The 288,358-nt window shown below is 38.3% G+C and overlaps 2 protein-coding genes and 1 pseudogene across 4 annotated transcripts; 2 read left to right on the top strand and 1 right to left on the bottom strand.

Moving 5' to 3' along the window:
* Nucleotides 1-83,445: 83,445 nt before the first annotated feature.
* TLK1 (tousled like kinase 1) lies at nt 83,446-262,289 on the top strand. 3 transcript variants are annotated; one of them, XM_005887582.2, is made up of 21 exons: nt 83,446-84,040; nt 151,228-151,346; nt 176,680-176,751; nt 199,030-199,105; nt 202,388-202,434; nt 204,371-204,466; nt 206,387-206,476; nt 207,498-207,590; nt 211,717-211,827; nt 212,118-212,254; nt 215,733-215,921; nt 234,811-234,877; nt 246,660-246,757; nt 248,909-248,990; nt 252,398-252,489; nt 252,573-252,662; nt 252,819-252,988; nt 253,268-253,403; nt 257,840-257,951; nt 259,592-259,699; nt 261,918-262,289. In XM_005887582.2, exons 1-21 carry the CDS (start codon nt 83,902-83,904, stop codon nt 262,092-262,094), a joined length of 2,301 nt encoding a protein of 766 aa, XP_005887644.1. In that variant the 5' UTR covers nt 83,446-83,901; the 3' UTR covers nt 262,095-262,289. The 3 variants fall into 3 exon arrangements, with proteins under 3 accessions (XP_005887644.1, XP_070214423.1, XP_070214428.1); XM_070358322.1 differs by lacking the exons at nt 83,446-84,040; nt 202,388-202,434 and adding an exon at nt 177,789-177,857 and having other exon boundaries at nt 151,279-151,346; XM_070358327.1 differs by lacking the exons at nt 83,446-84,040; nt 151,228-151,346; nt 202,388-202,434 and having other exon boundaries at nt 176,677-176,751.
* On the bottom strand, nt 106,200-106,681 carry LOC102270235 (U6 snRNA-associated Sm-like protein LSm6). Its single transcript, XM_014478455.2, has one exon. The coding sequence runs from the start codon at nt 106,585-106,587 to the stop codon at nt 106,345-106,347; it is 243 nt and encodes an 80-aa protein (XP_014333941.1). The 5' UTR covers nt 106,588-106,681; the 3' UTR covers nt 106,200-106,344.
* An 8,941-nt stretch (nt 262,290-271,230) lies between the features above and the next one.
* On the top strand, nt 271,231-280,714 carry LOC102279406 (double-stranded RNA-binding protein Staufen homolog 1-like; annotated as a pseudogene).
* Nucleotides 280,715-288,358: the final 7,644 nt, after the last annotated feature.

Below are 288,358 nucleotides of genomic sequence, written 5' to 3'. Positions count from 1 at the left end.
AAAACACAGTTCATTATTGTGATACAAGTGCTACAAGGTGGCATCATCTGATTAATTGGGAGACAATGGATCCTGTCTTACTTCTGTAACAGAGTACTGTAAACTGGGTAGTTTATAAAGAACAGAGATTTATTTCTCACAGTTCAGGTGGCTGGAAGTCTAATATTAGGGTGCCAGCACCGTCAAGTTCTAGTAAGAATGCTTTCCTGGGTTGCAGAGTGGCAGCTTCCCATTGTAGTCTCACATGGTGGAAAGAGAAAGCTCTGGTCCTTTCATCTTCTTATAAGGTTACTATAATCTCATTCATGAGAACAACACCCTCATCAGCTGATGAATTCCCAAAGGCCTCGTCTCCAAATGCCATTGCATTGGGGCATTAGAATTTCAACATTTGAACTCTGAGGGGACAAAATTTGCATATATCCATGTGTCTTTTTTTCTGACAACAAATGTATGGTTTCTTTCCAACAACAAATTGTTGTCGTTCCAATACCATTCTCTAATTCTCCCACGTGAGCCCAGTGTCCTGCAATTCCACTCAATTCTGACACTAACTATCCAGAGTTAGTGCAGACCCAAGTAAAGGGCTCAGTTCCAAAAGACCACCCCCACTTCAGATGCCAGTTACAAGTCCTTGGCCCCAGACTACCTGCACTTGGCTACAAACTCAACGGTTCCCATTACCCTCTCTGTGCTGTGCTTAGTTGCTCAGTCGTGTCCGACTCTTTGTGACCACACGGACTGCAGCCCACCAGGCTCCTCTGTCCATGGGGATTCTCCAGGCAAGAACACTGGAGTGGGTTGCCATGCCTCCTCCAAGGGACGTTCCCAAGCCGGGAATCAAACCCAGGTCTCCCGCATTGCAGACCGATTCTTTGCTATCTGAGCCACCAGGGAAGCCCATTACCCTGTCTCAGGTATGATAATTTGCTAGAGCAATTCATAGAACTTAGGAAAAGGCTTTACTTTTGTTCACTGCTTTATTGTAAAGGATACAAGTCAGGAACAGCCAAATGTAAGTGATCCAAAGGGGAAGGTATTGGAGGAGAGGGTGCAGAGTTTTCATACCTTCCTCCCTAACACATCAAAGGCACCAACCCAGAACTTCTGAATTTCAGTGTTTAAGAGTTTTTATTGAAGTTTCATTAAATAGGCTAGATTAATTAAATCATTGGCCACTGGTGATTGAACTCAATCTCCAGCCCTCACCCTCTCCCTGGAGGGGAGTGTTTGCTGAAAGTTCCAACAACCCTCTAATACCCCACCCTGAATCATCTCGTTAGTATAAACTCTGATATTTGTGAAAAGGGCACCTTATGAATAACAACACTCCTATCATTCAGGAAATTTCCCAGCATTTTAGGAGCTCTGTGCCAGAAACTGGGGACAAAGTTCAAACATACGTTTTTATTATACCACAATCCAGCACCATTAATTTGATTCATAAAGGTAGGAAGTTGGACAATGAAACAAATTTCCTGAGCCAGGTACCCAAACTCTCCCCAAGATATTCCTTAAAGTTGCTTTCCCAAGAAGCTTTCTCAAAATCTCTTTTAGAAATTATTTGGCTCCAGGTGTAACAATCCTTATTTTTGGTTTGCTACAGTAAAAATAGGGAACAAATTATGAGATACATTAAAAAAGACTTTTTATAGTGTGTTTATATGTTGTTATCATGAAAATTGAAGTTGGATATCATGAATTACTGTTGATATTTGGATTATATATATTTTTGAGAACTATACACTTAAGCATTAAATATATAATTTACTGATTGTGAAGTGTGAGCTTGCTATTCCGTATTTGTAAGATGGAAGAAATGGAGTCTCTAATTGATTTTTAAGCTTTCTTTTAGTTTCACACCTATTTCTTTTTAATGAATTCCTAATGAAACAGGAGGGAAGGGAGCAGGGCACAACCTTTATAAGAATGACACAGCAATTGAGGTTAAGACATAACTGGTTAGAACCCTTTAGGCCCAAGATGGCAGAAGATTTCACTTCCAGTGGACCTTGAGCCTCATTGTACGTTCATTATAATGCATTAGCGTGCTAAATGACACACCCACAGGCACCATGAGAGTTCCAAAGCTGACCATAAAAGATAAAAAAGTGGACGGTGGGTCAATTCCTGGGAGTCTCTGTCCCTGCCTTGAAATAGTTGGAATATTCTTCCCACTTGTTAGCCTGTGAAATTACCAAGCCCATAAAAATTCCAGGCCAGAATACTGGAGTGAGTAGCCTTTCCCTTCTCCAGGGGTTCTTCCCAATCCAGGGAATGAACCCAGGTCTCCCACATTGCAGGCAGATTCTTTACCAGCTGAGCCACAAGGGAAGCCCAACAATACTGGAGTGGGTAGCCTATCCCTTCTCCAGCAGATCTTCCTGACCCAGGATTCAAACCGGGGTCCCCTGCATTGCAGGTGGATTCTTTACCAACTGAGCTATCAGGGAAGCCCCCCTAAAAACTAACCACCTCATACTCTGGGGTCTCTCATCTTCTGAGATAGCCCCCACTGTCTCTGTAAAGTGTGTTTCTCCCAAGGCTGTACTCACCTTTTGAAACAGATTGCATTCTGTCTATGGAATATGTATCTCTCTAAATACATCCGCTTTGACCTATTACTTTGTATCTCACTGAATTCTTCCTGTGACAAGACATAAAGGGCCTGAGCTTCATTAAGTTCTGAGACCAGGTGTGTGATTTCAATGAAAAGACAGTGGGTCCAAGTCTCAATCTGAGTTGTGCAGTTTCACTGTGCGTGTGCAGGAGTGCATTTTAAGTTGCTTCAGTCGTGTCTGATTCTATGTGACCCTGTGGGCCATAGCCTGCCAGGCTCCTCTGTCCATGAAATTCTCCAGGCAAGAATACTGGAGTAGGTTGCCATGCCCTCCTCCAGGGGATCTTCCTGACCCAGAGATCAAACCCACATCTGTTACATCTCCTACATTTGCAAGCAGGTCCTTTACCACTAGCGCCACCTGAGAAGCCCGGTAGCATTCATTAAATCATGGGCTTCAGTCCTTAGATGCTTCATCTCCTTCCTACGACTTTCAAGGGGAAAATCAGAGTCAACTTACAATTCTATAAATAGCACCATTTTTGAGAATATGAATCAAGTGAGGTATGTGGACTAAGTATGCCTATGTCACTCAGTTATGTCCGACTCTTTGTGACCCCATGGACGGTAGCCTGCCAGATTCCTCTGTCCCTGGGATTCTCCAAACAAGAATACTGGAGTGGGTTGCCATTTTCTACTCCAGGGGATCTTCCCAACCCTGGGATCAAAGACTCATCTCTTGCATCTCTTGCATTGGCAGGCGATTCCTCTACCACTGTGCTACCTGGAAAGCCCATACCTTCATCATAGATAATTTTAAATGGTTCTATTCTGTTAAGAAGTATAATATTTCAAGTGTGTCTGATTAAGCTAAAAAGTATTTTTGAAGATGCAGTTTAGCCAGAACAGGTTGTAAAACTATTGGATTTAGCAAAGAAGTCACTTAAACCAATTAAGTCACTTAAACCAAAATGATGGAGGAGGAAGTTAATTGAGTGAATTAGTTACTTGGTTACTAGGGTAAATGTTTCCTGGTTGAAAAGAAACAAAGTGGTTAGACACAGACTTTGCACAGTCCAGGAGAGTGAAGGTGTTGAAACATGTAACCTCAAAGTATGCCACTTTGACGTGCAGATTGTTTTTAGCTGAAGGCCCAGAAATCTCAGGAAAAAAAAAAAAAAAAAGCTATTCAACAGTCTCCTCCCTGAAAACTACCTAAAGAAAGTGAAAGTGTTAGTCACTCAGTTGTGTCCAACTCTTTGCGACCCCGTGGACTGTAGCCCTCCAGGCTGCTCTGTCCATGGGATTCTCCGAGCAAGAATACTGGAGTAGGTTGCCATTTCCTTCTCCAGGGGATCTTCCTGACCCAGGGATCCAACCTGAGTCTCCTAGAAGTAAATATAAATTTTCCCATTTGTTGGGGGCGGGGGGGGGGATCTACATTTATAAAGGAAATTTTCACTAGAAAGGGTAACTGGACCAGGAAGAGAATCACTACCAGAAATAACTTTTTTTCACCTGAGAAGCTTAACTGTGTAACAAGGCATTCATTATTTACCATGTATTTCCTCCTTTCACCTTTCCAGAAATTACCTCCTCACCACCACCACCTAGAAACTCCAAACCCCTGTCTCTCTTCACCTCAGGATAGTAGGTGTCTTAGTTGTCTGGCTGCTGTTTTATGATTGACATATGTTGATTTACATTGTTCTGTTAGTTCTGGGTGTACAGCAAAGTGATTCAGTTATATATAGTCTTCAGATATATATATATATAAGATTCATTTCTATATATATTCAGATATATAATATATTCTAGTTTGGGGTATATAGCAAAGTGATTCAGTTATATATATATGTATATATATTCTTCAGAAATATATATAAGATTCAGTTTTATATATATATAAAAAGAATCTGATGAATATATATATTCTCCAGATTCTTTTGAAGGAAGTTGCCTTTTGAGCCTCATACTTTTGTGAGGCTCCTGTGCCCTATAATTAAAAAAAAAAATGTTTTCCACCTGTTAATCTGTCTTATGTCAATCAAATTCTTAGAACAACCACAGAACCTACAAGGGTGGAAAGGAAAAGTTTTCCTCCCCTGTAAGAACATGACATATTTTTCTGAGCAGAAAGAAGAAAGAGCAAGGAAAGAAGATAGTGGAGAAAAATTGACGTAATAAAGATATGGAATTCATACTACTCACAATTCTGAATTAGCAAATACAAAAGAAGAAAGAAACACTGTGATGTCCACTATGATTTTTAAAGAACAATTTATTCATAGCCTGCCATGGGCCTGAAAGTTTTAAAGCTGAGGGAGGAAAAAGGGTTTTTTCCTCTTTTCCTGAAAAGCAAATGAGAAAAGTCAAGATTTTGTTGTTTATGACATAGTAACAAACTTTTGTATCTGAACTTATTTGACTACCTTTAAAGTTCGCTTAATTTTGTATAGCATCTTTTCAGCAGTATTTCAGTTTCAGTTCAGTTCAGTTGCTCAGTCGTGTCCGACTCTTTGCAACCCCATGAATCTCAGCACTCCAGGCCTCCCTGTCTATCACCAACTCCCGGAGTTCACCCAAACTCATGTGCATTGAGTCGGTGATGCCATCCAGCCATCTCATCCTCTGTCGTCCCCTTCTCCTGCCTTCAATCTTTCCCAACATCAGGGGCTTTTCAAATGAGTCAGCTCCTAGCATCAGGTAGCCAAAGTATTGGAGTTTCAGCTTCAGCGTCAGTCCTTCCAATGAACACTCAGGACTGATCTCCTTCAGAATGGACTGGTTGGATCTCCTTGCAGTCCAAGGGACTCTCAAGAGTCTTCTCCAACACCACAGTTCAAAAGCATCAATTCTTCGGCACTCAGCTTTCTTCACAGTCCAATTCTCACATCCATACATGACCACTGGAAAAACCATAGCCTTGACTAGACGGAACATGCTATCTAGGTTGGTCATAACTTTCCTTCCAAGTGTCAAAGACATTCTTTGACATCAAAGACAGATGAGACTGAATTTTAATTAAGACTGGCAACCTAAATTCTCTGAGCCTCAGTTTCTTCCTTTGTAAAAGTGAAGTAATAACTGATACTGGTGGTCAACAAGTGATCCTGCTGGTGATCCAGTGGCTAAGACTGTGCTCCCAGTGCAGGGGGCCAGATTCGATCCCTGGTCAGGAAACTCATAGATCCTGTGAGCCGCAACTAAGAGTTTGCATGCCACAACTAAAACAAACAAAACATCCCACATGCCGCAACTAAGACCCAGCGCAGCCAAATAAATAAAAAAAATTTTTTTTAAATAACTGGCTTACTGAGAGGATGAAGTAGTGAAAGCCTTGACAATGTCTGATGAGTCAGGATATCCAAATGAGAATTGGTTTATGCCCGAGACTTTTAACAAGTCACCATGATCCAGGAGCTCTCTTTAGGATTGATTGTCAAAGCACAGCTGTTCCTTTGCTCATCAAGTGTCACGGAATCATAGAAAGTCTAGAGGTCACCTCATCCATTCTCCCCAGCAAGACAGGAATCTGCTCTGCAGTATGCATTACTTGCACCTGAACTATTTCAGAAAAGTCTCTACTTAGTACAGTGGCCCTTCTTGTTTTAGTCACTCTATCAGGAAATGTTACCTACAGTCAGCCAAAATCTGCCCTGCGCTTCTGCTCTTGGGGCTTTGTTCTGTCCCCTGAAATTCACATAGCCACTTCCTTATTTCAAGTCAGCAAATGACCCTGCTCCCTGTTGCAGTAGGCCTTCCCTTTCCCAGACTCTACCCTCCACCACTAGTCACACTGTTGCATTTTGGGGTCTATGAATAGAAGGAAAAGCTTCATGGGGGAGTACTTTTGAGCATAGGATTTGAACAGAGGATTTTTAGCAAATTTTTGTTTAGGAACAGGACAGAGGGCATAATTTAAACTGACACAAGGGTTGTTCACCTTATCAATCGTCTGCTACATAATAAAATCAGAACAGAGCCGCTCTTTTCTCAGACAAAGTGTCAACTGAAGAGATCAGAGACTCCCCTTGACACTGACCTAGACTTCACTACAGAAATCAAAGAATGTTGGCTTCTTTAGCCAAATAGAGCCTAATCAGGAGCATGGGAAAATAGAGCAGAAACAGGTCTCTTGGTTACTAAGGGATGAGAAAACAGTGAAGGACCGTGGTGTGTGTGTCTGTGTGTGTGTCTCTCCTCACTTTTCTCTCCTCTCTTCTCTCTTTGTTTTACCCACTTAGAAGAGGTCTTTTGGTAGACAAAAACATCAAGAATTAGAGTTCAAGAGAGTTTGGGTTTGCAAATACTTTAACCTTGTCTTCTTTTATAGCCCTCTGGTGGTTTTATTTTCCAGGGTCTGATTTTAATAATAATAGCTACAATTTATCAACCCCATTCCAGTACTCTTGCCTGGAGAATCCCATGGACAGAGGAACCTGGTAGGCTGCAGTCCACGGGGTCGCTAAGAGTCAGACACTGAGCGACTTCACTTTCACTTTCACGCATTGGAGAAGGAAATGGCGACCCACTCCAGTGTTCTTGCCTGGAGAATCCCAGGGACGGGGGAGCCTGGTGGGCTGCCGTCTATGGGGTCGCGCAGAGTCAGACACAACTGAAGCTACTTAGCAGCACCAACCACTTACCAGGAGGCACAGAATTGTTCTAAACAACTGAGCGTATTAACTCACTCAATCCTCAAAGCAACCATTGGGGGAGAGACTATCATTATAATCAGTTTATAGATGAAATAAATCTGAATGGGAATGGTTAAGTATCCTTAAGGATCCAAGATTGCATGCATAGGAAAGGGCCAACGCAGCTTCAAACTTCGGCCGTCCGGCTCCAGAACCTGTGTCGTGTCTCTTACACAGCAGCCTCTTCTCTGTAAGGGGGAATGTTTTTTTCTAAGCCCTAGACTAACAAAATGACCAAATGATTGTGAGAAACTGTACTGTACTTCATGGAAGAGGATAGGCTATCCAACAAAATCTTTGCTGTGACCATCTTCTGTTGGAGTTGTTTTGTTTATGAAACAACCTAAAGTGAGCTGAATGGCCTTGAGTTTCATTTTTTGACTACTGAAAGGAATTGAATAAGGAACAGTTATCCTGAACCACTGTTAAAGATGCATATTTCTTCAGGTTCAAGTAAGGCAATCTTTATGCTTGGACCCCAGACTCAGTACATTATGAGGTTCTCAAGGAATTCCAGTAAGATACCTTTGAAAGTGAAGAGAAAGTGTTAGTCACTCAGTTCTGTCCAACTCTTTGCGACCCAATGGACTGTAGCCCACCAGGCTCCTCCATGCATGGAATTTCTGCCATTCAGTAAGTCATACACCCTGCCCACTCCAACACGTTGACTATCAGTATAGAGGGACTGGCAGACTCTTCCATGATTAACTCAGCCCTTGGGTAGTGGCTGCTCCATTACCTCTGCCATTCCTGTATTATTTAGAATTCTCCTCATCTTTTGCTACCCGTTCCCTTGTTACACTGACTCTCTATTATGGTCAATAATTCTTTATATTAAACTTCCTCTGTTGAAATTACTTTCTGTTGTCCCTATTGTACAATTTGAATGTTGATCCCCCTCAACTATATAGTTTAGATAACTAAAGGACTCTGTTTAGTCAGGACTCTTCTTGTTGCAGTAGAGAGTAATCTAATTCAAATTAACTTAAATAAGAAAGAATGTATTGGTTCAAAACACCAAACCGCAAAAAAGACAGAAAGGAAAGGTTTGGGAAACAGACACTACCATGCCTTTGTCTTTTCTTTCTTTCTTTTTAATTGAAGTATAGTTAATTTGTAATGTTGTGTTAGTTTTAAGTGTATAGCCAAGTGATTCAGTTATATAGACATACACACACACACACATACATATATTCTTTTTCAGATTCTTTTCCATTATAGGTTATTACAAGATATTGAGTACAGTTCCCTGTGCTATAGAGTCAGTCCTTTTGTTTGTCCATTTACACAGAGTAGTAAAGAAAGCTGAGCACCAAAGAATTGATGCTTTTGAACTGTGGTGTTGGAGAAGACTCTTGAGAGTCCCTTGGACTGCAAGGAGATCCAACCAGTCCATTCTGAAGGAGATCAGCCCTGGGATTTCTTTGGAAGGAATGATGCTGAAGCTGAAACTCCAGTACTTTGGCCACCTCATGTGAAGAGTTGACTCATTGGAAAAGACTCTGACGCTGGGAGGGATTGGGGCAGGAGGAAAAGGGGACGACAGAGGATGAGATGGCTGGATGGCATCACCAACTCTATGGACATGAGTTTGAGTGAACTCCGGGAGTTGGTGATAGACAGGGAGGCCTGGCGTGCTGCAATTCATACGGTCGCAAAGAGTCGGACACAACTGAGCGACTGAACTGAACTGAACTGAACTGAGTGTGTATATGTTAATCCCAAACTCCTAATTTACCTCTCCCAATCCCCAGCTATTCCCTTTGGTAACCATTAATTTGTTTTCTATAAGTTTGCTTCTTTTCTGTACAGAAGTCCATTTGTATCACTTTTTAGATTCCTCATATGTGATATCATATGATACTTGTCTTTCTCTGCCTGACATACTTTACTTGATATGGTAATCTCTAGGTCCATCAGTGTTGCTGCAAATGGTATTTTATTCTTTTTATGGCTGAGTAGTATTCTATTGTATATATGTACTACATCTTCTTTATCCATTCATCTGTCAGTGGACATTAAAGCTGCTTCCATGTCTTGGCTATTGCCCATGAACACTGGGGGGCATGTATCTATTCAAGTTAGTTTCCTCAAGATATATGCCCAGGAGTAGGATTGCAGGATCATATGGTAACTCTATTTTTAGTTTTCTAAGGAACCTCCATACTGTTCTCCATAGAGGCTGCTCCAATTTACATTCTCACAAACAATGTAGGAATGTTCCTTTTTCTGTCCTCCTTTCTACCCCATACCTTGCTTCTGATTTTTTTTCCCTGCATGTGTTCTCATTATTTCAGGACACCTATAACTATCATCCAGAACCATGGCTACATTTGTCTCCAGCCTTTATAATTCTGTATGTGACTCCCACCCTAACCCACAAAAAAATTTTTTTTCTATCATCTCCTGTTAGAAAAATCTTGAGAAAGACACTTGACCTAGCCCGAGCCACATGCCCATCACAGACCAATCACGATAGCCATCCTGTGTCATATGCCCAGCTCTATGGCCAGCTCTATGGCCAGAGAAGTAGGTAGAGTGATTTTTTTTTTTTTTTTTTAAGAAAAAAGATGGTGTTTTGAGCTGACGAAACTATAGTTTTTGTTTGTTTGTTTTTAGTATTATAGATTCAAGCTTCATGAACTAAAAAAGAGAAAGTATTTCTGGTTAAAAACAAAATATTATTCACAGCTCTTTGGTGGATAAATAATGACAATCACCTTCTTCAACCAACTGACCGAGAGGTAAAAACTGTTAGCACATTTTCCCAGCCCAACAAGACATACATGTAGCAAATGTTCTTGGTTACCTGTTGAAAGCTGGTCGCTCCCATGTTGCTTACCAGTAGAACCCTGATTAGCTTCATCCTTATCATGGCCAAATAAGCCCTCTCTAGCCTGCAAAAATGAGCCTCTGTTAGCAAAACCCATTGTATAATTTCATTTTTCTTGCCATTGATTATTTAGGAATGGGTATATGAGGCACTTCTAGCAAATGATTTGTGAATGAGTGGTAGCTTCTGGGAGTTTCTTCTCTACCTGTGAGGAAAAATTTCCCTTTTTGATGCCTCTACTTTGCTCTATGAAGGAAAGATTCCTGCAGGTGAGGCAGCCATCTTAGAACCATAATGAGAAGAGCAAGGTAACAGAAATCAGCACATTGGGGATGGAGCAAGAACACATGGAAAGAGCTAGTCTTTGATGACATATTTGAGCTCTTAAATTGACCAGGCCGAAATCACTCTACTTTCAAAATTCCTGTTTGGAAAAATTAATTCCTTACTGTTTAGCCACGTTCACTTAGGTTTTTCTATTATATACAACTTAAAGCTTTAGAATTAAAACCTGAGACATCACTTAACATCAGCTTTACACCAGGAAATAGCATGTTTGCTTGGGAAATCAGATCCTTTTATCTTATGAAGAAATAAGGCAAATATTAGGGGTAAAAAAAATCAATTGGAGTGGACTTCCCTGGTGGTCCAGTGGTTAAGAACTACTTGCAAATGCAGGGGACAAAGGTTCAATCCCTGGTCCAGGAAGATTCCACGTGCCATGGGGCAATTAAGCTCATGGGTCTTAACTACTGAAGCCCATGCACCTAGAGCCCTTGTTCTGCAACAAGAGAAGCCACCCCAATGAGAAGCCCATGCACTGCAATTAAGAGTGGCCTACACTCACCACAACTAAAGAAAGCCCATGGACAGCAACAAAGACCCAGCACAGCCAAAAATAATTTAAAAGCCACATTAATTAATTTACTAATTTTAAAAAATCAGCTAGAGTACCTCTAACTTCAGAATCACCCAATATAATTGGGTCAACTCACACACACAATCTGATGTGTCCACACAGATTTAGATCCAATCCATATAAGGCAAATGTGCCTCTCTTTACAAGTAGATACAACCTTCAAACGACAAAGAAAAAAAATCCACCTTTTCAAGGCAATGTCATTTGCCAGAGAGACAGACATAGATGTTTGAAATCCATTATAGCCTTCACAGCCCATGTGGGCATCTCTCATTTGGAATGCCATCTGCTGAGCTCTTCCAAAACTGTTCTCGACAGGTAATCCTATCTGTGAGAAATGCATTCAACTGACATGCAGCTATTTGATTTCTCTCAACAGGAGTGAAGTGATATATATCTATATATAATATATACCCCACATTGATATCTTCCTTTTATAATTTTTTCTATGCTACACAGCTTAGCCCTTAAATGTATCCTGATTCTTTAATTTTTACCTTTTTAAAATGTCTTCTTGTTATGCAGATTACAATTTCCTAGGAGGCAACATAATAGGGGAAATGTGGGCTTTGTTCTCAGAATCATAGCTTAAAATCAAAATTTTTTCACTTACTACCTTTCTAACTTTGATCAAGTTACTTAGCTTCTGAGCCCCAGTTCCTCCCCTATAAAATGTAAATAATAACATATTCTTTCACAGTGGCATCACTTAATTTTATATAACATTTTACTCTGTACGTCATCACATTTTTAAGGTCACTGACCTTAAGTCAGACAGGGATTTTGGATGGAAGAGAATATTATCCCCTGATTCTCAGTGCTGGGCTCTCAGTGGAAAGCAGTCGACTCCATATTTTTTCTCCTGATCTCATAGAAGAGTAAAGGGGGTTTCAGAGCCTTCTGATTCATCAGTAGTGATGACAGAGCTGACATAGAAACTCTTCCCACTATAATCACATAAAAATTCTGGATAAAATATTACTAAATCATTTTAATGTGAAAAAATGAATAAAGAAAAAAGAGAAATAAAATGATGAATTCTGGAAATAAAGCAAAAACTCAAAGCCAGAGTAATAAGAGCCAGAAGTCGCCAACAGCTCAGTGACAGTGACAGTCACTCAGTAATGTCTGACTCTTTGCGACCCCATGGACTGTATCCCACCAGGCTTGTCTGTCCATGGGATTCTCCAGGCAAGAATACTGGAAGGGGTTGCCATTCCCTTCTCCAGGGGATCTTCCCAACCCAAGGGTCAAATCTGGATCTCCTGCATTGCAGGCAGATTCTTTACCATATGAGCCACCAGGGAAGCCCACAGCTCAGGGTCAGGACAAGCCAGGATATTGGCCTAGGGAATGGGTGCTGAGTGGCAGCAGCCATAGTCTGAGGACTCTGTAAGATTTCCATGTAGGGTAATCTATCTAGAAACTTCATAATGAAATGGTAAAACATTAAAGACAAAGGGAAAAATCAACAATAAAGAGAGAGATTGCCTACGTTGAATCAACAATTGGATAGACAATAAAATAGAGGTCAGAGGCAAATGGAGTTAATGTCTTAAAAGTGCTAAGAGAGGGACTTCCCTGGCAGTCCAGTGGTTAAGACTTAATGCTTCCAATGCAGGGAGTGTGGATTCAGTCTCTGGTTGGGGAACTAAGATTCCACATGTTACAGGGTGCAAAGAGAAAGTAACTGTCATCTTTGTATATGCCTGATAGCCAAGTTTCAAAATATGAAATGCAAAAGTGAACAGGGTCAGTTTACAAATCCAGAATCATAGTAGATTTTAATACATGTATCTAGAATTGATAGATCGAAGAGTCAAAAAAAAATCAATAAGCTTCTAGAAGGCTTGAACTACATAATTATCAGCTTCATATAAATACAGTACTTAACCATAAAAATCATAATATACCCATTCTTTTTATGCACACATAAACTTCTTCAAAAACAAATCATACATTAGGCCATAAAGAGAAATACTATAAAACTAATGTATTTTCTCTAAATAAAATTTTAAATGAATTATTTAAAAGATGGTAAATAAACAGAACCCTCCTGTATTATAGATACTAAAACACATACTTTTAAATAATTTACTTTTCAAAGAAACATTTAAGATAGAAATAAAAAATATGTAGAACCAAATGACAATGAAAATACCTTTTATTAAAATTTGGATACATCTAGGAGAGACTAAACTTAAATGTACTTATATCAGATAATAGAAATGTTAAAAAGCCATGAGATCAATGTTCAAGAATCTAGAAAAAGAGCAAAAGGGTAAATTCAAAGGTCACAAGATGGCAGCAAGAAGGAAAAATAAAAACAAGACTCAGTTCAATTCAGTTCAGTCGCTCAGTCGTGTCCGACTCTTTGCGACCCCATGAATCGCAGCACGCCAGGCCTCCCTGTCCATCACCAACTCCCAGAGTTTACCCAAACTCATGTCCATCGAGTCAGTGATGCCATCCAGCCATCTCATCCTCTGTCGTCCCCTTCTCCTCCTGCCTCCAATCCCTCCCAGCATCAGGGTCTAGAAACTCATGAAATAAAAAATGAAGAAACAGCTGAGATAATCTTACATTTTGAAAGACTAATAAAATACAGAGGTATTTGGTAATAAACCAAAAATACAAATAATGATATTAGTAATGAAAGAAACTCATAATTATAAATGAAGAAAGAACATTTAAAGCCACAAGAAATTTTTATGTCGTCACATGAAATTACCAATATTCAAACTTTTGCCCTTATAAAACCCCAATTCCATGTTATTATGAACAGCAATAAACTAAAACATTTGAAAACATAAAGTGAATAATTTTCCAGACAAATATAAAAGACCAAAATTTAAAACAGAAATTTTAAAGATATAATATACTTTCAGTCATTACAGAAATTAAATTATAGTTTAAAAAAAAGCCCATCCCCCCAAACAGAGAAGATCCAGATAGTTTATGCCCTAGTATTTGCAAACTTTCAAGAAACAACAGTTGATGTCTACATATTCCCTTCAAGAAAATAGAAAAATGGAGGGGAAAAAAAAATGGAATCTATCCATTCCACTTTAAGGTATCAACCCTAGAGAAATTCTCACATGTGTGTGTATACAAGGATAGGAGATACATCCTGGAATGATCATGACCACTAAGTTTATAATATCCAAATCATAATAATATCCAAATGTCTTTCAACAGAGGAATGGAGAAATAAACTGTGGACATTCATGCCATAGTCAGAATAAGTAAATCATAGCTATGTGTATCTGCACAGGTAAATCTTAAAATATTGATATTCAGTAAAAAAAAAAAAAGTTGCAAAAAATGTACACAGTGTTGCCATTTATAGAAATCTTTTAGTCTTATAAAAGTAGTGTCTATATATAAACAACTGCAAATTCTTTGCAGATATAAAGGTAGTTAAAGTATTGAAACATACATAGCAGCAACACTTAGGATTATTGTTAAAATGAGGATGAAATGAAACAGAAGAAGGTTGAGGAAGGAATTTCAACTATATCTGTGCCATTTTATTTGTAAGGGTTAAGGTAAATAGTTGTAGTGGGTTGAAGAGTGCCCCACCCCGAAAGATGTGTTCCACCAAAAGCCTGAGAATATGTCCCTATTTGGAAAAAGGATCTTTGCAGATGAAATTAATATAAGGATCTTGAGATCCTGATTTCGGGTAGGCCCTAAATCCAAGGACAGGTGTAGTCACCCTTCAGTGTCCACAGATGTTTGGTTCCAGGACCTCGTGGGTATCTACCTAAATTCAGGGATGCTCAAGTCCCTCACATAAAATGGTGTAGTATTTGCATATAACCTATATACATCCTTTGCCAGTATAATTTTAATCATCTCTAGATTACTTATAATATCTGCTGCTGCTGCTGCTAAGTCGCTTCAGTCATGTCCGACTCTGTGCGACCCCATAGACAGCAGCCCACCAGGCTCCCCCGTCCCTGGGATTCTCCAGGCAAGAACACTGGAGTGGGTTGCCATTTCCTTCTCCAATGCATGAAAGTGAAATGTGAAAGTGAAGTCACTTAGTCGTGTCCGACTCTTAGCGACCCCATGGACTGCAGCCCACCAGGCTCCTCCATCCATGGGATTTTCCAGGCAAGAGTACTGGAGTGGGGTGTCATATCTAACACTATGTAAATAGTTGTAAATACAATGTAAATGTTATGTATATAGTTGCAGGCTGTTTGGCAAATTAAAGTTTTGATTTCTGAAACTTTCTAGAAATTTTTTTTTTCTGAATATTTTTCTATCTGCAGTTAGTTGACTCTGCGGATGCAGGACCCATGGATACCAAGGACTGACTGTATCCTTAGAAGAAGAGAGAAGGCAGAAGACACCGAATCCTGGCAGCTGCCACAATGGGATGGCAAAGATTCTCCCTCTGAGCCTCTCCGGAAGGAATCAACTTTGCTGACATATTGATTTTGGACTTCTGGAATAACTGTAAGAGAATATATTTTTGTTGTTCTAAGCCATGAAGTTTGTGATAACTTGTTATAGCAGCCCTAGGAAACTAATACAATGGAGCAAAAAGTGAAAATATGTTAAATCTGGGAGGCTTATGAGTACTATTATCTGTATTTTCTATGTATTTCAAATAACCTATATATGCTTTAAAATCATGAGTTATTTGAAATACATAAAAATACAGATAAATACCATAAATATATAATATATCATCAAGCTTACGAAAAAATTCTTCTTCTTGTCTCCCAACTGCTTTTGGCTCTCAAAATACACGCAGACTGTACAGTGGGGGATACTGACCGACTTCTGCCCCATTTCTCCTTTACATAACTGGCCATTTCACCAAATAGTGTTTATAGTTCTGGCTTTTCGTGTTCTCCATAGAACATTCAGTAATTCTTGCATCAAGTCCAGCATTAACATTTTCAAGAATGGTTACACAAAGTTTTCTTTATTCTGTTATTGTTTATTCAAGACAATGGAGTGTTATTTAACGTGTTTGTGGCAGTTAATTGGTGAAAGGAGGGTGAGCTTCTGGAAATGTATGTTAATTTTTCATAGTAATCATTATGGAAATAATTACCTTTTATTAGCCCTTTATACTATGAAGTTGCCTTCCCCTGGAATATAAACTTGACCTGCAGTATGAACTCCTGAACAGAGGTGGCCCCTTACTAACATGGGTGGAACTTAAGGAAGGGCCAGAAGAATAACAAGGTCTTAGGCATCAGAACTGGTACTTTAGGCAAAGTCAGAAAGTCAGTCTCTTTCTCTGTCAGTCAGCCTGCTTTACTAATTAACTTGTCGAGCCTCTGACTCAAGATGGCATAGGGTGCCTGGTGAGGTACCATTTTAGAAAATCTTTTAGCGATGTCTGTGTTCTTGGGTGGGGACAATAACTAATCCAGGAGTTTCATTATTAATGAGGGAATCCTTTGAATGCACCCTCCTTAATCATGCAAATGTAAAGGTCATTAGCACCTTTCTCTTAATGGAAAGACTTCTTGAGACAGAAGAGCAGAGACCTTCTGTTTTTCGAATTAAAGTTCAATAGCCTATCAAGGTCAACCAACATGGGCCTGTCCTCAGGAAGAACCGGACACTACAGCTTCCAAAAAATGTGGCACCAAGAAGGAAGGGCAAGTATAAACTGGTGACCTGGATTAAACACAAACTTCCGACAGCTGGATTCTCTGTGAGACCCAGCTCTCCCGCATTGTGTTGAATAAGTAAATGCAAGTCAACCAAGGTTTGATCTTGGATGCCAAGAATGAGAATCCAGGCTAACTGAGATGGGCAGGCATCCACCAGCCAGCACGAGATCAGCGCTGAAACATAATGCAGTGTAACAGGGACAAGACTGATACTGCTAGAGAACCAATCACATTTCCAGTTCTTTCTTTTTGAGGTTTGACTAAGTGGATCATTTTGTACCAAGAAAGACCCTGAGAGTCTCGGACAATTCAAGGGGAAATCCTCACAGGGGAGATCCTAGAAAAGTTATACGTGAGAACATGAGAAAATTACTGAAAAATTTAAAGGTGTAGGACGATATTGTTCCTTACATTAAAAAAGTACATCTTACCAGTAGCATATATGCCTTTTCAGGTCAAGAATCTAGCACTGAGTGAATATCCTTCTGGGTCCTGCACTTAAATATCCAAATGAACAGATCTAATTACCTTGCCCAGGTAAGGTGTCCGATTCACACAATGCAACTAGGACTTTAGGAGGCAGAAGGCCAGTTGTCAGTGGTGAGTGGGCAAGTATCGATAGAAAGGCTAATATTGACATAATATTAGCGTAAATAAAGAGATGAGCAATGTTGCATAAAAGAGCACAGACTGAGCCAGAAAGACATGAGTTTAAATGCTGGAGAGGTCATTTCTGAGCTGAATCACTTCAGGAAAATAAATCTTTCTGTGCCTCAACATCCCTATCTATAAAGCGGGCAAAATAACACCAACCTAATAAAATAGTGAATGTTAAATAAGGTAAAGCTATAAAATACCTTGTACAGTTCTTGGTACATAGCCTGTTCTCAGGAAAAGATCGATGTTATTTTCAACTCGATGAACAAGAGTTAGGTCTTCTTTTCAAAGTGTCTCTTCCGTTCCAGGGTATTGTTTTCTGAGGTTGTAAATGCTTTGAGATTCTTTGGGAAAATGTACTATATTGGGAAGAAATTTTATTTGTATTGTGTTTCTGGCTCAATGACTTGTCATTGAGATAAGTAAGACCAGAGAGGACTATATTTTTCTGGTTGTTTGTCCTGTAACTGTGAGTGCGTTAGTCAGAATTCTTATGGTTGCAAATGAAAGAAAGTCAACTGATTTAAATGTAAAAAGGATATTTACTGACTCATCTAAATGAAAAAAGCTCCAGGTTGTAGTTTTGAGATTATTTGGATCTTGGGCAATGGCACCCCACTCCAGTACTCTTGCCTGGAAAATCCCAGGGACAGAGGAACCTGGTAGGCTGCAGTCCATGGGGTCACTAAGAGTCAGACACGACTGAGTGACTTCACTTTCACTTTTCACTTTCATGCATTGGAGAAGGAAATGGCAACCCATTCCAGTGTTCTTGCCTGGAGAATCCCAGGGATAGGGGAGCCTGGTGGGCTGCCGTCTATGGGGTCGCACAGAGTCGGACACGACTGAAGCGACTTAGCAGCAGCAGCACACAAAAGAGAGAGTCAGGAATCTCTTAGTTGTGCTTTCCTCTACAGCTGCATTGTCTGACAGGCTCTGCTGAAGTGGTAGCAAAGATTCCAAAAACAACTCCAGGCTTGCATTCTATCCACTGGAAAGAAAGTATCTTTGTAAAGACTTCAGCACAAAACCTGAGGGGAGCCTCTCATTGGCCCAAGTTGGTCACGTACACGTTTCTGAACCAGTTATGACGACAGGATATATTGACATTCTAATTGGTCAACTTTGGGTCCTGTATTCATCACTAGAGCCTGAGGATAAGGGTGGGGGTCAGCTCTTCGTGTTGAAGGGCATAGGGAGCCTCAATGTATTACTGGGACATTTTTACTTAAAGAAAGAGGATGCGGATGGTACTCCACATGGGGTACCATGCGGATGGGGAGGGAAACAAACAGTTCCCTGCAGAAGGAACGGAGGCTGTGGGAGGAAAGTTAAAACAAAGTGACTACACTCTGGTTTTTTGTTTCAACAAAATAAATATATATCTGTCTCATGGTGGCTACTGAAATATATTTTCTAATCCTATTTGAAAGAAATTATGTAAGTCAGACCAATACTGTATTCTTAGATGACAAACATGAGGCCAGGGACATGAAAACTGACTTACCAAAAGCTGTGAATACATTTCATAAGAGTAGTTTCACTCTTATCTGGTTGATTTTTGTGTGTGCATGACCACTACCCTAACCAGCTCATCCTGTAACAAAGGAAATTGCCTTCTGTCACTTTGCTTGTATGAAATATTTCTGGAGGTGGCTTGCCAACTTCAGCCAGAATTATAGAACTAATGAGTTTTTAGCTACCATATGCACAGAATGTAATAATAGCAGGTTCTAGGCAAATGTTGTCTACTTGCTTCTGGGAGTGCTTTCCCTCCATGATATGAGCAGATGCCCGAGGCTCTATTAAGAATTCTGTTTTCTTCATAAATCTGTACAGTGACATGAAGTCCTCATATTCTAGTGAAGAGATTTTTAAACGGAAAACATAGCCCTTGTTACCCTGTTTCTCCTAGAGATTTAACCTCTGTTATATAGAAACTGGCCCTTCTTATTTCAGAATTGAGTACCAGATGCTTTTTACAAAATTTGGCCAGTTTGAAATTTCTGATGGGACTTCTACTCTGCTGATGCCTTACTGATTTATGTGAAAGCAAACAAGATTTTAACTTCCTAATATTTCTTCTTTTTTTTTTTTCCTAATACTTCTTGATACTTATATTAAAATGGCTATTTGGATCTAGCGCAGTGCTTTGTGCATAATTACTGTAACAGTCAGATTAGGCTAGATTAGGCTGATTGTAACAAATGATCCCAAATTTCAAAGGCTTACAGTAACAAAAGCTTATTTCTCATTCTTACTACATGTTCCACCATTTTCCATGTATTACCATGCAGTCTGCTTCCTGGGGGCTCTGGTATATAGGACTCCATCAAAGGAAATCCCTAAATACTCACAGAAGACTGTAAGGGGTGGGTAGATATCATATAAATTTATAAATTAGGATGCATTACTTTTAGAACTAAAATGAGAAAATTCAGCTCTATCCATTGATAGTACCTAGAAGCAACTAGCCCAGTAGCAATGAGTATACTTAGTGATGAGCCTTGGGTTCTAAATTCACTAATGAAAAATACCAGAACTTGGAGAAATGGCTGACTCTAAGTTTGGGTCAGGTAAAGATTATTCCAGAAATTAAGGAGGCCTTAAGAACACATGTGTAGGGGCCTTCCTGGTGGTCCAGGGGTTGAGAGTCTGCCTTGCAATACAGGGGACATCAGTTCAATCCCTGGTCCTGGAAGATCCCACATGCAACTAAGCCCATGTGCCCAACTGTTGAGCCCATGCTCTAGAGCCTGGAAGCCACAACTCCTGAAACCTGTGCACCCTAAAGCCTGTACAACAAAAGAAGCCACTGCAATGAGAAGCCTGTGCAATGCAACAAAGAGTAGCCCCCATTCGCCACAACTGGATGAATCCCAGGTACAGCAATGAAGATACACCCAGCCAAAAATAAAATAAATAAACAACAAATCTTAAAAAAAAAAAAGAACACATGTGTATCCACTCAACAACTGATGGACATTTGGATTGTTTCCACTTTGGGGCTTTTATAAATAATAAAGTATGAACATCCATGTACGGGTTTTTTTTATTGATATATGTTTTCAATTTTCTTGGGTATAAACTAAAGAGTGGAAAGTTGGGTCATGGTAACTCTATGTTTAACTATTTAAGGAAATGCCAAACCATTTCCCAAAGTAGCTGCACCATTTTACATTCCCACTAGTAAGGTACAAAGCTTATAATTTCTCTACATCCTCTCCAGAATTTTTTTTCCTTTTTTTCTTGCAGCCATCCTAGTGGGTGTGAAGTGGTTATCTCACCATGGTTTTGATTTGCATTCCCTGATGACTAATGATGTTAAGCATCTTTAATGTGCTAACTGGCCATTTTAATTTTTTCTTTGGAGAAATGTCTGTTCAGATCCTTTGCCCACTTTTTTAAATTGATTTTTTTCTTTCCATTGTTGAGTTGTAAAAGTTTTTTATATATGCTGCATATAAGACCCTTATTACATATATGATTTGTAAATATTTTCTCCCAGTCTGTGAGTTGCTTCTCACTTTCTTTTTTCTTTTTTTAATTTTTGGCTACAATGAAACTTTGTTGCTAAATGCGGGCTTTCTCTAGTGAGTGGGGGCTACTTTTTGTTGCAATGCTTCTCATTGCAGTGGCTTCTCTTGTTGCAGAGCGTAGGCTCTAGGGTGCATGGGCTTCAGTAGTTGTAGCACATGGGCTTAGTTGCTCTGCAGCACATGGGATCTTCCCAGACTAGGGATCAAATCCATGTCCCCTGCATTAGCAGGCACATTCTTAACTACTGGCCCACCAGGGAAGTCCTGGATTCTCAATCCTATTCCATATACATATATATCTAGCCTTATGTCAGTATCATACTGTCTTGATTACTGTAGCTTTGTAGTAAGTTTTAAAATTGAGAAATGTGAATCCTCCAATTTTGCTCTTTTTTTCAATATTGTTTTCAATATTTTCAATATTCTGAAGTCCCTTGTATTTCCATATGAATTTTAGGATTAGCTTGTCAAATGTGTTTTTAAAAAGTGAGATTTTAAATAGGAATTGTGTTGAATATATAGATTTGGGGAATATTGCCATTTTAACAATAATAAAGACTTCAGATCCATGAAAATGAACCATCTTTCCATTTATTTAGTAATTCCAAGGATAAGGATTAAGAATTAGGAAACACAAGGTTTTGCTTAACTACAAATTCACCCTGATATCACAAAAGCTTAACATCACAAAGACTTATTTCTCATTCAAGATATATGTCCTGTGCAAGCTGATGGGGGTGGGGCATGGTGGGGGAGAGTTGCTGCAGCATAGTCATTTCAAGACCCGTGCTAATGGAGGCCATGTCATCTTGTACCTCACCAACTGGAATATATGGCTTCTGAGTCATTAAGAGGAAAATAGAACTAAAGGTTGTGCACCAAGCTTTTAAAATCTTTAATCAGAAGTATCTTTTGCTGCAGCTGATTGGCTACCACTAGTCACATGACCCTGACTGACCATAAGGAGCCTGGGAAATGGTAGGAAACACATGGATATTTAGTGAGCAGTGAATATCTGTCATGGACTAAATTATGGCCCCCTCTCAATATTCATATGTTGAAGCCCTAACCTCAAGGTGACTATATGTGGAGACAGAGCTTTTAATGAGGAAATTAAGGTTAAATGAGGTCCTAAGATTGAGGCCCCAACCCAATAGGACTGAGATCCTTATAAGAAGAGGAAGAGACACCAGAGATCTCTCTCTTTCTCTCTCTACTACATTCGTACAGAGAAGAGGCTATATGAGGACACAGTGAGGCCATCACACAGGTGATTGTCTACAAGCCAGGAAGAGAGGTCTTACCAGACTACCAACTCTGCTGGCACCCAGATCTTGCATTTCCATCTTCCAGACTGTCTGTTATAAATAAATGTCTATTATTTCAGCCACCCAGTCTATGGCACCTTGCGATAGCAGCCCTGAGCTGACAAATACCATGTTTTAACCACAGAGAGGGAGGGAATACTAGATAATGGATTTAATCATATTGTAGAATGCTTTAAACTAATCTATACTTAATTGTGAAGCAGTGGAAAGCTTTGGGTTTTTTAACAGCTTGTACGTCTTCTTTTTTTATCCAGGGAGTTTATGAGGGTTAGAAGAGGAGTGCGCTGGCATCATACACACACAGCTAAGCTCTCCTTTAAATGTGTGACTCACACAGATGATTGAAGTTATAAGTCCAGCATCCAGAGGCTTCCTTTGTTTATTTATTTGTCAATCAATTCTGCCTTCAAATAGGCTTTTTTTTCATTCCCTTGCTCCTTTATGTTCTCCCAGAGTAGCTCCCTAGAGGAAAAGTGGAGCACTATTACTGGAAGGAAATAGGATGTATACTGATAAGCAGTAACAACCAATACTAATTATACTCCTCAGTATGAGAAGAGGCAGAGTAACTACAACAAAACTATGGGCTCTTTCCTCTCTGCTCCTGAGAATGTAGAATGTTCTGTGTCGCTCAAATCTGTCTCTTTTCTCAGAGATTAATACCACATGAGCCCAAACTATTCTCTGTGAAATTTTTAAAAAATATAATGCTAGGGGTAGAAAGAGGAATTTGGGGGGGGATAGTTTTGTTTGTTTGGCTTGGTTTCTCCTTCTCCCATATCACTATCTATGCTGCAAATTATCCCACAATTTAATCATCAAAACAATAAACATTATTATGTCTCATATGTTTTTGTGGCTCAGGAAATCTTGGCTGGGTAATTGGGCAGTTCTGAGAATGCTCTCATTATTTGAGACTTGTCTGGGGCTCCAGGATCTACTTCCAAGGTGGCACACTCACATGGTTGGCAGCACAGTACCTGTTGTCAATGGGAGACCTCAGTTCCTCTGCAGATGGGCCTTTTCACAGCACTGCCTGGGTGTCCTCACATGATGGTTGGTCTCCCTCAGAGCAATCTGTCCAAAAGAGCATAGCAGAAACTACACAACACCTTTAGTGACTCAGCCTGGAAGTCACACACTGTCACTGCTCCACCAGATGTTGAACACAGAGACCACCCTCATTCATTGCGGGAAGAGATTACAGAAAGGCTCACATATCAAGAGGATACGATCATATCAAGAGGAAAGGATCACCGGGGCTCATCTTGGAGGCTGGAGATTGTGCTGCTCCTTCCCCTGTATCTGTGGTGGGCTGGAGAATGGCACCCCCAACGATAGCAGATTCTTATTCTGAAACCAGTGTCATCTTACATGGAAAAAGGACCTTTGCAGATGCGATGAAGTTAAGAATATTGAAGTAGAAGATTATCCTGGATTATCCAGGAGTGCCCTAAATACAATCACAATGATTTTGTAAGAGAGAAGCAGAGGGGGATTTGGCACATACAGAAGAGGAGAAGGCAGTATGACCACAGAAGCAGAGATTGGAGCAATGTAGCCACAAGTTGGGGAACACCAGCAACCACCAGGATCTGGAAAAGGCAAGGAATGGATTCTCCCCTAGAGATTCCAGAGGCACTGCAGTCCTCCCAGTACATTAATTCTGGCTCAGAACAGCTGATGGCAGACTTCTGGCCTTCAGAACAAAAGAGAATCACTTTGTGGGTGCTGTTTTTTCTAGGGAGTGTCTTTTTCTTTTTGTCTTTTTTTTTTTCAATAATTAGAGACTATTTTATCTTTTATATATCATAGTGATTACGAGGAAGATCTTTAGAGTCGATTGTCCTGGATTTGAATCCCAGCTTTGCCATTTACTGGGTTTTCCTGGTGGCTCAGAGAGTAAAGAATCCGCCTGCAATGCAGGAGACCTGGGTTCGATGCCAGGGTCAGGAAGATCCCCTGGAGAAGGGAATGGCTATCCGTTCCAGTATTCTTGCCTGGAAAATTCCGTGAACAGAGAAGCCTGGCAGGCTACAGTCCATGTGGTCTCAAACAGTCAGACACAACTAAGTGACTAACCCTTTCACTTCACTTTCACTTTGCCACTGACTATGATTGTAATCTTGGGCAAGTTTCAGTGCCTCGTTTCCTCCAAAATAGGGTTAAAAATAATACTTATCTGAAATGTGTCAAGCTTTTTTAAAAATTGTGGTAAGACATACAGAACATAAAATTTATCATCTTAACTATTTTAAAGTGTACATTTAGTTCTTAAATACATTCATATTATTGTGCAGCTAATCCCCAGAACTGTTTTCATCCTGCAAAACTGAAGGTCTATACCCATTCAGTAACAACCCCCACTTTCTCTCCGACTGGAAACCACCATTCAACTTTCCATTTGTGTGAATTTAACTACTTTCTGTTGTTTTCCGACACCAAGTTTGTGTCAGTTTGTAATAGCAACCACAGGAGACTAAAAGAGCATACTTTTACCTTTTTCTCTACGCTCACACAATCTCAAATATACATAAATGTACATAAACAGTTCCTGCACACACATACATACACAGGAATTTTTTGTCATTGTTTTATAAAAATGAGACTGTATGACATACTTTTCTTTGCTCTTTTCACTCCATATGTTCAACAAATTTACTCTCAGAATACTCGTTTCATTCTTTGTCTTTGGGCAAACCTTTTTCAAGTACCTTGATAAGCCTTCGTTGGATACTAACGTCTGCAGCATGCTCAGAGTGCTTGTTCTACAGTTTGACGGTGGTGCACGGTCTCTCGTGATCAGCTTTGGGGTGTGCTTCTCCCTCCTGCCATCTGCTTTTCATACCTTCCTCCATTCTTTAGCACCTCCACCAGAGGGGGGCAAGGAATTGGAAAAGAGGTGGAGCATTACTTGAAGATAGATGAGTGGAATAGGAAAGCCCAGAAAGCAAATCAACACGGTCATGTTTACATGTGTGATGGGGATTCTGAAAGACATTTTGATGACTAATATTTATCAAGCTGTCTGTCACTTTGAAAGGTGGAATGTTATTCACTGTCTACTCTTGATTTTTAAGACTTATTGTCACATTTTTAGATAATCCTGGCAAAGAGTAGTCCCTTAGTAAATGCTGGAAAAGTTCACTCAATCCACAAAGATTTATTCATCACCTACAATGTGCCAGGAATCCAGCCAAGTTCTGAATGAATGAACAACTCAGGTTCTCCTCCTTGTCCTGCCAGTGCTGTTCTGTGACACTGCTGTCATTGGTAGTCAGGAGGGAGAAGGGAGAGAAAGGCAGAATGAAGGCCTCAGTCCGATGTCAGTTTCCTTGGGCTGCCACAGCAAAATGCCACAAAGCGGGAGCTTAAAATAACAAAAGTGCATCGTCTCCACAGTTCTGGAGGTTAGATGTCTGAAATCAAGGTGTTGGTTGGCAGAACCACATTCTTTCTGAAACCTGGGGGGACTCCTTTCTTCCTAGCTTCTGACTTTTCGTTGGCAATCTTTGGTGTTTCCTGGCTTGTAGCTGCCTAACTCCAACACCTACTTTTGTTGTCACATGGTGTTATCTCTGTGTGTGTATCTGTCTTCAAAGAGTCATCTTTTTCTTTGTTTTTTAAATTGAAGTATAGTTGATTTACAATGTTGTGCCACTCTCTGCTGTACACCAAAGTGACTCATTATACACATATAAACATTGTTTTTTAATATTCTTTTCCATTATGGTTTATCACAGAATACTGAATGTAGTTCTCTGTGCTATACAGTAGGCCCTTATTGCTTACCCATTCTAAATGGAATAGCTTGCTTTACCGACCCCGAACTGCCAAGCTTTCATTCCCCCCACCTTGGCAACCACAAGCCTGTTCTCTGTGTCTGAGTCTGTTTCTGATTTGTAGAGAAATTCATTTGTGCCATATTTTAGCTTCCATATGTAAGCGATGCCATGTGGTATTTGTCTTTTTCTTTATGACTTACTCTACTTCGTGTGATAATCTCTAGTTGCATCAATGTTGCTGCAGATGGAATTATCTTGTTCTTTTATATGACTGAGTAGTATTCCATTATGTGCATGTACCACATCTTCTTTATCCATTCATCTGTCAGTGGATTTTTAGGTCATTTCCATGATTTGGCTATCGCGAACAATGCTGCTATGAACATAGGGATGTGTGTATCTTTGAATTACAGGTTAGTCTGGGTATACCAACAGGAGTGGATTGCTGGATCATGTGGTAATTCTATTTTTAGTTTTCTGAGGATCCTCCATACCGTTTTCCATAGTGGCTGTACCAACTTACAATCCTACCAGCAGTATCAGAGGGTTCCCCTTTTCTCCACACTGTCTCCAACATTTGTTATTTGTTGACTTTTTGAAGATGGCCATTCTGACTAGTGTGAGGTGGTTCCTCATTGTAGCTTTGATTTGCATTTCTCTGATAATTAGCAATGTTGAGCATCTTTTCATGTGCCTACTAGCCATCTGCATGTCTTCTTTGGAGAAATGTCTATTAAGGTCTGCAAATGGCCATCTTCTTATAAGAACACCAGTCATATTGGGTTAGGGGCCCTCCCTATTGCAATATTACCTCATCTTAACTAATTGCACCTTCAACAACACTATTTATTTTTATTTACTTATCTATTTGGCTGTGCTAGGTCTTTAGTTGCAGCATGTGAACTCTCAGTTGCAGCCTGTGGGATCTAGTTCCCTAATTAGGGATTGAATCTGGACCCCCTGCATTGAGAGCTTGGAGTCTAAACCTCTGAACTGCCAGGGAAGTCCCTGAAATGACTCTCTTTCTAAAGGTCACATTCTGGAGTACTGCGGATTTAAGACTTAGAGAGATTGGCAGTGGAGAGCGGGAAGGTTGGGCACAATTCAGCCCAGGACAGTTTCTGATTGTTAAGTGGTTCAATAAAATATTGAATCATGGATTTAATTAATCTGGAAGATTGTTGTCCTCTGTTTAAAAAAAAAAAAAAGCAGCACAAAATTGCACCCAAGGGCCAGAGTTAGTTTGAATCCCACCTTTACCTTGTACTAAGTGGTGTGATCTTGTCCAAACTAATTAATTCTTGGTACCTCAGTTTTCTTGTCTATAGCATGATGATAATAGTATGTATGGGACTGTTGTAAAATGAAATAATACCAGGAAAGTCCTTATAATAATTTCTGGCACACAAAGAACCCTCATACATGTTAGGTTTTGTGGGTTTTTTTCCTCAATTAAAAATGACTTACCATGAGTTGACTGTGTGAATGCACCTACAAGAGCCTCCTTCTAAGAGAAACTGGACCTAGAGTGAAGGAACAGCTGCTCAGTATACTTCTCACTGCCTATTCTGCTAAGCTGTCTTTCCTGGCTTCTGGCAGACTATAAAGCCAGTAGACTTCCAAAGTTCCCAGAGAAATGTTTCTTCTTTCTTTTAGACCATCACCCTCTAAAGAACAATTGATTAAATATGTCACAGGCAATATGTTACTGTTAGGTGTTCGTGTGTGTGTGTGTGTTTGTATATACAATTGAAATTTTCTTCAGTTCCTTTTGGATGGCAACTTAAGATGCCCTGTAGGCTTTATCAGAGAAAGAGCAATATATCACCGCGGTGCCCATCTTCCCTGCATGCTAAGTCATTTCAGTCATGTCCAACTTTTTGCAACCCTGTGGAATGTAGCCCACCAGGCTCCTCTGTCCATGGGATTCTCCAGGCAAGAATCCTGGAGGGGGTTGCCATTTCCTCCTCTAGGGGATCTTTCTGAGCCGAGGATTGAACCCACATTGGCTCCTGCAATGCAGGCAGATTCTTTACCACTAGTATCACCTTGGAAAACTGGTGCCTGTGTTGGACATTGTTGAAAGCAAATTGCAGCATTTGCTCAGCCTGGAATGACCTCCCTCCAGCCTCAGGAGTGCCAGAATGTAGATGTGATCCTCTTGGAAAGATCCCTGAGGAAAACAGAAGACCCCTCTTACAGCCGACAAGACACTCCATGTTTATGCAGGAAACCAAGACACCGTGCACCATCCTTGGTCCCTATGACACTGAGTGTTAGTCTTTAGATAGGTGGGGTCGACGGGGTAATGGGAAGAATTGAAAGATTGCAGAGGGAGTCAGGCTTCAACAAAATTAAGACCCACTGTCTTCTCTCACCTCACTTAAACATCAAAGAATTGTTTAGCTAGAAGGCCCTTGAGGGTTCACTAATTCAGCAGATAAGCCAAAGTATAGTAAATAATTTGTTACAAATACTAAGAGCACAGTTTGTGAGTGATTGACTGTTGGATTGATCACTACATTCTACTTTGATTACTAAATTCAAAGTTCTTAGCTTACAATGGTTTTCACAGTGAGGTTCCAGGACTACCAGCATGAGCAGCAGCATCTCATGGGACTTTAATAGAAATGCAAATTTTCAAGTCCTTCCTCAGATCTACTGAATCAGAAACTCTAGTGTGGGTCCTGGCAGCACTAGAGGTTACTCTGGACTTCCCGTAGCTCAGATGGTGAAGAACCTGCCTGTAATGCAGGAGACCCAGGTTCAATCCCTTGGTCAGGAAGATTTCCTGGAGAAGGAAATAGCAACCCACTCAAGTATTCTTGCCTGGAGAATTTCACGGACAGGGGAGCCTGGTGGGCTGTAGTCCATGAGGTCGCAAAGATTACTCCGATGCCCACTCCTGTCTGAGAACCACTATTAAAATGGAATTAATTTAACTCAGTTGCCATCCAGGTGTGCTTTATCAAGGGAGAGTGAAAGGGATGAAGCTGTGTACAGCTAGTGCCCAGGGAATGGAGCCCCAAGAGCTATACAAATATACATGCCATTTTCAGGAATCCCATGTTAAAGAAAAAGTTATTCATGATACTTGTTAAAAGAAAGACTGTTCAAGGGACTACCACAATAGGGTGTGTTGGAAGGGAGGTCTGGCTCACTTCCTAACACAGCAAGGACAAGTGGAGATTTATAGCCAAAGAGCAAGATGGGGATCAGTGTCTGGAAAATTACTAAGATGGAATTCCAGTTGAGCTATTTCAAATCCTAAAAGATGATGCTGTGAAAGTGCTGCAGTCAATATGCCAGCAAATTTGGAAAACTCAGCAGTGGCCACAGGGTTGGAAAAGGTCAGTTTTCATTCCAATCCCAAAGAAAGGCAATGCCAAAGAATGTTCAAACTACTGCACAATTGCACTTATCTCACACGCCTGCAAAGTGATGCTCAAAATTCTCCAAGCCAGGCTTCAACAATATGTGAACTATGAACTGCCAGATGTTCAAGCTGGATTTACAAAAGGCAGAGGAACCAGAGATCAAATTGCCAACATCCACTGGATCATTGAAAAAGCAAGAGAGTTCCAGAAAAACATCTACTTCTGCTTTATTGACTATGACAAAGCCTTTGACTGTGTGGATCACAACAAACTGTGGAAAATCCTTCAAGAGATGGGAATACCAGACCATCTTACCTGCCTCCTGAGAAATCTGTATGCAGTTCAAGAAGCAACAGTTAGAACCGGACATGAAACAATAGACAGGTTCCAAATCGGGAAAGGAGTACATCAAGGCTGTCTATTGTCACCCTGCTTATTTAACTTATATGGAGAGTATGTTATGTGAAATGCCAGGCTAGATGAAGCACATGCTGGAATCAAGATTGCTGAAAGAAATATCAATAACCTCAGATATGTAGATGACACCACTCTTATGGCAGAAAGCGAAGAAGAACTGAAGAGCCTCTTGATGAAAGTGAAATAGGAAGTTTAAAAGCTGGCTTAAAACTCATCATTCAGAAAACTAAGATCCTGGCATCTGGTCCCATCACTTCACAGAAAATAGATGGGGACAATGGAGACAGTGACAGATATTATTTGGGGGGCTCAAAAATCAGTGCAGATGGTGACTGCAGCCATGAAATTAAAAGATGCTTGCTCCTTGGAAGAAAAGCTATGACAAACCTAGACAGCATATTAAGAAGCAGAGACATTACTTTGCCAACAAAGTTCTGTCTAGTCAAACCTTTGGTTTTCCCAGTAGTCATGTATGGATGTGAGAGTTGGACCATAAAGAAAGCTGAGCATCAAAGAATTAATGCTTTTGAACTGTGGTGTTGGAGAAGACTCTTGAGAGTCCCTTGGACTGCAAGGAGATCAAACCAGTCAATCCTAAAGGAAATCAGTCCTGAATATTCATTGGAAGGACTGATGCTGAAGCTGAAACTCCAATACTTTGGCCACCTGATTCGAAGAGCTGACTCATTGGAAAAGACCCTGATGCTGGGAAAGATTGAAGGCAGGAGGAGCAGGGGATGACAGAGGATGAGATGGTTGGATGGCATCACTGACTCCATGGACATGAGTTTGAGCCAGCTCCAGGAGTTGGTGATGCACTGGGAAGCGTGCGTGCTGCAGTCCATAGGGTTGCAAAGAGTTGGACATGACTGAGTGACTGAACTGAACTGGACTGAATGCGATTGTTGCTAGACTGACTCAACAGGATTCTTGCTGAAGGCAAGCCAGGGTAATAAGATATTGAGGGTGGGGGATGAGGAATTTGATCAGATATCAAAGGTGCCAGATTTTCCACTAAACTGACCCAGCAGGATTCTTGCTTAAACTGGACCAGTGTCTCAAGGACAGAGCCTGGGGTCAGGGCCTTGAGAGTTTAGAGGAGCCAGACTAGAGTTAGGTTAAGAAGAGAATCTTTGTTACCCATTTAGATAAAAGCTGACCTCTCTCAAGCCCATTTTATAGATGAGGAACCTGAGGGGAAGAGGAGCTAAAGGACTTACCCACACTGAACAGACGCTAAAAGGTGGCACAGACACTAAGTCCTCACTTGCTCAGAGACTGCCAACTCAGAATGTGGTGAAACTACACACCACAGAGCCTTGAAGTGGAAGATGACTTCTCGGGGGGATGAAAACACTTTCTCAAGGGAGATATGGCCCAACCAGACCTTGGACTTGAAATTCCCCCATTATGAAAATCTATCAGAGATAAATTTTTTTTTAAGTAAAATTTTATTTTGGTGAGGGCAGTTTTAGAAAGTAACATTTAGTATGACCATAATTTCATAGAAGAAATGACATTTTTCATAATAAGATGACATTTTTTACACCAAAAATATATTAGATTTAATCTTTAAAGGACAGATTTTTAAAAATATTAAATACATTTAGCTTAAAAAATTTTTTTTTTACTATGTGTTTTCCTCTTATTTCCCCAAAGAGCAGTAAAATTTGTGCTCAAATGCTCATCTGAGGCTCAAACTCGCTGCTTTAGACCCCTAACTAACAGGGGCTCTGACTGCCTGCCGCACCCTGCAAGGTGCCGTCACCAAGTAGGCATTTGATAAATGTTCTTTGATGATAAAAATGATGAGGACAGAATGGATTTATAATATTTATTACAGTTGGGAAACTACATGCTAGAAGTACAGAGGACTTAAATTGCTTTTCCAAGGTCACATAACCAGTTATAAAAAGAGTTGGTGCTGGAATTGAAGTCTTCTATCTCCTGGTTCAGAATCCTTTTTCCCTTAGACCACACTGACGTTGATAAAGGAAGTGTAATAGGATGTCTCTTATTTGCTTGAGGGAACGTATTAACTTACCCAGGCAAGAAAGAGATGATGGAATCAAACGTCAGGACTTATTATAAGATATAAAGATAATATCAACCCCAGAGATCTCAGGAAATGTGGAGATGTTAGGTTCAAGCGGCATGAAGTCAGCATAAGGAGGAGTGGGGACTGGGGGGAGGGAATGAGGAATGTTTTCCTATGATAAAACACAACCATTGGAGTGGCCAGGCTGCACTTAGGCAGATGCTTATCAATTTCTGGAGTTCCAAACTGACAAGGCTTGTTATACAGGCTTTAGACTGAGAAGAAAGGGGGAAGGAGCCTCCATTTAACTTAGGTATCACCAAACATATTTATGCTGTAGAATATTAGGCTGAGAGTGTCCGTAGAAAATAGCATTGAAAAATTAAGGTCAGTGAAGTATTATAGTTATATTTCTGGTATATTAGAATGTGGGGTAACCACACTGTAGTACCTTAGATGAGTTTATGCAAGAAAAGGAAGAGGAAGTGAATTTACCATGACAAACGGTTTGAAGTAACTCATGGTGAAAACCAAAAGACTTCCTACCACCAAAATCTGTTATACAAAGTGAACCAGGTAAGTAACACAATGATATTTTTTAAATTTTATTGTATGAAAGTTTCTGCAGCAGTATGTACTGTGTTACGGGCACTGACAATTGTGTAAGATTTGCATTCTCTGAGCTGTTGAGCATTTGTCTTCAGAGCACTTTTCAGTTTCTAAGAATGTAACATGGGGCAGGAAGTAGAGAAAGAAACCAGAAGTAAGGTTTTCATGTGCCCAAGGAGGTCGCCGCAGAGATCTTATGAGATAAGTAGATGCATCTTTAGAACTACCTTCTGGGCTGCCTGCTCATAACTGCCCTCCTTGGTCTGTCCAGCTGTACATACCTTCTGGGTGAAGTTACTCTCAGCCTCTGGGATATATTCAGGTTCAAATGCACTTCCATTCTCCTGCTGCTAGCAGTCAGAGAAGCCTATTTCCTGTTGGTTCCTAGCTTCCTTCTTCACACTTCATGGCATTCTCCATGAATTAACCTTGTCCTAATTTAATCAGCCAGCAGGTTCTCCCTTGTAAAGCATCCTAGTTTAGCCTCAAGGTGCTTCAGATTTAAGAATGTTGCTGCTGCTGCTACTGCTGCTAAGTCGCTTCAGTCGTGTCCGACTCTGTGCAACCCCATAGACGGCAGCCCACCAGGCTCCCCCGTCCCTGGAATTCTCCAGGCAAGAACACTGGAGTGGGTTGCCATTTCCTTTTCCAATGCATGAAAGTGAAAAGTGAGAGTGAAGTCGCTTAGTCATGTCCGACTCTTTGCGACCCCATGGACTGCAGCCTACCAGGCTCCTCTGTCCCTGGGATTCTCCAGGCAAGAACATGGGAGTGGGTTGCCACTTCCTTCTTCAATGCATGAAAGTGAAAAGTGAGAGTGAAGTCGCTCAGTCGTGTCCAACTTTTTGCAACCCCATGGACTGCAGCCTACCAAGCTCCTCTGTCCATCGGATTTTCCAGGCAAGAGTACTGGAGTGGGGTGCCATTGCCTTCTCCAAAGAATGTTGCAATACAACGCAAATCACTTCTGAGTCCAAAGTATCTCTGAGTTTTAAGACTGGGTTTTGGGTTTTTCATTTGTTTGTGGTGCTCAGCGCATTAGATGTGCTCATTATGGAGATTTTTCTGAGTATTTCTGGGATTGAAATACTTGCCTCTTCCACATACTTTCTTAGGTGTGGTTTCTGGAAGCGTGTGTGTAAGCGTGGTCAGTCATAACCCACTCTTTGTGACCCCATGGACTATAGCCCACCAGGCTCCTCTGTCCATGGGATTTTCTAGGCAAGAATACTGGACTGGGTTGCCATTTCCTCCTCCAGGGAATCTTCCTGACCCAGGGATTGAACCCACAGCCCTTGTGTCTCCTACACTGAGCAGGCGGATTCTTTACCAACTGCGCCACTTAGAGAAGCACCGGTTTCTGGGAGAATTGGTGTTAAAAGTGGGAAAACAGTAGTCACAGTGAGGCTTGGGGGTGGAAAGATGAGAAATGGTGGGGAGTAGCCCTAGCTAGGACTGTCACACATAGGGGTGCGATTGTGACCGTGAAGGTGTGGGTGGCATGATAACTGATTCCTTCTTCAGCGAGGCACAATACACCTTGTTCACCAGCTCAGCCTTATTCATTTACGAGTAATCAGTTGGTTCACTGATCATGGCAGTGTAATGACATCCAAATTCAGAAGAGTCCTACAACGTTTTAACATGAGGAAAACACTAATTAGAATGGGATACTATATTTTGGCTGACTAATTACTAGTAGAAGGTATGAAACAGGCATTCTCATACCGCACTGGTGGTACAAGCTCCTGAAAATTTTGACAAGGTGGATCCATCATGTATTCATTTGCTAGGGCTCTCATAACAAGCTACCACAGACTGGATAGCTTAAACAACAGAAATTTATTTTCTCACAGTGCTGGAGGCTGTAGCAGTCCAAGTTCAAGGTGTAGGCAGGAGTGGTTTCTTCTGAGGCCTCTCTTCTTGGCTTGTAGATGACCTTTTTTTTTTTTTTTCTGTGTCTTCATGTCTTCCTTTTGTACATGTCTGTGTCTAGATTTCCTCTTCTTATAAGGACACAGGTCATATTGGGTTAGGGACTATTTTAAGGACCTTGTTTAAACTTAAATTTACATCTTTAAAACCCTTCAAGTACAGTAATACTGGGGATTTCTGAGTTAAACTGCATTTGTAATTTTGACAGACACTACCAAGTTGCCCTGCATAGGTGCCGCACCATTTTGTAGCCCCAACAACAGTGGGCAGTGACTAATTCTACATAGCCTCCCGTAGGATGAGTTGCAAACTTTCGAATGTTTATCAATATCAAATGCCTCATTTTTGACCATTTAAGTTGTTTCCACTTTTGCTACACTTGACAATGCTAAAATTAATATTCTTATAGCTATCAGGCACATAATGCTCAGTTGTGTCCAACTCTAAGATTATTGGGGCTTAGGACTTAAACAAGTAAACTTTTAAAAAGGACACTTACTGAGTTCAAAAAGGACACTTTACTGAGTTTTAAGAAGTTATACTAAAGAAGTAAATATACTTCTTCAAATTATAGGGTAATACATTACCTTTTTACAACCTGCTTTTCTTACCCATTATATATTTTGAACGTATAAATACACGTACATCACTTTTAATCACTATATAATATTCTGTCATATAGACACATCATAATTTATTTTACAGTTCTCCTATTTTTAACGTAATTTTTGAAGAAATATATTCATATCATTGAAAAATCAAAACAATATTAAAAGTAAACACCAAGAAGTATTATTCTCATCCTACCCACCTTTCTTCACAGCTAACTCTTTTTATTAGTTCCTTGTGTAGCCTTCCAGTATTTTCTTATGCAAATAAAAAAATGCAAATATACATTCTTATTTCCCCTGCTTTTTTATACGAAAGGAAACACACTATTTACCCTGCTCTGCATCTTAGCTCTGTATCTTACTTTTTTTTTTTTACTTAATATATTTCTAGAGCTTCTCCGTTATCAGTACCACAAAAACATCCTCATTTTCTCCTACAGCCACAAAATATACAATTGTGTGGATGAACCATAGTTTGTTTAACCAGTGTCCTCTATAGAAGGCTGCTTCTCATCTTTTATAAATACAAAGAGAAGGGCAAAGAAGAAGCTTAAACATATGTTACTTCCAACAAGTACAGGTATATTGCTAAGATAAAGTCCTAGGAGTGGGATTTCTGAGTTAAACTGCATTTGTAATTTTGACAGACACTACCGTGTTGCCCTGCACAGGTGCTGCACCATTTTGCAGTCCCATCAACAGTGGGCAGTGACTGATTCTACATAGCCTCCCATGGGATGAGTTGCAAACTTTCGAAAGTTTATCAATATCAAATGCCTCATTTTTGACCATTTAAGTTGTTTCCACTTTTGCTACACTTGACAATACTAAAATTAATATTCTTATAGCTATCGGGCACATAATGCTCAGTTGTGTCCAACTCTTTGTGATCACATGGACTGTAGCCCACCAGACTCCTCTGTCCATGGGATTCTCCAGCCAAAAATACTGGAGTGGATTGCCATTTCCTTCTCCAGAGGATCTTCCCAACCCAGAGACAGAACTTGGGTCTTCTGCATTGCAGGCAGATGTTTTACCCTTTGAGCTAAAGGGAAGTCCTTCTTATACCTATAACTTTGTCCATATTTTAATTATTTCCTTAAAATAAGTTTCTCAAAGTTGATTATTTTTTTCCAGGAGTATCTGCATTTTTAGGGTTTTTGATGTGTACAAACTATTTTGGGGATTCTTAAAGTCTCATGAATGTTTAAGCATGGAAAGGAACATTCTCCACTCCTGTAACATAATTAATGCTCTAAGCTTATATACCTAATAAATAAAACTTAGAAAATCAGTTTTTTTAGGCATTTAAAATTGATTCTAAACAACTGAAATGTCTTCAATAATTTAAATTTTAATCACAAATGTAATATAATATGAAGGATTACTTAGAGTATTTCACATGCCTTAAACAGCAGTGATAATATTTAAAAGTTATACTTAATATTTTAAAATAGCATCATTAATTTAATTCATTGAAAAAAATCAACCTCTATTTGTTTCTGTACCTTCCTAAGGTTGCAATAATACAAATTTCTATACTTTCCCAGGATTTTATACTTTTCTGGTAATTTTATGAGAGCCAAAAGTAAAGGAAAAAAGAAAATAAAGGAAAAAAAGACTGCTTCAGACCAGGCCTGAGTTGTCAATTTGATTAACTTGTATCTTCCGAGATGATTCAAACCTAAATCATGTCATCAGCATACCTTCCCACCCTTTTTAAAATAGATTGCCTTTTATTTATTTATTTAAAATATTTACTTTTGGCTATTTATTTGGCTGCACCAGGTCTTTGTTGTGGCACTTGGGACCTTTGTCTTCATTGCAGCATTAGGGTCTTTAGTTGCAGCGTGCAGACTCGTAGTTACAGCTTGTGGAATCTAATCCCTTGAGGGATCAAATCCAAGCCTCCTGTATTGAGAGCACAGTCTTAACCACTGGACCATCAGGGAAGTCTCATTAGAATTTCTTTTTTTACAGCAGTTTTAAGTGCACAGCAAAACTGAGTGGAAAGTACAAATAATTTCCATATATTCCCTGTCCCCCCACAACACACCCTCCTGCACTATCAATATCCCCACCCCCAGAGAGGTAAATTTGTTACAACTGTTGAATCTACATTGATACATCTTTATCATCCAAAAGTCCATGGTTTACTTTAGGGTTTACTCTTGGTGTTAGACATTCTGTGGGTTTGGACAAATTTATAATGACACATGTCCACTGTTATAATGTACAGAGTAGTTTTGCTTCCCCTCAAATCCTCTATGATCTGCTTATTCATTTCTCCCTCTCCCTCTCACCTAACCTCTGGCAACTACTGATTCTTTTTTTGTCTCCATAGTTTTACCTTTTCCAGAAAGTCATGTAGTAGAAATCAAAAAGATAGAGCATTTTCAGACTGGCTTCTTTCACTTACTGCTACTGCTGCTGCTAAGTCACTTCAGTCGTGTCCGACTCTGTGCGACCCCATGGGCAGCAGCCCACCAGGCTCCCCCATCCCTTGGATTCTCCAGGCAAGAACACTGGAGTGGGTTGCCATTTCCTTCTCCAATAATATGCATTTAAGGTTCCTTCCTTTATAGCTTGATAGCTCATTTCTTTTTAACACTTATTAATATTCCACTGTCTAGATGTACCACAGTTTATTTATCTTTTCACCTACTGAAGGACATTTTTGTTGCTTCCAAGTTTTGGCAATTATAAATAAAGCTCCTATAACACCTGTTCAGACTTTTGTATGGACACACATTTTCAATTCATTTGGATAAATACCAAGGAACAAAATTGCTCGATCATATGATAGGAGCATGTTTAATTTGTAAGAAACCTACAATTTTCTTCCAAACTGACTGTACCACTTGCATTCCCACTACCAATGAATGAGAATTCCTGTTCTGCATCTTTGCCAGAATTTGGAGTTCCCAGTGTTTTGGATTTTTAGCCATTCTAACAGTTACATCGGAGAAGGTAATGGCACCCCATTCCAGTCCTCTTGCCTGGAGAATCCCGTGGAAGGAAGGAGGAGCCTGGAGGGCTGCAGTCCATGGGGTCGTGAAGAGTCAGACACGACTGAGCGACTTCACTTTCACTTTTCACTTTCCTGCATTGGAGAAGGAAATGGCAACCCACTCCAGTGTTCTTGCCTGGAGAATCCCAGGGGCGGAGAGCCTGGTGGGCTGCCGTCTATGGGGTCGCGCAGAGTCGGACATGACTGAAGTGACTCAGCAGCAGCAGCAACAGTTATATGGCATATCTCATTGATGTTTTAATATGCATTTCCCTAATGACATGGATCTTGAGCATCTTTGCATATGATTACTTGTCATCCGTATGTCTTCTTGGGCAAGGTAAGTACCTTTGTGCAGTTAGGTTTTATTCATATCAAGGGGAATTTTCATGTCTACACTTTCACATGGATTTTAGCTTCCTGCAAGATGATCTCTTTTCCTAAAATGGTGTACAACTGACCCTTGAATAATGTGGGGTTAGGGGTGCTGACCCTCTGTGTATTTGAAAATCTGTGTGTAACTTACAGATGGCCCTCGGTATCCGAGGTTTCTTTATATCTTTGATTCCACATCCTTAGATTCCATTAATTGTGGATGGTGTGGTCCTGTAGTATTTACTATTGAAAAAACATCTGTGTATAAGTGGACCCATGAGGTCAAACTCATGTCATTCAAGTGTCGACTATGTTTTTTGGTTAGCTTGATCAGCATCATATAAACAAGTATCATGTCCCCTATTAAAAGTCCTGGTCTTTAGCACTGTTGGGGAACTAGATAAGCCTTATTAGGTATTTGAAGTAATAAGTCCTTTAAAGGTTCATTTCTATGGAGACAGAAATGGAGATTGTATTGCCCCTTGCCTCTTTGGAATATGTGGCTAATCCACCATCTTTCAACCCTCTCTTGGACTGTCTTTTCTCATTCTTCCTATCCTTGTAGAGTTGCTCCTTTTTCCCCATTACTATGTGGCTATCTCATAGTTCTATGACATTTTCTTTCCCTTCTTAATCAAATAGAGAAAAAATGCATACCATGCTTTATTAAGCATAAGATGCTACAGTCAGCTGCTCCATTATTTTATACACCTTTGTATACTTTCCCTTATATAAGAAGGAAAAAACTAATTAAGCTATGACACATGCCTTTAAAAATCCTAAATCCTTGCATGACTTAGGAATCAGTTCAACTATCCTCTTATTGCTCCAAAACTATTACAAGTGATTTGGCGAGTTTTCCTGCCCTCGGTTTCATTTCTTGTTGAGTAATAAGAATCTAAGAATCTTTTTTTATGTATCTTGGGCTTCCCAGGTGGCGCTAGTGATAAAGAACCCATCTGCCAATGCAGGAGACATACAGGTTTGATCCCTCAGTCAGTATAATATAACATGATCTGCTTGTGGGTATCTCTCTTTCTCAGTTTCCATAAAGTATTTGGTTGTTGCATTGAAAGAAAATATGAAAAATATGTTGACATTCCTCCAAATATGAAGCCTTCACTAATGTCAAAGGCACATTCCACTGCTCTGTTTCACTGTCTCTCTGTGTACACAATACCTCATTTCAGTGCCAAAATTACAGTAGAAACTTTTAAAAAGGCATTTCAAATGGTGGTTAATTTCAACCTGTAAAATACCAGCAATGCACATTACTCAGCTGAAGTGAAATGTTATAAACAGCTCTGACCAAGTATGAACGAACATACAGCTCTTCACCAACAGCAACTGAAAAGGCCATCCACTGTAGAAGCACAATTTCAGACGCATTAAAATCCAAAAAGAAACAAGGTATCTTAGAATCACAAATATGTATTATAATTTATTAATTGTGATGTTTAATATAAAAAAGGACATCCACAGATGTCATTTTCCTACTTATTAAACTATATTTAGATACGTTTATATACATTCAACTAAATATATTTAAATATGTTTTTAAAATTAAGCATATTCCATTTAATTTGCAATGTTTAGGTCACAGTTTCCTTTTATACAATATATATAGATTTTTCTTTTTTGAGTACCATTACAGACTCATGGATTTTCATAGATGCAACTCTTTTCAGTTAGCCATAATTATCTTTTTTTCATTTTTAAAGTTCAAATTGAAATAAGTTAACCAAGACTAACTTTAAGGTGGCTCCATTGTACTTCCAACATTGCAGTGATGATTAAAAACATCCTTCCTTTCTGAAAACGTTAAGATATATTAAGCCTATGTTAGTTTTCCCCCCTGTTCTAGGACATAGAATTAGCTACTTGTAATGGGTGCTAGTTAGACTATAAAGAAAGCTGAGTGCCAAAGAATTGATGCTTTTGAACTGTGGTGTTGGAGATGACTCTTGAGATCCCTTGGACTGCAAGGAGATCCAACCAGTCCATCCTAAAGGAGATCAGTCCTGGGTGTTCATGGGAAGGACTGATGTTGAAGCTAAAACTCCAATACTTTGGCCACCTGATGCTAAGAGTTGACTCACTGGAAAAGACCCTGATGCTGGGAAAGATTGAGGGCAGGAGGAGAGGGGATGACAGAGGATAAAATGGTTGGATGGCATCACCAACTCAACGGACATGGGTTTAGGTAAACTCCGGGAGCAGGTGATGGACAGGGAGGCCTGGCATGCCGCGGTTCATGGGGTTGCAAAGAGTCGGACATGACTGAGCAACTGAACTGAACTGAACTGAATGGGTGCTAGAATTAAACACTAAAACCTGGCGCACACTCAAGTTACAAATTGCATCATTTCATGTCCTGGTGTAGCCAAGATGATAACACTGCTAGGCCACCTTAGTGCAGAGCTGGAAAAGATGTTTCTCTAGAAAATCTTGAGTTTATATGGATTTACCCACCTTAACAGTATTATTCCAGTCTAACTCTAAACTCTTCAAAATTCTGCCCTAATATACAAATTTTTAATTTGTTTTCAATACAACAAACTTAAAAGTTTAACCCCTCACTTCACCGTAATTTTATCATCCTCTCTTTTATAATCCTTATTTAGCTCATCAGTTGCGAGTTTGTAGTAATTCTATTGACATGACTAAATTTCCTCTAAGAAATTTTGTATGAACTTTCACTCTCCACACTCATGCTCATAGCAGCATCATTCACAATAGGCAAAAGGAGGAAGCAATCCCAGTATCCATTGACAGATAATGGATAAACAAAATGCAGTATATACATAAAATGGTATATTATTCAGCCTCTAAAATAAGGAAATACTGATACGTCACAACAGTGAATCTTAAGGACATTATGCTAAGTGAAATAAGCTAGTCTCAAAAGGACAAGTACTGTATGAATCCACTTATATGAGTTACTTAAATTAGTCAAATTCATAGAGCTAGACAATAGAATAAACTCTCTGAGATTCCATGGCCAGTCTCCTCTGTCCACAGTTTTCCATGCAAGAATACTGGAACAGGTTGCCATTTCCTACTCCAGAGGATCTTCCCAATCCAGGGATTGAACCTGTGTGTCTTGTTTCTCCGGCGTTGGCAGGCAGATTCTTTACAACTGTCGCCACCTGGGAAGTCCTACGTGAGTTACCTAAATTAATCGAATCCATGGAGCCAGACAGTAGAATGGTGGATGCCAGGGGCTGGGGCAGGGGGGAATGAAGAGTTGTTGTTTGGTGGGTATGAGTGTGTGTTTTAGTTGCTCAGTCGTGTCCAACTCTTTGTGACCCCATGAACTGTAGCCCACCAGGCTCCTCTGTCCATGGGATTCTCCAGGCAAGAATACTGGAGTGGGTTGCCATGCCCTTCTCCAGGGGATCTTCCTAACCCAGGGACTGAACCCAGGTCTCCTGCATTGCAGGCAGATTCTTTACCATTTGAGCTACCCAGAAAGCCCCTTGATGGGTATAGAGTTTTATTTTTGCAAGATAAAGTGTTCTTGAGGTTGGTTATGCAACAGTGTAAATGTACTTAACATTATTAAAACTTACACTTAAAAATAGTTAAGATAGTATATTTTATGTTAAGTATATCTTACCACAGTTAAGATGTTTTTAAAATTTACACTTTCAACAGTAGCATATGAGAGTAACCATGTCTCCTAAAATTACTTTTATAATGGAAAAAGCACTAGCTTTATTTCTCTAAGTTTTAGTGGAGTTAATTGAAAGGTTAACAATATTAACAATATATCAAATAGCTCTTTTAGTAAATTTTACACAAACCATTGTGTAAAATGGTCCTAGCTTCCCCCCAACCCCACCCTCCATCTTAGACTTGCTTTGTTTGAAATACCAACAAAACCTCAGGTTTTTTGTTCACAGATATTCTGTATGATGAAGACATGAAAACACCAACACTTATATTCCATGCGGAGAAGGCAATGGCACCCCACTCCAGTGTTCTTGCCTGGAGAATCCCATGGATGGAGGTGCCTGGTGGGCTGCTGTCTATGGGATCGCATAGAGTCAGACACTACTGAAGTGACTTAGCAGCAGCAGCAGCAGCATATTCCATGATTTCTACCCTGTAGAACCTTTTCAAGAGATCAGGCTCTGAAACTTCCCGATTCTGAATTTGCAAGATAACTTTTCCCCAGATCAAAAACTTTTCCCACAACAAAGAGTACCTCTGGATCTACTGCTCTGGTAGATTGGGTGCACCACCCCCAACACATATCTACAGGAAGACCCACTGTCCAAGGGATCCTTCCAGCTTCAGAGTGACTTTGGGTTTTACGTCTCAAGGCTCAGAAAGACCCCCTACCCCTGGGGACTTTTGAGTTCCAAGTGACCCTGGCATGATTTTGTGGGCTACCCTAGAAAACTAATCTAAAAGGTACAGGTGCACATGGCTAACATAACACTACTTTTAAGAGAAATAGTCCCAAGTGGCAAACATCTTAGTTATAGACACCCTTAAAAAAAAAGAAAGAAAATTTATATTGTTTTAAAATTAATTTCAGTATATGACCCTTTCATTAGAAACTTATTGAATGGGCAGGACTTGATTCTTATTTTTAAATAATTTGTAATATATAATTACAAAAAAAGGTAGATGCTGGCACTATCAGTGCATGCTTTGTACATTTTAATCTGTCACTTCAATTTCTTAACCTAAAAAATATACTGTAAATTTACTTTAAAATTGATTAATAGGTAAATGAATGGTAAAGACTTTAAGTTGTTATCAGAAAAGAACTAAAATAGACAAACATTTTCTTTTGGAGATTGGAAGATAAATTTACTAGGGTCAGATTTTTCTGATCATGCAGGATTTTAGGGACCATGTGCAATCATTTCTCATTTCCATCCTTCAGTCAATCAGACCTACTTCTGGTACATCTTTGGATACTGGTCTAACTTTCCATTCTCATCACCGCCAACCCAACCACCAACTCTATCCAGCCCAGCTGTCTCACAACCTGCTAATTGAATAGTCTTAATGGCCCTTTTATATATCCTATCCAAACCCACTCCAATCCTCTACTTTGGCACATTCATTTTAGGACCTTTCCATTGCTGTCTTAAATGTGCTGATTTTTATCTTGAAAATTATCCTACTCATCATAAGATGCAAATATTTTATGTATTTTTTTGCAATTGAAATGCTGGGACTATGTTGATCCATTGCTATTTCTTAAATGGTGCCTCTGAGCAGAAAAGTTTCATGCTTTAATTAATTGAGCTGACACCTTTATAGCACATTAATTGAGCTTATACATTTATATCACACATTAAATATGCACATCAAATACATTTATAATCTTCCAGTTGGCCAGCCCATGTCCTTTGCATTTCACTCTTTTCTTCTCTACTTGTAATTATAGGACATAGATGAATATTTTTGTTGGGTAAATGCCTGGATTTGAGCTACAATTAGGGCTTCATAAGTGGGGCTTGTGGTAAAGAACCCATCTGCCAATGCAAGAGACACAAGAGCCGCAGGTTCAGTCCCTGGATCAGGAAGATTCCCCTGGAGGAGGCGATGGCAACCTACTCCAGTATTCTTGCCTGGAGAATCCCATGGACAGAGGAGCCTGGTGGGCTATAGTCCATAGCGTCAAAAGAGTCAGACACAACTGAAATGACTTAGCATGCAGGCATGTAAGCTATGATTAAGAAGAGAAAGACCATCTTCTCTTTACAAGTTGCTTAAGTAAACATTTATTGAACATCTGCCCTAGGCCAGACAGAATGCTAGGTACTGAGGACACAAAAAATGGATATATCGTGTCTATTCTATTCAGAAGATACTTTGGTGCTGTGGCTCTCATAGCTTAGTGTTCTTAGAAGACCTGTCTGAGAGTATTAGTTGAAGTGTGGATTCTGGAGTTCTCACCTCCCCAGGTTTTAAGTTTGGTTTGGCCCCAGGAATTTGCATTTTAGTAAATCCTCCCAGTGATTCTGATGCAGGTAGTACATTGACAAAACTTTTAAATACCACATTAAACCCTATTGAATGTTGCATATTTGTGCCTGTAGTTCTGGATTGTTATCACAAAGTTTTTTGTTTTTTTACATATGCTATTTAAGGGAAAATGTTTAACCAGTTTCCTTTCCATTAATGCTTTTTCTCTGTCACTTTTAACTAAGAAATCTTCTCATATTCTGAGATTACCAGTCAAGTATGAGAAGATTTAAAGTATGAGTACTTTGCTAAAAATCTAGATATTTAACATATATCTTCTCTTTTCCTTCCTCCCATTAAACCATAAAATTAAAAACTGTATAACACTATTATGGTATCACTTTGTAAAAGTGCAGATTTCAGGTTTGCTAATCTGACTCAGTTCTTTTTCTACAGATACTTTTCCTGCAAGTAGTATCTCCTGCTTCCAGGAAGAAAGGAACAGTTAGTTTTTTTCTAGTCCAACTAAAGACCCAAATTAGGATTTACTTGAGATGCAGATTCTAGCCATATGCCCACTGCTTTGAAAGAGACTATGAAACTAAGTCTTAACAAAGCAAAATATTAAATAGTCTCACCAAGTGAAATTTTAGAGCCATATTCACATACACATAATTTGGGTTTTTTCCACTAATGCTTAAGTTCGATCAGGCAGAGTCCACCCCCCGCCCCGGTACCATAATTCCAGTCTTAAACTTTTTTTTTCCAATTCTTTGTGAAATCTTTCTTAAAACCAAACTGATGACCTCCATCCTTGCACACCTTTTCTGTATTTCAGTTGCTAGCTGCTTAGTCTTTTAAAACTGATTAAAGCGCTGACCTAGCTCCCTATACAGAGAAGAAATCCATTCCCTCCACCTTACTTCTCTACAAACTCTGTCCGTGCATCTGAGGAGATAATATATACATATTCATATACATGTACGTATACATGGAAGTCCTCTGTACATATATACACATATATAAATTGACAGTTACTTAGCTGTCATATATTATATATATGGTTATATGTATAATACTGGCATATATATGTCAATTTTTGACACCATCAAAAAAATCTTCCTGGATTTGATGTTTTCCAATAAGGAGGATACAGCTGTCCACATTACATTTAAACAAAGCAGAACAGTCCCACCACATCTCACTTAGAGCAGCTACAATGCCTTTGAGCCAACTTAGTTCTCACCAGAGAATCTTATAAGATCAATCACTGTTTGTTGTTTCTCTATATGCTCAACCAAAAAGAGATCTAAGAAGATAGATCACAAAGAAAAGTGTATTATTCAGGGACTATACATGTAATTTTGGGAGCAAAACATGAAGGCATATTTAATTACTGTCCTCTGGAAAATGATATATATATTTAACTATAGACCTAGCTCAGGTACTGTTCTCCTCTTAATGTCTGAGATTATCTTGCTGGGAAAAGGGTTTTTGGGGTTGTGAAGGGTATTTCATGTCTGTAATGGCTGGAAGAATTTCACTAGTTTCATGTCTACTGACAGCAAATATATAAAAATGCATCTCAGAAATTTTGCTGCTGACTCCACTTGCCAGCCACAGACGTTCTGCATTTTGAACTGATTGAGGAAAAGGGTGTGTTAGAAAAGGAGCAAGGATGATGATTCAGATAGTGGTTGCCAAGAGCCTTGTACTTCAATCCTCCCTGATTTTTTTCCTCTTAATAGAAAAATGAATACATTGACTTTCACTTCAAAATTTTATTCAAATTTTATTTCACTGTACTTTTTTTTTCTCAACCCCCTAAATGTTGTTTATTCCATAATAAAGACTGGAACCTAAAATTACATAATGAATGATAAACTTTGCCTCATGTGTGGGGGAAGAAAAGCACAGGATTTCATAAGATTCCTTTACATCCCACTCTTTCAGTCAGCTTATTTTTGCACGGATGAAAGACTGGAGCACGGGGCCCTATTGACGATTGCAGCACAGAGTTGCTGTGTACAGTTGTGTAAGTTGTACAGTCCACAACTTGCACAATCGTATATGGCAGCCCTAATAGAAGGAGCTCATTTTCCTACATTTCCTGAGCATTGTGTTTGCAGATTAGAATGAACAGAAACTAAAGAAATAATTTCATTAATGGAGATCCCCAACTACATCCACCACAAACTGGCATGTAAACCATTTGCTTTTAGCACAAGAGAGAAAAAAGATCCAGACATGCCACAACCAGGGAAACTGCATTATTAAAACAATAAATAAATAATAAAGTCAAACAAAAATTTTAAAGTCACCATGGAGTTGTATTTTATGTTATTGAAGACATAAGGGTTTTGGTTAGGATTATGAAGTCCTAGTGGTAGTGAGTCCATTCCACCTAAATTAGGCCTTTTGTTACTGCCTGTATTAATTTCTAAGCATGGTTACTAGCTCCATGTACTTGATTTATCTTAGCATATGGTTGAGCTCACAGATTTCCTTCTTTTGTCAAATGTGTGGTTACCAATACTGTACAAGTTTATACCTGAGCAGAATGTGTTAAAGAGCAACTTTAAACAAAATTTCTCATAACGATTTAAATTGGCTTTATTATTAAGCAAGGAAAATTAGCAGGCTTTACATCTTAATCATCCTATAGATTTTGTAACTAAAAACTAATAAGTTTATGTGTTAAAGTCTTATTGATCCATTAGGCAACTAATTTCAAATCTGAGTATAATAGCATGGAAACATAATCAAGAAACAAATAACATCCTGCATCATAAATTCTTTGTTTTGTGAACAGGTTCAATACCAGCCTTATGAATGGCTAGGACAACAGCCATAAAGATGTCAGAATTTAAAACATGTTTCCTGATATTGTCTTAAACTTCTCTAGCATTGTGGCCATAACCCCTTAAAGTTCAATGTTACAGACTGGTTTCTTTTGTTACCAAAAGCTGTTCAAAATCCAAATGTCTTTTTGGAGGCTTGCCACTTGTGTTATGAAGCTAATTAATAATAATAATAGTAATACTGTTTGTATGTGTATTTAGAGCAAAAATTCTAAAGATGTATTCTGGATTGTAAAGGATTCTATGGACAAATGAGATTAGAAAAATGTGGAACTGAAGTCAACTGACTTCTGTTCTGAAATTTTGAAGATGCCAGTGTGCATTGGGAATGTTTGGGGAAGATTCTAGCATGCAGGATTCCCCCGGTTTTTTTTTTTAATTGAAGTATAGCTGATTTTCAGTGTTGTGTTAGTTTCAGGTGAACAGCAAAATGATTCAATTATATAATTGCACCATTGCATGCGTGCTCAGTCATGTCTTATTCTCTGTGACCCCATGGACTGTAGCCAGCCAGGCGCCTCTGTCCATGGAATTTTCCAGGTAAGAATACTGGAGTGGGTTGCCATTTCCTACTCCAGGAGATCCTGGCCCAGGGATCGAACCCTCATCTCTCACGTCTCCTGCATCAATAGGTGGATTCTTTACCGCTATGCCACCCAGGAAGCCCTTCAGTTATATATATTTTCCTTTTCAGGTTCTTTTCCCTTGTAGGTTACTACAAACTAGTAAACAGAGTTCCTTGCGCTATACAGTAGATCCTTGTTGATTATTTTATACATAGTAGTGTGTATGTTAATCCCAAGCTCCTAATTTATCCTTCCTATTGCCTTCCCTCTTTGGTTACCATATTTGTTTTCTATGTACCTGGGTATATTTCTGGGGTTTAGTTTTCAGTGAAAGGAGTAAGAGAATTTAAGACTTACTTCCCTTTTGCTTCTTCTTGTGACCCTCTCTTGGCTGCTGTGAGATGGCTGACGATGACCTTCATCTAAGCAGGCTAAGTGAACTCAGGATGTAGCTCAGGATAAAGGACACTTCAAGTAGGCATCTCTGGCCAGCTTCAGTTCTGACTCAGGAGAACGGCACTGTCCTTACAATTTCTTCCTGCAATGGACATGGAGGTAAATTTGGAAGGCCTTAGGGAGTGCTTCTTGTTAGAGGATTCATGAGGGTCCCAAGGGCAGAACTAGGTTTGATGGAGCTTGAAAATTACCCAGTTTGGAGATTGGGAACTTGATAAGAGAAAGAATACAAAATTAGAAGCAAAAGTGACTATTTAAAATGAGGAAAAGAATTATAACAAATTAAAATTTTAAAACTGTCAAGTACTGTGAATGTTACAAGACCCAGAAAAACAACGCAAATTTTATTAACTGCCTGACACATGTCTCTTTTTAAAAAATATTTTTTGCTGTATTCTTGTTGTTTGCCTCTTCATATGAAGATTTCAGATTCTGAAATAACGTTTTGTGTAGAATAAAAAGCTAATCCAGAGGAATTCCCTGGTTGTCCAGTGGTTAAGATTCTGTGCTTTCTATGCAGGGGGCATGAGTCTGATCCCTGGTCAGGGAACTAAGATCCCGCACGCTGCAGGCAGCCAAAGAAATAAATAACAGTCCTTACCTCACTGAACCTTAATAAAAACAAAAAGCTAATCCAAGCTTTCCTCTAGCAAGTTTGAAATTTTTTTCATTACTGGTCAATTAGAAAAGTTTCTTTCAGCATTATAACTTATTGGAAATAGCGTGTAGCATTTTAGGAATTATTTGCAAAGTTTGGACTTTAGAGCATTTCAAGTTTTCTGTTAGTGACTAATCTAAGTAATCTTTGAGTCGAAGACGCTTGTTGAACAGTTTGGCACCAGCATCCTATTGTAGTAAACTAATAATGACCTTTATGTTGAGCCAGATGAGTTAACACAGTGGGCAGTAGGCATATTCCTGAAAATGATTCTTACATTTTGATGGCTGGTGGTAACTCCACTATACACAGATTCACCCGCAAACCCCCTTAAAATAGCTCACTAAATCCAAACTGATTGTACCCTCAATTTAGCCTCCTCTTAGCTTGATCCTCCAAGTATCCATGGCCACTCCAACAAAGCCACCTTGTGTCCTAAGAGTGGGAAAGTCAGAACAGAAAACAACAGTAGTATTAATTAATTGCAAACTTCATTGTGCAATTCTACAAAAATGTATGACCTCATGAACATTATTTCCAAAAGTTCTTCCAGGGTCTTAGCAGGGTCCATATAAGTGCAGGAAGCTGAAGTTGAAGCTCCATTAGCATCAGGGTAAATTTGCCTCTGAGTTTCACACCCTTTCTTACCCAGTTAGATAGTCAATACTTTAACTTGGAACAGTTTACTATGCATAAATCTAAATCCAATAGAAATGAAGAGTGGCAATATGCCAGCTAAACAGTACATCTCACAGCTTTCCTTGCAGCTTGGGGTGGCAATCTAAGACAAGTTCTAGTCAATGAGAACTTAGTGAAAAGTCACTGAATTGAGGCTTCTGATAAATCTCTTTCCAAGTCTTTGCTGGCATATGCCTTTTGCCCTGTCATTTCTTCCTGCTTGGAACTCAGGTGCAATGCTGGATGTCGAGCAGCCTTCTTGTGACCACAAAATAAAAACATGAGGGCAAAAACTGTATGCTAAGATGGAGGTCCAGAAAGATAGAAGGTGCCGAGCTTCAAGTCACTCTCTACCTTCAAACTCACTGGTACATAAAAAAAAAAAAAATTGATCATGTTTTCTGTTATTTGCTGTAGAGTGCAATCTTGAATTAAAATGGTTCCCTTTATGTTGATTTGAATTAAGGATCCAGGAGACAGAATTTCTTTTGCAAATCTCTGTGGGACTTTGAACATTTTAAAAGTTGGTTGCCTATGCAATGAAAAATGCATTTTTTCACAAGTCTTTCTCATGCTTCTTATGCTTCTTATTGACATTTCATTTATTTATTTTTTCATTGACATTTAAAGTCAGGAAACATTTGAAGTTTTAAAATTATATTATCAATGTTTGAGTTGATTTTTCAACTTTATTGAAATTCCCTCAATGTTATCTGGTTACATGGAAATTTCACTTAGTATGTGGTATTGATTTAAGATGATTTTCATGATTGACTTGTATTTCATTTACCTTTATTTTGTCTTTCTGTAAAATGGAAATAATTGCTGGTTCCCACTAAACATAAGTGAGGTAAATGCGTTTGTTGTAATTTCTTTGTATATTCTCAGTAAAGTATTAAACATTACTTCTATGAGGTATTTTGCTTTGGCTTTCATGTGCATATTAGGATCTTGAAAAATAATATTTTAAGAATGTCTAGAAGGAAATGGCAACCCACTCCAGTGTTCTTGCCAGGAGAATCCCAGGGACAGGGAAGCCTGGTGGGCTGCCGTCTATGGGGTCGCACAGAGTCGGACATGACTGAAGCGACTTAGCAGTAGCAGCAGAATTATTGCTTAAGTTAACAGACTTAAGACTTGTCAGAATAATACATTAAAATTAATTGTAGTTTTGCTGCAAACCTACCAGATATTCTTCACCTAAATCAGACACAGGGATAAATGAGTTTCACTTGACCTTTGCACCATGCTTAAGTGCTCCTTATAATTCAGTGATATCCATTTTTATATTTCATGTTATGCATATTGATGGTTCCTGCTTCTCGCCCCGTGACTTTGCAATTCAGTACAGAGTTCACAATATGTTATATGATCTCCTCTTAGTGGAAGTTTCCTTTTGTTGTAGAATATCCATTGTAGAATACTGGTAAATTATTAAATCTCTACTTATAGTAAATTACTTTTTCATTCAACAAATATTTAATGAGTATCTCTATAAAGTAGATATGGTTTTAGGTGCTGGGGATGCAGTATAGATAAAGTTGACAAGGTTCTTGCTGCCATGAAGTTGACATTTTAGCAGAAGCAAGCAATAAACAATGTTGTTTTAAAACTAGGAATGAACCTAGGGAATGGTGGTTAGCTGGTTACCTAAAAATCATAATTAGAGGAACCCCAAATCTGGCAGTTCAACAAATATGTCCCATTTGGCTGAAATGGCCTTGTGCCCCCTTCTCCTTACACTTCAACTCATGGCACTGGCACAGTTCTTATAAAAACTGTTAATGCTGATAACTCTTGTCATGAGTAACTTTGAAAAGGACTTGTGAAAATACAGTAGACTCTCAACTGTACTGAATCACAGAATGTTAAAATTGAAATGGAGTTTACATATAATGTAGAAACTCTATTATCTGCTATCTGAATTATCAGCTCAAACAATAGAGAACCTTGAACCCTGAAGGAATGGCATTATCAGGAATACACAATCAGAAATACATTATCCAGGCCAAGATATCTATTTCCTAGAATGGTGCCAAATTGGGGAGGTTCTTTGAGGTGGATGCCAAAATATGACGGAGACTCCAAGAGATGAGCAGATTGTTGGAAGAAAGTATCGAAGATGAACTTTAATTTTTTTTTCTGCTGTTTTGATTAGAATTAACCTTAACTGAACCAACCAAAAACAGAAAAAGAAATAATTGAATTTAAGGACTTTATTCTTTAATCATTTACTTTTCATCAGTTATATGAGAGAAATATAGAAGTAACTATGAAAGGTGAGTACAGAGTAATGGACTGATTATTTAAGGCCACATAACCTACAAACTATAACTAAGTATTCCTGCCCCTATCCCTTCGCGGTTTCAGTTCAGAGTGACGTTTATTGCTAGGCTTTCCAAGTCAATGGAAAGTCAAAAAGTAAAAAAAAGAAAAGTCAGCTTCTTAATGGAGTCCCTGTGGGCAGTTTTGGTAGGATATTTTTTTCTTCCAGTGTTATTGAGATTTAATTGACAAATAGTACTGTATAAGTTTTAGGTATTTCTGCCTTGGCTCCATCCCTTCATTCTTTCTGGAGTTATTTCTCCACTGATCTCCAGTAGCATATTGGGCACCTACTGACCTGGGGAGTTCCTCTTTCAGTATCCTATCATTTTGCCTTTTCATACTGTTCATGGGGTTCTCAAGGCACGAATACTGAAGTGGTTTGCCGTTCCCTTCTCCAGTGGGCCACATTCTGTCAAAACAATACCCAGCTGTGGATGTGACTGGTGATGGAAGCAAGGTCCGATGCTGTAAAGAGCAATATTGCATAGGAACCTGGAATGTCAGGTCCATGAATCAAGGCAAATTGGAAGTGGTCAAACAAGAGATGGCAAGAGTGAATGTCGACATTCTAGGAATCAGCAAACTAAAATGGACTGGAATGGGTGAATTTAACTCAGATGACAATTATATCTACTACTGCGGGCAGGAATCCCTCAGAAGAAATGGAGTAGCCATCATGATCAACAAAAGAGTCCTAAATGCAGTACTTGGATGCAATCTCAAAAACGACAGAATGGTCTCTGTTCGTTTCCAAGGCAAACCATTCAATATCACAGTAATCCAAGTCTGTGCCTCAGCCAGTAACGCTGAAGAAGCTAAAGTTGAACGGTCCTATGAAGACCTACAAGACCTTTTAGAACTAACACCCAAAAAAGATGTCCTTTTCATTATAGGGGACTGGAATGCAAAAGTAGGAAGTCAAGAAACACCTGGAATAACAGGCAAGTTTGGCCTTGGAATACAGAATGAAGCAGGGCAAAGACTAATAGAGTTTTGCCAAGAAAATGCACTGGTCATAGCAAACACCCTCGTCCAACAACACAAGAGAAGACTCTACACACGGACATCACCAGATGGTCAACACTCAAATCAGATTGATTATATTATTTGCAGCCAAAGATGGAGAAGCTCTATACAGTTAGTAAAAACAAGACCAGGAGCTGACTGTGGCTCAGATCATGAACTCTTTATTACCAAATTCAGACTTAAATTGAAGAAAGTAGGGAAAACCACTAGACCATTCAGGTATGACCTAAATCAAATCCCTTATGATTATACAGTGGACATGAGACATAGATTTAAGGGCCTAGATCTGATAGATAGAGTGCCTGATGAACTATGGAATGAGGTTTGTGACATTGTACAGGAGACAGGGATCAAGACCATCCCCATGGAAAAGAAATGCAAATAAGCAAAATGGCTGTCTGGGGAGGCCTTACAAATAGCTCTGAAAAGAAGAGAAGCGAAAAGCAAAGGAGAAAAGGAAAGATATAAGCATCTGAATACAGAGTTCCAAAGATAGCAAGAAGAGATAAGAAAGCCTTCCTCAGCGATCAATGCAAAGAAATAGAGAAAAACAACAGAATGGGAAAGACTAGAGATCTCTTCAAGAAAATGAGAGATACCAAGGGAACGTTTCATGCAAAGATGGGCACAATAAAGGACAGAATGGTATGGACCTAACAGAAGCAGAAGATATTAAGAAGAGATGGCAAGAATACACAGAAGAACTGTACAAAAAAGATCTTCATGACCGAGATAATCATGATGGTGTGATCACTGACCTAGAGCCAGACATCCTGGAATGTGAAGTCAAGTGGGCCTTAGAAAGCATCACTACGAACAAAGCTAGTGGAGGTGATGGAATTCCATTTGAGCTCTTTCAAATCCTGAAAGATGATGCTGTGAAAGTGCTGCACTCAATATGCCAGCAAATTGGGAAAACTCAGCAGTGGCCACAGGACTGGAAAAGGTCAGTTTTCATTCCAATCCCAAAGAAAGGCAATGCCAAAGAATGCTCAAACTACCGCACAATTGCACTCATCTCACATGTTAGTAAAGTAATGCTCAAAATTCTCCAAGCCAGGCTTCAGCAATACATGAACCGTGAACTTCCTGATGTTCAAGCTGGTTTTAGAAAAGGCAGAGGAACCAGAGATCAAATTGCCAACATCCACTGGATCATCAAAAAAGCAAGAGAGTTCCAGAAAAACATCTATTTCTGCTTTATTGACTATGCCAAAGCCTTTGACTGTGTGGATCACAATAAACTGTGGAAAATTCTGAAGGAGATGGGAATACCAGACCACCTGACCTGCCTCTTGAGAAATCTGTATGCCGATCAGGAAGCAACAGTTAGAACTGGACATGGAACAACAGACTGGTTCCAAATAGGAAAAGGAGTACGTCAAGGCTGTATATTGTCACCCTGCTTATTTAACTTATATGCAGAGTACATCGTGAGAAATGCTGGACTGGAAGAAACACAAGCTGGAATCAAGATTGCCGGGAGAAATATCAATAACCTCAGGTATGCAGATGACACCACCCTTATGGCAGAAAGCGAAGAGGAACTAAAGAGCCTCTTGATGAAAGTGGAGAGTGAAAAATTTGGCTTAAAGCTCAACATTCAGAAAAAGAAGATCACAGCATCCGGTCCCATCACTTCATGGGAAATATAGGGGGAAACAGTGGAAACAATGTCAGACTTTATTTTTCTGGACTCCAAAATCACTGCAGATGATGACTGCAGCCATGAAATTAAAAGACGCTTACTCCTTGGAAGGAAAGTTATGACCAACCTAGATAGCATATTGAAAAGCAGAGACATTTCTTTGCCAACAAAGGTTCATCTAGTCAAGGCTATGGTTTTTCCTGTGGTCACGTATGGATGTGAGAGTTGGACTGTGAAGAAGGCTGAGCGCCGAAGAATTGATGCTTTTGAACTGTGGTGTTGGAGAAGACTCTTGAGAGTCCCTTGGACTGCAAGGAGATCCAACCAGTCCATTCTGAAGGAGATCAGCCCTGGGATTTCTTTGGAAGGAATGATGCTGAAGCTGAAACTCCAGGACTTTGGCCACCTCATGCGAAGAGTTGACTCATTGGAAAAGACTGATGCTGGGAGGGATTGGGGGCGGGAGGAGAAGGGGACAACAGAGGATGAGATGGCTGGATGGCATCACTGACTCGATGGACGTGAGTCTGAGTGAACTACGGGAGTTGGTGATGGACAGGGAGGCCTGGGGTGATGCGATTCATGGGGTCGCAAAGAGTCGGACACGACTGAGCGACTGAACTGAACTGAACTGAAGTTTTAGGTGTAGAGCATAATGATTTGACTCACATACACCATGAAAGGACTTCCACAGTAAGTTAGTGAACACGGGCAGGATAATTCTTTGCTGTGCAGGACTGTCCTGCCCAGTGTAGGATGTTTAGCATCTCTGGTTCCTGGCCATGAAATGACAGGGGCACCGCCGCCACCCCACCAACCCGGATCACTAGGATAATCAAAAATTTCCCCAAACACACCTACAAGAAGGGGAGCTGTATTATTTTCCTGATTGAAAAACACTGGCAGTTGGGGAAAAGATTCAGGGTGAAATCCCTGGATGTGGAACCAGGGTCACCAAGGGTCAACTGTGCCATACAATTGAGCACTGCAGATTTTGGTAACCACAGGTCTCTTGCAACCAATACCAAGGGATACGAAAGGAGATGGCACATCACTTCCATATGCTATGTGCTAGGATCACAGTTTGTGTTCATATCTATGGGAGCACAGAGGAGGGGCACCTAAATGAATCTGGTGGTTCTCATAGGCATCTAAGGGTTAGTCCTATCAAAACAATCCAATAATGCCATTCTTACTCAAAATATTTTAGAAATTCTCTTCTGAATTACTTTTAGAGCTTGAGTCACGTTCTTTTGAATTTATTCAACATAGGAAACTTTCTTTCTTTGGAAACATCCCAAAGTCACTTGTAACCAAGCCATGTGAATAAGATGAGTGAACAAGCTGGACAATATTATTTTTAGTTAAAAGCAGTTTCATAAAACACAAAATTATGAGCTGACACTTCATAGTTATTGAATTAGGAAAAGAACTTAGTCCAAGTTATAATAGCAGGTACCACTTATTTCATTGTTTTTCATATTCTTCTTCTTATTACAAGGTTGTTAGCAATCTATTTTAAGTACTGTGGATACAGAAGTGAAAAGAAATTCTTGCTCTTAAGGAATTCACTATCTAGTGAGGGAGGGATGCAAGTGAAGCAATGATTGCAATACGAACATAGAAGTGCATACTAGAAAGGATATAATTATGCAGCTATAGGAATGCAAAGGAAGGGCACTACTCAGTCTCATGCTGAGGAATGTGAAAAGTTAGCTGAGGGAAGCTGATGTTTTATCTGAGTTTTGAATGTACAGTGTTCATGGCTTGGAGGAGGAATGAAAGGTACTGTAGGCAGAAGCAGTAACACAGACAAGCTATGAAGGATTGAAAGTTTGCAGTCTACAAGCCTCCAGTTCTCTGGCGTCTGTTAGGAAGGAACAGGAGATGACACTGGTGAGATAGGCAATATCATTTGTCCTAACACTTTTATGTACCATGCTTAGGAACTTGGACTTTGAATTAAGAAAGAACGATGGCCATGAAGGACTTAAAGGAAAAAAGTCTGATGATATTTGGATTTCAAATCATTCTAGCAATAGATTGGAAAATGAACTGGAGGAAAAAGAAATCCAAGATAGAGAGTGGTTAAGATGCCAGAAAAGAGGAGAGAAATGAAGAGATCCTAAATAGAGAGGTAGGAGTGAGGATTTAAAGGAGAGGAAGGATTTCAGATTTTTTAAAAAATTATAAAGTAACAGAAATTAAACAATAAGGTTACAGATCAGGAAAAGAGATCCATTGTCAACGGATCACAATAGAGTTCAGAAACCAGCATTAGTAGGAACAGGATGAAATATTTTAAAAAGTGTTGGTTAGAGGCATATATTGGTTTTACAATTAACAAATTACCAAAAACCTGGTGGCTTAAACACTACAAACTCATTATTTTATAGTTCTGTAGCTCAGAAGTCTGACGTGGGGCTCACTAGGCTAAAATCAAGGTGTTGGCAAGACTGTATTCTGTTCTGGAGACTGTAGGTGAGAATTTATTTCCTTGCCTTTTCCATTTCTAGAAACCACCCCCATTCCTGGGTTCTGGGCCTCCCTTCCATCTCCAAAGCCAGCAACAATGCATTTCTCTAACCATTCCTCTCTATACAGTCAAATTTCTCTCTGACCACAGCCAGGAAAGGTTTTCCAATTTTAAGGACTCATACAATGAATCCAGGATAATCTCCTCATTTCAATCCATAACCTTAATCACATCTGCAAAATCTCTTTTGCTGTGTCAGGTGACATTTACAGGTTCTAGAGTTTAGGGTATAGACATCTTATGGGCCATTATTCTGCCTATCACAGGTGAAAAATGTCAATTGAGATCTCTACTTTACACTATAAAGAAAAAATAAATTACTTATGGATTAAAGATCTAAATTCAAAAATAAACAAAACTACCAAAGTAATAGGAGAAACCACAGGAGGATATCTTTAAATAAGGAAGACTTTCCTGGACAGGATAAGAAATCCAGAGGTTGTTATAAATAAAGCTATCAACATACTTGGCACAATAAATACTCAAAAAGGCTATAAAATGAAAAGCAACACACAAAAAAATGACAGTTAAAAGAAAAGCATCAAATTAGGAAAAAATTTGGCCAGGTGTATAACAGACAAAGAAAATATCCATAGTATATGAAGAGTATTTACAAACCAATAAGGAAGAAACTCAATCAGATAGAAAAATGGGCAAAGGATAAAAAAGATGATTTAAAGAAGAAATCAAAATAACCAATAAACAAAGGAGGTGGGAAGCTAAATGTCTTTAGTTATTAGAAAATATTATTTAGGAATTTCTATATATCTGGTAAATCCTCAAAGAAAATCGAGGGAATGATAAAATACATTCAGGATAATATTTTTGGGGTGGGGGATGGGGTTAAGGTGGAGGGGAGCACACTGGAAACTTTAACATTATTGATTAATATCTAATTTCTCAAATTGAGTGTTAAATTCATAGGCGTTCATTTTTATTTTTAAATGTCATAACTTACTTGTAAATTATACTTATTTTTTGTGTGTATGTATCATGGGATCAGATACGACTGAGAGACTGAGCGCGCAATACACATCCAATGATTCATGATTTAAGAAATGGGAAAGCAGATTTGTTTTTTACTTTTTATTTTGAAACAACTTATTTGAAATAATTTCAGACTTACAGTTAATTGCAAGAATGTGCAAAGAACTGCCGTATATCCTTTGTCCAGAAGCCCCATATAAGTTTGGCAATTGCCCCAATAATATTTTTTATAGCAAAAGGGTTTAGTCTAGTTTCATGTGTTTGTGATACTGTAATTTATAATAAGAAAGATATATTTGATCTTCATCCCATTGTTTGGCACAAAGGTCCTAAAACCCTTGGAATTTTCTAAGCCATAAAGGTATCTTGATATTTATAAGAATCACCTTTCGATTGTATTCAAGATTATGTTAATGAAGTGAGTTGGAAAGCCTAGAAGGAAGGGGGATGGTAGTAGGGGAATGAACCATGCGAAAGAAGGTTGGAAATTTCAGACCTACCCCCTGACTTCCATGAGGGAGAGACTGGAGATTGAATCAATTACCAATGATTTAATTAATCATTTCCACTGCTAGAAAACTCCAAAGGACAGAGTTCAGCTGGTGTACACATGGAGATGTGGGAAGAATGGCATACCTAGAGAGCATGAAGAACTCTTCACTCCTTACCATGTCCCTTATCCTAGACATCTTCTCCACCTTGCTGCTACTGCATTATATCCTTTGATAATAAACTGGTGTACATAAGCAAATGTTTCTCTGAGTTCTGCGAACTAGTCTAGCAAATTAGTTGAACCCAAGGAGAAGGTTGTGAAAACTTCTGATTGATAGCCAGTTGGTCAGCAGTACAAATAACAACCTGGATTTGTGATTGGTAACTGAAGTAGGGGAGGCAGTCTTGTTGGACTGAGCCCTTAATCTGAGGGATCTGATGCTGTCTCCAGGTAGATGATATCAGAATTAACTGCTTGGTGATGCTGCAAAAGCACATATTTTTTATGTGCTGTAGGCAGTTGTCATATTTCTCTAGTCTCTTTCACCCTGAAACAGTTCTTCAGTCTTTCCTTGACTTCCATGACCTTGACATTTTTGAAGACTGTAGGCCAGTAATTTTGTAGAATACCTCTCAGTGTCTGTTTACTTGAAGTTTCCTTATGATTAGACCAAGATCATCCAGGAACACCATAGAACTGAAACTGGATTCTTCTTATTCAATCCCAGTGTGTAGCCTATGATGTCAGTCTGTCCCATTTCCGGTGGCATTAGTTTGATTAGTTGCTTAAGATGGTTTCTGACAGGTTTCTCAACTGAAAAATTACTCCTTTACCTTTTTGTTATTAATGGGTATTTGAAGGAAATACTTTGCGACTGTATAAAACTCTGTTCCTTATTCCTCTTTCACACTTTAGCATTAGCATCCATTGGTGTCCCCTTTACCTGAATTGTTACTATGTGGATTGCCAAGAAGTGATTTTCTAATTCCATCATTCCTTCTACATGTATTAGCACAGAGAGTGAAATTTCCCTATATTCTCAGAGATAGCCGTTACTAACATCTTTTTTTGTAGTAATTAAAGTATAAATAACCTACAACACCAGGTTACTTCCAGGTATGCTGCTCCTGCTACTGCTAAGTCGCTTCAGTCGTGTCCGACTCTGTGCGACCCCATAGACGGCGGCCCACCAGGCTCCCCCGTCCCTGGGATTCTGCAGGCAAGAACACTGGAGTGGGTTGCCATTTCCTTCTCCAATGCATGAAAGGGAAAAGTGAAAGTGAAGTCACTCAGTCGTGTCCGACTCTTCGTGACCCCATGGTCTGCAGCCTACCAGGCTCCTCCATCCATGGGATTTTCCAGGCAAGAGTCCTGGAGTGGGGTGCCATTGCCTTCTCCAGCTTCCAGGTATATAACATAGCAATTTGATATTATATAGAATATATTACAAAATGATCTCCAGTATTAATTTTTGATAGTTCGATGATTCTTATTTTTCTAGACATTCAGGTATAAGAGGGAGAAGCCAGAGGTTGGATTGATGCAGAGTGAGTTCAATGAATGAAGTTTAAAAGAGTAAGGAAATTAATGGTCTTGGCAAGAATGGGGTTGAAGAGGACTGTGGGGTCTGACTGGATAAGGCAGAAAGTAAAGCCAGAGGGAACTGACAGATTAGGAAGAGATAGAGCACAGAACCTTGGTGATGTTAACATGTTGAAGGGCAGCTCTGGAGACAAGATAAAACATTAGAGCACTTGGGTTTAAGTGTTGGCATGGCTTTTTATTTTGGATTTCTCAGATGTTCAGTAATGCTTTAGAGTCTTTCCATCTCACTGCTCAAGCACATGGAATGATCCATACTTATGGGAGTAAAAAAAAAATCAACATTGCCTTCACTTGTGAGTATGACAGTTTGGAGGTCTTGGTGATGTTAGAGTTTTACACTTTGATATTTTCTTTCCATTTATTAAACGAAGCACCATATTTTGTTTCAGCTACTATTTGCCTTATGAGACATTAATTTTTCCAGATTCTGTTGAAAGATGAGAACAAATGGCAGACCTTAATTGTTCTTGTTCGTAATCCAAAGAGAAACTTTCTTGTGTTCAAGGTTTCTTACAGAATTAATATGTTCCTTCATCTAAATACAACTCCTCAATCATCAATACCAGAGTTAATCATCTCTGAACTTTAAAACATTTTAATTAGGCCTAGTTTCATATCTTATGAGTGGCATCTTCTCTCACTTTGAACTTTATGTTATAGTAAAAAATACTTCCTCTTGTTGTTTTCATGCCTTGTACTCCTTCTAACGTGTAGAGTGACTCATTTGCAGAATTTACGTGTCTGAAAATTTGGTTTCTAATCTTTGTCTCAATAATAATCATTCATTTTTAAGCCAGTGTAGAAAAGCCTTGTGTACTGCTGAAGCAACAAGTTAAAACATGTTGCAGTCTTCTCTGCTCAGACAGTTCCTCCTCTGTTTCCAGGAATGGTAGGCGAAAACAATTGGTCTTCTTAGTTTGCAGCACTGCTATGTTGCTAACCTGTGATTTCAATTATCCGCACTCCGGGAGAAAGAATACAATATGGATGAAACAACTAGAAGTATGCTAAGGCTTGCTTTCTCATCAGCTCAGCTAGATTTCATATGACAAACACCACCTACTAACACGCTAGGACCTGGAGGGCAGATGTGTTCCTCTGCCTTCTCAGATGACTCATCTTTCTTTTTCTTCCTTTCTTCCAATTTTTATTTTATATTGGTTAACAATGTGTTAGTTTCAGGTGTACAACAGGTGATTCAGTTATACGTCTATCTGTTCCTTTTTCAAATTATCTTTCCATTTAGGTTATTACAGAGTGTTAAGCAGAGCTACCTGTGCTATGTAGTAGGTCCTTATTGGTTATCTGTTTTAAATATAGTAGCGTGTATGTGTCAGTCCCAAACTCTCAATCTATCCCTCCCTCACCTCCCTCCCTCCCCACACCCATAAAATCTTTCTCTGTCTGTGAGCCTGTTTCTGTTTTGTAAATAAGTTTATTTGTATCATTCCTTTAACTTTCTACATATAAGGGATATCATATGATATTTGTCTTGGTCTGACTTCACTTAGTATGATAATCTCTAGGTCCATCCATATTGCTGCGAATGGCATTTTTAAATTTTTTTAACGGCTGAGTAATATTCTATTGTATATATGTACCACGTCTTTGTGGTTTCCCCAGTGGCTCAGTGGATAAAGAACCTGCCTGCAATGCAGGAGACGCAGGTGATGTGGGTTCTATCCCTGGGTCGGGAAGAACCCCTGGAGGAGGGCATGGCGACCCACTCCAGTATTCTTGCCTGGAAAATACCATGGACAGAGGAGCCTGGTGGGCTACAGTCCATGGGGTCGTAAAGAGTCAGATACGACTGAGCACGCACGTGCACACCACATCTTTATGCATTCATCTGTCATCGATGGACAGTTAGGTTGTTTCCGTGTCCTGGGTATCGTAAACAGTGCTGCAATGAACATTGCGGAGCATATATCTTTCAAGCCATGTTATTCTTTGGATATGTGCCCAGGAGTGGGATTGCTGGATCACATATTAGTTCTATTTTTAGTTTCTTAAGGAACTTCTATACTGTTCTCCATAGTGGCTGTACCAATTTACATTCTCACCAACAGTGTAGGAGGATTCCATTTTCTGTATGCCCTCAGATGACTTTTCTTTAATGGCTCCTTTAAAAATTCCTTATTAGTAAATAATGACATTGATATATAGAGCAAATACTGTCTGCTTGATTGTCAAACCAAAAATGATTTCCTTCTCTCATCTTTCTTCCTTCTTCCTTTTTCATAAAAGGAATGGAATGGACTACCTGCTTAAATGTCAGTCTCACAGCAACAAAGAGCCTGACCACATTTCAAAGCCTCTGAAAGACGTCTAGAGGACAAGTTGGGGGCAGCAGAGAAACCCTTGCCTTCTCTAACCTTTTATTCCTCCTAGCCAGGATTCCAAGTCACGTCTGTCCGATGCTCTTAACGGCAGATTATGAAAAATTAGGTCTTTCAAATGAGAACAAGAAAGAAAAAAATGTCATCATGTATATTCATTTGATTTGGGAATAAACGGGTGCCCTATAATTTAGAAGAGACAGGGATGACTCATTACAACTATGAAGGTTATTAAGGAAATGAATAAATCGGTCATACCACTACAACTGTGCTTGTCATCACAGTAACATTGCCAATTTCCCTTTACAGTTGGTAATTGCTATTCTATACCTTCTTATATGGAATATAAGACCTATTCTGGTGTAACAATAAATATTAGAATAGTCTTCAAATCCATTATTAGTTGAGGCTATAAAAAGCTGTAGCTAGAGCAGGTGCAAGCTACCTCAGAACCATGGAAAGAGTCATTCAAAATTATAGCACTGAAAATACTCTGAACTGTCCAATGCAATAAAAGTATATATAAAATTTAATAGTCATCAATGTAAAAAGCTATAATACTTGAAAATTAAGACTATTTTGATAATGTTAAATTGATACCCCAAACTAGAAAAGTGGTACAAAGCCTAACTCACACTTATATTTCTTCAGTTTAATAAGCATATAAATGTTTAACAAAGAGAATAAGAGTGATGTACATTATAGCAGCTTTATTTGAATCTATTTAGGAAGTAAGATCTTAAGCTTCTCTGTAGTTTTCCTTATTAGCTGATTGATTTTCGATCAATTTCATCTAACACTTTGCTTAACTATGTCTGGTTGCTTTGATCCTTAAGCTTGGAGTTTTCTTTCTACTGTGGTTTTAACTATTCTATAGATTTTGTTACCTCTATTGTCAAAAAGTATGCCTACATTCAAGCCTGTTTATCTTATATTTCTTCTTCAAGCAAGAAGGTCAGGAAGAAGGAAAGGGTAAAAAGCTAAAAAGTACACTTCCTTTCAGCTCCAGTCTGTAATTGAAAGGCTCCATGACATTCAGAAATTTAAAAGCATAGTCTTTGGGGATGGAAATATATAAAAGGCACTATCCAGAGTGGTCTAGAGAATAGACTTTGGCCTCAAGCCACCCTGGGTTTCAAGTCTGGTTTCTTCCCTTAATACCTGCATTACTTTGGACAAGCTCCCTAATCTCTCTAAGCCTCAGCTTTCTCATTTGCAAAATAAGGATAACAGTAATACCTGTCTCATAGAGTTTATTGTTAGAATCAAATTAGATAATGCATATAAACACTCCAAGTGGTATTTGGCATATGATAAGCATTTAAAAATGCTAGCTAATAAAACATTGATGCTATTAATATAAAAACATATTTGTTTAAAAAAATTCACTAAACCCTTGAGGATGCTTCCATATCCTTTGGGGGCCTTATTCAGCAATGACTTTGAACCAAAAAAAATTTATACTTGCATCACTTTGGTATTTGAGAAGAGACAGTTTCTGAACAAACTTCTGTCCAATATCTCTGATGGTTCTTTTTCTTTGAGCTGTTCTGTTTCAAGTTTGATTTCTCTTTCCAGTGACTCTCCCTCTGCCCTCGAGACACTGACAGTTCTGCATGCCAAGGACTCCTACAGCAGTGTTTGAGGTGCAACCCAGGGTTTTCTGTCCCTCTGAGAATGATGAAAATTTCCTATTTCTTTGGTTCATTTCCTCCCTATATACATTATTGTTTTCATTGTTCAGTTGCTAAGTTGTGTCCAAAACTTTGCAACTGCATGGACTGCAGCATGCCAGGCTCCCCTGTCCTTCACTATCTCCTGGAGTCAGATTCATGTTCATTGAGTTGGTGATGCTATCTAACCATCTCATTCTCTGCCACCCCCTTCTCCTTTTGCCTTCAATCTTTCCCAGCATCAGAGTCTTTTCCAGTGAGTCAGCTCTTCGCCTCAGGTGGCCAAAGTATTGGAGCTTTGGCTTCAGCATAAGTCCTTCCCATGACTATTCAGGGTTGATTACCTTTAGGATTGACTGGTTTGATCTCCTTGCAGTCCAAGGGACTCTCAAGAGTCTTTTCCAATACCACAGTTCAAAAGCATCAACTCTTTGGCACTCAGCCTTTTTTATGGTCCAACTCTCACATTCGTACCTGACTCCTGGAAAAACCATAGCTTTGACTTTATGGACCTTTGTTGGCAAAGTGGTGTCTCTGGTTTTTCAGCCTGCTGTTGTCTAGGTTTGTCATAGCTTTCCTTCCGTGGAGCAAGTGTCTTTTAATTTCATGGCTGCAGTCACCTTCCATGATGATATGTGTTAACCAGGATATAATTCTTTTGACCCAGATCTATAACATTTATTCTAATTACTTATATGTTTATTCAGTTCCCCCAACTCATTATTTTTATTTATAGAGTGCATGCATGCTAAGCCATTTCAGTCATGTCTGCCTCTTTGTGATCCCATGGACTGTAGCCCGCCAGGCTCCTCTGTCCATGGGATTCTCCAGGCAAGAATACTGGAGTGGGTTGCCATGCTCTCCTCCAGCAGATCTTCCTGACCTACTGCTTCTCCTGCATTGATAGGCAGGTTCTTTACCACTAGTGCCCCCTGGGAAGCTCTATTTACTGACTACTTACTACCATATTTCATTCAGTCTGAAATACATCGACTGTTGGTGGGGGATGGAGGAATTGGAATAAGGGGGTCAAAAGGTACAAACTTCAAATTATAAGATAAATAAGTATTGATGATATAATTTACAACATGATGACTTTAGTTAACACTGCTGTCTGGCATATATATACCTGGAAAAGGGAATGGAAACCCACTCCAGTATTCTTGCCTGGAGAATTCCATGGACAGAGGAGCCTGCAGGCTACAATCCATGGAGTCGCATAGAGTCAGACATGACTGAGTGACTAACACATGCCATGGATATATATAAAAGTTACTAATAGTAGATCCTTAAAGTTCCCATCACAAGGAGAAAAAAAAATGGAGGATAGGAATGCAGGAGTGGAAGCAGGAAGCCTACCTAATTATAGGTATTGCTTTAGCTCTATGAGAGATGATGCTGGCCTAGGTTAGGGCAATAGCTTTGGAGGAGAGGGGAAATGGTAAAATTTGGAAAATATATTTAGTGCACAGTAGATCAGGACTGAATTATGTGAAAGTGAGAAGTGAGAGGGATGTGGATTAAAAGGTGATTCTCAGGATTTTGGTGGCAGCAACTACTAAAGGATGGGACCATTTGCAGAGATGGGAAGACTAGGAAAAGAGCAGGTTTGAGGGCAAAAATCAAACATTTAGTTTTGGACACAGTAGTTATTAGACAGCACAAGAGAAGCTGTTGAAGACTAACTGGATATTTGAGGTCGGGTCTCAAAGAGAGGTCAGAGCTGGAGACACATATTTTGAACTAATCTATGTACATGTTATTTAAATACATTCAATGTGATCCTCAACACTGGTCCCACATTAGAATCACTTGGGGTGCTTTAAAACCTATAAAATCATAGCTCTGCCCCCAGAAGTTATGGTAGAAAAGGGATTTGGTGTTTCTTTTTAGAAGCGTCTCCAATGATTCTAATGTGTAGCCAAGCTTGAGAACCAGGGAGAAGGGGACTCAGGTAGCTGGTTATAAGAGAGAAAAGAGGGGACTCATAGATTGAAGCCTTGGTGGGCTCCAGCATTTAGTGGATCAGAAGAGAAAGCAGAGGGTCCAGCAACAGGACTGATCAAAAGAAGGTGTTAAGTTAGGAGGGTAACCAGGAGAATGTCCCAGAGGTCAAAGAAATACAGGAGTTCAAGGAGGATGGAGTAATCAGATGAGTCAAATACTACTAGAAGGATTAATAAGATAAGGACTGAGTATTAGCTATTAATTAGGTACAAAGAAGTGTGTTGCAAATAAAGCAAGTGATAACAACTGCTCCTCTAGTCTTTCTTCATTGTGTGTGTGTGTGTGTGTGTTAGTCGCTCAGTCGCACATTCTCTTGTGCTAAACATTATTTAGCATGCATTCAGTTTTATTTAGTGAATTCCTATTCTGCAGCAGACTCTATGCTGGGGATGTAGAAATCAGCACCACAAAAATCTCTGCCCTTAAGTAATTCAGGGCCTCTTTGGGGAGGTGAACACATGAAAAATGGCTACAAAACAAAGTGATAAGTGATGTAATAAAAGTTATATAGAGCAGATGGTGGGAGCAAAGAAGACAGAGAACTTATTGCATGTTGGATGATTATGAACAGCACCTTGACAAACTAGAAAATTGCTCATGCTTTAATGTTAGTGATAGAAACAAGATGGAAAATTGAGTGTACCCCATGATTACAATCATATAAAAATATGATCCCTGAGACTTTCCCAGTCAAGAAAAATCTTGAACTGAGACTTGAATGGTGGGCCAGGTAAATAAGGTCAGGAAAAGGTGGAAGAAAGAAGAGAATTCTGAGCTGGAAGAAAGCAAGTGAGACAGAGTGTACAACCTGTTTGGCCACTGTAATAACTTTGGTGTTGTTGGAGTGTGGGTTGCCAGTGAGGGAGTAACCAGACTTAAAACTGGAAAGACAGGCAGGTGATAACAAGATAAAAAAGAATCACACAGGCTGTGTAGAGAGTTTGAACTTTATTCAGTCACTTATGAGTAGCCACGGAAGAATTTTAAAGTGGAAAACACACTCAGATTTGATATTACAACTATGACCACAGCAGCTCAACTGAAAGAGGCTGAAAGCAGGAAGACTAGTTAGAGAGGTCTTTCAGTAATCTAGGTGGGAAATATTAATTAATAAAGACAAGAGCAGAAGGATGGATGGACAGATAGGGATGAATGGAAAGGACTCTTTAGGAGACTGAGTAGACTTAGGGAATGGTAAGGGATGGGAGCATTAGGAATGTGGAGTGAAGGAAAAGAAGAAAGATTCTCAGATCTCTGATTTAGATAATTATCCCTGTTCTTATTCTCAGCTGAGTTTCAACCAAGACAAAAAAATATAGGAGTAAAATTGAGGGACCTGTGGAACATCCAAGGGAAGACTGATGAGTTTGAATATCCTGGAGCTCAAAAGAGATATGTGGGCTAGAGATACTGATTTAAGAGGCATCATTACCTATGTGATTTGTGGAGTGATTGAGACTGAGCAAGGATGTTGTATACATGCCTTTGTGTGCTTTCCTTTCTAGTCATTTTATTCTAAATTATATCCTCATTTAATTTTAATAATTCAGTCAGTTCAGTTCAGTTCAGTCGCTCAGTCATGTCTGACTCTTTGCGACCCCATGAATTGCATCACCCCAGGCCTCCCTGTCCATCACCAACTCCCGGAGTTCACCCAGACTCACGTCCATCGAGTCAGTGATGCCATCCAGCCATCTCATCCTCTGTCGTCCCCTTCTCCTCCTGCCCCCAATCCCTCCCAGCATCAGAGTCCTTTCCAATGAGTCAACTCTTCGCATGAGGTGGCCAAAGTACTGGAGTTTCAGCTTTAGCATCATTCCTTCCAAAGAAATCCCAGGGCTGATCTCCTTCAGAATGGACTGGTTGGATCTCCTTGCAGTCCAAGGGATTCTCAAGAGTCTTCTCCAACACGACAGTTCAAAAGCATCAATTCTTTGGCGCTCAGCCTTCTTCACAGTCCAACTCTCACATCCATACATGACCACTGGAAAAACCATAGCCTTGACTAGACGGACTTTTGTTGGCAAAGTAATGTCTCTGCTTTTGAATATGCTATCTAGGTTGGTCATAACTTTTCTTCCAAGGAGTAAGCGTCTTTTAATTTCATGGCTGCAGTCACCATCTGCAGTGATTTTGGAGCCCCCAAAAATAAAGTCTGACACTGTTTCCACTGTTTCCCCATCTATTTCCCATGAAGTGATGGGACCGGATGCCATGATCTTCGTTTTCTGAATGTTGAGCTTTAAGCCAACTTTTTTACTCTCCTCTTTCACTTTCATCAAGAGGCTCTTTATTTCTTCTTCACTTTCTGCCATAAGGGTGGTGTCATCTGCATATCTGAGGTTATTGATATTTCTCCCGGCAATCTTGATTCCAGCTTGTGCTTCTTCCAGCCCAGCGTTTCTCATGATGTACTCTGCATATAAGTTAAATAAGCAGAGTGACAATATACAGCCTTGACGTACTCCTTTTCCTATTTGGAACCAGTCTGTTGTTCCATGTCCAGTTCTAACTGTTGCTTCCTGACCTGCATATAGGTTTGTCAAGAGGCAGGTCAGGTGGTCTGGTATTCCCATCTCTTCCAGAATTTTCCACAGTTTATTGTGATCCACACAGTCAAAGGCTTTGGCATAGTCAATAAAGCAGAAATAGATGTTTTTCTGGAACTCTCTTGCTTTTTCCATGATCCAGCGGATGTAATTAGATTATGCAATTTCCTTTTTCAACTCACATTATAACAAAAGTTTTTCTTATGTTGCACTAGAGTTTTCAAAACAGTCAAAACTGTGGCTGAATAAAAATATACCAAGAGGATATGCTATAGTTATAGTTGAGCTTATCTCTGTGATAAAAATTTCTGTTCATAGTTTTTCTCCCATGTTTTGGATTTTTTCCTTAGGCAAGATTCTCAGAAATGAGAATATATGTATGTTGTTCTATATTTAATGTTTGTTGCACATATACATCCAAATTATTTTCGAAATGGTTGTACAGTTTCTCCTTAATACCAACAATGTATGAAGATACAAATTTAATTAGGTACTTGCTATAATTTGGTATTATGTATTTATCGAATGGGGCTTCCCAGGTGGCACAGTGCTAAAGACTCACTCATCAATGCAAGAGACACAGGAGACTTGGGTTCATCTGTGGGAAATGGCAACCGACTCCAGTATTCTTGCCTGGAAAACTCCATGGAAAACGGAGCCTGGCAGCTTACAGTCCATGGGCTGCAGAGTAGGATACAACTGAGCACACGCGCAGAATATAGGATTTGTGGAATGTGTATAGACGTCCTGGATTCTGAAGTCAAGTGGGCCTTAGGAAGCACACTATGACAAAGCTAGTGGAGGCAATGGCATTCCAGTTGAGCTATTTCAAATCCTAAAAGATGATGCTGTGAAAGTGCTGCACTCAATATGCCAGCAAATTTGGAAAACTCAGCAGTGGTCATCTCACACGCTAGCAAAGTAGTGCTCAAAGTTCTCAAGACAGGCTTCAACGGTACGTGAACCATGAACTTCCAGATGTTCAAGTTGGATTTAGAAAAGGCAAGGAACCAAAGATCAAATTGCCAACATCCACTGGATCATCGAAAAAGCAAGAGAGTTCCAGAAAAACATCTACTTCTGGTTTATTGACTATGCCAAAGCCTTTGACTGTGTGGATCACAATAAACTGTGGAAAATTCTGAAAGAGATGGGAATACCACACCATCTCACCTGCCTCCTAAGAAATCTGTATGCTGGTCAAGAAGCAACCGTTAGAACTGGACATAGAACAATAGACTGGCTCCAAGTTGGGAAAGGAGTACGTCAAGGCTGTATATTGTCACTGCTTATTTAACTTATCTGCAGAGTACATCATGTGAAATGCTAGGCTGGAAGAAGCACAAGCTGGAATCAAGATTGCTGGGAGAAATATCAATATGCAGATACCACCACCCTTATGGCAGAAAGTGAAGAGGAACTAAAAAGCCTCTTGATGAAAGTGAAAGAGGAAAGTTTAAAAGCTGGCTTAAAACTCAACATTCAAAAAACTAAGATCATGAAATCCGGTTGCATCACTTCATGGAAAATAGATGGGGAAACAATGGAAGTAAAGTTCAGACTTCACTTTCTTGGGCTCCAGACTCTTCCTCCTTGGAAGAAAAGCTATGACCAACCTAGGCAGCACATTAAAAAGCAGAGACATTACTTTGTCAACAAAGGTTCGTATCTTCAAAGCTACAGTTTCTCTAGTAGTCATGTATGGATGTGTGAGTTGGACTATAAAGAAAGCTGAGCACCGAAGAATTGATGCTTTTGAACTGTGGTGTTGGAGAAGACTCTTGAGAGTCCCTTGGACTGCAAGGAGATACAACCAGTCCATCCTAAAGGAGATCAGTCCTGTGTGTTCATTGGAAGGACTGATGCCAAAGCTGAAACTCCAATACTTTGGCCACCTCATGCGAAGAGTTGACTCATTGGAAAAGACCCTGAAGCTGGGAAAGATTGAAGCAGGAGGAGAAGGGACGACGGAGGATGAGATGGTTGGATGGTGTCACTGACTCTATGGACATGAGTTTGAGCAAGCTCAGAGAGTTGGTGATGGACACGGAAGCCTGGCTTGCTGCAATCCATGGGGTCTCAAAGAATTTGACATGACTGAGCAACTGAACTGAACTGATATTTTTATTATATACGTTAAACATCTTATTGCAGTAAGATAAACATACAACAAAGTATACACATCTAATCGTATAGCCTGATGAATTTTCAGAGTGAACATACTATATAATCTGAACCTAAATCAAGAAACAGAGCATTATCAGCATCTCAGAATTCCCTCTCATATATCTATCCCTCAAAGGTACAACCACTGTCTTGATTTTTGACGTTATAGGATAGTTTGAGCTGTTTTTGAACTTTCGATAAATAGAATCACATAGCGTGTAATCTTTTGTGTCTGTCTTCTTTTGTTTAGCATTATGTTTGTGCAGTTCATCATGTCACTGGGTTATCTGTGGTTCGTTCTCATTTCTGTATGGTATTCTACCGTGTGAATGTTCTACAATGTACTTGTTCTGGTAAGCATTAGGGTAGTTTCTGGTTTGGGGCTGTTATAAACAGCACTGGTTTATGAACATTTTTGTTATATCCCTTGATGAATACACGTATGCATTTCTATGGGGAATGACTTAGGAATGAAATGATGGATCATAACGTGTTTGTTTTCAGCTTTGGTAGTTACTGCCCTGTTTTCCCAGGGTACCACTTTGCACTTCCTCCAGTATATGAGAGTTCCTGGTGCTCTACATGCCGTCTAACATTTTGTCTTTTTCATTTTAGTCTTCTCATAAATGGTGTCTTATTTGGCTTCAATTTGGATATCCTTGTTAACCAAAAGTGTTAACCATCTTTTCATAAATTTTTTAGCCATTTTGATATGTTGTTTTGTGAAGTTGCTGTTCAAGCTGTCTACTTTTCTGCTGTATTCTCTTTTCCTTATTGATTTGTAAGAGGTTATTATTGTTGTTATGTTGCTATTTTACATGTTCTGAATATGAGTCCTTTATCAGGTATATGTCTTGCAAGTGTTTTCCCACTCCATGTTTGCTTTCACTGAAGAACATCTTCCCATGATTAGAAGTTTTTAATCTTAATGTAGTTCAACCTGTCTATTCTTCCATATGGTTAGCACATTTTATGTTCTGTTTAAGAAATCTTTGCCCACCTGTAAGTCATGAAGATATTTCTCTATGTTTTCTTTTAAATGCTTTATCTTTTATTTTCATATTTACATCTGCAACCCATTTGAAATGTATTTTTGTATTTTGTGTAAGGTAGGGGTCAAAATGCATATTTTTCTATATGGATATCTATTTGACACAGTCTAATTTATTGCAAAGATTATCCTTTCCCCCACTGCACTGAATATTAATCAGATCAGATCAGATCAGTCACTCAGTCATGTCCGACTCTTTGTGACCCCATGAATCACAGCACGCCAGGCCTCCCTGTCCATCACCAACTCCCGGAGTTCACCCAGACTCACATCCATCGAGTCAGTGATGCCATCCAGCCATCTCATCCTCTGTCGTCCCCTTCTCCTCCTGCCCCCAATCCCTCCCAGCATCAGAGTCTTTTCCAATGAGTCAACTCTTCGCATGAGGTGGCCAAAGTCCTGGAGTTTCAGCTTTAGCATCATTCCTTCCAAAGAAATCCCAGGGCTGATCTCCTTCAGAATGGACTGGTTGGATCTCCTTGCAGTCCAAGGGACTCTCAAGAGTCTTCTCCAACACCACAGTTCAAAAGCATCAATTCTTTGGCGCTCAGCCTTCTTCACAGTCCAACTCTCACATCCATACGTGACCACTGGAAAAACCATAGCCTTGACTAGATGAACCTTTGTTGGCAAAGTAATGTCTCTGCTTTTCAATATGCTATCTAGGTTGGTCATAACTTTCCTTCCAAGGAGTAAGCGTCTTTTAATTTCATGGCTGCAGTCACCATCTGTAGTGATTTTGGAGCCCAGAAAAATAAAGTCTGACATTGTTTCCACTGTTTCCCCATCTATTTCCCATGAAGTGGTGGGACCGGATGCCATGATCTTCGTTTTCTGAATGTTGAGCTTTAAGCCAACTTTTTCACTCTCCACTTTCACTTTCATCAAGAGGCTCTTTAGTTCCTCTTCACTTTCTGCCATAAGGGTGGTGTCATCTGCATATCTGAGGTTATCGATATTTCTCCCGGCAATCTTGATTCCAATTTGTGTTTCTTCCAGTCCAGCGTTTCTCATGATGTACTCTGCATATAAGTTAAATAAACAGGGTGACAATATACACCCTTGACGAACTCCTTTTCCTATTTGGAACCAGTCTGTTGTTCCATGTCCAGTTCTAACTGTTGCTTCCTGACCTGCATATAGGTTTGTCAAGAGGCAGATCAGGTGGTCTGGTATTCCCATCTCTTTCAGAATTTTCCACAGTTTATTGTGATCCACACAGTCAAAGGCTTTGGCATAGTCAATAAAGCAGAAATAGATGTTTATTTAAGGGTTTGTTTTTTTTTTCTCTTCAGTTTAACACATGGAGAGTGAGGCCTCATTGTTTAACTCATTTATTGATTATTTGGGCAATTTGCCATTTCTCTATTGTATTAAGACAGGACAGATTCTGCTGCAGTAGCAAATGAAGCACCAAATTTTAGAGGCTTAAAATAACATGGCTTTAGTTTTCCAAAGTCCAGTTGCCAGTTGGCCAGTTTATAAGGCAGCCGGTTTCCCTGCAATGACTGAGAGATCTAGGTCTCTTCCATCTTGGGACTTCACAGTAGTAGGTGGTCTCTACAATCTGCTAGAAGAGAAGAGAGCGTGATGGTGGCACTTTGACTCTTGAATTCTTGGCCTGGTTGGGAGACACCCAATTTCAGCTTACGTTCTGTTGTCTGCATCTGTTAACGTGGCCTCACCTCCCTGAAGGGAGCCTGGGAAGTATAGTTTTCCCGTGTGCCCAGGGTGGAGAGGAAAGACAGATACCAGAGAGACGGTGATCCCACCACATTCCCTTGACTAACTAGTCATATTTTCCACTGTGCAAATGGATTGTGTCTATTAACACTTTTGTATCTATTAACACTATTTATCAGAGAAGGCAATGGCACCCCACTCCAGTACTCTTGCCTGGAAAATCCTATGGATGGAGGAGCCTGGTAGGCTGCAGTCCATGGGGTCGCTGAGGGTCAGACATGACTGAGCAACTTCACTTTGACTTTTCACTTTCATGCATTGGAGAAGGAAATGGCAACCCACTCCGGTGTTCTTGCCTGGAGAATCCCAGGGACGGGGGGGCCTGGTGGGCTGCCGTCTATGGGGTCGCACAGAGTCGGACACTACTGAAGCGACTTAGCAGCAGCAACACTATTTATTTGGGGTATCTAACGTGTATATTAAATTGAAATAACTTTTAAGATTTCTTGCTTTAATGCTTCTCTAATTTATTACAAGCTTGCTTACCACATTTCACTCAACCTTTTCTCTAGACTTTTTATGTTATTTTATTTAGATGTACTTTTTATAAGCAGCAAAGATTCTGATTTTCAACACAATGTTCGAGGCTTTTTCTATTAATAGGGGATCTAAATTTAATAAGTGAACTGATCACGCTTAGTCTCAGGATTGCCATGTTTTTGTGCCTTTGTTTTCATCATATGTGTGTGCTGTTTCTTTTCAGTTTTGTCATTTGCGCTGAAGATTTGGTGTTGTTTGCTCTTATTCTTTACTGTGATGTTTTGAAAGTAGACATTCCTCTGATTTTGCTAGTGGGTTCCTGAGAGCTTTCCACAAATACTTTAAAAAAATCTTTGTTTGTTTAATTGTAAAAGTAATAAGTCAAATAATAACCTTTAGGAACTATGGAAAAGGAGGCATCAAACATTTTTTATTTCCCTATCCCCTGTTAATCTTATCTTTTGTTTGTGTTAACTATCTAATCTGGGGTAGTAAACTAAATCATTTGAAAAAATAGTTTTTTTCCCTCATAAACTAATTGCTCTTCCTATAAAACATTAGGACAATACCCTAAAGTACAAAGGGCAGCAACAAAATCTGCCATCATTTTACCACACAAAGACAACGGCTGTTAATATTTTAGCATATTTCCCTTCAAACTTTTTACTATATACATTTTATATGATTGAGATTATATTGTATATATGATTTTATATGCTGCTTTTTTCACTGAAATGTTTTTATTAGCAACTAGTTGTTTTTGGTTATATAAAAACTTCGCAATCATTTTGAAGACCTTATCATATTAGATGAGCCATAAGTTATTACCATATCATTATTGTACATTTAGATTATTTTTAACTTCTAATTATCATAAATAATGTTGAATAGAATTATCTTTGTGCAAAAGGGGAAAAAGCACACTTTTTGTCTAATTTAGGATTATTTCATTAGGACAGATTTCCAGAATAAAATTAGTAGGTCAAAGGACTACCTTTTTTTTTTTTTCGATCATGCTGTACAGCATGCAGTATCTTAGCTCCCCTACCAGGGGTTGTACCCATGTCCTGGCTCTTGGGAGCAGGGAGTCTTAACCATTGGACCATCAGGGAAGTCCCAAAATGAATATATTTTTTTAAGGATTTTTGGTTCATATTGCTAAATTGCTTCCACAAAGAAATTGCATCATTATAAATGAAATCTCAATATAGCTATATTGTTGCTATAGTTCTTTTAGCATTTCAGACTTAGCATCAATTCATTTCTCATTATTGGTGTTTATATTAACTTATACTACAACTAAAGTCTGTTTTGGGCATCTCCACCAATTCTTTCCAACCCCTATCTTCCAAATCATGAGTTCTTTTTTGATTCAGTGACTCATTTTATGATTCATCAAATTGCATCAAATACATGGAAGAATGTGTGTTTTTTTTGTTGTTGATTACCAATTAAGTCAATGCTTTATGTAACTTAATTTGGTTTCGTTTCTGCATATTGCATAGCAGGTGACTTATTTCCACTTAGGAAAATTATTATTATTTTTAAGTTAAAAAAAATTATGTATTTTTGGCTGTTCTGGGTCTTCATTGCTGCACACGGGCTTTCTCTAGCTGCAGTCAGCAGGGGCTACTCTCTAGCTGTGGTGTATGGTTTCTCATTGCAGTGGCTTCTCTTGTTTTGGAGCATGGGCTCTAAGCGCTTGAGCTCACTGGTTGTGGCACACAAGCCAAGTTGCCCCACAGCAGGTGGGATCTTCCCAGACCAGGGACTGATCCGTGTCCCCTGTATTGGCAGGCAGATTCCCAACCCCTGGACCACCAGGAAATTCCCAAAATTACTTTATGACACTAGCTGTGTCCTTTCCAACCCATCCCAATCCATAGAGCAAGGGGAAAATGAAGGAAGTGAAAGTGAAAGTCGCTCAGTCGTATCTGACTCTTTGTGACCCCATGAACTATACAGTCCATGGAATTCTCCAGGCCAGAATACTGGAGAGGGTGGGTGTTCCCTTCTCCAGGAGTTCGTCCCAACGCAGGGATCAAACCCAGGTCTCCTGCACTGCAGGCTGATTCTTTACCACCTGAGCCACCAGAGAAGCCCAAGCCTGTGGTAAGTTGAAAGATGCAATTCTAGGAGGGGTTGGAAAAATGTGTCGAGGCCTCTAAACAGGGAAAAAGGGGCAAATAAGCAAAGATTTAACTAGGTGCTCAAGACTATCCTAAATTGAAGACACAATAAAAAATAGAATAGAGTCTTAAGTTGGTGTATGGAATAGATCCCGACTCTGATGGATAAGTTTTGAATCTTGAAAAATAATTTAGATCACTTTGATGCACTACAAGGCCCAGCTAAAATTGCTCCTCATTTAGACACCTCAAATGTGATCTCTCCTGCCTCCAAATTCTCCCATTTTTCTAGAAAATGCATCATTTTCTGCTTTGGATAGTAATTTGCCAGACTACTCTTTGATCATTATCTCCACGTTACATGTGTGACTCACCTCTGTGCTTTCACAGCACCTGGCAAATTGCTTTATCCTAGATAGGTGTTCAACAAATAATTCCTGAAACCAATGCTTATCAGTTGGTAACTGTTTTCAGAACCAATGGATATACAGATTATAAACCATTCCCAAATAACTTTATTAAGTGCTCAAAGTGAGCAACAGTTAAGTAGATAAATATTTACCTGAGGACTTTTTCACAGTGGCAGTTTTGGAAATTTCATTGTGTATTTATTGATTTTAAGATACTGTTTTCTTCATCTCCCCTCACATTAGCAATGTTACATTAAAAAAAATACTCCCTTTTATTTTCTCATTAAACAACAAATCCCATTAGAATGTGTTCGTGTGTATGTGTGTGTGTGTAAATACTTAGAATCACAAATGCTAGGTTATTTTTGCTAAAATTTTTTTCTAATTTTTTATCATAAGTGTGCAGTGTAATTTTCACAAACGAGACACTTGCTTCTAACCAGTGCCTGGATTAAGGAACAGAATATTACTTTCATCTCTGAAACCCCTCTTCTTGTTTCATGATGACTTTTTTTCATGGTGATTTTTTGACTTTGGGAGGGAAGGGGGAGAAATTTTCATCAATATTTGATGTTTTTGTATTGTTTCAAAGTTTCTAAAATGTATGAGGTTATATACATCTCACATTATTTTTGTCATGTATCTAAGGAAGATTTGTATTTTTTATTTTTTAGGAAAGCATTAAGTGATTTTTGCTTGGATTAAGTGGTTTTGAAAGTCTTGAAACCATACAGTTGGAAAGATATTGTCAAAAATCAAGGATATTTGATGTTTATGAAAAGGAACATCAATTTCTTTGCCTACAAAATAATTTGCAGGACTTCTCTGGTGGTCCAGTGATTTAGATTCCCTGCTTCCAATGCAGGGGATGCAAGTTCGATCCCTGGTGGGGGAACTAGGATCCCATATGCCATGTGGTGCAACCAAAAAACAAATTCCTACTGCAGAAACCAAGTCCAGGGTAAATAAGGTTTTGGAAGTCTTTGTTCTTCCCTCTATAGCGATGAATTTATATTTCAGTTCAATTAGTAAGACTTAGGATCTAAGTGAAGTGGAACACTAGATTACAATTGATTTGACATGTTTTCTCAATCATTTCTCAGTGGACTGCTTTATTAAGAGGTACACTGTTGATTTAAAATCTGCTATGAGCACTGTTTGCTTGTTGTACTTTGTTTTTGTAAACATTTCATAATACTCATGCCCTTGGAAGATTGCCTCTAGTGCACTTTGGGGGAGGTAATATTGTTTGAAGCTGATTGTAATTTTTTAACCTCAGGCTAAATGAATCAGTTTTGAGAATCTAGTAATTCCAGTTTCGGTGATGTATGGATCAAGACGAGCCTCCCCCAATGAATTGACAAACCTGAAGGAAACCACTTTCACAGCTAAAGAGATCAGAGGAAGAGTAACCTAGCCTATTACCCACAAAACCCTGAAGCTATCACTACAGGGATTTGGAAATCATCATCTTCAAGCAGCCGCTCTGTGAATTGTGCAGGACAGGTAGAACAAACTCAGTGAAAATAGAATTCCTCATAATCCAATGCAATGGAGTCATTTGTCTAAGCCTCTACCAGAAAGGATACTACTAAGGTGGCAAGTCACGAAGGTAGGGCAGGTATCTTGAGAACTCTTGTCTGTGTGCATATGTTCAGACAAAGAAGGAAATCAAATCTGGCGGTGAGTCCAGGCAAGAGGAGACAGGCTGGGTGTTTCAGTTCATTCTAATGAAAAGGCCCAGCACGCTCCATTTCCTAAACATTTGTAATGGAATATTTCATACATATGAGAGCAGATTCTGATATATATAAATAGCTTAAAGAAAAAGAGTAAGAAAATCATACGTCTACACTCCCACCCAACTTAACAGCAGTGCGTTTACTGATGCTTTTGAAGTCCCTGTGAGTCCTCCACGGTCACATCCTGCCTTTTCCTGGATGGAACTAGCGACTCTGATTTTGGCTTCTCATTCCTTTTTCTTTTTTCTTTCTAGTTTTGCCACACATACTTATATATTCCTGAACACTATGTTATTTAGGTTTGAATGTTTTATAAATGAATCAAACTGACTTCATCTTTCTTTAATTTGGTCATGTAAATCAGCATCATGCCTGTGAGAATTTTAATTGTATGTATAGTATCCTATTGTGTGAATATACACAACTCTATTTATTCATCTATTTTCTTGTTAGCAAACATTTGGGTGGTTTCCAGTGTTTGGCTGCTGTTAACAGTAGTGTTATGGACATGCTTGTTCTTTCTCCTGGTGCACATAAACAAGAACTACTTCAAGATACAGTTTTTGGAATGCAATTGCTGGGTCGTAGCATCTTCAATTTTACTAGGTAATACTTCATCAACTTTTTTTTGGCTTAGTTGAAAAGGGCTAGGGTTGCCAGCTGTAGCAAATGAAAATACAGGATTCTCAGTTACATTTGCGGAGAAGGCAATGGCACCCCACTCCAGTACTCTTGCCTGGAAAATCCCATGGACGGAGGAGCCCGGTAGGCTGCAGTCCATGGGGTCGCTCAGAGTTGGACAGGACTGAGCGACTTCACTTTCACTTTTCACTTTCATGCATTGGAGAAGGAAATGGCAACCCACTCCAGTATTCTTGCCTGGAGAATCCCAGGGACAGGGGAGCCTGGTGGGCTGCCGTCTATGGGGTTGCACAGAGTCGGACACGACTGAAGCGACTTAGCAGCAGTTACAGTTGAATTTTATACAGACAACGAAAACCTTTTTAGTGTAAGTATGGCCCATGCAAAATTTGTATTTCATCCGGCAACCCTAACAAGGTCAGTGAACTTTACCAAATCACAGTCATTGGCCAATGAAGTCTAAGTGTGAGGGGGTGGGGGAATATTTGGCCTTTTCTTCCTCACCTAGCGTGGCCAACACAGTTGTTTACCAGCAGATTAGCCCAGGGGGCTCAGGTGCTTGCTAATCAGCTATGTGGGTAATTGATCAGCTCAACAAATACGTATCAGCACCAGCTGTATGCCAAGCAGGTGCTAGATGTTGGGAGTATAACTGTAAACATGACAGACAAGGTCCTTGCCCTCACTAGGATTTTAGCCAGGGTGGGGAAATGGAAGATAATAAGGCAATGATCTATGTACTGTGGGAGCAGTGGTGTGTTGGCAAAGAAGCCTTGATATGCAGATTTTGCTGACTTTGGAGTTGTAAATACTCTTACCATGGCCAGTTTCAAGCTACCAGTGTGGGGGGCATTGAACTCTGAGTTGAGGGAGAGACTTGTACAATCTGCTCTCTGGGCTGTATGAACTGGCTCCAGCAGGCCACTGTCTGGAACAGTACTTAGAAAGGACCTTTCATCCAATTTCTGGGCTCTTTTCTGATTGGTTTGGGGGAACGGGATTTAGAGATTAATTATCTCCTCAAATTTAGAGGGAATCAAATGCTAAGAGGTATTAGCATTTATTATATATATATATAATATTGGATGCTTTGCAAAAATTTTTTTTACTGTTATATAAATAGAAGAGTCTCATAAACGTAGTTGTAAATTATGACTAGCCTATAGATCAGGGCTAAGATCTCCCTTTTTGTATATGATCTTATATCAGAAGACCCTTGAAGACTTCTGAACTGCTCCATTCCTCATCATCCATTCCGCAAACATTGACAGAGCCCTTGGTTCTGTGTCAGGCATTGTATAATGGGCTTTAGTCTCTGTCTTCATGGCGCTCTCAATTCACAGAAAGAACACTCTGCCTGATTCTTTGTAGGCAGTCTTACTGCATTCTCCTTTTACTTGCTTAGTTCATTCCTGTGCTTCCATCTTGCTGTAACCCCCTTCCAATGATCTTTCCTTGCTTTTCTTGATATTTCTCCTCTCCCAGAGTGGCCGAACCTAGACTCTCCTGACTTTCCTATATCTTGTTCTATTGGGCAAGCTATCACTCTAACCATTCCATCTATCTCTATCAAACATTATTCAAATGCCCGTGTCCTTGCCGGTGTACAAGGTATGCGGGAGCCTCTACTATTTAAAAGTTTTTACAATAATTCAATAAAATTATGTTTTTGCACAACTTGTGTCCATATCCTTTTTATGCTTAAATTACTTAATACAAGATTCATTGTATAACATTTGGAAGAGCAGAAAGGAATAATTATGCAATCTTACAACCCAAGGCTAGCTATACACTTTTGGGGGTGCATCCTTGCAGTCCTTTGCTTTTCATACTTACAAACGGATTGGGATCATACCCGTGCTTTCACTTACAATATACAAGGGAATTTTTTATCATCTTTTTAAGTATTTTTCAAAGACATGATTTTAAGTGATAGCATAACATTCTATTTTCAGGCTAAGCCACGGTTTATTTAAGTAGTTCCTTGTTGCTGGCAGTAGGCTCTCTGCAAGTCAGTCATGTTGACTATCTTTATCATAAGCTGCAAGAAAGTAGGAATCAGTCATTTAATTGTCTTTCCAAGGCAGCACTCATAACAAAAACAAATCGAAAGAAATTGTATTATGTATTTGGATTTGTTGTGATCCTCTAGTTACCATTTAAAATACAAGGAGTCAGTCTGCATAAAATGTAACTGGTGTTGGTGTACAGGTATCCTGAGGCTCTTGGGAGGATTGGGAGGCAGATAACCTATCAAATCTCTGGTTGGGTTTTGTTTACTACTCTCCAGAGGAGCTGAGCTCTGGGTAAAATCTTGAAACTGGTAGGAGCTTTAGAGATCACCGAGTGACTCTAACCTCTTTTTCACAGATGAGGAAATTAAATCAAGAAGGATTGCTACCTGCTGAGACTAATATCCAGGTCTCTTGACTTCTTTTCTGTCCTTTTCACCACAATCAGCTGACTAAGCTTTCTCTTTTAAAATACTGAGAGCATACAGCTACCTATTACCTATCTTACAGGAACTCTTGTTTTGCCTTAGGGTGTATGCACTTTGGTATAAAAATCTAATGTAAGGTTCTAGATATGTATCCAAGAGAAAGGAAAGCATATGTCCACACAAAGACTTGTACACAAATGTTCATACTAGCATTATTCACATTAGTAAAACAGTGGAAACAATCCAAATTCCATCAACAGGTGAATGAATAAACAAAGTGTGGTATATTCACACAATGGAATACTCAGAAAGAAAAAGAAATGAACTATTGATAAATCCAACAATGTAGATCAATCTCAAAATAATTACATTGAGTAAAAGAAGTCAGACAAAAGAGTTCAAATTGTACAATTCCTTTTATCTAAAGTTCTGGGAAATGTAAACTAAGTGACAGAAAGCAGTTCTGTGGTTACCTGGGGATGGGGGTGTAGGGAAAGAGGAATCAGAAAGGGGTAGAGGAAATCTTGGAGGCAGATGGATATATTCACTATCTTGATTGTAGAAATGGTTTCAGGGTTGTATACACATGAAAACATCAAATTGCACACTTTAAATATGTGCAGTTTATTGCATGTTAATTATACCTCACTAAAGTTGTTTAATTTGAGATTACCCCAAGTATGAAAAGCAGAACATAACTAAAAACTCACTGAAGAATCTGAAGCACAAGAAAACTAAAATTACTTCTGGAGATAACTGACAACCAAGGTTCTATTTTAATATGATAGTTTATCTGAACAAAACATTACTATGAGAAGCGCAGAGTCATAAAAATAAAAAATAGAAGTGACATTTTTGTTCCCCTGGCAATGCCATTTCCTCATGCCTGTACAGTTACTCTATATCATAATCTTTTTAGTGTTCTATTCAATTTTTTTTTTTTTTTTTTAGTACATAAAAATTCTAGTCACTTTATTTGGAACAAAAAAGAGAGCAATAACTTCGTTGTATTTTTCCTGTTAGAAGGCTCTTTTATGTACAAGATGCCCAGTCCCTGATGTGTCTGTCCCTGTGTGGGTGTGTAGAAAGTTACACTGTAACCATAAATTTTAACAGATGCTGTAGTTCGCTTCAATATTTTGTAGTCACGACTCAGCAGTGGCAGTCACTGGAACTTTCTAGAAACCATACCCTCTTCATACCCTAAAAATGTGAACTCGGTGATCAAATTTTTCTATTCAGACTTTCCACCTACTGTTTTAAAACAAAGAACTGCCAGACCACACATACAGTGCATACACCAGTAAAGATTGTCTTTCTTGTTGGAAAACATTTGTAAAGTTTTATTTCCACCCAACTTATTTTGTTAGCTCTTTTATTCGATAACCACTCCCGAACGGGGAGGCGCACACCGGTTTGTTTGTTTTTTTTTTTTACACAGTAGAGAGAGGAGGAAAAAAAAGCAACTCTCAACTTTGCAGTTCCATTTTGAGAAATGATCACATCGAACTCCTGAGAAACGACAGCCCAGAGAGAGCAGAAGCATTTCTCCCCAGGCTGGGTGTGGGTCGGGAGGCAGGCGCGCTTCCGCGGGAGAAAGGGGGAGTCAGGTGGCAGCGGAGCGGGAGCGGGAGCCGGTGCAGCGCGGCGGGGGCGCGTGCGGGGCGCGCCTCCCTCCGGCCGGCTCCGGGAGGCCGCCCCCGGCGCACGCCAGTCCGCCGGCCCCGGGCTCCCGCGCCGAGCAGCGATCCGCGGGTGCGCCCGGAGCGCCCAGCGCCCGCGTCTCCTCCCTCGCGCGCTCGTTCCCTCCCCAATCCCCCCCGCCCCCAACCCCTGGCAGGTCCCTCCCCCAAGCCTGGTCCCGCGGCCGCCGCCGCCGCTACCGGAGGCGCAGGAGCCTCGCGATAGTGTTTGCACAGGCGGCGCGTGACGCCGCCGCCGCCCGTAACTGATGCAGAGGTTACCCCGCCGCCTCAGCCGCCACCCACCGCCCGCCGCCGCCGCCACCCGGGCGACGCCGGGGGCCGACGCACTGCAGAGGTGCCGGCAGGTTCCGCCCGCGGAAGTCTTCTCGGCTGGCGCAGCCCGCGCTCCGCCCGCGCTCCGACCCCGGCCCCAGCGGGCGCCCCCTCGACGCCTCCGCCGCGGCGCTCCTTCCCTCCGCCTCTTCCCCGGCGCGCCCGCCGGCTCCCTTACTTCTCCCGCTTTTCCTCCTCCCCGTCCCCTCTCCTCCCCTCACCTCTACCCTCCCCACCTCCCCCCTTCTTGGTTTCCTCCCCCATCCCCTTGACTCTCCCCTCCCTGCCCTCGCTCTCCTGCTCGCCCTCAGCGCGGCCCCCGCCATGACGGAGGCGGGTGCCGGTGCCGTTGCCGCCGCTGCCGTCGCAGGGGGGGAGTCGGGTTCCCAGAAAGTAGCTTGATGAGTGTCCAAAGTAGCAGTGGAAGTTTGGAGGGGCCGCCATCTTGGTCCCAGCTCTCCACGTCTCCAACCCCGGGCTCGGCGGCGGCGGCCAGGTCCCTGCTGAATCACACGCCGCCATCCGGGAGGCCCAGGGAAGGTAAGTGCCGTCGCGCCCGCGCCCGCTCGCTGGCCTCCCTTCCCCGCGCCGCGGCCCGCGCGCCCCCGGGTCTCCTTCCCGCGACCCCGGGGTGGGGGAGGGGGACGAGGTGGACGCGAGGCCGCCTGGCCCAGGGGAGGTAGTGCTCCGGTTGTGGGTGGTGGTTCGCGGGTGGCGAAGACGGACGAAGGGGTGCGCGCTGGAGGGGACGGGGCGAGGCGCGGCGCACAGACTCGCTTGGGGTTCCTAAGAGGCAGTCCTGGCTAGGGTGGGAAGCCTGACCCCGGACGCGAGCCCCTTCTGCTCCATTTGCTAGTACTCTCAGTACTCTTAACCTCCCGGCCTCCGGTCTCTGGTGGGTTTTCCCTCTCGGTGAAGCATTCATCCTCGAGCCCCCTCCCCTTCCCTCGCGCACTCCTCCCCTAGAGGCGGTCCCCGCTCTGCGAGCTTTGCTGCCCGGGACCTGAAGGATGCCCCTCACTGGCAAGATCTCTGCCTTTTGGGGAGAGCCGCTGAAATTATCAAAGCCGACTTTGATCCCTGGCCTGCCCCGCCACCCCCACCCGGAGCAGTTTAAACTAGAGACCGATTCGTGGGCAGGCTTTTAAAACCACCCAGATGGTTGCAACTTTGCTTCGCCATCACCTCCTGCATATTTGTGTGTTACCTCTCTGTTACAAGTAGGCTACTATTCTTCTCCGACAGGGTCGTGGGTTTTGTGGGAAATCGCTGCGTAAAGGTTACTGCAAACATTCACCAGATCGGTTACAATTGTTTTCTAAGTTTTCTGGCTTCCTGCATGCAAGTGTGCTGCCACCAGATGTAGCAGTTACACAGCTAGTAAGACACCGGAGTGCTTTTGACTAAAATTTTAACTTGCTGTATTTAACTTTAAGTATACGACGTAAAATTAAATTTAGGAGAACACATATTTATGGGGGAAGAATAAATGTGTGTAGAATCGCGTTTAACGTTCTTTTGTCTGGAAAACGTTCAGCGGTATTCATGAGCAATTGGTAAATGGGTTGTTCACGGCCAGTTGTGTCACACAGGAAGATTGTAGCCACATTTTCGAAAAAACGTCGGGAAGTCCAGTAGTCTAGTGAATCCTTTAAAGATACCAAGAGCTTTGATTTATGTAGGAGTCGGTGGGATTAATTTATTTTGAAAATAGCTATCAGTATTTATGACTCAGAGTCTTGACATTTGTTAGTCAAGTGGTTTGTGCCCTGAATCCAGTGGTTCAGGCATAGCGTTCTTTGTCATTTTGTTCCTGTGAGCATGTGTGAAAGTGACAATAGGCTCAAAGATTGGCATGAATTTGCTCTGGAAAATTCACGGGAAGATTTGATTTATGGCATCCATTAAGCGTTCGGAATACTTTGACAGACATTTCCTCTTTCCATCTCGCCCCCAACCCTGAGTTCTGATTATTAGAAGATAAAAGTTTATTTATTGACTAACTCGAATTTAGTACACCTGGTGATTTTTCTTTCTTCACTTGAAAATTTGTAAATGAGTGTCTTAAAATCTATTTTGAGAACGGCAGTTGGTGCTTTTAGCATGCTTTTACTTTTGTCTATACTTCCATTAAGATGCTAAATGGCAGTGTTAGGAATGATAGTATAATGAGTGATAGTATAATGAGTGGTATTCAGTGATGTCTTGGGAAAGACTTTTTTTAAGGCTATACCTTTTTTTTAATTATTCATTTCTTAAATATTTATTGAGACATTTTGTGTGAGCCAAGCACGTACTTGTTAATGAGGACTTAGTGTTGAATTGTTCATCTGTTAACATCTGTAATCAGTGTTAGTAATTTTGGGTCTGTAGAATCTAGATTTTGTGAACTTCAGAGGTTACTTCAACTCATTAAAAAACTTGTGTACTATTCTGCACTTTTCCTGATGTTTTAAAATTTTGAAAGATTGGAATAATTTAGCTTGAACTTCCAAATAAGGCAAATTTTTTCCAGCAGTTTGGATTTTTATGTAACCTAGTCTCAATTTATGAAATAACAAGACGTGCTGTTGTGTAAGTTATACTTCACACCCAAATACCTGTATGGTGACAGTGGTATATTGCTTTTTTTTGACCAACCAGGAAATAAATTAAAACTTTTAATGCTCTGTAGGGTTATGTATTCATCTTGAAGCTATTGTTTCAGATTTCACTAATGCGAACACTAATTGCATATATGAAGCCCTAGGAATCAAGGTGTTACCATTGTCTATTGAGTGGGATCCCAGTTTTTATTTTAACAAGTGCTTGGCATCTTTTCCAGGTAACATATTAGTCTGTTGTATAAATTGATGTAAATTAACAGCTTTTTTAAAAAAAATTATTTTTGGCTATGTGGGGTCTTTATTGCTGTGCGGGCTTTTTTCTGGTTTCCATGAGCTGGTGCTACTCTTGGTTGGGGTCCACAGGCTTCTCATTGCTGTGGCTTCTCTTGTTACAGAGCATGGGGTTAGTGCTTGGGTTTAGCTGCTTTGCAGGATGTGGGATCTTCCTGGACCAGGGAGTGAACCATGTCCCCTGCATTGGCAGGAGGATACTGAGCCACCAGGGAAATCCAAATTTGATAGCTTTAATTGCTGGTGACTGATAGCTAGTGAAAAGCATTACTATTAATGGAACTTGAGTGTACGTATCGAGGAGAGAACAAACTTTGTTTCTTGAAAAATTGAGCCAACTTAATGTAATAGAGAATATAAAATTTTAAACTTAAAAGAGATACACACGTATATGTACATATATAAAGTTATATATGTGATGAACTCCTTTTAAGCAAACTTAACTTTGAAAATGGGCTATTTTTAAAGATAAGCCATAAGTATCTTATCCATAAGCCTAAATCATAAGATTTAGGAATTTATTGGAATTCAGGAATTTGTATGGTAGAGTGTAGACTATTAATTGGAGAAGGAAATGGCAAGCCACTCCAGTATTCTTGCCTGGAGAATTCTATGGACCAAAGAGCCTGGTGGGCTACAGTCCATGGGGTCGTGAAGAGTCGGACACGACTGAGTGACTAACACACACAAACTATTAATAATTTCTTTCCTTGGAGTTCCAAAGCTTTTCCTTTATCAGTCTTAAAATTCTCTGAGAGGTGCTCAGCAGTGTAGCTCTAGGTTTCACAGTAGATCTTTTAAACCTGTGGCTAAATTCTCTATCCCACTTTATCTTCTAATAATTCTGTGAATAAGGATGTGAGAAGTTAAGAAATTTTCAGATAAGGTCAGTTTTGTTTGCTGAGGCCTAGGAATGTGTTGGCTAGATGAATAGATTTTTTTTTTTTCTTCATATCAGTACATAAGTACTTTTGAATGAGTTACTGCTGTGAGTCAAATAAATGGTTATACAAAAGACTTGTCTTTTTTATTCCATTTTTCCAGATATAAATAATTTGCTTTTTACTTTTATATAAATAGCAAAAATAGTTTGGCCAAAAAGATAATATCATAGTCATAAACTTGCTCTGTTTCTGTATTTACAGACTACATCTTTAGACGGAAGAGTTAAAAGTATTTGATTCCAGATGATTGCATAATACCTGTAGGAAGATGTTAAAAGTTATGTATCAGATGGCACTTTAATTTTTTGAAGTCACCTGCTGCAGCAAGACCGAGTTGTATGTTTAAGGATTCTAGCTCGTGAATGCATAGATATGTGGTAGGCGCCTCCCTTACAGAGGCATTTTTATGTATTAGAGGAGAAAGGGAAATTCAAGATAGAAGCCTGGGAATCTGCCCTTGAGAAATAGGTTATGTTTTAGCCTTTTTGGTCTCAGGACCCCCTTTACTCCTTAATTATTCAGGTCTCTAAAGAGATTTTGTTTATGTGGGTTATGTCTTGGTATTTACTATATTTGTAATGAAATAACTTCAGAAACATTTATTTATCTAAAAACAATTTGATTACATGTTAACGAATTTTAAAATGATAAATAAATATGCTAAAACAAAAACTTCAGTGAGACTAGTGGAATTGTTTTATATTTTTACAGACCACTTTAGTTTCTGGCATACTAGAAGGTAGCTGGATTTTCTTCTTTCCGTCTGTTGAGATGTATTTTGAGGCATGTGTTGAGAACCCAATTTCACATAGATATGTACTTAGAACTATTTTACTAGCCTTTTGGGAAGTTATTCTTTGATATTACACCAAAATTCAACAGTTGGCTGTTGTTTTTAAAGGTTACTTGCAATGTGGAAGTACATTTTATCCCAGAAGTGTCTTCAGGACACACAAGAAATCTGTGGACCATACATTTAGATTCAGCAAGAGACTAGTTGAAGGGTGGGGAAGAGTATAGCTGTTTTCAGATATTTCAAAAACAAATAGAAGAGAATGTATTTATTATGCTGTTACAGAAGATAAACTAACAGGTGAAAGTTGCAAAGGCATAGAATGAATTCTGTATTTTTTTTTTTGACAAGACTGTAAGAACCGTGTAACAACTAGACTTGACCAGCAATGGAAAGACCAGTCTCTTGAAATATTTAACTATGAGAATTTAAAGCAAACTACACTGCTGGTGCAGAAGACATAAGAGACATGGGTTCGATCCCTGAAGATCCCCTGGAGAAGGAAATGGCAACCTACTCCAGTATTCTTGCCTGGAGAATCCCATGGACAGAGGATCCTGGCGAGCTACATACAGTGTATAGGGTTACAAAGAGCTGGGCATGACTGAGCACGTGCATGTACATGGACTTTTGGGGTGGGGTGGAGATAAATAAATTCTTATTTTGTGTGGTATTGGATTAAGTGACTTAAGGTCCCATCCAATTAAAAAATGCAAACATTCTGTGATTCTTTGAAAATTTGTAAATGTAGTTAAACTACTTATATATCCATGAATGTTTTTGAAAATCCTCAAATTTCAGTAGTATGAAACTGCTGTTGACTTTATTGCTGTTTTGCGTTTTTATTGTGCTTCTGCAGTTTTTCCTGTATTTTCTGGAATCAACACTGTCAGTCTTCCTGAAATCTTGATAAATTCCCTGCAAAATATAATAAGCTTTGAAGACATTTTAGGGAATCAGATGCTGCTTATGATATAGTTTAGTAGAGTTGCACTTCTGGGGGCTGATTTTCAGTTTTAAAAGAGAAACTATCAGCATTCTGTATAGTCTTTTATTTTTAATTGTTTATGTGATTTCAGAGGTAATGTGCTTAATCTAATGGTTTAAAAGCTAGAGAGTCTGAAAAAAGGATAGCTAAAGGAAAAGTAAGTGTTTAAATTGATCTGTCTTGAATAAAAAAGTGCATATTATAACCAGAACATAAAAAGAATTTTAATTCTCATCTTATTCAGAGAAGTATGTATGTAATAGTTACGATTATCTATAACAATTCATATTTTAATTTACTATGGAACATAGTCTCTTCTGTGAAATGTATTGAAAGGTTAGATTTTAGGTACTTGGAAGTTTAAGGATAAACTCCTTTAACTTTCCTGAGGTCAGTTTTAGTGAAGTAAGTGACACAGAGCTTGAGAGTTCATGTATTTGTTTCATTTAGATTTAAAGCTCATTTTCTATAGAAGAACTATAGGAATAAGTAATTTAGTTTTGTAAACTCCTTCGTTCTCTTTAATAATTTCCACATATCTTAGAATAATTTAGAGGAACGGTGTTATGAAGTGGGAGAAGCAGTATGCTGCAAAAGAGAAAGTGCATTGATAATTGGAAAACAAGTGTCCCTACTTTGCCCTTAACTAGATGGGTGATGTTTGGGCAAGTTGCTTATCTGCTTCAGTTTCATAACATGAGAATTATAGAGCTGAAAGGGACCCTGGAAGCTATTGAATTCAAACTTCTTATTTTACCGATGAGGAAACTTTGCCCAGACTTTCACTCTAGGAGAGTTGGGACCAAGATGCGGTTTTCTGATTTTCAACTTACTGCTTTCCCATTATACTTTGTGGCTCCTCTAAATCTGTAAAGTGGCGGGGTTGAATTCAAATCCTTCAGAGGTCTTTAACAGCTGAAAAATATTCTTTGACATCAGTTTCATTATAATTTACTGGAGGAAAGTTTGTAGCTTTTATTTATTGGTAAAATAAATGTTTTTTTGAGGAAGCAGTGTGACTCTTTCAAGGTTATGTTATAATTTGTTAAGATAGTCATCTTCATTATTACCAAAAGATTTTTAAGTTTGTTTATGAGCATAGTTAAGTAGTAGTGTACTAGGTGATCTTGTCTTTTTATTGATCTGCATTCTAAAACGCTATTACGAATATGTTAAAAGCTGTGTAAATTATGTAAATAGCAATGTGGTGTCCTGAAGTGGAGGAAACTAGGTGATTGTTTCTCAGAAATTCTTTCTAGGGTGTCTCCCCTGCTCCCCCTGGTTAGATGCCTCTGTTCCTTAGTGTTCTGTTTGTGCATGTGTGCTAAGTCGCTTCAGTCTTGTATGACTCTCTGCAAGCCTGTGGCCCCTAGCTGACAAGACTTCTCTGTCCATGGGATTCTCCAGGCAGGAATATTGGAGCGGGTTACTGTTCCCGCCAAGGGATCTTGCCCACCTAGGGATCGAACCTGCGTCTCTCATGTCTTCTGTGTTGGCATGCGGGTTCTTTACCGCTAGTGCCACCTGGGAAGCATAGTGTTCCGTAGTGTCCTGCAGACAATTCTTGTCTGTTTCATAGCACCTCTGTTGTCATACCTTTTATTATAGACTTTTTTTTTTTTTTTTTGCCTACTGTACAGAAAGGTCTTGAATTCAGAAACTTTCTTTTGTTCATTTCCATATTCTCATTGCATAGTAGGATGTCCTCTATAGAGTTGGCATCTAACAGAATGTTTTGTCAAAGGACTGTTAGTTTTTTTTTTTTAAACTGAATGATTTTATACTTAATATATACATATTTGAGACCCAGGAAGACACTCATTTTAGTATTTTATAGGCAAGTTGTATTTTCAGTTCAGTTCAGTCACTCAGTCGTGTCCGACTCTTTGCGACCCCATGAATCGCAGCACACCAGGCCTCCCTGTCCATCACCAACTCCTGGAGTTCACTCAGACTCACATCCGTCTAGTCAGTGATGCCATTCAGCCATCATCCTCTGCGTCCCCTTCTCCTCTTGCCCCCAATCCCTCCCAGCATCAGAGTCTTTTCCAGTGAGTCAACTCTTCGCATGAGGTGGCCAAAGTTATATTTTAGAGAGTCATAATAGTAACAGTAATAGCTGAAGTTTAGTGTTTGTACATGTTAATTCATTTAATTCTCATTAACTCTTTGAGGTATATACAGTTATTCTCATTTTGCCTATGAGGAGCCAAAGCCCAGAGAAGTAAAGAAACTTGCCCAGTATGACACACAGTAGTAAATGTTAGAGCTGAGATTTTAATCGTCTGCATTTTAACCACTCGGATATATTGCCCAAGATAAAGAAATTTCATTTTGAGTAATTTCTTAGTTTTTCCTTAACAAATTTTAATTTATTAATCAGTCATTTTGGCTCATTCAGTTTACTGATAAACTTTTTTTTCTTTTTTTGGCATGAATTTTGTATGTGTATGGAGATAGGATTAAAAAAACGAAAAATTCAAAATCAGTTTGTGTAAATCTTAAATTTTATGAAAAATGTTAGAAGTATACTAATGAAAAATCTTATTTTCATGTTTAATAATTAAATTAGAATGCTGTTTATCTTAATATTTTGGCCTCATAAACTCACTACAGTTGTAACAAATAAACATTAGAATTTGAATGGAGAATTTTCGAAGTCCACTTATTGTGAAGGATTTTAACCTGGTGCATGAGGCGCTCAACAAAATTGAGATGCTTTAGTGGCAGATGATTTAGTGTTCATTATGGAAGGGAAAGGAGGCTTGACTCTCAACCTGGTTCATCTTACAAGAAGTGTTTTTTTAAAACACTTAAAGCTTTAATTACTTTATTTCATACAAAACAGATCTCTTCATAACATGTATTACTTAGTGTATCTAACGAGCGACAGAATTTGAATGGTTTGATAGGAATTTAAAGCATAATGTAGAAAGATGCAGAGCTGAAACAAGTGAGGGTTGTGAAACAAATCTTCTCAATGTGGCTTCATTATTAGATTTGAAATTTGTGAATTTAAAGACGACAGGTTATATACCTCTATTTAAGTTAAAAGGCTTGTATTCTACAAGATGCAGTATAAAGCCAAATATGAGCAGTTTTAGGGGATGACATGGGGCTTCCCAGATGGCTCAGACAGTAAAGAGTCTGCCTGCAGTGTAGGAGACGTGGGTTTGATCCCTAGGTTAGAAAGATCCCTCGAGGAGGGCACAGCAACTCACCTCAGTATTCTTGCCAGGAGAATCCCATGGACAGAGGAGCCCAGGGGGCTACAGTCCATTGGGTCCCAAAGGATTGGACACAGCTGAGCACACACACACACACACGCGTTAAGTGTTTGTTGTGCTCATAAGTTTGTATCTTTCCTGGGAAACTAGTTTAGTTGGTGAAATGACATTCTTCTAGGTTTAAATTAAGCTTTAACCTGGTACTTGCTGTTATTGTTAAATGGCATATACATTGTGTTAGCTCTGCCCTCGCCACTATGTATGTGCTTCCTGTCTGATGGTAAACACAGCTATGGTGCCTCTGGAGAATGTCAGGGGATTTGTATGAAGCCAATCAGAGTCATCCTGTCTTTCATAAGACCTGAGGCATGTTTCTTGTTTTTTCTTCTTTTTTGACAAATAGGGTATTTCTGCCTTTAAAAAAAAAAAAAAAAAAACATAGTTTTTCCTATTTCTGTGCACAGATTTTAAAAAAAATCAGTGAATTACTTTGTATATATATTATTTTATATCGTATATATATATGAAAGTGAAAGTGTTACTCAGTCGTGTCTGACTCTTTGTGATCACATGGCTCCTCTTGTCTGTGAAATTCTCCAGGCAAGAATACTGGACTGTGTAGCGATTCCCTTCTCCAGGGGATCTTCCCATCTCAGGGACCAAACCCAGGTCTCCTGCATTGCATACGGATTCTTTACCATCTGAGCCACCAGGGAAGCCCATGTATATGTATGTATGTATATAAACTCATTTATTTAAAAGATACATATACTTAATGGTAGGACTTGTTTTAGGAACTTTGTAAATTGTAACTCATTTACTTCTAATGATCATGCAGTAGGTATTATTGAGTCCCTGTTTTACAGATGAGGAAATGGAAGCACAGAGGTTAACTAGTTTAACCAGGGACACATGAGAATCTGTAGTAGAGTCAAGATTCAGACTAGGCTCCTGAATGCATCTCTTTAACAGTTTATGCTATTCTGTCAGCATTATTCCATTGAATTTTATCCACAAAGATACCGAATAGGTGTACTCAGTGTATTTTATTTAACCATTCTTCTTTTGGTAGTGTGTTAATCATGATTCTTTTGCTTACCTGTGATAAAAACTTATCACAAGCTTTGGTAAGGTAAATAATTTACTGGTTCACATAATTGAGAATAGTAAATATGGAGAAGGATGGAATAGCTTTGGAAGCAGCTTAGATCCAAAGTCTCAAATGATGTCACTGAGCCTCTTTGACTCCATATCTGGGTTTTTCTAGCCTCTTGCTTCTGGAGCCTCAGTAACATACTCTTTGGCTTAGCAACTATACTTGAAAGACTAACTTTTTCCTGATGTCCACATGCCATCTGGGTTGATGCCGATGTATTGTGATCGTCAATTCCTTAACCAGTCGTTGGTAGCTGGGAGATGAAGTACAGCAAAGTGGCCACCATGGCTGTAGATAGGATGAGTTGGGGAATCCACAGAAAGCCATGATTAACAGATGCCTGAAGATCACAGATTAGGTGAGTGATAGTTTTCCTGAATAGTGGATCATGGTGAACAAAAACATCTTAACTACTGTATTAGTTGTTTAGGTTATTTCTTTTCTTTTTCTTTAACTTTTCTTTTTGGCTATGCTGCTACTGCTAAGTCTCTTCAGTCGTGTCTGACTCTGTGCGACCCCATAGATGGCAGCCCATCAGGCCCCGCTGTCCCTGGGATTCTCCAGGCAAGAACACTGGAGTGGGTTGCCATTTCCTCCTCCAGTGCATGAAAGTGAAAAGTGAAAGTGAAGTCGCTCAGTCGTGTCTGACTCTTAGCAACCCCATGGACTGCAGCCCACCAGGCTCCTCCGTCCATGGGATTTTCCAGGCAAGAGTACTGGAGTGGGGTGCCATTGCCTTCTCCCTTTTGGCTATAATAGATATTAATATAGTGAATATCTCTGAGTAAAAGTTTCCCCCAACCCCTAACATGATTCTCAGTCATGGAATATCAGGGCAAAAAGTGTAAAACAGTTAAGGGCTTTTGATAACTATTACCAAATTATTATTTAAAGAATTGTATTCAGCTCGTATAGTACTGACATATGAGTTAGGCATGTCTTTTTGAACCAGGGAAGGTTCAACTCATCCTGGGGATTGCTAGGCTTAAATATTGTTAACACAGTGCCTTTCAGTTAACAAAAGTTTCCCTGATGGCTAAGACAGTAAAGAGTCTGCCTCCAATACAGGAGACCCAGGTTTGATCGCTGGGTCAGGAAGATCACCTGGAGAAGGAAATGGCAACCCACTCCAGTATTCTTGCCTGGAGAATCCCATGGACAGAGGAGCCTGGTGAGCCACAGTCCATGGGGTCGCAAAGAGTCAGACACAACTGAGCGACTGACTAACACATGCTTTTTAGTTAACAAAAGGATTGAGATCCTCACACTGAACATGTGTCTAATCCAATTTATCAAATGCTTTATTATTTTTCATTCTCACTATTTAAAAATCTTCAAAATTGAAAGATGGTTGCTCCTTGAAAGGAAAGCTATGACCACCCTAGACAGCATATTAAAGAGCAGAGACGTCACTTTGCCAGTAAAGGTCCATATAGTCAAGGCTATGGTTTTTCTAGTAGTCATGTCCAGATGTGAGAATTGGACCATAAAGAAGGCTGAGCACTGAAGAACTGATGCTTTAGAATTGTGGTGTTGGAGAAAACTCTTGAGAGTCCCTTGGACTGCAAGGAGATCAAACCAGTCAATCCTAAAGGAAATCAACCCTGAATATTCATTGGAAGGACTGATGGTGAATCGCCAATACTTTGGCCACCTGATATGAAGAGCTGATTCATTGGAAAAGACCCTGATGCTGGGAAAGATTGAAGGCAAAAGGAGAAGGAGATGGTAGAGGATGAGATGGTAAAATAGCATCACTGACTCAATGGACATAAATTTGAACAAGGTCCAGGAGACAGTGAAGGACAGGGGAGCCTGGCATGCTGCAGTCCATGAGGTTGCTGAGGCTTTCAGGATCCTGGTTCCTCCATCCAGGATCCACGCCATGCCCCGTGCAGTGGAAGTGAGTCCTAAACACTGGACTGCCAGGGAATTCCTAGATTTTCTTGATTGTAGGGTGGAATAAGAAATAGTAACTGTTTCATAAGGTTGTGAGAATTAAATGTGAAATTTGTGGCATGGAAGGAAAGTTATGACCAACCTAGATAGCATATTCAAAAGCAGAGACATTACTTTGCCAACAAAGGTCCATCTAGTCAAGGCTATGGTTTTTCCAGTGGTCATGTATGGGTGTGAAAGTTGAACTGTGAAGAAAGCTGAGTGCCAAAGAATTGATGCTTTTGAACTGTGGTGTTGGAGAAGACTTGAGAGTCCCTTGGACTGCAAGGAGATCCAACCAGTCCATTCTAAGGGAGATCAGTCCTGGGTGTTCTTTGGAAGGACTGATGCTAAAGCTGAAACTCCAATACTTTGGCCACCTCGTGCGAAGAGTTGACTCATTGGAAAAGACTCTGATGCTGGGAGGGATTGGGGGCAGGAGGAGAAGGGGACGACAGAGGATGAGATGGCTGGATGGCATCACCGACTCGATGGACGTGACTCTGAGCGAACTCCAGGAGTTGGTGATGGACAGGGAGGCCTGGTGTGCTGCGATTCATGGGGTCGCAAAGAGTCAGACACGACTGAGCGACTGAACTGAACTGAACAAGTCAGTATATGTTAACTGCTGCTGCTGCTAAGTTGCTTCAGTCGTGTCCAACTCTGCGATCCCATAGATGGCAGCCCACCAGGCTCCTCCATCCCTGGGACTCTCCAGGCAAGAACACTGGAGTGGGTTGCCATTTCCTTCTCCAGTGCATGAAAGTGAAAAGTGAAAGTGAAGTCGCTCAGTTGTGTCTGACTCTACGTGACCCCATGGACTGTAGCCTACCAGGCTCCTCCGTCCTTGGGATTTTCCAGGCAAGAGTACTGGAGTGGGGTGCCATTGCCTTCTCCAATATGTTAACTATTACTATTATATTTAGATACAAGGATACTTTAGAATTAAAAATTTTTCTCCTTTTTAAAATGTCAAGAATAGGGAACAGGACCTATCTACATTGAGATCTTTTGGCCAGAGCACACTTGACATAGATTGTCTCCATGGCTTGTTGAAGAATTTTAGCAGGGTTGTGTATGACAGAGGCAGATTTTAAGTGATAATTATAGTTGTTAATCTCATTTCTTTTCACTATATAATATTATGGCATTTATTTTACATAAAATTTTTCTTCCTTTGATTTCTTTATTTTACATTTTAAAGATTTGTTTTACTGTACAAAAGCACATGATTTTTTAAAATATCATTTAATGTGTATTGTCATTATTGTTTTCCCTATTGAATAACTAGGATTTTAAAGTTTGTTATTTAGTTTCTCAGAAATTAATCAGTTGTCAGAGTTCTAGAATTTTATAGAAACCTATTGGCATAGTTTGTTTAATTATTCTGCATGTATTTTTGGACCTAGAGCCTAGCACTGGGAAAAACAAAGATATGTAAAATAATAGTCCTTGCCTCCTAGGAGCGTGGCCAAAGTCTAGTGAGGAAGACTGTAATTCATAACATGTAATTTATACTTAAAACAAAAACCACTTTGTGGATCAGATGAAACAGTTCATGAGTTGCCAATTTTTAACTTCTGATATAAACAGAACTCTTGTATAATGGGGCTTCCCTGGTAGCTCAGATGGTTAAGAATCTGCCTGCAATGTGGGAGACCCAGGTTCGATCCCTGGGTCGGGAAGATCTCCTGGAGAAGGGAATGGCAACCCAGTACTTGCCTCCTAGGAGTTTGGCCAAAGTCTAGTGAGGAAGACTGTAATTCATAACATGTAATTTATACTTAAAAAAAATACTTTGTGGATCAGATAAAACAGTCTGTAAGTTGCCAATTTTCAACTTCTGATGTAAATAGAACTATTATATAACATGGTTGTAACATATCCTATATCACGGTGTTATATCCATTGGTCATTTGATTTCTAGGAACAAACTTTAGCAATACAGATTTATTATTAGAAGGATATAGGGCTGAGTATCTCTTAGAACCTAGTTAGGCTTCAGGAGACTGAACTGGAAATTCAGGGACCATGGTCGCACTGTTCTCCTGTGGATCGTAGAGCAACCCTTTCTAGGACTGTAAAGGAAGGTTTCTTGAAAAGGAAAAGTGAGAAGGAAGGTAATTGTATTTCTATCAGTAGGTGTGAACAGAGTATTCCCTAGAGAAGGGAATTAGCTAGGTTTCCTCCACTTTAACTATTTTCAAATGGTATCATCTTGTTTCAGTTGATAAGTCTTGATTGCTTGTGAGATTGAACTTAATATTTATATCAAAAGCTCAGTCTTCAAAAAATTATTACCGTCTAAGGTTCAAGCACTCTAATTTTACTATGATTCAATTGATTTTATTTTTTAATGTTATGTGGTGCTTTAGTTTTCATTATTGAAGAATAATATTAATGCAGAAAACACACACAGACAAATTGATGCTCAGCGAGCTACTGTAAACCATGGTGTGTGTAACTACCACTCACTCAGTCAAGAAGAAGAACACTAGCAGCATTTGAGAGCTCTCTTCCGCTCTCATCAGTCCTTTACTACCTTCTCCCTCCCTCCAGAGCTGTCGCTGTGCTGTGCTGTGCTGTGCTTAGTCATTTAGTCGTGTCTGACTCTTTGCGACCCCATGGGCTGTAGCCCACCAAGCACTATTCTGACTTAATATGCTTGTTTTTGAACTTAATATAAATGGACTCATGCAATATGTATTTTGTTTGTAGCTGCTTTTGCTTCACATGTTTTTGAGTTTTATCCATGTTAATTCCTTAACTGTAGTTCACTTTCATTGCTCTGTAATATTACTTGTATTCATTTACCACATTTTGTTTATACAGTCTGTTGATAGATGTGGATCGTTTCTACTTCTTGATTATCACTAATAATGCTGTGTGAACATATTTGTACCTGTCTGTTCATATAGTATTAATTTCTATTGAGTTTAGACCTTATAGCAGATTTGCTGGATTATAGGCCTAATATAGTATTAATAGATACTGCCAGTTTCCCAAAGTGGTTATAACAATTCACATTCCCATGAACAGTGTATGAGAGTTCCCATTGCTCTGTATCCTCACTGACAATTGGATTGTTATTTATTTCTGGTGTTCTGATGTGAGGTGGTATTTTTGGTTTTCATTTTCCCGGTGAGTTAAAAGGTTTACCATTTTTTCATAAGTTTATTGACTTGGATATCTCTTGTGAAGTGCTTATTCACATCTTTTGATCAGTTTTCCTTTGTGTTCTCTTCACAAAAACTAAAATTAATTGAAGGAATTCTTTTTGTATTTTGGATAGGTACTCTTTTTTTTTATTACCTCCCCCAGAGGTTTCTTTGGCCTCCTGCCCCCCTTTATTGTGTTTAAGAAGTATCTCAAATTCATACAAAATGTTTTCCCTTTCTTATCTTAATATGGACATTTACAAGTGTAAATTTCCCTGCAAGCACGCAGTTGATTGATCCCGTTAAGTTTTGATATGTTGTGTTTTTGATTTTACTCATCTCAAGTGTTTTCTGATTTTCCTTTTGATTTGTTCTTTTGGTCTATTATTGATTTAGGAGTATGTTAATTTCCTATATTTGTGAATTTCCTAAATTTCCTTCTGTAACTGATTTCTAATTTTGTTTCATTTTGGTCAGAGGACATATGTGTGTGCTTGCAGTCCTTTTAAATTTGCTGATGCTTGTTTTGTGGCCTAGCATATGGTCTGTCTTAGAGAGTGTTTCATGTGTACTTTAGAAGAACGTGTATTCTACTGTTGAATGGAATATTCTCTAGATGTCTGTTAGGTATAGTTGGTATATTGTGTTTATGTTTCTTTGTTATGTTCTGCTTAGTTCTGTTTGTTATTAAAGGTGAAGCGTTGAAATATTCCAACTAGTGTTGAATAGTGTTTTTCTCCCTTTGTTTCTGTCAGTTTTGTTTCATGTATTTTGAAGCCCTGTTATAAGGTACATATGTATGTTTACAATTCTTTTAAAATGTCTGTGGACATGCCATTTATTTATTGATTGATTGATTTTTACAAAAGTCTGTTGATTTGTTTTGGTTGCACTGGGTCTGCGTTGCTGTGCATGGGCTCTCCAGCTGCAGAGACCGGGCCCACTCTCCAGTTGCAGTGTGCGAGCTGCTTCTGCAGTGGCCTCCTGTGTTGCAGAGCACAGGCTCTGGGTGTGTGCCCCTCAGTAGTCGTGGCATATCAGCCTCAGTAGTTGGGGCTCTTGGGTTTCTGAGCACAGGCTCAGCGACTGGTGCATAGGCTGGCTTAGCTGCCCTGTGGCATGTGGAATTGTCCTGGACCAGGGGTCAAACCCGTGTCCCCTGCATTGCAAGGTGGATTCTTAACCACTGAACCACCAGGGAAACCTCTGTGTCTATAATTTTTTTATCTTACTGATGAACTGACCCTTTTATTGTTATAAGACGTCCCTCTTCATTTCTAAAACCATTTTAGAAGTTGTCTGATATTAGTGTATCTGCTTCAGTTTTTCTGTGGTGGTTCTTTGCACAGTGTCTTTTTCTATCCACTTATTTTTATCCTATTTGTGTTTTTGGATCTAAAGTGTGTCTTCTGTAGACAGCATTTAATTTGATCTTGCTCTTTTTTGATTGACTCCTACAGTCCCTGCCTCTTGATTATATTGCTTAATGCATTCACAGTAAATGTTTTTTGGGTATGGTTGGATTTATGTCTGCCATTTTGCATTTTGTTTTCTCTCTGTCTCATGTCTCTGTCCTTCTGTACCTGCATTTCTATTTTCTTTCCATTATTTCCTAGGGTAATGTTTTAATTCCTTTCATGATTTTTATCTTCTTTTGTTATTCTCTTAAGGTTTACATTATAGTCTTATCAGAATTGACTTCAGATTTACATTAACTTAATTCCAACACTATATAGAAACTTTGCTCCTATATAGCTCTACTCCATTCTTCTCTGTTTTGGTTATACATGTTGCTGGGTGCAGTTCAGTTCGGTTGCTTAGTTGTGTCTGAATCTTTGTAACCCTGTGGACTGTACCACGCCAGGCCTCCCTGTCCAGCACCAACTCCGGGAATTTACTCAAACTCATGCCCACTGAGTTGGTGATGCCATCAACCATCTCATCCTCTGTCGTCCCCTTCTTCTCCTGCCTTCAATCATTCCCAGCATCAGGGTCTTTTCCAATGAATCAGCTCTTTGCATCAGGCAACCAAAGTATTGGAGTTTCAACTTCAGCATCAGTCCTTCCAATGAATATTCAGGACTGATTTCCTTTAGGATGGAGTGGTTGGATCTCCTTGCAGTCCAAGGGACTCTCAAGAGTCTTCTCCAACACCACAGTTCAAAAGCATTAATTCTTCGGTGCTCAGCTTTCTTTACAGTCCAACTCTCACAGTCATACACAACTACTTGAAAAACCGTAGCCTTGACTAGACGGACCTACCTTTGTTGGCAAAGAAATGTCTCTGATTTTTATTTTATTTTTATGTATTTATTTATTTTTTAATAAATTTATTTTAATTGGAGGTTAATTACTTTACAATATTGTATTGGTTTTGCCATACATCAACATGAATCCGCCACGGGTGTACACGTGTTCCCCATCCAGAACCCGCCTCCCTCCTCCCTCCCCCTTTCCTCCCTGTACCATCCCTCTTGGTCATCCCAGTGCACCAGCCCCGAGCATCCTGTATCATGCATTGAACCTGGACTGGTGATTCATTTCATATATGATATTATACATGTTTCAATGCCATTCTCCCAAATCATCCCACCCTCTCCCTTTCCCACAGAGTCCAAAAGACTGTTCTATACATCTGTGTCTCTTTTGCTGTCCCACAGGGTTATCGTTACCATCTTTATAAATTCCATATATATGCGTTAGTATACTGTATTGGTGTTTTTCTTTCTGGCTTACTTCACTCTGTATAATAGGCTCAAGTTTCATCCACCTCATTAGAACTGATTCAGATGCATTCTTTTTAATGGCTGAGTAACACTCCATTGTGTGTATGTACCACAGCTTTCTTACCCATTCATCTGCTGATGGACATCTAGGTTGCTTCCATGTCCTAGCTATTATAAACAGTGCTGTGATGAACATTGGGGTACATGTGTCTCTTTCAATTCTGGTTTCCTTGGTGTGTATGCCCAGCATGGGATTGCTGGGTCATAAGGCAGTTCTATTTCCAGTTTTTTAAGGAATTGCCACACTGTTCTCCATAGTGGCTGTACTAGTTTGCATTCCCACCAACAGTGTAAGAGGGTTCTCTTTTCTCCACACCCTCTCCAGCATTTATTGCTTGTAGACTTTTGGATCGCAGCCATTCTGACTGGCGTGAAATGGTACCTCTCTGATTTTTAATATGCTGTCTAGGTTCGTCTGAACTTCTCTTCCAAGAATCAAGTGTCTTTTAATTTCATAGCTGCAGTCACCATCTGCAGTGATTTTGGAACCCCCAAAAATAAAGTCTGCCACTGTTTCCCGATCTATCTGTGATGAAGTGATGGGACCAGATGCCATGATCTTTGTTTTCTGAATGTTGAGTTTTAACCCAGCTTTTTCACTCTCCTCTTTCACTTTCATCAAGAGGCTCTTTATTTCTTCTTCACTTTCTGCCATAAAATTGGTGTCATCTGCATATCTGAGGTTATTGATATTTCTTCCGGCAATCTTTGATTTCAGCTTGTGCTTCTTCCAGCCCCGTGTTTCTCATGATGTACTCTGCATATAAGTTAAATAAGCAGAGTGACAATATACAGCCTTGACGTATTTGTCCTTTTCCTATTTGGAACCAGTCTGTTGTTCCATGTCCAGTTCTAACTGTTGCTTCTTGACCTGCATACAGATTTCTTAAGAGTAAGGTCAGGTGGTCTGGTATTCCCATCTCTTTCAGAATTTTCTACAGTTTATTGTGATCCACATAGTCAGAGGTTTTGGCATAGTCAATAAAGCAGAAATAGATGTTTTTCTGGAACTCTCTTGCTTTTTCCATGATCCAGCGGATGTTGACAATTTGATCTCTGGTTCCTCTGCCTTTTCTAAAACCAGCTTGAACATCAGGAAGTTCACAGTTCACGTATTGCTGAAGCCTGGCTTGGAGAATTTTGAGCATTACTTTGCTAGTGTGTGAGATGAGTGCAAGTGTGTTGTAGTTTGAGCGTTCTTTGGCATTGCCTTTCTTTGGGGTTGGAATGAAAACTGACCTTTTCCAGTCCTGTGGCCACCGCTGAGTTTTCCAAATTTGCTGCCATATTGAGTGCAGCACTTAACAGCATCATCTTTCAGGATTGAAATAGCTCAACTGGAATTCCATCACCTCCACTAGCTTTGTTTGTAGTGATGCTTCCTAAGGCCCACCTGACTTCACATTCCAGGATGTCTGGCTCTAGGTGAGTGTTCACACCATCATGATTATCTAGGTGGTGAAGATCTTTTTTGTACAGTTCTTCTGTGTATTCTTTCCACCTCTTCTTAATCTCTTCTGCTTCTGTTAGGTCCATACCATTTCTGTCCTTTATTGAGCCCATCTTTGCATGAAATGTTCCAAGGGAACTTTCTTGAAGAGATCTCTAGTCTTCTCATTGTATTGTTTTCCTCTATTTCTTTGCACTGATCACTGAGGAAGGCTTTCTTATCTCTTCTTGCTATCCTTTGGAACTTGGCATTCAAATGGGTATATCTTTCCTTTTCTCCTTTGTTTTTTGCATCTCTTTCTTTTCACAGCTATTTGTAAGGCCTCCTCAGAGAGCCATTTCACTTTTTTGCATTTCTCTTTCTTTGGGATGGTCTTGCTCCCTGTCTCCTGTACAATGTCAGGAACCTCCGTCCATTGTTCATCAAGCACTCTATCAGATCTAGTCCCTTAAATCTATTTGTCACTTCCACTGTATAATTGTTAGGGATTTGATTTAGGTCATACCTGAATGGTCTAGTCGTTTTCCCCATTTTCTTCAATTTGTCTGAATGTGGCAATAAGGATTTCATGATCTGAGCCACAGTCAGCTCCGGTCTTGTTTTTGCTGACTGTATAGAGCTTCTCCATCTTTGGCTGCAAAGAATATATAATCAGTCTGATTTCAATGTTGACTATCTGGTGATGTCCACATGTAGAGTCTTCTCTTGTGTTGTTGGAAGAGGGTGTTTGCTATGACCAATGTGTTCTCTTGGCAAAACTCTATTAGCCTTTGCCCTGCTTCATTCCGTCTGCAGAGCCAAATTTCCTGTTACTCCAGGTGTTTCTTGACTTCCTACTTTTGCAATCCAGTCCCCTATATTGAAAAGGACATCCTTTTTGAGTGTTAGTTCTAGAAGGTCTTGTAGGTCTTCATAGAACCATTCAACTTCAGCTTCTTCAGCATTACTGGTTGGGGCATAGACTTGGATTACTATGATATTGAATGGTTTGCCTTGGAAATGAACAGAGATCATTCTGTCATTTTTGAGATTGCATCCAGGTACTGCATTTTGGACTTAATTTTATTAACTATGATGGCTACTCCATTTCTTCTAAGGGATTCTTGCCCACAGTAGTAGATATAAACTCCAGAATAAATTGTTACAATTACTTTATGTAATTTAAAGTCTTTTTTAAAGAAACTGAGATAAGAAAACATATTTATAGTTTTTGTACTAACCTTATTATATCTGGTTCTGTTTCCTCATGTAGATTTGATTTATAACATATGATGTTATTTCCTTACTTCAGTAATTTTTTTCCAACTGTCCTTGTGCTGTTATTGTCAGATATATTGCATATTCTGTATGTTATATCTCACCATGCATTTGCATTTATGTTGTATGTGTAGTTGCTTTTATTTTATTTATTTATTGTGCAGTTGCTTTTAAAATTAGGTGAGAGAAGAAATATGCAGTTATGTTCTCTTTATTAGCATACATGTTTTCTCATTTGCTTATTTTTTATAATTCCTTATTTTTCATTGATATTCTGTATTTGACAAGTCCTTATAGTAATACCTTCCTTTAATTATTTAAACTTCAGCTTCTTCAGTGTTACTGGTTAGGGCAAAGGCTTGGATTACCGTGATATTGAATGGTTTGCCTTGGAAGCGAACAGAGATCATTCTGTCGTTTTTGAGATTGCATCCAAGTACTGCATTTTGGACTCTCTTGTTGACCATGATGGCCACTCCATTTCTTCTAAGGGATTCCTGCCCACAGTAGTAGATATAATGGTCATCTGAGTTAAATTCACCCATTCCAGTCCATTTGAGTTTGCTGATTCCTAGAATGTCGATCTTCAATCTTGCCATTTCCTGTTTGTCTACTTCCAATTTGCCTTGATTCATGGATCTAACATTCCAGCTTCCTATGCAATATTGGTCTTTACAGCATTAGACCTTGCTTCTGTCACCAGTCCATCCACAACTGGGTATTGTTTTTGCTTTGGCTCCGTCCCTTCATTCTTTCTGGAGTTATTTCTCTACTGATCTCCAGTAGCATATTGGGTACCTACCAACCTGGGGAGTTCCTCTTTCAGTATCATATCATTTTGCCTTTTCATACTGTTCATGGGGTTCTCAAGGCAAGAATATTGAAGTGGTTTGCCATTCACTTCTCCGGTGGACCACGTCTAGTCAGGACTAGGTTTTTCCAGTGGTTGTGTATGGATGTGAGAGTTGGACTGTGAAGAAAGCTGAGCGCCGAAGAATTGATGCTTTTGAACTGTGGTGTTGGAGAAGACTCTTGAGAGTCCCTTGGACTGCAAGGAGATCCAACCAGTCCATTCTAAAGGAGATCAGTCCTGGATGTTCATTGGAAGGACTGATGGTAAAGCTGAAACTCCAATACTTTGGTCACCTCATGCTAAGAGTTGACTCATTGGAAAAGACTCTGATGCTGGGAGGGATTGGGGGCAGGAGGAAAAGGGGACGACAGAGGATGAGATGGCTGGATGGCATCACCAACTCAATGGACATAAGTTTTAGTGAACTCCGGGAGCTGGTGATGGACAGGGAGGCCTGGCGTGCTGCAATTCATGGAGTCGCAAAGAGTCGGACATGACTGAGCGACTGAACTGAACTGAATTATTTAAACATGATTTTCTTTAGTTCTTTGAATATATTTATAATATCTGCTTTGAACTCTTTGTCTGATGAATCCAACATCTGGACCCTCTCAAAGTCATGTGCAGTCTACCAGCGATGACTGGTTTTCACCTTGTTCTCTTTGCCTCTTTCCCTGATCTCCACATAAACTTTTGGCTGGTCTGCCTCTATAGCTGTCATACCTAGCTGTCAGCCTCCACTAACTGCTAACTGATTGCTCTATTGTTTTCACCAATATCCCAGGGCATGATCGCAGTAAGTCAGATCTCTATAGACGCTAACAAGTTTGCTAAATTGCCAGCCTTTGAGACTTGGGCTTATTACCCTGAGGAATCTTCCTGCCTTTTTCTTTGTCTAGTTCCCTCTGTTAAACTTTTAGCTGGTTTGCAGTTTTGCATGTTACTACTGTCATGGAACTACCAGCTTTCTTTTAGTTATTCACTCCCAAGATCTCCATAGTTTTGGACGTTGCCCTTTATTTATTTATTTTTTTTGCCGTCTCTACAGTGTTTTATTAGCCTCACGCCCATCATTTCAGTCAGTCCCACAGACCAAGCAGTCAGATCCAATGGTGTTGCTTGAAAACTTCCGTGTAGGGAGAAAAAAATTTTCTTTCCACTTAAAAAAAAAATCTTTTTGCTTTCTGCACACTGACATAGAGGTAAAAGAAAATGACTGCAACTTAAATATGAAAGAACTCTTTACAATTAAATCCACAAGTTTACACATGTATCTCAATCACGTGTCAGTGAAAAATCACCAACTATTTCAAAACAGGAAGAATTATATGACAGAAGAAACAAAAAACTTGATAAAAAATATATCTCGGTATGAAAAGTACTGTGTCTTGGTGTCTTCACATCCTCCTCTTCTGCGTACTTATATACAACACATTGTTTCCTTGGATAAATGCATCCCCGTACGTATTCTTCAGCTGTCCATTTACATACTCCTCTGTCTGCTCCAAGGCTATATTCATGTAGCCATCCAGGCAAGCCAGGACCCCTCGATAATCCACTCCCGAATTTAGCTTCACCACAACTGGTCGCCCAATGATCTGCTTCAGGAAGTCACTGGGCGTTTGCTTCCGCAGACTCATTGTAGCAATCCTGATCAGAAACCTCGCGGCCGGGATCCGAACCCTTACTCCGGTCACCCCACAAGCCCAGCCTCCGCCCGGACGTTGCCCTTTAAAATGAATTTTCCCACAGTCTGTTCCAAGTAAAGTAATTCCATTAGGTGGAGGACAGAGCTTTCTGTTCTTAACGGTCTACCTTTTCCCCTGGGAGGACCCTCTACCTTGCCTTAGTGAAATTAGGATCAGAGGTAAAGAGATCACTTCACTTTGAAGGGACACTGCTCTCAGAGTAGAGCACGTACTTTTAACTTGCCCCTTCTGGTAAAGAACCTCTGTTTTAGGAGTGCAATTGGGACTTAATACTTTTGGCTTACTACACTGGAAAAAGAGCTTTTCTGCCTTACACGTGGGCGCTGGTTGGGTGAAGGGACTCTTTTACTCTTCTTATGTGGGCCTGCCTGGCATAGCGTTTCTGCAGCATGGAGGTGGGGGAGTGGGGCAGGTGGGAGATGCCAGCAGCGTTCCCCTCCAAGGGTGAAATTCATTCCTAGGCTGGAATGTGGGAGCTCCTGCAGCACCTGTTTGGTGTAGAACATTGGAGTTATCCTGAGTTGTGGGGTGTAACTGGAAGTGGTTTATGGCTCATATGTCATGGATACTTGCTGTTCTCACCTCTGTTTAATGTTTTCTTGAATAAATGTTCTTTTTTTTATTTGCTATGCGTCCTTGAGACAATTTTCAGAGACATTAAATGGTTGACTTTAAAAATTTTCTTTCTACCAGTTTAGTTCAGTCAATTCAGTCAGTCAGTCATGTCCGACTCTTTGCGACCCCATGGACCGCAGCACACCAGGCTTGCCTGTCCATCAACAACTCCCAGAACTTGTTCAAACTCATGTCCATCGAGTTGGTGATGCCTTCTAACCATCTTATCCTCTGTTGTTTCCTTCTCTCACCTTCAGTCTTTCCTAGCATCAGGGTCTTTTCCAGTGAGTCAGTTCTTCACATCAGGTGGCCAAAGTATTGGAGTTTCAGCTTCAGCATCAGTCCGTCCTTCCAATGAATATTCGGGACTGATTTCCTTTAGGATGGACTGGTTGGATTTCCTTGCAGTCCAAGGGCCTCTCAAGAGTCTTCTCCAACACCACAGTTCAAAAGCATCAATTCTTTGGCCCTCAGCTTTCTTTATGGTCCAACTCTCACATCTTATACACGACTACTGGAAAAACCATAGCTTTGACTAGACGGACTTTTGTTGCCAAAGTAATGTTTTACTAGAGAAATGGTCCACCTAGCTCATCATGCCACTATTCTTGAAATCTCACTCTCCCGTGTTATCTTTCAGCTTTTTTGTTATGCTTTTCATATTTAGGTCTGTAATCATTAGGAAGTTGATTTTTTTCTGTGTGGTGTTGGATTGGAATAGTTTTCATTTTCCTATGACTGTCCTGATATCCGAGCACAATTTACTGAAAAGAATTGTTCTTTCACACTGTTTTCCTTTTTTTGTAAGTCAGATGTCTATGCCCAGCAACAGGTCTGTGTCTAGGCTTTATATTCTATATTATGTTTGTCTTTTTTGTGTGTGTGCTGGTATCATGTTTTATTATTACTATAGTTTTATTAGTAGGTTGATAGTCAATAAAATACTTTTGCTGCTTTTTGATAGGGGGAATTTTAAAGATATTTTTCCAACATTTCCATGTCAATTATTCAGTGAACTGCTAATCTAGAAAGTGATGTGAAGGGATTTTGCAGGTGTAATTAAAGTTACTAATCAACAGACCTTAAAATAGATTATTTTGGATTATTTGGTTGGGTCCTGTATAATCAGACAAGCCCTTAAAAATAGAAGAGTCAGAAGCAAAGAAGACAGAAGAGGGAAGCAAAAGAGAAGGGGCAGAAGGAGAGATCAGAGGGATTTACTCAGAAGCATTGAATAGGACTTAACCTGCTGTTACTGCCTTTGAAAGGCGGTGATCATGGGTCAGGGAGTGTAGGCAGTCTCTAGAAACTGAGGCCAGACCCCACTTGAGGGGTAGCAGGGGAATGGGGCCTCTGTCCTGCATCTGCTTGGCACTGATTGTTGTCAACCTGGACCATCCTAAATACACCTGGAAATATATTCTCTCCTAGAGTGTCTGGACAGGGACACAGCTTGGCTGATACCTTGATTCATTCTTGTGAAACTCGAAGGAGAGAACCAGCTGAGCTGTGACGTGCCAAGATATCTGACCCATAGAACTTGGAGATAATAAATGGGTGCTTTAAGCTGATAAGTGTATAGTTAACTTGTTAGGACAGCAGTGGACACTTTATTTTAGATTTTCTTCAAAATTGCTTTGGCTGTTTTTGGCTAAGTTAAAAAATCAAACACCCATCTGTTGGGACTTTCATTGAGATAACACTGAATATATTGATTATATCTTTACAGTAATGAGTGTTACAAAAGGCAATGCCAGAGAATGTTCAGAGAATGCCAGAGAATGTTCAGAAGTTATGTATGCATAACTTCTATGCCAAGTACATCATGCGAAATGCCTGGCTGGATGAATAACAAGCTGGAATCAAGATTGTTGTGAGAAATATCAGCAATCTCAGATATGCAGATGATACCACTCTAATGGCAGAAAGTGAAGAGGAATTAAAGAGCCTCTTGATTGAAGGTGAAAGAGGAGAGTGAAAAAGCTAGTTTAAAACTCTGTTCAAAAAACTAAGATCATGGCATCCAGTCCCATCATTCATGGCAAATAGATGGGGGAAAATGTGGAAACAGTGTCAAGTTTTATTTTCTTGGGTGCCAAAATCACTGCAGATGTGACTGCAGCCATGAAATTAAAACAACACTTACTCCTTGGTGAAAAGCAATGACAAACCTAGATAGTGTATTAAAAAGCAGAGACCTCAATTTGACAGCCAAAGTTCGTATAGTCAAAGCTAGGGTTTTTCTAGTAGTCATGTACAGATATGAGCATTGGACCATAAAGAAGACTGAGCACTAAAGAATCGATGCTTTAGAATTGTGCTGGAGAAGACTCTTGAGAGTCACTTGGACAGCATGGAGATCAAACCAGTCAATCCTAAAGGAAATCAGTCCTGAGTATTGATTGGAAGGACTGATGCTAAAGCTCCTGTACTTTGTCCACCTCGTGTGAAAAGCTGACTCATTCCACTTTGATGCTGGAAAAAGTGCAGGCAAGAGAAGTGGGTGGCAGAGGTTGAGATGGTTAGATAAGCATCACTGATTCAATGGACATGAGTTTGAGCAAACTCCAGGAGATAGTGAAGGACAGGGAAGCCTAGTGTGCTGCAGTCCATGGGGTTTCAAACAGTGGGACACAGGTTAGTGACTGAACAAAATAATTTATGCCTGTAGTGTATTCCTGCCATCTTAATAATGTTTTATAGTTTTCTCTGTAATAAACTTGCATAATTATTGTTGCATTTCTAGGTATTTTTACTTTTTGATGTTATTGTAAATAAGATACCTATTTTAGTTTTATTATTTTTTGTTTATTGATGATATGTGGAAATTCAGTTAATTTTTGCATTTGACTTGATAACGACCAACTTTGGTTATAATTCTGATAATTTATCTTAGCTAGATTTGTTTTCTATAAACATATGGCCTATGAATGATAATTTCATTTCATCTTTTCCAATCCTTATATGTATTTGTTTTTTACAGCCTTGTGGTGACTACGACTTCTAGTACGGTGTTGAATAGATTGGTTATTATGGGAATACTTGTATTGTTACTAATTTTAGAAGTAGGGGGGAGAATTTTTCAGTATTTCACAATTTATTATATGGGTATTTTGGATCTGCCCTTTTTCAGATCAAGGAAATTCCTTTCTATTACTAGTTACTAGTTTTTTGTTGTTGTTGTTGTTTGTTTAAATCACAAATGGATATTAAATTTTATCAGATGCTTTTTCTGCATCTTTTTGGACAATCTAATTTTTTTCCAGGTTTTTTTTTTTTTTTAATGTGATGGATATTATTTTATTGCTCTTGAAGTGTTAAACCAACCTTGTTTTCCTGGACTAAACCCAATGTAGCTTTGAGCTCTTATTTTTCTACAAATTAATTTACTGATCTTTGTTTAGTATTTTTCACCTATGTTCATGAATGAGATAGGTCTATTACTTCTTACAGATTTGTTCTCTAGATTTTGGAACAGCTCATGGGAGCTGTATTTCCCAATTTGGGGCATTTTGATAACAGGTTGTGTCTTTCATGTGCTAAAAATAAATTTTACTGACTATAAGACACCTTATACTTTCCTACCTTGATTATCTGGAATATGTTACTCTGTTTTCTTGTGGCATAAACTATTGCCTTTGAAAATTAGATGTTGGCCTTCTGGGCTGAATTCTTAAGTGTACATGGTGCTCTTTCAGTAAGCAGTTTTATTTTTTTTAACTTTTAAGAAAGCTTTCTTGAATTGTGGTTTTTACTATTTATTCTGGTATGGTAGTGCTCTTTAAAGACTTGTTTTCTGAATGTTGGATCCCTGTTACCTCATTAAGTAGTTGCTTTGTCTTATCTTTTTAATCTCTTCATTTCTTTTGATTTCAGAAATGTTGCTCCTTTTTCTTATTTCCTTAAAGCATTATCTTTTTTCTTGGATTCATTCAGGCTTAATTTTCATTTCTGAAAATGTTAGGTTTTATATCAAGGTAACATTGGCTTTATAAAAATGAGTTGGGAAGTACCTTTTCTTTTACCATTTTCTCAAGTAATTTATGTAAGAAGGGTGTTAGAGCATCATTAAAATACTTGGTAGAATTCACTGAAGCATCCTAGACTTGGAATTTTCTCTGTGAAATTTTAAGTAGATGGCTTCAGTTTCTATAATGTCATAATGCTCTTTAGAATTTTAATTTTCACATCAGTTTTGGTAAATTGTGTCTTCTAGGAATCCCTTCATTTTATGTAAAATTTCAAATGTGTCTGCATAAAATTGTAAATAATACTCTCGTGATCTTTCTTTGTCTAGAGTCTATTGTGATGTCCTCTTTTTCATTCCAGATGGTCACTGTCTGTGTCTTGTGTCTTCTTGATCCATCTTACCAGTTTATGCCTTTACGTGGAACCGTCTTTTAGTTTGTTCACTGGGCTATGGTTTATTCAGAAGTATCTTGCTTAATCTTTAAACATGAGGTATTTCTAAATGTTTTTTTCTTACTAATTTCTATCTTAACTCCATCATAGTAAGAAGTAAATCTATAAGATTTCAATTTTTAAAAATTTGAGACTTAACTTTATGGCAGACATATAGTCTGTCTTGGTAAATATTCCTTATATAGGGCTAAGATTTTTTTTTTTATTGGCTGTGGTTACTAGATGCCATGTAATATGTGTATCAGTTATATCCAGTTTGTTGCTTTTTAAAATGGTTATCATTACTTTTTGAATTTGCTCTTATTCAGAGAAAAGTTTGTTAAAATGTCCAGAAAACAATTGTAGCTTTGTCTGTTTCTCTGTATAGTTTCTGTCATTTGCTTTATATATTTCAAATATGTTACATAGGTGCTTAGAAATTAAGCATTTTTGTTTCTACCTGCTAAAACAAACCTTTTATTAACAGGAAATGTCTGATAACAATAATAATGCATATTTCCTAATAGAGTACTTTATTAAGGGGTTTCCCTGGTGGGTCAGTGGTAACAAATCCGCCTGCCAATGCAGGAGACATGGGTTCGATCCCTGGGTTGGTAAGATCCACTGGAGAAGGAAATGGGAACCCAGTCCAGTATTCTTGCCTAGGAAATCCTATGGCTAGAGGAACCTGCTGTGCTACAGTCCATGGAGTCACAAAAAAGTCGTATATGAATTGGCGACTAAACAACAGTCTAGTGTTGTGACAGATAATGTTAGCTTCAGGTCTTAAATGTTTGCATGGTATACCTTTTTCTATCCTATTATTTGCGACTTTTGGTTATAGAAATTGTAAGTCTCTTGTAAGTAGCATAAGTTCTTTTTAAAAAATGGGCTTGACCATGTTTATGTTTTAATTGGAACATTTAGTAAGTTTACATTCATTATACTTACTGATATACTTGAGTTTAAATAGATATTTCTAATAAGTGATTTCTAGTTATACTGTTTCTTTGAACTTTCTTTCATTCTCCTTTTCTGCCTTTGGATGATGATGATGATGATGATGATGAATATTTTGTCACTGTGAGATATTACTTCCTTGACCAAGGATCAGAGTCAAGCTCCATGCATAGGGAGGGCAAAGTTATCTTCCACAATTGGCTTAATAATATCCTAATCTGTTTTTCTTTGTTTGTTTATTGGTTGGCTGATTCTTGGTGGTTTTATGTATTTAAGTGGTTGTCCTAGAAATTGAAAATGCTTTCTTGATTTGTTAAAGTATTATATGTCTCAGTACATTTTCTTCTTCATCAGCATAGCGACTTCAGAAGATATTAACTGTGCCCTTCCCTCTCATGGACTATATGCTGTTTACCGCTCTGTAGTTTAGTTCCATGTACGCTTTTGAGCACCCAAAAGATATTAGTGTTTTATATAGTTACGTTGAGTTTTTATTTTCTTTGTGTTTACTTTTTTTTTTTTTTAGCTGAATTGATTTTCTGTTTTCCTAAAGAATACTCTTATAATTTTGGAGTCTGTCTGGTGAGGAATTGTTTGGGATTGCTTCTCTGATAATGTCTTTTTTCCATGTTGATTCTTGAAAGTGTTTTTGTTTGTTGTTTTTTTGGCTGGACATGGGGAATCTAGGTAGGGAGTTAGTTGGTTTGGCCAAAAAGTTTGTTTGGTGTTTGCTGTACGATGGTTCTAGTAGCAATTTTGTTAGATTGTGTTGTAACAGCTGTCCTATCAGTGCTCATTTTTTTAAAAAGCCTTATCAGAATTGGTGAATTTTTGTATAGCCTTTTTAGTATTGATGATGGAAGAAAGACAACATTTTTGGCATGTTGTGCTTTATATTTAAAGAAAAGTGAAAATGCAACACTGAAAAAAAGATTTGTGTAGTGTGTGGAGAAGGTGCTATGACTGATGGAGCACATCAAAAGTGGTTTGCAAACTTTTGTGCTAGAGATTTCTTGCTTGATGATGCTCCTCCATTGAGTAGACCAGTTGAAGTTGATAGTGATCAAATTGGGACATTAATTGAGAACAGTCAACGTTATACCATGCTGGAATAGCCAACAGACTCAAAACATTCAAATCAACCAACCATTGAAAATCATTTGCACCAGCTTGGTTATGTTAATCCCTTTGATGTTTGGGTTCCACATAAGTTAAGGGGGTGGAGGAACGGGAACCTCCTTGACCATATTTGTGCTTATGATTCTCAACTTAAACATAACGAAAATGTTCTGGTTTTAAAACAAATTGTGACAGATGCTGAAAGTGTAAGCTGTACAAAAATGTGTAATGGAAGAGATCGTGGGGCAAGCAAAATGAATCTCCACCAACCACAGTGAAGACTGGTCTTGAACGTGGTGTTGTGTATGTGGTAGGATTGGAAGGGACGACTCTGTTATGAGCTCCTTCAGGAAAACCAAATGTTTAATTCCAACAAGTACTGCTCCCACTTAGGCAAACTGAAAGCAGCACTCAACACAAAGTGTCTGGAATTAGTCAACAGAAAATGCATAATCTTTTATCAGAGTAACACAAGATGAGGAGCAGACAAAATCTGTTACAGGCTGACTGAGAAGTTCTGATTCATCCACCATATTTACCAGATATTGCACCTTTGGATGTTCATTTATTTTGGTCTTTATAGAATTTTCTTAATGGAAGATTGTAAAAGGCACATGAAACGGTTCTTTGCTCAAAAGATAAAAAGTTTTGGGAAGATGAATTATTAAGTTGCCTCAAAAATGGCAGAAGGTAGCAGAACAAAACAGTGAATGTTGTTAAATATGTTGTTCAATAAAGTTCTTGGTGAAAGTGAAAAATATGTCTTTTATTTTTACTTAAAAACCTAAAGGAGCTTTTTGGCTACCCCAATATTTTCATTTAGCACGTTGAGTGTTACACCATTGAGACCTGGTTTCCATTGTTTGTGTTCAGAGATCAACTGTCAGTCCTGTTGTTGCTGCTTTGATGGAATCCTGCTTGTAGTGTCTTTGCCCCTCAGGTTTTGGGGGGTTTATCACTGCAGATGGTGACTGCAGCCATGAAAGTAAAAGATGCTTACTCCTTGGAAGGAAAGTTATGACCAACCTAGATAGCATATTCAAAAGCAGAGACATTACTTTGCCAACAAAGGTCCGTCTAGTCAAGGCTATGGTTTTTCCAGTGGTCATGTATGGAAAATGAGATGGCTTAATCTTCAGACTGTTGTCAAAACAACTCAAAGTTGCAAAAGAAAAATTTCTTATGTGACTAAGACAATGTAATGTAGAAAATTTCTAGTTTCAGGCTCTCTGCCAGAGTTCTCAGTCTTACTCTTCAGCACAGTTATTTAAAACTCTGTGTCTGATAACTTAATTATCTAGATCCCTTTGGGTCATGCTTCATTTGCTTTTCAGTTATGTTATTTTTTTGGGTTTCTCTCTCTTTTTTTTAAATTGGGAACTATAGAACTATTTTGGGGCCTTTTAATAGAATGATAGCAATCTTCTGTGACAGAGAATTTATAAGTCATTTAATTTTGGCAAAAATATAGGGGCATTATAAATCTCAGGTTTCTTGATCTACTTTTAAGGATTAAGATTAGAAGCTGAACTTCATTTAATCCCAGTCATTCTTGCTCCAAGATTGGGATACCAGTTCAAAGTTTGGAGGTGGCTCTGCATTTCATTTTTTCTCTGGCTAGCTCAGTGATAGGACTTTCCTGATGGCTCAGTGGTAAAGAATCTGCCTGACTGTGCAGAAGATGTGAGTTTGATCCCGGGGTCAGAAAAATCTCCTGGAGAAGAAACAGCAACCCACTCCACTGTTCTTGCCTGGGAAACCCCATGGACAGAGGAGCCTGGTAAGGCTGCAGTCCATGGAGTCACAAAGAGTTGGACATGACTTAGTGACTAAACAACAACAAGCTCAATGATGCTGGCAAAGTTTTGTTTAGATTCTCAGCATCTAAGTCACTAATTTTGGAATCAACAGATGCCTCCAGAGGCAGGAAAGCCTATATACCAAACCTCTCTGGAATGTCGTTTCCTGAATTTTGGACTGATGTTCTTTAGGGCCTTATGTCTATAAGCAGACTTTTCTTTTTAAAATTTAGTCCAGTTTTTCAGGTTTCCTCAGTCAGAAGATTGGTGTGATGTACCTAATCATGACTAGAAACAGAAAGTTCTCTTTTTCTATAATTTTTTAAGTTTAATGTTTATTACAGTGTACTTGATTTACAGTGTTGTGTTAGTTTGTGCTGTAAAATGAAGTGAATTAGTTATATCCACTCTTCTAGATTTTAGTCCTGTGTTGGTCATTACAGAGTTTTGAGTAGAGACTTCCCGTGCTATATGGTAGGTTCTTATTAGTTATCTGTTTTATTGTGGTTTAGAAGGTAAAGAGTTTGCCTGCAGTGTGGGTACCCAGCTTCGATCCCTGTGTTGGGAAGATCCCCTGGAGAAGGAAATGGCAGCCCACTCCAGTATTCTTGCCTGGAGAATCCCATGGACGAAGGAGCCTAGCAGGCTATAGTCCATGGGGTTGCAAAGAGTCAGATGTGACTGAGCGACTTCACTTTGACTTTTCTTTTTTTGTGTATAGTGGTGTGTATATGTCAGTCCAATCTCCCAGTGTATCCTTCTTACCGCTCTTTTCACCCTTGAACGGTTCTATGAAGACCTACAAGACCTTTTAGAACTAACACCCAAAAAAGATGTCCTTTTCATTATAGGGGACTGGAATGCAAAAGTAGGAAGTCAAGAAACACCTGGCGTAACAGGCAAATTTGGCCTTGGAATACGGAATGAAGCAGGGCAAAGAGTAATAGAGTTTTGCCAAGAAAATGCACTGGTCATAGCAAACACTCTCTTCCAACAACACAAGAGAAGACTCTACACATGGATATCACCAGATGGTCAACACCGAAATCAGATTGATTATATTCTTTGCAGCCAAAATGGAGAAGCTCTATACAGTCAGCAAAAACAAGACCAGGAGCTGACTGTGGCTCAGACCGTGAACTGCTTATTGCCAAATTCAGACTTAAACTGAAGAAAGTAGGGAAAACGACTAGACCATTCAGGTATGACCTAAATCAAATCCCTTATGATTATACAGTGGAAGTGAGAAATAGATTTAAGGGCCTAGATCTGATAGGCAGAGTGCCTGATGAACTATGGAATGAGGTTTGTGACATTGTACAGGAGACAGGGATCAAGACCATCCCCATGGAAAAGAAATGCAAAAAAGCAAAATGGCTGTCTGGGGAAGCCTTACAAATAGCTGTGAAAAGAAGAGAAGCGAAAAGCAAAGGAGAAAAGGAAAGATATAAGCATCTGAATGCAGAATTCCAAAGAATAGCAAGAAGAGATAAGAAAGCTTTCCTCAGCAATCAATGCAAGGAAATAGAGGAAAACAACAGAATGGGAAAGACTAGAGATCTCTTCAAGAAAATTATGATACCAAGGGAACATTTCATGCAAAGATGGGCTCGATAAAGGACAGAAATGGTATGGACCCAGCAGAAGCAGAAGAGATTAAGAAGAGGTGGCAAGAATACACAGAAGAACTGTACAAAAAGATCTTCATGACCCAGATAATCACGATGGTGTGATCACTGACCTAGAGCCAGACATCCTGGAATGTGAAGTCAGGTGGGCCTTAGGAAGCATCACTACGAACAAAGCTAGTGGAGGTGATGGAATTCCAGTTGAGCTATTTCAAATCCTATAAGATGATGCTATTAAGTGCTGCACTCAATATGCCAGCAAATCTGGAAAACTCAGCAGTGGCCACAGGACTGGAAAAGGTCAGTTTTCATTCTGATCCCAAAGAAAGGCAATGCCAAAGAATGCTCAAACTACGGCACAGTTGCACTCATCTCACATGCTAGGAAAGTAATGCTCAAAATTCTCCATGCCAGGCTTCAGCAATATGTGAACCGTGAACTTCCTGATGTTCAAGCTGGTTTTAGAAAAGGCAGAGGAACCAGAGATCAAGTTGCCAACATCCGCTGGATCATGGAAAAAGCAGGGGAGTTCCAGAAAAACATCTATTTCTGCTTTATTGACTATGCCAAAGCCTTTGACTGTGTGGATCACAATAAACTGGAAAATTCTGAAAGAGATGGGAATACCAGGCCACCTGACCTGCCTCTTGAGAAATCTGTATGCAGGTCAGGAAGCAACAGTTAGAACTGGACACGGAACAACAGACTGGTTCCAAATAGGGAAAGGAGTACGTCAAGGCTGTATATTGTCACCCTGCTTATTTAACTTCTATGCAGAGTACATCATGAGAAATGCTGGACTGGAAGAAACACAAGCTGGAATCAAGATAGCCGGGAAAAATATCAATAACCTCAGATATGCAGATGACACCACCCTTATGGCAGAAAGTGAAGCGGAAATAAAAAGCTTCTTGATGAAAGTGAAAGAGGAGAGTGAAAAAGTTGGGTTAAAGCTCAACATTTAGAAAACGAAGATCACGGCATCTGGTCCCATCACTTCATGGGAAATAGATGGGGAGACAGTGGAAACAGTGTCAGACTTTATTTTTTTAGGCTCCAAAATCACTACAGATGGTGACTGCAGCCATGAAATTAAAAGACGCTTACTCCTTGGAAGGAAAGTTATGACCAACCTAGATAGCATATTCAAAAGCAGAGACGTTACTTTGCCAACAGAGGTCCATCTAGTCAAGGCTATGGTTTTTCCTGTGGTCATGTATGGATGTGAGAGTTGGACTGTGAAGAAGGCTGAGCGCTGAAGAATTGATGCTTTTGAACTGTGGTGTTGGAGAAGACTCTTGAGAGTCCCTTGGACTGCAAGGAGATCCAACCAGTCCATTCTGAAGATCAGCCCTGGGATTTCTTTAGAAGGAATGATGCTAAACTGAAACTGCAGTACTTTGGTCACCTCATGCAAAGAGTTGACTCATTGGAAAAAACTCTGATGCTGGGAGGGATTGGGGGCAGGAGGAGAAGGGGACGACAGAGGATGATGGCCGGATGGTATCACTGACTCGATGGACGTGAGTCTGAGTGAACTCTGGGAGTTGGTGATGGACAAGGAGGCCTGGCGTGCTGTGATTCATGGGGTTGCAAAGAGTCGGACACGACTGAGCGACTGAACTGAACTGAACTGAGGGTAATTTAATGCCCAATGCTGTTCAATCCCAGAAACAGCCTGAGCCTTTGATAGCTTATGGTGAACGATGTCTTATTCATCATCTCCAAGAAAGAAGATTTAGCTTTGCAACCAGGCTTAATCACTCAGAACTTTTGTGTGTCAGAGTTCTATTAAAGTGAAGAAGGGACAGAGAAAGCTTCTGACATAGACATCCGAAGGGTGGAGAGTGCCCCGCTTGCTATCTTATCAAGGCCTTACTTTTACCAGACCCACTCCCACAACATATATCTTAAGATAACAAGATTAGTCAGAAAGTTATTGTTGAGAAGGAGAGACATGTCCTGCAATGCAAGATACATTGTTGTTATATAATCATTAGTACAGAGCTTACAGTAAAATATACCCTTGCGCAAGATGAGTTGTTTTGTTGTGTAATTATTAGCTCTGGGCTTAAAGTTAGTCCTAAAGATTGTTGTCATAACAACTCAATTTAACAAAATACTTTTTTTGTAACTAACAGAAAGCAGTGTAGAAAAAAATATTTGTCCCTTTCTCCTTCTTGAAGGCCCTGGACTCCTTATCAACCTACCTAAGAATTAACTCTCTCACCTTCTTGGCCTTTGGAAAATTTTCAGACATTATAGTTACTGACTTAATTTGTTAATCATCAAAGAGTGATAATGAATGTACAGTTGAGTAAATGATATCTGGTACTACTATTTTCTTATTATTAGCAAGGAACAATATATTGATAAAATTCAAAAATAACATGTGGTGTATAATCCTATTACTCAAATACAGCTTTTTGATCCTGGAAAAGACTGTTTTCTAATGAATTATGTTTGATGAAATGGAGTCGTGTCTGGTTTAGGAATCTGGTTTAAAGAAGCCATAGTTAATGATTGTACCTTTCATAATTCAGTAACTAGGGTCATTTTTGTTTTCTTTAATTTTCATTTGTTTATTTTTAGCACCCAAGACATTTGTATTGGTGTATAGCTGATTAACAATGCTGTAATAGTTTCAGGTGAACAGTGAAGGGACTCAGACATACATATGTATCCATTCTCCCCCAAACACCCCTCCCATCCAGGTTGGCACATAACATTGAGCAGAGTTCTCTGTGCTGCACAGTAGGTTTTTGTTGGTTATCCATTTTAAATATAGCAGTGGGTATATGACCTTCCCAAAGTCCTTAACTATCCCTTCCCCCTGGCAATAATGAGTTCATTAGCCTGTGAGTCTCTGTTTTGTAAGTTCATTCATTAGTATCATTTCTTTTTTAGATTCCACATATAAGGGATGTCATATGATATTTCTCCATCTCTGTCTGGTTTATTTTCACTCGGTATAACACTGCCTAGGTCCATCCATGTTGCTGCAGGTAGCCTTATTTCATTCTTTTTAATGGCTGAGTAATATTCCATTATATATCATATATATGTATACACATACATACATAACACATACATGCCACATCTTCCTTTTCCACTCTTAAGTGGATGGACATTTAGTTTGTTTCCATATTTTGGCTATTATAAACAGTGTTGCAGTGAACATTGAGGTGCATGTGTCTTTTCAGGCCATGTTTTTCTCTGGATATATGCCCAAGACTGGGACTACTGGTAGCTCTACTTTTAGTTTTTTAAGGAGCCTCCGTACTGTTCTCCATAGTGGCCGTACCAGTTTCATTCCCACCGACAGTGCAGCAATGTTTCCTTGTCTCCACACCTCTCCATCATTTGTTTGTGGATTTTTTTGATGTTAGCCATTCTGACCAGTGTGAGATGATAGCTAATTGTAGTTTTGATTTGCATTTCTCTAATAACTAGTGATGTTGAACACCTTGTACTTATTGGCCATCTGTATGTCCTCTTTAGAGAAATATTTATTCAGGTCTTCTGCCCATTTTTTGAGTGAGTTATTTGTTTTGATGCTGTTAAGTGTCATAAGCTGTTTGTAAATTTTGGAGACTAATCCCTTATCAGTCACATCATTTCCAAATATTTTCTCCAAATCTGTGGGTTTTTTCCCTTTTGCTTATTATTTGAGGTCAAGTAGGTCCCGTTTGTTTTTGCTTTTATTTCCATTATTCTGGGAGATTTATGAAAAAAGATGTTGCTGTGAAATATATCGGAGAGTGTTTTGCCTGTGTTTTCTTCTAAGAGTTTTACAGTGTCTGGTGTAACATTTAGGTCTTTAATCCAGTTTCAGCTTATTTTTGTGTCTGTAGTTAAGGAATGATCTAACTTCTTTTTTTTACATGTGGCTGTCCAGTTTTCCCAGCACCATTTGTTGAAGAGACTGTCTTTCAGTCATTATGTAATCTTGTCTCCTTTGTCATAGATTAATTGACTGTTGGTACGTGGGCTTATTTCTGAGTTTTCTGTCTTGCTCTGTTGATCTATGTTTTTTTATTTTTGTGCCAGTACCATACTGTTGTGATGACTGTAGCATTGTAGTATAGTCTGAAGTTGGGGAGCCTGATTCCTCCAGCTCCGTTTTTCTTTTTCATGACTGCTTTGGCTATTTGGGGTCTTTTGTGTCCCCGTGCACATTTTGAGTTTTTTGGCAATTTAAATTGCCGAACGCCATTGGCAATTTAATAGAGACTGCATAGAATCTGTCGGAGAAGGCAATGGCATCCCACTCCAGTACTCTTGCCTGGAAAATCCCATGGACGGAGGGGCCTGGTGGGCTGCAGTGCATGGGGTTGCTAGGAGTCGGACACGACTGAGCGACTTCACTTTATTTTTTCACTTTCATGCACTGGAGAAGGAAATGGCAACCCACTCCAGTGTTCTTGCCTGGAAAATCCCAGGGATGGGGGAGCCTGGTGGGCTGCCGTCTATGGGGTTGCACAGGGTCGGACATGACTGAAGCGACTTAGCAGCAGCAGCAGCAGCAGCAGCATAGACTCTGTAGATTTCCTTGGGTAGTATAGTCATTTTGACACCATGAATGTGGTATATCTTTCCATCTGTTTATGTCTTCTTTGATTACTTTCATCAGCATATTACAGTTTTCGGAGTATAGGTCTTTTGTCTCCTTAGCTTTATTCCTAGGTATTTTATTCTTTTTGATGCAGTGGTAAATGGAATTGCTTCTTGAATTTCTCTTTCTGATCTTTAGTTGTTAGTGTATAGGAATGCAACAGACTAATGTGTATTAATTTTGTAACTTGCAACTTTACCAAATTCATTGTTGAGTTCTAGCAGTTTCCTGATAGTGGTTTGAGGCTCTTCCATGTATAGTAGTGTGTCATCTGCAAACAATGACAGTTTAACAACTTCTTTCCAATTTGGATTCCATTTACTTCTTTTTCATGTCTGATTGCTGTAACTAGGACTTCCAAAACTATGTTGAATAAAAGTGGAGAGAGTAGATACCCTTGTCTTGTTGCTGATCTTAAAGGACTTGCTTTCAGTTTTTCTCCATTGAGTATGATGCTAGCTGTAGGTTTGTCATATATGACCTTTCTTATGTTGAGGTATGTACCCTCTTTGCCCACTTTCTGGAGAGTTTTTATCATAAATGGGTGCTGAATTTTGTCAAAAGTCTTTTCTGCGTCTATTGAGATGATCATATCGTTTCCATTCTTCACTTGGTTGATATGATGTATCACATTTGTGGATGTTGAAAAATCCTTGTTTCCCTGGGATGAATCCCACTTAATCACAGTGTACGATCTTTTTAACATATTGTTAGATATGGATTGCTAGTATTTTGTTGAGGATTTTTGCATCTATGTTCATCAGTGATATGGGCTGTAATTTTTTTGTGGTATCTTTGTCTGATTTTGGTATCAGCATAATGGTGGCCTCATAAAATAAGTTGGGAAGTTTTCCTTCCTCTGTGACTTTTTGGAACAGTTTCAGAAGGATAAGAGTTAACTCTTTTCTAAATGTTTAATAAAACTTGCCTGTGAAGCCATCAGGTCCTGGACTTGTATTTGTTGGGAGGTTTTTAATCATGGTTTCAGTTTCATGCTTGTGATTGGTCTGTTCACATTTTCTCTTTTCTTCCTGGTTCAGTCTAGTGAGACTGTATCTTTCTAAGAATTTGTCTGTTTCTTCCAGGTTGTCCATTTTATTGGCATACAGTTGTTCATAGTGGTCTTGTATGGTTTTTGGTATTTCTGTGGAGTTGGTTGTAACTTCTCCTTTTTCATTTCTAATTTTACTGATTTTAGTCCCCTTTTTTTCTTGATAAGTCTGGCTGCAGGTTTATCCATCTTGTTTATCTTTTCAAAGAACCTTTTAGTTTCATCGATCTTGGTGATTATTTTCTTTGTCTTTGTTTCATTTATGTCTGCTCTGATCTTATGATTTCCTTTTTTGTATTAACTTCAGGTTTTGTTTGTTCTTCTTTCTCTAATTGTTTTAGGTGTAAGGTTAGGTTGTTTATTTGAGATTTTTGTTATATCTTGAGTTAAGATTGTATTCATATAAACTTCCATCTGAGAAGTGCCTTTGCTACATCCCTTAAGTTTTGGACTGTTGTGCTTTCATTTGTCTCTAGGTATTTTTTTTTTCCTTCGGTGATCCAATGATTAGTAACATGTTGTTTAGCCACCACATGTTTGTGTTTTAGAGTTTTTTTATTCTAGTTTAACTCTAAACCCATACCGTTGTAATCAGAAAAAAATGCTTGATATGATATCTGTGTTCTTAAATTTACCAGGCTTGCTTTTGTCGCCCAGCTTGTGGTGAGTCCTGGAGAATGTTCCATGTGCGCTTGAGGAAAATGTGTAGTCAACTGCTTTTGGATGGAATGCTCTATAAGTAATAATTATGTCTAAAATGTTATTTAAGGCCTACGTTTCCTTATTGGTTTTCTGTCTGGATGATATGTCCATTGATGACAGTGGGTATTACAGTGTTTTAATTATTGTGTGACTGTCTATTATTGTGTGACTGTCAACTTCTCCCTTTATGTTTGTTAGTATTTGCTTACATATTGAGGTGCTCCTATGTTGGGTGCATATATATTTATAATTGTTATATCTTCTTGGATTGAACCATTGATGGTTATGTAGTGTACTTTGAATCTTAATAACAGTCTTTGTTTTAAAGTCTATTTTTTTCTGATATGAGTATTGCTACTCTAGTTTTCTTATGATTTCCATTTGTGAGAAATACTTGCTCCCATCCCCTTACTTTCAGTCTGTAAGTGTCCATAGGTTTGAAGTGTGTATCCTGTAGACAACATGTATGTGTGTGCTGTGCTACGTCGCTCAGTCATATCTCACTCTTTGTGACCCCATGGACGTAGCCTGCCAGGCTCCTCTGTCCATGGGATTCTCCAGGCAGAATACTGGAGTTGGTTGCCATTTGTTATTTCCGGGGATCTTCCCAACCCACGGATTGAACCCAGATCTCCTGTGTTGAGGCAAATTCTTTACTGGCTGAGCCAGCAGAAAAGCCCAAGACAACATATATATGATCTTGTTTTTGTTATCTACCCACCCAGTCTGTCTTTTGGTTGGTGCATTTAATCCATTTACTTTTAAGGTAATTATTAATATGTGTGATCCTATTACCATTTTGTTAATTTGTGTCCAACTCTTTGTGACCCCATGTAATGCAGCACGCCAGGCTTCCCTGTCCATCACCAACTCCTGGAGCCTACTCAAACTCAGGTCCATCGCGTCAGTGATGCCATCCAACCGTCTCATCCTCTGTCATCCCCTTTTCCTCCTGCCCTCAATCTTTCCCAGCATCAGGGTCTTTGCCAATGAGTCGGTTCTTCACATCAGGTGGCCAGAGTATTGGTGTTTCAGCTTCAGCATCAGTCCTTCCAATGAATATTCAGGACTGATTTTCTTTAGGATTGACTGGTTGGATCTCCTTGCGAGCCAAGGGACTCACGAGTCTTCTCCAGCACCACAGTTGAAAAGCATCAACTCTTTGGCGCTCAGCTTTCTTTGTGGTTCAATTCTCACATCCATTAATGACTACTGGAAAAACCATAGTTTTGACTAGACAGACCTTTGTTGGTAAATTAATGTCTCTGCTTTTTAACATGCTGTCTAGGTTGGTGATAGCTTTTCTTCCAAGGAGCAAGCATCTTTTAATTTCATGGCTGCAGTCACCCTCCACAGTGAATTGTTTTGGGTTTATTTTTTATAGATCTTATTGTTCTTTTGTATTTCCTGCCTAGAGAAGTTCCTTTAGCATTTGTTGTATAACTGGTTTAGTGGTGCTGAATTCTCTTAACTTTTGCTTGTCTCAAAGGTTTTGATAGCTGCATCAAATCTGGATGAGAGTCTTGCTGGGTAGAGAATTCTTGGTTGTGGGTTCTTCCCTTTAATGACTTGGAATATATCATGCCATTCCTTTCTGGCTTGTTAGAGTTTCTGTTCAGAAATCTGCCAATAATCTTACGGGTTTTTTCCTTATATGTTGTTTGTCTTTTTTTTCCTGGCTGCTTTTAATAATTTATCTTTGTTTTTAATTTTTGTCAGTTTGATTACCAAGTGTCTCAGTGTGTTCCTCCTTGGATTTATCCTGCTGGGGATGCTCTGTGCTTCTGGGACTTGGTTGACTGTTTACTTTCCAACGTTGGGGAAGTTTTTAGCTATTTTCTCTTCAAATATTTTCTGAGATCCTTTCTCCCTCCTCCTTTGGATTCCTCTATAATGTGAATATTGGTACATTTAATGTTGTCCCAGAGGTCTGTTAGGCTGTCTTAATTTCTTCTCATTGTTTTTATCTCTGTTCTGTTTTGCAGCATTGATTTTTTCCATTCTATCTTCCAAGTCACTTATCAGCTCTTTTTGCTCAGTTATTGTGCTGTTGATTCTAGTGTATTGTTCATCTCTGTTTGTTTGTTTAGTTCTTTTCAGTTCAGGTCAGTTCAGTCGCTCAGTCGTGTCTGACTCTGTGACCCCATGGACTACAGCACGCCAGGCCTCCCTGTCCATTACCAACTCCTGGAGTTTACTCAGACTCATGTGCATTGAGTTGGTGATGCCATCCAGCCATCTCATCCTCTGTTGTCCCCTTGTCCTGCCTTCAGTCTTTCCCAGCATCAGGGTCTTTTCCAATGTGTCCGTTCTTTGCATCAGGTGGCCAAAGTATTGGAGTTTCAGCTTCAGCATCAGTCCTTCCAATGAACACCCAGGACTGATTTTCTTTAGGATTGACTGGTTGGATCTCCTTGCAGTCCAGGGGACTCTCAAGAGTGTTCTCCAATACCATGGTTCAAAAGCATCAATTCTTCGGCTCTTAGCTTTCTTTCCAATCCAGCTCTCACATCCATACACGACTACTGGAAAAACCATAGCCTTGACTAGATGGACCTTTGTTGGCAAAGTGATGTCTCTGCTTTTTAATATTCTGTCTAGGTTAGTCATAACTTTTATTCCAAGGAGCAAGCGTCTTTTAATTTTATGGCCGCAGTCACCATCTGCAGTGCTTTTGGAGCCCCCCAAAATAAAGTCTGTCACTGTTTCCATTGTTTCCCCATCTATTTGCCATGAAGTGATGGGACCAGATGCCATGATCTTAGTTTTCTGAATGTTGAGCTTTAAGCCAACTTTTTCACTCTCCTCTTTTACTTTCATCAAGAGGCTCTTTAGTTCCTCTTCACTTTCTGCCATAAGGGTGGTGTCATCTGCATATCTGAGGTTATTGATATTTCTCCCAGCAGTCTTGATTCCAGCTTGTGTTTCTTCCAGTCCAGCATTTCTCATGATGTACTCTGCATAGAAGTTAAATAAGCAGGTGACAATATACAGCCTTGATGTACTCCTTTCCCTATTTGGAACCAATCTGTTGTTCCATGTCCAGTTCTAACTGTTGCTTCCTGACCTGCATACAGATTTCTTAAGAGGCAGGTCAGGTGATCTGGTATTCCCATCTCTTTCAGAATTTTCCAGTTTGTTGTGATCCACACAGTCTAATAATAAGTCTTTGTAATAGTCAATAAAATAGAAAAACATTTCTTGCATCTTCTAAATGTTTTTCTCCATTCTTTTTCCAAGGTCATGACTCATGTTCACTGTCATTGTTCTGAATTCTTTTTGGGGGAGGTTGCCTGTCTCCACTTGATTTAGTTGTTTTTCTGGAAATTTATCTTGTCCCTTCATTTGGGACATAATCCTTTCTTTTCATTTTGAGTAGCCCTCTGTGATTGTGGTATTAGTTCTGGAGGCTGATGGGATTTTAGTTCTTATTTCTTCTGTCTGCGGCTCTGGTAGATGAGGATAAGAGGCTTGTGCAAGCTTCTAATGAGAGGGATTAGCTGTGGGGAAAATTGTGTCTTGTTCTAGTGCACAGAGTGAAGTGAAGTGAAGTGGCTCAGTCATGTCCGACTCTTTGCGACCCCATGGACTGTAGCCTACCAGGCTCCTCTGTCCTTGGGATTTTCCAGGCAAGAGTACTGGTGTGGGTTGCCATTTCCTTCTCCAGGAGATCTTCCCGATCCAGGAATCGAACCCAGGTCTCCTTCATGGTAGGTAGAGGCTTTACCATCTGAGCCACCAGGGAAGTCCCACAGGGTAGAGCTCTCTACAACTTTAATCCAATTTTCTGCTGATGGGTGGGGCTGTGCTCCCTCCCTGTTAGTTTGCCTTGAGACCCAGTCCTGGAGTTTATAGGCTGCTAAAGTAGGGCTATTGGTGATCTCCAAAAGGACTTATGCCAAGACACATCTCCCAGGATTGTTGCTTCCTGTACCCCTGTCCTCTTGGTAGGCCAGTGCTGACCCTTGTCACTGCAGGAGACCCTCACACATTTACAGGTAGGTCAGGCACAGTCTCTGTAGGGGTCATTGCTCCTTTTCCCTGGGTCCTGGTGCACGCAAGATTTTATTTGTGCCCTCCGAGAGTCTCTGTTTCCTCCAGTCCAATGGAAGCTGTGTAGTCAAATCTGTTGGCCTTCAAAGTCAGAATCCTTGGGGATTCTCAGTCCCTTCACCAGATCTCCAGGCTGGGGAGCCTGATGTGGAGCCTACAAGCTTCACAACAGTGTGAGAACTTCTTTGGTATTGTTCTCCACTTTGTGAGTTGCACACCCAGTGGGCATAGGATTTAATTTTATCATAATTGTGCCCCTCTTACTGTTTCATTGTGGCTTCTTCATTTTCCTTGGATGTGGGGTATCTTCTTTTGGTGGGTTTCAGTGTCTTCATGTTGACGGTTGTTCGCCAGCCAGTTGCGATTTTGGTGCTCTGGCAGCGGAAGATATGTGCATGTCCTTTTACTACTCTGCCATCTCAAATAAGTCTTGGCTCATTTTGTTGATGGATGTACTTGCTGTTCCTTTAAGGTTGGCTGTTTTCTCAGTTCTCTGTTTTTAGTTCTTTCCACTATAGATAAAAAATGTGACACATGCCTTTGTTTTGTTACTTTACTTTTAGATTATCATATTAAGCTATAAACAACAGCTTATTATAAAGAACTGTTATGGCCTCAGAAATAGACTTCTAGAGTTGTTAAATACAATACTTAAGATGCTTTTATCAGGCCTGATACATTGTACTTATTTCAGTTCAAGCTATTTTGTAAAAAAAAAAAAAAAAAAAAAAGTGAATTTCTTTCTGGATGTTACTGTATTATAAGAGTTGTACCTGTTTACAGTACCATCAGCAACACATATGAACCAGTTTACTGGACCATCACTGCTCTAGTTTTATTATATTTTACAAGTATCAGATTTTTTAAGTGGAATTCCAGGTTGTTTTACTTGTATATGTTTAATTACCAAGAATATAAGCAGTTTGTCAATGTTTTTATCACATTTTCTCTTTGTAATGTGTTTTAAGGATTGTTCAAGTTTCTTAAAATTTACTGTGAAGAATGACATTTTGAATTGTTTGGTCATAAAATTTAGGTCAATGTGTCTTTTTAGGAGAGAGCAAAGTTAATTAGCTGAGGTCATATCTTTGATATTATGGACCCTTTATTTTAGCTTATTACTGCAAAAGTTTGCTTTTACTATGGTATTTATTGACTACAAGGATTGTGTAGTTCATAAGTAAAAATTACTTGCATTTATGTGCATTGTCTCATTTAGTTTTTTACATTAGGCAACAGCAGAGGGAAAAAATGATCAGGAGTTTTAAGTGGGTGTAAAATATTTCAGCTTGTTCCCAAAACACTGACGTCTGAAATTTGAAGATTTGAAATAGAGATTTTTTTAGATCAGTATGCCATAGTATGATGGTCTCCTTGCTGGAATCAATTTTTAGTAGTTACTTACTCTTTACTTTCTGAATCCAAAATAAATATATTAAGTATGTTGTTTTAAGTCCATTCGGTCATGTCCCACTCTTTGTAGCCCTGTGGGGTGTAGCCCACCAGCCTCTTCTGTCCATGGAATTCTCCAGGCAAGAATACTAGAAAGGGTAGTTATTCCTTTCTTGAGGGGATCTTCCCAACACAGGAATTGAACCCAGGTCTCCTGTATTGCAGGCAGATTCTTTACCATCTGAGCCACTAGGGAAGCCTCTGAAGTATTTTAAGTTTTAACAACTTTTTTTGACTATGTCCTGTGGCTTGTGATATCTTAGTTCCTTTACCAGGGATTGAACTTGGGCATTTAGTCCTCACCACCACACCACTAGGGAATTCCCAGATGTTGTTGTTTTAAATTTTCTATAAATGAGTTATCAACTAAAACATAGATACTTGGATGTATAGAAGACTGTCAAAAATTTGATGTTTGAAGCATTTTAGTTATCATTATAGTTAACATGATTAATGACAACCTCCACCCATACCCCATTGAACTTGTTTTTAGCAAGAAAGTGATAAAGTTGATGCAAACTTTTCATTTATTAAGTTCTGAGCAGTTTTATTACATATTTTAACTATTATTTAAGGATACCTTTCTAAATTTGTACAAGATATAAATAACTTTGATTCCAAGATGGCAGAGTAGAAGGATGTGCACTCATCTTCTGCAAAAACTCCAAAATTACAACTCACTGCTGAACAACCATCAACAGGAGAATGTTGGATCCCACCAAAAAAAGATACCCCACATCCAAGGACAAAGAAGAAACCCCAGCAAGACCATAGCAAGGGTGAAATTGCATTTAGAATCAAACACCATACTGGCCTGAAACACTCAGGGGGCTGAAACAAGCCTTATGTACACCAGGACCCAGAGATCCCATAGAGACTGAGCCAGAACTGTGTTTGAGTGTCTCCTGCAGAGGTACAGGTCAGCAGTGGACTGTTGCAAGGGCAGGGGCTCTAGGTTCAGCACACCTGGGTATGGCATAAGCCCTCTTGGAGGAGGTGCGCCATTAACCCCACTATAGAGCTACCAGAACTTACATGACTGGGGAAACAGACTCTTGGAGAGCACAGACAAAACCTTGTGTGCACCAGGATCCAGGGGAAAGGAGCAGTGACCCCACAAGAGATTGACCCAGACTTGCCCATGAGTGTCCAGGAGTCTCTGGTGGAGGTGTGAGTCGGCAGTGGCTGGTGCAGGTTTGGGGGGCACTGAGTGTAGCAGTGCCTGCATGGGACCTTTTGAAGGAGGTCACCATTATCTTCATTACCACCACCATTGTTTGGCCTTAAGTCAAACAACAGGGGAGGCAACACAGCTCTGACCGTCAACAGAAAAGTGGATTAAAGATTTATACAGCATGGCCCCACCCATCAGAAGACGACCCAGTTTCACCCCAGTCAGTCTCTCCCATCAGGAAGCTTCCATAAGCCTCTTATCCTTCTCCGTCATAGGGCAGACAGAATGAAAAACCCAATCACAGACAACTAGCCAATCTGATCACATGGACCACAGCCATGTCTAACTCAGTGAAACTACGAGCCATGCCGTGTAGGGCCACGAAGACTGATGGGTCATGGTGGAGAGTTCTGACAAAATGTGGTCCACTGGAGAAGGGAATTGCAAACCACTTCAGTATTCTGGCCTTGAGAACCCCATGAACAGTATGAAAAGACAAAAAGATAGGATACTGAAAGATGAATTCCACAGGTCGGCAGGTGCCCAGTATGCTACTGGAGATCAGTGGAGAAATAACTCCAGAAAGAAGGAAGGGAGGAGCCAAGGCAAGAAACAATACCCAGCTGTGGATGTGACTGGTGATAGAAGCAAGGTCCTACCCTGTAAAGAGCAATATTGCATAGGCACCTGGAATGTTAGGTCCGTGAATCAAGGCAAATTGGAAGTGGCCAAACAGGAGACGGCAAGAGTGAACATCAACATTTTAGGAATCATTGAACTAAAATGGCCTGGAATGGGGTGAGTTTAACTCAGATGACCATTATAGCTACTACTGTGGGCAAGAATCCTTTAGAAGAAATGGCGTAGCCATCATAGTTAACAAGAGAGTCTGAAATGCAGTACTTGGATGCCATCTCATAAACAACAGAATGATCTTTATTTGTTACCAAGGCAAACCATTCAGTATCATAGTAATCCAATCTGTGCCCTGACCAAAAATGCTGGAGAAGCTGAAGTTGAACAGTTCTGTGAAGACCTACAAGACCTTCTGGAACTAACACCGAAAAAAGATGTCCTTTTCATTATAGGGGACTGGAATGCAAAAGTAGGAAGTCAAGAAACACCTGGAGTAACAGGGAAATTTGGCCTTGGTGTACAGAATGAAGCAGGGCAAAGGCTAACAGAGTTTTGCCAAGAGAACACACTGGTCATAGCAAACACCCTCTCCAACAACACAGGAGAAGACTCTACATGTGGATATCACCAGATGATCAACACTGAAATCAGACTGATTATATATTCTTTGCAGCCAAAGATGGAGAAGCTCTATAAAGTCAGCAAAAACAAGACCGGAGCTGACTGTGGCTCAGATCATGAACTCCTTATTGCCAGATTCAGACCTAAATTGAAGAAAGCAGGGAAAATGACTAGATCATTCAGGTATGACCTAAATCAAATCCCTAACGATTATACAGTGGAAGTGATAAATAGATTTAAGGGACTAAATCTGATAGAGTGCCTGATGAACTATGGATGGAGGTTCATAACATTGTACAGGAGACAAGGAGCGAGACCATTCCCAAGAAAAAGAAAGGGAAAAAAGCGAAATGGCTCTCTGAGGAGGCCTTACAAATAGCTGTGGAAAGAAGAGATGCAAAAAGCTAAGGAGAAAAGGAAAGATATACCCATTTGAATGCCAAGTTCCAAAGGATAGCAAGGAGAGATTAGAAAGCCTTCCTCAGTGATCAGTGCAAAGAAATAGAGGAAAACAATAGAATGGGAAAGACTAGAAATCTCTTCAAGAAAGTTAGAGACACCAAGGGAACATTTCATGCAACCGCTACTGCTTCTGCTAAGTCCCTTTCATGCAAAGATTGGCTCAATAAAGGACAGAAATGGTATGGACCTAACAGAAGCAGAAGATATTAAGAAGTGGTGGCGAGAATACACAGAAGAACTGTACAAAAAAGATCTTCATAACCCAGATAATCATAATGGTGTGATCACTCACTTAGAGCCAGACATCCTGGAATGCGAAGTTAAATGGGCCTTAGGAAGCATCACTACGAACAAAGCTAGTGGAGGTGATGGAATTCCAGTTGAGCTATTTCAAATCCTATAAGATGATACTGTGATGATGCTGCAGTCAATATGCCAGCAAATTTGGAATACTCAGCAGTGGCCACAGGACTGGAAAAGGTCAGTTTTCATTCCATTTCCAAAGAATGATCCAACTACTGCACACTTGCACTCATCTCACACACTAGTAAAGTAATGCTAAAATTCTTCAAGCCAGGCTTCAACAATACATGAACCATGAACTTCCATATGTTCAAGCTGGATTTAGAAAAGGCAGAGGAATCAGAGATCAAATTGCCAAGATCCGCTGGATCATTGAAAATGCAAGAGGGTTCCAGAAAAACATCTATTTCTGCTTTATTGACTATACCAAAGCCTTTGACTGTGTTGATCACAATAAACTGTGGAAAATCCTTCAAGAGATGGGAATACCAGACCACCTGACCTTACTCTTAAGAAATCTGTATGCAGGTCAAGAAGCAACAGTTAGAACTGGACATGGAACAACAGGTTGGTTCCAAATAGAAAAAGGAGTACCCCACTCCAGTATTCTTGCCTGGAAAATCCCATGGACAGAGGAGCCTGGTGGGCTGCAGTCCATGGGGTCGCTAAGAGTCAGACATGACTGAGCGACTTCACTTTCACTTTTCACTTTCATGCATTGGAGAAGGAAATGGCAACCCGCTCCAGTGTTCTTGCCTGGAGAATCCCAGGGACGGGGGAGCCTGGTGGGCTGCCGTCTATGGGGTTGCACAGAGTCGGACACGACTGCAGTGACTTAGCAGCAAGACTGTATATTATCACCGTGCTTGCTTAACTTACATGCAGAGTACATCATGTAAAATGCTGGGCTGGATGAAACACAAGCTGGAATCAAGATTTCTGGGAGAAATATCAATAACCTCAGATAGGCAGATGACACCACCCTCATGGCAGAAATTGAAGAGGAACTAAAGAGCTTTGTGATGAAGATGAAAGAAGAGAGTGGGAAAGCTGGCTTAAAACTCAAAATTCATACACTCTTATCACTTTATGCCAGACAGATGTGAAACAATGGAAACAGTGATAAACTATTTTGTTATGGTCCAAAAATCACTGCATTTGATGACTGAAGCCATGAAATTAAAAGACGCTTGCTCCTGGAAGAAAAGTTATGACCAACCTAGACAGCATATTAAAAAGCAGAGACATTACTTTATAGACAAAGGTCTATCTAGTCAAAGCTATCTCTGTTGATATAGGAACTGGATCTTAAAGAAGGCTGAGTGCCTAAGAATTGATGCTTTTGAACTGTTGTGTTGGAGAAGACTCTTAAAAGTCCCTTGGACAGCACGGAAATCAAACCAGTCAATCCTAAAGGAAATCAGTCCTGAATATTCATTTGAAGGAATGATGCTGAAGCTGAAGCTCAATATTTTGGCTCCTTGATGCAAAGAGCTGACTCATTAGAAACAACCCTGAAGCTGGGAAAGATTGAAGGCAGGAGGGGAGGACAGAGGATGAGATGGTTGGTGGCATCGCTGACTCAATGGAGATGAGTTTGAGCAATCTGGGAATTGTTGAAGGACAGGAAAGCCTGGCGTGCTGCAGTCCATGGGGTTGCAAAGAGTAGACACTGCTGAACAACAGTAACAACCCACTTATCTCTAGGAAATTATAGTTCCTTGCTTTTCTAAATATAATCTGTCACGTCATTTGTCTGTTCCTATGCTATATGGAGCTTATCCATACGTAGTATTACATTCATCTTCAAAGTGCAAGTTAGATGGCTATTTCATTTTATGAATGAGAGAACAAGTTGAGAATTACTAGGTGGTGGAACTGAGATACGAATTTAGTTGTTGACTAGGTTTCTTGAATTTGAGGATTTTGTAATAGCATAACTGAGAATATTCATTTATTCATTCAACAAATACTTACTGAGAGTCTTCTACATGTTGGTCATTCTTTAATAGATCTGGATATTTCAGAGAACAGATCTAGATCTGTTCAGCTGCCCCCTTCCCACTGCTCTTCCTCTGGAGCTGTATTCTTGGGAGAGGAGGATGATAACCCGCTCTTTGATGCAGCTGCAGACTCAGAATGACTTGTCTGCCAAGGAGCTTCAGAACTAAGAAGCATTAAATGTGTCTTGGCATGGGAGGAGATACGTAAGGTTACCTTACTTCCAGGGTTCTCCGTAACCTCAAAAAGTAGGATAATTGCCAGTTCTTGCCTAGAGCTATGAACCTGGGGCCTCACTAGTGACCAGGTGTCCTTTCAGCTTGTCTTGGAGTTGTCTTTGGGCTTCAGATACTGTGTCAGTTTTGATAGACTAGTGGGCTTACACTATAGTTGTATTCATAGTTGAGATATATTATGGTGACATAGTAAAGATGAACAATTGGATCATAAGGGGAAAAAGAGTAGGTAGAGCCTGTTGGTATCCATATTTAGGCTTCCCTGTGTTCTCTCCCCTACAAGAGAGGGTGCAGAGAGTGAACACACTTCCCCCAGCAGTGAAGTTTGAGCAACCTGTGTGCAGTGTGTCTGTCGAGGGAAGTCTACTGGAGACTACCCTGCACTTGAAGGTTTTTACTGGAGCATCTGCTTCCTAGCTATGGTACATTGTATAATTTCAGCACTGTGAGCCACCCTTATTAGTTACAGAAAGGTGAGAATTTCTTTGCTGGGATAGCATCCTCAGGTCCACTGTGTTAATCTTTTTCTGCATAGTTACTTAGTGTGGATGGAGATAGCTGGGGTGAGTCTGGAAAGAGATAATAAATATTTACAATTGTCTTTCCTATCATGCTTTAAGAGTCATTGTTTTAAGGAAATAATCCTAGGTTCAGACAAACATTTTAGGTAGGATGGTGTTTGTTGTAGCACTATTTTTAATAACAAAATATTAGAAACCATTTGAGTCATCAGTAATAGGATAATTAAACATTAATGTACATCCTTTTAATGGAATGTTAGGTAGCCATGAAAATTATGTTCATGAAAACATAATAATGTGGCAGATTGTTTTTGTATGACTGGAAGAACACAGGGTAGAGAGCAGTAAGCAGTGTAGTGTCTTGGGCTTCCCAGGTGGTACAGTGGTGAAAGAATCTGCCCGAGGTGCAGGAGGCACAAGAGACATGGGTTTGATCCCTGGGTCAGGAAGATCCCCTGGAGCAGGAAATGGCAACCTACTCCAGTCCTCATGCCTGGAGAATACCACAGGCACAGGAGCCTGGCAGGCTGCAGTGCATGGGGGTCACAAAGAACAGAACGCGACTGAACGCAAGCTCAACTCCTTGCACAGAACGCTGCGGTTTAGGAAGAAGGTAAGTGCCGTGCTCCCTGATGTGTAATGTCCTAGACCCCCAGGTTTTGCTTGAACTTAGAGCATCATCTATTTAAGAAGGAAACAATGAAAAAAGGGAAGAAGGGAGAGAGAGAGAAAGAACAAGAAAATATAAAAGAACAGGAAGTAGTGTACGGTCTTGATGGTAGTAGTGGGTGCCAAGTAACTTTGTTTCTTTTTTGTTTTAACTATTTATTTATTTTTGGCCATGCTCGGTCTTTGTTGCTGTTTGTAGGCTTTCTCTCGTTGCAGAAAGCGGGGGATACTCCGTAGTTTTGGTGCTTGGGCCTCTTGTTGCAGTGGCTTCTCCCATGGAGTATAGGCTCTAGGGCTCAAGGGCTTCAGTAGTTGTGGCACACAGGCTTAGTTGTCCTGGGGGCATGTGGAATCTTCCCAGACCAGGATTCGAACCTGCATCCCTTGCATTGGCAGGCGGATTCCTAACCACTGTACCCCCAGGGAAGCCCCAGATAACTTTCTGATTCTTAAATTTGCAAATGCCCTTAAAACACAAATTTCTTCACAAACCTGTGGAAAAATATAAAAGTTACCTTTTTATTATGAGAAAAATCTAATTTATTGAAGTAGAGTGAATATTGCAGTGAACCTTAATGTACCCGTTAGGCAGCTTCAGTACTCATCAATTTTAGCATAAAAGTTGAAGTTAAGTTTGTAAAGAAATTTAAATTTTATTAAAATACATACATGTATTATATTAATATGGTAGATTGATGTAATTTTAGAGAGTATTCCTTCTTACATGTGCAATCACGTGCTGTCTCTGCATGCACTCTTTCTCACTCATACCCTTACCCCCTCCTTTTGGATTGTTCTTTTTGGAACACGGATGCTTAGTTGAGTGGGTGTAAGTTCTAACAAAAGGCATTAACCTCTTATTGTCTCAGTCTCCTTATTTTTTAAAGAAAGTGAAAGTAAAGTTGCTCAGTCGTGTCCGACTCTTTGCGACCCCCTGGTCTGTAGCCCACCAGGCTCCTCCGTCCATGGGATTCTCCCGGCAAGAATACTGGAGTGGGTTGCCATTTCCTTCTCCAGGGAATCTTCCCGACCCAGGGATCGAACCCAGGTCTCCTGTATTGCAGGCAGACACTTTAACCTCTGAGCCACCAGGGAAGCTCATAGTATATGGTAAAATAGAAAAATAGACTAGTATTAAGATTATATATATGTGTGTGTGTATAAATGGAAGCAGAGATTGATTTTTATTTTAGCATGTATTTTTTTAAATTTATTTTAATTGGAGGCTAATTACTTTACAATACATATAGTGGTGGTTTTTACCATACATTCACATGAATCAGCCATGGGTGTACATGTGTTCCCCATCCTGACCCTCCCTCCTACCTCCCTCCCCATCCCATCCCTCAGGGTCATCCCAGTGCACCAGCCCTGAGCACCCTGTCTCATGCATCGAACCTGGACTGGCGATCTATTTCACGTGTGATAATATACATGTTTCAATGCTATTCAGAGATTGATTTTTAAAGTAAATTATTTTAAGCTAGAGGGAAAGGAGTTAGTTATGTTATTAATACATGAAAGAAATTAGGCATTGAAGTATTATGCCATTCTACCTATCAGGAACTTCTGACTTAAGGGGGAAAGCTAGAAGAGAGCTTATATACATTATACATGGCAGTGTTTACTTAGCACTTGTATTTTAGCATACATAGATGTTTACATTATTGACTGCTTAGTGTCAGGTATAGTTCAAAACTCTTCATATTAACTTGTTTTACTTTAGCAACTATAAGGTATATACTTATATTATCGCCATTTTATACATAAAGAAGCTGAAACATGGAGAGGGAAAGGAACTTGGCCTCCTGTGTGTGTGTACAACTTGTCTGTCTGTGTGTGTGTTTTTATTTTTGATGAAAGAAAAATTAGCTCAGACTTTTTTTTATTTATAAGAATAAAATTGAAATTAAATTATTAAATTAAAATTGAAGCTTAAACGAAAACTCTTGTGCCTTACTTCTGATGCACAGTACATATATTAAAATTTGGTCTAGGGTTGTGTGAATCCTTTGCTGGAAGTGTTATAAATTAAAGTGTTTAATATCTCACCCCTTATCTTTAAGCATTTTAATCTGATTTGGAGTGATTCTAGATCAGATCTGTTTTCTCTTTATCACAGGCTTATCTTACTGAATGTATATCAATAGAATAGATTCAGGAATCTGGCTTTGTATGCTTACTTTTTTTCAGTCATTGTAGGTGAAATATTTACGTGTATATATACAATACACAAATATTTGTGTGGAGAGATAGGATGGAGATATATATGGTTCAGAAATAGTTCAGGGAAACAGAATTGAATTAAGTACAGAAATACATCCATGTTTATATTGGAACATGATACTTGACTAAAGAGGTATTTCAAATCAGTGAGGAAATGTTGAATTTGTGAGAAATTATTAACTGTTGAAAAAAATTCTAGATATATATAGTTAAATTTTAAATGGATTAAATGTCCAAATGTTAATATTTTAAATCATTATAAAAATGTAGGTGATATTTTCATTGGATTCCTGGGAGAGAAAGTTTATTAGGAAATAAATTGGGCTACTCTTGTGATAGCTCATTTAACATGTTTATTTAACTGCCAAAAAATTAGAATATTTGATTTTAAATAGAGGATCAGACAGTGGACTAAATGATAGAATGCAGTGTATTCAACAAAAATAATAAGTATATCCATTGAATACATGATACAAAATACTGTGTATGAAAACAGGTATGTTCTGTTTATTAGCAGTGCTAGAGTAGATGTTTAAAGATGAGTCAAAAGTAATTCTAGAGTGTTCAACAGTGTAAACTTGTTGAATTCTTTTTGTTTCCTGTACTTTCAAATGCATTTTAAAAACTAATGAAAAGGAATTATTTAATTGGAATATTTTATCTTGTTGAAAAATTTTCTAACTTTATTATATTTCTAATCTACAGTTCTCTGCCTTGTAAGGCATAATGTGAAAAGTATTAATTGAAGAAAGACTTTACTGTTCTGTATAAATCAGTTTATCATATGTAATGTGAAAAGTAACAAAATCTAGAATGAATTAAAATATTTTTAGAGTAAAGGAAGTTTTGAATTAAAAAAAATGTGAAGTAATAGCTGAGTAGCAGTTGACTCTAATATTAAAAGTGTCTTACTGAACAAACTCATTTCTTTACTTGTTGTTAACTAGTGTTCTGGTTTTAACCTTTTGAAAACATGCTTTCTAGATTTTTTTTTTTTTTTTTTGACCATCTGCTAAGGAAGATGAAGAGTTCAGGTAATTTAAAAATGGCATAATGAAAAATTGATTCACCGTCTAAAAATAGGTGCTAAGTAAAGTAATGTTGACCAACCAGAGCTGCTAATATGGTCAAATAATGGTATCTTGTTTCAGAATGACCACCTTGGGAGACCATATTTTTATAGTTAACATTTATTGAGTGAGTTTGGGAATGTATGTATGAAAGAGAGGGGGAGAGAGAGAAAACCTACTAGAAGGGACCATGACAGACTCTAGTGGGTCAAATTGTGGTTTTATTTTTGTTGTTTTCTTAAAGTTGTTCTTCATAAAATAGGATGTGATTGAGCTCTAATTTGAGTAGTGACGTCTCTTGTTTTATGTTTTATGTGAAGTTTATGGGTTTATGGGTTTATGGTAGATTGTGGGGGGCAGTTTAGTAAGAATAGTAGCATAGCTAGGAGATAGGTGGTTGTATTTTGGGATGGGGTTTTCTTGTAAGGATGATGTGGTCTTTATAGTGTCTTCTGTAATTTTTTCTTTTTCAAAAATATAAACCATTATTGTATATTGAAGAATTTAATGGATCATGGTAAAATTACCTATTCTTAAGAAAAATCTCACTTCTTATAATTAAGGATCCAAATTTTGGATGTATCAGAAGTGTGTTAGCTATAACAGGAGTCAGCAAATGACCTGACTCCTGATTAAAAAAATAATCAAAAGACAACATTTTGTGACATGTGAAATTCAGATTTTAGTACCTATGAATAAAGTTTTATTGGGACAACAGCTGCTTTTGCTTTATAATGGCAAAGCTGAGTAGTTGTGACAGAGCTCCTGTATGGCATTCTCTTCACTTCCTACTGCTTTGGTTCACTACGAATTTCAGTGCTGCAGTTACACCTTGACAGTATTTTGAATGGCATGTGTATTTCCAGTCTGTAATATTTAGTTTTTTTAAATAAAATTTTCAATATTTATATATGCATATACATCATGTCAGAACAAGAAAAAGAGAGAACAATGAACTCTGAGTGGTGTGCTTTTTAAGGCACAGTTGGAGCATGTATTATTTTATTATTGAGTTAGATAGCAAAAAATTGTTCTTATCTTTTGCAGTGACACTGTAGCTGTGGTAGAAGAATAAAGTATATATTGACATTACTAGACTAAGCATACATCACAGTATTCTTAACTCTCAAATTTTTAAAGTAACAGTCCATTTAAAATGGAACATTTCATTACAGTGTAACTTCATAAAAAGTTGAAAATGAGGCTGCCACCAAAATAAGTTTCTGAGCAACTCATTCATTAGCCAAGCAAAGAAAGCTGTTTACTGATGGTGAGTTAATTAAATTGTGTTTGATTGCAGCAGTCAAAGAAATGTGTCCAGAGAAAATAAATCTGTTTTAGACTATTAACTTTTTGGCAAGAACAGTTGATTTAAGAGTTGAGGACATTTGAAGCAATATCAATAGTCAGTTTAAAAACAAGGCGAAAGATTTAGAATGGTTTTCCTTGTCTTGATGAATCCACAGATTTTATTGATGTTACTCAGTTGTTGATTTAAGGCATCAATACCAAGTTTGAAGTGGCAGAAAAATTAGCTTCTGTGAATAATCTGTGTAGAACAACTTCAGGTAAAAATATTTTCACAGTTGAGAAAACACTAAGTACAATCTGAAGTGGAATCTGGTAAGATGTGCTACAACTGATAATGGTAAAAATACGTGTGAAAGAGAAAGAGGCTTAGTTAGACACATCTATAAAGCTTGTAAAAATGTGAGGTGTTCAGAGCCTACTGTTATACGTTGTACAATTCATCAGCAGGTACTTTGCTGAAAATATGTGAATTTATTACGTGTTACAGAATCAGTATGGTCAACAGTGAACTCGATTTGTTCTCATGGACTTAACTAGCACCAGCTGTACACATTTTTGTTCGAAGCTGAATATCCTGACTGGCTTAGCAGTGGTAACATTTTATTGCAGTTTTTTGATTTTAGGACTGAGTTTGAGATTTTTCTGAACAAAGAGGCAGCCCTCAATCACTATTATCAAATACTGATTGGTTTTGGAAACTAACTTTTTATATGGAGTTGAAAATATTTTTAAATGAATTTAATGTAAAATTACAAGGCATAAGAGCATTCATTTATGAAATTTAGCTGCAGTAAAGTCTTTGAGTGGTAACTGATGTTTGAATTACAAGTAACATCAAGCTGCTTTATACAGTTCTCATCCTGTCAAAATGAGAACTTCATTCCCACATGAATTTGCTTGAATATATTTTCCAACCCCAAACTACAGTTCCAGCAGCATTTTTTCAGACACTGATGCAAGCGCAAAGAATGTTTCCATAATTCAGAATCAATTTAATTGTGCACTTGAGGAACTTCTATCTAACCTTCAATTGGAAGTGATTAATCTGCACTGTAATGACAGAGCGAAAGGCAAATATCACAAGAATAATCTAATAGACTTCTCTAACTGCCTTTGAAATAATGAATATGCTAATTAAAATCATGTGCTTCCGGGTTAATATCAGCATATGGCAGTACTTATTTTTCAGAAAAGATTTTTTTCAAAGATAAATCCTTAAAATCTGATCATCATTATCAGAGGAGTACTTATATTTTGATGATAGGAAACTTGAATTAGGCGGAATGTTCCTTTGCTGCCCCCCTCCCCCTCACCAAGTCCATTCCATTAACAGACTGATCTGTTATAAAATACTATATACAGATATCATTATACCTTACATTTTATCATTAGAAAATATGTAGGAGGCTTTTCTCTCTTGTTACATAAGTCTCTTCATAATTTTGCCCAGTGGCCTGCAAGGACCAAAATACCTTGTGATCAAGCTCTTTATAACAGTTGTGGTATCCCCTGTTGTATAGCAGTGCTTCTCAAACTTGGATGTACATAATTTTTTGAGGATCTTCTTAAAATATGGATTCTGATTTGGTAGGTCTGGGGTGGAACCCAAGGTTTGCCTTTCTTATGCATCTGAGGTGATAACAGGTGTTGGTATCAATGGACTGCATTTTGAGAAGGAAAGCTCTAGTAGTCAAGTTTGTTAGATTTTTATACAGGTATTCTAATATTTGTTAAGCATATGTTATGTGCCAGGAGTTATACCAGGGGCTTTTGGACATACTGACTCTTTAAAATGTCACAGAAACTTGTTAGAAGGTATTAAGGACTGCAGTGAGGTTGGGAACTCTAGCAAGGGTTTTCTGTGTGTTTATTCACTCAGTTGTGTCCAACTCTTTGCAACCCCATGGACTGTAGCCCGCCAGGCTCCTTTGTCCATGGGGATTCTCCAGGCAAGAACACTGGAGTGGGTTGTCATGCCCTCCTTCAGGGGATCTTCCCAACCCAGGGATCGAGCCCAGGTCTCCCACATGGCAGGTGGATTTTTTAATCAGGGAAGCCCAGTAAGGGTTTTGAATTAGAAACTAATTGTTTTGTTTTCCCTTGATTGTATAGCTTCCTCAAGCACCTCATGATGGAGAAGGTGATGGCACACCACTCCAGTACTCTTGCTTGGAAAATCCCATGGATGGAGGGGCCTGGTGGGCTGTAGTCCATGGGGTCGCTAAGAGTTGGACACAACAGAGCGACTTCACTTTCACTTTTCACTTTCGTGCATTGGAGAAGGAAATGGCAACCCACTCCAGTGTTCTTGCCTGGAGAATCCCAGGGACATGGGAGCCTGGTGGACTGCCATCTATGGGGTCGCACAGAGTTTGACGCGATTTAGCAACAGCAGCAGCAGCACCTCGTGAAGGGGAGAGGAAGCTATACATCTTAAGAAACAGAAACAGTGGGAAGCAAAATACTGCATTGGTGGCTGGTACGATAGTAGGGACTGATGTCCTCTTCCCTGCTAAATTCCACAGGGCCAGCAACCAGTTTCCAAGCCAAAGAGTAGACATAGTATGAGTAAAGTGAAAATGTTAGTTGCTCAGTCATGTCCGACTCTTTGCCAGTCTATGGACTGTGGTCCGCCAGGCACCTCTGTCCATGGGATTCTCCAGACAAGACTACTGGAGTGGGTAGCCATTCTCTTCTGCAGGGAATCTTCCCAACCCAGGGATCAAACCCAGGTCTCCTGTATTGCAGGGTGATTCTTTACCATTTGAGCCACAGGGAACTCCATAGTATGTATAGCACATACATATTTTGTAAACATTTTCCCTCAATCTCTTGCTTGCCTTTTTTATAATTTTTTTAAGCTAGCCAATTCAAATTTTTGACAAGTCCAATTTATTTTTTCTGTTTTATTTTTAAGAGTTGTAAAATATACATAAGTAAGATTGACCGTTTTAACCATTTTAAGATATATAGTTCAGTGACTACCATCTCCAGAGCTTTCTTTGTCTTCCCCAAGCAAACCTTTGTACCCATTAAACACTACTTCCGTATTCCCCCATGCCCCTCATCCCTTGGCATCCACCATTCTACTTTCTGTCTCTATGAATTTGACTACTCTAGGAATCTTGTGTAAACAAAATCATACAGTATTTGTCTTTTTATGTCTCACATATTTCACTTAGCATAATGTCTTCGGAGCTTATTTATGTTCTAGCCTAAATTTCCTTCAACTATAGAAAGTAAATTTCCTTCATTTTTCACACCAAATAATATTTAATTTCACTTTATGTATATACAACGTTTTATTCATTCATTCTTTGATGGACACTATGAGTGCTCTTACCTTTTGGCTGTTAATAATAATTCTATCAATATGGATGTACAAATATCTATTTGAGTCTTTGCTTTTACTTCCTTTGGGAGTGAAGCTCACTCACACCTACCTCCACACACTTAGAGGAGAAACTTTCTGGATCATGTAATAATTATGTTTTTAATTTTCTGAGAAACTGCTATACCATTTTCCATAGTGACTGCCCCAGTTTGCATTCCCACCAGCAACACGCAAGAGTTCAAACTTATCCACATCCTTGCTAACAGTTGTTATTTTTTCTTTTTTTTTTTTTTTTTTGACTATAGCTATCCTAATGCATATGAAATTGTATCTCATTGTGATTTTGATGTCCATTTCTTTAATCTGTTGGGCAGCTGTATGTCTTCTTTGGAGAAGTGTCTGTTCAAGTTCTTTGTCCATTTTTTTAATTGGATTGTTTTTGTTGTTGAATTGTAGGATGTCTTTATATATTCTAGATGAAAAGTGAAACAAAGTTTTTCAGTCATGTCCGACTCTTTGCGACGCCATGAACTGCAGCACGCCAGGCCTCCCTGTCCATCACCAACTTCCGGAGATCACTGAAACCCATGTCCGTTGAGTCAGTGATTCCATCCATTTCATCCTCTGTCATCCCCTTCTCCTCCTGACCTCAGTCTTTCCCAGCATCAGGGTCTTTTCAATGAGTCAGCTCTTCATATCAGGTAGCCTACGTATTGGAGTTGTAGCTTCTACATCAGTCCTTCCAGTGAACACCCAGGACTGATCTCCTTTAGGATGGACTGGTTGGATCTCCTTGCAGTCCAAGGGACTCTCAAGAGTCTTCTCCAGCACCACAGTTCAAAAGCATCAATTCTTCTGCGCTCAGCTTTCTTCACAGTCCAACTCTCACATCCATACATGACCACTGGGAAAAACATAGCCTTGACTAGGCGGACCTTTGTTGAAAAAGTAATGTCTCTGCTTTTCAATATGCTATCTAGGTTGGTCATAACTGTCCTTCCAAGGAGTAAGCGTCTTTTAATTTCATGGCTGCAGTCACCATCTACAGTGATTTTGGAGCCCCCCAAAATAAAGTCAGCCACTGTTACCCCATCTATTTGCCATGAAGTGATGGGACCGGATGCCGTGATCTTAGTTTTCTGAATGTTGAGCTTTAAGCCAACTTTTTCACTCTCCTCTTTCACTTTCGTCAAGAAGCTCTTTAGTACTTCTTCACTTTCTGCCGTAAGGGTGGTGTCATCTGCATATCTGAGGTTATTGATATTTCTTCTGGCAATCTTGATTCCAGCTTGTGCTTCCTCCAGCCCAGCGTTTCTCATGATGTACTCTGCATATAAGTTAAATAAGCAGGGTGACAATATGCAGCCTTGATGTACTCCTTTTCCTATTTGGAACCAATCTGTTGTTCCATGTCCAATTCTAACTGTTGCTTCCTGACCTGCATACAGATTTCTCAAGAGGCAGGTCAGGTGGTCTGGTATTCCCATCTCTTGCAGAATTTTCCACAGTTTATTGTGATCCACACCGTCAAAGGCTTTGGCATGGTCAATAAAGCAGAAATAGATGTTTTTCTGGAACTCTCTTGCTTTTTCGATGATCCAGCGGATGTTGGCAATTTGATCTGTGGTTCCTCTGCCTTTTCTAAAACCAGCTTGAATGTCTGGAATTTCACGGTTCACGTATTGCTGAAGCCTGGCTTGGAGAGTTTTAAGCATTATTTCACTAGTGTGTGAGATGAGTGCAAGTGTGCGGTAGTTTGTGCATTCTTTGGCATTGCCTTTCTTTGGGATTGGAATGAAAACTGACCTTTTCTAGTCCTGTGGCCACTGCTCAGTATTCCAAATTTGCTGGCATATTGAGTGCAGCATCATCACAGCATCATCTTTTAGGATTTGAAATAGCTCAACTGGAATTGCATCACTTCCAATAACTTTGTTCATAGTGATGCTTCCTAAAGCCCACTTGACTTCACATTCCAGGATGTCTGGCTCTAGGTGAGTGATCACACCATTGTGATTATTATGGAGTAGCCATCATAGTCAACAAAAGAGTCCGAAATGCAGTACTTGGATGCAATCTCCAAAACGACAGAATGATCTCTGTTCGTTTCCAAGGCAAACCATTCAATATCACAGTAATCCAAGTCTCTGCCCCAACGAGTAATGCTGAAGAAGCTGAAGTTGAACAGTTCTATGAAGACCTACAAGAACTTCTAGAACTAACACTGAAAAAAAGATGTCCTTTTCATTATAGAGGACTGGAAGGCAAAAGTAGGAAGTCAAGAAACACCTGGAGTAACGGGCAAATTTGGCCTTGGGATACGGAATGAAGCAGGGCAAAGGTTAATAGAGTTTTGCCAAGAGAACGCACTGGTCATAGCAAACACCCTCTTCCAACAACACAAGGGAAGACTCTACAGATGGACATGACCAGATGTTCAGCACCAAAATCAGATTGATTATATTCTTTGCAGCCAAAGATGGAGAAGCTCTATACAGTCAGCAAAAACAAAACCAGGAGCTGACTGTGACTCAGATTATGAGCTCCTTATTGGCAAATTCAGACTGAAATCGAAGAAAGTGGAGAAAAACCACTAGATCATTCAGGTATGACCTGAATCAAATCCCTTATGACTATACAGTGGAAGTGAGAAATAGATTTAAGGGACTAGATCTGATAGACAGAGTGCCTCATGAACTATGGAATGAGGTTTGTGACATTGTACAGGAGACCGGAATCAAGACCATCCCCAGGAAAAAGAATTTTGCAAAAAAGCATTTTGCAAAAAAGCAAAATGGCTGTCTAAGGAGGCCTTACAAATAGCTGTGAAAAGCAAAGGAGAAAAGGAAAGATATACCCATTTCAATGCAGAGTTCCAGAGAATAGCAAGGAGAGATAGAAAGCCTTCCTCAGTGATCAGTGCAAAGAAATAGAGGAAAACAATAGAATGGGAAAGACTAGAGATCTCTTCAAGAAAATTAGAGATACCAAGGGAACATTTCATGGGAAGATGGGCTCAATAAAGGACAGAAATGGTAGGGACCTAACGGAAGCAGAAGATGTTAAGAAGAGGTGGAAGGAATACACAGAAGAACTGTACAAAAAAGATCTTCACGATCCATGGACTAGAGTCTATGGAATTCTCCAGGCCAGGATACTGGAGTGGGTAACCTTTCCCTTCTCCAGTGGATCTTCCCAACCTAGGGATTCAACCCAGGTCTCTCGCATTGCAATCTCTAGATAGCAATCCGTTATGAGACGTAGGACTTGCAGATGTTTTCTCCCATTTACAGCCCACTCCAGTATTTTTGTCTGGAAAATCCCATGGATTGCGGAGCCTGGTAGGCTACCATCCATGGGGTCACAAAGAGTCGGACACAACTGAGCGACTTCACTTTCACTTTTAAGAGGGTTAACAGGTAGGAAGACCAGAAGTTCCCAGGTGGCAGGAGGAAATACACTACAAGTGGCAGGCTTTTCCCCTTCTCTGTTGAGGTTACCTGGTTCTGCCTCAACTTAACTTTTCTCAAACCTTGAGCTAACCAATGGGTTTTTCTTATGTAAATGTTTTCCTTAAGCTGTATTACTGAAACTATGTATTTGCTTTGCAGTCTGCCTTTCTTCAAATTGGTTCAGCCTAAGACTAACTTTTTTTTTTTCTTTTCTTTTCTCAAACCTGGGCTGATAATGGCTAAACAAGCCAGTATTCAGGTCATTTTTTGGGGGAGGGGTGGAGAATGACACACCTTTGGTATTCTATCTTAAAAATGCATGTTGTGGGACAGGGGCCTGGTGAAATTCCCTCAACCTTGACGTTTCTCTCTTATCTGATTAGCAGCTTGCTAACAGACATATGCCTTGCTAAAAACTACAGTGGGGCATTCTTTCTGCCCCCTTCTAATGTCTGTCAGAAGCTTTCTGTATCTATTTTACCTTTAATAAAATTGTTACATAAAAAGCTCTGAGTGTCAAGCCTCCTCTCTGGCCCCGGATTGAAATCCTCTCCTCCAAAGGTCTTGAAGCCTTTGTAGCACAGGCTTCAAGTTCGGATGTGGGATCTAGTTCCCTGACCAAGGATTTAACCCTGGTCTCCTGCATTGGGAGCTTAGAACATTAGCCACTGGACCACCAGGGAAGTTAATTTTGATAAAGTCCAGTTACATATATTTTCTTTTGTTGCTGAGCTTTTGTTTTTATATCCAAGAAATCATTGCCAGATCCAGTGTCTGAAGATTTTCCCTTGTTTTTCTTCTATGAGTTTTACAGTTTCAGGTCTTTATATTTAAGCATTTGATCCATTTTGAGTTAATTTTTGTATTTGATGTTAGGGAAGTGTTCAACTTAACATTTTTGCGTGTGGATATCCAGTCTTTCCAATGCTGTTTGTTGAAAAGACTGTTTTCCCCCCCATGGAATGGTCTCAGCATTCTTATTTCTGGGCTCTCTATTTTATTCCATTGGTTTACATGTTTGTCTTTATATTAGTACTGTATATAATATATATATATATATTTTTTGCTCTGAGAAACCCACCAAAACTATTGGTGAATGCAGAATTTTGCTGCTTCTGTTTTTTGATAAGTGGTGATTAATAAAACAGGAAAAGCATATGGGAAAAAATTCTGACCCCCTACCATACACAAATATTAATTTAGGATAAATCATAGACCTAAGTGGAAAAACATAAAACTTAAAAAGATTGTTTTTTCACTTTGGGACATGCAAAGTTTTCTTGGTAATAGAAAGATAATAACCATAAATAGAAAAATTAGATATTTTCACTTCAAAATTAAACATTTCCTCTTCTCAAATCATTATGAAGAAAATGGATAAAAATCAAAGACTTACAGAAAATGTTTTTCCTGTCTGTCAACCAACTGACAGTTTTTTTTTTTTTTAAGATGTATTTTATGTTTTGGTTGCAGCGTGTCCTCATTGCTGTACACAGGCCTTCTCTAGTTGGGGCGGTAGGGGCTGCTCTTGGTTCAGGGGGCAGGCTTCTGTCGCAGTGCTTGCTGCTGTTGTGGAGCTCAGGCTCTAGGCATGTGGACTTCAGAGTTGCTGCATGTTGGCCCAGTAGTTGCAGCTCGTAGGCTGTAGAACGCTGACTGGCTGGTTGTGGCACACGGGCTTAGTTGCTCCGTGGCACCTGGGATCTTCCTGGACCAGGGATTGAACTGGTGTATCACAATGCAAGGTGGCTTCTTAACCACTGGATGACCATGGAAATAGGAAGTACTAGTGATACTTGACGGAGAAGGCAATGGCACCCCACTCCAGTACTCTTGCCTGGAAAATCCCATGGACAGAGGAGCCTAGTAGGCTGCAGTCCATGAGGTCACTAAGAGTCGGACACAACTGAGCGACTTCACTTTGACTTTTCACTTTCATGCATTGGAGAAGGAAATGGCAGCCCACTCCAGTGTTCTTGCCTGGAGAATCCCAGGGACAGGGGAGCCTGGTGGGCTGCCGTCTATGGGGTCACACAGAGTCAGACACGACTGAAGCGGCTTAGCAGCAGTGATACTTGAAAGTACATTGTCAGGAGTATACTTATGATAGAAACTAGATTCTAGGGACCTAAAACTAGTTAGGGTTATAAATCACCAGTGTAAGGAAATAATTAAATTTTCTGATATTAATTGCACAAAATTCAAGCTTCAGTTTTATTTTTTTTTAAGGCATATGTGAGACAGAAGGAGGGAGGGAGGGGAGAGATGCACAAGAGAGCAGGGACACATGCAGATGCAAGATTTCTTGAATATTAAGAAGGAATAGGATCAAAAACAAGAAATGAAGGCTTTAGGTTTTTGGACTTAGCTACCTTTTTGTCTAAGATGGAAGAATGAAGAATGGACAGGGCAGATACATACAGGCAGAGAAACGCTAATAAACATGAAAGGGTGGCCATTATCTCTCTAGCCCTCCATCCAGATGAAGGTGGAAGATAATGAGGAAACTTTAAAGGGTTAAGGACTATAGGAATAGCTCTTAAGTTTTAGAAGAAAAACATTACGGTGTGTGAAAGGGGTCTAGTGTAGTTTGAATATGTTTCACATGTGGTTTTGGATTCTGATAATATCCTCCAGCTCCCTTTGACTCACTTAGGTCACTCCTAAAGTTTTATCAGTAGAGAATTAGCAGACATGGAGGAGAGGATTTTTAAGAGTTTAGTTGAACTTTAACTAGAATTTGTGGTGCTTTAGTCTGCTTCGTTGAAATTACATGAGGGAGTTCATTTTCCCCTCTTTAATTCTTAGGGTTTTTGTTTAATAATATAGATGATATCTCAGTGATCTGCTTGATATTTGTGTGTGTTTGTGTCTGCCTGCTAGAAACTGAAAACACTGTACAGAAAAATCTTTGGACATGACAGTAATAAGAGTCTTCCCAGTTTCAAATACACTTAGTCATAAATTGAGTGCTTCCCAGGTGGCTTAATGATAAAGAATCCACCTGCCAAGCAGGAGACATGGATTTGATCCCTGGATTGGAAAGATCTCCTGGAGAAGGAAATGGCAACCTACTTCAATATTCTTGCTTGGGAAATACCATGGACAGAGAGCCTAGCGGGCTGCAAAAGAGTTGGGGTTGCAAAAGAGTCGAACTGTGACCTAGCAACTAAATAACAACAAAACAACCAAGTCATGAATTATATATAAGCAAAATATTTAAGTAGTAATACCACTTAGTGCAAAATTCCATAAAGCTCAGAGTAGGGTGATTATATTATGAGAAGTGGACTTGGGTCCACTAATGGCTCATCAAATTAATTTAATAGCTCACAAACAGCATTTTTTCCTTTTTAATGGATTAGAATAAACTAGAAAATATTGGAGCTTGCAGCATATAGTAATAAACAGTTCTGGAACTTTTAATATAAAATGTATGTATGTATGTGTTGATTTGGGTGAAAATATATTTGTTACTGTGGATTGCAGTCAAAAAGTGTTGGAAATCCATCATAGGTTATTTTGATAAATAATTGTGGACATTATAAAAACCTTTAAAGTCCTTACATTCATCTGCTTTTAGATTCGTTAAGTTTATATTTACATTTCAACTTAATTGTTGTTGTTCAGTCGTGTCTTGACTCTTTGCGACCAGATGGGCTGCAGCACACCAGGCTTCCCTATCCTTCACTATCCCTCGGAGTTTTCTCAAATTCATGTCCATTGAGTTCATGATGCCATCCAACCATCTCATCCTCTGTTGCCACTTCTCTTCCTGCCCAGCATCAGGGTCTTTTCCAAGAGTCGGCTCTTCACATCAGGTGGCCAAAGTATTGGGGCTTCAGCCCAGTATCAGTCCTTCCAGTGAATATACAGGGATGATTTCTGATTTGATCTCCTTGCAGTCCAAGAGACTCTCAAGAATCTTCTCAAAAGCTTCAATTCTTCAGCACTCAGCCTTTTTTATGATCCAAATCTCACATCCATACATGACTACTGGAAAAACTATAGCTTTGACTATATGGATCTTTGTCGGAAAAGTGATGTCTCTGCTTTTTAATACGCTGTTTAGGTTTGTCATAGCTAATTACATAAATATATTTTAGATGTAAGTATATAAATACATATGTAAGTGTTTTTTTTTTTTTTGGTCTTAATAGGTGCAATGGATGAGCTTCATAGTCTGGATCCAAGAAGGCAAGAATTATTGGAAGCTAGATTTACAGGAGTTGCAAGTGGGAGCACGGGGAGCACGGGCAGTTGCAGTGTTGGAGCTAAAGTGAGTAAAATTGTAATCTTTATTTGACATTTTTTCTTTGTATTAAAGTATGCATATTTTGTAAAGGATTTATATTTAACAACAAGTTAGTACTTACTATTATTTTTATGATGTATAGGAAAAAGTCCAGTGTTTTTATACCTGATTTCTAGTATAGCATACTATATTTTGCATACCATTTTACAAAAAGGCAAAATGGTTCTCTGAGGAGGCCTTACAAATAGCTGAAAAAAGGAAAAGAAAGTGAAAGTGAAAAGCAAAGATATACCCATCTGAATGCAGAGTTCCAAAGAATAGCAAGGAGAGATAAGAAAGCCTTCCTCAGTGATCAATGCAAAGAAATAGAGGGAAACGATAGAATGGGAAAGACTAGAGATCTCTTCAAGAAAGTTAGAGACACCAAGGGAACATTGCATGCAAAGATGGGCTCAATAAAGGACAGAAATGGTGTGGACCTAACAGAAGCAGAAGATATTAAGAAGAGGTGGCAAGAATACACAGAACTATACAAAAGAGATCTTCATGACCCCAGATAACCATGATGGTGCAATCACTCACCTAGAGCCAGAAGTCATGGAATGCGAAGTCAAGTGGGCCTTAGGAAGCATCACTACAAACAAAGCTAGCGGAGCTGACAGAATTCCAGTTGAGCTATTTCAGATCCTAAAAGATGATGCTGTGAAAGTGTTGCACTCGATACGCCAGCAAATTTGGAAAACTCAGCAGGAGCCACAGGACTGGAAAAGGTCAGTTTTCATTCCAATCCCAAAGAAAGGCAATGCCAAAGAATGCTCAAACTACTGCACAGTTGCACTCATTTCACACGCTAGCAAAGAAATGCTCAAAATTCTGCAAGTCAGGCTTCGACAGTATGTGAACCGTGAACTTCCTGATGTTCAAGCTGGATTTAGAAAAGGCAGAGGAACCAGAGATCAAATTGCCAACATCTGTTAGATCATAGAAAAAGCAAGAGAGTTCCAGAAAAATACCTAATTCTGTTTTATTGACTATGTCAAAGCCTTTGACTGTGTGGATCACAACAAACTGTGTAAAATTCTTAAAGAGATGGGACTATCAGACCACCTTACCTGCCTTCTGTGAAATCTGTATGCAGGTCAAGAAGCAACAGTTAGAACTGGACATGGAACAATGGACTGGTTCCAAATGGGGAAAGGAGTACATCAATGCTGTATATTGTCACCCTGCTTATTTACCTTATATACAGAGTACATCATGAGAAATGCCAGGCTGGATGAAGCACAAGCTGGAGTCAAGATTTTTGGGGAAAATATCAATAACCTCAGATATACAAATGACATTACATGTATGGCAGAAAGCAAAGAACCAAAGAGCCTCTTGATGAAAGAGGAGAGTGAAAAAGTTGACTTAAAACTCAACATTCAGAAAACTAAGATCATGGCATCTGGTCCCATCACTTCATCACAAATACTTAGGGAAACAATGGAAACAGTGACAGACTTTATTTTTTTGGGCTCCAAAATCACTGCAGATGGTGACAGTAGCCATGAAATTAAAAGACACTTATTCCTTAGAAGAAAAGCTATGACCAACCTAGATAGCATATTAAAAAGCAGAGACATTACTTTGCCAACAAAGGTCCATCTAGTCAAAGCTATGGTTTTTCCAGTAGTCAGGTATGGATGTGAGAGTTGGACCATAAAGAAAGCTGAACGCTGAAGAATTTATGCTTTTGAAATGTGGTGTTCGAAAAGACTCTTGAGAGTCCTTTGGACTGAAAGGAGATCAAACCAGTCAATCCTAAAGGAAATCAGTCCTGGGTGTTCATTGGAAGGACTGATGCTGAAATTAAAACTCCAATACTTTGGCCAGCTGATGCAAAGAAGTGACTCATTGGAAAAGACCCTGATGCTGGGAAAGATTGAAGACAGGAGAAGAGGATGACAGAGGATAAGATGTTTGGATGCCATCACTGATTGGATGGGCATGAGTTTGAGCAAGCTGAGGGATTTGTTGATGGACAGGGGAGCCTGGCGTGCTGCAGTCTGTGGGGTCGCAAAGAGTCAGATACGACTGAGTGACTGAACTGATACTATATTTTGAGTATTTATGTTGTAATATAGCATAATAGGTTTCAAGAGTAGAAATGAATTTGTTAGATGTACTGTCTTTTTCCCATTACATAATTTTCACCTTTCCTTATCCTTTTTGTTTCTTCTTTGCCCCTGTAACTCATGTTGCTGTTATATATGTTCCTATCTGTACAGTAGTCCACTGCTGCTACCTCCTGCATAAAATGAATAGTATATCTGTTATGGCTTCCAGTGATCGATCTCAGGTTGTCTCCAACTCCCCGCTACCTCACATTGTGGTGAATTTCTTGTAACTGTTCTCTTTTGTGACTTAGTAAACATTTTTTAAAAATATATTCCTAACAGCAGAATTGATAGAGCATAGGACATGTATAGATTTAAATTGAATAAATAGTGTGTGCTGTTTATAATGGTTGTATAAAACTTATTTGCATTCAGCAGAGTGCATGAGTATTTCTGTATCTCTGTATCCAAGAAACCCTTGGCATCATCCAGATTCCTCATGTTCGATAGCCCAGAAGGTATATTTTGCTGTGCTGTGTGTCTTGCTGGGCTGCTGTGCTGCGCTAAGTCGCTTTATCATGTCTGACTCTTTCCTACCCCATGTAACCCACAAGACTTCTCTGTCCATGGAGTTTTCTGGGCAAGGATACTGGAGTAGGTTGCCAGGGGATTTTCTCCACCCAGGGATTGAGCCCATGTCTCTTTTGTCTCCTGTATTGTTTACCATCAGAGCCACTGTTTTTCATATGTCCCTTGTATATTCTATATATTCCATGTTGATTACATACAGTGCAGATAACTTCTTTCATTTTGTCATGTCTGTTAGCTTTTTTTATAGTATCCATCATATCCACCATAAATATGGTACAGAACTCTTTAATGTTGTTATATTCAAACTCACTAATTTTTTTTGCTTTATGGTCTATACCTTAGTATACCAACTTTTGGTTTTACTAAGAAAAACAGTTGTCACCAGTAACCATCTAGGTCAAATGATCTAGATCTATATCTTTTTTGCTATGTTTATATTTTGTTATTTTACTAATTTTCAGCAATAGAAAATATAATAGCAACTTTATTAGAAATTTTAATATGCATTTAAACATACTTAAAAATCTCTTTGTATCAAGTAAATCTTGGTGCACAAGCATCATAAAAGATGAAGGATATTGTTGTGCATCCTTTGAGCTTAAAAATGGCCCAGGTTCTTGTTGCAGAACATTGTATGATCAAGTCCTTCAGTTGAATGAATTAGTGGATGAGAATACAGTGTTTCCCTTTTTCCTCCTCTTAGAAATATATTGTCCAGTTCATTGATTCTTGAATTTGAGAAAATTCATGTAAGACACTGTCATTTGAAGACTCAGATTTTATTTATATGTTTATTGTCCCCATCATCAGTTTTAGGTGCCGTTATCTCTTTATATTTATTTTCTGATTTGTTTAATAAATGTAAATTATCATCTGTCATTTTCTTCTCTTGATCATCTTAAGTAGAAAATGAAAATTTTTTATTAGCTGGAGTTGATAAAAGCTAAAATCAGACTCCAAAGATAGTTTCTTAGTCATTTATATGTTTTTGAAAGATGATGCAGTACTTTGAGGTAAAGAAAATAACTTTATAATTTATTTATAAATTTATTTTATAATTTATTCACTATTACATCATCCTTTTAGTCATTAAATCTGTACTGTTTTTCTATTTCTACTATAAATTATCACGAAGTTGCTCAAGACAGTACGCATTTATCATCTTATAATTCTGTAGCATCTGAAGTCTGACCCAAGTCTCACTGGGCTAAAATCAAGCTGTCTGCGTTGCTGCATGTCTTTCTGGGGTCTTGAAGGAGAATTGATTTGCCATGCCTTTTCCAGCTGTGAGAGGCTGCCTGCATTTCTTGGCTGATGGTGTCCTTCCTGCATGTTCAGAGCCAGCAGTGTTGCATCTCTCTCAATCTTTGACAATCACATGTAATGGACCATAGCCTAGAAGGGCTCTTCACTTATAATTGCTAATATGATTAGATTGGGCCCACCTCAATCTGGATAATCTGGTATAATTTCCCCATTTTAAAATTCTCATCCTTAATCACATCTGCAGAGTCCCTTTTGCTGTATACAATAACATTCTGGTGTTTAGGGCATAGACATCAATGGGGAACCAATATTCTGCCTATCATATAATCATTCTTCCGTTTTATTTTAGAGGCTTCTCTTTGTTTCAGCATACTTGAATAATTGATGAACAATGATAAGTAATGACTTCCTTTTATGATATAATAACAAAATATAGGAAAGATAAGATCAGTAAGATCCCATAATGTATTTTGGATTTATGAAAGCCGGTGGACATCTGGTAATTAATTGCAAGGTAGAACGTGTTATATTCTATTAAAAATAAATTCCTATTTTTATTCTGTGGATGGTCTCAAAGAATAAAAGTCCTGAAATATTAATTATTACAAACTGACTTGAAAAAGAAGCCAGAAAGCTAAAGTTGGGTCCAGTGGACTCTGATGGTATTCTAAAAGTGAAATTCTTGTTTCCCACCCGTGAGGCACAAATACAATTGCTTCTGTTTTATAGTTTTACTTTTATATTTATTCTTTAGCCCATTGAGGCCTCATCTTTTATATAATATTGGTAAAGATCAGGTTTTATTTTTCTCCACATAGTAAACCAGTTTTCTCCACTTCTTAAAGCATCCATATTTTCCCACTGATGTGTAATGCACCTGTATTATGTGTTGATTTGCCACGTGTATATTCTGAGCTGTCTGAAATTTACCTTACGTTCCGGTGGTCTTTCTGTGTTCTTCTGTCAGTATCACGTAAAGAATATGGTTGTGTTTTGGTTTGTCTTGTTTCTGTGGTAAAGCAAGTCTCTCCTTTAATCTTCTTTTGTAAGATTGACTCAATTATTTATGGATCTTTATTCCCTCATGTAAAATTTGAGCATGTCTTTAGTTGTTAGCACTTGGGGATGATTCTTCTTTAATAACTCATTTGTATCTTTTTCCTTTAAAGATCAAATGGAATTTTTGTCCTAAATGCAGATTGATTTTTGGAGTATTGAAATGTTTGTAAGATTAGGTTGTCCCATCTAAGTACCTGAAATGTCTCTCCATTTGTTCAGTTCTCTCTGTAGAGTTATACAGAATTTTTGGCTATTTTTATGAATTTTTTGGGCTTATTTCTGGATACTTGAAAGTTTTTGTGGCTGAAGTATTTTTTATATTTTCTAGTTAGCTCTTGGTGACCTAGGAGGTTTTTTATTTTTATAGACTGGTGTTGTGTTTAGTAGTCTTACTTTGGTCTCTTTTATTGGTTATTCTCCTTTGTTGATTATTTAGATTTGTCCAAGAGAAATAGTTATTTTCCCCAAATTACAGATTTATTTCTTACACTTCATATGTGTGTGTGTGTGTGTGTGTGTTGGTCATGAGCTTCAGTACTATGTCTTGTCCTGTTCAAGAGGAATCATCCAAAGTTTGTCCATTAAGTATAATGTTTGCTGTAGGTTATGTGTATATAACCATGACCACATAGCAGAAGAACTTTTCCATTCCTGGTTAGTTAAGAATTTTTTTGTTCATTTGTCTTAAAAATAGTAAGTGTAACAAATTTTAAAAAACATTGAACTTTGCATTTCTGGGATAAACCCAACTTGGTTATGATATACTATTTTAAAAATTTATTAGATTTAATACATGACTAGCTATTTTAGTTAGGATTTGTACTTGTATGGTTGTAAAAGAAATAGATGCACTGACCTGAAGAGTAATATTTTAGTGAGTTTTGACAAATGTATACACTTGTAGTAATCCACATCTTTTTAAGATATAGAACATTTTCATCACACCACCTTGTCTGTTTTATAAAACAGTATCACACTATCCCCATAAAGTGAACCATTTTCTTGCTGTTTTTAATTTTTTCAACATCGTATATATGGTAGAAAATGTTCATGGGAAGATGAGTAGACGTTTACCTGTAAAACTGTCTTGTCCTGGGGTTTGTTGTGAAGAAAGGTCTTTCATTATCATTTAAATTTCATTAATATTAGTTAGTTTAATTAATCTATTTCAGTTAAGCTTTTCAGACTTATTAGTGGATAGTTATAACACTTGAAAAAAAATCTCAATTCTTATTCATTTCTGTTTATTCTTTCAGATTCTGCTTTTCTGTTCATTCCTGCCAGAGCTCTAATTAAGTAACTGTTTCAAAGAATTTGGTTTTAATCTGTTTCAGTTTATTTTCCCCATTGATTTCTGTCATCATAATTTACTTGTTGGATTTGCTCTGTGGCTCTTCTTCCAGCTGTTGAGTTGAATGAGTTAGATTATTTATATGGCAACATAATTAATATACAGTAAAATGTATGGATTTTAAGTGACTTGTGCTGTAAGTTTTGTGAATGCATAAAATTGTGTAACCTCCACCACAATTAGGATGTAATATAGTTCTCAGAATATTCCCCCATGCCCTTTTGTACTCTGTCCTTTAGGTTGCCTCTGGTAACCACTGATTTATTTACTGTTTTTATAGTTTTGTCTTTGCAAGCCTGTCATACAAATGGAGTCAGTATTATAAATATGTAACCTTAGATTCCGACTTCTTTTATCTTAGAAAAATACATTCCTTTGAGATTCATCCATTGTTGTAATATTATCAATAGTTAATTTTTATTGTTAAATAGTGTTCTATTGTATAAAATATTGATACATTTGTTTTTTAAATTTTTATTAAAATATAGTTGATTTACAGTGTTGTGTGTCAGGTGTACAGCAAAGTGAATTCAGTTATACATGCATACATATATATATATTTTCTTTAGATTCATTTCCATTATAGATTATTACAAGATACTGAGTATAGTTCCCTCTGCTATAGAGTAGGTCCTCGTTGGTCATCTGTTTTTTATACTGTAGTGTGTAAAAAATAAACCACAATTTTTTTTTTAATCCATTTCTACTAGATAAAGAGCATCTAGGTTATTTTAAGTATTTTAAGGATTACAAATACACTTACTATAAACATTTGTATGTTCACTCCTCTTAAGTTTAGTTATTTTGAGCTCTTCTTTTGTTATAGAATTAAATTTTTTGCATTGTTTTTTGAAAATACAGTTTGTGTGACATCAGTGCTGAAATGTGCCCTGTTTTATAAACATTTCATATCTAATAGCTTCTAATTGTATTAGTTCAGATCTTGGAGATCTCCTTGTACTGTCGTATTTTTAAATCTTTAATTGTGATTATTGAGGTATGCATTTCAGCTTGTTGTTTATCAGTTTTGGCTTGATGTATTTTGATGCTACCTTTTTACATGCATATATCTTTTTTGGTTCTTTTCATGGCTACATAATTATTTTTTAGAAAATACTTGTTTTTGTTAGATCTTAAGTACTGTCCTTGGCTTTGTTTTGGTTCATATTTGTCTTAGGTATGTTTTTCTGTTCCTTTATTTTTATTATTTTTAATTGTGTTTCTTATAGACAGTATGTCTCCTCTTTTGGACGGAAAATGAGCATTTTTCTCAAATGGTGGATTCAGTCTGTTACACCTATTATAATTATTTTTATTTTCTGACTTGGTTCTGCCATCTATTGGTTGATACCTTCTAATTGATATCTTCTTGACTTTCATTCCCTTCCACTCCTTGCTTTCCATTGGACAGATGCAGTTTTTCCTGATGTTTTAAAGGTTATATGTTTAAAAAAAAAAGTTACATGTTCTGTTTTTAGTTTTATGATGAAACTCTTTAGTCATTTATTTCTGTTCTCTCTCTAACTGGTATTTATGCATTCCTGCATGGTCGCCTCTGCCCACCCCCCTCCCCCACCTTTTTGAAACAACTTTTTACTTTGAAAAGTAATACTATACTTATAGAAAAATTGGAAATATTTTATAAGAATACTTATATACTCTTTATCTAGATTTAAGAAATATAAGCATTTTTGTCAATTTTGTGTTCATGCGTATATACACATCTCCATCATCTCTTTCAAGTATCACTGTCATCTCTGTGATAAATGTGAACAGACCTATGGCTGATTCATGTTGCTGTTTAGTAGAAACTTAACACTGTAAAGCAGTTTTTCTTCGATTAAACAAAACCCCCCAAACTGTAAACAGACCTTTTCAAGGAACCTTACTTCACTTTAGTGGGGACTAGGACTTAGGAACCAAGCTGCTGCTGCTGCTGCTAAGTCGCTTCAGTCGTGTCCGACTCTGTGCGACCCCAGAGACGGCAGCCCACCAGGCTCCCCCGTCCCTGGGATTCTCCAGGCGAGAACACTGGAGTGGGTTGCTATTTCCTTCTCCAATGCATGAAAGTGAAAAGTGAAAGTGAAGTTGCTCAGTCGTGTCCAACTCCTAGCGACCCCATGGACTGCAGCCCACCAGGCTCCTCCGTCCATGGGATTTGCCAGTCAAGAGTACTGGAGTGGGGTGCCATTGCCTACTCCGAGGAACCAAGCTAGGTATGCTTAATGTTACGTGGCAATCTCTTAGAAGAGTGTCAGCTAATGTAGGAAGAATATAGACTCAGAAAATCAACATAGTGTTTCCCAGTACTGATTAAGTTAAGGATCATCAATGGATGCTAAAACCATTTAGTAAAACGTTTTGGAGAACAGTGTTTTACAGGGTTTCAAAGTTTCACCCTAATGTTAGTTGCCAAGTCCTGTCAGAACTCTCTGTGATCTCATGAACTGTAGCAACCTGGCTTCCCGGTCCTTCACTATTTCCCAGAGTTTGCTCAAACTCACATTCATTGAATTACTTATGCCATCCAGTCCAACCATCCTACTGTCTGTTGCCCCTTTCTCTTGCCCTCAGTCTTTCACAGACAGGGACTTTGCCAGTGAATCATCTGTTCGCATCAGGTGGTCAAAGTATTGGAGCTTCAGCATCAGTCCTTCCAGTGAATATGCAGGACTGATTTCCTTTATGATTGACTGGTTTGATCTTGCAGTCTGAAGGACTCTCGAGTCTTCTCTAGCACCAGTTCAAAAACATTAGTTCTTCAGCGCTCAGCCTTCTTTATGGTCCAGCTCTCACATTGTTATATGACTGTTGGAGGAACCATAGCTTTGACTATACGGACCTTTGCCTCTGCCTTTTAATACGCTGTCTAGGTTTGTCATTGCTTCTCTTCCCAGGAGCAAGCGTCTTTTAATTTCATGATCACAGTCATCATGTGCAGTGATTTTAGAGCTCAAGAGAATAAAATCTGTCACTGCTTCCATTTTCCCCCATCTATTTGCCATGAAGTGATGGGACCTGATGCCATTATCTTCGTTTTTTGAATGTTGAATTTTAAGCCAGCTTTTTCACTCTCCTGTTTCGCCTTCATCAAGGGGCTCTTCTGTTCCTCTTCACTTTCTGCCATTAGAGTGGTATCATCTGCATATCTGAGGTCGTTGTTATTTCTTTCGGCAGTCTTGATTCCAGCTTGATTCATCCAGCCCGGCATTTCACATGACATACTCTGCATAGACGTGAAATAAGCCGGATAGCAATATACAGCCTTGACATGCTGCTTTCCCCAATTTTGAACCAGCCCTTTGTTCCATGTCCAGTACTAACTGTTGGTTCTTGTCCTGCGTACAGGTTTCTCAGGAGGCAAGTAAGATGGTCAGCTGTTACCAACTCTTTAAGAATTTTCCAGTTTGTTGTGATCCACACAGTCAAATGCTTTAGTATAGTCAGTGAAGCAGAAGTAGATGTTTTTCTGAAACTCCCTTGTTTTTTCTATAATCCTTCAGATGTTGGCAGTTTGATCTCTGGTTCCTCTGCCTTTTCTAAACCCAGCTTGTACATCTGAAAGTTCTTGATTGACGTACTGCTGAAGCCTAGCTTGAAGGATTTTGAGCATAATCTTGCTAGCATGTTAAATGAATGCAATTATATGGTAATTTGAACATTCTTTGGTGTTATCTTTCTTTGGGACTGGAATGAAAACTGACCTTTTCCAATCCTGTGGTCACTGCTGAGTTTTCCAAATTTGCTAGTGTATTGAGTACAGCACTTTAATAGAATCATCTTTTAGGATTTGAAGTAGCTCAACTGGCATTCCATCACCTCCACTAGCTTTGTTTGTAATAATACTTCCTAAGGCCCACTTGACTTTACACTGTAGGATGTCTGGCTGTAGGTGAGTGACCACCCCATTGTGGTTATCTGGGTCATTAAGACCTTTTTTTGTATAGTTCTTCTATGTATTCTTGCCAACTCTTCTTAATCTCTTCTGCTTCTGTTAGGTCCTTGCTGTTTCTGTCCTTTATTGTGCCCATCTTTAAATGAAATGTTCCTTTCGTATCTCTTTTTCTTGAAGAAATCTCTAGTCTTTCCCATTCTGCTGTTTTTCTCTCTTTCTTTGAATTGTTTACTTAAGGCTGCTTTCTCATCTCTCCTTGCTATTCTTTGGAACTCAGCATTCAGTTGGGTTTATCTTTCTCTTTCTCCTTTGCCTATTTTTTTTTCTTCTTTTCTCATCTATTTGTAAGGCCTCCTCAGGCAACCACTTTGTCTTCTTGCATTTCTTTTTCTTGGGGATGGTTTTGATCACTGCCTCCTGTGCATTGTTACAAACCTGTCCATAGTTCTTCAGGGATTCTGTCTACCAGATCTAATCCCTTGAATCTATTCATCATCTCCACTGTAATCATACAGGATTTGATTTAGATCATACCTGAGTAGCCTAGTGGTTTTTCCTACTTTCTTCAATGTGAGCCTGAATTTTGTAATAAGGAGCTGATGATCTGAGCCACAGTCTGCTCCAAGTCTTGTCTTTGCTGACTGTATAGAGCTTCTCCACCTTTGACTGCAAAGAATATAATCAATCTGGTTTCAGTATTGACCATCTGGTGATGTTCATGTGTAGAGTCATCTCTTGTGTTGTTGGAAGAGGGTGTTTGCTGTGACCAGTGTGTTTTCTTGGCAAAACTCTGTTAGCCTTTGCCCTGCTTCATTTTGTACTCCAAGGCCAAACTTGCCTGGTACTCCAGGTATCTCTTGACTTCCTAGTTTTGCATTCCAGTCCCTTATCATGAAAAGAACATTCTGGGCATTGGTTCTAGAAGGTCTCATAGGTCTTTATAGAATCGTTCAACTTCAGCTTCTTTGGCATTAGTTTTTGGGGCATAGACTTGGATTACTGTGATGCTGAATGGTTTGCCTTTGAAACGAACTGAGATCATTCTGTCATTTTTGAGATTGCACTAAGTACTGCATTTTGGACTCTCTTGTTGGCTGTGAGGCTACTCCATTCCTTCTAAGCAATTCTTGCCCACAGTGGTAGATATAATGGTCATCTAAATAAAATTTACCCATTTCCATCCTTTTTATTTCACTGATTCCTAAAATGTTGATGCTCACTCTTGCCATCTCCTGTTTGACCACTTCCAATTTACCTTGATTCATGGACCTAAACATTCCAGGTACCTATGCGATATTGTTCTTTATAGCATCAGACTTTACTTTTACCCCCAGTCACATCCACAGCTGGGCATCCTTTCTGCTTTGGCCCAGCCTCTTCATTCTTTGGAACTATTTCTGTAGTCTTTCCCGGTAGCATATTGGACATCTGTCATCCTGGGGGGCTCATCTTTCTGTGTAGTATCTTTCTGCCTTTTTATACTGTTCATGGGGTTCTCAGTGCAAGAATACTGAAGTGGTTTTTCATTCCCTTCTCCACCCTATAGATTAGTTATTAATTATAAAAGAGCAAATGTGCCTTTAAAGTAGAGAGATGTGTTGATTACCACCATAGTAAATAAGGTTAAGCTTTGCACTAGTCATGTCACAGAGAGCTTGATATGCGCATCTCGAGGGTGATGTAATAAGAATAACACTGATCACTTCTAGTTTTCATTGCTTTGAATTTAATCATGAGGAAATACCCCTGGGGCATCCTGGTGGCTGGTGCCATGAAGAGCAAACAGAAGTAGAGGGACCATTCTAAGTCGGATGAGACAAAAAAGACTTATTAGCCAAATGCAGTGTGTGACTCTAGATCCTGATTTCTTCCTGGATTGGGAGAAAAACAATTTTAAAGGACATTTTTGAGACAACAGGGAAAATTTGAGTGTGGAGTGTATGTTGGATGATGATACTGTACTAATGTTGGTTTTGTTGTTCTTTGGGGGATAAGCTTGTATTATAAAAATACTTACTTAAATTTAATAGTACAGGTAAAGATTAGAGAGGGCTTCTCTGGTGGCTCAGTGGTGAAGAACCCGCCTGCCATTGCAGGAGATGTGGATTCGATGCCTGGGTTAGGAAGATCCCCTGGAGGAGAAAATGGCAACCCACTCCAGTATTCTTACCTGGGATTTTGCATGGACAGAGGAGCCTGGCAGGCTACAGTCCATGGGGTATCAAAAGAGTCGGACACGGCTTAGCAAATAGACAATAACAAACAACAGAACCTTACAGGATGTCAGATAGTGGTGAGCAATGACTCTTACAGTGTTTTTTATTTGAATTGATAGTGATAACGTGCCTGTGAAATGCATTGTTAATACGAGTCAGATTTTAATAATAGCAACACCAGGAGTTTGTAATGTGGAAATAAACCCATTTGAAGAATCAAATTTCTGATAATGATCATGCTCTGAGAGAAGAGGAATGAGGGAGAAAGATAAGAAAATCATCTAGGAATATAGAATAGTTCATTAAGATTTGATTTTTAGGGTTATATGTTTGCTGAAAGTAAGAAAGTAGTAAGCAGAAGAGCAGAGATACTATACATAGAACTTTTACTATGATGGGGTATAGGAGGAAGAACAAAAAGAAACTTAGTCTAATAAATATGAGGAAGAAAGAGGAAACATTTTTACCTGCTTTTATACAATATAGTAGAAGTAAAGCCAAGTGTATATTATGATAAAAAAATGAGAATCTATCTTTAGGCAGTTGACAGGAAACATACCCCCAAAATGACAAAGACTGGAATTAACCGGAAAGAAAATATTTCAGATAATCATAAAGTAAAAGACAGTAAAATCAAATACAAATTTGAGATTAGTATCTCCTCAACTTCAGACCCTTCCGAAGACTTACCATCACAGTTAAAATGAAATGGTCATAGTAGATCTTCTGATCTAGCTCTAGACTACCCTATTTGAGTGTCCCGATACTGCACTCAAACTGGTTTATTTGCCAGTTGTCTCAAATACACTTACCTAACTTCAGGTTTCTGCTCAAATGTCACCTCTTTATATAGGCATTCTATGATGCTCTGTGTGTGATATTCCTATACCATTCTTCCTTCCTCCACTTCGTTTTTAAGAAGTACTTACTGGTTTCTTCAGTTCAGTTTAGTCGCTCAGTCGTGTCTGACTCTTTGCTATCCCGTGGACTGCAGCACGATAAGAAGTACTTACTGGTTTCTTCAGTTCAGTTTAGTCGCTCAGTCGTGTCTGACTCTTTGCTATCCCGTGGACTGCAGCACGCCAGGCCTTCCTGTCCATCACCAACTCCCAGAGTTTACTCAAACTCATGTCCATCAAGTCAGTGATGCCATCCAACCATCTCATCCTCTGTCATCCCCTTCTCCTCCTGCTCTCAATCTTTCCCAGCATCAGGGTCTTTTCAAATGGGTCAGCTCTTCACATCAGATGGCCAGAGTACTGGAGTTTCAGCTTCAGCATCAGTCCTTCCAATGAATATTCAGGACTGATTTCCTTTAGAATGGACTTGTTGGATCTCCTTGCAGTCCAAGAGACTCTCAAGGGTCTTCAGTACCACAGTTCAGAAGCATCAGTTCTTCAGTGCTCTCATATCCATACCTGACTACTGGAAAAACCATAGCCTTGACTATATGGACCTTTGTTGGCAAAGTAATATCTCTGCTTTTTAATATGCTATCTAGGTTGGTCATAGTTTTTCTTCCAAGGAGTAAGCATCTTTTAATTTCATGGTTGCAGTCACCATCTGCAGTCATTTTGGAGCCCCCAAAAATAAAGTCTGTTGCTGTTTCCACCGTTTCCCCATCTATTTGCCATAAAGTGATGGGACCGGCTGCCATGATCTTAGTTTTCTGAATGTTGAGTTTTAAGCCAACTTTTTTACTCTCCTCTTCACTTTTCATTGAGAGGCTCTTCAGTTCTTCTTCGCTTTCTGCCATAAGGGTGGTAATGGGACCGGCTGCCATGATCTTAGTTTTCTGAATGTTGAGTTTTAAGCCAACTTTTTTACTCTCCTCTTCACTTTTCATTGAGAGGCTCTTCAGTTCTTCTTCACTTTCTGCCATAAGGGTGGTGATGGGACCGGCTGCCATGATCTTAGTTTTCTGAATGTTGAGTTTTAAGCCAACTTTTTTACTCTCCTCTTCACTTTTCATTGAGAGGCTCTTCAGTTCTTCTTCGCTTTCCGCCGTAAGGGTGGTGTCATCTGCATATCTGAGGTTATTGATATTTCTCCCGGCAATCTTGATACTGGCTTCTGCTTCATCCAGCCCAGTGTTTCTCATGATGTACTCTGCATAGAAGGTAAATAAGCAGGGTGACAATATACAGCATTGATGTACTCCTTTCCCCATTTGGAACCAGTCCATTGTTCCATGTCCAGTTCTAACTGTTGTTTCTTGACCTGCATACAGATTTCTCAGGAGGCAGGTCAGTTGGTCTGGTATTCCCATCTCTTTCAGAATTTTCCACAGTTTATTGTGATCGACACAGTCAAAGGCTTTGGCATAGTCAATAAAGCAGAAATAGATGTTTTTCTGGAACTCCCTTGCTTTTTTGATGATCCAGTGGATACTGGCAATTTGATCTCTGGTTCCTCTGCCTTTTCTAAATCCAGCTTGAGCATCTGGAAGTTCATGGTTTATGTACTGTTGAAGCCTGGCTTGGAGAATTTTGAGCATTACTTTACTAGCATGTGAGATGAGTGCAATTGTATGGTAGTCTGAACATTCTTTGGCATTGCCTTTCTTTGGGATTGGAATGAAAACTGACCTTTTCCAGTCCTGTGACCACTGCTGAGTTTTTCAAATTTTCTGGCATATTGAACGCAGCACTTAATAGCATCATCTTATAGGATTTGAAATAGCTCAACTGGAATTCCATCACCTCCACTAGCTTTGTTCGTAGTGATGCTTCCTAAGGCCCATTTAACTTCGCATTCCAGGATGTCTGACACTAGGTGAGTAATCACACCATTGTGATTTTCTGGGTCATGAAGATCTTTTTTGTATAGTTCTGTATATTCTTGCCACCTTTTCTTAATATCTTTTGTTTCCATTAGGTCCATACCATTTCTGTCCTTTATTGAGCCCATCTTTGCATGAAAATTTCCCTTGGTATCTCTAATTTTCCTGAAGAGATCTCTAGTCTTTCCCATTTTATTGTTTACTTCTATTTCTTTGCACTGATCACTTAGGAAAGCTTTCTAATCTTTCCTTGCTGTTCTTTGGAACTCTACATTCAAATGGGTATATTTTTCCTGTCAGTATAGTAGGACTGATCAGGGAGGGAAAAATTTACGTTTCTATAATGAAATTTTTTCTGTGTGCTTGTGTTACTTGTATGTTTTAAAAACCATCTTGTGAATATTTGCAAAAATTTTTTTCTGCTTTGAAGACTTCAAAAGTCTGTGAGTTTGTGCTTACATGTGTGCTTACTGTATATCTGAATGTATAAATGATTACATAATCATTTATAGATTCTGTTAAGCTCTCACCCCCACACTCTTTTCCTTAACAACTTGAAACTTTTTGTATTGCAATATAATTCATAGACTGTAAAATTGACTCTATGAAAGTGTATTTTTCAGTGGTATCTAGTATATCACAAGGTTGTTCAGCCATCACCACTAATTCCAGAATATTTTTATCACCCTCAAAGGAAACCCTATAAAAATTTACAGCAATTCTTCATTTTCCTGCTTTCTTCCCCTGCTCTTTGTCCCCTGGAAACCACTAGTCTACTTTCTATCTCTATGGATTTGCCCCTTCTGAATGTTTCACATAAATGGAATCAGTCATACAGAACATTGCGTTTAATGTCTGTGGCAGGTTTTTTCACCTAGTTGAGTATTTTCAAGGTTCATGAATATTGTAGTATGTGTTAGTACTCATTTCTTTTTATTACTGGATGTTTCATTATATTGATGTGTTTCACATTTTGTATATTCATTCGCAGTTGGTGGACATTTAGGTTGTTTTTATTTTTTTTTACAGGAATAATGCTGCTGTGAATATTCTGATACAAGTTTTCGTGTAGACATATGTTTTCAGTTCTCTTAGGTATATACCAAGGAATGTAATTACAGCATTGTGATAGTGACATAGGAGAGAAAACAGACGAGTGGAAGAGAATAGGGTCCAGTAGCAGAGCCATTCATATATACTAACTTAATACATGACAAAGGTGATACTGCAGTGCAGTGGGGAAAGTGTGGGCTTTTAGAATAGGTAATGCTGGATCAATTGAATATCCACATGGGAAAGAAAATGACTCAGATCATCACTCCTTGCCATCATAGAAAAATCAATTCCAAGTGATTTGTAGATCTGAATATGAAAAATAAAAACAGTAAAGCTTTAATAAGAATAATGACAGATTCATAAATGGGTCACAAAAGGCTGTAGTCATAAAGGAAATCATTTGATAAATGCAGCTATGTTCAAATGATACCAGTATATGAGTGGAAGGGAAAATCATAGAGGATTCATACCCAGAATATGTAAAGAATTCCTACAGCTCAAGAAGGAAAAAGACACACAAGGGTCAGAGCTTTAAAAGCCGTAAGGAAAATTAGATGAAGCATGCCCCATTCTTTTAACCCTACATTCATTCTTCATAGAGGCAGTACTTCTCACCTGTAGTTTTTTATTATACCACATATGTTTTACCTTTTTATGTTTATATTTCTCAATAAGATTATTACAGCTCTTTGTGGGTTTTTTTCAGTTTTTTTGGTATTTATTGACTTCCTTTTATAAAAGATGCAGTGTAACACTTAACATTATCCAACCCTCAAGCTTCTACAACCCTATCCTAATTTAGATATATTTTAGTTTTTGGTTAGATCATTATTTCATTGTTTATATTATGACTAAATTTTATTCACAGCTTTGAGATTCCATAATTATGTTTCTGTTAATACTTTTGTACAACTTTTTGTTTTTCCTAGAGTTGACTTATTTCTCTAGTTTATTAGTATTCATGTAAGCATCCATATAATCTCTAGCAGATATTATCAGTCTTTTTTTCAAATATGTTTATTTACCTGTTTTCATCTTATTTTTCTGTTGGCATAGCCTTTGACCCATAGCTCAGTAGGTAAAGAATCTGCCCATGATGCAGGAGACCCAGGTTCGATCATTGGGTCAGGAATATCCCTTGGAGAAGGAAATGGCAACCCACTCCAGTATCCTTGCCTGGAAAATCTCATGGACACAGGAACCTGGTGGGCTGCAGTCCGTGGGGTCGCAAAGAGTTGGGCACGACTGAGCAACTTATTACCTACTTACTTACAGCCTCTGAAATCTAAACTAGTTACTCTCTGTGTCTTCTGGGTGCCTGTCATCCTGGAATCACTCTTATTTTTCATCATGGGGCTTCATTCTGTGTCTGTCCCATGTTTGAGCTTGTTTCTTAAATGCCCTATTTTCATCATTCTTGGTTTATTCTTTTGTTTGTTGGTGCAGATTTTCTAGTCATTTCCTAAGAAAAGGTAAATTGGTAGTCAGATATGTGAGACCTTGGGTATTGTCATCTTCTCACTTAGCTGTTAGTTTGGGTGTAGGATTCTAGGTTGGAAATCATTTTAACAGAGTTTTGAAGGCATTATTCCATTGCCTTCTAGCTTCCAGTGTTACTCCTGAGCACTCCAGTGCTGCTCTTATTCCTGATCAATGTAGATTTTCCTGTTTATTCTTCTCTAGAAGCTTCACATCCTTGGTATTTAAATTTATTATAATGTGTGTTGGTATAGATTTTCCTTGAACCAGTGTGATTCAGAAGTGTGTCCTTCCAATCCAGAAACTAATGTTTACTTGTTCTTTAAAAGTTTCTTCAATTATTTCTTTGATAATTTTACCTCATTAGTTTTCTTTCTTTTTTCTGGAACTCTTTTTTTGGAACAGTACCTCTTGGACAGATTCTCTAGTTTTCTTTTTTTCTTTTATTTTTTTCTCTTCCTGGGAAGGTTTCTTCAGCTTTATCTTTGAATTCATCCAGTTTATTTTCTGTGTGTTTCTGCTATCATATTTTTAATTTCCAGGAGTGGTATTTTGGGTTTTTTTAGGGGGAAGGGAGGAGTGGGGGTGGGTGGGTGTTCATTCTCTCCTTTTTTTTAACTTAAAAGTTATTTATTTATTTATTTGATTTTGACCACACTGTGCAGCATGCAGGATCTTAGACTCCAACCAGGGATGAAACTGGCTTCCCATGCAGTGGAAGTGTGGCGTATTAACTGCTGGACAGCCAGGGAAAGTCCTTTAGGATTGTTCTTAAAATGTTTCATTTTCGTAGTTTGCTGTTACTAGGGTATTCAGTTCAGCTCAGTCGCTCAGTCGTGTCCGACTCTTCGACCCCATAAATTGCAGCATGCCAGGCTTCCCTGTCCATCACCAACTCCCGGAGTTCACCCAAACTCATGTCCATCAAGTCGGTGATGCCATCCAGCCATCTCATCCTCTGTCGTCCCCTTCTCCTGCCCCTAATCCCTCCCAGCATCAGAGTCTTTTCCAATGAGTCACTCTTTGCATGAGGTGGCCAAAGTATTGGAGTTTCAGCCTCAGTATCAGTCCTTCCAATGAACACCCAGGACTGATCTCCTTTAGGATGGACTGGTTGGATCTCCGTGCAGTCCAAGGGACTCTCAAGAGTCTTCTCTAGCACCACAGTTCAAAAGCATCAATTCTTCGGCCCTCAGCTTTCTTCACAGTCCAACTCTCACATCCATACATGACCACAGGAAAAACCATAGCCTTGACTAGACGGACCTTTGTTGGCAAAATAATGTCTCTGCTTTTGAATATGCTATCTGGGTTGGTTATAACATTCCTTCCAAGGAGTAAGCGTCTTTTAATTTCATGGCTGCAGTCACCATCTGCAGTGATTTTGGAGTCCCAAAAAATAAAGTCAGCCACTGTTTCCACTGTTTCCCAATCTATTTCCCATGAACTGATGGGACCAGATGCCATGATCTTAGTTTTCTGAATGTTGAGCTTTAAGCCAACTTTTTCACTCTCCTCTTTCACTTTCATCAAGAGGCTCTTTAGTTCTTCTTCACTTTCTGCCATAAGGGTGGTGTCATCTGCGTATCTGAGGTTATTGATATTTCTCCTGGCAATCTTGATTCCAGCTTGTGCTTCTTCCAGTCCAGCGTTTCTCATGATGTACTCTGCATGTAAGTTAAATAAGCAGGGTGACAATATACAGCCTTGATGTACTCCTTTTCCTATTTGGAACCAATCTGTTGTTCCATGTCCAGTTGTAACTGTTGCTTCCTGACCTGCATATAGGTTTCTCAAGAGGCAGGTCAGGTGGTCTGGTATTCCCATCTCTCTCAAAATTTTCCACAGTTTATTGTGATCCACATAGTCAAAGGCTTTGGCATAGTCAATAAAGCAGAAATAGATGTTTTTCTGGAACCCTCTTGCTTTTTCAATGATCTAGCGGATGTTGGCAATTTGATCTCTGGTCCCTCTGCCTTTTCTAAAATCAGCTTGAACATCTGGAAGTTTATGGTTCACGTATTGCTGAAGCCTGGCTTGGAGAATTTTGAGCATTACTTTACTAGCGTGTGAGATGAGTGATAGTTTTATTTTTGTATGAAGTTTTTTTTTCTGCTTCCTGGGTTGTCTTTTGCCTGTGGGCTTAAAAAATTTTTTTTTGTTTATATTCTTCCGATATCTGGTGATATGGGGCCTTCTTCATATCTGTACATTAGGCACTGGAACACTTACTGGAAGTGTTGTTTGAGTAGGCAGGATTTACTTCAGTAGGATGAGTTAACTGGGTCCTTCTTCTGAGAGATTTTTGATTCTTGGTGTCTGTAAGTCTTGTCTCTTAAACCATGGTTTGTTTTCCTAGAGAGAAATTCTGTAATCTTCAGCCTGAAGAGTTTAAGTTTGGCTGCCGCCTTTCTAGTTTAGCACAGAAAGGTGCCGAGTGTCTTCATGTAGTGTGTAGCTGTGCACCCAAGGCCTCTCTTTCCTCATCTGCGCCTTACGTGTCTCAGTACAGAGTTCCCCTGGCTTCCATTTCCAGAGATGAAGTCTGACCTCCAGTACCAATTGTGACAAGCTAGCTGTCAGTCATATCCTTTTTTGTTCTCATGAATGTAATATGTGTTCTTTCCCTGGCTGCTTTCAAGATTTTATTTATTTTTAATTGTAAGGTTTTTTTTTTGAAGTATAAGTGATGTTTAAGATTACATTCAGATTAGCTCACATGTATACAATATAATGATTCCATATTTGTGTATGTTGCAAAGTGATCACCACAGTCTAGTTAACATCACCATACATGGTTACAATTGTTTTCCTTGTGATGAGGATTTTTAAGATGTACTTTCTCAGCAACTTTCAAATATGCAAATATAATATTATTAACTATTGTTGCCATGCTGTACATTATATCCCCAAGACTTATTTATTTTATAACTGGAAGTTTGTACTTTTTGACCCCATTTATCCATTTCTCCCCCATCCCCCACTTGTCTCTGGAAACCACCAATCTCTTCTCTATATCTTTGAGCTTGGGCTTTTAAATTTTTATTGTTTTTTTAAGATTCCACACAAAAGTGAGATCAGAGGGTATTTGTCTTTATCTGACATATTTCCCTTAGCATAGTGTCTTCAGGTTCTATGTTGCCACAAATGGAAAGATTTCCCTTTTTCTTAATGGCTGAATAGTGTTCTTATATACATATATATACATACACACACCACATTTTCCTTACCCACTCATCAATTGATAGACACTTAGGTTGCTTCCATGTCTTGTCTGTTGTAAACAATGCTACAGTGAACATTGAGGTGCAGATATAATTTTGAGTTACTGTTTTTATTTTCTTCAGATAAACATGCAGAAATGGAATTCCTGAAACATATGGTAGTTCTTGGCAAGGATATGGAGGCTTTCCAGGTGGATCAGTGGTAAAAAAAAATCTGCATGCTAATACAGGAGATGTGGGTTCTATCTCTGGGTCAGGAAGATCCCCTAGAGGAGGAAATGGCAACCCACTTGAATATTTCTCCCTGGAGAATCTCATGGACAGAGAAGCCTGGTAGGCTACTCTGGGGTCACAAAGAGTCGGACATGACTGAGTGTGCACACATGCGCGTGGTAGTTCTGTGCTTTTTTGAGGATACCCCACAGTGTTTTCCCTAGTGGCTGCACCAGTTTACATTCCAACCAGCAGTGTAGGAGAGTTCTCGTCTCCCCATCCTCACCAGCACTTGTTATTTCTTGTCTTTTTGATGATGGCCACCCTAATAGGTATGAGGTAATACCTCATTGTGGTAAGATTTTTTTACTTTGGTTTTCAGCAGTTTGACTGTGATATAGCTATATATGATTTTCTTTGTACTTATCTTGCTTGGGATCATCAGTGTGTAAATTTATGTCTCACCAATGTTTAGAATTTTCTGCCTATTTCTTAAAAAAAATTTTTTTGTCCTTTTCTCTCCTTCTGTGACTCCAAATTCATGTGTTAGACTACTTAATAGTGTCTAGCAGATAACTGCTTTTCAGTATTTTTCTCTGTTTCTTAGTTGGACTAATTTTTGATCTGTCTTCAATACTTTATCCATTATCTGTTAAACCCATACTGTGAATTTTTATTTTAGAAAGTGAATTTTTCAGTTTGGTATTTCCATTTGGCTCTTTTTGACATTTTTATTTCTCTGCTGAAATTTCCAACTTGTTCATTTAGTTACAAGTTTATTTTCCCTTCTTGCCTTGAGCGTATTTACAGGTGGCTGCTTTAAGATCTTTGCTAATTTTAATATCTGGGTTGCCTTGTGGTTGTTCTCTATTGATTGTCTTTTCTCTTGAGTATGGGTCTCATTTTCTTGTTTCTTCATATGCTAAGAAATTTTGTATTATATCCTGCATACTGTAATGATACATTGTAGTAACTCTGGGATTTAGTGTGTTTTTATGGAGAGTGTTAGTATTTTGGTTATTATTTGTATTTGCAAGCAGTTAATTTGGCTGAACTGAAATCTAAACTGTGCCTCCCTGAAGAGGATGGCAGATCTTACCGGATGCTTAGAATCTGTTCCACTCTTGCATAGGTCAGTGACCAGCCAGAAATATGGGTACAGTTCTTTGTGGTTCTCTCTGTCTTTGTGGTTCTTTATTTTCCAGTATGTATCTTCTCACTTTCCATTACTGTGGCAGCTTCAAACTCCCAATTTTCAAGCCAGTAAGACTGTATCTTTTGATTCAAATTTCAGCTGCTCTGTGCAGCTCAATCTAGGGGCCTTCTCTCAGGCAAAAGCTGTAGAAATAGGAAACCCATCCAATTCTGTTTTTTCCTTCCAAATATTGTCTTCTAACCAGATTCTGCCTGTTTTTGATTGCTCAAGTGCCTTTAGGTAGTTGTTTTATATACTTTTTTTCTGGAATTTATTGTTATCTGTGTGAATGTTGTTCTGATAAGAGATCTTGGGTTATTACTCATGGCAGGGTCTGTGGGGTGTGTATTTTTTTTGAAAGGTAAAAATCTCATGTTTTTAAAATAATTAATTTATGTATTTATTTCCTCCTTTCTGTATCTCACACACAGCAGTCTCAACAATGTGTGTACTATCACAATGACCACAGAGATTATTGAAAATAGTGTAAAAATTTGCTTGTGCTTTCCATGAATTTCCATACCATAGTTTTCAAAACATTTTGTATCCATTTAGCCATTAAATTTTATACTCTATTCCATGTACTTCTTATCTAATCTGTGTCAGCAAGAATGTTACTGCTTGCCATCATGGGAGCAGTGTTTCCCAATTTTTGGCATTTTGATAAGTTTATCTGTGTCTTCCATGTGATGAGAAATCAATTTTACCAAACATAAGATACTTTATTCATAGTTTTTTCCTTGAATAGCTGAAATATGTTGCTCGGTTTTCTTCCGACAAAAGTAAAGTGTTGCCTTTGGAAAATCAGATATTGGCCTTCTGGCTGAATTCTTAAGTGTACGTGGCGCTCCTTCAGTCAGTAGTTTCAGATTTTGGTTTCTGTTTTCAAAAAAGTTTTTTCAAATTACAGTCTTTACTAATTTGTTCTCTTGTAGTGATGTTTTTTAAAGACTTCTGTTACTGGAATGTTGGATCCTTATTACTTTATTAAGTGATTGCTTTCTCTCACCCTTTTAATCTCTTCAGTTCATTTGATTCCAAAACTGTTCCTCCTTTTTACCTTCTTGTTCTTTTAAAGCATTATCTGTTGTATGTATTTTCTCTTGGGTTCATTCAGGTTTAATCTTTATTTTTGAAAAAAAAAAAAAAAAATTTTTTTTTTTTTCAATTTCTGATACTTTCCTGAATTCCATTACCTTCTTAGTTTTTTGACATCTGATTTGTGTTATTATTTCATGTCTTGAGTCATTTTTCTAGCTCATTTTGAAATGGTTGATTATAAATTCATCTATTTAGTGGGTGTATTTTCCTGGTATGCTTTTATTATCAGGATGTAATTCTGTGTCTTTTGCTTTTTTCCCCCTTATAATTTCATGTGATTGATCTACATCATTTTCTTGCTTTGGTTTAGGGTGGCATTTCTTACAGAGCTCCCTCTGCTGTTGTTTTTGGGAACTCTTCAGAAGTGTGGCATTTGCTTTCTAAGATTTCTAAGGCTTTGCTCTCTTCCCCACTGTTCTTATTTCTTTATATTCATTATGCTTAATGTGCTCAATTCCGATTGCATGCTCAGTAGTTTATGCTCATTGGGACACTGTTAGTGAGAGATCAGTTTACCATAGAGGCTAACTGCTCCAGCTTTAGACTTCAAGTAGATGCAGAAATCCTTCCAGTTATAGCTATTTGGGAGTCTCTCTTCTCAGATGTGTCAGACACTCTGTTTCCTTCTGCTTCTTCTCATACAGTGCAGGTTCTGTTGGTGATTTGTTCCCACGTACTATTTTAGGGAGATTTATGGAGATTCCTTGTCACCTGGTTTTGTTGTAAACATAGGTTTGGGGGTTTAGGGATGCTCAGAAACATTGTCACTGGTTCCATTGCCCTGAATCTTTCTAATTTATCACTCTTTAATTTCTGTTTATGGTGTTGCCTGTTTCTAATTTGATAATCCTGTCTTAATTAGATTATAAATTCCTCTAAATAGTGCTTGAATCTTAGTTCAAGTACTGTTTTGTGTTAAAAATAGCCTTTACAGCATAGCCCTGGACATATATGTAATATGTCCTATCAGTCATCAATTGGAAATTTGTCAGTCTAGCGTAATTATAGGCTAATTTGCAACCTCGTAGTGGTAGGATTAATAGTTACTCTTACAGATTGAAGGGAAACATAGAGCTATCAGCTGGCCGACCTGTCCAGGAAGTTCATTCATATGTCCTCTTTGGCATATATGCTCTAGTCTGGTCTAAACATTCCTGCAAGACATCGATCTAATGTATTAATATTTCCAAAAAGTCCACAAAATAATAAGCATCATAGAAACATATAGTAACATAGAAAATGTTATTTGACAGAGATAGCTCATTACTGTCACAGTCCAAAATATTGTAAAAGAAATTTAGAAACTCTTCAGTGAAGCAGTTAACACGGTCAAATTAATAAAAGATTCTTTTGAAAGACTAATCCCAAACAAAGAGAAACTGAAGATTGACCAATTTGTTTATATGAAGAGGCAAAGGGGTGAGGATGAGATATGATAGAATTTGCTAAGATTGTGGTGGGAATTAAGGAACACAAATAATACTTTTAGTTAAAGGAAGCATTCGATTAGTTTTTATTGGGAAGTAATTTTAAGGCTCTTTTTATCCTAATAACATCTCACTTCTTTTGCTCCTGAATCTGATAATCTAAAAAATCAGCTAAGAAGTCAGTTCCTGAAACACGATAGAACTTTATTGATTTAATAAAACATTCTAAGCTATATTGTTATGACGTTGGTGTTTATTTTTTTTTAATGTTTCTTATTTTTACTTCATTTGTCTTCCTTATTTAAAGGAATTAGGTTTTTAATTCTAAAGATAGATTATTTACTTTGTAATATGTTCCATTTAAAATTACTCCTAATTTTTACCTTTAAAAAATCTTTCACAGGCCTCAACAAATAATGAAAGCTCTAATCACAGTTTTGGAAGCTTGGGATCTTTGAGTGACAAAGAATCAGAGGTGAGTAACTTCATTTTAAATATGTTGCTATTGAAGGAAAAGTTGGAATCACCTTTTTTAAAATTAATTTTTTTCCTCCTTTAATACTTGTGCTAAATGTTAATCTTTGTTTTTTATAGGAGCATTTTATTCTGTTTTAGAAGCATAACATTAGACTGAAGACTATTTGACATTAGAAAGAAAATGTAATTTCTTTGGTTATGTAGATGAACTTTTATATTAATGGTATAGATGTTCTTCAGTTGCTAGCCATTCATGATTCTAAGAGATGAACGTGATTTTTGTAATATGTTGTTTTTCACCGTTTTCTACTATTTCTTGTTATACTTCCCTCTTAGTTTGGTCCTGAGTAAAGGTTTGTTTACTTTTTGAGATACAGATACACGTTTTTTGTTTTCTTTTTGAAATTTCTTGTGGGATTTCATGCTATTGGTTTTCACTTTACATGGTTAAAAATATCTGAAAAATTCCTTCCTTTCCCACCCACTTACTCTTCCCACTAAGAAGATACATGGAATTTTATAAGTAGGTATTTGGATCCATGGTATAGTTCACGTTGAGCATGATGTTCTTGATGGCATTTTAAAAAATATTTAGACAGGAGGTTCTTTGAGTATTAGCATTCATTTGTTGATGCTACAACTTCACTTTTTGCAAATAAAAGTCTGTAATACTTCTTCTCAGACTACAGAGTTCTGTCACTTACTTTTCAACATTTGTGTGTGTGTGTGTATGTATATTTCCCCTGTCAGTGTTAACTTATTTCTGTTTGACCCATTTTAGTCTTTTTTCTGCTTGGTTTAGTGTAGATTTATCACATGATAATAATACCAGTAGGTCATTAGCACAGTCTTAGCCATTTAGTGTGGTGTTCAGTGGAAGGAGAATATTAGCAGCGGCATCTTTTTAAGCCCTGTTGTATTGAAAGCATCTAGGAATCTCTAGGTAGACAGTTTTGTGGAGTTCTGTGCAGGCACCCTGACACTCCAAAGGAGTGTGGCATAGGGCTCTCACTCATCAGGCTTTCCCTTCCACAGAGACAACTGGCAGGCAGCTGAAAGGACTGTGCAAGTGACGGGACTTTATCTGCAGTAGGTTCCCTTGAGGTAAGCGTTAGTAGCCCCTGTAGCACCAGATTATCAGAGTTTAGCTTTTTTTTTTTTTCCAAATTAATACACACTGAGTCCTGAAGAATTGTAGGTTTAGATCTTGTCAAAGTACATTTTTTCAAAAACCATATCAAGAATGTTTCTTGGATTTTGGAACATTTCTTGATATTTCCACAGGTTTGGGTCTATGTAGTAATTTCACATGCCTCCTCTTTCATAGGGTTTTATGTTATGAAGGATAATAAAATAATTTTAGATATTTCTCTTTTATGTTCACTAAACCTGGTGTTTTTGATAGATTTTTTTTTTTTTTTTTAATAGAAAAACAGGAAAAGTTAGATCACCTGTAATGGTTATATATTTATGTCTTCCTTTTAGGTACCCATATTCCCAAATAAGTTGTAGATGCAATATTTGAATTCTTCCAAAAGAATCAGTTTGAAAGAAAATAACCAAAGAATTCTAAGGCTCACTTTTGGCTATATTTTTATGTTAAAAAAAGTTTTTAAGACCTTAATGGTATTTGCACTGAAATACAATTTGGTTAACCGTTGGATGTACTTGGCTTTCTTTTGACATTTGGGGTCACAGTAGAAAATTTTCAAAATCTTTTGGCTCTTGCTGCTTTGTGTTCAGCATCTGGAATTTTTACAAAATAATGGTTAAGTGGCATAATATTTTGGAAATGACTACAGATTATATGTTTTCCTTAAAATTTGAAGAAGGAAATTTGGGGGCAGGGGTTTGTCTTTTAAGAAGTGATTTGTCTGGAAGACTTTGTTTCACTATGAGATGGCTCAATTAATGATTTCCCTTGGGGTGATACTTCATATACATCACAGAACAGATTCTCATAGGTCATGAAGTAAAGTTGTTGAGAGCAAAGAGCTACAGGATAGAAGTACTTCTTTTTTCCCCAGTACACGTAATAGTAAAGTTTATGTAGTATTCCATTGTCTGCTGATGTCATTTTATTCTTTTGGTAATCCATCCCCTGAACCATAACATTTTTTATTTTTTAAGGTAATAGTTTTTGTTTTTATAGACAGCAGTAGAAGGTTTATTAATTTTTTTAATAGCATTCTCTACCATCCACCCCTACCTCACCCTGATCTCCATTCTCTTAGCTTTTCTTCCTGCTATTTATTTCCACATTATAATATAAATATTATGCATATCTTGCATTTTTGGTTCATTGATTGGGCATTTTACTTCCTTTTAGTATTTATGAAGATTTTAGCCTACTAATAATATCCCCCTGGTTTCTAACCTCTTCCCAGTACTGTTTTTCAGACACTAAGAACCTCTTGTTTTCATCTATCCTTTTACTATTAAAAGTGAAAAACATCTGATATTCACTGTTAGGTTGATTACTTCAGCTGAAATTTTCATTGTAGTTTATATGTGAATCACTTCATGCATGAGCTTGCCTTTTATTTCTAAATGTAAAATTGTAAAACAAAAAGGGTTGTCTTTTAATGAAATTGTCCAGTCTTGGATGAAAGAAATTGCATCAGTCTTGTTTTGCTTTATTTTACATCACTCTGGGGCTGTTCAGCAGACTCTAAAAATGTAGTTTCAGTAAGCATTTATTACATATCTGTTATCTTCTAACCTCTATGTCTAAGCACAGAGAATATAAAAATGAGTAGGACACAGTTCTTGCTTTCACATGAGATCAGTGTCTAGTAGGACAAACAGTTCCATAACCAGTGTGGGCTGTGCTACAACAGATGCAAGCACGAGGTACTATGGGAGGAAAGAGCAAGAAACCTCTAATTCCATCTGCCTGCAGGGGAGAGGTAGGGAAAGAGGAAAGAGAGGTCTTCCCTCAAAGAAGAGATGATAGTTGAGTCCTGAGGAAAGCCTGTGGGCTCATCTCAGAGGACAAGGACAAAGAATGAGAAGAAAGCAGGCAGCGGTACTAGGGTTTGCTTTTGCGTGGAAGTATGGCACGTGGCAGGCTGCAGTCCATGGGCTCGCAGAGTCGGACATGACTGGGCGATTGAACAACGACAGCATGGTTTTGTTCAAGATGTAGGGCCGTGATTATCAGTCCTAACTGTCCTTTAGCTCATCTGAGGAGCTTGGGGGAAAAAACAAAAACAAGCTGCCTAGGTGATTGACCTGGTTTTCCGACTTCTTATGTAGAGAAGATAATGCAAAAATGCTGAAAGATAGGCAAAGTCAGAGTTTGAGTGCCCTTATATTTCATTTCTAGAAGATGACAAGAAGGGAAACAAGACAAGTAGAGATGAAGAAGGCTCCTTAAGGGGGCAGTGAATAGGATGAAATGAGAGGACAATGAAACCCAAGTTGGGAAGATCATTTAGTTAAGGAATGCTGTTGCCTTTACAAAACTCCAGGCTTAACCAGAGAGAAAATTTCAAGTGGGAGTTCTAATTACAGTGCTCTCAAGTTTGTGTTTTGGACTCTGCCTTCTTCGGATTCTCTCAACTATTGATACTATAACCACCCAGGCCCATGCTGCTCAGACTTTAATGTGCAAGTGAATTACCAAGGGTTCTTACAGATCTGGAGTGGGTGTTTGCATTTCTAACAAGCTCTCAGATTCCACTAGATTTTAAAAGTAGGTTTTGATGACTGAATGCGGGTAGAGAAGGAGAGGGAGGAACCTCAGATTATTTATAGGTAGTTAGCCTGGAAAATCCCATGGACAAAGGAGCCTGGTGGGCTGCAGTCCATGGGGTTGCTGAGGGTTGGACACGACTGAGCGACTTCACTTTCTCTTTTCACTTTCATGCATTTTAGAAGGAAATGGCAACCCACTCCAGTGTTCTTGCCTGGAGAATCCCAGGGACTGGGGAGCCTGGTGGGCTGCCATCTCTGGGGTCGCACAGAGTCAGACACGACTGAAGTGATTTAGCATCAGCAGCAGCAGCCTCAGATGAATGATAATGTCTTTGAGTGAGATAGACAACACAGAAGGAAGATGAATGGGTTAGCATAAAAGGTAACACATTAGATTCTGGACAGTGCTGAGTTTGAATACCTGTGAAATGGCCAAAGCAGAGGAAGCTATCTGGAGCTCCAGAAGGAGGTTAGATTGAAGATGAAGACTTAGTGGGTTTTGGCACACAATAGTGCAAAGACATTATTTGCCTTTTTTATAGTATCGCTAAAACATATTTGGCTTGTAAATTTTCATTTCATCATGAGTTTACAGTGAAAATTTCCAAAGGCTGTAGGATTTGTGATGACATCATTACTGATGATTTATTGATTGTGTACTTGTGTGTTCTGGTGTTTTTAGTTTTAACTACTAAAATGTTAAAACGATAGTTATATCCCACATAAACAAAGACTCTTTGGGGTCCTCAACAATTTTTAAGTTTGTAGACAGGTTTTGAGACCCAGAAGTTTAAAAACCGCTTTTAAAGATGAACTCATAGTGTATGTAATGCTAGGAAATGTGAGCAGGCAAGATGGGTGTGCTGGAGAAAGAGTAGGAGAAGGTAAAGGGGTGGATACAAGAGGAGCCAGCGGAGAAGGAGAATAACAAGGAGGATTAAATGTCATGAAAGTCAACTAAGATAACAACTAAAAAGTGACTAAGAATTTGTCACTTAGGCTTAGTGTTAGTAGCCTAATGAGAGCAAGATGCCAGATAGTAGTTGATTAAGGAACAATTGGACAGTGAGCAAATATTGACTGCTCTTGGAAGAACCTTGACTGTGAAGAAAGGGAGGTGGTATCCAGAGTCTTAACAGACTTGACTTATTATGTGCTAGGGAGAGGATCATAGCAGACCTTTGATGGGACAGGGACAAGCAAAGTGCTGAAGAGAGAGGAGGAACTAAAGTAAACTTTGCCCAGAGGTGGTATGAAGTTACAGACTCGGTGGACAGGGTTAGTTGTGGATAGGACTGACTAGGAACAATCTTTCCTCTGATCAGTGAACTTCCATACCTGATAACCTTTCTCTTTCTTCAGAATGAAAATAGAGAATATCAACTGAAGGAGAGAATCTTGAGTGGATTGTGGGTGTGAGGAGAATAATAAAAAAAAATTTATGGGAGAGACAAGGAAGGAGCTTACAGGGGAGAGGAGTCACTCACCTTATTTAAGTGTCTTAGGATACCTGAAGGAATTAGAGACATGGTCTGTGTGCCTTACCTCCTGGCAGATAATTATTATTTCTGGCAGAAAGTACAGATTATTTTATGAGGATTAGATAAGGAGCCCATGTTTCCTTTTATCAGTGTTTTCCACCCATTTGCCATTCTCCTTGCAGGATCCTTTTGTCTCCTTTTATACAACTTCTTTATAACCTGAATCATAGTTGAACAGTTTAAAATACATACTATCCTTCTCTAGAACTAAACTTTTTTCTCCCCTTCCTTCTGGGTAATTATCAGTTCTTTTACCATGTATCCACTGGCATTGAATTATTGTTTATTTTTTGATCCAAGTGCATTTGGGGGGATATTTGATTTATTTAGGATTAAGGATTTTTAAGTTACAGATACACAGAAGCTGGAACAGTTGTTGCATCTAAACATTTAAACTTTGGTGCACTTTCAGAATTGTAATGATTGTAATGAGAGAGGAATATGGTATAGTTACATTGCCTTGATTGTCTTCAGAGAAGTGTCAACAACCTCCAATATGTAGATGATACCACTCTAGTGACAGAAAGCGAAGAGGAACTAATGTTGATTAATGAAAGCCATTTTATGAAAGAAGATCTAATTAACTTTCTCATTTGAATTTAATTTCTAGAAATAGTCATAATATTTAAATCCAAATTTTCCCCCTCCTTATTTGAAATGAAGTTACGGTGTTGAAGACACTTCGAAGCATTAATGCTTAGTTTTATTCTTTTCTAAAAATAATTTTTAAAGGGCCACATTGTGTGTGTTCTTACTTTCATATTTTGGAGGAAGTAGAAATCAAGAACACTAGGGAGTCGGAACTAAAACAACCTTACTTGGCTTTGCTGCTGCTGCTGCTGCTAATTCGCTTCAGTCATGTCCGACTCTGTGCGACCTCATAGACAGCAGCCCACCAGGCTCCCCCATCCCTGGGATTCTCCAGGCAAGAACACTGGAGTGGGTTGCCATTTCCTTCTCCAATGCGTGAAAGTGAAGTCACTCAGTCATGTCCGACTCTTAGCGACCCCGTGGACTGCAGCTTCCCAGGCTCCTCCGCCCATGGGATTTTCCAGGCAAGAGTACTGGAGTGGGGTGCCACTTGGCTTTAGGGGTGCATTATTTTCATGTTTAGAACAAGTCATATTATTTATATAGTTCTTTAATAGTTTTCTAATTTAAAAATCTCCTTTTTCGTATTAAATTATGCATAGACATATATGAATTGATTAAATGGTATGATTGATTAAATATATAAATTGATTCCCTGGTATTTGTGAATTGCCTGGATTAGGAGAGCATTTTCTGTTTTTACCTTTGTTTTAATGTACATCCCCATCTCTACGTTTTTATATTTCCTTTTGTCCTCTACATATTCTTTAGCTGAAATGTTTCCTCCATGAACACTTAGTGACCTTAGATTGATTGGAAGTTATGATTTTATTTGAAAGTAGAGGTAATACTTGGAGAAGGAAATGGCAACCCACTCCAGTGTTCTTGCCTGGATAATTCCATGGACGGAGAAGCCTGGTAGGCTGCAGTCCATGGGGTCGCACAGAGTCGGACATGACTGAAGCGACTTGGCAGCAGAGGTAACACTGGCCTTGAGTTTCAGGTTTTAGATTGATTTTTAAAATTCATATAAGTTTTACTTCTCTCTCTTCCTATATACATACATACCTACACAAACACACATTATAACCTGGACAGACCTTTTCTTTAAAATTCATTTAAGTTTTACTTCTCTCTCTCCCTACACACACACACACACACACACACACACACGTTATAACCTGGACAGACCTTTTCTTTAAAACACACACACACACACACACACACACACTTCTCTCTCACTATACACACACACACACACACACACACACGTTATAACCTGGACAGACCTTTTCTTTAAAATTCATTTAAGTTTTACTTCTCTCTCTCCCACACACACACACACACACACACACACACACACACACACACACACACACACACACACGTTATAACCTGGACAGACCTTTTCTTTAAAATTCATTTAAGTTTTACTTCTCTCTCTCCCTACACACACACACACACACATGTTATAACTGGACAGACTTTAAAACACACACACACACACACACACGTTATAACTGGACAGACCTTTTCTTTAAAATTCATTTAAGTTCACTACACACACACACACACACACACACATGTTATAACCTGGACAGACCTTTTCTTTAAAATTCATTTAAGTTTTACTTCTCTCTCTCCCACACACACACACACACACACACACACACACACGTTATAACCTGGACAGACCTTTTAACCTGGACAGACCTTTTTTTAAAATTCATTTAAGTTTTACTCTCTCTCTACACACCCACACATGTTATAACCTGGACAGACACACACACACACACACACACACGTTATAACCTGGACAGACCTTTTCTTTAATGTCCTAGTTTGAGGACCCAGTAAGAAAGAAAACTTGAAAAATTAATTTAGTGGTGTATAGTTAAATGTCAATAAAAGTTAGATTTTTATACCTGTTTCTCCCTAAATGAATTACTTTGTTTTTTACTTTATTCTGTTTAAACCTACTCAGTTTCTAAAGATTGTTAGATATCTAGTTTTACTGTCCTCATCAACTTTAAGAAATATTCTTTGTGTCCTGTAACCTGCATTATTTTCTGAAATGTTTTAGCCTGATTAATGACCTTTGTGGTGTTCTGTTTGATTTAGTTCCTCTGTCTTCTTTACTTATCTTCCACTGGCAGTATTTTCTCACGGACTTCTTACTATAGTACTTGGTGAGATTAGTAGGATTTTGTATCACCAATAAAGACATTTTCTCAGTAGGGGAATAAATGTGTTTTTTTCTCTCTCTATTAAGACTAATAGTCAAACTTAGAAATTATAGTTTCTGTGAAATACTTGGAATTACTTGGAATTTCCTTTTATTTAAAAAGAAAAAACTGTATTCAAATAGTCTACCACTAAACATGAAAGAACATGGTTTTTTCTTCTTTGACCTCATCCCATGGCATGTGGGAGTTAGTTCCCTGACCATGGATTGAACCCACGCCACTCCAGTGAAGGGTGGTGGAAGTCCCTAAAGGACATGTTCTTACAGGAAGTATATTCAGTTAGAGTTATGGAGTATCCAGTGCTAAAATATGTTATATGACAGAGTTCACAGCAAAGGATGTGGTCTATCCTGGTTGACTATATGTCCTTAGTGTCTTGGAAGGAAAAACACTGGAAGTCAAATGTTGGCCCAATACTGACTGGCTCTGTGTTCCTGTTTCCATAAAGGTGGAGGACTGTGTGTGTCAGAATCACCTTTCCAAAATAAACACACTTAGGCTCCCTTCTTAGAAACTCTGATATACTCTGTCTAGATTATTTTTGATTTCTTATAAATCAATAAATCTTGATTCTGTAGGCCAGTTATTTAGTTGGAGAAGGCAATAGCACCCCACTCTAGTACTCTTGCCTGGAAAATCCCATGGACAAAGGAGCCTGGGAGGCTGCAGTCCATGGAGTCACTGAGAGTTGGACACAACTGAGCGACTTCACTTTCACTTTTCACTTTCATGCATTGGAGAAGGAAATGGCAACCCACTCCAGTGTTCTTGCCTGGAGAATCCCAGGGACGGGGGAGCCTGGTGGGCTGCCGTCTATGGGGTCGCACAGAGTCGGACATGACTGAAGTGACATAGCAGTTAGCAGTTTATTTAGAAAACAAACAGCTGTTAAAGGTCCCCCCACCCCTTTTTTTTAGTGTTTCCCTTTTTTAAAAAAGTACATTTTTAGTGGGGGTGGGTGATTTTTAGAGCAAGAAAATTCTAAGCTGATAAATGAAAACAATATTTGAAGAGAAAAATTCCAGGTCACTTTAACAATGAAGACATACTTTAAAGTGGACTCTGGTATAGCACTTAAGTATCATAGAGGCATAGTAAGTATTTGTTGAATAAATAAATTTGATAACAGCCTTTAGTTGTCACATAATACACAAGCAGTTTTTGTGTCAACATATAATTCTAATGTATTCATCAAACCAAGGTTTCTAAACATTATTGACTTTGGGGGCCAGATAATTCTTGGGGTGGGGAGAGAGTTGTCATGTGTAACATAGGATACTTAGCAGCATCTCTACATGATACATTAGATATCTGTAGCCCATCCCCCGGCCCCCACCCCGAGTCGTGGCAACCGAAAATGTCTCTGGATGTTGCCACGTATCCTTTGGGGTAGAGGCAAATGTCCTCTGGTTGGGAACCACCCCATTAATGAAGGAGGGAAAATAAAGTTTTAGCATGTTACATGTGGAGCTAGATGACATTTCTGTTTAAGTTTCACCTCTCTTCTGTGAAAACAGAAGCCCAGAGAGGTTAATTTGCTACATATAGTAAGTTAATAGTTAAAATTCTCCAGCGTCTTATTTGAAAGTGAAGCTTTCAACTATTGTTCTGTGCTCTCTCTGTATAACTAAAGTGGTATATTACTTATAAGTTAATCACCGTAGTTAGTCTTTTGAAAAAGAGTGGTATTCTTTTTTGGAAATATTTAGTTTTAAGATGATTTATCATATTCATCAAATTTGCCAATCCAGGATATGCCTGGACTGACAGAACTTCACAAATGTTTTTTTTCTGACAAATATGTTTTCACACTTAAGTACATTCAGCACCAGTTGACAATACTGAGAAATTTGGTTTTAGTATCTTATACAGGCATACCTCAAAGATACTGCCAGTTTAGTTCCATACCACCACAGTAAAGCAAATACCAAAATAAAGCGAGTCACATGAAGTTTTTGGTTTCACAGTGTGTATAAAAGTTATATTTATACCATAATCTGTTAAGTGTGCAGTAGCCTTATATCTGAAAAAGCAGTGTACATGCTTTAATTTTTAAATACCACTTAAAAAATGCTCACCATCTTTTAAGCCTTCAGCAAGTCGTAATCTTTTTGCTGGTGGAGTGTCTTGCTTCAATACTGATGAGTCAGGGTGATGGTTGCTGGAAGGAGGCTCTGGCCATTTCTAAAACAACAATGATGTTTGCACATTAATTGACTCTTCTTTTTGCCATTGATTTCTCTGTAGTAGTAATGCAACTCAGTTCTGTCCAACTCTTTAGAACTCCATGAACTGTAACCTACCAGACTCCTTTGTCCATGGGATTTTCCAGGCAAGAATACTGGAGGGGGTTGCCATTTCCTACTCAAGGAGATCTTCCCAACTCAGGGATCAAACCCACATGTGCATCTCTTGCATTGGCAGGTGGATTCTTTATCACTGAGCATGAAATTTTATCATGAGATTGCAGCAGTTCAGTCACATCTTTAGGCTCCATTTCTACTTTTAGTTATCTTGCTGTCCATCACATCTGTGGTTACTTCCTCCACTGAAGCTTTAACCCCCTCAAAGTCATCCATGAGGGTTGAAATCTATCTCTTCCACATTCCTGTTAATATTTTGACCTTTTCCCATGAATCCCAGATGTTCTTAATAGCTCTAGAATAGTGAATCCTTTCCAGAAAGTTTTCAGTTTACTTTGCCTAGATCTATCAAAGGAATTACATCGAAGGAATTTTATGGCAGCTGTATTTTATGTGCTCAGGCGCTCAGTTGTGTCTGACTCTTTGTAACTCCATGGGCTGTAGCTCGCCAGGCTCCTCTGCCCATGGAATTTTCCAGGCAGGAATACTGGAGTGGAATGCCATTTCCTTTTCCAGGGGATCTTCACAACCCACGGATCGAACCCACATCTTTTTCGTCTCCTGCATCGGCAGGCAGGTTATCACTGGTGCCATCTGGGAAGGCCACAGGTGGCTTATAGCCTTACAAAATGTATTTCTTAGATAATAAAACTTGTAAGTTGAAATTACTCCTTGACCTGTGGGCTGTAGAATGGATGTTTTGTTGGCAAGAATGAAAACAACATTAATCTTGAACATCTCCATCAGAGCTCTTGGATGATCAGGTACATTGTCAGTGAGCAGTAATATTTTGAAAGGAATCGCTTTGTTTCTGAGCACTGGGACTCAACAGGGGGCTTAAAATATTTAGTAAACCATGTTGTAAACAGATGTGTGATCATCCAGGTTTTGTTGTCCGTTTATAGAGCACAGGCAGAGTCGTAGTATTAGTTGTTCAGTCGATAAGTCATAGCTGACTCTGCGACCCCACGGATTGAAGCACGCCAGGCTTCCCTGTCCTTCACAGGTTTGCTCAAACTCATATCCATTGAGTTGGTGATGCCATCCAACCATCTAATCCTCTGTCACCCTCTTCTGCTGACCTGAGTTTTTTCCAGCATCAGGATCTTTTCCACTGAGTTGATTTTTCATATCAGGTGGCCAAAGAATTGGAGCTTTAGCTTCAACATCATCCTTCCAATGAATATTCAGACAGAATACAGGCAGAGTAGATTTAGTAATAATTCTTAAGGGTCCTAGGATTTTCGGAATGGTAAATGAGCATTGGCTGTAACTTCAAGTCACCAATTGTAAAAGCCCCTAACAAGTGAGTCAGCCTGTCTTTTGAAGCTTTGAACCCAGGCACTGACTTCTCTCGAGCTACGAAAGTCCTAGGTGGCATCTTCTTCCAATAGAAGATTGATTTGTTTACATTGACCTGTTGTTTACTGTTGCCACTTTCAGTAATTATCTCAGCTGGTCTGTTGGATGACTCATTGCAGCCTCTACATCAGTACTTGCTGTTTCACCTTGTACTTTCATTGTTAAGGAAACAGCTTTTTTCCATAAACCTCATGGACCAACCTCTACGTCTTCACACTTCTACTCTTACTCATCTCTCTCAGCCTTCATAGAGTTGCTCTGGATTAGTCTTTGGCTTAAGGGGATGTTGTAACTGGTTTTATCTTCTGTCCAGACCACTCAAATGTTCTCCATATCCCCAGTAAGGGTGTTTTGCTTTCTTACAGTTGTGTGTTTAATGTAGTAGTACTTTTAATTTCCTTCAAGAACTTTTTCTTTGCATTTACAACCTGACTAACTGGCTCAGGAGGCCTAGCTTTCAGCTTGTCCCTTAGCTTTCAGCATACCTTCCTCACTAGGCTATATCCTTTCTAGCTTTTGATGAAAGTCAGAGATGTAGAACTCTTCCTTTCATTTGGACTCTCAGAGGCCATTGTAGGGTTACTAGTTGGCCTAATCTCAGTATTGTGGTGTCTTAGAGAATAGAGAAGGCAGTGGCACCCCACTCCAGTACTCTTGCCTGGAAAATCCCATGGATGGAGGAGCCTGGTAGGCTGCAGTCCATGGGGTCGCTAAGAGTTGGACATGACTGAGCGACTTCCCTTTCACGTTTCACTTTCATGCATTGGAGAAGGAAATGGCAACCCACTCCAGTGTTCTTGCCTGGAGAATCCCAGGGACAGGGGAGCCTGGTGGGCTGCCGTCTATGGGGTCGCACAGAGTCGGACATGACTGAAGTGACTTAGCAGCAGTAGCAGAGAATAGAGAAGTGCGAGGAGAGGGAGAGAATGGCTGGTCAGTGGAGCAATCAGAAGACACACAACATTTTATCAATTAAGAGCACTGTCATATGGTCACAGTTTGTGCCACCCCAACACAATTACAGTAGTAACATCAAAGATCATGGATCACAGATCACCATAACAAATATAATAATGAAGAAGTTTTAAATATTGTAAGAATTACTAAAATGTGATCCACAGAGAGAAAGTAAGCAAATGCTGTTGGGAAAATGGGATCAAAAGACTTGCTAGATCAAGATTGCCAGAAACCTTCAATTTGTAAAAAATGAAGTGTGCAGTAAAGCAGAGCTCAATAAAATGAGCTATGCTTGTACTATAGTACAATTTTTAAAGTATTGGATGTGTTTTTATGTCAGGAGAACATAGTATTTTACTAATTTTCTTTAAGAATAATTCTCATTTTCTAAAATAACTGAGTAACCATAACAACCCCTTGGACTTCTCATATCCTAATGAAGTTTCTGCTGTATGTCACAATTTTGGTCTGTAATTTTTAATGGAAGAGTATATAAAGAATAACAACTAATTTTAGAGATTCTCTAAAGTGGAATGTGCAGGAAATACATGCTGTATTACTGTATATTAGATTGACTATTGCTAATCCTGATGATGTATTAGCATCACTTGTGGAGCTTTTAAAAACATACAGATTTCTTTGATATCCTTTAATAGATGTTTAAATTTGGGATGGGGATGCCAGCATGAGCTTTAAATAACAGCTTTGTGATTATGAAATATAGTCAACATTGAGAATTGGTGCTAATAGATAAATTATAGAACAATTTCTTTTAAAAAATAGACTAAAAGAAAAGGATTTTTTTTTTTTCTGGTTATAGTGCAGTAGTACTGCTAGACAGAAAATAATAACAATGAAATACCACTTTTAAAAAGTCAGGTAGTTAACTTTCTGAATTTAGTATTTATAATAGTATTTTGTATTATAATAATAGTATTTGTAACAGGCATTCTCAAAATGTCAACATTCTCAGACTACAGTATCTTGAAGATTTGCTTTTCCTCCCATAGTATTTGCTCCCTGTGGCTGTTTTATCCAGATTGTATGATTTTAAAACTACTTTTCAGATCATATGAACAGAGGAGAAGGTCCAACTTGATTCTAATTTTATGATTTATAGTATTTAGTAAATAAAGCCTTAAGTCAAACAGAAAGCCAGAAGAGAAAATGCCAAGAAATAGTTATGCCATGTGAATGATAAGAAAATGGCAAACAAAACTGTACTTTATCAGTATCAAAGATGTAATATGTTCCTTTTAAGCAAATGTGAATATAAATTAAAATAGGTCCAGGTAATAGGAGCGTAAGAAGTATTCAGTTCAGTTCAGTTTAGTCGCTCAGTCTTGTCCGACTCTTTGCGACCCCATGAATCGCAGCACGCCAGGCCTCCCTGTCCATCACCAACTCCCGGAGCTTACCCAGACTCACGTCCATCGAGTCAGTGATGCCATCAAGCCATCTCATCTTCTGTCGTCCCCTTCTCCTTCTGCCCCCAATCCCTCCCAGCTTCAGAGTCTTTTCCAATGAGTCAACTCTTCGCATGAGGTGGCCAAAGTCCTGGAGTTTCAGCTTTAGCATCCTTCCTTCCAAAGAAATCCTAGGGCTGATCTCCTTCAGAATGGACTGGTTAGATCTCCTTGCAGTCCAAGGGACTCTCAAGAGTCTTCTCCAACACCACAGTTCAAAGGCATCAATTCTTCGGCGCTCAGCCTTCTTCACAGTCCAACTCTCACATGCATACAGGACCACAGGAAAAACCATAGCCTTGACTAGACGGACCTTTGTTGGCAAAGTAATGTCTCTGCTTTTGAATATGCTATCTAGGTTGGTCATAACTTTCCTTCCAAGGAGTAAGCATCTTTTAATTTCATGGCTGCAGTCACCATCTGCAGTCATTTTGGAGCCCCCAAAAATAAAGTCTGACACTGTTTCCACTGTTTCCCCATCTATTTCCCATGAAGTGGTGGGACTAGATGCCATGATCTTCGTTTTCTGAATGTTGAGCTTTAAGCCAACTTTTTCACTCTCCTCTTTCACTTTCATCAAGAGGCTTTTTAGTTCCTCTTCACTTTCTGCCATAAGGGTGGTGTCATCTGCATATCTGAGGTTATTGTTATTTCTCCCGGCAGTCTTGATTCCAGCTTGTGTTTCTTCCAGTCCAGTGTTTCTCATGATGTACTCTGCATATAAGTTAAATAAGCAGGGTGACAATATACAGCCTTGTAAGAAGTATTAGGTTGGTGCAAAAGTAATTGCAGTTTGCATTGTTGATCTTTGCCTTTTGATATTGGAATGCATTCTTTAATAAATGTGGTTATGTTACACATCATTTTAATGCACATTTCTCGCTTTGTTTTTTTGCCAATGACTTACTACTTGCTGTTTATATTTAAGACTATGGAAATGATGTTAGTCAAAAAGCAAATTTCTTTCGTTTGAGTTCAAAATGGGTCATAAAGCAGCAAAAACGACTCACAACATCAACACATTTGACCCAGGAACTAATAATGAACATACAGTGCAGTGGTGCTTCAAGAAGTTTTGCCACAGAGATGAGAGCCTTGAAGATAGAGGAGCACAGTGGTCTGCCATTGGAAGGTGACAAGGACCAATTGAGAGGATCATCAAAGCTGATCCTCTTAAAACTACAGAAAGTTTTGCTGAAGAACTCAATGTTGACCATACAGCATTTGAAGCAAATTGGAAGGGTGAAAAAACGTGATAGGCGGGTGCCTCATGAGCTGACTCCAAATCAAAAAAAAATCATTTCGAAGTGTGGTCTTCTCATTTTGTGCAGCAACAGTGAACCATTTCTCAATTGGATTGTGATGTGCGACAAAAAGTAGATTTTGTATGACAATCAGTGGCGACCAGCTCAGTGGTTGAACCAAGAAGAAGCCGCAAAGCACTTCCAAAAGCCAAACTTGCAACCCAAAAAAGGTCATGGTCACTGGTGATCTGCTGCTGAATTTTGGTGATCTAGAGTTTTCTGAATTCTGGCAAAACCATTACATCTGAGAAGTATGCTCGGCAAATTGATGAGATGCACCAAAAACTGAACACACCTGCCGCCAGCATAGGTCAACAGAAAGGGCCCAGTTCTCCATGACAACGCCCGGCCACATGATGTACAACCAGCGTTTCAAAAGTTGAACGAATTGGTCTATGAAGTTTTGCCTCATCTGCCGTGCTCACCTGACCTCTCGCCAACTGACTACCACTTCTTCAAACACCTCTACAGGACACACAGAATGGTTTCCAAAAATTGTCGAATCCTGAGGCCTGAATTTTACACTGTAGAAATAAACTTCTCTTTGGCAAAAATGTGTTGACTGTAATGGTTCCTATTTTGATTAATAAAGACATGTTTGAGCCTAGTTACAGTGATTTAAAATTCGTGGTCTGAAACCACAATTACTTTTGTACCAACCTAATACAGCTGTGAGGATGGTAGGTATAAAGTAGCTTTTAAAAATTGAAAATGAGATTAAATATTATATATTTTTAGGTATTGAAGTGGTTATGGATGCTGTATGTTTGTGGAGGGAGTCAAAATCCTTCAGGCTCTTAAAAATGTTGTGAGCTGGTGCACTTTAAGTTAACTTAAGGCAGCATACATTTTAGTTGGGGGTTGCCTAATTTCTTTTTGGCTGTGTACCATCTTTGACATTACATATTATTAAATGATAAAGGCAATACAGCAGAATAGGCTACACTCAAAATTGCTGATATGTTGATTGGATTTCCTTTGAACAGCAAGGAAACAGCTTTTATTTGGTGAACAGCTTTTATTTGGTGATAAGATCCCAAAATGTTGCATATATAAACTTTTCATATTTTTTTATATTGAATTCTGCAGTATAACATAGATCTTTTGGGTGTCAGAGATTCAAGCAAAGATTTATATATAATTGTTAGTATTAAAGTTTGACTCTTGGGCAGAGAAAGACTGAGAATTTTTCAGGTCATGCTAACTCAAAATCATCCTGGAATTAGGGTATACATGTTTTGTGATAGATTTTATCTAAATGTAAATCGGATACAAAGCTGCAAGGAAGTTCTCACTACAGAATTTCATTTTTCATATAGGGCATTATTCTAACCTAATCTTTACAGCAAAGGTTGGAAGAAATAGTTTCTTGTACATTTGATATTCTTGACTGGAACATGTATTTTACATTGATTATTGTTATAAGGCTCTAGATGTCCCTTTTAGTTCAGTGCTGTTTTGGTATGTGCTATAAAATATCAAAGATTTCTTCTGTCTCAAAACTAATTTGAAAGATTTTGCCTAGAAATGTGAATGAAACATTGTTATTACCAGCTGTGGGCAAAAAGGTTTAAGTGCCATTTGTCAAAAGTATAATGACCTTGAATTTGGTACCTCAGTAACTATATGAATCATTGAAGTAGCTAATGAGTTGTATTTTTTAAATCAGTCTTTAGTAAGTGAATCAGTCAGAAAAAATTCATTGTGACAAGTTTGAGGGTTGAATATTTTATTATACAGATATTACTTAATATTAGAGCAACTTTTCTGTCTACCTTATTGTCTCATTTAACAGAAAGAAATTAAAAATATTTGTGTCTGTTAACTCAATAATTTTATTATATGTGATGCTGTCTGACTTTTGTTTTTGTTCCATTGAGTTGGAGCTTATGATCTCTACCTAAGGTAGAGGTGAAGAATAAATTTTAATACCCACTCCTCTTTTATTGATATTATAATATCTTTCCACAAACTGTTAAAATTTTCTGTCATGCATTTATTCCAGTAATTTTAAAATACCTCTCTACCCAGGGAGACCTGGGTTCTATCCCTGGGTTGGGAAGATCCCCTGGAGCAGGGAAAGGTTACCCACTCCAGTACTCTGGCCTGGAGAATTCCATGGACTGTATAGTCCATGGGGTCGCAAAGAGTTGAACACGACTGAGTGACTTTCACTCTAGTCGGAGGCTTGTAGAGGTGGTGATCAATTTTCAACAATCCATGTTGCTTTCCCTCCCTCACTCTGTGATAGCATTAAGGTTCTTATTTTCTTATATTTGGTCTTATTTGCATTGATGAAAGCAGATTTATTTTTAAGATAAATCGAGAGGCCACATGATTAGATATAAAAACCTTGTTTAATAATCATTGACTTAAATTTCAGATGAAATAGAACATTAGATATATCACTATTGCCCCTTAAGTCCTTTAGATTTATCTGGTTTTTTTTTTTTTTTTTTAATTTACTTCTAACTCTAGAAAATGCTGTATAAACTCACCCTAATATCTTGGAACATTTAAATGCCAGAGTAATCATTCAGGTTTTGGTATGATTACAAACTAGAACTTTTAAAACTAAATGGATTTGAAGAATACCAATTTCTCCTTTCATCATATTCTCCTAACCACTGTTCCACTGAATGCCAGAATTCTTTGACTTTTTATAATTACTGTAGTCTTTCCATCTTTACTTTAAAGCCAAGTCATACTATTTTGCCTTCCATAATGATCCTTCCCATTGTGCTCAATTGTAGCGCAGTAACTGAGAAAAAATAGAGGAAAGAATGACAGTGTTAGAGCAGTAACAAGTTTGAAAGTGTTCTGTATAAAATGCTCAATGTATACAAGTTTTATACCTTACAAAATTAACAGTGGTGACCTGATTGATGTCCCTTAGATTTTCTAGGAAACTGATGTTTGGTCAGGATCAGGGGTTTTTAAACATTTTTGAAGTCATTGATCTCTTTCTTTGAAGTAAATCTGGTATACAGTATTGATCTTAAGATACACGCTGTGTTCCAAGGGATAGGGTATGGGATAGGATGTGTCTAGTGGCTAGACACTGGAGACGGGAATGGTAACCCACTCCAGTATTCTTTCCTGGAGAATCCCATGGACAGAGGAGACTGGTGGGCTATAGTCCATGGGATCGCAAAGAGTTGGACAAGACTGAAGTGACTGAGCACACACGCACTCACTGGTGGCTGGAGCCTCAGCTCAGCCACCTGCTCCTTCCTTTCCTTCAGTAACTTTGGAGACACAACCTCCTTTCCCCTGAGGTGTTCCTGGAGTACAATGTGAAAGTCGCTGATAGTATTCTGAACTTTTTTTCAGTGATTAGCCATTTTAGAGGTTAAATACTTGCTGAGTTTGTGCCTATCCTAAATCCTCAAGGTTCGAAATCTCAAAATAAGTCCATACACAAAGAATGACCCAGGAAAATTGGCAGCATTAGGCTTCATTGAGAGTTTCTGTTTTGTTTAATATATGTGTTGCTCAGATTATTTAAATTCAAAACCAGAAAACTGTTTAAAGTACATTTGTCTTAGAGTTAGTGATGTAATCTTTAGGTCCTAGACTGAAGGCCTTAATTGGCCTATAGTTGATATCAGAGTTGACTGGGGACCTTAAAGAAGAAACATTGTTTATTTTGCAAACCCTACAAGTAATTTGTAAACTATTAGGTCAAAAGCTGCTAATCATTTAATGAATGACATTTGACTGAAGTCTTGAAACATACAAGTGCACAGATATTTGGAGTAATAGGATAGCCATTCAGATAAGCACAGCTTACTGATACATACTATACACTGTTCTAGATGTTATTTTAGTTATGTTTCTGGTATGTTTCTCATTTAGTCCCCACAGTCCTTTTATGCCCCTGTTATCACATTTAAAATTGATGAGAAAATTGAGTCTTGGTTAAGGAACATGCTGAAAATTATGGTAAATAGTAGACCCAGAGTTAGATTCTTAGTCTGTGTGTTTTCAGAGATCCATGGTACTTTTCTTCTGAGAAAATTATGGTCTATTGGGCTGACAGAGGTGAGAATGAAGTCATAGGTCAGCACTAGGTAGTGGATGTGGGTATATACTAGGTATATACCCGCTAGGATGTAGGTATATCCTACATACTAGGATATGGGTACAAAAAGTTCATGGGAAGGCAAAATGGTGTGTTTATAATGCCTGTGTTTACTTTACAAGCAAATTTAGGTATATCTAGGTTTCCCTTTCTCATCTTTTGCTTTGCTCTGCTTTTCAGTTACTAGCTATTTCCAGCTGCTTACCCACATTAGTCTTAGATTACAGTCTTAAAATTAATTTTAGTCCTGTCATCCTTTTTTCCCTTCATTCTCCTTCCTCAAATTCTTCTCTGATTTAAAGGAGGGAAGCCTGTTGCCTTTTTTTCTTTACTGTAATCATTATGCATTTGAGGGTTTGTTTGTTCTGATAAACAGAATGACATTTCTCCCAAAACTGTCCCACTTCCCTATTCCAGAAAAAAATTTAATTCAGGGAAATTTTGCCTTGGAGAGAAAGATTTTACTCAGTTACCCTATATGTCTTTTAAAAAAAGGAAAAAAAGGACTTTAAATGTCTTGAAGTCTATATCCAGTGAAGTATTTAATGAATGTTATCCCAAATAAGTTTGAGAATACCTACCTATACCGTATCTTTCCATTCCATCCCCACTTGGAGGTAGCCAGTGAATGCTAGCATTTTAATGGTTCTTAGAAGCATTTTCAGAAACTGTTCTGAAAAACCATATTTCCTTGACCTTATATTTTTACATAGATTAAATTGGGAAGGATATGAATAAATTATTATTTGGGATGCCTCCTTTGTTTTAAAATCCATTATAGGATTCCTTATAAAACTGTTAACTTAGAATTTTTCTGATGATATTTTTATTCCAACAGAAATAGAAGATTAGTTATCATTTAAGTCAAGTAATAAACTGTTTATCCTAAATTGCGTGTATGTCAGTCTGTCTCCTGAGTAGATTGTTAGTTAGAGTAGCTCTCTTTAATCTCTTAATTTATCATGTGAAAACATATGGGCAGTTTATTGGACATAATAAATTTTATTTATGAACTTAATGACAATTTTGAAGTATTTTTGTATAGTTGATTCATTCAGTTACTTCTTGATGTAGGACACATAATCATGACACATAGAAGGAGGGGAAAAGCATATTTAGGGCTTGGAAATACACAGAATTGAATCTGATTTGAATCCTGGTTACCTTGAGTAAGTTATTTCATATTCATGTATTTATAAGATAATATTAAATAACTATGCTAGGCATGAAGGGTGGGAGGAGGTGATGGGGAGAAGATGTAACTTCTGTCTTTAAAGAATTCAGATATCAGTAGCATTCACTTAAACCTCTCTAAATTTGTTATGTTGTTGGCAAAATGGCAATGAGAGAACTTAAAATTCCCCAGATAATAATACCTTGAGGAACCAAAGAGGTTCAATATGAGTTAGGTTGATATTGAGCACCTATATAAACCTCAAGGTATTATCTGTCATTGTATTTTGTCATTCGTACTATTTAATCACAGAACTACCCACAAGAGACATCAAAATGTGGGTTAAGTCCCTTCCTTGTTGGAGGACTCCATTGCCTTTAGAGAATTATTTTAAGTTGCCTGATGTTTCATTCATTCAGATATTCTGTGTTCTGGCATCAGATATATTTGCCAGGCTTCTAGAATTTGAGGGCCCTGTGCCATTACCTTTTGCACATTTGGTTTTAATTTTTCACTAAACACAACATTCTGTCAGACTCCACAAAAATTGTTGTTTTAGCCTGATGAAAGTACTTCCTATCAGTTAAAAGAACAAACCTGTAATTTAAGAACAAGCCATCGAGTAGTACAGAGCTCTGCGAACCTTTTTTTTAAAGGGCCAGATATTTTAGGCTTTATGTGCCATACAGTTTCTGACAGAACTACTCAACTCTGCTGTTGCGGTGTGAAGGGAATTATAGACAGTACATAAATGAAGGAGTGTGACTGTGTTCCAATAAAACCAAATTTATGAACACTGAAATTTGAATTTCTTACAATTTTCATATGATAAAATAGTCTTGTTTTGTTTTTATATTTTTCAGTCATTAAAAAATGGGCCTTGAGAAAAACAGGTGGCTAGCCAGATTTGGCCAGCTGACTGTTAGTTTGCAGATGCCTGATTTAGGATATAATCTATGAATTTGCTGTTGTTGTTGGATAATTTTCAAGCATTTAGGTGATTTCAAGCATGTAGGGATTATATATGTTAGGATTTATGTTCTGCTCTTTTTTTCTTGCCCAAGTTTATAGAATATATGTTTTTATATATATATATATATATATATATAAATACTTTATAGAATATATGTTAATAGTAGAAAACTAATGGGAAAAACAAATGATTTGTTGTTACTGTGTGGAGGTTTTTTAAGAATTTGAAGGATATCTTATAAGGCTGATTACTCTCAGATTTCTCATCCACCTCAAATCACATTCTATAAATTTCAAGTAATATGTGCAAGGCCTTCTACATTTCGAATTTTAAAAATTTATACAATAGCTATGGAAGTTTATCTTTTAAAGAAATTGTATGTAAGTAATTAGACATTCACATTGCATGAACGCTATTTAGCAAAATTTCTTAATTAGAAAATAAAAATGACATTTATAGTGATTATAACATTTTGTTTGTTGAAACTATAAAACTCTGTTAACTTGCTTTCCGTAGACACCAGAGAAGAAACAATCAGAATCATCCAGAGGAAGAAAAAGAAAAGCAGAAAACCAGAATGAAAGTAGTCAGGGTAAGTGAAGCAAAATCCTCCTTCATACCCAAAGAGGTATTTGCAATTAATTATTCTGGTTTTTAATCAATTAATAATTTGTTTTAAAGTTTTCTGTTCTTGTGATTTCTATAGATACCGTGTAATATCTGCATTAATAATAGCTTACATATACTTTGTGTAAAAAATATTATGAAGTTGGAGTCTTTTTGTACCACAGGTAGTTTGCTTATGGTTACTCTTTTTAACATTTCCTTTATTTTTTTGAGAATTAGAAAGTGTCATGTCCAAACCTGATATGCATTACCTTTATCACCTTTCTCTGTTCTCTCTTTATATGAAATATGGTGTTGGAATGACTTCTTGTTTTTGGATAAGAATTTTATATCTTGCTTTGAAACAAATACCTAAATTTACTCATCCTTTTTGTTGAAAAAAAGATTATATAAAAATGATTGAGGAGCTTCATTAAAACATCATCTTTTTCTTTCCATACCTTTTCTTCATCCTTTTTTGCTTTCTTTCTATATCCTTTCTTCATCTTTTCTTCTACATTTTATATTATAAACTAGTAAGGAAATTACTTTCATTAGACTACAAAACTTCTTATAATGGATAAGATAGTATTATCATTTAATTTGGTTTTTCAAGATTAAACACAATAAATTGGACTCTTGAATCATATGTAATGTTGATTTTATGCATATACTATGTGTTTTGGAGCCATTTTTAGCTACAAAGTCTAGAGCTATGAACCCATGGCTTACTAGTATTTACATGTGGCACTGGGGTCAAGAAATAGATTTGCAGCAGCTGTCTTTGTGGAAAGGGGAAGTTGAGTCACTCTAGCGCCTTTCTCTAAGTTTGTGCTATTTTGTATTTCAGCCTGGCCTGAGGTCCTTTTTGATCTTAGTGTAGTTTCCTCATCTGTGTTTAGTGAACTTGGATTTATTTAGTTATATTAGTTATGATAGTTTTAACATTAAATTTTAAAGCTCACTTAAAAGCAGGTTTCAATATAGTGTGGGACTTCTGGATTGGTTGAGCCAACTTACATCTTTAGGAAGCCACATCATTTTCTCTGTGATCTGCCATCTACAGAATTGTCTGCTTTTTTTCTTTTATGATTTTAGGACTGTGGCCATTTTAAATTGTATCTCCTCGTTTCATCCTCCACACTTGTATTTGCTTTAGAGAGAGGCTGGTTTTCTATGTGCTTTTCTTTTTTTTACCTCTCTTTGATGTAGGTTATTTAAGTTCATAGCAAACCTCTCCTGTCATCTTCTTGGTCAGAATTTGGTTCGTGTCCATTCCAAAACCAATTATGTCCATGAGAGGTATTATTGCCCTTAAAATCAGGCCTGTCTCTGAAATTGAAAATGTGGTAACATTCCCCTTAGAAATATAGATCTTGTGCAGAAAGCGTGATACCTGAGAAAAACTGAATTTCTGATTAGAAGGAGGAGAGATAGGGAACTAGGAATGGAGGCCAAATAGGAAACAGCCTGGGAAGAAAAGCTATGACCAACCTAGACAGCATATTAAAAAGCAGAGGCAATACTTTACAGACAAAGGTCCATCTCGTCAAAGCTATGGATGTGAGAGTTGGACCATAAAGAAAGCTGAGTGCCAAAGACTTGACGCTCTTGAACTGTGGTATTGGAGAAATACTCTTGAGAGTCCCTTGGACAGCAAAGAGATCCAACCAGTCCATCGTAAAGGAAGTCATTCCTGAATATTCATTGGAAGGATTGATGCTGAAGCTGAAACTCCAATACTTAGGCCACCTGATGTGAAGAACTGACTCATTAGAAAAGACTTTGATGCCGGGAAAGATTGAAAGCAGGAGGAGAAGGGGACGACCAGATGAGATGGTTGGATGGCATCACCGACTCAATGGACATGAGTTTGAGCAAGCTGAGGGAGTTGGTGATGGACAGCGAAGCCTGGCGTGCTGCATGCAGTCCATGGGGTCGCAAAGAGTGGATACAACTGAGCAACTGAACTGAACTGAAATTATATGGTCTATGCAGGGGAGAGAACGTTAACAGAATAAAATTTGGATTCAATCAGGGAAAAAGAACTGGGGAAATAGTTTCTGGTAGGCAACCAGAAAATGTCTCTGTCTTCATTAAAAGATGGCACCACTTCAGAATCTGCAAGAAAGTTGTTATAGGCAGAAGGAAAATTCCTTTGGTATTTAAAACCTTACAGTCCTCTCTGACCTCTGAATAAACCTATACAAAACTATTGAAAATTTCTAGGTTGTATTACTTCTTAGTTTTTTTTTTTTTTTTTTAATGCCCCCTACCTTGTTCCAGGAAGGAATCTGAGGTTGTTGAACCTTTAAATGTATTGTTTGTTCATCTTGGTAATGCCTGGCAAATAGTAACCACTCAAGAAATGTTTGTTGAATAAAATAAGTGAATGGATGATGTGTCAGTATTGAATTGATAAATGTTTATATTATCCAATGCTTTTGACTCCATGCTATCATTAGTTTTTCTTTTGTAACTTGAAGAAATGATGTATTCAGTGTAATTCTAATGAAGGATGGATAACTCCCATCCAAAATGCTATATTTCTTAGCAGCTTCTCAGTTTAGTATTTATAAAATTGATGAAAAAATTCATCTTATTTGCTTTTTGTTTTTTTAAAAGTCCATTTTGGAGCAAAACTTTTAATGATAATTTTGACCACTTTATCAAAGTGGCCATGTAAGCACAATATTTAAAATCTAGTTTATTTTTGAAAAAAATCCTATTAATTTGAAAATACCTTTTAGAAAATCAAGTATTTTACAAAATAGTGTTCATATTAAAGCATGTTATTGTCAGTTTGTTATGGTTTGTGTTGACCGAGCTTTTTTATTATTTATAGATATAAATTGGTTTGTCAGTTATACAGCTGCCACTTGTCTTTTTTAATTGATATATTCTTCATTGATACACTTTTCTGAAGTTAGTAACCATGAAGCAATATGAATAATGTTGTTTTAAAAGCAGGCAGTCTTTTAATATGATTTATTTTTCTGATTTTCCCATAGTTGAGACTTTTAAAATTGACATGTATCTATTGGAATATCATTTGATTTTTGGAATTGTGAAGTTGGCATCTGACCCTCTGAGGAATCTTAGTATTCTTTTAATGCCCATCACCACCCAACTAGAATATCATATTCTTAACATTATTTTTGTGTGTATTAGGGGAATTAAGTTTGGCACATTCTCTTTCTCATATAATATGTGATAGATAGTCACGACTGACTTTAAATCTGTAAAATTTTTTACTTTTATATTTTAGGAAAAAGTATTGGGGGACGTGGCCACAAAATTAGCGACTATTTTGAAGTAAGTTCATTGAGGAATATCTTCAGTTCTTAATATAATTCTGCCATAGGCTGTTTGAACCACCAAGTCTGCTTTTGTTGATCTACTTGATTAAAGCAGAACTTAGGTACTATGTGATGTCCTGTCTTCCTAGGAACATTAAAGTTTACTTTTACTTTGGTATGGCACATCATAATTTTCAAAGGATTTTCTCCCATATTTTCTTGTAATAGGTCAGGAGATGGTCAAAGCAGGTATTAGTATTCCTGTTTTAGGTGAAGAACCTGAGAACCAGAGATGTTAAAGTAGCCTTGTTGTTTGGTCATGCAGCTGTGTCTGACTCTTTTGTGACCCTGTAGACTGTAGCTCGCCAAGGCCCTCTGTCCATGGGATTTCCCAGGCAAGAATACTGAATTGGGGTGCCATCTCCTTCTCCAGGGGATCTTCCTGACCCAGGGATTAAACTCTAGTCTCCTGCACTGGCAGGTGTACTCTTTACCACTGAGCCACCTGGGAAGCCGCATAAAGTATCCTACCTAAAGGCAAATTTTAAATGGAAGAGCCTCTAGAATTCTTTGTACTGTCAGTCAAGATTTTATTATACCAAAGCAACAGCTGAGGCCTGTGGATGGAGATTAAATAATGATAGAGATGTGAATCTAAAGAGTCCCTGAAAATAATAAACAGTGGTAAATTTAAATTTTTACCCTATCTGAAATGTTTCTTTGCCTGTACACAGATACACTTTTACCTACCATTATATTATGATATTAATGTGATTAATTATAAAATATTAGTGTGATTAGTAAAATAATAATCTAGTCTGTTGAAAAATATTTATATTTATTTGAGAGAGCAGAATTTGCTCATTGGGAGAAGGGCTGTATTTTTATATGTATATATATATAAATGCTGGGTTGAGAAGATCCCTCGCAGAAGGACATAGCAACCCACTCCAGTATTCTTGCCTGGAGAATCCCATGGAGGGAAGAGCTTGGTGGGCTCTTCTCCATGGGGTTGCACTGAGTTGAATATGACTGAGTGACTAACACAGTCACTCTCTTTCACTCATATATATATATATGTATACACACACATATATATATATGTATATATCCTCCATTGTTTTTCTTTTTTGAGTTTACAGAATCTAAGTTAAAACAGTTGCAGACTATAAAATACACCTAAAGCTCTTTAGTTGCTGTCAGTCCCTTAGTGTTAATGTCATTAAAAATCTTTGCCAAAGGTAGGGTCTGTTCAAATAAACACATCTCAGGTGTCTTGAATGCGTACTATGTGCTGAGCATTATGCTAGGCACTATAGATTAAAAATCTAGAATAAGTTCTTTAGTTGTAGGAAGTTGTTTAATGAACACACTAGGAAGTCTCCTTTTCTGCTGTTCATACCTAATACCCAAAGATGAAGCTATTAGCAGCAAATTATTTTTGCCTTCCATTCTTGGTTCAGAAACATGAGAAACATGAGGCTTGAGAAAGCTATGGAACAGATTAGGTGGCTTCTCTTCATACGTGATTAAGTCATTCACTATAATGCATGTAAGAAAGAATCAATTTGTATTAGACTTTGTGCTGTTAAGAAGGGACTTGGTCCAGTAGTTCTTTTATAGTGCTATGAACATTTGGATACTTAACAGATCTTGGGAATGACAGTTCTGTCTTAAGATAGTTGATTAACATCTACACATCTACTTGTAAAGAGATTAAAGTTTCTTGGGATTAGAGCTCCTGCTGGCTTCACAAGCATAAGGGAACTGCTAAAATTTGAAGGAAAAATAAGACATGTTCTTTGCTTTGGGGAAATTTGTCTTTGAGTCTGCCACAAAAATAATAATATATATTTAAATTAATTCGTAATGCCATGTCTAAAACATCTTTCTAAACTTTGGTTTTATATGTGTGTATATATATATATAGTGGTGTTTCCTTTTACCCTCAGTACCAAGGTGGAAATGGCTCAAGTCCAGTAAGAGGCATACCTCCTGCAATCCGTTCGCCTCAGAATTCACATTCACATTCCACGCCTTCTTCATCTGTAAGTTTTTCCATGTGTTTTTATGTCTCAGAGGTTATATGTACTGAATGAATAATTTTTACAATTTGTCTTTATTGAGGCCTTTTATATATATGTGCTTAGTCACTCAGTCGTGTCTGACTCTTTGCGACCCCATGGATTGTAGCTGGCCAGGCTCCTCTGTCCGTGGGGATTCTCCAGGCAACAGTACTGGAGTGGGTTGCTATGGCTTCCTCCAGGGGATCTTCCCAACTCAGGGATCAAATATAAAAATATATATATATATATATATATATATATATATATATATTAGCATTTACCTTTTTAAAAAGTCTTTCATTCTATTGAGGTGAGTTGAATTCAATGATTTGATGCTGTTAAAACTTTATTTCTGAAAGTGAGATTCTTAAAGATTTTCTGAGTTAATTAGTTCCAAGAAGTAATGTTTCTATAAAAGAATGATAGGATTGGGAATTCCTTGGCAGTCCAGTGGATAGGTCTCAGCACTTTTTATTGCCGGGGCCAGAGTTCCATCATTGGTCAGGGATCTTATCAGTTAAATAATTCCTTTCTGGGAATCCTTGAGAAAAGAGTAGGCAGCTGTCAGTCTTGGATAATATAGTTTGGGGTAAGAAAAGGATCTTGGATCTAAAAATTCACTTAAAACTTTTTAGTTTTGTTTCTAATGTTTTTAAGATCCAGTTATGCATTGCTCTACATATTGGATTTTATTTACTGTTTTTTAACTTTGATTATGTGAAAGTTCATTGTATAACCATAATAGCAGTGTTGGCTTTCAGTAATTTAAAGATGAATTAAGAATTTTTAAAAATTAGAGTATGTCATGTATTCAGTTACACTGTTGTAACTTCCAGTGTTGCTTTCTAGTCCTTTCTGTAGATACATACTTTTTAATGTCTTACTCATTTTGTATCTTGGAGGACATCCTATTGCCATATACCAAGTAAAGTGTAAAACTCAAAAATAGCTTGGAATTGTAGTGATAGCATTGGTCCATGATGTAATCGACTGTTTTCAGCAAATGTATTTTAAAACTAGTGACTAAACTGTGCAACTTATCAGTAAATTCATTTTATACTACACATGGGCATGCATTAGGGCTTCCCTGATGACTCAGATGGTAAAAAATCCACCACAGTGCAGGAGACTGATTTTGACCCCTGGGTTGGGAAGATCCCCTGGAGAAGGAATGGCTACCCTCTCCAATATTCTTGCCTGGAGAATTCCATGGACAGAGGAACCTGGCAAGCTAGAGTCCATGGGGTCATGCAGAGTCAGACACGACTGAGCAAGTAACATAACAGCAACAACATGGGCATGCATTGTTGTCCCTAGTTCTAAAAGAATTCTACTGATATATTAAAGTCTTTCAGTTTTACTTTTTGAACCGTCATAAGCTGTTTTTGATAATTTTGTTTTAAAATGATGTATTTGACATTGTTATATTTAACAGATTGAAAGCATTCAGTTTTCTTTTATGGGACCAGATTGTAAACTCCTTGAGGGCAAGGCATATATATATATATATATATATTATAAAGTTTATACATGTGACAGTTTTTGGATGAGTTTCTGAGACCAAGGCTCATACCTGTCTGTCTATTTTATCTATCTATCAAATGGCTGGTTGTCTCTTTTACTGGGCTTTGTAAGAGGGAGGTACTCAATGAATCCTTATTAAATAAACAATGATAAAAAGTTTTTAAAATTCAGTTATGTTTTGAGTTATTATCCTAATAAACACGTAAGAAATATTTAGTTGTTGTTAAGCATAAATCTATTTTTAATTCTTTTTTTAAAATTTATTCATTTTTTAATTGAAGGAAAATTGCTTTACAGAATTTTGTTGTTTTCTGGCAAACATCAAGAAGAATCTTTCCATTGTATTTTTGCTAATGTAAAATTTAATATTTTGTTAAGGTTCGACCGAATAGCCCTTCTCCTACTGCGTTAGCTTTTGGGGACCACCCTATTGTACAGCCAAAGCAGTTATCCTTTAAAATTACTCAGGTAAATAGTAATTGAGATTTCTTTGTATGACTTAGGGATAAAAAACCAGTGACCAGTTTGTGCACACAATTAAGATGTCTTCTCTTTTAAACATAATCATAAAGTAAAATTCAATATCAAGAAAGCTAATTACTGAATAACAACAAAAAAAAATTTGTAGAGAGAGAAATTGAAACCCAGTTTATTGTCAGTCTGTCCTTTGTTACACTGGTTAAATATATATTTTAAGCAAATTAAATAACCAAAACAACCATAACATGTCAGTTCTGTTTACTGATTCTTTTTTAACTTAACATCCAAGTACATATAATTGATACCTTCTTGAAGGTGTTATATTTGTTATAAGTGGATATTAAAGCAGTTTGTTTTACATGTCTGTATTTTTGTGTATCATATATGCCACACAATTGAAAATTATTTGAAAATCAGACATCTTTTGCAGTTACTTTGTTTTATGAATTTTGAGTATTGGAGTTTTCGTTTTAACTTTATATACATGTGACAGCTTTTGAAGGAGTGTCTGAAACCAAGGATTGAAAAAGTAGATCTTCTTGCTTGCCACCTTAATTGTGCAGTTTATTGCCATTACACTCTTCCTGTCAGGTCATGGCCAGACTCTGTGAATGCATCAAAACTTCTTTCTTTGGATAATCTTTAGACCAGGATTTACAAGTACATTGCTTTGAGTCAGTGAACAGCTTGTGAATGTTTTTGCCCTGTTCAAAAATCAGCTAGAGTTGATATCATATAACAGTGATTATACTGAATTTTAATGAAGAACAAACATATCAATATTCTAAAAATTTAAATGATTAACCTTTGAAAATAATTTTTTTAAGTCTGTGTAGCACTTACATTTCTGGAGATAATAAAACTTAAAACTACACTAAGACCTTTTGGGATACCCTTTACATACACAAACTCCAGTGCTATGATTTTTAGAATCAGAATTAAATCTAATTTTATGTTTACATGCAGTGATATATAGAATGGAATAATAAAATAGCTTTCTTTTATTTAGACTGATCTTACGATGCTGAAATTAGCAGCATTAGAAAGTAATAAAAACCAGGACCTGGAAAAGAAGGAAGGTCGCATAGATGACTTGCTCAGGGTAAGTAAGAAGTCATCATTGCCAAGTATTTGGCAATAGTAAAACAGTTGAGAAAATACTTAACATTTTAAAAATTTTCTATTATTGGGAGAAATTAAATCTTTTAGTGTTAAGGACATAATTGAAAATATCAACCATTTAAAGAAAAAGCTTTTATTAGCTCTTTAAATTTGAACTGAAAAGCAGTTGGAGAAATAGAAGTTTATAAAATTTTATTTTTACTTGATCAGCTATCCTAAGACAGATATCCATTTCATGGTGGTTTTAAAGTTACTTGATTTTGTTATAAACCTTTTAATGGAAACTTCTTAAAGAGACACATCAAAAAGTATGCCTTATATGTTAGTAAGAGATGAAGTAGTTGTTCTCACCCCTTGCTGCTCATTGAATCACTGGATGGAAAATATGGGAGGTACTTTATAAAAGTAACAATGATTATACTTTACCCTGAGGAATTCTGATTCTATTGGTGTGACGTAGGGCTTGGGCGTTGGTAGTTTTAAAAGCTCCTACATGGTCCAGAGACTAAGATTCCATGCTCCCAATGAAGGGGGCCCAGGTTTGATCTCTGGTCAGGGACCTAGATCGCACATGTTGCACCTAGGATCCAGCTCAACCAGATAAATAAATTAAGGGGGAAAAATAAAAACCTTCTCCAAATGATTATAATTTAGCTAAAAGAACTGTTGGTATAGAAACTCAGTGAAACCATCATCTATGATCATCCCATAATTACCGATACCTCTAAAACATTTAGTGTGCCTCTCCCGTTCCCATCCTATTCACTCTCTTACATCCCTTTACCATTGACCACTGTTGTAAATTTTGTATCTGTTTCTTCGCCTTTGTGTTTCTTATAGTTATCTTATATGTATCTTATACATTCTTAACAACATATTATTTCACTGTTTTTGAACTTTAAATTACAAAATTATACTGTATGCTCCGCTTGTTTTCACTAAACATTATATGTGGGATTGTCATTTTCATTTCACTGCAGTATAGTAAGGCGTAAATGAATATACTGTAATTTATCTTTCCTGGTCTTGCTGGACGTTTTATTTCTACTTTTTGCTAGTATGAACAGTTCTGCTAAGACACACTCTTGTACATGTCTTCTGCGGCACACGTGGAGAATTTCTCTGTGGTATATGCTTAGAGAGACATGGCTAGAGTACAGGGCATACATCTCCACTCTATAAAAGCAAATTTTCCCCAAGGTGGTTGGATCAGTTTACATTCCACTAACTATAAGCAGAAAATAATCTTATTGCTCATCATCCTTGACAAAGCTTATTAGAATCATATTTAATTTGGGGGTTCAGTTTAATGGATATAACAAGGTATTAGTTATTATGCATTCACTTTATTTTTTGAATATCTTGTAAAATATTTATTAACTGTATTTCTGTGAAGTAAATAATCATTTTTTTTGCTCATTTTTCTTAATGAGTTGCTGTCTTTTTAAAAATTGTATCAGTTTTTTTGTTGACCATATATATTGATTTTTCTCCCAGTGTGTAAATTGTCTTTTTTATTTCTTTGCACTATCTTTTGATTAGATCATTTAAAATTTATATGATTACATGTCTTTTTTTATGGGTTTCCCTGGTGTCTCAGATTGTAAAAATCTGCCCACAGTGCAGGAGACCTGGGTTTGATCCCTGGGTCGGGAAGATTCTCTGGAGAAGGACGTGACAGTCCACTCCAGTATTCTTGCCTGGAGAATCCCATGGACAGAGGAGCCTGACAGGCTACTGTCTATGGAGTTGCAAAGAGTCGAACATGACTGAGTGATCTCTTTGTTTATAGTTTGTTCCAAATTATTATCAAGGGTATACCAAAATAACTCATTGTTTTTGTCCCTAAGACCATAAAAATGTTCGTCTGTATCTTCTTTAAAAAAATTTTATAGTCTGCTTTTTCAATACAAGTTATAAATCTCACTGGAATTCATTTTGGGGTATGATGTGAAATAAGGTTTCATTTTAATTTCTATATAGAGAACCAGTTATCTAGACCATGTAATTAAGTCTGCTCTCTACTGCCAGCTCCATCATACAATCTCATTTTTATAATCTCATTTCATAAGTACCGTGTTCTCTTTGTGTATTCCTATACTGGTGCTACAGCATCTTTTTATCATTTAGCTGTTGTCTTTGGTTGTTAGTAACAGAGAACATAAACAACAGTCCTTTAAATAATATACAGGATTACTTTTTGAGAGAAGAACAGAAAGGCGGGGGGTGTTCCAAGTCAGAGCTTGAGGGTGCAGTGTCTTCCTGCCCACTGAGTTACTTGCCCCACACTAAATCCAGTTGGGGGTGGAGGCCGGTCCTTCCATAGCAGGCCCAGAAGGAAATGGTGCTGAGATAACCCATGGAACACAGTGCCCCTCACTAACATATCTGAGATAGGTTTTTCTTTTCTCTGCATACTGCTCACCTCTGAGGGGACAAGGGACCGAGTGTTTCCCTGACCCCCAAGCTATGATGGAGGCTAGGCAGGACCCTGCAGTTGTGGCCCTTGGTGCCACACTGACCATTCATCCCAGATGTGACTGAGGAGGCCCTGGAGACTGTTCATCTATCTAGACAGCAATGTCTACACGTGTGCATTTGGGCTGTTGCCACCCTGGACAAAGCCTAAGAGGCCATAGGCCTTTGAATGGAAGATGGTAAGTTTTGTGAAAATGCAATTTTATCGGTCCTGCTTTATTTCCAGCCAGGCAGAGCTTTGCTAGCAAGTAGAGACGACTGAGCTATGCAGGCCATAGGCATCTGGACAGGTTTCCATAAACAACAGTACTTTAAATGAAATACAATATTATTTTTTAAGAGAAGAACAGAAAGAGGTAACCCAGGTGTCATATGGAATCTTGTCTCCCTCAGTTTTTCTGCTCCCTCCCCTTAGTACATGGCCTTCATCTTGAAGATTATATCAAGGTACAAAATATTTATCAGAGTCACAGTTATGGTATCTGTGTTCTTAAGCAGAAGAGGAAGGAAATTAAAAATACAAAAGTTTTCTGCATAGTGTTCTTGAGTATTCCATTGAACAACTTCTGCTTACATTTCACTGACCATCATTAGCTGCAAGGAGATGGGAAATACACTAGCTAGTGTTAGATTTTCAACTCACACATACACAATTTGTTGGGTTTCTGTTCGACTTGCACATAATGATAAGGGTCTGATGCTAAATTTCATATATGTTCCTCTGAAACTATTTTATTTTACCCCTTTCCTTGGAAAACAGCTTTTTGTTAGATACATACTTTTAGATTGGCAGCTGTATTTTTCTCCCAGCATTTTTTATTTATTATACTGCTCTCTTTTGGCTCATACTGTGATTGGCATAGACCTACGGTTTTCAAAGAATGATCCCCAGACCAGTAAGCATCAACCTTACTAGCAGACTTATTAGAAATAAAGTTTCAGACTCTACTCCAGAGCTACTTATTCAGAAACTGGGAATGGATTCCCGTAATCTGTGTTCCAACAAGCTCTCCAGGTTACTTCCTGGTGACTGTACTAGACTAATCAGACTCATCTTCTGAGCTTAGAAAGAGGGACTGAGCATATGACTGCCTACAGAGTTAACAAAATTTGTATTCATGTGGCTGATAAAGATGGTGAGAACAGTTAGCTATTGGATAGGCATCTGCAGTGTTACCCACGTGTTGAATGGAGATGTTTTATTACAAAAGATGGAGAACTCACATTCATTTCTAAGTGTTAGACACTTTGTATTTCAGTTATTTCAAATGAGATAGAATGGTGTTGCTCTGTTTTAGAAATAAGATAATAGAGCAGACCTTTAAGACAACTTTAGAAATAAGGTTCAAATAATTTATTAAACTTAGCCCAGATTATATAACCTAGAGTGTAGATTTGAACCTATGGAGTATGGTACATATTCCATGTACTTTTCACTATACAACTAAGCAGCATGTAACACTGTAGTTATTCTCATGGTAAGTAAGTGTTTTAACATTTTTTTTTAGTATCACATTCAAATACTTATTAATCCTTCTCTTTATGAAATTTTTCAAAATGTATAAATATTCTTAAATGTCTCATATACACAAATTCTAGACCTTTTTCATTATCTACTTATATTGTAGGCTAATTGTGATCTCAGACGGCAGATAGATGAGCAACAAAAGCTACTTGAAAAATACAAAGAGCGATTAAATAAGTGCATATCAATGAGCAAGAAACTGCTTATTGAAAAGGTGAGTTCCCTGGCAGTCCAGTGATTAAGACTTCACCTTCCAATGCAAGAGTGTGGGTTTGATCCTGGTTGGGAAGCTAAGATCCTCACATATCCCACATGCCTCGTGGTCAAAAAACCAAAAGGTAAAACAGAAACGGTATTGTAACAAATTCAGTAAAGGCTTAAAAAAAGTCCACGTCAAAAAAAAAAAAAAGTTCAATAAATTTTCCCTCTCCTTTCACTAGTCCTATGTTTTTAAAATTTAAATGAATAAAGTTGAATGATGATTTTTCCCCCCTTTTTTTTCAGAGTACACAAGAAAAACTGTCAAGCCGAGAGAAGAGCATGCAAGACAGATTACGCCTTGGGCATTTCACAACAGTTAGACATGGTGCTTCATTTACTGAACAATGGACAGATGGTTTTGCATTTCAGAATCTTGTAAAGTTAGTCACTCTTACATTTTGAAAGATTTAGTATTCCTTTGGGTGTTTGTTATTTTCAAAGATTATAGATTTGAAATTATGTTCTATATCTACTCCTCACTACTCTTTGAAATCATAGAACTTAATACATTTGAAAGGAACATAAAAGAGGCATTACAGTTTTAGCTTTAGCACACTCCTTGATTAGTTAGTATTCATCTGTATAGTATGATGTATTATTTTAAATATGACTTTCCAAAACATAAACTGACCTAGCTTTTGTAGGTCAGTTGAGAGGGAAATTGTTAAAACTTTTAACTTTAATTGCAAGATTTGTATCTGTGTATCTTGGGGGTTTTCTGCTTAGTTTTTTGGGTTTTTTTTCCCTCCCCTCTCCCATTCTTCAGTCCTTCCTTTGGCATTTGTCTGCTCATTATTCTTGTGGGAAAGAGAGACATGTTTTCTCTCCAGTGTCAAACATAATAACTCAAAAGTCAGTTGAACTGAACATGTATGTGGCTTTAGCACTTCTGAGGTAAACTTTAAAATGGAGAAATCCATTTTCTCAAGTTGGTGGTAGGAAAGGGTAGGTTGACTATTTCTGTGTTAAGGAGCCAGGATCTATTGCTGCCCCTACCCCTCTTTTTTTGCTGGAAAACATAAAAACCTGCAAAGCAAGAGTAGTGCCAGCATCTAAATCAGCTTTCCCAGAGTCAGTCCAGTTAAATGGAGAATGTAGGCAAAGCTTTATTTCACATAGTATCACATAAACATTGCTGTTTCAAACATTGGTTCCTAGGACTTAAGTATAGAATGGTCTTGTACCTATCTCGGTTGATTTACCCAGCTTGTGTTCAACAGAACTGTTTCTGGGTGTTAGGTATTGAAGGACAGTGTCTTTGTGACGGTAGGAAGTTTGGATTTTAATTCTGTTGATAAAAGGGAGCTGTTAAAGTTTTATATAGTGTGTGGGGTCAAATTTGAGTTTTTGAAAGATAACTGATAGTAATGTGGGAATAATACTTAAAAGAACATAAATTGTTGACAATTTAGATGGAGAAGCATCCAAATGAAAGGTGATTAGGCTTGAGCTAAAATATTAACAGTAGAAGTAGAAAGTAAGAGAGTTGAGATACAACTTAAAAATTTTTAGTGTTTTTCTGAGCTGCTAAACCCAGATCTACAGTTGTCCTGGTAATGAATAAAAGAAGGTTACATAGTATAAGATTAAATATAAACTAAAATACAAATGCTGCCAACTGTTAAAATTTCTCCATTAAGCTGTCAAAGAGTAAAATTGGAGCTTCTGGACTGGTGAATGTGTGGAGATCTGGGAAGGTTATCAGGCTCAGAGAGGGTATGGAAGCTCCGTGTCTCTTCCCCCATACCTCGCCCTGTGCAGCTCTTCCATCTGGCACCGACTGCTGCTGCTGCTAAGTTGCTTCAGTCGTGTCCGACTCTGTGCGACCCCATAGACGGCAGCCCACCAGGCTCCTCCGTCCCTGGAACTCTCCAGGCAAGAATCCTGGAGTGGGTTGCCATTTCCCTCTCCAATGCATGAAAGTGAAAGTGAAGTCGCTCAGTTGTGTCCAACTCTTAGCAACCCCATGGACTGCAGCCTACCAGGCTCCTCCGTCCATGGAATTTTCCGGCAAGAGTACTGGAGCTGTTTCTGAGCTATATCCTTTTATAATAAAGCAATAACCCAGTTTTAAGAAATTACTTGTATATTTTTCTTACTAATAAGCATTTACTGAGGGCCTACTGTATGTTGTTACATATATATTTAGTATCAAACGGTTAATCAGTGTATATTTTTTAAGCTGTGATATAACCCAAAATAGTTGGAGGATAAGAAGAGAAATAAAAATTAGTAATATTAAATTAATAATCTCTAAACTGTATGGTCATTACTGAATAATCAGTCACTATATATATATGTGTGTGTGTATATGTATATATCCATTAGAGTAATTCTTTCATTATTTCAGTAGGATTATTGCTGCTTATTTTTATTAATCTTGATTGTACCCTAAACTAGCTTTAAAACTAACTTTTTAAATAAACTGAAATTATTCCTACTTCCAGTAGAAAACTGGATTAAAGTCACATTCTAACCTTGCTCTTCTTGAGACTTTTCTCCAACATTTTGCTCTTTTACTTGGGTGCTCCTTCATTCCTTCCCTTCTTTCTTGTTCTGCACTGCCTTACTGGGATCATGGGACTCTGAAACATGTGTAAAACAAGTCTTTGTCGGTAGAGTGGAAGTTCTCTAGTCCTGGTCTGAATAGGGGTGAAGGAGTGAGGAACTGAAATTTTTGACTTATTCTAAATCTGAGTACCATCACCATGGAGGTTATGTGTTTTGGGGTTTGTTTTCTTTTTTTTTACATTAAAAGAATTATACACTGTGACAAAGTGGGATTTATTCCTGGTTTGAGAATGGGTCAGCAGAAAAAATCAGTGTGATATGTCACCTAATACAATGAAGGAAAACAAAATCATCTCAATTGATACAATTAAAGAATTAGACAAAATTCCACATCCTGTCACAATCACCATTTAGTTTTTTAAAAATTTTTCCTAGTGTGGTAAGGTGACCTAAGAGGGAAGATAATTATATTAGAACAGGCTTAAGATGTTGTATGAGAGGATGGTTTTTAAAAGCTTCAATTGGAAACAGTAATATTTTTATTTTTATTTTTTATTTTTTTTTTTTTTAGTGAAAGTGAAAGTTGCTCAATCGTGTCCAACTCTTTGAAACCCCATGGATATACAGTAATATTTTTAGTTAAATTAGTTGCCCATTTTTCAATGCCATCTAAATTTTTCTTGGTGTTTTCTCTCTTTAAAGTGTCAAAATTCCTTCTTTCTTCCTAAATTTCTAAGGTCAGTTTTTGTTTCATTTCAATATACCACTTAGCCTTCCCTGAAATTTAACAGATACATTTAGAAAATAACACTTTATTAATAAATTCACATTTGTCTTTTATAAGTTTTTCTTTAAACAGTGGTGAGATGAATGTATAAAACCTCCTTAATTCTGTTATTTCTTTTTTTCAATAGTTGATTTATTTTATTCAAGAAATATTTATTGAATGCCTAGCATGTGCCAGTCACTGTGCTGGGCACTTAGGGTACAATAGGGTATAAAATAATTGTCTGTCTTCTCATGGAGTGATTTAGTCTAACCACACATATTGAGATCAAGTGTCCATAGATATATGTGTTAGAAAAGAGAAGATGGGGAGCTACAAGGTACTGTGAAGTTATATGTGGCAACACATCTTTCTCATCCAGGGGGTTTAGGGAAGACCTCATTTAAAAATGTATGTTCCCAATGAGAAAAGGACAATGAGAAGGTGTTGGTTAACAAGAGTGGGACCATAACGTTACATGTTTATATTATGTGATTTTTCATGTTTACTAATGTATTTTCATGTTTTAAATGTGAAAAGTAAAGGAAGGTTAATTTTTTTCCACATTTATTTTTATGTAGGCAACAAGAATGGGTGAATCAGCAAAGGGAAGATATTGAAAGGCAAAGGAAACTTCTAGCCAAACGCAAACCTCCCACAGCTAATAATTCTCAGGCACCCTCTACCAATTCTGAATCAAAACAAAGGAAAAACAAAGCAGTCAATGGAGCAGAAAATGATCCCTTCGTTAGACCAAATTTACCACAACTGTAAGTTTGCATTTTTAATTTCTTTTTTTTTAAGTGTTGCCAGTGAGCATGAATGTTAGTAGTGGGTGTTATTAACAATTAAATAGTAAAAATCATCATGGCCAGGAAGGAAAACAGTATTGCAAAAATTTACTTCTAAATGAATAATAAGCCTCCAAATCTGAATTCTACCTAAGTGGAGATTTAGTAATCCTGTTTTAAAATGGAGACTTGGGTAGCTAAGAGGAAGCTAGAGTTCACTTTTTCTTCTGTGTCTGTGAATGAAGTAGAGTCACTTGTCAATTTTGATTATTTTAGTTCAGTATTCCTCTTAATGTTCCTTTTTCTGAGAAACTGTTGGCTTAAGTAAGCTGACATATTTTTGTCAACCTATGAAGGCAGCACATTCAGAGGTTATAGGTATTGTTTTTCCCCTTTCTGCTTTGGTTTCTAGGTTTCCTGCTTTAATGGTGAACTACTTTTTATAATTCAGAAGTTGGAGACATTTAAAAAATAATTATATGCTTATCATAGGAAATTTGAAAAATATGAAAAAACAATAAAACAATAAAGACCAAGATCCTATCTCACAGAGAACAATTCAGTTCAGTCACTCAGTCGTGTCCAACGCCTTGCGACCCCATGAACCACAGCACGCCAGGCCTCCCTGTCCATCACCAACTCCCAGAGTCAACCCAAACCCTTGTCCATCGAGTTGGTGATGCCATCCAACCATCTCATCCTCTCTCGTCCCCTTCTCCTCCTGCCCTCAATCTTTCCCAGCATCAGGGTCTTTTCCAATGAGTCAGCTCTTCGCATCAGGTGGCCAAAGTATTGGAGTTTCAGCTTCAACATCAGTCCTTCCAATGAACACCAGGACTGATCTCCTTTAGGATAGACTGTTTGGATCTCCTTGCAGTCCATGGGACTCTCAAGAATCTTCTCCAACACCACAGTTCAAAAGCATCAATTCTTTGGCCCTCAGCTTCCTTTATAGTCCAACTCTCACATCCATACATGACCACTGGAAAAAACACCATTGTTATACTTTCTGTATATAGATGCAACCTAATTTATATAGTTTTTCTGTTTTATAAGACTTTATATAAGTTTATGTGAGTGGAAAATACATACACACACCCTCTGCTTTATGTTTTAATATGCTTCTCCTTTGTTGAAAGATACTGTTTCATCTGTGCTTTGAAGCCCATCCCCTGCCACATCAGGGACCTCTTCTGTTGATACCTCCTTTATCGTATATCTTCACCCTTGTGCTGTCCACTGGTTCCTTCCTTTTAGGAACAAAACAAAAAACTCTCTATCAATTAGAAATCTCTCCGGTCTCCATATTGTCATCTTTATAACTAGGTTTCCTGAAAGACTTTCCTTTGCTTATAGTCTCTGCTACCTCACTTTCCATTCTCTCTTTTATTGACTGAAATTGTTCTTTTAAAGATTATGTCCTTGATGCTAAATGCCACAGACATTTGAGTCTTTAACTTGGCAACATTGAATATTGTTGACTACTTATTTTTTCTGAAAAGACACTTTCTTGCCATAGTTTTTGATAACCATTTTTTCTGATTTTCATTTTAACTTAATCTGACTACATCTTTTAAGTCTCTTCTGTGGACATCATTTACATTATCAATTTGTAAAGCATAGGATTTTTAAGGCTCTGTCCTAGGCCATCTTACCACTTGCTCTGTGTATTCTCCATGAGTATTAGCTACTCCTAGGGTTTCAGTTGCCCTGTTTATGCTGCTGACACCCAAACTTCTGTCTCCAGCCTACTTTTCTCTCTTGAGTGTCAAATGTTTATATCTCAGTCTTGAATGTCATATCCTTGCTTAATTGGTATTGGTACTTAAATGCCTCACAAGTGCCTCTAATGGCAGCCTATTCAAAACTGTATTTACTAAACACACAAAACAAAAATGGTATTTATTATTATCTTTCCCATTTCAGTCCTCCCCCACCCCCTTTTCCCCCCCTCTCTTTTTCTCTTTTCCTCTCTATGCACACACATACACACACTCCTTGCCTCCTCCTGTTTTCTTAGTTAGTAAATGGTACCACCATCCTCTCAATTCCACATACCAGAATTTTGGTTGTTACAGGTTTTAAATCAGGATTCCATTTATTTTTCTTAATCCATTTTTATTATCTTTTAGTTAATAAATAAGTGGTGATAATCTTATATTTTAAAGTCCAAAATGTGCTTCCATGTTTTAAGTCCTTCCTGATTTGGGCAAGGAGGGGGAGGGGGCTGTTGTGACTTGCAATTAAATCCTTTGGCTATTGATATTTTAAAAAAATAACATGACTTCATTTTCAAAGATGGGTAAATTTGTTGCTTTTAAAAGAGTGGATGGATAGGTGAGCAATTATACAGAAGGTGGTGTGTAAGCTTAATTCCACCCCATAGACATCCAGTCTTCACTCAAATGTGTCCACTGCCATTTCTCACTTGGGTTCTTTCTTCCCACCCCCACCCACTCTGACATCTTTCAACTTTGGTCTAGGTCATCTTATAGTCAGAGTCCTTTTTTTTCCAAAATAAAAATACAATCCTTTTTTTTTCTTCCCTGTAAACCTAACATAATTCTACATTGCTTGGATAATATAGTCCAGAAAGTACTTTTGACCTGGCAGCTTCTGACCTCTCTTGCCTCATCTTTTATCATTGACCAGTGCCTCCCATTCACCACCAACTTTTAAACTCCAGCCCATTGTCATAATTTCTGTTCATCTTTTAAATCCCATACTAAATATTGATTCCTCTTGAAAGCTTCTCCTTGACCCTTGAAGGATAAGACTCAGTTATCACTTGAGGTATTCAGTGATAACCTGATACTCATACCTCTGTATTCAGTCACAGCATCATCATCCACTCAGTTAATGACACTGGAAACATCCTAGATGTTTGCCTTTTCCTTGTTCTCTGTGTCTGTTTACATAACGTTTTTGTATCTTGTCCATCTTCACTACCACTATCTTACTGTACGACTGCTGCTGTCTCTCTTTTTTAACATCAGTTACTGTTTCTTACCTTTCACCTGATGTCTTTTTCATGTCTAACCTCCTTCACTAGCGTTTAAGATAAAATTCACTCTCATGAAGACCCTTTATAGGCCTTCTGATTTCTCTCCTTCTCCAGTGTCTTCCTTAGGCATCTGCGTTAAATTCTTTCAGTGCTTTAAATGGACTCTGCTTTACTTGTTTCTGCACCTTGGTATATCTTGTTCTTTGCCTTTCTTTACCTGTTCCATTTTCTATTTATCCTTTATGACTTGCCTTGTATGTCAGTTCCAGTAGTAAATCCTTTTTGACCTTTTTTCTTCCTAGTTTCTTCCCCATTTCCCCTCGAGTTAGGTACCTTTTGTACCTGCGCCTGTCAGTATTGGAGCTCTTATCTCTCCATCTTCTCTCTATGCCCCCAGTATCTAGTACAGTGCCTGGCATATAGAAAATGGTCAGTAAATACTAAATTATAGTACATAAGCATATGATTGAATTTCATTTTCTCCTTCTCAAAAGACCATTTTTCTAGTTTGCCACAGGTGTTTTGCTTCTCTAGCTCTAACAGTAGTTTATTAGTCGTAGATTATCTCACTTCCATCTCAGTTAATTGCATATGTTGACTTAGAACTAACTCTGAAGTTATACTGCTGTGTTCTTAGAGTGGCAGATGAAGTAATACAACATAGCAGTTGTATTGCATCCTTACATAAGTACAGATTTAAATAAGGAAAAAAGTGACAGAAACACTTTGATTCATATATATTAATTTGATTTTATCAGCCATGCATTGCAGTAGTCTTCTAAAACTTTTTTTATATCCGTTTGTGCAGAACATCTAGTAAAGTAATTGGAATAGAGGTCATGAATCTTTCATTATTTCTTTATCAAGAAATTAAAGTAGAAAATAGGACTTCCCTGGTAGTCCAGTGGTTAAGAATCCGCCTGCCAATGTTCAGCCTCTAGTCGAGGAAGATTCGACTAAGGGCAGTTAGCCACAGGGCAGCTAAGCCCATGTGTCACAGCTCCTGAGCCTGTGCACTCTAGAGCCCATGCTCTGCAACAGAGAAGCCACCGCAGTGAGAAGCCTGCACACCACAACTAGAGGGTAGCCTCTGCTCACTGCAGCTAGAGAAAGCCTGCACAGCAACAAAGCCCCAGTGCAGCCAGAAAGTAAGTACTATTAAAGAAGGTTACTGCTGTGTAGTGCTTAGGATTTTAAGCTCTTTAGTCAGATGTGGAATCCAACCTTGACTTTTCCAGTTTTATTTTTTATTTTTTGGTAAACTGTTTTATGTCTTAGAGCCTCCACTTCCTTGTGAAAGTACCTATGTCATAATGTTGAAAAGATGAAATGAGATGAAGCTTATATAGTACTTGCATGGTTCCTGGTTCTTAACTATTTTTTTTTTAAATTTTATTTAATTTTTAAACTTTACATAATTGTATTAGTTTTGCCAAATATCAAAATGAATCCACCACAGGTATACATGTGTTCCCCATCCTGAACCCTCCTCCCTCCTCCCTCCCCATACCATCCCTCTGGGTCGTCCCAGTGCACTAGCCCCAAGCATCCAGTATCGTGCATCAAACCTGGACTGGCATCTTGTTTCATACATGATATTTTACATGTTTCAATGCCATTCTCTCAAATCTTCCCACCCTCTCCCTCTCCCACAGAGTCCATAAGACTGTTCTATACAATACTGTCTCTTTTGCTGTCTCATACACAGGGTTATTGTTACCATCTTTCTAAATTCCATATATATGCGTTAGTATACTGTATTGGTGTTTTTCCTTCTGGCTTACTTCACTCTATAATAGGCTTCAGTTTCATCCACCTCATTAGAACTGATTCAAATGTATTCTTTTTAATGGCTGAGTAATACTCCATTGTGTATATGTACCACAGCTTTCTTATCCATTCATCTGCTGATGGGCATCTAGGTTGCTTCCATGTCCTGGCTATTATAAACAGTGCCACGATGAACATTGGGGTACACGTGTCTCTTTCCCTTCTGGTTTCCTCAGTGTGTATGCCCAGCAGTGGGATTGCTGGATCATAAGGCAGTTCTATTTCCAGTTTTTTAAGGAATCTCCACACTGTTCTCCATAGTGGCTGTACTAGTTTGTATTCCCACCAACAGTGTAAGAGGGTTCCCTTTTCTCCACACCCTCTCCAGCATTTATTATTTGTAGACTTTTGGATCGCAGCCATTCTGACTGGTGTGAATTGGTACCTCATTGTGGTTTTGATTTGCATTTCTCTGATAATGAGTGATGCTGAGCATCTTTTCATGTGTTTGTTAGCCATCTGTATGTCTTCTTTGGAGAAATGTCTATTTAGTTCTTTGGCCCATTTTTTGATTGGGTCATTTATTTTTCTGGAGTTGAGCTGTAGGAGTTGCTTGTATATTTTTGAGATTAGTTGTTTGTCCGTTGCTTCATTTGCTATTATTTTCTCCCATTCTGAAGGCTGTCTTTTCACCTTGCTAATAGTTTCCTTTGATGTGCAGAAGCTTTTAAGGTTAATTAGGTCCCATTTGTTTATTTTTGCTTTTATTTCCAATATTCTGGGAGGTGGGTCATAGAGGATCCTGCTGTGATGTATGTCAGAGAGTGTTTTGCCTATGTTCTCCTCTAGGAGTTTTATAGTTTCTGGTCTTACATTTAGATCTTTAATCCATTTTGAGTTTATTTTTGTGTATGGTGTTAGAAAGTGTTCTAGTTTCATTCTTTTACAAGTGGTTGACCAGATTTCCCAGCACCACTTGTTAAAGAGATTGTCTTTAATCCATTGTATATTCTTGCCTCCTTTGTCAAAGATAAGGTGTCCATATGTGCGTGGATTTATCTCTGGGCTTTCTGTTTTGTTCCATTGATCTATATTTCTGTCTTTGTGCCAGTAGCATACTGTCTTGATAACTGTGGCTTTGTAATAGAACCTGAAGTCAGGTAGGTTGATTCCTCCAGTTCCATTCTTCTTTCTCAGGATCGCTTTGGCTATTCGAGGTTTTTTGTATTTCCATACAAATTGTGAAATTATTTGTTCTAGCTCTGTGAAGAATACTGTTGGTAGCTTGATAGGGATTGCATTGAATCTATAAATTGCTTTGGGTAGTATACTCATTTTCACTATATTGATTCTTCCAATCCATGAACATGGTATATTTCTCCATCTATTAGTGTCCTCTTTGATTTCTTTCACCAGTGTTTTATAGTTTTCTATATATAGGTCTTTAGTTTCTTTAGGTAGATATATTCCCAAGTATTTTATTCTTTCCGTTGCAATGGTGAATGGAATTGTTTCCTTAATTTCTCTGTTTTCTCATTATTAGTGTATAGGAATGCAAGGGATTTCTGTGTGTTGATTTTATATCCTGCAACTTTACTATAGTCATTGATTAGTTCTAGTAATTTTCTGGTGGAGTCTTTAGGGTTTTCTATGTAGAGGATCATGTCATCTGCAAAATAGAGTTTTACTTCTTCTTTTCCAATTTGGATTCCTTTTCTTTTTCTGCTCTGATTGCTGTGGCCAAAACTTCCAAAACTATGTTGAATAGTAATGGTGAAAGTGGGCACCCTTGTCTTGTTCCTGACTTTAGAGGAAATGCTTTCAATTTTTCACCATTGAGGATAATGTTTGCTGTGGGTTTGTCATATATAGCTTTTATTATGTTGAGGTATGTTCCTTCTATTCCTGCTTTCTGGAGAGTTTTTATCATAAATGGGTGTTGAATTTTGTCAAAGGCTTTCTCTGCATCTATTGAGATAATCATAGGGTTTTTATTTTTCAATTTGTTAATGTGGTGTATTACATTGACTGATTTGCGGATATTGAAGAATCCTTGCATCCCTGGGATAAAGCCCACTTGGTCATGGTGTATGATCTTTTTAATGTGTTGTTGGATTCTGATTGCTAGAATTTTGTTAAGGATTTTTGCATCTATGTTCATCAGTGATATTGGCCTGTAGTTTTCTTTTTTGTGGGATCTTTGTCAGGTTTTGGTATTAGGGTGATGGTGGCCTCATAGAATGAGTTTGGAAGTTTACCTTCCTCTGCAATTTTCTGGAAGAGTTTGAGCAGGATAGGTGTTAGCTCTTCTCTAAATTTTTGGTAGAATTCAGCTGTGAAGCCATCTGGACCTGGGCTTTTGTTTGCTGGAAGATTTTTTATTACAGTTTCAATTTCCATGCTTGTGATGGGTCTGTTAAGATTTTCTATTTCTTCCTGGTTCAGTTTTGGAAAGTTGTACTTTTCTAAGAATTTGTCCATTTCTTCCACGTTGTCCATTTTATTGGCATATAATTGTTGATAGTAGTCTCTTATGATCCTTTGTATTTCTGTGTTGTCTGTTGTGATCTCTCCATTTTCGTTTCTAATTTTATTGATTTGATTTTTCTCCCTTTGTTTCATTGATCCTGGATCTCTGATTTTTACCTCTAGTGAGATCTTTTTGCCTAAGAATACCCTTTAGTAATTTCCTTTTAGTGTGGGTCTATTGGTAGTGATGTCTCTCAGTTTTGGTTGGTCTGAAAATAACTCTTTTGCCTTCATTCTTGAAATATTTTTACTGCTTTTAGGTTGGTGGTTATTTGAAGATAGAATCTTACTGTCTTCTAACTTAAATTACTACTATTGACAAGTCAGATGACTCTGTAGAAAATGATCTTAAATGGAGCAGAAGCAATATTTGGAGATTAGGTAACTATTTTAAATAAATGAGCAAGATCAGTCTATAGATTCATGAAGGCCAGAGAATTCCAAGTAGGATGAATAAAAAGAAGTACTCAAACACATCATAATGAAATTTCAGAAAATCAAGGAAAAGAGAAAAAATTCTCAAAAGCGGCCAAACAGGGGGACTTCCAGTGGTTTAGACTCTGCTTCCACTGCAGGGAATGCAGTTTTGATCCCTGGTTAGGTGATTAGGGAACTAAGATCTGACAGGCCATGAGGCACAGCAAAAAAAAAAAGGGGGCCACCAAAAGAAAAAAATATTAAATGCAAAAATTAAGGGAAAAAACATTCTAGACAGATGGCAATTGAAAGAAAACCATATTTATAGCAGATACAGTAAAATTTAAACCAAAAAATTATAAGAAATAGTGATTATTTCATAACTATAAAAGTTTAAAATCACCAAAACATACAATAATTCTAAATTTGTATGCATAACAACATGCCCTCAAGATAAAAAATTGACAGTATTTTAAGGATATATGGACATATACACAAATTATAATGGGAGAATTCAACACATACATTTCTTAGTAATAGAACATATAGATAAAAATAAAACAATATAAAATAGAAACACAGCATGAGTATAGAAAATTTCAGTGGGATTGACAGGCTTGACTTAATGAGCATGTTACCCCCTAACATTTATAGAATATATGTTCTTTTTAAAAATGGACTTTTATAAAAATTGACCATGTCGAGTCGTATAACAGGTCTAAGCAAAGTTCAAAGGATTGAAAGAGTTTTATGTAAGACTGACATTGTTTCTTCCTTTAAATGTTAGATAGGACTCATGGGTGAAACTTAATGGATTGAAATCATATAAAATATGTTCTCTCATCACAGTGGAATTAAACTAGAAATCAGAAACAAAGATAGTGCAAAAGTCTCATCGGAAATGAGAAGATATTTTTAGATGAATGATGGTGAAAGTGCTACATGGCAAAAATTATTGAGGTAAAACTTTTATCAGAGGATGAGCAGAATTAACCAAGAAAAGGAGGAAGAGAAAAATAAGAGCAGAAATTTTGATACAGGAAATAATCATAAAATACAGAGCATCAGCCAGTCCAAAAGGGATGTCTATGGGTTTTATGTGGGTGAGGAAGGACTAATAAAATTGAAAACAAGAAAGAGAGAAAAGAATCATCATCAGGAATGAAAGAAACAATGTTATTATAGAATGTACACATACTTAAAGAAAAAAATATTATAAATGACTTGAATTTAAAATTTTTGTGAAATGGATAAATTTCTAGAAAAATACAAGTTACCAAAATTGACACTAGAACAAACAAAATCAGATAGTTCTGTAACTGTTAAAAAAATTGAATCTATAATTAAAATCTTTGATCATAAAAAACTCAGGTACAGATGATTTCATCTATGAATTCCACTAGCCATTTAAGGAAGAAATAGTGCCAGTCTTTCAAAACCTTTTGAAGAACAGCTAAGGGAGAAATACTTTCAACTTAATTTTAGGCCAGCAGTTATAGTGTTGAAATTCAAGAAAGACCATACCGGAAAGGAAAGTTATAGCCTAATTTGTCATGGTGTTGTTTAGTGGCTAGTTCATTTCAGTTCAGTTGTTCATCAGTGTCCGACTCTTTGCGACCCCATGAATCGCAGCATGCCAGGCCTCCCTGTCCATCACCAACTCCCAGAGTCTACTCAAACCCATGTCCACTGAGTTGGTGATGCCATCCAACCATCTCATCCTCTGTCTCCCCCTTCCCCTGTCCTCAATCTTTCCGAGCATCATGGTCTTTTCCAGTGAGTCAGCTCTTCGCATCAGGTGGCCAAAGTATTGGAGTTTCAGCTTTAGCATCAGTCCTTCCAATGAACACCCAGGACTGATCTCCTTTAGGATGGACTGTTTGGATCTCCTTGCAGTTCAAGGGACTCTCAAGAGTCTTCTCTAAAACCACAGTTCAAAAGCATCAATTCTTTGGCGCTCAGCTTTCTTTATAGTAAAACTCTCGCATCTGTACATGACTACTGGAAAAACCATAGCCTTGACTAGATGGATCTTTGTTGGCAAAGCAATGTCTCTGCTTTTTAATATGCTATCTAGGTTGGTCATAACTTTCCTTACAAGGAGCAAGCGTCTTTTAATTTCATGGCTGCAGTCACCATCTGTAGTGATTTTGGAGCCCCCAAAAATAAAATCAGCCACTGTTTTCCACTGTTTCCCTATCTATTTGCCATGAAGTGATGGGACCAGATGCCATGATCTTAGTTTTCTGTATGTTGAGCTTTAAGGCAACTTTTTCACTCTCCACTTTCACTTTCATCAAGAGGCTCTTTAATTCTTCTTCACTTTCTGCCATAAGGGTGGTGTCATCTGCATATCTTAAGGTTGTTCATATTTCTCCAAGCAATCTTGATTCCAGCATGTGCTTCCTCCAGCCCAGCGTTTCTCATGATGTACTCTGCGTATAAATTAAATAAGCAGGGTGACAATATACAGCCTTGACGTACTCCTTTTCCTATTTGCAACCAGTCTGTTGTTCCATGTCCAGTTCTAACTGTTGCTTCCTGACTTGCATATAGGTTTCTCAAGAGGCAAGTCAGGTCTTGTATTCCCATCTCTTTCAGAATTTTCCACAGTTTATTGGGATCCACACAGTCAAAGGCTTTGGCATAGTCAATAAAGCAGAAATAGATGTTTTTCTGGAACCCTCTTGCTTTTTCGATGATCCAGCAGATGTTGACAATTTGATGTCTGGTTCCTCTGCCTTTCCTAAAACCAGCTTGAACATCTCGAAGTTCACGGTTCACATATTGCTGAAGCCTAAGTTGTGTCCAACTCTTCTGCAACCCCATGGACTGTAGCCTGCCAAGCTTCTCTGTCCATGGGATTTCCCAGGCAAAAATACTGGAGTGGATTGCCATTTCCTTCTCCAGAGTATCTTCCTGACCCAGGAATCGAACCCACACCTCTTGCTTTGGCAGGCAGATCTATTACCACTGAGCTGCCAGGGAAGCCCTATTGATAAATGATAGTCTAATATCATTTATAAAAGTAAATGCAAAAATATTAAATAAAATATTAGCAACCCCACATATAATACATAAAAATGAGAATTTATCAAGACCAGTTTGGATTTATTTTAGGTATGATAGCTTGGTTTAAAATAAGAAAAATCAATGTAATTTTCACATGAAGAGAAAGATTATATGGTTATCTTAATAGATTCCAAAATAAAAAATAATAGGTAAAATTCAGCATCGATCTGTCTAAACTCTTAGCAAGCAACCGATAAAAGATAATTTCCTTAATCTGCAGTATACATCCAGTTTTCTTTTGGCTTGCATGTCTACATGCTGTGTTTATGGGTCACCATGTCCTTGTGTGCCCTGTTTCTTCCTCCTGGCTGCTTTCTGTTGCTTCTGTTAAACCGGTTCAGATATTACCACTTATGTGCCTTTTCCCAGTTTCCTTCCGATAAAAGTTGTTTTTCTTTACACTGTGTACTCATAGCTGTATCATCCAAGATAATCACTGTATTTTAAGGTCAGCTAATTAGTGATATTAATCCCATTTTATCCTTTCTGTTGAGCACATTCATAAGTCCTGAGGATTAAAATGTGGCATTTTTGGAAAGTCATTATTCTACCTACACAGCCTCCCCTCTGACCTAAGATTCACTTCTTTCCCACATGCAAAATTCATTTATCCTATCTGCAAAGTCTTGTCAACCTCATTACAGCCTTAACTCCACGTTAAAAAAACCTTACCTAAATCTCATCAACTTAGAGATTCTAAATTTTGTTACCTAAATAAATTATGAGTGAGACTTTTGTATAATCTGCCCTGAAAATAATTCCTCTTAACCTATGAACCTGTGAACATCAAGAGACAAGTTACTACCTCTTTCCAAAATACAGTGATGGGGACAGCCATAGGATAAGAGTTACAGACATTTCCTTTCAAACAGAAAAAGATTAAAGGTGTCACTGATCCTGGCAGTTTCAGAATCCATCCAGGCAAACTCAGGTTTCAAGATCTGGTAATAATTTTTCTGTAGCTTGTGACTTTTCAAGCTTCTGTCCATTTTTTTATAAAGATTTCTTTTTCGTGAAGGTTAGCATATATTTGCTGCTGAGTAGCTTTACAACCAGTTTCTTGTTTGTAGAGTTTTGACTCTTTGACAGCCTTTCACTTTGTGCTGTCTGTGTCCCTTAAAATCCAAGCTGGCAGTGTTTTTGTTGGTATAAAGTTCTCAAGAATCTTGTGGGTCTCTCATGTGTGACACAAGCATTCATTCCATTAGACAAGGGGCTCCTCCAGGTTTTTGTTTTTTTTTTTTTCCTAAATAATTTTATCACTATTTTTGACTTCTGCTAAGAAGGCTGAAGGGATCTGTGAGTCACACACTTCATCTTTTTAAAGACTGTTTATGTGAGGAATACTCTGGCTTCTCTGGAATATTAGCAAAAGGTTGTTCAACTACACCCTCCGTTTTAAGAGGAGCTTTGACCATGAATCTCAATTTTGGTGTATTTTGCACTCTGAATAAAATCAAAATTTCTTAAACCATTAAATCTTGGTTGGATTAAACCCATTAAATTTTTGGTTGAACATTTCTTATTTCTTACCTTTGATTTATCTTTCCTCACATTTTAGTGTAAACAGTGAGAAGAAACCAGTCCAGACTTTGAACACTGTTTGGAAATCTGCAGAGTTCATTTCTTACATGCTTGGCTTTCTGTATAACTACAGGATACAGTTTTGCTAAGCTTTCTTCCATTGTAACAAGGATTCCTCCAGTTTTCTATAACATATTTTTCATTTCCTTCTGAGTTTTCACCAGTTGCACCTCTCCTATCTACCAGATGATCCATTCATGACAATTTAGGTGTTCTCTTAAGGCAATAGGTTTTCCACACTGTGTTCCTTGTGGAATTCCTCGAATCCTCACTTGGCAGAGTTGTTAATATTCATATTTCTGCTAATAGCCTATTCAAGGCAGCCTAAGGTTATTTTAAAATCATGCTCCTCTGAATTCTCCTAGCCTCTTGCTCACTGCCCACTTCCAAGCTCACTGCCCACTTCCAAAGTCACTTGTATATTTTTAGGTATTTGTTATGGAAATATCCCCTTTCTAGGTACCAGGATCTATAGTAATTTCATACTGCTGCTGTAACAAATTGCCACAAATTCAGTGAGTTAAAACAACACAAATTTATTATCTTATATTTTTGGAGATCACAAATCCAAAATGGATCTCACTGGGCTAAAATCAGGGTATTGTCAGGGTGCATTACTCATGGTGGCTCTAGAAAACAATCCTTGCTTTTTCCAGCTTCTAGAGCCTGTCCACATTGCTTGGTTCATGATCCCCTTCCAACTGCAAGCCAGCAGAAGCAAGTCAAGCCCTTGTCGTGTCATGTCACTGGGATTCCAACACCTTTGCCCATCTCCTCGCATTTTAAGGCTTCTTATGATTACATTGCGTCCACAAAGGGTAATCCAGAATAAATCCCTATTTTAAAGTAAGCTAATTAACAGCTTTAATTCCATCTGCTACTTTAATTCTCCTTTGCTGTGTAACTTAGCATACTCACATCTCCAGGAATTAGGATGTAGACATCTTTATGAGGCCATTATTCTACACATCATACCAGCACTTGGCATAAGTCATTAGTCCTCTTTTTTTTTTTTTGTATATTGAATCCTGGGCTCTTCAGGAAACTAGTTTCATCCTTCCCATATTCCCCCATTTCTTTTTCCCAGTGGTACTTAAAAAGAAAAAAAATTAGGTTAAATTTGCATAACATACAGTTAGCCATTGAAAAGCATACGGTTCAGTGGCACTTGGTGCATTCACAGTGCTGTGCAGTGTTGTGCAGCCAAGACCTCCCTTTAGTTTTGGAACATTTTATTCATCCAGAACACCTAATGCCCATTAATTAATCACTCCCCATTCCTGCCTCCCTGCATCCTCCTGGTAACAAATAATCTCCTTTCTCTATGTATTTGCCTCTTCTGGATAGTGCATTAAAGAGAATCATACAGTAGATGTCTGTCCTTAAGGCAGTACCACACTCTTTTGATAACCATAACTGTATTAATTTTTTAAATAGGAAGTATGAGTCCTTCTTTTTCAATATTGTTTTGTTTATTTGAGGACCCTTGCACATTGCATTTTACTAAAGAATCAGCTTTCCTGTTTCAGCAAAATCGTTGATAATTTTGATCAGGATTATGTTGGGTCTGTGGGTCACTTTGGGGAAGAATTGCCCTCTTAACAGTAGTGAGTCTGCTAATCTCAAGGACATGAGCACTGATGTTCTTTCATTTAATTAGTATGCTTTCATTTCTTCAGCTATATTTTGTAGTTTTTAGCATCCAAGTCACTTCCTGAGTAACTTGATCCTATGTATATTACTGTTTTCAGTTCTATTATTAATTGAATTGTATTCTTAGTATTGTTTTTACATTGTTCATTGCTGATGTATACAAACACATTTGATTTTTGTGTGTCGATCTCATGCCCTGCAACTTTGCTGAACTTTTTAGCTCTTGTTCATTTTTAGAGATTTTCTACATGTAGAGTTAAGTCATCTGTGACTAGAAATAGTTTTACTTCTTCCCTTCCAATTTCAGTGTATTTTTTTTCTTTAAGTCCTCTGAGAGGACTTCCAGTACAATATTGAACAGCAGGGGTGAAAATTGTTCCTGGCCTTAAGGGGAAAGTTTTTACTCTTTCACCATTGAGTATGATGTTAGTTATGGTTTTTTAAATAAATGCCCTTTACCATGTTAAGGACATTTTTTTTCTATTTCTAGTGTCTTTTTAGGGCTCTTCAAAGGCAGAGTAGTCTCATCTATTTCCTCCCTCATTTAAAAAAGTCTACTCCTCAATGTGTGACTTAGTTCAGTATTCTGTAAAGGTTTGCTAAATTGTGCCCAAAAACCGGCTTGATATTTTTTTTCTTAAGTGCCTTTAACATTCTGTTTACCAGATCTTGTATTCCTTAACTCTGAGACTTCAGATTAGTTTCCTGCTTAAACAGAATACCCTTAAAAAATTGGATATCAGTTTCTTTGAAATGAGTAATCTCTGTTTTCTGCAGATACCCTACATTTCTATTAAACTCTTGGAAAACAATTTTTGAATTAAAAATAAAATTCTCATTCATTCATTGAGTTCAATTCAGTCACTCAGTCGTGTCCGACTCTTTGCAACCCCATGAACCATGGCACACCAGGCCTCCCTATCCATCACCAACTCCTGGAGTTCACCCAAACTCGTGTCCATTGAGTTGGTGATGCCATCCAACCATCTCATCTTCTGTTATCCCCTTCTCCTCCTGCCTTCAATCTTTCTTCCTAGCATCAGGATCTTTTCAAATGAGTCAGCTCTTCGCATGAGGTGGCCAAAGTATTGGAGTTTCAGCTTCAACATCAGTCCTTCCAGTGAACACTCAGGGCTGATCTCCTTTAGGATGGACTGGTTGGATCTCCTTGCAGTGCAAGGGACTCTCAAGAATCTTCTCAAACTCCACAATTCAAAAGCATCAGTTGTTCAGCACTCAGCTTTCTTTATTCATTCATACTCACTGTGAAAGGTTATCAGTGGTTAAGTTTTATGTTTGAGTTTTAAATTTCTTGGCTTTTTGAATAATTTTGTGTTAACCTCCTGAACAGTTTTTATGATTTTTAGCATCTCCTAAATATATATACATAAATGTGTAATAAAGTTAATATTCAATCTATAATATGAGATATGATTCATAAAGGGAGAAATTGGACTTTGCATTCTGTGAACAAGAGATTTGCTAAGTAATTTAAGCAATTGACTTGCTTAAGAGGGTGGATGTTTTTTAAGCATCTTAAAAAGCACATCATAAAATTAATTGATGTGGCAATTAAAAGTCATCAAAATTAGTATTTTCCTAGCTTACCTCTTTCCATATATAAAATAAAATCCAATTTCTTTAAGATCCAATTAATTTTATCTAAATTTAATCTATAAGTATTTTTCAGTGGAAATAATTAGCAGATATCTAAAGTGCTAAATGGCCCATGGGGTCGCAAAGAGTCGGACACAACTGAGCAACTTCACTTTTCAATTTCTAAAGTGCTAATATATGTCAGGTGCTTTCTGATAAGGAAGTGCAAAGAAATGTAAGAAATGTCTTTTGCTGTTTGGTGGTTTGCATTCTATTTTGTGAGACAGGAATAGGAATTCTTAAACTGCTGTTTGAACCGCAAAGTTACGTATATGTGAAATTGGATACCACGATCATAAAATGGTAAGAATTACTGTCCAAGAACTTCCCTGGTGGCTCAGATGGTAAAGCGTCTGCCTATAATGCAGGAGACCTGGGTTCAGTCCCTGGGTTGGGAAGATCTCCTGGAGAAGGAAATGGCAACCCACTCCAGTATCCTTGCCTGGAAAATCCCATGGACGGAAGAGCCTGGTAGGCTACAGTCCATGGGGCCGCAAAGAGTTGGACACGACTGAGCGACTTTCTTTCACTTTCACTGTCCAAGAAAGTCAGTAGCCTAGTATTTAGTACTATCTGTACATTTGTTTATTGATGCTTCAAACCCAGCAGAGAGAAATTAGTATGTATATATTTTGCTGTTTATTTGAAGCCTTGTATTGGTAGTAATCAAATGCAGTAAAGAAAGCAAAGTTCTGTTGCTGCCGAAAGTTACCATTAATCTTTACTGAGAATTGCATGTGTTTCATATTAGGATTAGACCTATAAAATAATGCTCTGGGGTCAAAGCTTTTGAAATCAATGAGGTATCATTATACTAAGTAAATTTAGGGAAGGGACTATTTGTGTGTATTTGCTTTTATTAAAGGTATGTAGATGATGTATATTTGAGCCACAACACAAACATATTAACAACTGGAACTGAATGCTAGTTAATAGCCAATATGTATTACATTATAAAATGTATACGATTAACCATGCAGTATTCAACAGACTAAGACACCATGGAACTAATTGACACTGATTTATTATTAACTCAGAAGAACAATAGCTATTGAAAACTACTGCCAACTTAAGACAGTCAAAAATTTTAGTAAACTAAATTTTAGCCATACTAATTTTACCTTATGAATAGTAAATTTAGCTGCATTTTAACTCAATAAAAACCAAAGTATAGAACTGTATTTTATTCCTATACAGAAACAAACAAAATATTTACATATTTAAAAAAATTAGTTCTGAGCCCATCCTATGGTCTACTGGTAGGCCTAAAACCTTATTTTAAGAGTAGTAAATTACTATATTGTTATACAGGTAATTTCCATTGATGGCATATATGCATATCCAGAAACTATTTGCCAAAATTCCTATGGCTTTATTTTAGTGAACTAGTTGAGATATTATCAGCTTTAGTTTCCAAACCTCTTTTTAAAAAAATACCACGTTTCCCTCTTCTTGTTTCATTGCATCTGCATACATGTTTCACATTCACAGTGCAGTGTTTAGTTCTCTAAATTTATGTTAGGCAACTGCTGGAACTATATTGCTATATTCAGTATAATAAAATCCAATGGTTATGTTAACCTAAGACTGGGTAGAGAGAGTTAATTTTAAATGTTTGTTTTTTACTCTTAAGATATTTCTAGTGGAATACTAACTGAATTTCTTGGAGGTTTTTGATTATTTCATTTGAATGCCCTTTCTATGATATTAATATTTTAATTACCATCTAGCTTAAGGGAAATAGCATTTATACTGAATGTTGCTGAGGGATATAAACCAAGCATAAATAAGTTGTCCTTGGGGTTTGGAGCTTAACCAAATAAACCCAGAATACATAAGTAAACAAGGGCCTAAATATGATAGATAAAAGCAGTTCTTTCAGTAATGGGTATGAATGGAAGTTGTTTTGTTGTGGGGGGGGGTGTCTGTGTGTGTGTGTGTTTTCCTCTTTCACTTTATTGATACAGAATCATGTTTTCTTATGAAATATTATAATAGGTACATATCCTACTAAAGTTCTACATACATTAAACTACAGTTGAACCCTAAATAACATGAGGGTTTGGGACTCTAACCCTCCCTACAGTTGAAAATTTGCATATAACTTCACAGCTGGCCTCTGTATCTGCAGTTCCACCTCCACAGAGTCAACCAACTCCAGACTATGTAGTGTACTGTAATACGTGTTTATTTTAAAAATCTTCATGTATGTGGACCTGTGCAGTTCAAACCCTTGTTATTCAAGGGTCAGCTGCAGTGATTTTTTCTAATTTACAGAAGAATATTTGAAATTAATAATACCACAACCATAAAGTACTCTCACGTGTGTATATGTTTGTATTTATTAATAATTTGGTGGGTTTTGGCAGCCCTGTCTCACTTATTCACTAGCACATGGAAGCAGAGAAGAGAAAAATGTCTTCATTTCTTTCTTTCTTAAACCAGTGCCCAAATTGGACCAATTACCTTTGCAGTGATTTCCCAGTACTCTTAAAGTAAAATGAAATTCATTTCTTGGTCTAAAATCCATCCTGCTTTTAGATGCTGTGCCCCTGCTTTATCTCTTTTGCTGACAGCCTCTTTGACTATATTCTGATACTTGTGTGTTTTTTTTTTTCCTCTTCTCAGTATCAGTCTATTTCCATCTTGGTGTCTTTGTACCTGCTTTAACCTGTGTCTAGAACGTACTCCCCTAGGTCCTCTTGTGGCTGTCCTTTTGACATTCAGATCAAGACTATCTCCCTAAAACTTGGTGCAAATTAGTGTAGTACAGACAGTTATTATCACACCAGCCTTTCTGATTCCCTTTATAACACGTACTGTTACTTGGGATTGTTTCATTTCTGGACTAAATTATTTCTCTTCTGCTTCCTTACCCCCTATACTCCCACTATGAAGTGTAAGTTCAAACCAGAGTATATTGAGAAACTGTCCTTTTCATTGCATCCTTAGGATCTAAATTCGTGGTACTGATTAAATAGTTGTTGAATTTTATAAGTCAGTCAATTTTTCCATCTGTATTAGATATACTCTGAAGAATACCTTCAGGCACTTTAGGCTTATGTGTTCGGGGCTGAAATTTGTCAACATTTTTAGTATTTTTATTTGATTAATTTTATTTTGCTGGTTGTTAATAAGAAACAATAAGTATTAATATCTAGAATTACAATTTCATTTTGACAGGTTGACTTTGGCAGAATATCATGAACAGGAAGAAATTTTCAAACTTAGACTAGGACATCTCAAAAAGGTACGTGAAGCATATGCTGGCCATTTCATTTTACCAGAGGTTGTGGAAAGTTGTGTTTTCCGTTTCTTATTAAAGAAGGCAAAACTTACAGAGAAAAAGGACCCAAATTTAAAACTTCAGACCAAAAAATAAAAGAGGGGCATAAAAGTTGCATTTTTATGTTGAATATATTAAAATAACGTTCCTTTACCTTGTGGTAATTTACAAACATTTCAGACGCTGATAATACAGTGTCCCTGGGACTTCTCAATGCAGGGGGATGCTGATTCGATCCCTGGTCTGGGGAGTAAGATCCCACATGACGTGTGTGGTCAAAAAGTTAAAAAACAAAAACCCTTGTCCCTATAGTGGAGGAATGATCCTGGACAGAACTCCAGGTTTTTAAGATTACTGTTAAATACTATCTGTTTTTTTTTTTTAAAAAAAAAAAGCTTTATTTTTAAGATAAAATGTAATATTCTATGTTGTGTCCATTTCATAACAAATTGAAACAATTGTAAATTAATAACAGGTTTTTTTGACTTAACTTTAAAGTTACCAAATACCTGATTAAATGTTTCAGTTAAAACATATACATTGGCAAATTTAGAAGAGCCTGATCATCGGTAATAATATGAAGTGATATAATTCAGAAAAACATTGTTATATTTTAGTAAGTTTTATAATGTAAACTGTGTACTTGTTTGTAAACTCTGAAATTATATTCAGTTCATTGTTTTTTAGTTCGTATTTTTAATTCAAACCATTTCAGAGAAATAATAGATTTTCCCCCTCAAAATGAAATTACTGACAGCTGTAAAATTCTTTTTCTTTGATCCAGTTTTTAAATTGTCTGGTCTGCTTATCACATTACTTACGTTGTTTAAATAGGCTGAGTAACAGCTAAAACTAAGTTAGTGAACTAATTGAAGATAGTATCTATCAAGTCATCTCCCTGGGGTAGGGTGAGGTATGTCAGAGAAACCCATTCTTGTAGCAGCCACCATCTCATTATAGATGTGCTTATTTTTGGAATGCTATCAACATGCTTCAGAGTCCTGCCATTTAGGTACAGGGAACAGAAAAAAATTATATTTTATATACATACATATTTGTATATTGGAGAAGGGAATGGCAACCCACTCCAGTATTCTTGCCTGTAGAATTCCATGGACAGAGGAGCCATGGGGTCGCAAAGAGTCGGACACAACTGAGCGACTTTCACCTCACTTTTGTGTATATGTGTGTATATATAGACACATATATATACATGTAATTTGTATTAGTGTTCTTTACTGTACCCCTGTTCAGAAAAGTTTCAGCCCAACTACTTGAACAGTAAATTCTAAAATGAATTTATTCTGATCTGTTTTGTTCTGTTTTCTGTTCTGTTGTAATTATTGATATTTCTCTTGTCCTTTGATATAAGTAGACAACTTCAACCTGTTTTGTAACTGATGGAGTTGTAACGGGACTATAGAAGGGAAGTGGGGATTTTGAAGTTCAGAATTCGTACAAGTATTTGTCTGCCCACCTAAGCTATTTTGATAGAGACCTGTGTTTGATGTTCCATAAAAAGAAAGATTTATCAATTATTTTCTGACCAGCCTTTCATGATAATGGGATGCTAAAGTGTATAGTCAACTGGAGGATTATAATTTTCACACATAATAGTAAATTTCAGATTACTCTTTCTAATGATGAGTTTTACATGTCTTATGGAAACCTGTTATAAAATATGAAATGATAAAGTAGTTAAATTAGGAATCGACTGTTTGTATCACAAAAATACTTAAAAGGATTCAGAGGGCGGTTTGTTTTTATTTTTTGATTGGTGGGTGGTTGGTTGATTTTAAAGCTTTCCTGGTACATTGAAAATATTTTATTTCTCTGAAACATTTCTATTTTATAAAGTAAGGTACATATACTTAAATGTCTAGATATTATATAAACAGTTGTAAGCTTTTGTAGTTTACTACACCTTCTATTCTAACTTCCGTATTATCTTTTTTCCCAGTGTTTGACTTCTCCATTTTTGTATTTACTCATTCTAATAATTGTCCCATCCATAATCCTTTTCCTGTTTTATTGTTTCAGCTTTTATCAAATTTACTGAGCAGTTTTATATTTCTAACTTTATCTTCTTAACCAATTTACAACATTACTTTTCTTTGATCTCCATCATGGAATATTTTGGAAGAATTGATGAATTAATGCTGAAATATACTCTCATGTTTTGAATTCTCACATTTACTTCTGACTTTTTTGGTTGAGAAGAATGAATGCATTATGAAGAAAGTTGCTAGTAGTACATACAGAGAACAAAATTGAGTAAGTAGTGTCACCTTAGAGTACAAATGAAGAGTAGTAGTCTGCTTTCCACTGGGTATTATTTTTTTTAGTTGTACAGTTTAAGAATAATAGGCATTCAGTTACATGTGTTAAAAATAAGTTATTTGGCATTCTAAAGCATAGTTGGAAAGTAGGTCATTAAAAATAGGTCGTTCTGGTTTCTAAAACACAAGTAGATTGAACACTTCATCACCTCTATCTTAAGCCAACATGAACCATACCCCGACATGTAACTATATAGTTTCTACCATAGGCTGGATCTGATCTGTAAATATTTGATGTCCATGTAACCTGTGCAGGAATTAATCATGTGACCTACATCAGATTAGGGTTTAGATGTGGAGCCCAGTATACCTCCTGCATTACCAAAGGTGACTTTCACTCTCCCTTCAATAAAAACTCTTGAAGTTAGATAGAGTTATTAAATTTGTTGGCACCAAAGGAAAAAACTTCAATCATTGCTGAAGCCCATACCATTTGGACATAGAAGACTAGAAGGCCTAGTTAACTTTTTCTTGAGATAATTTATGATATACATTGTATTTTATAAAGATAATCATAATAACTGAATAGGTAAACCGAAATATGAAAAAGTATTTACCACTGAGTAAATCATAAAGTTCAGTTCATATTCTGTAGGGCTAGAAACATAATGATCCAAATCCAGTGAATCTGTTAGTGTGATAGAGTAACAAATGAGAGTTCAGCAGTAAGTCCATGGCTAAAATAAATTCTCATTCCTGTTACCACCAAATAGTAAATGTAAACTTACTTAAGGGCTTACTGTCTTCTGAAATTAGGAAAATTATTGTTCAGCATCATCTTTTTTAATATATTAAGAATTAATATTGTTTTAGTTATCAGTTTATGAAATTATTGCTCACTCATTCACTAAGTGATTTATTTCCACATTTCAGGAGAATTACATAATATTACATTTTATACACTTTGAATTTTTAACCATTCTAGAGTGAACATTAATGTTAAATTTGAATGCCAAGCTCTTCTCTGTTTGCTTTGTCTAAATTAATATAGCTAGTAACTAGCAAAGCCAAGACTTGAACCTTTTCTCACTGCTACTTCAGTGGAAGTATCCTTACACTTTATTCCTACAATTCTCTAGTTGTAGATGGAGAGCAGGTTGAGCCTTCTGTATTCAGAATTGATTCCCTTGTAGCTTTGCATTTTTCTTAGAGTAGTAGGAATGTTTGCTTTCCTTTTTTCCCCCAGAAATAGACTGTTTTATTTTCATCACAGATAAAGTAGAGCAATTAAATTTTTCACACACGTATTTCTTTCTCTCTTTCTCTCATATATTACTTTCCTTGGGTAGCCTGTTAGTGACTATTCTATCAACTAGAATATTTCTTTATTATTAATTGGTTCACTGTTTTTCATTATAAATTTATCTTTAAAGGTCAAGAGGAAAAGCATGTTTTGGGAGGTAAAATGTGTAAATACTCTCTAGTGTAATTTTACCTTTATACAGCTAAAGATTTACTAGAACGTAAAGGAAGTATATAGTCAAATATATGTATATTATACAGATTACTCCTGAAACTTACACAAAATAACTTTTTGCTACTAGTCATTATGCATAAACTTCCTTGATTATCGCTTATAAGCTTATAGTTGTAATGAGAATAATTTCCTATGTTTAAAATTTTGTTTCTTTAAGGTAGAGCAACTAAATCCGATAATGTACCTGTGCCACATGTGGCATCTCTGGCTTTAAGAAAAACTAATAAGCTGTGTACCAGTTAGCTTTTATAGTTGATCCTGTTTTGATACCGGTCTTGATACATTCTAGTTATGAGAAAGTCGTTTATCTTTGTAATTTGAGGAGTTCTACTAGGTGGTTGTTTGTATAACTCCAATCTTAATTCTAGAATTGAACAAAACTATGTGGATGTGCTTTCCAAGGATTATTACTAAACTAACATAAACAACTTTTTAAAAAATCCCTGGTAAACCATCTTCCTTGTAATAGATTCTCTCTAGTCATAATATTATTTTAAAAATATAAATTACCAATCATAATACCCCAAAATAAAGAGAAAGTAAGAATTTTGAAAGTTATCAGGACCAATAACTACATCACACCACTGCTGTTTGACTCAAGTTTGTGATGTGAACAGCGTGTGGAGGTGTTTATTCTAGTGTTCGAATTTTTGGTCTTCTGGATTTAAAATATTTGATTAGTTGGAGAGAATGCATATAGAAGATTTGACGTCTCAGTATGGAATATTAGATAGTGTAGTAGGGATTGACTTTAATGTATGTGTTTTGGGGTGTGTGTGTGAGAGAGAGAGTTATAAACCGTGAATTTAAATACCAGAAGCTTTTAGGAAAAACATAACCAGCTTGTAATTGAAACAGGATTAGTCAAGAACCATCAGCACCAACACAAGTGTATCTTTGCAGACCAAAGGAATCAGCTAAACAATTACGGTCATCTCAATCTCTACTAAAACAAAAATCGCATCCAACATGCCACCTGACACCATTTCTTTCTCTCTTTCTCCTTTGCTCCTTGCGATGTGGCATTCATCTCTCCTTGTGCCTCCGTTCTGAAGAGATAACAGTATAGCAACAACTCTGCCACTGAAATCCTGTTCTCTGACCGATATTGGCACCTGCAAAGAGAAACAACCAGTAACAGGCAGCAGCAGCATCAGTATTAATCTTCCATGATGAAATCTTTACAGGTCAAGAACAAGCACACAGCTCTTTTCTCACTCCTTCACAGTGGACCATGCAACTAGTTGAAATGGAAGACAATGGATTGTCTGCAAGCCTTTTGAACAGTGGAGAATACAGGGCATTGGTTTTAGGTGAATTAATCCCCAAATATTCTTGAAGTTTGATATCTCCTTTGGTCTTTCTTTCTAGAATACCATTGTCATCTGATTTATCAAATCCTTAGTATGACCACAAAGAATACGTTTGTGTATGTGACACCTCTTGTCACTTTAGGTATGAATAAAAATGTGAAAATAGGTAATGCTGGAGGGCTTAAACTGCATGTGCACCTCTATATTCAAGAAAATTTTCTCTCAAAGCCAACCACATTGTATGTTACATTTCTCTAGAACAATACACAAGACGCTACTTGTGTAGGAAGTAGTTTTCAGTGAAGTCTAGTGAAAATGCATTCATCACGCTAGAAAAAGTCACCATTAAGCCCACAAAGAATATACAAGGTTCCCAAGTTCTTGGTATGTGTGGGCAAGAAAAGTGCCAAGAGTGTTGGAATTCTAAACTTGACATCTTGTGCATAGTTCTGCCTCTGTTTAAAAACGAGTGCTAGTCTGTGAAAGCGATGCCTGAGAGAGCACGGCACTAGCTGTAGATAGGAAAGCTACTGGTGTGTGTACTCTGCGTCCTGCTCTCCTTGTGAACCTGCAAGCATAGTTCTGGCTCACCCCATCTGTAGTTACACATCTTTACCCGGTAATAGATGGTGTTCACTTACCAGAGTGAAAATTTAGTGATAAAATGTATTTCACGTTTGTAGATTTTTATATTAATCCAGTTGTGTAGGCAATGGCATTCTTTGAATTTTGGAAAGAATCTTAGATCATGTTAACCATTGGGCAGAGTTTATTCAGGTTTGTAAATTCAGTTTAGAGGTCATAATTTCACAAAAAAGAGAAGGCAGTTGTTTGGCCAGTGGCCAAAAACTGTAACTCCATGCTGTTTATATGCATATACATAGAGTCTAGAAGACTAGGCTCTTCTCATTATTGTATAGAATGTTAAACCTTTCCATACTTTTAAAAAATATGGAATCCACCAGAACCCTGCAAAAGGTTAAAAGGAGGCAGAAAGCTGGAAGAAAATGTAGCAAGGCATCGTACCTGTAGGTGCTAGGGTTTGGTGTCAGCACCTTAGCTAGTTTCAACATCAAGAAATTTCATCCCCTTAATACAGAAGCTGTGATTTCTTTTTCAGGAAGTGTACTGGATATTTATAATTTGCCAGTCAGTTGAACTGTTATATTTATTTGCTGCTGAGAATATAGGGTTTGGTTTGTTTAAATAGAATGGGGGAACTGACAATCCGATTGTCCATTTTAACACTTACTCCCATTTAGGGTTTTTGATGTGTGTGTTTATTCATCAAGGAGAGGCGAATGACCCCCAGCCCACCAAAGAAGGAAATGAAATAGAGAGAGGAAAACATTAAAGTTCTAAAGTAATTATCTAAGCCAGTTAAACACACTTGAGGGAGACCCAGTACGTTCCCCTCTGTAATATCCAGCTCAGCGACTCAGGATCGACGGAGACATCATATACATAGTTAGGAAAGAGTCCCCCACCAGGAATTCCACAGTATTTGTCCTTTTTCCTCTTCCTACCCTACTCCCTCGATCTGTACGGTCATACTTGAGCAAAGAGAGTATTACGGGCAGTAGTTTCAAAACTGATCTCTATACGTTCAATGTAGTTTTTTTTATTGGTTCATATTTCCAATGGTTCGTGTCTCTTATATCCATATGTAGGATATATAAAAGAATATAATAGAGAAAAATTACAAATTTGAAGTAAATTGGTAATAATTTTCTTAATTCTTTTCTGCACTGCCCTTTCTGTTAGCTTTTAATAGCGCCTTTTGTTAATTTCACCTTTCACTTTCCTAGTGATAGACTTTCGGAATGACATTATAAATATTTTATGAAATTAAAACTTATTTGAGGACTTGGAGATACTAACTTTATTGTATCATTACATTACTAAAATTAATTTGGTATTAAATATGTTGAAACCTCATTCTGAACTATTAATAGTTTTCTCAAACGGACTAATGTTGTTATGGTGCTCCCAAATATACTATTGTAAATGATAAGCTTTTCCCTGTTTCCACTATCTTCATAATATACCACACAAACTCTTTTCTTCTCCCAACTCACATGAATTATAGGCAAGCTGAGAATGATACATCAGAAATTCTCAGATTCTCAAATTCTATCTTATCTTTTATAGAAAGGCAGCTTTTCAAAATTGAGGGGTTTTTGTGGGGCTAACATGTAATATATTAAAGATTTGCTAAAGAAGTTTAAACTATTCAATAGTATGTTCAACTTTTACAGGAAATGCATTAGCTTTACATGTAAAATGCATTACTATATAACTTGTAAGTTTTATAGTTTAATGCCTACGCACCCCTACTTTAAAAGAAAATAATTGCCCTTTTAAAAACTGCCATTAAGAGAAATGCTCAAAAAATACCCCAAGTCTGCCTAGCAGTTTTAACCTGCATTTTATTTAACTTGGCATTTTACGAAGATTCTACATTGCTGTAGCATACTTTTAGCTTAGAATGTTGAGCCAAGGGGATATTAAGTTGCCGGAAGGGACTCTTGAGTACAAATAGAAAGTATTTGTATGCTAAATATCTATTGAGGGACAAACTGGTTTTACTTTGCATATAAATTTTTAAAGTTAAAAATTTTGGAAGGTGCTATGTTTTGCAGGTTACTTAAATGAGGCAGTATTGAGGTCATTGTATACTTGTCTAACCTGGGTTTTTAAAAATATATATTCAAGTAATTCAGATATTAGATCTTATTTTAAAATACCGTTAAAATAGCTGTAGTATGTACTGTTAAGGTTTATTGCCATATCTTTTTGTCTAAACCGGGAAAGAACGATGTCCTTTTATTGTATGTGATTACCAAACCTACCTCCCTCTCTCTAGTAGGATCTTTTCTTATTCGTGTTCCTTCAACACCATAATTGCCTACAGAAACCAATTCTTTTCCAGAGATGCTGTTTCTTCTTAGACCTTTTCTGCTGTAAATTGCTTAGCTAGTGGCTGACTAGAGTATTGAACTTTAGTGTTCTTACTAAGCATGATCTCCATTCTGGACTACCTCTCTTTTATTTTAGTAATTTGACCTACCTTTCCCATGTGTTTGAGGATTCCATTCCATAATGGAATTCCCTTCTATAAGGAGAGAATAAGTAACAGGCTCAGGCTGTTGTAACAGAATACCATAGACTGGGCAGCTTAAACAACAGAAACTTATTTCTCATAGTTCTAGAGGCTGGAAATCCAAGATCAAGGTCCCTTGGGGTTTAGTTTCTTTTTTTTTCTTTAATCATTCATTTACTTTTGGCTGTGCTGGGTCTTTGTTGCTTTGTGGGCTTCTCCTTGCGGTGGCTTCTCGTTGTGGCTCGTGGGCTCTAGGGCATGCAGGCTTCCAGTAGTTGCGGCTCCTTGGCTTTAGAACACAGGCTGAATAATTGCTGCGCATAGGGTTAATTGCTTTGCCGCATGTGCGATCTTCCTGGATCAGGGGTCGAACCTGTGTCTCCTGCATTGGCAGTCAGATTCTTTACCAGGGGAGCCTCGGGTTTAGTTTCTGTAGCTTTCTTCCTAGTTTGTAGATGGTCATCTTCTCACATCCTCATGTGACTTTTCTCTGTGCTGCCACAAAGAGGTGGTGGGGTTGGGAGGAGAGATCTCTTTCTTCCTACTCAAAAAGCCACTAGATTTCATCAAGAGGGCTCCAGTCTCATTACCTAAGCTAACGCTTAACTTACAGAGTCCCCTTCTCCAAATACCATCACACTGGGGGGTTAGGGCTTAGACATACACAATTTGGGAGGAACACAAAGCCTTCAATCCATAATAGAATATATACTTTTACTCAGTGGGATTTGAGAAAAGGTACTTAGAGTTGCTGAATTATCTTTCCCCTAGAAATATGTCACTTTGTTTTGAGATCCAAGATACTGGAATAAATACTGAATTACAATATGGAATATGTAAATATATTTACTGATGACTATGGAAGATTTACGTGTATCTGCATATACTCAGTTATAGTTCCTTCCCTTGACCTTTCCTCTTAAACAGCTAGGATCCAGCTGTTTGTTTTAACTAGTCCTCCTGACATTTGGGGGTTTTTTCCTGTAAACTTTACAGTTCAGACTGAATGAAGCTTGCCTGTCCTTTTGTATTACAAGATCTTATGGGGCATGTGTATGTGTGTGCTTAGTCGCTCAGTGTTATCTGACTCTGTAACCCCATGGAACCCGCCAGGCTTCTCTGTCCATGGGATTCTCCAGGCAAGAACACTGGTGTGGGTAGCCATTCCCTTCTCCAGGGGATCTTCCTGATCCAAGGATCAGACTGGTCTCCTGCATTGCAGGCAGAGTCTTTACCATATAAGCCTCTAGGGAAGCCCATACTTGGCATGTTTTATAGAGGAATAAAAGCTTGTTTAACTGGCACATACATGTATTTTATTTTCTTTAGTAACTGTTTCGTAATATTGATTACTGCCATTGTATAAACATCTGATTACCAAAAATTATAAAACAAATGTAATTATGTGTGAACAATCTAGTTGTCTCAAAATTATATATTTATAATAGAATTTCTATAAATTCACTTTTCAAATAATAAGTATCCCCATACCACAATTTCAAGTAAAAATTGAAACAAGTATTTTTGCTGGCAATTCTAATAAGCATTTCACCGTTTTATCAGATTATTTAAAATTATACCAGTTTACTGTTTAGTAGCTTCATACATGTGTAAGAAATTAACAGCAAATGTTAAGGCAGCAAATGTTAGTAATCTGAAAAAAGTAAGTTACCTCTTTCTGTGTTCTGTGATATAATTGAATTTGAATTTTTTCATATTTATGGACACACCTATATGGCCAGTTTCTTATTCTGCTTTATGTAACTGAATTGAGATAACTGAACTATGGTTTGACTTTATTGTTGCAAAGCTTTTGAATCTATTTCCTGTCCTTATAATGAAACTATTTAATCCCCTGGAACATTATCTTACCTTTTTTTCTTATTTTCATTAAAATTAGAAATATTTGTGACTGAAGCTACACTAAATGAGGAAATTTCAGAGAATTTAGTGTATTTTAGAGAACTCTCCCACAAATTTTAGAAAAGTTCATCTTCAGTGGTTTCTGTGTATTATCTATGGAGAAGTAAATGGCAACCCACTCCAGTATTCTTGCCTAGAGAATCCCCTGGACAGAGGAGTTAGTGGGCTGCTGTCCATAGGGTTGCACAGAGTCGGACACAACTGAAGCGACTTAGCATGTATGCATGCATTGGAGAAGGAAATGGCAACCCACTCCAGTATTGCCTGGAGCATCCGAGAGACAGAGAAGCCTGGTTGGACTGCCGTCTATGGGGTCACACAGAGTCGGACACGACTGAAGCGACTTAGCAGCAGCAGCATGTATTATCTAATGCCTAATTTACATTAAATATCTGCAACAAGTAGGGGTTGCGTTTCATTTTTAAATAACTAATATAATCTTAAGGTCAAGTAGAATATAAACATACTTAGTTTTTTAATCTGTGAACATTTGTTTTTCTTTATGACACTGAGACTATAGATAATGGCGTAATAGACTTTTATACCTCTGTTATCTTGCCTTACAATGAAATATACTTTCAGAGTAAATTTCAGAATTGTTGATTTTTTGAGACAAAGGATTTTTTTTAATTTTAGAAGATAAATCATTATGAGACAGTGCTAATGAAAAGCAGAAATATTTAAGTATAATATTCAGAAATGATCCCTATTCCATGTTGTATATAGATTTATAATGGTTATACATTTAGGCCAAGGCAGTCTGTGTTTACTTAATAGTTCTTCAAAAATATTATAAAATGGGCATTTCTAGAACTTTTCACTGAAATTTGGTTATGTTCTTGTCTTAATAGTATTTATATTGACAAAGAGGTGTGTGTAATGGGTGGTTTTGTTTGTTTTGGTGTCTTTTAAATGTTCTAAAAATTGTATATATTGAGACATGAAAATATCAGAATTTTTAGATTAATGAATGTTAAAGTAAATTCCTTTAGGATTTGCCTAGGTGTGCTCTGATGACTAAGGATCTAAATCACAGCTAGTCACATAATTTTTGTTTTAAGAGTCTCTTTAAAATTGTAGTGGAATTTATCCAAAGTGATTGGTCTGATTGTACGTGTGTGTTTGTGTATTCCAAATGTTGTAAGGTCTCTGAATAATCAGTAGTTTTGTGTTTTACCTTTCTTCCTCTTTTATCTATTGTGAAATATCTTCATTTATTTTGTATTAGTAAATTATTCCCTCATAAATTAAAATTTGAACGTATCAGAAATAAAACTTAAGCTCATTTTGTGTTATAAGTCAGTTTCAGACTACCTTGCAGTCATTTTTAGTTTAGACATTATAAAAATAGATTTCTTATAGTACAGAGATTTTCATGTGGAGGTTGGTTTCTTGAAATAGGCTTTTGCCTTATCTCTTTCTTATCTTTCAGGCATTGAAAAGAGCACTTCGATCTTTTAACTCAGTGGTACTTTATAATACACTATTCTTTCCATCACTGTTAAAAAAAAAAATTGGTGCATGAGTAAAAACATCTTTTTTATATCACCAATAGATTGAGCTTGTTATAGTCCCCTCTTTTCATTTTCAGGAAGAGGCAGAAATCCAGGCAGAACTTGAACGTTTGGAAAGAGTCAGAAATCTTCATATTCGAGAGCTCAAAAGAATAAATAATGAAGATAATTCACAGTAAGTCATTATTTGTATTTTACAGTATTACATGATAAAAGATTATCTCCCCTTGGAGATCATAAACACAGTATTTCCTTGTTGAGGGACTTCATCATAGAAATAAAGTCCTTCCCATGACTCGGAAGGCCTTGTATGATCCGGTCTCAGGCACCTCACCACCCCACCTCTCTCATTTTCCTCTCGCTTATATGTCATATATACACTGGCTCCCTTGATCACATGTCATTCCTATCTCAAGGCTCTTCTGTTCTCCATTTTCTCTGCCTGAAATATTCTTCCTCTGGACATATGAGTGGCTTACTTATTTCACTCCAGGTGGTCACTAGAAAGGCCACCCTGTCTAAAATATCAGTCCTGGCGTTACTCCATCACCTCTCTCAGTATCCTTACCTTGCTTTTTATTCTTGGCATTTATCAGTATTTGGAATTACATTTTTTTTCCAGTTCTTTTATCTGTTTCCTTCACTGGAATGTAAGCTACATGAGAGCAGGGATTTAGTTTTGTTCTTGCTATATCCCCCAAACCTAAACCTGTTTCTGGCGTATGGTAGGCACAGAATACATATTTGTTGACTAAATACCAAAGTTAGTGTTACAGTAGTGAAGAAGAAATCGTTTCAGCTAAAGGGATTTCATTAAACCGTGTATCCAGCATTGTGTAAAGAAGAAATAGAAGAGCAGTTTAAATTATAGTCTCTGTCCTTAATCCCTAATCAGATTTATTTAAACACTAAAGGAATTCAAAGAGAAAATGCCTATGGACAGGTGGGAGCTTTATGAGGAAGACAGAAATAAAGAAAGGCATTAATTGGATGTAGTCTGTGTAGAGGACAGGAAGGATGTCTTATTTACACTTTCAGATTTATATAATTTAAATCTTCATGACCTAAATGAGTGTCAGAATTGGAAGTGGCCTATTTCTGCCATGAAATATCTTGCTTAAAAGAAGGCCTGTTTATGAACATAATCATTCCAATATATAAGGTAAATGAAATAACATAGTTATGGAATATACTTAATTATACCAGATAAATTCTAATAAAGCAGATAAGTCAAAGCTAATTTATAGTTGACTGTTCTGAAAATTATGCCCAAGCTTGGTTGTGGATATAACTTAATCCACTTGATGAAAATTAAATGAATTGTTATATTTCCCTTTTTTTTTTTTTTTTTTTTTTGGCTACATGGCTTGTGGGATTCTAGTTCCCCAACTAGAGATTGAACATGGGCCACGGCAGTGAAAACACTGAGTCCTAACCACTGGACTACCAGGAAATTTCCTACATTTTGCTTTAAAACTAAACAGAAATCTCTAATAATTCTCAAGAAAAACTTAAATTGTCAAAGTTGTGTTGACATTGAATAAAATACCATGTATATTTTGTATCTGAGACTATAAAACTGTCATTGACTTTTCCCCCTCCCGTTTAAGAATCAAGAGTGTACATTTTGGAACCATGTTTTCTGTGAAACCCTGCCATGTATTAGCTGTTGACCCTGGACAGTTACTTAACCTTTCTGTGCAGTAGTGCCCTCATCTGTAAAATAGAGGTAGTAGCAGGGCCTACTTCAGAGGGTTAGTTAAGAACCAAATGAGATAATACATGTGAGTGCTTAGTGTGTAGCAGGTGTGATAAACCTTAAATAATTTTATTTGTGGTGGGTTTTTTTTTTTTTAAGCATTTCTTTTTTGATTGGGAATTAAAATTTTATTTGTAAAAGGCAAAGACTATAAAATTTAACCATGAATGAAAGTCAGCTTATAATTATTTTTAATCCTCTGTCAGTACTATAAAACTTAATTAAAACTCCCAGATAAAAGTATGTTTTCATAAGGGAAGTATTTCCTGATGAATAGATACAGGATTTTATAAAGCTCTTAGTAATACAGTAGTTGGTAGGTCTTTATCACAGTGCTATAATTGGTCATTGAACTTGAATATTCAGCTTAAGAGCTGAATGTTGGGCTTTGTGAACACCAAAGCGCTGAGATGGGTGATAGTCATGCAGGTAGAGAAAGAAGTATGGAATAGAATTCAGAATAGCAGGGAAGAGAGCCAGGAGTAGGGTAGAGCACAGCTGTGCTGTGGACAGGACCTTTTCGTGTGTGTTTTCATGTGCATGAGTGTTTTTTTCCCCACCCTTAAGGTTCAAAGATCACCCAACGTTAAATGAAAGATATTTATTGCTCCATCTGCTTGGTAGAGGTGGCTTTAGTGAAGTATATAAGGTAATGTACATATTTTTTTCTGTTCTTCACACTAATATAGCAAAGATATAGGAGTATGTGGTTAAGAAGTACATGTTTATTGTTTTTATGATTTTTTGACTGGGAAATTATGTCTTCTCATTGCAAAAAGAGTCTGTGATGGCTTATGTTATCTCGAGAGTCTATAAACTATCCTTGTGCCTTTGCAGACCCTCTGATATTTGGTAGCTGATTACCACTGACCAACCTGATACAAATAATAACAGCCATTAGAATCAAGATGGGCAGGTAGCCATTTAATATAGTACATATATGATAAGGTTATATCCCTTAAACATGTGTTACAAGTCCTTATATTTCCTGGATTTACCCTAATTTCTACCTATTTCAAGGCCAGTGTTTCTCAAATATATATGAATGCAGAAATTTTTATTCATCACATTTAATACTTTATACCTTTTTTTTTTTTTTTTTGCTCTGTATTGTCTTTCTGACCAACCTTTAAATACTGTGTTCCCAAATTTCTTTATCATTCTTAATCTCCTTTTCAAATATATCCCCCTCCTCTTCACTGAGTTATCACCTATTTGGTTTCAGATATAGATACATATGTATACATATGTATATATGTAGCTATCTACCCACACTTCTTTCTGAGCCCCATACCTGCAGATTTACATGACCTAATGTGGATGCTTCCTAAGTACTGCAAACTCACATGTGAAATAGAAGCTTATCTTCCTCTCCTCCCACACCTTCCTCCCTAAAAAAAAAAAAAAAAAAAAAACACCGCTCCCCACTTTAATACACAGCACTGCCTTTTATCTACCCAGTTCCTTCCCTGAAAAACTTGAATGAAGAATGAAAGCCGTTTTTCACTACATCTTTCCCCTAACCCCCTTCCTCCAGCATAACCAGTCTCTGGTGTATGTCATTACTAGTGTCATTAAGCTCTCTTAAATCCAGCAAGGACCCTTCTCTATCTCAGCTCAAAGCCTCATTGTCTCTTGTTTGCTTTGCTGCTCTAATCTCCTAGCCAATCACCTCTTGCTGGACATTGAGTTTCTCCAGTCCATTTGTGTGTATGCTGCAGCTAGAATGGCCTTGTTAGAAAATGCAGTCTGATCATCTCACTCCCCTGCCTTATAAGCCCCAGTGGCTTTCCCATTTACTCTTAGTTAGGATGAAGTCATAATGAAGGTAATAGTCTCACCTTAAACTTTAGTTCCTATTGAAGGCTTCCCTATTAATCTGCCTTTTATAAGCTCTTTGTAACACTTCGAGCTTCATTATGTATTGGTATAATCAGTGATTAAGACCTTAGGTTCTGAAGCCAAACAGGCTGAGTTTGAATCCTAATTCTGATTGCTGTTTACCAGCTGTCTAAACTTTGGCTTATTGCTTTATCATCCTGTCTTCATCTGGGACTGTTTAACAGTCCATGGGATCATTGTAATGATTAAATGAACTATCAGGTAAATCACATAGAATTTTGGTGTTGAGTAAATGTAAGCTTATCAAAGTGTTATTAGAAATCCTCTCTGTTCAAGAGACAACCTGTATCCAGTTCTGACTCTGGAGAAATGATGGGATTTGGATTCAGAGAACTAATTTCCGATCTTGGTTCAACCATGAACTAGTTTTTGTTTTGTTAACTTGGATAAGCATTAGTATCACCCATCAAGAGTGATTTGTGAGCCCTCTTCCAGTTCTTGTTTCTTTGATTCTAATGGTAGTTTATCTGGGCACTTAAGTGTTGAGTAGTCTTACCCAGGCCACAAGGTAGAAAAAAGAAGATCATAATAGCTCATGGTGGATCTAAATCACCATAGCTAGCACTGGCTTATCCTAAAAGTAGCCCAGTCTCTGTTGCTTCTAATAGCTTTCATGGCGGTCTTCCGCCACTGCCCAGTAGTATTTCCACTGTTTTTAGTCTCACAGATAGGGGCTAAAAGAGACTTTTCTCTTGAAGAAAATCTTACATAGAAATTAGAAAATGCAGATTGTTGGGGCCCTAATGTCTTAAATCCCTATTGTTGATTTAAATACTAATGACAGCTCCCTCTGACCCCTTCAAAGTCCTTTCTTTCTTGCCATGTCCCTTGGGAAACAAAGCAGCAGATTGTAAATCAAAAAATAGACTTTGTGGAAAATATTGAATCAGTTGCTTAGTGATTACCATCTTAGCTTTATGGGAAGGTATACTTTGAAAGATGTGTCTTACATTATAATCAGTATACACTAATGATAACTTTAGAATTTCATTTTTTACTTTTTTTTTCTTCTTACTGTGATTGCTTGTAAGTTCTTTAATAAACTTATTATGTTCTTTTTGCTTTCTCCTACCTGAACTTTTTTTCTTTTCTGTTGTTTAAAACTTAGCTAATGTCTATTGGGTATTTATTGTGAATCATGTATTATTCTAAACACTTTATATGTTTCACCCCATTTAATTCTCTTCAACAATCCAAACTTTGAGACTTTGTTAGCACAAAGTAACACATCTAATAATAAGTTTATCTGACTCCAAAGTGAATATTCTTAATTACTGCATCCTTTGTGATTTCAGATCTCATGCTTTTATAATTCTGTGACAAGCAGTTTACCCCCCCCTGCTTATTTTAAGGTTAAATTGATAGAGGGAGTGGAAGCTATGAACCTTCTTCTTAATAAATATGTAAGCTATTTAAGTGTTTTCTTAAAGGAGCACTTTTTGTATATAAGTTACAGTAGAACCTAAACTATTAAATTTTTCATGATATGCAGTGTTTTTTAGAAAAAAAGAAAAAGTCACCTGAAGCCTTAAAAAATATTGATCATTCGTTCTTAAGAAATAGGCTGATAATTTGAACAAACCAGTATAAAAACGTATCTTGAGATGAGATTAAGGAATAATTGCTGATATGGGATAATTATATATGGTTATGTTTAATTTTGTAATAAAAGTTTAGAACTTTAATAAACTAATTTTCAAACAAGTGGGGAAAAAACATGGAGTCTGTAGGAAAAGATAGAGGAAAAAGTTTACTTCATCCAATCCACCAAAAAAGTATTAAAGTCACCTGTTTTCCTGGCTGCTTACTGCTGCTGCTGGTATAGAGGAGAAGCTCTATGTTTTTTTTTTTTTTTTTTAAAAAAGCTTTATTGTTTAATCTTAATTCAGTATATTGGCATTTATAAAACTTGAACATGAAAATTCACATTAAGGTTTACTCTGATTTAACATCATGAAATTTGTATCTTGTTTCTGATAATAAATGTGCCACTGAACTATAATCTTAGCAGAGATGACTACCAAAAGTAGTATATTTTATAGTATAAAAGTGTATATTCTAGTTCCATATTACTGCAAAATTATTACCCCCCCAAAAAAGTGAGCTCTTCAGTTGGTCTTTGGTTCAAAGTCTTCTCTGTTCCTTTAATCCTAGGCTTTTGACCTTTATGAACAAAGATATGCTGCTGTGAAGATCCACCAGCTTAATAAAAGCTGGAGGGATGAGAAGAAGGAAAACTACCACAAGTAAATATTAATTCTTTGATTTTTATCAATTTTGAAAATACATTTAATGGCCATGGAGAATTAATACACTCTCCTTCTCGTAGACATGCCTGCAGAGAGTATAGAATACACAAAGAACTGGATCACCCCAGAATAGTTAAACTCTATGACTATTTCTCCTTGGATACAGATACGTAAGTGAATGTAAACAGACTTAGTTTTTAAGAAAAGACATGTTGGCATTTGCTTCCCCTATTCTGTAGTGATGATACAAATACTCATTTGTCCATTGTGACTCTGAAGTATTGGCTAATATTTTGTGTCTGATTTTTTTCTTTTCTCCATTGTAGGTTTTGTACAGTGTTAGAATACTGTGAAGGCAATGACTTGGATTTCTATCTGAAGCAACATAAGTTAATGTCAGAGAAAGAAGCTAGGTCTATTGTAATGCAAATTGTAAATGCACTAAGATATCTCAATGAAATAAAACCCCCTATTATACATTATGATCTTAAGCCAGGTAATTAATAAAATTTGTCTTAAGTTTTTAAGCTTTAAAGAATATAATTATCTGAAAATATGCTTTGTGATGTAGTTTTTAAGAGACAGTGGCATACTAATAGAACCTGAAGTGTTTTTAAAATAATATTGCTATATTTTGCAATTATATTTTAAATGTGTATTTTAATTAAAAATTTTACATATGTATACTAAATGTATTATTTATTTCCCCCAAATCAGCTTTCGTAGTAAACATAATGTTTTTCATCTTTGTATCATTAAATAAACTTTGTTTTAGGAAACATCCTCCTGGTAGATGGAACAGCATGTGGAGAAATAAAAATCACGGATTTTGGTCTGTCCAAGATCATGGATGATGATAGCTATGGTGTAGATGGAATGGATCTAACATCCCAGGGGGCAGGCACATACTGGTAAGTGTATTATTAAAAACACCAAAATTATCTAGGTCAGTGCCCAGTCTTTTCAAAGAGAGTTTATTTTCGTGTGCCTTTGAGAGTACTATGGTGTGATAAGGGTGGTGATACGAAGTCTCTGAGTTGAGACTACTGGCATCAGCCCTCTTTTCTCATCCTGCCTTAACTGTAAGTATCAGGAAACTGGAGGAAGAGAAATTTGGCATCAGTGACTACCAGCCAGAAATTCCTAATGTGAAGAATTTGTGAATCTTGTTCTGTAATGTTAGAGTGAGTGATGTTTATTTTGAATCAGTTCAGTTGCTTAGTTGTGTCTGACTCTTCGTGACCCCATGGACTGCAGCACGCCAAGCCTCCCTGTCCATCACCAACTCCTGGAATTTACTCAAACTCCTGTCCATTGAGTCGGTGATGCCATCCAACCATCTCATCCTCTGTCGTCCCCTTCTCCTCCTGCCCTCAATCTTTCCCAGCATCAGGGTCTTTTCCATTGAGTCAGCTCTTCTCATCAGGTGGCCAAAATATTGGAGTTTTAGCTTCAACATCAGTCTTTCCAGTGAACACTCAGGACTGATCTCCTTTAGGATGGACTGGTTGGATCTCCTTGCAGTCCAAGGGACTCTCAAGAGTCTTCTCTAGCACCACAGTTCAAAAGCATCAATTCTTCAGCGCTCAGCTTTCTTTATAGTCCAACTCTCACATCCATACATGACCACTGGAAAAACCATTGCCTTGACTAGATGGGCCTTTGTTGGCAAAGTAACACCTCTGCTTTCTAACATGCTGTCTAGGTTGGTCATAACTTTTCTTCCAAGGAGCAAGCGTCTTTTAATTTCATGGCTGCAGTCACCATCTGCAGTGATTTTGGAGGCCCCAAAAATAGTCTGCCACTGTTTCCCCATCTATTTGCCATGAAGTGATGGGGACTGGATGCCATGATCTTAGTTTTCTAAATGTTGAGCTTTAAGCCAACTTTTTCACTCTCCTCTTTCACTTTCATCAAGAGGCTCTTTAGTTCCTCTTCACTTTCTGCCATAAGGGTGGTGTCATCTGCGTATCTGAGGTTATTGAGATTTCTCCCAGCAATCTTGATTCCAGCTTGTGCTTCCTCCAGCCCAGCGTTTCTCATGATGTACTCAGCATAGAAGTTAAATAAGCAGGGTGACAGTATACAGCCTTGATGTACTCCTTTTCCTGTTTGGAACCAGTCTGTTGTTCCATGTCCAGTTCTAACTCTTGATTCCTGACCTGCATATAGGTTTCTGAAGAGGCAGGTCAGGTGGTCTGGTATTCCCATCTCTTTCAGAATTTTCCACAGTTTATTATGATCCACTCAGTCAAAGGCTTTGGCATAGTCGATAAAGCAGAAATAGATGTTTTTCTGGAACTCTCTTGCTTTTTCCATGATCCAGTGGATGTTGGCCATTTGATCTTTGGTTCCTCTGCCTTTTCTAAAACCAGCTTGAACATCTGGAAGTTCACAGTTCACATATTACTGAAGCCTGGCTTGGAGAATTTTGAGCATTACTTTACTATGAATAATAATACTTAATATAACATCTTAGCTATTAAAAGCAGTAAGTATTAAGCCCTCTCTGTACAGGTTTTGTGGTTACAGTTTTTGTTTGAGATGGATGTTTTGTTGATCATGAATGAGAAGAGAAATTTGGTACAATCTTGATCTTTTGGACATGAGTCTAAATGAATGCCATTCCTTCACAGTTACCTAGGTGTTGACAAAAATTACTTCATTGTGAATTTTCAAAAAAAATTTAGTTTTCAGAATGAATGAATTTAGCAAAAGGAGTGAAATCTTAATTGGAAGGGAGATAGCTGTACTCAGCCTCACTGAGCAGGATGGTGATTACAAACATACATGTGACTTTAGGGTTTCTAGAATATAGTTAGCCTGGGCAATAGAAAATGCTACAAGTTTGTATGCATTTTTACTTTTCAGAATAGGGATTAGTCATATCCATGTATTCATGTAAAGCCATTTTAGAGCTTTAAAATTATGCTTGTGGCATTTTTTTAGGAATATAATACAGTATGTCATAGATTTTTAAAATACATGTTTAAAGAAAATTATCATTCAAACCGGTAACTCCTTGAAGGTCGGAACCCTCAATCAGTAAGTAATCTTGAGTCTTTCTTCTTTTAGCAACAAGACTCCTTTTTTCACCACAGAATCTTAGAATCCTAGTTGCTTGGTAGAACCCTAAATTCTGTGGAAAACAGCTTGAAACCATGTTCTAAATAATAGATAATCCTTTGCAGAGATTCCCACATGCCGTTTTCCTCTCACTCCGGTTTCCCTAGTGTAGGGCAAGGCAATGGAATTTCCCTGGCAGATGGGCAGCAGGGACGCTTATGTTTAGGGTACTCTGTGGTAAAGTCATGGCATTTCCATGTTAGGAACCTGGAATTACACTTCTTATAGAAACAATGTTTCCCAAAATGGTTAGTTTCTAATCATTAGTTTTTTAAGATATGTATTTGGTAAACAATGTCCTATACAAACTTTTAAAGTATGTGTCATGGTGCCTTTACAAATTGCCTTTCATCCCCTGTCAGTATCACTTAGAAGAAAGTGAGTTTTATTTCTTCTTGCCTCTCAGGTCTCAAATGCAAGCATTCACTAAATCCTGTTGGTCATTTTTCCTGAAAAGCTTTGGTATCTATTCCTATACTTTCTCTCCTTGCTTACACCCTTTTACCTTGAGGGACAGTATAGCATAGTGTTTGAGAGGCATTCTTGTTTTCAGTTACACACACACACATAAACCTACAGAAAATACATACTTTTCATAGAACAAACCTGGCTTTTTACTTGATTTGGAAGGTAGGAAAGGATTACATCACATACAAGCTATTGGTCATCTGTGAACGTTCTGCTGAAATTTAAGTGATTATTAGTGTAGTGAGTATAAAACAAAAAAACCATAGATTCCCATTTAGCTGTATTATTGCTTTTAAGGACTTTGTAGTTTATCCAAATTTTAGATGGGGGGAGATGCTTGCATCCTGGTGGAGCTGTTTAAATTTATGTAAAAGGTAAAAGTAAATATTACAATCTATTTTTACCTTTTGTCTAAAATTATGACTTTATAAATTAAAAAGATAGTATTTTTGAATGCTCCATATATTTCTGTTGCTGCAACCATTCAAAACTGCACAAAGATTAATGAATTAATGTAACAGAGGTCCCTGGAGGGAAGCAGAGAAGGCTTGTGATAGTTAGGCAGATTTTGAAGAAAGGGTGGCTACCATGTCAAATGAGTATGGTAAGTCGCTTCAGTCCTAACTCCTTGTGACCCTATAGACTATAGCCTGCCAGGCTCCTTTGTACATGGGATTCTCCAGGCAAGAATACTGGAGTGGGTTGCCATGCCCTTCTCCAGAGAATTTTCCCAATCCAGGGTTTGAACCCCCCATCTCCTGCATTGCAGGCGGATTCTTTAACCTCCGAGCCCCTGGGGAAGCCCAAACTGGGGTAAAAGCAAGCATAAAAGGTATTCATAAAAGCATAAAAAGCATATTCAGAAGCATGTGGGGAAGCACAGTGTGGGGACCAAATGAATTGGCTTTGCCTAGCCAGTTTGAGCGGAGAAGGCAATGGCACCCCACTCCAGTACTCTTGCCTGGAAAATCCCATGGACAGAGGAGCCTGGTAGGCTGCAGTCCATGGGGTCGCACAGAGTAGGACACGATTGAAGTGACTTAGCAGCAGCCAGTTTGCGGGGGTCAGGGGAAGAGATTTTGGAAATTTAAGTTGCTGCTAGACTAAGACAGGTTGTTTGTTACAAGCAAGAGATACAAGGTCTTACCTTGCTAGCCAGTGATGTTGAGGTTCTTTAAACAAAAGAACTGGCTGATCAGATGTATGTTTTAGGAAGAGTTTGAACACTGGTGAAGAGGGGGATAGGAAGAGTTTTTTCGTCCTAGTGGATACTTACTCAGAACACTGTAGTTTTAACAATAATTTGTCATTTCTATAGATAATACACATTTATAATTGACCCTTAAACAATGCAGGGGTGAGAGGCACCAGCCCTCTACACAGTCAAAAATCTGAGAGTAGCTTAAAGAGTTGCCCTTCATATACATGGTTCCTCCAAAGGCCCGAAATTCACCCAACCAGGGATTGTGTAGTGCTGTATGTAGTATTTACTATTAAAAAAAAAAAATCCTCATGCAAGTGGACCCATGCAGTTCTAACCTGTGTTGTTAAAGGGTTAACTGTATCTTACACACTTTATCACAAAGTTGTTTGTTTTGGCGCTAGAGTCAGATGATACAAATGCTTTAAAAGTTTAGGACATCCTTCAATGTATGGATAAAACGAAAGTTCTAAGATTTTACATTTACAAGTTATAAATTGTTAATATCCTTTCCTTTTTTCTGTCTCCCCGCCTCCCCCCATCCCAAACTAGGTATTTACCTCCCGAATGTTTCGTAGTTGGAAAGGAACCGCCGAAGATTTCCAACAAGGTTGACGTGTGGTCAGTTGGAGTCATCTTCTTTCAATGTCTTTATGGTAGAAAGGTAAGTTAAAGTATAGCAGATTCAGCCATACGGAGAGAAGTTGAATTTTCTCTTCTTCTTGAAGTTTCATTAATTTGAAGTCAGTTTAGTCAAGAATGGAGACCTGGTTAAGGCAGGAACAACAGCAACAACAAACCCCAAATAACCATTGGGGTTAGGAACAGCCTGGAAAGCAATAATCCAAGAAAGCACTTGAACTGTGTTGCAGCTCTACACAAAGGAGGGAGGGGTGCTTATAGGCAAAAAAACTGCAAGGTTACATAAATTGTTAAGAATTAGGATTGGAGCCGGCCAGAAATAAGGGTGCTGTGCTGTTCACGTAGTTGCAAAGTGGGGGTGACTTCTAAACTGCAAGGTTGCAGCTAGCATTGGCTAATTGGTTTTGAAAACAACTAGTAGTGTCCTTTGGTTTGATACAGTTTGGAAAGTTCAGGTTTTCTGTGATGCAGGGATGTGTCTGAAACCACACCCATAATGGCTACCCAGCTCCATTTTGGATGCCTGAACCATAGTTACCCATGTTAATTTTTTTAGGTGATCTTAAATATATCATCACTTACTAAAATTTTCATGGATCAGAATTACTTTAATAACACTGCTAATGTTTCTGTAGCATTAGAAATAATGGAGTCAAAACTATTTTCTTCACTTTCTCACATCCTCTACCCCCATTCTCCCCCAACCCCCCAAAACACACACACATTGGCCTGAGCATGTTTCACCCGTGCTTCCTCAGGGAAATTCTGTCAAACCTAGTCCTAATGTTTCTCAAACTTCTTTTTATATTGAAGTCAGAACTACAAACTACCATGGATATTTAATCCTTATCCCATTCAATCCCTTCATCAGTGTGAAAAGTGATCCAGGGACTTCTCTGGGAATTCACTGCATGTTAGGACCAAAGCCAGAGCTGTTTCATTTAACTTAATTTGTCATGCTCAAGGTGTTTTACTCTGGACTTTTCACAGATGTTTCCACTACTTTTCAAACTAGTTTGAACTGTATCAAACTGAAGGACATCACTGCTGCTGCTGCTAAGTCGCTTCAGTCGTGTCCGACTCTGTGTGACCCCAGAGACGGCAGCCCACCAGGCTCCCCCGTCCCTGGGATTCTCCAGGCAAGAACACTGGAGTGGGTTGCCATTTATTTCTCTAATGCATGAAAGTGAAAAGTGAAAGTGAAGTCGCTCAGTCGTGTCCGACCCTCAGTGACCCCATGGACTGCAGCCTACCAGGCTCCTCTGTCCATGGGATTTTCCAGGCAAGAGTACTGGAGTGGGGTACCATTGCCTTCTCCACTAGCTGTTTTCAAAACTATATCTGCTAGCAGGTGCCAGCTGTAACCTTATAGTTTCTTCTACTAAGAAGTAGTTCTTAAACATTTTAAACAGAATAAAATATTTAATGTTTTCATCTTAATTGCTTATTTATAGTGTTTTGGCTATGTGGAGGATTGATCAGATGGTCTTTCTCAGCCTGCTATATCAATTATAGCCTATGAGAATACATCCCAACCTGGAAGTAACTAAGAATAAGATTTTTTAAAACACAAATCATTTGTACTGCAGGGATTCAGTGATAACATCTGTTTAAATATTTTGTGAGATAAATTTCTCAACATTTTATTCATTTCTCTTAAAGCCATTTGGTCACAATCAATCTCAGCAAGACATTCTTCAAGAAAATACGATATTAAAAGCCACTGATGTCCAATTCCCTGTAAAACCTGTCGTAAGCAGTGAAGCAAAGGTACCAAATTTATGTAAATAAATTTTGTGAAGTGATTTTTTTATTTCATAAGTTGTGGTTAAAACAAAGTAAACATTAATAAGTAAAGCAAAAGGGACTGCAGCCACAGGCAAGTCTGTCCAATAGGGGTGGGCGATTTGCTCTGGAGAAGAGCTGCTTTGGTTGTGATAGTTTCTCTTTGGTTGTGATAGTTTTTAAGGACCCAAGTATAGTCCATGATTTCTTTTAAGAAGGCAGGCTAAAGAGACCATAATCTATTACTATATTTACATAAAGTTCAAAAGACACAAAACTCAACTATGGTGTTTAGAAGTCAGATAGCTTATTACTCCAGTAGACTGGGGCAGAGGCAGTGCCCGTGACCAAAGGTGGGCATGAAGAGTCTTAGGTGGTTCTGATAAAGTTCTTTTTCTTGATTCATTTGCCAGTTATATAGCTACATTCATTTTGTGCTGTATGCTCCCTTAGGGAGAAAATATTACAGCAAAAAATGGCATCATTCTCTTGGCTAAACTAAATTAACAGGAAAATGGAATGACTGTTTTACGAAAGACAAATTTCAGAAAAAGAGGACTCTGGAGTTTTGTAGGGAGCAATGCAGTATTCCATATTCAACACAGTTTACAGGCATACCCCAGAGATGGCGTGGGTCTGATTCTATACCACTGCAATAAGGTGAATATTGTAATAAAGGAAGTCACACACAATTTTTGGTTTTCTGGTGCACATAAAATTATGTTTACATGGTAATGTTGTCTGTTAATTAGTGCAGTAGCATTATACCTAAAAAAAATAATGTACATACCTTAATTTAAAATGCTTGCCTGCTAAAAACTGCTAAACAGACATCATCTGAACCTTCAGCCAGTCTTTTTGCTGGTGGATGGTCTTGCCTTGCTGTTGATGGCTGCTGACTGGTCATGGTGGTGATGCTCAGGCAGCTTCACATTGATGGGACTCTTCCTTTCGTGAATAGTTTTTCTGTAGTGTACAGTGCTTTTGAGAGAAGTTCTTCTGTGAGTAAAATGATTTCAAAATTGAGTCAGTCCTCTCAAACCCTGCCACTGCCTTATGAAACTAAGTTTATTTAATATTCTAAATCCTTTATTGTCATTTCAGCAATTAAACTTGCGGTCTTATATGGGCACAGTTCATGGCATCCCCCAAACAGTTACAGAAGTAACAAGTCACTGATGACCACCACAAATAAATCATGATGCAAAGTCAAAACCTGCTAGGATTACCAAATGTGACAGAGCGAGCACATGCTGTTCGAAAAATGGTGCCAATAGGTTTGTTTGACGCAGGGTTGCCACAAACCTTCAATTTGAAAAAAACAAAAAACACAATATTTGCAAAGTGGAATAGAACAAGGTATGCCTGTACTGGAAGTCCTAGCCAGAACAGTTAGGCAAGAAAAAGAAATAAGAGGCATATAAATCAGAAAGAAGTAAAACTGTCACTAATGGTAGACAAGGGTTTTTATATATAAAATGGTATTAAATATGTAGACCAAAAAACGCGGCAGCAAGGACTCAGATATTGTATACCAACTTCACAATAATTAAAAGTAAAAACAACCGAAAAGTCAACCAACAGATAAATGGGTAAACAAAATGTAGCATATACACGCAATGGAATATTAGCCTTAAAAAGGAACGAAATTCTGATGCATGCTACGACATGGATGACTCAAGCATCACACTTAAGTGAAAGACACAGAAGGACAACTGCTGTATGATTCCACTCACATAAGGTGCTTAGAATAGCTGAATCATAAAAGAACATACTGGTTACCAAGGGCTGGGGGAAGGAGGAATAGGAGATATTGCCTAATGGGTACAGATTTCAGTTCTGCATGATGAAAAGTTCTGCAGATGGATAGTGGTGATGGTGTACTGCGGTGTGAGTGTGCTTAATGTCACTGAATTGTATACTTGGGTTAAAAATGCTCAGTTTTATGTTACGTTTATTTTATTCTCCATAAAAATTGTTTTAAACAAAAGAAATAACAGCTTTCCAGCCATAAGTGGTAGCAATAATATTTAGTACTGTGAACAATTAGAGGCTGAGAATTGAGAGTTGGATTTGCAATAATTTTATTGGTTTCTTTTAATCTGATTCCCTAGTGAAATGAGATCTATTTTCTGAAATGTGTCCATCATCTGTATTATTCAGTTTATTAATACTTAGAAAAGATTTTAATTTTTTTTTTAAGGCCTTTATAAGACGCTGTTTGGCATACCGAAAAGAAGATAGGTTTGATGTGCACCAACTGGCAAATGACCCCTACCTTCTCCCACACATGAGAAGATCCAATTCTTCAGGCAACTTACACATGGCTGGGCTGACAGCATCACCCACACCCCCTTCTTCAAGCATACTTACTTACTGACTTTCCTCCAAAATCGGCATGATGTCTTTGAATTGCTTCCAGATGCACACTTGAGTTTGAGAGCTTCTGAGTGTTTTTGTTGTTTTTTTTACACAGGATATGGTTGAGAACTGTTTGTGAACTGAAGTTTTTCATAGAGTCGTTTGTATGAGAGTGGATCATGGACCCTGAATAAATGTACACTTCTGACTGTAACCTAAGCAGTGAAGGGTGACTGCCTGTTGCACAGAAACAGGAATACCATGTTGAAGAAAAGTGGGTTTTGTTGGGGAGGGGAACACTGTAAATAACGTTTATAATACTTCAGTACATTTGGTTGTTACTCGAGAGTTCTAATACGAAGGGTAGTTTTTCATTATTTAAAAACACATGGAAAATGAGACATATTTCTAACACGAGAACTATACAGTGCCTGGATACATTATTCAGCATTCAGCAGTTTATCTGCTGCAACCAAAGTAAGAACGGAATGATAGTGGCTGTTGTGTTTTACAGTAACAGGATGTGAGAGAATCTTTGGGCAAAGTTAGACTTCGTCATTTGCCTATTCTGGCTTGTACCAGGTTGTACCTCGAAATCACGTCTGCTCTTTTCACTGGTTTTGTTAAAGGGAGAACTGTTCCTAGATACTTTAGACCTCTGACAAAGTGCGCTGCTTATTTTGGAACCAATTGAAGTCACTAAATTATGGTATCTCCAGTGTTCTCAACATGTTAGAACTGTTAACAGGTATTTTTATTTTGTTACCAGGCCTTGTTCATTCAAACAAGTGACAATATATAACCAAATGCAGGCCAGTTCTATGCAGGATAATGATAAATTCCCTTCTAGCTCTATTGTAAATTGTTGTACAGATGTCATATTTCAACTAGCAAGTTTCAGCAGCTTATTCTTGTACAAATGTTTAAAAATATGGCTTTTCTAATTGGATATTGTATTTTTTTTAAGTCTTCTTGAAGGCGCTTTAATTGCTGCTAAATGGTGTTGCTTCTTTGCTTAAAAAAAAAAATCAAATGACCTCCTTAAAAGGTGCAAGTTGACTGTACATCATAGAAAGATTATTAAAAGCAGGCATTTGTTAACAATCAAGGCATGTAAAAATGATCCATGTTGGACATAAAGAGTTCTTGAAATCAGTTTCTTGATTTCTAGGGCTGTGGGAGCACATATGTAGTAGATTTATAAATTGTTCATGGTAATTCTACATTTCTAGCAGGTTCTAACCAGCAAGGTGGGATGACAGTCCCTTAAACAAATTTCTTGCGGTTTGTACAGATTTGTTAAAATGTGAACATTTTCTAACTGCCTTGTATGGTAGAAACCGTTATTTTTCAGGATGCTGTATTTCACTCCTTTAAGAAATTTCTTTATCATCACATTCATAATGCTGATTCTTACATGTAAATTGTCCATGTTGCTGAAAAAGGAGGCTATGTTTAACACAGATTCTCCTTAATATTGTACAGTTAAATGGTGGCTCTAATTTCTGATATTGCAAGCCATTTTGTTCTTTCATTGTACATAGACACATTGTCTCTTTAAGATGCTGCTGAAATTGTAGAGAATGTAGCCAAAACAGTAATAAACAATGACAGTTAAAATTTAAAGACTATGAAATTACATTTGAAGGGAGCTTTCAAGACTTAGGACATTGACTGGGCTCCTTTACTTAAGAATCAGCTGAGTAAATTCTTGAAGTATACTTCAAGATAAGTATGAAGGGGTTTCAAGCTGTTAAAGTATACCTAATAACCATTATCAAGGCTAATCCTAGGTAAGTAACACTTAGCCCTATTGGGAATGGCTTAAGGGCTGTACCTGTTCCTCTGTAGATCAAGATAGAAATCCTATTTTAAAAATTATTGACATAGTAATGGAATGTTAGCATTAATTGAGTGCTTTAGGTGCTGTCTGCAAATTTTTCAGTTTTGTTGAGTTTTCATCCTTCTGAATCCTGAAATACTATGTTCATTATAGTAACTTATTTAAAGTCCCCAATTAAAATACCCAGTTTTAAAATTTTAGTGAGGTATATAAGTGGATGTGTATGTCTAACATGAGATTGAAGAAGAGGTACAGACTTAGATCACTGGCCTTTATCATATTATTTTCAAATAAGTGGAAGTGACTGCTACTGTCAGAATGCAGAAGAGGAGGCGAATAAGCCATAAAATAAAATTGCTTCCCTGGGCTTAGGTAATCATCTGTTTAGAATCCAAGGTGTGTGAGTGATAAGCCAGCTTTGAGACCCTCTATTCCTCTTAAAGTTTTTCCAAAGAAATGACAGAAATGACACAGCTTTGGGATAGTATGTCCCTACCCCAGCAAGTACAAGATAGCTAACTGAGCCAAAGTGAGAACTGTTACCTTTACCTGGGACACTTTTATTTATCACTAATTTCAGTCACGCTGATAATTTTACTCTAATTAGCTTTTGAGGCTTAAATTGTTTTTTGGTCTAAATTCTATCCTCAAAATTAAAGCATTTCCTTTACCCTTAGACAGTGGCCAAGGTCTCCTCGCTTTAAGAAGCACTGCAAGGTAAATGTATAGTTTTTGCATATAATTTATAATATTTCTCTGATATGAATTAGCTTTAGTGCATGCATGCTGAGAGGAAATAAGTGTAGAAACCACACTAATTTATTAAGTCTGGAGTTGGGTAGCTACTTGGTTGTTTTGCAAAAATGAAGTTTTAAGTCTGTTTTTTACTTACTGGCTGCCATCCCCTTCTCCTAAAAAAATAATTTTCAATTTAAATGGTACATAAAATGTGAACAAATACTTCTACAAATACCTCATTACATGAAACCAAAATGGTAGAATTTCAGTGAAACAAATTTAAAGAGTATATTGTGTGTTTTGCTATTGTTACTGATTAAATACAATAATGCTGATTACCATCAGATGTTATTAGCTGTGTTTTGCAGCAGTAGTGCAGACTGTCCAGTCCTATTAGATTGTGAGTTTAACTTACATTACTGTTTGTGTGTGGAAAAGGCAGACTTACACACATTTTAACATCACACGGGCATGTCTTAAAATAATCCCACTTTAAATTTTGACATGTTACCTGATCATTTTCCTCCCAAATATACTAAACTTTAATGTTCTTAAGGCTTAATTTATTTAAAAATTATTTTTGCAGCTAGCTTTAGAATAAAATTATTAGAATTCTAGTTCTTGGGTTCCAGGAATTCTGTAAAAGTCTTAGAATTTCTACAACTTTCCGTTGATTTGAATTATAACATACATATCTCCATTTACCTTCCCCTGCTTTCATTTCCCTCTTCTTTTTTTGAAGATTCTTCTTGTTGAGAATTCTTGGATTTTTGAATGGGAAAGATTTGAGTGTTGAGTAAATGTGTATAGACTAACTTCAAAACAACTGCATAGAGCCAGAGGAGAATTCAGAGGAGTTATCTTTCATTAGGATCAAGATGCATGATTTTCACCTGGAAATTCTCACTCATTTAACATACTAGAAATGTGTATTACCTACATACATATGACAGTTTTTAAAAGGCAATGGCAAGAATGCTGGTTAAGAACCCAGTTTAGAACCAGGTTCTTTGGGTTTAAATGTTGACTGCCATTTACTGCCACTGTGTTTCAAGTTCATCCTCTGAAAATGGGGATAACAGTACCTACCACACAAAGTGGTTGCAAGGAATAAATGAGTTCATGCGCATAAAGCACTTGGAACCACACCCAGCTCATTGTAATACCATGTGTATAAAGCTATTATTCTCCTTTAAGACTCAAAGGTTACTCTGTTGTTTTTATCCTACATTTGTAGTCCACTTTGCTTCCTGTGAAATACTATTTCCCCCTTAAGAAACAAGTTCTGTAGTATTTTTTTACTTGTTTTAAGCAATTAGACTACCTGAAAAGGGAAGGTGGTGGAGTGTGGCAACAAAAAGTAACGTTGTCTCAACTGTAGTTACCAAAAGGATCAAACTCTAACCATTCAGGCTATTTCATCAGAGCAAATTCTACCATACATCCCAGGGGGTTTTCCTTGATAGTACAAGTCATCTGAGGTAGAATAGGTACTATTATACCAGTTTTACAGAGGAGAAACAGTTGGAGAAAAGAAATGACTTGGTAAGACCACATTAACTAGTAAATGACATCAGAACTAAAGCACAGCTCCTGGAGTTCTAAAGCAAAGTACTTAACTGTGCTAACATCTTGCTGCTTTATTAGAACACATTAGTGTGTTAAATTATGATTGTTCAAAATAACAAAAATGAACAGATACAAATCTAACTGTCACCATGAAAGAGCAATAAAAAGAATTCTTCAGTTGTTAGATCAGGAATGCTGTGTGAGCTGAGCCGGGATGGCTGAGAATCACTTGAGAGAGGGCTTTTTGTCCAGACTCGTCCTAGGCAAGGCAGAGAGTGGGGTTACAAGCCTTTTCCTATTCTCACACTTGTTTTTCATTGCATTTTAAATTTGTTAATAACTTACAGAGATCAGTTCACCTTTCTCATTCTCAGCCAACTTTCATGAAGGTAGAAGGTATATTCTCCTTCCTCTCCCTGCAGTGGTACCAGCTGGTCTCAGAAGAAATCTGGAAAAACTGATTATTAAGTAAAAAACTTGAGAAAGTCTTACAAATCTAATGAAATTATCCATGAATGCTGCTCCAGTGCCATGATCACAAGTGAGTAATCCTGACTTCATGTGACTCTTGATTTTTTTAAAAGCCTGCTTGTGATGTAAATTTTTCTTTATGTGATCCATTTTCATCTGAAAACTTAGGCTGTTCCCACAGCCAGATACCTAAGCTGAAGAGTAGATGTGCATGACCAGCACTGTCCTGTTCTTAATATATGGTTTATTTGGTGTAAATACTTTATATGAGAGATCATGATTTATTTCTAGGATATGACAAACTTAGATTCTAAAACTATGACAAAATTAAGATTCTAAAACTACCTGATCTAAAGAATGAGTATGGCTCATATATATCATTCATATTGATCCTATTTCATCTCTTTATAACTTTGGTCTGCTTAGAACAAAATTCATAACCTCCTTTTACGGAGGTATTCAGAAGAGTGAAAAGCAGGGAAAGCATGGGTTTTGAAGCCTGACCTGACTTTGCATTTGTCTTTGTTCCTTAATAATTGAGTGCCCTTAGAGGAGTCACTGAGAGCCTCTCTTGGCTTACCTTCCATATCTGTGAAGTGTGTATATGAAGAGTACCACCTTGCAGGAAGTTCCTCCAACTAACATGGCATGAGCTTTGACCAAGCAGATCAAATGCTAGCCGTAGTGCACTGAGAGGCTCAAGAGTAATTGTAGGACACCCTGAGGAAGGGATAAGAACACTTGGGGTGAGGAGTCCAGTAAGCAGCAGCCATTTATCAATATGGAGCTGTTTCTGTATTTTAACCCATGAATCTGTGCATAAGTGCTTAGGATGAGCCTGAGTATCAGCAGTGACAAGACAGGCTCCATGAACGATTCCCCTCATTCCAGCACATGGAGCTCCATGAATGATCCCCTTCCTTCCAGCATGTGCAGCTCCATGAACGATCCCCTTCCTTTCAGCACACGCAGCCGTTTTGGAAGTTGCACATCCTAGGTGCAGGACTGCTGTGGGTTGGAGGCCTAATTGATTTGTTCTCAGAACTCTTGTTTTCTTCACTTTAGAAATGCTGTTTGGATCTCAAGACTGTTTCTGTTCAGGCCACCCTGAATATTAAATAAAGTCATTGGTGGTTGCTGGACTGATGTAAAAAAATTTTTACTGTTACTTTTTGACAATTTAAACTTCAGTAGGAATATTTTAGAATTTCATCCCTGTGGGCTTCTTTTCCCAGAGATACATAATATATTCATATGCAGTTATTAGTTAAAAAAAAACAAAAACCTTTATTCCTAATGGTAACCACAAAGCAAAAATCTACAGTAGATATACAAAAGATAAAGGAATCTAAGCATACCACTATATAAAAGTCACGAAGAGAAGAACTACCAAATAGAAAAAAATTAGCAATAATTACATACCTATCAATTACTTTTAATGAAAATGGACTAAGCTTACCAATCAAACGATGCAGAGTGGCTGAATATATGCTGCCTACAGGAGACTTCAGATGTAAGGACACACATCTCAAAGTGAAGGGCTGAAAACAGATACTCATGCAAGTGGAAACAAAAAGAAGCTGGAGTAGCTATACTTGTATCAGACAAAATAGATTTTAAAGACAAAGGCTGTGGTAAGAGACAGACAAGGTTGTTACTATGTAATAATAAAAGTATCAACCCAATAAGATACAATGTTTGTAAATATTTATATAGCCAACATAGAAGCACCTAAGTATATAAAGCAAGTATTAGCAGACCTAACCTGAGAAACAGTAATACAATAACAGGGAATTTTAATATCCACCTTCATGAATAGGTAAATCATCTAGACAGAAAATAAGGAATAACATCAGCCTTAAATAACATGTTAGGCCAGATGAACTTAATAGATCTGAAAAACACTGGCCAGGGCAGCATCCCCCCCATGCAGTCAAATTCACCAAAACTTCTGAATCCTCCAAAACTACTAATAGCCTTGTATTGACAAAAAAAACCTTGCTGATAATAAACAATCGATCAAGACATTTTGTATGTTAATTATATACTGTATTCCTAAAAAAAAGCTATAGAAATGTTAAGAAAGAGAAAATATATACATTTACTACTGTATTTGTCAACACAAGTTTACAAGACAAATCATCTGTCAGTACCTAGATCAATATTGTCTTTTGTATAACACTGTAGATATTACATGTATTATCAACAGTAGACATCAAAAATGAAGAAAACATTTATTTACAGGTATAATCATGTATCAGTAATGAAGCAGTAATACTGCTTTCTGGTAGTCTGTAATCCATAGAAAGACTTAACTAGCCTATACGCTATGAATGAATCATTGTGAAAATTTTTTGGCACAAACTAGTAGTCATATTCATAACATAGTATTGGAAACACTGTTACACATTTTAAAAAAATTTACCTATGATGATAGGCTGTTATGCAGTTTCTCCAATTACAAGAGAGGTAGCCACTGCAGCTGCTAAGTCGCTTCAGTTGTGTCCAACTCTGTACAACCCCACAGATGGCAGCCCACCAGGCTCCTCTGTGCCTGGGATTCTCCAAGCAAGAAGAATGGAGTGGGTTGGCAATTCCTTCTCCAATGTATGCATGCATGCTAAGGCACTTCAGCTTTGTCCAACTCTGTGCGACTCCCACCAGGCTCCTCTGTCCACGGGAGTCTCTAGGCAAGAATACTGGAATGGGTTGCTATTTCCTACTCTGCAAGAGAGGTAGACTGTATAATAATATAATTCTTTGAATGCAAAGTTAAAAAGCAGTGAGAAAACTAACACGTTGGTTTCATAATAAATACCACTCACCTTATGTCTATGTAAAGACAGGCTATCCACTTCAGTACATCTTGCGCACAATGTTCTACAGATATAATTGAAAAAAAAAAAAAAATCTATGTATAAGTGCCCCACACAAGTCAAACCCATGTTGTTCAAGGATCAACTGTATACAGAACATTCCATCCAAAAGCAACAAAATACACATTCTTCAAGTTGTACATCCAACATTCTCCAGGACAGATCATATTAGGTCACAAAACAAGTCTTAACAAATGTAAGACTGAAATTGTAACAGGCATCTTTTCCAACCACAATGGCTTTAAACTAGAAATCAATTATAAGAAGAAAACCAAAAAAAATCCACAAATATGTGAAGATTAAATAAGATACTACTGAAAAACAAAAATGAGTCAAAATAAGTTTTAAAAATATCTTGAGCAAATAAAAACAAAAATGCAACACAGCAAAACTTAAAGAGATGCATCAAAAGCTGTTCTAAGAGGGGCTCGTGGTGATAAATGCCTACACCTCAAGAAAAATTTCAAATCCTAACTTCATACCACAAGGACCTCAAAATTTCAAACACAACTTTACCTTCAAGAAAAAGAACAAAACAAACCAAAGTTAGGAGAAGACAGGAAATTACGAAATCATCAGAAATAAAACAGACTTAAGAAAACATGAAACTAAGAGCCGGTTCTTTAAAACGATAAAATTGACAAACTTCTGGCTAGACTGACCAACAAAAAAGAGGACTCTAAATCAGAAGTGAAAAACTGGTGTTAAAACTGATGCCACAGAGACACAAAGGATCATAAGAGACTGCTATGAACAATTATACACCAAAAAATTTGACAACCTAGAGAAAAGGATAAATTCCTAGTAACATAAAACTGGCCAAGATTGAATCGAATGAATAGGAAATCTGAACATACCAATTACTAGTAAGAAGACTGAATCAGTATCAAAAACCTAATGAAAGGGAACAGATGACTTCACTGGTGAATTCTACTGAATATTGAAATGATACCAATCTTTCTCAAACTCTTTCAAAAAGAACAGGAGAGAATATTTTCAAATTCCTTTTACAAGGCTAACCTTACCCCCATGACAAAACCAGATGATGACACAAAAAATAATTAAAGCAAACATCCCTAATGTACATAAAATATGAAAATCTTCAACAAAATATTAGCCAACCTAATTCAACAACTCATTAAATAATCATACACCTTGACTAAGTGGGATTTACTTCAGGAATGCAAGGAATAAATCATCTGCATGCAATATAATACACAGTATTAACCAAATGAATAAAAATGATTGAAGGTACTTCTAGATGGGCTTATGAGATTAGCATTGTTGATTTCCAGAATGTGCAGTGATTCAGGAGCTGGAGACAAAGTGGTGGAGTAGAAGGATTTGAGCTCGCCTCCTTTTACAAAACACCAGAATCAACTAACTGCTGAACAATCATCAACAAAAATAGACTTGAATCTACAAAAAAAAAAAAAAAAGTTATTCTACAATACAAAGAAGCCACAACAAGATGGTAGGAGGGGCACTGTTCTGATATAACCAAATAATGTATCTGCCAGGTGGGCAACCCACAAACTGGAAAATAATTATATTGCAGAGGATCTCCCACAAGAATTCCCAAAAGGAACTCCCACATCAGGCTCCCCAGCCTGGCAGTCTAACATGAGGAGGAGGAGAAGCCCCCAAAGCATTTCGCTATGAAGGCCAGTTGGCTTGAGCTGGCCTTCAAAGGAGCTCCACAGGAGCTCCACAAGACTAGAGGCAACAGAGACTCCACTCTTGGAGGTGCACACAAGTTTTCATGTGCACTAGGTCTCAGGGCAAAGTAGTCATTTGATAGGAGATGGAGCCAGACATACCTGCGGGTCTTGGAGGGTCTTCTGGGGAGGTGAGGGTTAGCTGTGGATCACTGTGGAGGCAAAGACACTGGTGGTTGCCTTGGAATATCCATTGGCATAACCAAGACCTAGCCCCACCCAACAGCCTGCAGGCACCAGTGCTGGGACACACCTCAGGCCAAACAACCAACAGAATAGGAACACAGCCCCACCCACCAGCAGACAGGCTGCCTGAAGTTCAGTCCAGTTCAGTCCCTCAGTGTCCAACTCTGCAACCCCATGAATTGCAGCACACCAGGCCTCCCTGTCCATCACCAACTCCCAGAGTTCACTAAGACTCACGTCCATCGAGTCAGTGATGCCATCCAGCCATCTCATCCTCTGTCGTCCCCTTCTCCTCCTGCCCCCAATCCCTCCGAGCATCAGGGTCTTTTCCAATAAGACAACTCTTCGCATGAGGTGGCGAAAAGTACTGGAGTTTCAGCCTCTGCATCAGTATGGTCTAAGGACTGGTCTCCTTTAGGATGGACTGGTTGGATCTCCTTGCAGTCCAAGGGACTCTCAAGAGTCTTCAACACCATAGTTCAAAAGCATCAATTCTTCAGCGCTAAGCTTTCTTCACAGTCCAACTCTCACATCCATACATGACCACTGGAAAAACCATAGCCTTGACTAGATGGACCTTTGTTGGCAAAGTAATATCTCTGCTTTTTAATACGCTGTCTAGGTTGGTCATAACTTTCCTTCCAAAGAGTAAGCGTCTTTTAATTTCATGCTGCAGTCACCATCTGCACTGATTTTGGAGCCCAGAAAAATAAAGTCAGCCACTGTTTACACTGTTTCCCCATCTATTTCCCATGAAGTGATGGGACCAGATGCCATGATCTTCGTTTTCTGAATGTTGAGCTTTAAGCCAACTTTTTCACTCTCCTCTTTCACTCTCATCAAGAGGCTTTTTAGGTCCCCTTCATTTTCTGCCATAAGGGTGGTGTCATCTGCTTATCTGAGGTTACTGATATTTCTCCCGGCAATCTTGATTCCAGCTTGTGCTTCTTCCAGCCCAGCGTTTCTCATGATGTACTCTGCATATAAGTTAAATGAGCAGGGTGACAATACACACCCTTGATGTACTCCTTTTCCTATTTGGAAGTAGTCTGTTTTTCCATGTGCAGTTCTGTTGCTTCCTGACCTGCATATAGGTTTCTCAAGAGGCAGGTCAGGTGGTCTGGTATTCCCATCTCTTTCAGAATTTTCCACAGTTTATTGTGATCCACACAAAGGCTTTGGCATAGTCAATAAAGCAGAAATAGATCTTTTTCTGGAACTCTCTTGCTTTTTTGATGATCCAGCAGATGTTGGCAATTTGATCTCTGGTTCCTCTGCCTTTTCTAAATCCAGCTTGAACATCTGGAAGTTCATGGTTCACGTTTGCTGAAGCCTGGCTTGGAGAATTTTGAGCATTACTAGCATGTGAGACGAGTGCAATTGTGCAGTAGTTTGAGCATTCTTTGGCATTGAAATGAAAACCGACCTTTTCCAGTCCTGTGGCCACTGCTGAGTTTTCCAAATTTCCTGACATATTGAGTGCAGCACTTTCACAGCATCATCTTTCAGGGTTTGAAATACCTCAACTGGAATTCCATCACATCCACTAGCTTTGTTTGTAGTGATGCTTACTAAGGCCCACTTGACTTCATATTCCAGGATGTCTGGCTCTAGGTGAGTGATCACAACATCGTGATTATCTGGGTCATGAAGATCTTTTTTGTACAGTTCTGTGTATTCTTGCCACCTCTTCTTAATCTCTTCTGCTTCTGTTAGGTCCATACCATTTCTGTCCTTTATCAAGCCCATCTTTGCATGAAATGTTTCCTTGGTATCTTTAACTTTCTTGAAAAGATCTCTAGTTTTTCCCATTCTGTTGTTTTCCTCTATTTGCATTGATCGCTGAGGAAGGCTTCCTAATCTATCCTTGCTATTCTTTGGAACTCAGCATTCAAATGGGAATATCTTTCCTTTTCTCCTTTGCTTTTCACTTCTATTCTTTTCACAGCTATTGTAACGCCTCCTCAGACAGCCATTTTGCTTTTTTGCATTTCTTTTCCATGGGGATGGTCTTGATCCCTGTCTCCTGTACAATGTCATGAACCTCCGTCCGTAGTTCATCAGGCACTCTATCAGATCTAGTCCCTTAAATCTATTTCTCACTTCCACTATATAATCATAAGGGATTTGATTTAGGTCATACCTGAATGGTCTAGTGGTTTTCCCTACTTTCTTCAATTTAAGTCTGAATTTGGCAATAAGGAGCTCATGATCTGAGCCACAGTCAGCTCCCAGTCTTGTTTTTGCTGACTGCATAGAGCTTCTCCATCTTTGGCTGCAAAGAATATAATCAGTCTGATTTCGGTGTTGAGTTGACCATCTGGTGATGCCCATGTGTAGAGTCTTCTCTTGTGTTGTTGGAAGAGGGTGTTTGCTATGACCAGTGCGTTCTCTTAGCAAAACTCTATTAGCCTTTGCCCTACTTCATTCCATATTCCAAGGCCAAATTTGCCTGTTACTCCAGGTGTTTCTTGACTTCCTACTTTTGCATTCCAGTCCCCTATAATGAAAAGGACATCTTTTTTGGGTGTTAGTTCTAAAAGGTCTTGTAGGTCTTCATAAACCGTTCAGCTTCTTCAGCGTTACTGGTTGGGGCATAGGCTTAGATCACCATGATATTGAATGGTTTGCCTTGGAAATGAACAGAGATCATTCTGTCGTTTTTGAGATTGCATCCAAGTACTGCATTTCGGACTCCTTTGTTGACCATGATGGCCACTCCATTTCTTGTAAGGGATTCCTGCCCACAGTAGTAGATAATGGTCATCCGAGTTAAATTCACCCATTCCAGGCCATTTTAGTTCGCTGATTCCTAGAATGTTGATGTTCACTCTTGCCAGTTCCTGTTTGACCACTTGCAATTTGCGTTGATTCATGGACCTGACATTCCAGGTTCCTATGCAATATTGGTCTTTACAGCATTGGACCTTGCTTCTATCACCAGTCACATCCACAACTGGGTATTGTTTTTGCTTTGGCTCCATCCCTTCATTCTTTCTGGAGTTATTTCTTCACTGACCTCGTGTAGCATATTGGGCACCTATCAACCTGGGGAGTTCCTCTTTCAGTATCCTATCATTTTGCCTTTTCATACTGTTCATAGGGTTCTCAAAGCAAGAATACTGAAGTGATTTGCTATTCCCTTCTCCAGTGGACCACATTCTGTCAGACCTCTCCACCATGACCCGTCTGTCTTGGGTGGCCCCACAAAGCATGGCTTAGTTTCATTGAGTCAGACAAGGCTGTGGTCCATGTGATCAGATTGGCTAGTTTTCTGTGATTATGGTTTCAGTGTGTCTGCCCTCTGATGCCCTCTTGAAACACCTACCATCTCACTTTGGTTTCTCTTACCTTGGACATGGTGTATCTCTTCACAGCCTGAAGTTTCCCTGAGCCAAAAACTACCTTTAAAGACACGCTTTGACATGGCTCTGCCTACCAGAGGGTTAAGATCCAGCTTCACCCACCAGTGGGCAGGCACCAGTCTCTCCCACCAGAAAGTCTGCACAAGACCAATCTCACACACTGTGGAGGTGACACCAGAACCCGAAGAGTTACAATCCTGCAACCTGAGGAATGAAGACCACAAATACAGATAATTAGACAAAATGAGACAGCAGAGAAATACGTGTCAGATGAAGGAACAAGATAAAATCCCAGAACAACAACTAAATGAAGTGGAGACAGGCAATCTATCTGAGAAAGAATTCAGAGTAATGACAGTAAAGGTAATCTAAGATTTTGGAAAAAGAATGGTGGCACAGACTGAGAGGATACAAGAAATGTTTAATGAAGAGCTAGAACCTTAAAAAACAAACAGAGCTAAACCATACAATAACTGACCTGAAAAATACACTAGAATGAATTGATAGCAGAATAATTGAGACAGATGAATGAATAAGTGAGCTGAAAGACAGACTGATGGAAATCACTGCTGGAGAACAGAATAAAGAAAAAAGAACAAAAAGAAGTGAGGACAGCCTAAGAGACCTCTGGAATATTAAATGCACTGACATTCACATTATAGGGGTCCCAAAAGGAGGAGAGAGAGAGAAAGGGCCTGAGAAATTATTTGAAGAGATAATAGCAAAAAACATCCCTAACATGAGAAAGGGGACACTCAAGTCCAGGAAGTGCAGAGTCCCATGCAGGATAAGCCCAAGGAGGAACACACTAAGACAATCAAATTAACAAAAATTAAAGACGAAGATAAAATATTAAAGGCAACAAAGGAAAAGAAACAAACAACATACAAAGGAATTCCCGTAAGTTTATCAGCTCATTTTTTCAGCAGAAATGCTGCAGGCCAGAAGAGAGTGGCATAATATATTTAAAGTGATGAAAAAAAGAAACCAACCAAGAATACACTACCTAGTAAGGTTTCATTCAGATTCAACATAGAGATGAAAAGTTATACAAAAAAGTAAAAGTTAAAGAGAATTTAGCACTACCAAACCAGCTTTACAACAAATGCTAAAGGAACTTCTCGGATGGAAAAGAACACAACTAGAGACAAAGAAAATTACTAATGGGAAAGCGTACCAGTAAAGATAAAACATACAGTAAAGCTAGGAAATCATCAGCATACACAAATACAATATCAAAACCAGCAACTGTGAGGGGAGGAGAATACAAATGCCGGATATTGCATATGCATTTGAAATAAGAGACCAGCAACTTAAAAAAAACTTGTATATACATAGACTGCTATATTAAAACATCATGTAAACCAAAAATCTGTAATAGATACACACACAAAAAAGAAAAAGCAATCCAAACACAACACTAAAGATAGTCATGATATCACAAGAGAAGAAAACAAAAGAGGAAGTGAAGGGGAAAGACCTATAAAAACAAATCCAAATAATTAAGAAAACAATAAGGACACACCACCCTTATGGCAGAAAGTGAAGAGGAACTAAAAAGCCTCTTGATGAAAGTGAAAGAGGAAAGTGAAAAAGCTGTGTTAAAGCTCAACATTCAGAAAATGAAGATCAGGGCATCTGGTCCCATCACTTCACGGGAAATAGATGGGGAAACAGTGGAAACAGTGTCAGATTTTATTTTGGGGGGCTCCAAAATCACTGCAGATGGTGACTGCAGCCATGAAATTAAAAGACGCTTACTCCTTGGAAGAAAAATTATGACCAACCTAGATAGCGTATTGTAAAGCAGAGATATTACTTTGCCAACAAAGGTCCGTCTAGTCAAGGCTATGGTTTTTCCAGTGGTCATGTATGGATGTGAGAGTTGGACTGTGTAGAAAGCTGAGCGCCAAAGAATTGATGTTTTTGAACTGTGGTGTTGAAGAAGACTCTTGAGAGTCCCTTGGACTGCAAGGAGATCCAACCAGTCCATCCTAAAGGAGATCAGCCCTGGGTGTTTTTTGGAAGGAATGATGCTAAAGCTGAAACTCTAGTACTTTGGCCACCTCATGCGAAGAGCTGACTCATTGGAAAAGACTCTGATGCTGGGAGGGATTGGGGGCAGGAGGAGAAGGGGACGACAGAGGATGAGATGGCTGGATGGCATCACCAACTCAATGGAGGTGACTTTGAGTGATCTCCGGGAGTTGGTGATGGGCAGGGAGGCCTGGCATGCTGTGATTCATGGGGTCGCAAAGAGTCCGACGTGACTGAGTGACTGAACTGAATTGAACTGAACTGAAGGACATACATGTTGATAATTACCTTAAATGTAAATGGATTAAATGTTCCAACCAAAAGACCCAGACTGACTGAATGGATACAAAAACAAGACCCGTATATATGTTGTGTATAAGAGACTCACTTCAGATCTAGGGACACATATAGACTGAAAGTGAAGGGATGGAAAAAGATATTCCATGCAAATGGAAATCAAAAGAAAGCTGGAGTAGGAATACTCATATCAGACAAAATAGAGTTTAAAATAAGACTGTTAAAAGAGATAAAGGACAATACATAATGATCAAGGGATCAATCTAAGAAGATACAACAATTGTTATTGAATTTGCACCCGACAAAGGAGCATTTCAATATATAAGGCAAATGTTGGCAGCCGTAGAAGGGGAAATCAAGAGTAACATAATAACAATGGCGGACTATACCACCCCACCTCTTTTTCAGAATTTTCCACAGTTTATTGATTGGTAATGGACAGGGAGGCCTGGCGTGCTGCAATTCATGGGGTCACAAAGAGTCGGACATGACTGAGCGACTGAACTGAACTGATACCACCCCACTAACATCAATGGACAGATCATCCAGACAGAAAACCAGTAAGGAAATACAAGCCTTAAATGACATAAAAAACATCATGGACTTAATTGATATTTACAAAACATTCCATCTGAAAGTGGCAGAATATACATTCTTCTCAAGTGCACATGGAACATTCTCCAGGGCTGGGCCACAAAGTAAACCTGGGTAAATTTAAGAAAACTGACACCAAAATAACCAGCTTCTCCAACCACAATGCTATGACATTAGACATCAACTACAAGAGAAAAAAAAAAACTGTGAAAGAAAAACATGTGAAGGCCAACAATATGGTATTGAACAATCAATAGATCATTGAAGAAATCACAGAGGGAATTTAAAAAATGCCTTGAGACAAATGAAAATATAACAATCTATGGGATACAGCAAAAGCAGTTCTAAGATGGAAGTTTATAGACTGCCATAAACTTCTATTGCTATAAGCTCATGCTCAGGTTGAATTCTGCTGAAGTGGGATAACTCATTCACAAGACATTGAGGCTTTCTCTTTGGGGTGTGCCATGTTAGAAGGAAATGGCTGCTGCCCCGAGCTCATCTCCCAGCCAGTGGCCGTGGGTGACTGAAGCAATGAGGAGGGCAGGACAGAGGAGGAAGGGGTGGCTGGAGGGGAGAGGCAGAACGGCCAGGCCGCTGCCCGCAGCCTTACTTCAGGAAACAAGAAAAACCGCAACCAACCAACCTAACCTTACACCTAAAGCAACCTAGAGAAAGAACAACAAACAAAACCTGAAGTCAGTAGAAGGAAAGACATCATGATGATCAGAGCAGAAATAAATCAAACTGAGATGAAGAAAACAATAGAAAGGATCAATGAAACTAAACACAGGCTCCTAGAAAAAATAAAATTGATAAACCTTTAGCCAGATTCAAGAAAAAAAAAAAAGGGGAGAGGGCTCAAATCAGTAGTATTAGGAACGAAAAAGGGGAAGTTACAACTGACACACAGAAATACAAAGGATCATGAGAGACTACTACAAGCAACTATATGCCAATAAAATGGACAACCTAGAAGGAATGGATAAATTCTTAGAACGATATGATCTTCTAAGACTGAACCAGGAAGAGAGAGAAAATATGAACAAACCAATCACAAATACAGAAATTGAAACTGACTTTAAGACTTTCATAGCTTCGGTGTTGTGCTGGCAGTGGCCACATCTGGCTTGACTGCACCTTCCTCTGATCCCAGGCCTGGTGGCGCTGGTCTCCTCTGAGGACACTCTGCTTCCCACCCACCATCCCTTCCTTCTCCCTCTTTCCCCTCACCATCACTTTGCCACCCGGGACCACCAGCCAGGGGACAAGCTTGGGACAACAGACAGTTCCTTCTAACCTGGCACACCCCAAAGAGAAAGCACCAATGTGTCTTGTGAATGAGTTATCCCATTTCAACCAGATTCAGCCTGAGTATAAGATTTAGTGTGAGCAAGGTCCAGTTCACTGTAAGAAAGCGTAACCCCTACTGTAGAGCTGCGTGCACTGTGCGTGAAACTCGGGGGGAAAGCCAATGGGTAAGCCTGTCAACCCTTACTCTTGGATGCAGTCCACCTACAGTTACAACATGAGAGGAAGTGCTTATCCCCTCAGGTACTTTTACCCATTTCCAGTACTATCTTTACTTTATCGAACTTTCTGTTGGAGGACAACAATTTAATGGGAAAGACGAGACAGGCTACAAAACATGATACTTTTGCAAAAGTTTTGAGGATCCTGCAAAATGAATCCCACCCCCACACCCCAAGAAGCTGGAGATGAATGGAAGAGAAGCAGAGGAAAAAAATCTCAATAAACCTGAAATAAATGTTTGAGATTGCACTTAAACAGAACTTGCCTGTGAATTTTGAATCTTTCCCTCTAAAGCAGGTTGCCCGGGAGAGTGGCCCACCCCACATGAGGAGCTCTGTGACCAGGGTGTCAGTTGGGGTGTTGGTGGGGGAAAGCAAAGGGAAGAGCGAGAGGATTTCAAAGGAAAACACTACCAGAGCTGTTCTTGAGGAGCTGAAGAAATGACTGCCACTGCCTACAGTTGAGCAAGTGAAGCCCAGAATCATAAAGAAAACAAAACCCACAGTCAGGCTACAAAGCACCCAAAGTACAGCCAGGGGATGAACCTGATTAGCAGACTGGCCCAGACCCAGCAGGCAAAAAACGAGGAGGAGCCAGAGTACCTGCTCCTCGTTGAGGAGGCCTCCCACGCCCGCAGGGAGTCTGAGATGCAGGTGAAGGTGGGAAAATATGCCACAGAAGGATCAGGAACCAATAAGAAGGTGGCCAAACGCAGTGCAGACAAGAACATGCTGGAGATCCCAGGTTTCAAAGTCCCACAGGCTCAGCCCACCAAACCAGTCCTCAAATCAGAGGAAGACACCAACAAAGAAACCAGGGGATGGAAGAACAGTGACCTTTTTTGAGCCTGCCTCAGGGGATGAAAATGGGACTAGCAATAAAGAGGAGTTTAGGGTGCCTTACCTCAGTCATCAGCAGCTGCCTGTGGAATTCTTCCCATGGTGCTCCAGGTTGCCAGGCTGTAGGAGTCAGTCAAGGACATCACACCAAAGGTTTCACCAGGGTAGCTCCGAGTCCTGCCAAGGCCCATGGTAGCTCTCACGATAGTCCGTGAATTGTTGTATGGGAGCACCTAGCTGACAGCCCAGACCATTTTAAAGAATAACATCTCTTCAGGCCATGTATGCGATGTACCTCTCATGATACCCTCTGAGCAGCTGGACTATCCTTCAAGGGCTCAGGGATTCCAGGTTGAATATAAAGACTTCCCCCCAAATAAGAACGAATTTGTATCTCTTATCAATTGTTCCTCTTGGCCACCTCTGATCAGCCACGGTATTGGAAAGAATGTGGAGTTCTGCCACGATATGGCTGCGCTGAACATCTTAAAGTTGCTGTCGGACGTGGACCAACGAAATACAGAGGTGCCAAGAACAGGAAATGGGCCAGTGTCTGTGTGTGGGAGGTGCTGAACCTTATTTGGCCATGGACCATTGAAAACTCTCCAAATATATACTGAAAATACTGAAATTGCTTTGAAATTTTGGAATTTCTGGTACCTCCAAAGGACTAGAGAAAGCAACGGTGAAGAAGGCAGGACCCTGAGGAGTCGGCATAGCCGCTCACACGAGCTGTGGTTGCCGTCCATGCTGCAGCAGCTGCTGGGGGCCAGGTGGGTTTGCCAAGCACCCCTGGATCCACTGGGAAACCAGCAGGTCCATGCCCCTGGTCACCCGGTGCTTGGTTTTGGTGGGGTTTTTGTTTGTTTTGGGTGTTTTTACTATTTTTTTCCTTGCTGTGTGAAAGAAGAAACAGAAAGCAGGCCCCCTTCTCAAACTGGCTCACACAAACACTTCAGGACAAATCCTGGACACTCACTCAGGTTGGAGAAAGGCCTTAGTCTGGCCCCAGAGCTGAAAGCACCAGAGAAAATCAAATGCTTCCTCCTCGGCCTGCTCTGGAGCACACCTCCCACGGTACCCACAGTCACCACTGCTCTCTTCCAAGAGATACGGATTCTTAGTTTCATTATTTTCTTTTGATTGAAATGGCACTATATAAATTTTCATTTGAGTTTCTCAATTGTACCTAGTTACATAGCACAGTTTAGAAATTTGTCCGAGACTGACTGAATCAGTAATTTAATTAGCAAAGATCATATCCCTGTGTATGCGGTTACACATTTTTATTTCCCTGGACTAACCCAGGACCATTTCAGTGATGCAAACTGTGTGATATTTTCTTTAAGAGAAAAACTTTGTAATGCTTGTGACTCCATTTGGGCAAAACTCTGAAGATATAAAATAACTTTATATCAAACCATTGATCAATAAACAACTACTAATGAAAAAAAAAACTTTCACAAACAAAAATCCAGGATCAGATGGCTTCACACATGAATTCTATCAAACGTTTAGTGAAGAGTTAACACCTATCCTTCTGAAACTTCCAAGAGATTTCAGAAGGAACACTCCCAAACTCATTCTATGAGGCCACCATCACTCTGACATAAAAATCAAAGATACCACACACAAAAATTACAGGCCAATGTCACTGATGAACACTGACACAAAATCCTCAGCAAAATACTAGCTAACTGAATCCACAGCACATTAAAAGGATCATACAACATTATTAAGTAAGACATGCAAGGATTTTTCAGTATCTGCAAATCAGTCAGTGTGATATACCACATGGACAAATTAAGAGGAGAGTTCCCCAGTGTCGTTGTGGTCAGGATTCTGAGCTTTCACTGCCATGGCCTGGATTCAGTCCCTGGCTGGGGAACTGAAATCCTGCAAGTTGTATGGTTGCACAACCAAAAAAAAACAAAATAAAAATCTGTTTTGTTATTCAACTGAAGAATAAAAACCACATGATCATCTCAATAGACAGAGAAAAAGCTTTAGACATGATTTAACACCCATAAGCATCTGAATGCAGAGTTCCAAAGAATAGCAATAAGAGATAAGAAAGCCGTCCTCAGCGATCAATGCAAAGAAATAGAGGAAAACAACAGAATGGGAAAGACTAGAGATCGCTTCAAGAAAATTAGAGATACCAAGGGAAACATTTCATGCAAAGATGGGCTCAATAAAGGACAGAAATGGTATGGACCTAACAGAAGCAGAAGATATTAAGAAGAGGTGGCAAGGATACACAGAAGAACTGTACTAAAAAGATCTTCACGACCCAGATAATCATGATGGTGTGATCACTCACCTAGAGCCAGACATCCTGGAATGTGAAGTCAAGTGGGCCTTAGAAAGCATCACATTACGTAAAGTTTAAAAATAAAATAAAATTAAAAAAAAAAAAAAAAGCATCACTACAAACAAAGCTAGTGGAGGTGATGGAATTCTAGTTGAGCTATTTCAAATTCTGAAAGATGATGCTGTGAAAGTGCTGCACTCAATATGCCAGCAAATTGGGAAAACTCAGCAGTGGCCACAGGACTGGAAAAGGTCAGTTTTCATTCCGATCCCAAAGAAAGGCAATGCCAAAGATTGCTCAAACTACTGCACAATTGCACTCATCTCACATGCAGTAAAGTAATGCTCAAAGTTCTCCAAGCCAGGCTTCAACAATACGTGAACCGTGAAATTCCTGATGTTCAAGTTGGTTTTAGAAAAGGCAGAGGAACCAGAGATCAAATTGCCAACATCTGCTGGATCATCGAAAAAGCAAGAGAGTTCCAGAAAAAGATCTATTTCTGCTTTATTGACTATGCCAAAGCCTTTGACTATGTGGATCACAATAAACTGTGGGAAATTCTGAAAGAGATGAGAATACCAGACCACCTGACCTGCCTCTTGAGAAATCTGTATGCAGGTCAGGAAGCAACAGTTAGAACTGGACATGGAACAACAGACTGGTTCCAAATAGGAAAAGGAGTATGTCAAGGCTATATATTGTCACCCTGCTTAACTTCTTTGCAGAGTACATCATGAGAAACGCTGGGCTGGAAGAAGCACAAGCTGGAATCAAGATTGCCGGGAGAAATATCAATAACCTCAGACATGCAGATGGCACCACCCTTATGGCAGAAAGTGAAGAGGAACTAAAAACCCTCTTGATGAAAGTGAGGAGAGTGAAAAAGTTGGCTTAAAGCTCAACATTCAGAAAGCTAAGATCATGGCATCTGGTCCCATCACTTCATGGGAAATAGATGGAGAAACAGTGGAAACAGTGTCAGAATTTATTTTGGGGGGCTCCAAAATCACTGCAGATGATGACTGCAGCCATGAAATTAAAAGACACTTACTCCTTGGAAGGAAAGTTATGACCAACCTAGATAGCATATTGAAAAGCAGAAACATTACTTTGCCAACAAAGGTTCATCTAGTCAAGGCTATGGTTTTTCTTGTGGTCATGTATGGATGTGACAGTTGGACTGTGAAGAAGGCTGAGCACCGAAGAATTGATGCTTTTGAACTGTGGTGTTGGAGAAGACTCTTGAGAGTTCCTTGGACTGCAAGGAAATCCAACCAGTCCATTCTAAAGGAGATCAGCCCTGGGATTTCTTTGGAAGGAATGATGCTAAAGCTGAAACTCCAATACTTTGGCCACCTCATGTGAAGAGTTGACTCATTGGAAAAGACTCTGATGCTGGGAGGGATTGGGGGCAGGAGGAGAAGGGGACGACAGAGGATGAGATGGCTGGATGGCATCACCGACTCGATGGACGTGAGTCTGGGTGAACTCCGGGAGATGGTGATGGACAGGGAGGCCTGGCGTGCTGCGATTCATGGGGTTGCAAAGAGTCGGACACGACTGAGCGACTGAACTGAACTGAAGATTAAAAAAAAACAAAACCCTTCATGGATTACTGCCTTGTCATGGCAAAGTGATGTGCATAACTCAGTGAAGCTATGAGCCATACCATGTAGGGCCACCCAGAATGGACAGGTCATACTGGAAAGTTCTGACAAAACGCAATCCAGTGGAGGAGGGAAGGCAGACCACCCCAGTATACTTGCCGAGGAGCTCATGAACTGTACAAAAAGACATAAAAGGTGACAGCAAAAGACGAGTCCCCCAGGTCGGAAGGTATCCAGTATTGCACTCGGGAAGAGTGGAGGGCAACTACTAACAGCCCCAGAAAGAATGAAGTGGCTGGGCCAAAGTGAAAACAACGCTCAGTTGTGGATGTGTCTGGTGATGAACGTGATTTCCAATGCTGCAAAGAACAGTACTGCACAGGAACCTGGAACGTGAGGTCCATGCTGCTGCTGCTGCTGCTGCTAAGTCACTTCAGTCGTGTCCGACTCTGTGCAACCCCATAGATGGCAGCCCACCAGGCTTCCCCGTCCCTGGGATTCTCCAGGCAAGAACACTGGAGTGGGTTGCCATTTCCTTCTCCAGTGCATGAAAGTGAAAAGTGAAGTGAAGTCACTCAGTCGTGTCCGACTCTAGCGACCCCATGGACTGCAGCCTGCCAGGCTCCCCCATCCATGGGATTTTCCAGGCAAGAGTACTGGAGTGGGGTGCCATTGCCTTCTCCGTGAGGTCCATGAATCAAGGTAAATTAGATGTGGTCAAGCAGAAGATGGTAAGAATAAATGTTGACATCTCAGGAATCCGTGAACTAAATGAACGGGAATGGGCAAAGTAATTCAGATGACCATTGTATCTACTACGTGGGTAAAGATTCCCATAGAATAAATGGAGTACCCATCATAATCAACAAAAGAGTCTGGAATGCAGTACTTGGGGGCAACCTCAAAAATGACAGAATGATCTCAGTTCGTTTGAGAATGACTCAATGCAAGTCATTCAACATGATAGTAATTCAGGTCTATGCCCCTACCACCAATGCTGAAGAGGCTGAAGTTGATCAGAAGACCTAGAAGACCTCCTAGAACACACACCAAAAAAAAAAAAAAAAAAAAAAATTACGTTCTATTCATCATTGGGGATTGGAATACAAAGGTGGGAAGTAAAAAGATTCTTGGAGCAACAGGCAGGATTGGCCTTGGAGTACAAAATGAAGCAAGGCAAAGGCTAACTGAATTTTGCCAAGAGAATGCTCTGGTCATAGCAAACACCCTTTTTCAACAACACAAGAGATGACTTCACACATGGACATCCCCAAATGATCAATACTGAAATCAAATTAAAGAAGCTGTATACAGTGAGCAAAAACAAGACTGGAGCTGACTGTGGCTCAGATCATCAGCTTCTCATAGCAAAATTCAGGCTTAAACTAAAGAAAACAGGGAAAACCACTAGCCCAGCCAGGTAGAACTTAAATCAAATCCCCTATTTCATGCAAAGATGGACACAATAAAGGAAAGAAATGGTAACAGAAGCAGAAGAGATGGCAAGAATACACAGAAGAACTATGCAGAAAAGATCTTCATGACCCAGATAATCATGAAGGTGTGATTACTCACCTAGAGCCAGACATCCTGGGATCCAAAGTCAAGTGGGCCCTAGGAAGCATCACTACAAACAAAAGTTAGTGGACGTGATGGGATTGCAGTTGAGCTATTTCAAATCCTAAAAGATGATGCTGTGAAAGTGCTGCACTCAATATGACAGCCAATTTGGGAAACTCAGCAGTGGCCACAGGACTTGAAAATGCCAGTTTCCATTCCAGTCCCAAAGAAAGGCAATGCCAAAGAATGCTCAAACTACCGCACAATTGCACTCATCTCACATGCTAGTAAAGTAATGCTCAAAATTCTCCATGCCAGGCTTCGACAGTATGTGAACCATGAACTTCCAGATGTTCAAGCTGGATTTAGAAAAGGCAGAGGAACTAGAGATCAAATTGCCAACATCTGCTGGATCATAGAAAAAGCAAAAGAGTTTCAGAAAAACATCTATTTCTGCTTTATTGACTATGCCAAAGCCTTTGACTGTGTGAATCACAACAAACTGTGGAAAAATCTTAAAGAGATGGGAACATCAGATCATCTTACCTGCCTCCTGAGAAATCTGTGTGCAGGTCAAGAAGTAACAGTTAGAACTGGGCATGGAAAAACAGACTGGTTCCAAATTGGGAAAGGAGTACGTCAAGGCTGTATATTGTCACCCTGCTTATTTTCCTTATATGCAGAGTACATCATGAGAAATGCCAGGCTGGATGAAGCACAAGCTGGAATCAAGATTGTCAGGAGAAATATCAATAACCTCAGATATGCAGATGACACTACATTTATCTCAGAAAGCGAACAACTAAAGAGCCTCTTGATGAAAGTAAAAGAGGAGAGTGAAAAAGTTGGCTTAAAACTCAACATTCAGAAAACTAAGATCATGGCATCTGGTCCTATCACTTCATGGCAAATAGATGGGGAAACAATGCAAACAGTGACAGACTTTATTTTGGGGGGCTCCAAAATCACTGCAGATGGTGACTGCAGCCACCATGAAATAAAAAGACGCTTGCTCCGTGGAAGGAAGAAAAGCTATGACCAACCTAGACAGCATATTAAAAAGCAGAGACATTACTTTGCCAACAAAGGTCCATCTAGTCAAAGCTATGGTTTTTCCAGTGGTCATGTATGGATGTGACAGTTGGACTATAAAGAAAGCTGAGCACCAAAGAATTGATGCTTCTGAACTGTGGTGTTGGAGAAGACTCTTGAGAGTCCCTTGGACTGCAAGGAGATCCAACCAGTCCATCCTAAAGGAAATCAGTCCTGAATATTCACTGGAAGGACTGATGCTGAATCTGAAACTCCAATACTTTGGCCACCTGATGTGAAGAGTTGACTCACTGGAAAAGACCCTGATGCTGGAAAAGATTGAAGGCAGGAGGAGAAGAGGACGACAGAGGATGAGATGGTTGGATGGCATCACTGACTCAATGGACATGAGTTTGACTAAACTCCAGGAGTTGGTGATGACAGGGAGGCCTGGAGGGTTAAAGCCCATGGGGTTGCACGTTGGACACGACTGAGCAATTGAACTGAACTGATGAATATACAATGAAGGTGATGAATAGATACAAGGGATTAGATCTAGTAAACAGTGTGCCTTAAGAACTATGGACAGAGGTCCATAATACGGTACAGAAGGCAGCAAACAAAACCATCCCAAAGAAAGAAGAGGAAGAAGGCAAAGTGGTTATCTGAGGGGAGGCTTTACGAATAGCTGAAGAAAGAAGAGAAGCAAAAAGGAAGGAAGAAAGGGAAAGGCACATCCAACTAAACACAGATTTCCAAAGAATAATAAGGAGAGACAGGAAGGCTTTCTTCAATGAACAACGCATAAAACAGAGGAATACAACAGAAGGGGAAAGACTAAAGATCTCTTCAGGAAAACTGGAAATATCAAGGGAATACTTCACCCAAAGATGGGCAGAATAAAAGACAGAAATTATGGTAGAGACCTGGTGGAAGCAGAAGAGATTCAGAAGAGATGGAAAGAATACAAAAACTGTACAAAAAAAGATCTTAATTAACCAGATAACTATGATGGTGTGGTCAGTCACCCAGAGCCAGACATTGTGGAGCGTGAAGTGGGCCACAGGAAGCACTGCTGTGGACACAGCTGGTGGATGCAGTGGAATTCCAGCAGAGCTAGTCAAAACCCTAAAAGACGATGTTATCAGAATGTTGCTTTCAACATGTCAGCAAATATGGAAGACTCAGCAGTAGCCACAGGACTGGAAAAGGTCAATCCTCATCCCAATTCCCAAGGAGGACAGCACTAAAGAATGTTCAAACCATCGGACAATTGCAGGCATCTCCTATGCTAGTCAGGTCATGCTTACAATCATGTATGCTAGGCTTCAGCATTATGCGAACCAAGAACTTCCAGATATCCAAGCTGGGTTTAGAAAAGGAAGAGGAGCCAGAGATCAAATTGCCAGCATTCGCTGGATCATAGAGAAACCATGGGAAATCCAGAAAAACATCTTCTGTTTCATCAACTACACTAAAGCCTTTGACTTTATGGATCATAACAAACTGTGGAAAGCTCTTAAAAGAGATGGGAATACCAGACAATCTTAACCTGTCTCCGGAGAAAGCTGTATTCAGGTCAAGAAGCAACAGTTAGAACCTTGCATGGAACAACTCATTGGTACAGGATTGAGAAAGGAGAATGACAGGGCTGTCTGTTGTCACTCTGTTTATTTAACCTATATGCTAAGCACATCATGAGAA

This window comes from Bos mutus, chromosome 2 (assembly GCF_027580195.1).
Source record: "Bos mutus isolate GX-2022 chromosome 2, NWIPB_WYAK_1.1, whole genome shotgun sequence".
NCBI classification, from domain to species: domain Eukaryota; kingdom Metazoa; phylum Chordata; class Mammalia; order Artiodactyla; family Bovidae; genus Bos; species Bos mutus.
The sequence above is the reverse complement of the archived record's forward strand: the minus strand, read 5'-3'. Positions and strand labels throughout refer to the sequence as shown.

Excerpts from the sequence above, each read along its gene's own strand:
- TLK1 (XM_005887582.2), top strand. The coding sequence starts at position 83,902 with ATGAGTGTCCAAAGTAGCAGTGGAAGTTTGGAGGGGCCGCCATCTTGG. Across the intron at positions 215,922-234,810 it reads AGACCAAATTTACCACAACT|GTTGACTTTGGCAGAATATC; the intron begins GTAAGTTTGCAT and ends TCATTTTGACAG. Across the intron at positions 253,404-257,839 it reads CAGGGGGCAGGCACATACTG|GTATTTACCTCCCGAATGTT; the intron begins GTAAGTGTATTA and ends ATCCCAAACTAG.
- LOC102270235 (XM_014478455.2), bottom strand. The coding sequence starts at position 106,587 with ATGAGTCTGCGGAAGCAAACGCCCAGTGACTTCCTGAAGCAGATCATT.